General features: G+C 46.7%; 8 protein-coding genes across 16 annotated transcripts; 5 read left to right on the forward strand and 3 right to left on the reverse strand.

The window, feature by feature from the left end:
- The first annotated feature begins 4490 nt into the window (after window positions 1-4490).
- CAMK1G (calcium/calmodulin dependent protein kinase IG) lies at window positions 4491-32723 on the forward strand. The gene is made up of 14 exons (XM_072948243.1): window positions 4491-4549; window positions 5254-5332; window positions 14622-14742; window positions 19537-19665; window positions 22849-22923; window positions 24513-24651; window positions 25350-25473; window positions 26783-26858; window positions 27918-28030; window positions 28784-28862; window positions 30264-30351; window positions 30587-31011; window positions 31583-31710; window positions 31854-32723. Exons 1-13 carry the CDS (start codon window positions 4499-4501, stop codon window positions 31671-31673), a joined length of 1590 nt encoding a protein of 529 aa, XP_072804344.1. The 5' UTR covers window positions 4491-4498; the 3' UTR covers window positions 31674-31710; window positions 31854-32723.
- A 900-nt stretch (window positions 32724-33623) lies between these two features.
- Window positions 33624-174980, reverse strand: LAMB3 (laminin subunit beta 3). 6 transcript variants are annotated; one of them, XM_072948481.1, is made up of 25 exons: window positions 174794-174980; window positions 163654-163793; window positions 96425-96520; window positions 70382-70446; window positions 69230-69384; window positions 58620-58734; window positions 58014-58087; window positions 53885-54076; window positions 52496-52559; window positions 51934-52127; window positions 49454-49574; window positions 48580-48768; window positions 47194-47349; window positions 46631-46827; window positions 46226-46337; window positions 45118-45496; window positions 43822-43982; window positions 43491-43711; window positions 43036-43233; window positions 42573-42717; window positions 38719-38926; window positions 38167-38308; window positions 37570-37746; window positions 36717-36870; window positions 33624-34147 (listed from the first exon to the last, which is right to left on the reverse strand). In XM_072948481.1, the coding sequence occupies exons 4-25, from the start codon at window positions 70416-70418 to the stop codon at window positions 34011-34013; spliced, it is 3528 nt and encodes a 1175-aa protein (XP_072804582.1). In that variant the 5' UTR covers window positions 70419-70446; window positions 96425-96520; window positions 163654-163793; window positions 174794-174980; the 3' UTR covers window positions 33624-34010. The 6 variants fall into 6 exon arrangements, with proteins under 6 accessions (XP_072804582.1, XP_072804583.1, XP_072804584.1 ...); XM_072948482.1 differs by lacking the exon at window positions 174794-174980 and adding an exon at window positions 174597-174733; XM_072948483.1 differs by lacking the exon at window positions 174794-174980 and adding an exon at window positions 164550-164697.
- Window positions 93394-94440, forward strand: G0S2 (G0/G1 switch 2). Its single transcript, XM_015234735.3, has 2 exons — window positions 93394-93540; window positions 93698-94440. Exon 2 carries the CDS (start codon window positions 93733-93735, stop codon window positions 94042-94044), a length of 312 nt encoding a protein of 103 aa, XP_015090221.1. The 5' UTR covers window positions 93394-93540; window positions 93698-93732; the 3' UTR covers window positions 94045-94440.
- Window positions 101778-134372, forward strand: HSD11B1 (hydroxysteroid 11-beta dehydrogenase 1). 2 transcript variants are annotated; one of them, XM_072948485.1, is made up of 7 exons: window positions 101778-101904; window positions 112948-113061; window positions 113795-113925; window positions 114643-114754; window positions 114883-115068; window positions 132161-132304; window positions 133758-134372. In XM_072948485.1, exons 2-7 carry the CDS (start codon window positions 112974-112976, stop codon window positions 133976-133978), a joined length of 882 nt encoding a protein of 293 aa, XP_072804586.1. In that variant the 5' UTR covers window positions 101778-101904; window positions 112948-112973; the 3' UTR covers window positions 133979-134372. The 2 variants fall into 2 exon arrangements, with proteins under 2 accessions (XP_072804586.1, XP_031545857.1); XM_031689997.2 differs by lacking the exon at window positions 101778-101904 and having other exon boundaries at window positions 112802-113061.
- TRAF3IP3 (TRAF3 interacting protein 3) lies at window positions 150489-172643 on the forward strand. Of its 2 annotated transcripts, XM_006198726.4 has the most exons (16): window positions 150489-150692; window positions 154195-154598; window positions 156457-156604; window positions 156741-156804; window positions 157066-157090; window positions 157353-157382; window positions 157474-157569; window positions 163459-163530; window positions 165827-165967; window positions 166092-166229; window positions 167433-167568; window positions 168133-168195; window positions 169714-169773; window positions 170898-171034; window positions 171772-171885; window positions 172507-172643. In XM_006198726.4, the coding sequence occupies exons 2-16, from the start codon at window positions 154254-154256 to the stop codon at window positions 172597-172599; spliced, it is 1662 nt and encodes a 553-aa protein (XP_006198788.1). In that variant the 5' UTR covers window positions 150489-150692; window positions 154195-154253; the 3' UTR covers window positions 172600-172643. The 2 variants fall into 2 exon arrangements, with proteins under 2 accessions (XP_006198788.1, XP_015090218.1); XM_015234732.3 differs by lacking the exons at window positions 150489-150692; window positions 154195-154598; window positions 156457-156604; ... (5 more) ...; window positions 171772-171885; window positions 172507-172643 and adding an exon at window positions 160742-160905 and having other exon boundaries at window positions 169714-170444.
- C23H1orf74 (chromosome 23 C1orf74 homolog) lies at window positions 172762-174733 on the reverse strand. Its single transcript, XM_006198727.4, has 2 exons — window positions 174597-174733; window positions 172762-174091 (listed from the first exon to the last, which is right to left on the reverse strand). Exon 2 carries the CDS (start codon window positions 173995-173997, stop codon window positions 173206-173208), a length of 792 nt encoding a protein of 263 aa, XP_006198789.1. The 5' UTR covers window positions 173998-174091; window positions 174597-174733; the 3' UTR covers window positions 172762-173205.
- Window positions 174981-177841: 2861 nt separating the features above from the next.
- Window positions 177842-194092, reverse strand: IRF6 (interferon regulatory factor 6). Of its 2 annotated transcripts, none has more exons than XM_006198728.4 (9): window positions 193875-194092; window positions 189976-190058; window positions 189247-189423; window positions 185546-185750; window positions 184433-184561; window positions 182256-182414; window positions 180811-181203; window positions 179995-180113; window positions 177842-179331 (listed from the first exon to the last, which is right to left on the reverse strand). In XM_006198728.4, the coding sequence occupies exons 3-9, from the start codon at window positions 189418-189420 to the stop codon at window positions 179107-179109; spliced, it is 1404 nt and encodes a 467-aa protein (XP_006198790.1). In that variant the 5' UTR covers window positions 189421-189423; window positions 189976-190058; window positions 193875-194092; the 3' UTR covers window positions 177842-179106. The 2 variants fall into 2 exon arrangements, with proteins under 2 accessions (XP_006198790.1, XP_072804587.1); XM_072948486.1 differs by having other exon boundaries at window positions 194037-194091.
- A 19232-nt stretch (window positions 194093-213324) lies between these two features.
- Window positions 213325-236029, forward strand: UTP25 (UTP25 small subunit processome component). The gene is made up of 12 exons (XM_006198729.3): window positions 213325-213507; window positions 214254-214293; window positions 215006-215252; window positions 217017-217187; window positions 218779-218867; window positions 220574-220984; window positions 222716-222935; window positions 225360-225562; window positions 226716-226898; window positions 227027-227139; window positions 227807-228052; window positions 235182-236029. The coding sequence occupies exons 1-12, from the start codon at window positions 213395-213397 to the stop codon at window positions 235423-235425; spliced, it is 2280 nt and encodes a 759-aa protein (XP_006198791.1). The 5' UTR covers window positions 213325-213394; the 3' UTR covers window positions 235426-236029.
- Window positions 236030-285211: the final 49182 nt, after the last annotated feature.

Genomic DNA, 285211 nt, shown 5'->3' on the forward strand with positions numbered 1-285211 from the left:
ATTTTGCCTGAGGATCCAGGAGAGGGGACTTTTTAAAGATCCACCTCAAGTTTTAAAAGGAGCACATCGGAGGCTGCAGGAACAACGCAGACCATGCCTATTCCTGGAAGCACTAGAAATCTGGTGTCTTATTTTTAAAACAAATAAATACTGAAGTAGCAAGTCTCACACTGATTCACGCCTGTGTGCCAGCCTGTCTCTGCTGTCCTGACTTCCATTCTCTCCCCCCGACCTCCTCCCTGGAATGCCCATTCCATTCTCTGTTAACCAGCTTCAGTTGGAAATGTGTTCTGACATCAGGGGTACTTGTTCCTTGGTGGCCCCTCCCCCTCTCACCATCCTTCCCATCATACTTTGAAAGCTTGCAGTTTCCTCCTTTTCCTGCCACACCAGTAGCACTCAGGGCTCCTCTCCCTCTGGCTCTCACCACCCAGCCACAATGCACTTCTCTGGCTCTCCGGTAGGTATGGCTCCTTTCCACCCCAAGGCCCTTACACATGCTATTCTTTGATGTCTCCAGCTTTTCTTGTAGGTGATTCTTCTTTCTTCTAATTCCAGTTGGAAAGTCACTTCCTCAGGGCTGGTAACATTCCCCCTAACATATACTCTCTTAATGCCGTAAACTGTACTTAGCACTCGTCACAATTGTCATGATCCATATTTGTTTGAAATCTGACATTACTGCCAGGACACAAGACCCGTTAGGGCAGGCCGTGCCTACTGTGTTGTGGCTGTGTGCTCAGAGCCCGGTGCATTGCCCAGGACAGAGTAGGTGCTTACCAAATATTTGTTGCATGAATGAGCGAAGGGAGGCTGTTTTGTCTTCCTTTTCCGCCCTGGCGCCCGTTATGTCTTGTCATCTGCTGTCCAAAAATCTCAGTCTGAGCTCTAATTAAATAAAAGACAGTGCAGACCAAGGGGAGGCAAGAATCTACTCTTTGACGGACAAAGGCTCGTTCTGTCCTCACAAGCGCGCGCGTCTCCCTTTTCTCCTCCTTAGCCCAACCATGGAAGGACTCCTTATTTTGTTTGAGTTAGCGTGACCACGTGGAAGCAGCGGAGGTGGGGACTTGTGTACGCTCGGCCACTTCTCCAGCATCACCTGTGAACTAAACAGCTTGATAAGCTCGGACCCATCTGTCTTTTGGGGGTGAGAGGAGGATGCTCCCTAACGGGCCATGGCGCCCCCTTCAGGCCACTCCCTTCTCCTCTCCACTCCTGCTCCCCCTTGGTTCAAGCCCTCCTCCCCTCAGGTCTGCAAAGCTTCTCTGCTGATTTTCCAGTCTCCGACATCCCCCAGCGCCAGGCACATCACCACTGGGTTCCCACCAACAGCCTTGCTTAAGTACCTGCAGTGACGCTCTGCTGCCTTTGCAGGCAAGACCAAAGCCTTCACTCTTTCAACACCCTGCCTGGCCAAACTATCTCCCACCACATTGCAGGGCCACCTCCACATCTCCAGCATGGGCTTGTGTGTTCCACGCTCTGTGTTTTCCCAAATCCCACCCCACCCACCACACCTCCCAAATCTGGTCCCACTCCTCAAAGCCCACGCTGCCTCCCATGAAACTTTGCCATGAAATGTTTCCTGATGTCTCCAACCCACAGCCATCTCGCCATGGACTCATCTCTGGTGACAACATGAGTTAATAGCACCCTATTTCACTATGGATCGGTCTCTGATTTTTCTCTGTGTTTTAGTCTTATCTCTTACTGGGCTCATGGTTGATGATTGATAAATATTTGGTTGAATTGTGGACTAGGGAAAATATAGCAATAAGGCCATTAAAAGAATCCAAATTGGTTAAAATTGCAAGCATGGTTGTGTATGTGCGCGTGTGTGTGTGCACGATCCTGCGTGTGTTATCACGCCGAAAGCTCTCTTCCATCTCTTTGGGAAATATTCCCGAAGGCCCTTCAGTTTTCCTGTCACCCATACTGGAGCAGTGGATGCTCTGTCCCCGCTCTGGCCTCTGATGTCTGGCGTATGGCCCCTTCAGTACCTGCAAAAGCATCCACCTTCTGAATGCAGCGCAAAGAGGCAACACGTTCTCCCATGGTACCCAGCATCCGCTGAACCTGTTTCTGTTTCTGCAGCTAAGAATTCATCCCTGGCTCTGAGGCTCTCCAGGACCAGCGGTGTGTGTGCCAGTGGATAGGGTTGGGGGGTGGGGAGGGAGAAGGATGCTGGTGGCCTGGCGCTGACAGGCAGTTTCTTGCCCAGTTCAAACTTGTACCAGAATACAAGGACCCCTGCAGGACAAAGCCACATATTCTGAGTTACCAAGGGCAGAGCTGACTGATTCCTGAGCTTGGACAGTGGAATTTCTAAAAGCACAGAAGCTGAGTCTGGTTTCTATCCTCAACTCCTGGTACACAGTCAGTGATTGATAAATATTTAAGGAGTGAGTGTATGTACATGTGGGCTGGCAGGGGACTCCAGAGGGGCAGAATTCAGCTCCCTATGGAGAGAAACATCTTTGAGACCCGTGGGCCTTGCTTGACTACCCCCAGTTCTAGTGTTCCCACAGGGGGAGGACAGCTGCTCCTCAGGGATGCTATGCCTGGAGAATCTAAGTGATAAACAGGATGTTAGGCCTGTAACAATAATACACTATTGTTCTTGTTATCAATACTAATTAATAAGAGTTACCATTTACTGAGTACTTACTACGTACACTAACCACCAGCAGAGCATATCTTATTTAATTATGACTCTCTAAGGCCTTTCGACTTCTGGTGGCTGATGGACTTATTGGGTTCATCATTAAACATTGGCCGAGTGCCTGCCCTGTGCCAGACACAGGAGGAGGATTCGGGAAAGGAGGACAAGAGGGCAGGAGCAGAGGAAAACTCGCTGCCCTAAGAACTCTCAATTCAAGAAGGGAGACTGAATGAATGAATGAATGAATGAATTAAAAAATAAATAAATTTTTAAAATTAAAAAAAAAGAAGGGAGACAGCAGTGAAAACATAAACTAGAATTCAAAGCAGAAAAAGATTAAGAACTCAGGAGAGTCATAGACAAAGAGTTTGGGGAACAGCCCAGAGAAAGCAGTGATTACTTCTAACAGGGTGAGGAAATCATGGAAGGCTTCATGGATGAGGTAGCATTTGACGTGGTCTTTTAAAATCCATAACATTTCCATAGGCAGAGAGTGAGGAAAGGGCATTCGACACTGACAGATCAGCATCAGCCAAGGTCAGGAGCTTTGGAAATAAGCGATGTGTTAGAAATCAGTGCCTTCCATGGTATGGCTGGAGTGTCGGCTGGGTGAACGAAGGCACTCAGGGGACGGGGCATGGTTTTGTGCCAGATCCTGGAATGCCTTCAATGATGGGTTGAAGTGTTTGGATTTTTTTCTGCAGGTAATGGATATTTTTGAGGTGGAAGCAATTTTTTTATTGAGATAATTCTAGCAAAAATGAAAGTTAGATGGGAAAGAAAATAAAAAATAGCTCACATTTATTGACGGCCTACCAAGTGCCAGTCACTATTCTAAGCAACTTGCATTCTGTCTCACTCCATCCTACTAGTGCAAGAAATAAGTTCAATGATTAACCCATTTAACAGATGAAGAAAACTGAGGCACAGAGAAGCTAAGCCACTTATCCAAGGCCACTCACCTCTTCAACAGACAGCTCAGGAGTCCAACCTAGAAGTCTTCTCCAGAGCCACTTTTCACTATCCCAGTCGACCACCTCACCTAGAGACCAGTTGGAACCTTGTCTACCACCAGGCCAACAATACCCAAGAGGGGAAGGGGGCCTGAATTAAGATTGTAGAGATGAAAACTTGAAAGAGGCAGCATTTACTTACTGCCTTTTGTGTAACAAAGGGGGTGGGGGCAGGGAATATATACATATTTGTTTGTTTGTCTCCACGTGAAATACTGGAGAACACGAGAAAGTGATGAAAGCGGCCACCTGCACAGGGCAGGGCAGGGGGCAGGAGTGGGTGCAGAGTGGATGGGGTGAGGGCCCTCTAGGTATGGCTTTTAACAGAGTTCTGATTTCTGACCCGTATAAATCTATTATTTATTTTCAAAATACAAATGATTAAAAATGGAAAGGTACTAAACGAGCACGACTCTGTAAATCAACTACACTTCAAATAAAAATAAATAAATAATAAAAGGGTTTTAAAAGACGTTGACTGGAACGGCTTAATTTAAAAGCGAATTCAGTGCAACACCTAACAGCTGATTGAATCTGGAAGACCATGAAAACGAGAGCACCTGGGTCTCCAACTTGAGTGTTTGGGGAGGGGTAGTCCTTTAGCTGACTGGGAAAGACAGGATTGTGGGTTTGAAAAAGTTCAGGTTTTTGTGGATGGAAGTGAACGTTGGAGGCTGAGGTTTAGGATGGGGGTGTTAATTTTAAGCATTCGCGTGATGATGATAAAAAAAAAAAAAACCCCTGTGAGTTTGTTAGGATTAAGGGGAGAGTAGAGAAAGAGAAAGCAAGAGGGCAGAAGACGGGATCCGAGGAACTTGCAATGAAAGTAAGATGGAGACGGCGCAGGCCTGGCCGAGGACGGGGCAGAGAGGTGAGTGCGAGGGAAGACACGGAGCAAACAGCTTCCAGAAGGAGGGGAATGGTCTCCCGGGGACCAGTGGGTTAGGACCGAGAAGAAGATGGTAGGTTTGGGGATCAGAATGGTTTGCTTCTAGAAATAGGAGAGAGGGGACTTACCACAGACACTGGATAAAACTACCCTCCATAGGGTCCCCCGCGGGACATCCGAGCACCCCGCCCCGCATTCTGTAAGAGAACAAGCCTGGAGGGCACTGAGGGCCGTTCCGTCTCTCCTCCCAGCCAGTGTAGATATCCTGTCACTCGGGAAAGTGTTTTTAAACAACATACACCAGCAACTGAGTGGTTAAGAGGGAACCTGAGACAGACAGTCTCTGATTTTCTGTTATCACCCCACTCAGGCCAATGGAAACCTTGAATGTGATGTTTTGATTTTGCTTTTTATTCTTCCCCTCTCGGTTTCCATCACACACCTCAGTGCAAACACAATTATACACACGCGCACATGCGTGCTCACGTGCACGCACACACACACGGCATAAAAGGGTCCCTTCGCAAAAGCATTTCTCTAGATCTGCTCAGAGAGGAAAGCGGAGGAAAGGAGCGAGAGCTGTGAGCCGCCCTCGCTGCTCTTCCTCCCCTTTAAGGCTGCCTGGTTACGGTCCTGGGAAAGAAAACCCCTGCATTCCTCCCCTTTAATTCGGTTTATTGTTGAAGCTCCGGAGCAGCCAATCTTCACAGACCTGTAGGAGCTGGAGTGGGAGCACCACGAGCCCCATTCTCTCGGAGTCCCTGGGTAAGAGGAACCTACTTCTTTGTTGGGTTTGAGGAGATTTCCTTGCTTAGTGGGAGACGTGTGGCTCCTAGACAGTGGGTTTGAAGAGCCACTTTTGCAAAAAAACAAACAAACAAAACTTGGGTATTTATTTCAGCCCCAGTTCCAGTGTTGCCTGACTCTCCTGGTAGAGGGGAAGTTGTAGCTGTCTCTCGGAAGATAAGTCTGAATGGGGCTCCGGGTGGGACCCCTGCAGGGAGTCATCTAGCCATCGCTCCAGGGTTGGCTCTAGTGGGAACCTTTTGCACTTCTGGGCAGAGAAAAGGCAGCAAAATATCTGTATATGCCCCTCCTGCAATGCCTGCCTGCAGGCTGCATTCTAGGGACAGTCCTCCAGGCTCTGTGCCTGGGAGGGGCTGTCCATCTGCAGGGTGTCGGGACCTCCAGCCTGCTCGCATCCCTCCCTCCTGCTCAACCTTCACCTCTTAACCTCTCTGACCCCATCTGTCAAATGGGACAATGCCCACGCTGGTTCTGCTGACCTGTCCAGGTTGCTGGGAGGATTAGAAGAGCCAGAGGGCAAAAAGGAGGTTTGTAAACGGCCTGTGGCTCTGCAGACCCCAGGAAGGCGGACCAGGCTCAGTCCCTCCTGGCAGGGTCCGCAGCCGGCTCCAGCTCCCCCTCCAGTCCCTGGTGCGTTAGGATGCAGAACTCAGCGGAGGCACTGCTGTCAGTCACGAGGCCCCTCCTTTACCTCCCTCTGGTCTCTAAACTTCCTTAGTTCAATTCTCAGGTAAAGATGGTTAAGAGGAGGTCTGGATTCACCACCACCCCCATGCGCACTGTGGCCCCTTTTCTCCACGTTACTTTGACGCACAAACGTTAACCCTGAGGCTCCCGGAGGTGGCTGCCAGGGCTCTCCCTGCTGGCCTGGCTGCAGTGCTTGTTCTAAAGCCAGACCAATGGCCGAGGAGGAGAATCTCTGAGAAGGGTCAAGGGAGTCAAGCAGGTTCTGTCCTGGGTAAGGGGAAGATCCTTCCCAGACTAGAAGCTGGAGACAGAGCCCAGCCCCTGGTCCTGCTGACCCAAGCTTAACAAGGGCCAGAGACCAGACCTCAAAGGCCAGAACACGAAGTGCTTAGTAATGCCTGATATGGGGACCACACTTTACAGTGACTAATGTGCCTGTAATTAATCATCTTTCAGACAAGCCCATCAGGCAGGTGGGGCAAATAGTATTTCTCGCTTAGTAAAGATGAGACCAAGGAGGTTTGCAAAGCTGGATACTGATGTTATCCATCTGATGATAGTAGCATTTGAATCCAGATCTTCTGACCTAATCAGTGACCTTTCCATGATACTACAGATAGCGATGGTGTGGGTGTGGGCAGGTGTACGTGTAATAAGAGCACTCTTAAAAGATGGGACAGAACTTGGGGAAAGAAGCTCAAGGTTAGAGTGAGAAAGGTTTGAGCTAGAGCCAGTCGCAGCTCAGGCACGAGGTAGACAGACGTCCAGCCACAGTCTCAATGCTGAGTGTTCCCGGGATCCAGCCATTCCCAGATCCTTCAAGCCAAGCCATGTGTTCCAGGGGGATTCAGTCCATTGTGGGGATTACCTGAGAGCATCCTCAGGATGAGGGCAGAGGTAAGTGAAATCCTGACAGCCACCCCCAGGAAAGAGGCAACAGGTTACATGATGGGGACAAGGAGACTGCTCTTGGGGTCCGATGGTCTGGGGCTCATGCCTGGCTCTGTCATTTACTATCTGTTTGATTTGGGGCATTTTTCTTATCATTTCTACCCATCAGTACCTCAACTATAAAATAGGGTTAACGATACCTACCTTGAAAGGCATTGAACGAGATGGTGCAGGTAAAGCACTCAGCACAGTGACCACCCAGGTGATCAGTCCAGGGCAGCGAATACTTTGAGGTCTGGGAGCGATTCTGGCTGGGACTGAAAAGAATCCTCCTCTAAAAGGAGAGCGCCTCCCAGGCTCCCTCTCCCCCATTCACACAGGTGCACACGCGGCCAGAAATAAATTGAGTGCCTAAGGGTGATGGGGCCCAGCCTCAGCCTGCCAGAGGCAGTGGAATGAATGAGCTGCAGCATGAATGAGAGGGGAGGCGGCTGTCTGCAAACAGGCTGCGGCTACAACTGCAGGCCCGCCGCTGCCATGGTCACTGGGGAGGGGGCTGGGGCTGAGCTGCTGCCGAGAAAGCAAGCTGGTGATGGGGAGCGCGGGGTGTCCCCCCCCCCCCCCGCCCCGGCCAGGCAGGCTGTCGATAACTCGTCCTGGAGCAGGGAGGTGGGGAGGGGAAGGCTTTCTGGCCACAGCCGTCCTGAGCTCCGCTCGCCCTTCCTCCTGCTTCTCCTCACCCCCACCCCCACTCTGGGTGGAGATTCCCCCCTCTCACTTTCAGGAGGCGCTGTAGGCTGAGCCCCACACCTGTATCCAAGAGACACCTCTTGCATGGGAGTTAAGCTGAAAGGCAGCGTGTGGCAGACACACAGTTAAACCCATGACCCTTGAACACTGCTTAGAAAGACCCCCCCCAGTGCAGGCCGGGCTTCCTCCACTACTACAACACATTTCTGTCTTCCTGTTTGGCCAGATGAAGTAGTTGGTTTGCATTTCAGGACTATGATGGACGGAAAACCATGTCTCCAAACACTTTAGAGTAACAGTGAGATGTGGATCACACTTGAAAGGCACATGGGAGTCAAGGCCAGCTGAGGGAACAGCGGATTCACATCTCCTGCTCTGAGCTCAGCCCCGTTTAAATCATTTATTTCCCCTCTCTCTCCCCAGGGTTTAATCTGTGTGCCTGTCAAGTGGGCCCGCTGCACACTAGTTAAGAGGTTGCAGAATGCTTTCGTGCCCACTGATGTGTTGGACGCCCACAGGAATCCCGAGAAATAAACAGAACAGGGGTGATTATTCCCATCCAGCCAATGAGGAAACTGAGCACATTAAGAATAACATGCCCTGTTCTCTCCAGTGACTCTTATGTGTTGACCCCTCAGCCACCAACGAAGCCCCTCATTTCCTCTTTATTGCCCCTATAAGAGGCACAGGATAAACCTTAAGCAACAGATGAATTCTGCCTTGTCGCTGCAGCAGGAGGGACTTGGTTAAACTTAAATGTGGGTTTGAGCCTGAAATAAACTGCAGGAGGCAATTGAAAAAACCACCTTCCTCTGTGATTTTATGAACAGAAACTGGCATGCAGAGTTGGCCTTTGAGATGCAGGGCTAGTGGGAAGGCTGGGGAGGGGGCCCGTGTTCCTTGGAGGTTCCATCCAGCCAGGAGTCTCTAGAAGCCTTTAGGGTCCAGGGTCTGGGCACTGGCTAGCTGACCATCCACTTGAGCTGCAGCCCATGAATCAGAAATGGGTTCTGACAGCCCACGCAGAGCCAGCCACGTGACTGTGACACCATGAAGGAAGTAGGACTGTGAGTGATGGCAGCTGGCTGCTGGAAATTTCATAGATTGCTCAAATATGCAATCACAAAACATCAGAGCTGGCCTGGTCTCCACTTCCCAAAGCAAGCTCAAGCAACCCTAGAGCATCTCGATGCTAGCAGGTGTTGTGAAAGGCGAGAATTTCCAATTACAATCCAGTAAAGCTGGGGGACGCCAGGTTAAAGAGCATCAGGCAGGTGTCTTTACCAGCCCTCAGAGCCTTTAAAAAGCTAACACGGATCATGAATCTTCAAGAAGGGGTGGGTAGCAAATCCACTTGGCTTACAGGGAGTCTCCGGGGACTGATATTCTAAATCACAAATGTCAGGGACCCCTAATCTAGTCCATTCTCCTTTTCTCACTAAGGAGAAAATTGGATGCCCAGAGAGGCAGAGTGATCTGCCTGGGGCTACACAGCTGCTTGGTGCTGAGTCAAGACTAGAGTCAGAACTTGACCTCTTTCCAGTGTGCCTCTCAATCCAGAGCATGATGGACAGTCCAGGATGGGCCAGAGTACAGCAAACTGGGGCCCAGGCAAGAAAGTATCCCAGCTTTTAGTCTTTTAGCCCCTTGATAAACAAACGACTTCTGTATTGCCATGATTCTGTGTGCCCCAGCCTGGAGGCAGAGAGCACATTCTTACGAAAGGTGAGCCAATGGATAACCTCCCTCCCAAGACCCACACCCCTTTCCGAGTCTTGTTCTCAAGGCATGGAAAACCCTGGAAGTACACTACAAAGCAGCCTGTGGGTGGGCTGATTCCTCCGGGGTCAGTAAAAGAGCTACACCTGGAAGGCAGGCAGGAAGGCTCTGTGACCTGGTCACTCTGCTCCGGAGTCATCTGCGCCTCCTTGCTCAGAAGCCTCAAGCGAGAGCCCTGGCGAGGTCTGCTCCCATAGGCAGAGCTGGGGACCATTATCTGTGTGCTGAAGCCTGCAGATGTGCTGCTCCAAGATTCCTTCCTTCCCTGTCCCTGTCTCCTCCAGTTCATTCACGTCCAGCTTAGGAACCTACTGTGGGTTTGGGAAACATACATTGGCTGGGACTGAACTGAATGCCTCTGGATTAAAACATGGTGCCCCTGAGATTCTGGGGCAGCTCATCTGGTGGGGTGACCTTTTGAAGCAATGAGCCCTACTGATTCATTTAAAAAGCATCTCGGAGCAGAACTAAGTGGCTGTGGCTCAAAATAGAAAACTTTGGATAAGGAGGCCATGTGGACCAGGGCAGGCAGGAGTGAGGGTCCGGAGAGCAGATCCAGGGTCGGTATACTCAGTGGTAGAGCAGGTGCTTGGCATGCACGAGGGATGTCCTGGGTTCAATTCCCAGTACCTCCATTAAATGTGTGTGTGTTTGTGTATACACACGCACATTAATATATTAAAATATATAATATAATATGTATTATAAATATACAAATTTTTTTAAAAATCAGAGAGAGGGTCCAGAGCAGGGAGGTGTCATGAGATGGCTTGGTACCTTTGGGGTGTGGTGATGGCAATGAGGAGGGCCCGAAGATAAACTTAGTCTGCGTTGGACTTCTGTCTGGGGCTTGTGCTGCCCCTGTGACCAGATGGAGCCTGGGAAGGAGAAAAGGACAGTGACACTCCATGAGAACCATGCAGGCTCGCGGCCTGAGCGTTTCTGCCCAGCACCTCCTCAGTAGCCAGCCTGGATGTCCCCAGCCTCTTCCCAGGAGCTCAGAAAGGGCCACTCTCAGGGGCAGAGTCCACCCCATGGCAGTGCAGCCTGCCCTTGAGGAAGAGCTTTTCCCTCCCCAGCTCTGAAATGTTCTCCCCAGAGTCCAAGAAGACCATCAGTCACACGGAACACCACACAACCGGCAGTAGCCAGGAGCAAGGCGGTGCCCTGCGGGGGTTACTTTAGAACCAAATGAGAGCAATCATGAAAACTTCAACCTTCTCAGAAGGTGTTTTCTTTTCCTCTGAAAGGGTCTCAGTTACAGAAGCCAAGAGAGGAGGGGGAGGACTTTCAGGGAAAGAAGCAAAAGGCAGCAACCAACAGGCCCTACCCCACCCCGACCCCATCTCAGAGCACACTGTGGACCCCCACCACGCAGGGCACCCGGCCTTGAGGTTTCTCCACAGTCAAGGAGGGGCAGGAATGAGGTGGGGTTTCAAATCTGGGCCCCTGAGCTTTCCACGTGGCTCTGAAGATGGAACTAAATTGTTAGGGTTGAGTGTATGGGAGGAGGGGTGGGCGGGAGACAGGTTTTCTTATAGCCTCGCTGAGGCTAAGAATACTATGTTTTTAAGTTTTTTAAGAGCGGTGGGGAAGAAAGAACAGCGAGTACAGATCTGCTAATGAGGTGGCACTGCCTCCTGGAGAGCGGGCCGTCCTTCCATGGGGGCTCCAGAAGGGGGAGGGACGCACGTCCCGCTGATGGGCCAAAGCTGGAAAGAAGGCTCTCGATTGGCTCCTTACCTGGAAAGGCAGCGTCTCCAGCCCTGCTGTTCTATGGAGCGGAGAGACAGAGAGGGAGTCACACAAACGAACCCTGTTATTGGTTCCTTTTAACCTCCAACCCTTTGCCCTCATGCCCCTCACCTCCTTCTCAGCTGTGGCGTGCCCCTACCATAAGAAGCATTTGGTACAAGCCCAGATGCCAACCATTCTGATCAGTGGAAGCTGCTGGATTTGAGGTTAAGAGCCTGCAGAATGGTGTCTGGCTAAAGATAGCCCTCTCATCTTGCCCAAAGCAATCTCTGCCAGTCGGGGCTCACTGGTCTCCACTTTGTAGACTGGGCCCTTCAAGTCCATGGTCAGCCCACCACTGCGTTGCTGGTGAGTGCTCCTCTGGTCAGTGCCTGGCCCCTGAACTGCTGTGGTCCCTCAGGGCTGCTACCCTGTCAAAGGGAAGAAATCAGTACATGGGCCTGAAGATACACGGTTATACCAGCTCTGTATTCGGCTGTATCAAATGCAAAGGAATTCTTAACATTTCCTACATGTGTTTTTTATAATAGGCACTAATCATTACATAGCCAGGCTGCCCATTTGCACGCTAGACTAAAATGTGCAAAGAAAAGTTACCTTCTTTATTTCCTATAAAATCTTTCCTGTGAACTCCCACCCTACCAGGCAGCAAAAAGGGCGACAGGGAACTTTATATTTGAACTTACCCATTACAGCTTCTCAGGTTTAATAGAGTCTCATTTAGCAGACCCAGTATGTCCTCCAGGAAAACGCAGAGCCTTGATATGGCTTTTCTGCTTCCTGTTCTATTTCAAGGTGACCTTTTCTGTCGTAAGGTACTTACCGGACCTGGCTGTGGCATGGGAGAAAGGGGCCCCAGGCTTATCAGCGACTTCAGGCCCCAGTTCTCTGGGAGCTCAGCAGAGGCTGACTAGTGATGCCCGAAGTATGCCTGGTCCCTTCTGGCCCCGGGGCATTATGCTGACACCTCCCACTAAAAGCCTGATTCCAGACACTTGCTCCCACCTGAGAAGACCTGATTGTAACCATCTCTTCTCCCAGATCCCAGTACAGGTCCACTAGCCACTCTGTATCCCCTCACCAGGGCGGAGGGCAGAGGGGAGCTGATAAATGCTTAAGGTCGGGTTCTTGGAGGCGGGGGGAGGGGTGGGAGGAGCCCAGATGGTAGCCTTTGCCTGTTTCCATGGTGTAGATACTCCCACTGTGGTCCTTTCCGAGCTAACAACGTGAGGCCACCGAGCATGGAGCTGGAAGAAATAAATACGGTCAGTCATCATGAGCTGATACAGGCTGGCTCCAGCCCCACGGGCCCTGGGGAACTTCTGGAGTCCCTGCAGGTCGTGACACCATCTCGCTCATCTTCGCCCTCTCGGCCTGCCCCATGATGACTTGCCACCTGTTAAATGTGGTTGTGGTCAGAGTTTCTCCTGGGCTTATAGTCTCCCACCAGCAGGGTCCTGGGGAGCCCACCCAAGCCCACCCATTGCTGTCACCGATCTCCCCCACTCCTGGGTGGATGTTTACCCTGAGAGGGTGAAAGCAAAGATGTGTGCTTCTGACAGCCACACCCTCTGTCTCTCCATCTCCTTCTCAGGGTCCACTTGGGCCAAAAGTGTCAGTTTTTCCACACCTCTCTCCTTCCTTGTGTCACCTTCTTATTCCTAGGATCTCAAGTCCCCTCACAACTGGGACTTAACAGTAGAAAAGGTTTCCCTCTCTACCACAGAAACTGTCTTATGACATGTATCTTCCAGGTGGGGGTTACCAGGAATGAAAATACATCAGTTTAACGTAACAGAGCTCAGCCTGTTCCAGCCACACTGTCCCTTCAGTCTCTTTCCCCCTCTGCACTTTTATAAATTATCCCTTCTGCCAAAATGCCACTTCACATGTTCTATGCTTAACTGGCTTCTTCACCAACTTCCCATCTCAGCTAAATGTGACCTGGTCAGAGAGGCTCACCCTTCTTTCTAAGGAAGACCCTCCCTGATTGTCTTACAAGCTCAGGTTTTGCTCATGGTTTAACCACCCTTTGTCACTATACACCTGTTAGCTTACTTGCTCATTGCCTGGCTCCTCCGGGCTGCCGGCCCCAGGAAGGCAGGGTCATCACCTGTGTGGTCCATCTGACCACTGGGTTATACGCGGAGTACCATCAGCAAGTTTACCTTTCGATGAAATATCACGGGAACTCATTTGTCTTAAAGTGCATTGAAAAATGCTAAGTAAGACACTAGACCTAGAAGGCAGGGGGCTGGAATCCAGTGTGATACAGTGAGGGGGTTGTACATAGCTTCTATTCCAAATCTTGAAGAAGAAATCTAGAATGCAAGTGATTAGCTCTATAACCTTGGCTAGATTATCTGATCTTCAGATAATCATTCTGAATCATCCTTATAAAAGATGTGAGATCTGCTCTAACTACCTCACTAGACGCTAAGACCACTTCTCTGGGTCTCTATTTCTTATTACATCATCCAGGGTCCCAGCTGGCGACCAATGATAGACATGGCTCAACGGGGAGGGTTCACTGCAGGTGTTACTTACAGGGATACAGTCACAGTGCATATTTCAGCCCCTGGCACGTCATGGGTCTTGACTGTTGAACGAAGCTGGTGACTCCGGAACTCTCATATAAAGTCAGGACACATTCCAATTCAGATTTTTTTTTTTTTTTGGTGGGGGAAGCGGGGAGGGAAGTAATTAGGTTTATTTATTTTTTTTTTTTAGACATAGTATTGGGGATCGAACTCAGGATCTCGTACATGCAAAGCATGCACTCTAGCACTTTGAGCTGTACCCTCCCCCGCCCAATTCAGATTTTAACAAATAACTATTTTTCTAGCACTCTGCTAAATGTTGTGGGAGTTACGAGGAAACACAACGCTCACTCATCTAATATTCATTCCTTTAACCCATCACAGGTAGGAGAGAAGTTAATAGTAATGACAGGGGGAGGCAGCCGAGCTGTGACCACACGAAGAAGTCTGGTGACTCAGTAGTCTGAATAAATACCTTGGTGATCACTCGGTCTCACAAGAAACAGCTCAGATCCCCTCAAGGTGGATAGTCCCATGTCAGTCTACACATGTGTGCGTTATGTCCTTAAATGCATTTGTACAAAGTGGAGTTTCAACTCCTAGACTCTAAACTCCAGAAGCACGGGGCAGGCACAATGGGTACATAGTAGTAAAATTTGTTATTCATTTAAAGAGCAAATGGACAGAATAAGCCTGATTTTTGCCAGTTATCCAGGTTTTGCTCCTAATTCTTCCTTCTAGCTTTACATGAATGATGTGGGTATCTTAGACTCTTTTTACAACTTGTTCTCCTCCTATTTGAGAAATTAGCTGATCAGACCCTTTCTTCCCTTCCTCAAACACAGCATCCCCAGAAGCTTCAACTCTGGAGGCGATGGGTCGGAAGGAAGAAGATGACTGCAGCTCCTGGAAGAAACAGACCACCAACATCCGGAAAACGTTCATCTTCATGGAAGTGCTGGGCTCGTGAGTCCTGGGCGGAGATGGGGCGGCTGGGCTGCCAGCCGTGGGGAGCTGGAAAAGAGTGGTCCTGGGCCAATGGGGAAGGATAAACCAGGACTGAGTCTGTTGTAACACCGGCTCAGTAGCTCTGAGGGGCCTGGGGAGGTCAAACAGGGAAGCACCCCGGGTAACACAGAGGACCATCCAGCCCTGACACCCAGGTTCTACCTCCTCACCCTCCGGAGATCCTGCCCTGCTTCCAGATCTGTGACAGCTTGTGATCCTTGCCCTGGTCACAGGAAAGAGGAGTTCTGGAGCACTTCTGGAGACTCTCTGACCGCAGAATCTCCCTGGGCCCCCTCACCCAGCTTCCTCATCCCCCATCCCTAATGTTGCAGTGAACAGGTCAAACCCTTGTCTGCTATAGACTTGACGGAAGAAGGCGCTTCTAGGGCTGATGGGTTACACACACCTGAATCAGCTCCCACCACTGGCATCCTCTCTGCTCCATATTTAGGTACCATGTTGGGAAAATAAAATCACGCTGTAGCCCAAACTCCTACCAGCCTCTAGGGTGTCTGTGCCTGCCCCTTGACAGCGATTACACGGCTGGAGGAGCAGAGACATCTTGTCTGGAGCTGACTCGCCCTTAGTCCTGCCTCTCTGCCGGGGGAGGCTGCAGCCTTTGACGCAGGCTGGCAGCAGTTCTGGGCCACAGGCTCCCAGGGCCTCAGAACCCCAGCTGGTCAGCTAATTAGCCTGGGCTAATTGGGCCATGGAAGTGAGGGGCCCTTAGTGGGCTGTCCAGTCAAGCAAGCTTTCATTTTAGCCAGCTCTGGCTAAATTTAGCTCCCTCTGCCTTGGCTGGGAGGCGGTGACCTCAGGCAGTGAAGGCTGCCCACACGCTCACTGGAGCCGGGGAGGAGATGGCTGGGCCCTGAGCGGTGGCCTCGGAGCCCTCCCATCGCAAGCCAGGGTGACACTCAGCACGCAGGAGGGTCTCTGCAGCTGCCCTGGCATTGAGCATCAGCCTTTGCCAAGACAGGGGTGGCCCAGGAGGGGGTTAGGCAGGAGAGGGAGGCAATGCTCAGGACTGAATCGGAAATGATTTGCTAAAGCATCCCAAAAATGAAGAGCAGGAGGGAGAAAGAAGCCCAGGTTGACAAGAGTGTATTCACCATCTGTTTAGACTTGTGTTGGAGCGCACACCCCCCTCAAGGAGCTCAGTGAAGCAGCTTCTAAACCTAGGGGGACAGCAGAGTCCCCTGGGGAGCTCATGCCTCTATCTTCCAACTGTGAAAGAGTTTAAGTAAAGAAAAGGTACGCTCATAGTGCAGTGGACACCAATATCCCCACCACCTGAATTCGACAGTTATTGACATTTCACTGTATTTGCTTTACACACACACACCTTGCTGAGCAATTTGTAAACAAGTTGCAAACATCATGACACGTTGCCTCTGAATCCTTCTGTTTGCATCTCCTAAGAATAAGGGCATTTTCTTCTGGATCCACAATATCATTGTCTCACTCAAGAAAATTAACGATTCCCTGAGATCATTTCAGTCTAGGGAATTCCGGAAAATTCCAGGTTTCTGGTCCCAGACTACTAAAGCAGAATTTAAGGAGCCAGGACCCGGAGGCCATGAATCAATTTTAAGTGCTTCTGATGGCTCTAATGTATCCAGCCCAACACTGATTGGAGGGGAGCAGGCAGACACGACTGGGGGCAAGTCACAGCCAGAGAGAAGGCACCTCTGTGGTGCTCAGGACGAGGACAGGCAGCCCAGACTGCAGACCCCAGAGGGTTTCCCAGGTGGCGTGCTGTGGAGAGGAGACAGTTGCACACAGTTGCCTCCCCTGTTCAGGATATACACCAGCATCCCCTAACAAAGGCCCATTTTCTCTAGTCCTCAGCTCCTCTGGGACAACCTACCAGGGAAAATAGCCTTTTGCTAAATCTGCCCAGATGCCACCCACAATTCCAGGGCCCTGGGCAGCTGTAGGGACTCTGGGCAAAACTAGTCCATAACAGAGCTACGTCACCCAAGTCCCGGGCCTCCTCCTTTCACTGCCCAGGAAAAGATCTCGCTTCTTGGTTCTCCCCTCCTCCTCCTCCATCCAGGCTCCCAGCAAGAGCAGAGAGCTCTGCAGAGCAGGACACACAAGTCAAGTTCTGTTAGAGCAAGCGCCCCTGACTCTGAGGCCTCTGCCTGTCTTGCCTTCTGACCCGAGCAAGCTTGGCTGCTCAAAACTAGCTCGCTGCTCCCCGGTCTGACAGATGGCACAACTAAGTCTTCCAATTCCTCTCCTGTGCTCCTGCCACACACCCCAAACACACACACACACACACACACACACACACAAAATGCAGAGGGCAGCCTGAGGCAGGACAGCACCACACGCTACAGCGTAAACCATCCCCCAGGAAGGTCTGAGCTTGATCTCATTTTACAAGTGAGCCCAGAGTGGGTGTCAGCTCTGAAATCAGGGGACCATCTATGTGTGGTTCGAAAGATGCAGGTGAAAGGGAAAACTCTGAAGGGGGGATCCTAGAAAGTCACAGGTGGAAGGAATCTCTAAGGTCAAGTGGTTCAATTCATTTTAAGACAAGGAAAGCGGGGTCTAAAGATGAGTAGTTGGGGGGAGAGTTTAGCTCAGTGGTAGAGCGCATGCTTAGCATACACGAGGTCCTGGGTTCAATCCCCAGTACCTCCATTAAAAATAAATAAATGAATATAAATAAACCTTACTACCTCCCTACCCAAAAAAAATTAAAAAAAAAAAGATGAGTAGAACGGACAGCCCATTCCAACAAAAAACAAAATCCCATTCCAACCATCCATCCATCCATCCATCCGTCCATCCATCCATCCATCACACAGACACTTGAGCACTTTCCATATGCAGCTAGGCAGAGGACCTGGTGCTGGTCCACATTCGCCTCCCTTCATTCCCTGCCTCACAGCAGGTGCCGGACTGCCCGCAGCAGCCCCATCCCTACCTGCTGTTCCATGCCTCCAGGCTTTTTCTCAAGCTTCTGCCCCACCCCAACCTGCAACATCACTTCCAACTTGTTTTTTCACCGGGGCTAACTCTCATTCATCTCTTAAAACTGAATTCAGCGTGTTCTTAAGTTGGAGGTCCGTGAAAGATGTGCTTCTCAACCATTCCAAGTGGTCACTTGTATACATGAGGAAAAGCACCCTTTTCTCTAGCTTGCTGTGTAAAGGAAAGATGTTATAACAAGTATGGAAACATACAGACTCCGAGGGGATGGGCATCTCCTGGAATCACGCAGTGTGTAACCTGCCCGAGCATGGCAGAGGCCCTGTCTTAAGTGTCTGTTTTCTGTGGTCCCATAAGCCTTCCCGCTGATCTGTGTGTGTCTATCTCTCACACTAGAGTCTAAACTAGACCAACCCTAATCCCAGTACCTAACACAGAGAGGCTCTGTCAGCCCAACAGGTGCTCTTTGAATGCCGAGTAACGTTTTTCAAAGCACACGTTAATTGCTCTCTTGTCCATGTTCTTCACTAAGTCTGCAGGTTCCTTAGGAGCAGAAACACTTACCTCTTTCTCTCCAGTGTCTAAGACTCAGTAGGTGCTCAATAAATCTTGATTGGAGGGACGAGTGAGTGAATGAATGAATGGAGCAAGCTCTAAAGGCTCTGATTAACTCAGTTCCAAGTGCAGCTGGGGAAAACAGGAAACTCAGACACAGGAAGCACCAAGCATTTTCTCATGCAGATTCTGGAAGTCCTTACACAGGCTTGATTGCTGTCGGGCCTCCACGCTAGAAAACCCAGCTGGCAGGGAGGAGGATGGTGCCGCTATTTCTCACTCAAGCTCTGTCTCCTCTTGTTACTGCCAGATGTTCTCCCTAAGGGTATTCATATAATGATAGTAATAATAACATTGATCAGATCTAGCATGTACAGTTTACTAGATGTCAAAAACGCTTTTATGCACTTTGTATATAAATTAACTCATGTCCTCTCCTGAACAACTGTATGGATCAGAAACTACTGATACTCCCACTTTTCAGATAAAGAAACTGGGTATATAGAAGCCAAGTGTCTTGTTACCTAAAAAGCTGAGGTTATAACGTGGGCAGTCAGGCTCCAGCATCCTCCACTATCTAACTGCCGTTCTGATGATCTGGTCTCCAGAGGATCCCCTTCAAACCAAGAATCCTACAGTTTGGAATCCTACCCTGTATTCCCATTGGGTTCCATTCTCTCCGTCTTCAGACAGCCCGCCCAGAGCTGCTGGGTTCTGTCTTTTGTCCTCACAGATCCTACTGGGTGAGAGGGTGTTCAGCCCCCTTGCCTCTGAGCGTTGGTTCAGGGCAGTTATCACCATCTAGAGCTGATACAGAAGTCCCCTCTCTCTCACTGCCGGAGCCCTGTTCTCCAGGGCTACTTCCAGCTGCCACGCAGTGTGCCACGCTGCACCACGTTGGGAGAAGCAAAGTAAATCAACTCTGCAGTAGCCTCTCTTTCATGGGTTTGCCAAGTGGAGACATCTCTGGAGTAGAAGCAGAGTTTCTGGGAATCGTTCCCAAATCATGGAATTCGGAAACGGGCTTCCCAGTCCCTGAGTCTGTGGTAGGATCTTGTCTCTCCCACGTGATGCATGAAAGACACGATGGTTTGCCTGATAGGGTCTCGCATGGATGAAGCTCATCAGATGCCCATAATGACAATGAAACCGATTACCAGCCACACCTTCCCTCCTGTCCCCTTTGCTCTTGCCTCCAGCACTGGTCTCTAGCCAGCCAGTACTAACTTTTATCTCTTGGTGTCTTCTACTCAGAGGAGCTTTCTCAGAAGTTTTCCTGGTGAAGCAAAGGGTAACTGGAAAGCTCTTTGCCCTGAAGTGCATCAAAAAGTCACCTGCCTTCCGGGACAGCAGCCTGGAGAATGAGATCGCTGTGTTGAAAAAGTGAGTGGGTCCTAGGGCGGGTCGAGGACAACTGTGGGATGACAATATTTCCTTCTCAATTACCTTCAAGAGGGACTGGGGCAGGATTTCCACCCCAAAAGGTATTACTCCCTTTGTTTGAGCTGATAGGTCAGTTGGATCCATCAGCTATGTTTAGCCAGATAGTAGCTGTCTTGGCTGATTTCTTTTCTTTTCTTTTTTTTTTTTTTTCCTTTTGGCAGCAATTTGAGTAGTGAACAAATGGTAGCAGAGCTGGTTGTGCACATAGACCACAGGGTAACTAGCTGAAAGGAACGAAAATCAGCTAAGGAAAGAATCAATAATGAAAGATGCAGAACAAGATTTGGAAATTTAGCCTTAAATTGTTCCAAAGCAAGTGTAGTTTCAGCACCCCAGCTGTCCTGATGGAAGTTATGCTAATAAACCATCAGGTGTTTATAGCAGGGACTCATACAACGAATCCTTATGGAACCCCTCTGGTGATGCCTAATACTGGCATCAGGACCACAACAATGAAGCTGACAAAATTCTTTACCCTCAGGAGCTTACTTTTTTGTGAACAGAGACGGTGGTGCCCATAACAGACATCAGTCCCATTGGAGGTGAGCCACGCTGGCAAAAGGCAGAACTTGGAGGAGACAGAGATTTGTGCTGCCTGTATGTTTTTTCACAAGTGTGGATTTTAAGTACATTTTCAAAGAAGAGAGACCTTGATGGATGAGTAGAATTTTGTAGAGGTCGGAGTCAGGCTGAGTGTAGCATAAACTTTTATAGAATCATGGAAGGGCAAGCAATGTTAGGGAAGAGTGACCATTGGAAGCCCCTGAACTTAGAGTGAGTGCCATCAAGGGACAGGAGATGAAACTAAAATGGCCAAGTGGGACCTGATAATAAAGGGTCTTGGATGCCATGATAGACAATGTTAACTTCATTCTGTGGGCAGAGCAAACTCATCAAAGAATTTTAAGTAAAAATTCCCACGATCAGACTTATACTTTAGAGCCAACAGTCTCAAACATGGTGAAGGATGGATTGGAGGATGTGAGCCTGGAAGACAGTAGACCAATTACAAGACTTTCTCAATAATCGAGGCAAGGATAAGGAGGCGAGCGAAGGTAGTGGCAAGATCATGTGGTGGCAGCTAGGCTGGATTCAAGAGTTATTTCAGAAAAAGAAGTGATTGGGTTTGGGGTTGGCTGGTAAGAGTGTAAAAGAGAAAAGCATAAAAAAGACCCTGAGGTTGAGCAGTTCTGTAAACAGTAATATCATTGCTTGTGATGGTGTACAGAAAGGATGTGTAGGCTTAGAGGAAATAGAGATTGGTTGTAACATATTCAATATACATATCCATCTATCTCTACCTAGAGGCGTCTGGTAGGATGTTGAGGATGTAGGTCTGGGCTCCAGGGAGATTAGGGTGGAGAGAGACTGTAAACTCACTGAGAGCCAGGACTAGGTTGGTCTTTCTTTATCGCTGCATTGCATCACCGATCCCTAACAGCATAGACACTCAATAAATACTTGTTTGGTGATTAAATCACAGAAAAATTCCTGTTAGCATTACAGCTTATCGGTGTAGTTGAATCCATCAGATAATCACTGCTTGGGGTCTGTATTTTTTAAAATATCTTAAAGATGCTAGCTACTGTTGATTGTGTTTACTTTCCCCGGACACTGTACTAAGCATTTTACGTGCATTATCTCCTTTAATCCTGGTAACATTCTGTGAGAGAGATTTACAGACTCTAAGTGAGGCTCAGGAGACTTGAGGAAGCCAGCCCGGGTTACCCAATTAGTAAGTGCCTGAGTCCCATCTGAACTCAGGCCCAGCTGACTCCGAGTCCAAGTGGTGAACCCCTGTGCTGCACGCCCATGAGTGAAACTTCCAAGAAGCTTCCTCCTGCTCGGGCATGCACAGGGTTGCTGTCCGGAAAGCCAAGCTCCTCAGCTCATATGATTATTCTGTTGGCCTCAGTGCTATTGACTTTTTTTTTTCATTTTTTTAAATGGAGTTACTGGGGATTGAACCCAGGACCTTCTGCATGCTAAGCATGCACTCTACCACTGAGCTATACCTTCCTCCATCCCCCTACATTTTAGACCAGAGAATTCTTTGTTGTGTTGAGGGCTCTCCTGAGCATTGTAGGATCTTTAGCAACATTTCTGCCTCTACCCACTAAATGCCAGTAGCATGTCTCCCCTCCCTGGTTGTGACCATCAGAAGTGTCTCTAGATACTGTCAAATGTCCCCTGAGAGAAAAAATAGCCCCTGCGCAAGAGTCACTGATCTCAGGCATCCCACAGAAGTGACCCTCACAACAAGCTTCTGTCTTACTTCTCACAATATCCTGGAACAATACTTTTGCAACACTTCCTCCATGGTTACCCAAGAGGAGGCTTAGCTAACCCAGCGCCTCCTGTTGTGGTACACTTCCTTCATGCCATTTTTCTGAAGATCTGGCCTCCACCCATTTTGTGGGATAACCTGGGGATAGATGCTCCCTTAGACTCCCTCAGCTCTTTTTTTTTTAATTGAAGTATAGTCAATTTACAATGTCATGTCAATTTCTGGTGCACAGCATAATAGTTCAGTCATACCTACACATACATATATTCGTTTTCATGTTCTTTTTCATTATAGGTTACTACAAGGTACTGAATATCGTTCCCTGGGCTACACAGAAGAAATTTGTTGTTTATCTATTTTATATATAGTAGTTAGTGTCTGTAAATCTCGACTCCCAATTTATCCCTTCCCATCCCCTTCCCCCCTCCTCCGGTAACTGTAAGTTTGATTTCTATGTCTGTGAGTCTGTTTCTGTTTTGTAAGTAAGCTCATTTGTCTTTTTTTTCAGGTTCCACATATAAGTTCTTTTAAATCTCAGTTCTTTTAACATTCTCTTTTGGTAAAGTTTAAAGAGATTCCTGGAGTAACAGTGAGATGTGTGTTCCCTGAAGGCAAGAGGATGAATTATCCATTTCAAAATATGGATTAAACACCATTTGGGGAATCTCTCCCCTGACTGCCTACTTATTAGGAAGGCTTCACAAGGACCCGATCTTCCTAAACATTGTCATCAAAAGTCTCTAATATAAATAAAAGTCCAGCAGGGCTGGATCTGCCTTCTTTATCTGGACAGCCTGAACCGTCTACCTCTCACCACGACCCTTGCTTTCCCTCAGGATCAAGCATGAAAACATCGTGACCCTGGAGGACATCTATGAGAGCAGCACTCACTACTACCTGGTCATGCAGCTGTAAGTGACAGGTGACCCGCTTCCTCTCCCCAGGGCCCCTGGGTCGGTGGTGAGGGAAGGAAGGTGCTGAAAAGACAAAGCACGATTTAACTCAGGAGGCTCTGAAATGCTAAGAGCTCTTTCTGGTTCAATTAACAACAGGCTGCAATTGTGTGTATGTGTGCGTCCAAGTGTAGGGCAGAAACGGTGCCTCATTAGAAAGGGCTCCATGTCACTGTCATCAGAGTTCTGCCTGAGAGTGGCTGCTGTAGGGCTGGTCAGTGCTCTTGAGGGCTCAGCCTTGGGCTCAGAGATGCTACTGTGTATAAAATACATGTATAGTCACTCACACACACGCGCGCATCCATCTGCAAGCTCAGCGTAGCTGGATGCAATGTCTTTGACCGATGGGTTAATTTCACAGAAATTGTAATGAGCTAATGCAGGCTATTAACTCCTGGGCTCACCGGAGGCCCAGTGAATAGTGGTAGCAAGCAGCCAAGGAAATAAGCTTGGAGGGGCCCAGAGCAGCACTAACAAGTGAGCAAGGACCCTGTGGCACCTTAATGAGGCCAATGCAACAGGATTAGCACACAGTCACCCAGATGGCTAAGGGGAGGGAGAAAGGCGTGCAGGTTTAGATGTCACTGAAGTTCTGTAAAGACTCCCAGGCCTCTCTGAGTCAGGAATTCAGACTTGTGTACAAAGAGTATCTCTCTCATGGGCCTCCAGCTCCCACAGCAGAGCCCAGAGCTTCAAGACAGAAACAAAAGGAGCAGGATGTGTGCATTTTGATTGGAGAAATTCTACTCCCTTATTGCTGCATGGTGCTGTCATGTGTGCATTTCCACAACCAATGCCACCTGCAGTTACTACAGGAAGTTGAGTTCCTTCATGATATATAGAAACATTAAGAAAGTGACAAAAGATGAAACAGTCTGTCTTGGGAGGGAGGGAGTTCTCTGCCACTGGTATTTTCCGGTACTGACTAGAAAACTTGGCAAAAATAGTGTAGATGACGTTCGAGAGATGGATGTTGGACTTGATCTTAAAGCTCCTCTGAATCCTCAGATACCATACCATTTAAGCCTCAGAACACTACTCTGACAACACTACTATGACTCCACCTCGTAATGCCAGCTTTAGGCAGCTCAGCTTTCCAAAATGAGGAAAGAAATCCTGACATGAGCACAGTTAGCCTCATTTGCACACTTTCTCTTTCCTACTTCGTCTGATTTCAGCTTCACCTCTCCCTTTCATCATGGTTTCCTGTGTCCCAGGCCAGGAAAGAAGACAGCTAAGAAACATGTCCCCAGGAAAGGATTATTGGCTTCTTGCAAAACCCTAATCAGAGGCATTATGCATTTTAAAGGAAGTTACCAGGGAGAGGTCAATGGTTGGCCCAAAGAAATAACTCCCTAGTGATATTCCAGGTACCGAAAGGCTGCATTCTGAGATTGGGTTAGTCCTCTCTGCACCCCTCAAATCACAGCCTGCGGGCACCTGCCTGTTTAGCCACAGCTGTGCCCCATGGCTCCAGAATAAACACATTCATGTCCCTTCGGCCTGAAATAAGAACTGAATTCCTGCACTTGTCCCTGTGCCCACAGTGTTTCTGGTGGGGAGCTCTTTGACCGGATTCTGGAACGGGGTGTCTACACAGAGAAGGATGCCAGCCTGGTGATCCGGCAGGTCTTGTCGGCAGTGAAATACCTCCACGAGAATGGCATCGTCCACAGAGACTTAAAGGTGCCAAGGCGGGGTCCTCAATGGGAAATGGCAGTGACCTTGGAGGAAGCTGCATGGGTGATGGGCAGTCTAAGCTCTGTAAAATGAGAGGGTTGGACTTACTGATCCCTAAGGCCCCTTTCACCTTCAGATTCTAAAACAAATTTTGAGTTACTGAACCATCTGTATTAATTTGCACCTCAGCCTTCTCCTGAACTTTTCACTAGGTCTCACCCTATTAGGATACCAAGATCATCCACATGTTTCTCGAACCCAGCCACAGTAATGGACAAATTTAGTAAGTTATTACAGAGAGGCAGTGTTGCACCAGGCAGGTACCAGACTTTAGAGAGATTAGAGAAGATAAACTAAGGGTTGTTTCCTTCAGGAAACAAAATAACCTTAGGGTACTTGGGGACGAGAAGAGGGAAGGGTTAGTACATTAACTATAACTAAGCTAACTATATAACTATAAGTAAGTTAGTACATTAACTATCAAGCTAAGTAAAGGCAGGGCCAAAAGCAAAATACAAGGTGCTGGATTACAGAGGGTGAAGGTCCTCTGGACGAAGGAGGGAAGAATGGAGGGACATGAGTCTGACCTTGAAATTAGGAGCGCAGGACGCAGCTTCCTAAGAAATCATATACTGGGGGAAGGAAAGAGATGCATTTTTAGGTGATTATATCCAACATTACTTGATATTTCTTTTCTCCCATAGCCTGAAAACCTGCTGTACCTCACCCCTGAAGAGAATTCTAAGATTATGATCACAGACTTTGGTCTCTCCAAGATGGAACAGAGTGGTGTCATGTCCACTGCCTGTGGGACCCCAGGCTATGTGGGTGAGTATGGGACTGGAAGGGAGGTTCACCAGTTGGCTACATTCCACCACATGGATGTTACTCACAGAGAATTATTGTGAGGAGACCAGGTTCCATTTCAGGGATGATCCTGGTAGAACAGTCACTCATGAGGTTCAGGGCCAGCCAATGCATCTGGAACAACCCCTACTGCTCCCAAGTCCTGCATCTTTAAACACATTCTTCTCCTGAGTCCCCTTACCCCATCTGTACTCTGGCTCTCACTCTTGCAGATAGACCTCCAGCCTTTGTCTTTCCAGCCAGACCAGGGGCAGAAACAAGATCACAAGTCCAGAGATCAGTAGATTGCTGAGCGGTTGCGCACTAGCCCCTTCTCCTTTCTCCCAGTCCAGAGGAGATTTTAGCCCCCCACCCCCTAATTGTTGATATCCTGGAGGCATAGTGTTGAGCCTGGATCTGAAGAACTCAGCCATAGGCCCCAAATATATACCAAGGAAATGCCCTAGGAAACTGGCAGAGGTGGAGCCTCCTACCTAACAGCCCTGTAGGCTTCCAGAGCCCCCAAAAAGGTGAGAGTGGGCAGGGTACCAGGAGGGAGAATTCCTGGGATCCAAGGATGGAGAAAGTCAAAACTCAGAGCATCCACTGCTGCCCCTTCCCTCGTAGCCACTCATCACCGGGTGAGGGCTGGGAGTGGGAGGCAGAACCCTGACCCAGCGGAGGGACTCTCCTCTCTCCCCAAAGGAGAAGTTGGTCACTTACCAGCAGGCACTGAATCCCGCTGGATACAAACCCCTGGTATCTGGGATACATAGAGAAGGCAGCTCTCTACTGCCCCAGAGCAACCCGTCAGAGGAAGAGGCAGCTCGTTCCCTCACAGAGCTCTTGATCCGAAGGGCCAGACTAAGTTCTGCCCTCAGAAGGTAACAGAGCTGATGGGGCAGCTACTGCCTGCCCTCTGCAAGTGCCTCAATTAATGAAACGTCTGCCTTCAAGGACATCCCAGTCCAGTGGGAGAGAGATTCCCGGCTGAAAGGAGACACACGGTCCCTGCCCTGGGGGGCCCCCATCTGAAAGGGGAGACACAGGCCCTGCCTCCAGAGAGTACTCAGTCTAATGGGGGAAACATAGCCCTGGAGAACCCCGTCTGATGAAGGAGTCCTAGGCCCTCTCATGGGGGAACTTCCAGTCTGATGGAGGAAGATCTAGTCTGCTGGGAGAAACCCAGTCCCTTCCCTGCAGGAGTTTCAGCCTCATCCTAACCTTTGGCCCTCACCCTCAGCCCTCTCCTCTTGCCCCCAGCCCTGACTCTGCCTTTGGTTTGCTGCAGCTCCGGAAGTGTTGGCCCAGAAGCCCTACAGCAAGGCTGTGGATTGCTGGTCCATCGGCGTCATCACTTACATATTGTGAGTAGAAGCTGGCACTGGCTCAGTTCCTGAGCAATCTCAGAGCCTGCTCACCCTTCCTTCTCCCTTCTCTGTCTCAGCTCCTCAAGCAGCATCCACCTCCAAAGCATGTGCCAGTACACGTGCGCACGCACACACACACACACACACACACACACACTTACTCATACACACAGCACCAAATGTTCTTATCTTGATCTCCACCAGGTTATAAAAACAGAGCTCAGTGTGAACCCACTGCTCAGCTGCACGACACTGTTTCTTCCTGCAACCCCACCCCCATGTGCTGGATATAAATGTATTGAGTCCCACTCTGTGGAGTGAGCAGTGCAACAGGCAGAGGCCAAGCCAAGCTTGGAAGCCAAGCGGGCAGGATGTTCACGTCTCAGATTTCTCTCCTGGCAATGTCAGCCCGAGGCAGAATGATGGTCTGGATGAACCTGGTCTCTGCTCCTCTCCGCATGTTCCCAGGGTCTTCCTTCCAAACCTGCTCACCACCCCTTCCCCAGCAGCCCTTCCCACCTAGAGCAAACTTCACTCTTAGGAAAATAACTTGGGATTCTTCATTGACTCCTTAGTTCGTTTCCCTATTTCTTCAACTTGTGTTTTATAACTATTGTCTTCATCTACTCAACAAATATTCACTGTCCACTCTGTGCCAGTCAGTGGTTTAGGTACTAAAAAAATGATAAACAAAAGAGCCTAAAAAATTCCTCAGGAAACTTACATTCAAGTGGACGTTCTACCGTCCTTCTTAAAGATGTTTTATGCATCATCCAGGAGTCAGGGGAGGTACATGGAGAAGCAGCGAGGGCTTAGGGGAGATCATGTGCAAAGCGGCCTTTCAGGGCTGCCTGGTCGAAGCAGGCTTCTGCAGAAACACTTGATGGAAACTGCATCTTTCCTGAATCAGAAGCAGATCCGTGTCCCGGTCACGCTGCTGCTCGGGGCCCCTTGTTGCCTGGCCGTGGACATAGCGTGAGGCTGGACAGAGGGGAGAGGCTGGCCCAGGGAAGGTGGGCTCCTTCAGCGGCATACCTGCTTCCTGTCCCACTGCAGGCTGTGTGGGTATCCCCCTTTCTACGAAGAAACTGAGTCTAAGCTTTTTGAGAAGATCAAGGAAGGCTACTACGAGTTTGAGTCTCCATTCTGGGATGACATTTCTGAGTCAGGTAAGACCGGTGCACGTGAAGGACAAAATAACAGGCTCCAGGCAGAGGCTGCCGAGGGAAAAGAGCTCAACAAAGGATGACAGCCCTGGCTCTTGAAAGTCCCCGGGGAACCTTAGCGAACAGGTCTGCCAGGGAAAGTTGGAGAAATCTTCATCTGGTTCAAAGGCCAAGTAAATGGTTTGTATCTAAGGTTCGTGCTTTTGTTTTCCCGGAGACAAAACCACACTGTGCCCGGTAAAAGCGAGGGAGGTAGCTCAGATGAGGGGCCGGGAGGGCAGAGCCAGCCACAGGGGCGTGTTCCAGGCAGGAGTGGCGACCCAAGGCCGAGTTTTGCCTCTTTCATCCCAAGACCAAGAGCGTGCGACGTCTGTGTGTGGGAAGGCCAGCATTCATTACATGCTGTCGGGTCCATTACGTGGAGATCAGAGCTGGGAGAAGCCAGCGCTCACCCATGGAGGTGCTGGCCCTGAAGGTGCAAACGGGCACCCGACGGGCCTCAGGCACGTCGGCGCCTCGTGACAAGAGCTTATCTGTGATGCTGTGTGGGTGAGGCTGCCCAGAGCCTCTCTGGTGCTTTGTGGTGGGTTGCTGTTACGTGGTTTGGATTTTTTTTTTCTCTTTCAAGACTCTTAAAATTGCGTCTTTGGAAGATTAGCTAAAGATGCTTTTGCTGCCACCCACGAGCCTGGAAGTGAATTTCCATGTCATGAAACCTGGTCCTTAGCTGCTATGTCTTTGCTTTGTCCCCCTTAGCCAAGGATTTTATTTGTCACTTGCTGGAGAAGGACCCGAATGAGCGGTACACCTGTGAGAAGGCCTTGAGGCACCCCTGGTGAGTGCGGAACTGGGCGGGCCCTAGACCCCAGCCTGTGGCTCCCCAGGTACCACGCTGACTTGTTCACAATGTGTTTCCCCGGCATCTGAGCTGTTTCCTGTCGAGGCATCCAGGGAGCACAGACCTGCTCACCAGGTCCAGTTAGAGATGCAAACAGCATTGAATTACGTGGGTTCTGGCCCAATGGCGGCAGCTTGGTCATCAGTTGAGGAGGCAGATGCAGCGAGACAGGCAGCTTTGTTCTGTCCTTAGGGGCATTATTTTACTCTAGGGTCAAAGCCTCTTCCATGCAAGGTGCTTTGAGAACAAGCACAAAGCAACCAATTGGTAAAGCAGGTACATAAAGTCTTGAAACACTTCCTTTTCCTCAGGCTACACCCCTGCTCAAGAATTTACAAGTTCCCCAGTTCCCACCACAGCAGGCCTAGGGTTTCCCTAATCTGGCCTGATCTGTTACTCCAATGCCATCGCTCAGGGTTCCCAGCACACCTTCTCTGTCCCAGAAGGCCTAAGGGCTACAGTTCTCTCCCGGCCCTCCCCCGCCTCCTATGCCAAGCTCTTTCCACATCACACCTTGGCTCCAGCCATTGTCACCACCTAGAATGGCCTGCCCCCTACCTTGGATGTGGATCCTGAGCAGGTTCTGCCTTTCTCAGAAGCCCTGGCCCTTGCAGTCCAGGCAGACCTCCCCATCCCTCCATGTCAATTGCACCGCTCACCGTGAATTACTCTAGTTCATGGCATGAAACAAGGTTCCAGACCTATACTGTTAGGCCCTCGTGATCAGGGCCATGCCTGTTACTTCTCTGGGTCCCTCAGTACCTGGGAAGTACTATGTTCATGGCAGGTGTCTGAGGGACACTTAGAGGTAGGTGGGTAAGAGGCTAAGGGGACAGGAAGAGGGCAGCTTGTGTTGGGTGGCCTCACCGACAAGGGTTTTCAGGAGGAGGTGGGGGTTCCAAGCAAAGTTTTGAGCCAAAGGATGGTGATCACCCAAATGCCCTCTGGCATGGGGGTCAGTAGGAGATATTTGAGGCTTTGCTGGTCATATGTTCTCTAGGGCAACTGCTCAAGCGGCTGGCGCAGCAGGGAAGCCACAGAGCCCACAACTGAAGGGGTGGGTATGTCTGTGTCCCAGGGTGAAAACAGGCAGTGAGTACAGGCCATAGGCTGCTGATTCTGCTCTAAAGCAAGGTTTTGGTTTTGCTGAAGCATAGGCCCCCAGTGACCTGCCCCAGGGAAAGAGGAGTCCTGGTCCCAGCCCTTCCCTGCTAAGGGCTGCCCTCCCCTGGGGGGCTCCACTCAGCTCAACCTGGACCCATATCCACAGCCCCATGCCCAACGCCTGGCCGACTCCCTGGAGTCACCACCAGCCTGGTGTCCCCTCTGTGCCCACAGGATTAACGGAAACACAGCCCTCCACCGGGACATCTACCCATCAGTCAGCCTCCAGATCCAGAAGAACTTCGCCAAGAGCAAGTGGAGGGTAGGTGGTCCTCTCTGGGAGGCGGCAGGCTGTCTGGGCCCTGGAGGCTGGGCTGGGGCAGGTGGGATAGGGGCCTTCCTTGGAGCTTCCTGGCAGACACTGAAGCTCTCAGGACCCTCTTTGAACTGAGAAAAGGGCACATGGGTTTCAAGAGGCCACAGGGCAGAGGGCAAGCCAGAGGATGCGCTGGGCCCTCCGAGGATGCACAGGCAGAGGCTGGTTCGTGTCTCCTTAGCAAGCCTTCAATGCGGCGGCCGTGGTGCACCACATGAGGAAGCTGCACATGAACCAGCACAGCCCGGGGGTCCGCCCGGAGGTGGGGAACAGGCCGCCTAGCATGCCAGCCTCCGAAGCCTTGAGGCCCAGCTCCCCGGAGATCACCATCACCTCGGCACCTGCCCTGGACCAGAGTGTGGCGCTCCCCGCCCTGCCCCGCCTGCCCTGCCAGCACGGCCCCCGGCCCACTGCCCCAGGAGGCAGGTCCCTCAACTGCCTGGTCAATGGCTCGCTCCGCATCAGCAGCAGCCTGGTGCCTATGCAGCAGGGGCCCCTGGCCATCGGGCCCTGTGGCTGCTGTTCCAGCTGCCTGAGCATCGGGACCAAAGGGAAGTCCTCCTACTGCTCCGAGCCCACACTCCTCAAAAAGGCCAACAAAAAACAGTATGTATTTTTCAGCCAAAGCCCGAGGCCTGGCTCTGCTCAGCCTGGGTCTGCAAGAACTCAGGCAATGGAGCTGAAAGAAATTAACCAAAGGGCTTCTCCCCCTCAGAGGCAGCTCTGTAGGGTGTAAGGGCTCTGGTTGGGGGTAGAGGGTAAAGGGAAATGCTTCCAGTCCTGTCCCCACCCCTCACCAGCTGTGTGGCCACTGTCTTTTCAGTCTATATCTCTGTTTTCCATTTGCTCATCTGTAAAATGGGTTGATGAGATTATACGCACCTGCTCAGCCTGCCTCACAGAGGTCCTGTAAAGTTTTGGTGAAGCAACAGGGATTATAAACACCTGCAGAAAACGTTATATGTGAATGGTGGGCGTAGACTCCTCGAGTTTCCAGGGCTTCTGTGTTTGTAGGGGGAGCGGGGGGCTTGGATGTCTCGTCCATTCTCGCTGTTAGGGCTCCACTTTCTGAAGCTCATAAAGGAGGGGGCGGGGCTGAGCGGATGCAGGCACAGGAAACTGCCCTGGCTCTTCCTCCCTCAAATGCTCCAGAGCCTGCTGCTCGTTTCCTTTCCAGGAACTTCAAATCGGAGGTCATGGTGCCAGTGAAAGCAGGAGGCAGCTCCCACTGCCGGGTGGGGCAGACTGGAGTCTGTCTCATTATGTGATCCCCGGCGCCAATGCCTGTGTCACCGCAATTTTCAGGTGAGCGGACTGGAGGCAGGAGGGCCGGGGGTGAGGAGCGTCCGTTTCAGTAGGAAAGACCCGTCCCAGAGTCTCAAGGATGGGGTCCTGGGGGTCCCAGAGGCTGCGGCCCCACCCCCACCCTGAACCCCTTTCCTCTGCAGGAGAGATGCTCAACTCTGCCCTTCCAAACCTGGAGTCTACCCTGCAGCGGGAGGAAGGGGGAGCAAGCCAAGCAGGGGCTGATCAGGAGCAGCAGGCGGCTGCCACCTGGGGCAGAGCCTCACTGACGGCCCAAGAGTGAGCCCCCCGCAGCGGCGTGGCGGCCTCGCTGAAGCTGTGGGCGGGAGGAGCGGCATCCCAGCTTCCAGGTCCCCTGGCCTGCCTGCTCTGTGCCCCCTCCCCTACGTGCTGTGGCTCTGTGCAGTGTATGTAGGTAGCTCTTGCCCAGATCTGTGTCATTTGTCGTGAAAAGCTTAATGGGCTGGCCAGGCTGTGTCACCTTCTCCAAGCAAAGCCATACAGAGCATCTATCTACCCAGACTCCCCGCTCAGCGCACCTCCCTCCTGACTCTCCGGCCTCTGATCCCATGGCCAGAATGACCTGCCCACCTGCATGAAGGCGAGGCAGCTTCGTGGTCTGCCTGTGAGCTCTCCAAGTTCAAATCCCAACTCCAGGGTGAGCTCCCAACCCGGCCAGCCTCCTCCCACACACTGCTGACCCGCCTCCCTCCCTACCCTCGTCCAAGAGCAGTACCAGCTCCTCCAAGATGAAAAGAAAGGAAACCCACGACAAGGTCCCGTAAGGAATGGTTATCCTGGCCAGATGCCCTCCACGCACACACTCAGTGAAGGGACAATGGGAAGCCGACTGTTCATTTCAGCCAGTAATTCTAATCCTGCTTCTGCTCCCTGTTCTCCCTGAAAATCAGGCACAAGGTTCTTGTCCTTCCCCAGTTTTCTTGCCCAACCCCCTGCTCCCTCCACCTTCATGCTCAGTGTTGTGCTGAATAAAATGGACATATTTTTCTCTATGAGGCTTCATTTGGTTCTTCTCTAAGTCAGAAGCAGCTCAGGGACTTCTGAGCCTGTGTGGAGTGGAAAACGCCCAGAAAGCTTGAGGTCGGGGAGGACCTGGCGATGGCAGGTGCTGCTAGGCGCTCACAGTGGCCCGGGCACCTAGTGACCCAAGTGACGTTGGAGCCCAGGCAGTCCGCCCCAGCATCCATCCTCCTAATGCCTGTACCAGACGGATGTGGATTTGAGGTCCTGCTCTGCCCTGCCTGCCACATCCGTGGCCTGGCGGGGAGCTACTCAGCCTTTTGTGCCTTGGTTTCCTCACTTGTCAAATGGGAACATCAGTGCCACCTACATTATGAGATAACGCAGGTGACGGATCTAGCACAGGGCTCGATAAATAACGACTGTGATGAATAATGACCAAGAAGTTAATATAGATAAAATGCCTGGCACAAAGCCCGGGCCGCGGTTAGCACACAGACGTCCAAGCCGTTTCCATACCTGCTGACACACACACAAACACACACACACACACACGTCTGTTTACAGCGTCTTTTTGTGATCGCAAGAGACACAGGGTCCAGTCTTTGTGTGTGACTTTAAACATCTTACCTCCCTTTTCTGGATTTTCTGAATTTCTATTTCGTCATCTGTAAATGAGAGACTGGACAGTCGTTCAAAGATGATAACAGCTCCTTGGGTCTCTCCGGGGTGGACTCCACCCGACCCTGGGGCAAAGGGGCCCCGTCTCCCTAAGTTTGGGTGACGAGCCAGCTAGACGAAGCAGTGGGGGGACAGCCGGCACTTCACACGCCAGCAGGCCTCGGGCTTGCTCAGGGGAGCACCCAGGAGCCCCAGACAGGAGACAGAAGCAAGTGATAAGGGTTGACTTCATGGGGAGACAGACTGTTTTCCCTCTGTGAACCTTCGGGCTCCTTTCCAGAATCTTTATTCAGCTTTTCACTTGAGTATCATTTTTATTTACATTTTTGTGTTGGTCCAAGATTCAGCCCCAGTGGAGAATGAAGGGTGAGAACCCTGCCCAGCCAAGCTCCCTCCACCTGGCGCTCCCGGTCGCAATGACGTGGCCCGCCGCCACCATCTCTGTCCCTCAGATGTAGTTGTCCCACCAGATCAGGCTCAGCTGCAGCCCAGTAATCCGAACAGCGGCACCACAAGGCGGGCCAGGCTGGGCATTGTGCTGCATGACGGCCTCCTGGAGCCGGAAAGTCTCCCAACCCAGTGTGACCCCCAGAGGCGAAGAGGGCAGAGGAGCGGGGCCACGGGCTGGATGCCAGCGGTCACTTGCAGGTGGCGTAGTAGAGCACGCGCTCGTTGATGTGGTTGCGGATCCGCTCCACGTGCTTCTCCAGCCCCGACAGGTCGGCCGAGCGAAGCACGATGGCCTGGCTCCCCCGGAGCAGCTCCACCTCCATGTCTAGGGGACAGACGGAACACCGGGGGCGGGGGGCAGGAGGAGGAGCTGGTGAGACTCCCAGAGACTCCCAGCCCTTCCTTCCCCTCGCACCCACCTGGAGGCAGCACCTGCAGGAGACGTCACCTCCACGTCCACTTCCACGGAGGGGAGTCTGGCCCCAAGGCAGCTTTCTCCAGGCTCAGGCCTCTCTAGCCCCTCTCCCACTCTTAGAGACACACCATAGAGGCCAAACCCAGGAAGCTGCCACCCCAAGCATCCCCCTGCCCCTGCACTTCTCTGCTCTAGACAGAGTTGTCCCAGGCTGATGAGGGAGGCCACTGGCCCTAAGACTAGAAACCTGCTGCTCTTAGACCCAGCCAGCTGTCATCCCGCCAACGATCCTTAAGTGGGTAGGCACCAGAACTCCTCCCCAGCTTGTCTCCCCAGAATGTCACTCCAGAGAGACCTAGTCCTCCTGCTCTGGTCTGTTGGGTAGACCACCACCAGATTATGTGCGGAGGATGTGAAGGACGTGGTCTGGTCCAGCCCGTCCCTACTGTCATCCGAGGCAAGACCCCCCCACCACCCCACCACCACATTCATGAGAGTCGGTACCCAGTTTCAGCCTGAATTTTCCAGGAATAGGGCAGGGAGGCTCCAACTTCAGGCAGTTGGGGTTGTTAAAAGTCTTCTCATAAAGGCAGAATCTGCCCACATCTGGCTTCCACCCGATTTTCCCAGGTCGGTCTGGAGGGGTGTAGGAATCTGCTTGCTCTGTCTCCCACCTGGTAGTCCGTCCTTCACGTGTCTGAGGCCTCGCCCTCCGCAGATGAAACCTCCCTAGCTCCTTCATGCGCTCTTCATCTTACACAATCATCAGGCCTTCCCTGCCTCCCAGCCCCGGTCAGCCTCCCTCCGATGTATGCAGGTTCGTCAGCATCCCTTCTGAGATGTTATCAGCAGAGTGGAACAGGGTTATTACCAGCCTATCACCAGCGGGCACCCAGAAAGATCTGTGGGTCAGTACGACACATTTCTACAGCTGCTGCTCTGTTCCCTGGTCCTCGTCCCCAGAGTCTCCCTACCCGCGATCTTCCCCACACCCTACAATGAAAAGGAAATTCTCACAAGCAAGTAAATGTTTGCCGCAAGGCAAAACCTGAGCTTTTTCTGACTGGTCGGTGAAGGACTCACCAGTTACAAAATATTTTTAATGCCATTTTTAACGCTGCTTTGTAGTTATTGGCTCTTTTGGCAGGAGCAAGGCACTTCTGACTTACATCAAGCTTACAGTTCCTCAAAACTCTAGGGTCTTTTTCAGGTGAGCAACAACCTGCATGTGTTCATCACTTTACCAGTTATATAAAGTGTTTTCAGCTGCATTAGCCACCGAGCAGCCAGGCCTCACCTGAGCTACGCTTGTGAGTTTAGGTCCAAGCAAGGGCAGAGCGAGAGAGGGTTTTTCTCCTTAGTTTATCCTGTTAGTTTCAGCCCATCCTCTTAGACCTCTGGGAATGCCTTAGAATGACGGTTCTGTTACCTAGTGTATTAACTGTCTGTCATCTTAGACCTGATAAGCACGTTCTTTATCTTCGTACAAAACACTGATGGACGAGGCCAGGGCATGCACTCACCCAGCCCTGGGCTCCTGCATGTAGATCAGCCCCTCTCACCTCCCTCTTCAGGTGGGACTGGCCATAGCCTCCAACCTACTCACTGTCAGTTGGCCAGCCCACCCATCTCCAGGGTGTCCATCTGGCTAGCCAGGCAGATTTTTGTCAAAAGCTTTCTCTAAAAGTCAGAGCAACTCTGGTTGTGGCATTTGCTGGGCCCACCAGTGCAGTGACCCATCATCGGGTCTCAGACATCAGCCTGGTTCTTGGACATCCCTGTTCTCCTTTCTGAGGAACCTCAGAACCCTTTCAATATCTCCTTTCATTAAGTCTTGCCATATTCAAAATCTTTGGATGCTTTCCTACTGTCCCCAGGGCTGTCTACCCTCCCCATCCTGGCATCAGGGCCAGCCCCACGGACCCGCCACACTGGCCTCATGCTGCTCTCTCCCGCCTGTTCTGGTCTCATCAACCCTCCTCTCCAGTTGTGGTCCTGCCCGCATCCTCCGAACATGCCCTGTTCCCTCCCACCCCCCCATCCTGCTGGGCCTCCTCCTCCTCCTCACAGCCTCTCCCAGGCCTACTCATCCTTCCAGGCCCACCTCAAATCTTATCTTTTCTGAACGTTACCTTCACTGAACGTTTCTCTCTGACATTATTTATCCTCTGAACCTCTGGAGCGCCTATTTTCCGGGGCTTTTATCACAGACCACCTGGTGCTGTTAAATACAGTTCCATGAAGCTGACAGCCAATAGGAAAAAGGGCCCCATCTGGATGGCAAGCTTCTTGAGGGCAGGCTGAGTCTTGCAAACATCTCTCCTCTCCTCACAGCCCCACGATACTGGGCGTTCGGATTCCTGACTGACCTCACTTCCTGAGCACTTAGAGCTCCAACAAGAGGGGGCTGCAGAAGCCCTGGGTGGGGAGCAGCCTTCGGGGATGCCCCGCAGTCCACGCCCATGGACCATCCCCTCACCTTTCATCCTGTCCATCATCTCCATGGTCTCCCCAAACAGTTCCTCTGCCTCCGTCTTGACGGTCAGGATCCGGCTGCCCTGCTCCCCCAGCACGGGGCTCCGACCCAACCGGTCCTTCAGCTCGGCATATTTTTGCTTTACTCTCTCAAATCCCTGAAAAAGGCAAAAGAGTCTCCGTGTCACCATCATCGTCATCATCCAAAGTCCTAAAGGCCTTTGGCGAAAGGACTTGCTCTCCCCCAAATCAGCACAGAGATGCGGTGCCTCCTACTGTTCCCAGTGGGTTGGTTCTGCCTATGAAAACTCCTGGGCCACCAACTGTACCTTAACTTCTGTATTTCCCTCCCTCCAGCCACAGGCCCCATCATTCCCCACCTCACTGCCTGCGCCAGGGCCACGCACACAGTTGTCACCCAGTACGCTTGGCAGCTGGGCCATCGTACTGGGACTGCAGGTCCCCTGGGGATACTGAGAATGGCTCTTTGATTTTCTCGCTGATCTAAATCTGACTGTGATGGGGCTGAGGTTGAACTAAGCCAAGCGCGCCTGTCCGGGCCGGGCGGCCACAAAAGGGGACAAGCTCTGGATCGAGTGTCAAGAGACCTGCTCTTAGATGCGCTTTAGTCCTGGACAAAGTCACCACCTCATCTGTGAAGGGGGAGGAATGGGACAGGCCGTTTCCAACATCCCTGGGCCAGCTCCACCAAAGGCAGCTGGGGGGAGGATGCAGATGCCCGGCCACGTTTATGTTTATCCTGAAGCCCCTTCTGGATAGTTTAGGGTAACTGTTACTCTAAGTGCTTTGGAGCCCGTGGTCTGTGCTTCCTCAGGCTGACGCTGCCTTCTCCGTACCTCCTGGGCACTCAGCGCCCGCTCACTGGCCTCCTCTGCCAGCTGTCGGGCCTCTGCTGCCTGCGCCTGCTGCTGCCTGGCCTGGCGGCCGAGCTCCTCCATCCGTGCCCGGAAGCCACCCAGCTGCTCCAGCATGCCGGTCACCAGTCTTTCTGCTGGCCCCAGCACCTGCTGAACCTTGGTGGAAAGAGAAACCTGGGGTTTGGGGTGGGTCTCACAGACGGCAGCCTTCATTTTTCTGTCCTCCAATTCATCAGGCCACAGAAATTCTCTCCAACCAGGACATCATTCCAACCAGAACACTGTCCCTTCCCTTCAATCCCCAACCTGCCCCCTGGCATCCAGGCCTCCCCCTTCTCCGGCTCAGCTGACCCCCACACCTGCAGCAGCTCAGAGCCCACCCTGACTACTGTCCCCGGCCACGAGACCAGAAAACCAAAGTCTGGAAGCCAGGCCCAAGGCTTCTGACCCCCCTTCTTTAGGGCCCCAGCTCAGTTTCCACCCTGGTCACTATCTGACACCTTCTATGCCACCTTCTGTGCCTTCCATGAGTCTGTCTGTTCCCACACGCGGGGGAAGGAAGCCTTAATGCCTCACCTCGGCAACTCTGTCCTGGATGAGCCGGAGGGAGCGGCGGGTGCCTTGCATGGTGTCCTGGGCCTCCTGCAGCGCCACTGTGCCCTGCCGCAGGTTCCCCACCACATCCTCCACCTGGCCCTCCACTGTGTGGGCCCGGCTCCTGGGACCAGGGGAGCAGGAGGGAGAGGGGAGAATGGGTGCAGGGTGAATGAAGAGATGTGTGGTCCAACTCACCCCTCAGCCCCAGAGAATATCCTTTTCAGCCAAGGCCAAGGAGGAGTCTGAACTCGGGAGCTTTTCCATTCCAGGACCCCACCAAGCAGGTATGTCTGGGGCACCCTTTGGGCATGGTTTCCAATATGGACGGCGGGGCCACACGGCGTTTAGCATGGATGCTGTGTACCACTTCAGCATCCCCCACCACGGACAGCACCCCTCCCGTCTCCCAGCCCTCGGCCCCTCTGACCTGCAGAGGTTCTTCCCTTGCTTCCAGCAACAGAATCGGGGGTGGGGGGGGGCGTGCAAAACCCCAGCCTGATCCTGGGAGCAGTTCAGAGCCCAGGGCCGTACCTGGCCTGCTCAGCCTCAGCCTGGAGCCTGCGAGCCCGAGCAATGTCCTGCTTGGTCTGGGACAGCACCAGGTCCACGTTGGGGAGCCTGGCTGCGATGGCCTGGATCTCACTCATCTTCTGCAGGACCGTGGCAGAGTCCGTGGGCAGCCACAGGGCCAGCACGGCCTCGCTGACCTCCTGGATGGTGGCTGCGTCGGTGTCAGGGTCTGGAAGACAGCAGTTCATTGGATCAGGGGAGCCCAGCCACCTCCCTCAAAGATAAGAGGCCTCTCGGGGCTGAGCAGCACCCGTGGGGAGCACCGCTGTGGCATCTCTGTCCTGGCTGCCCAGGGAGCTGCCGCCGCCTCCTGGGCACACTCAGGCGCCCTTTCTCTGAGAACTTCCGGGGACGCTGCTGTGGGAGGATGACTGTTGGGACAGCTGTGGCAACTGCGTGGTGCAGCAGGAAACGGCAGGCTGGGGAGAAGGAGGTGGTGCCAGACAACTGGGACTGAGCAATGCCTGGAGCACAAACACAATCAGCCCTAAACTGGGGAGACCTGCCAGGAACTGGAACTGCTTCCTTGGCAGCAAGACCCCTTCCACCTGCCCCTCCTCTGGCCGGAGCGCTCATCTTTGCCAAGGCGGATAAAGATGAGCAGTCTTTGCTCACATGCCGCCTTCTGAGAGAGGCCAGCCCAGACCATCCAATTACAACTTCCACCCTCTGCCCACACGCCTTATCCTCCTTCTTGGCTTTATCTTTCTCCCTGACGTTTATCGCCCCGCCAGGTGCCCGACACTGAGCTCACTTATCTGGTTTTCTGTTTGTTTCCTCACTAGAATGTGAGCAAGATGAGGGCAGGGACTGGCTTTCTTCCACAGCCACATCCCAGCGTCTAGCAGGGCGCCCGGCACTTGGAGGCACTCTGTGTTTGTAGAATGAATGAAATACTGAAGGGGTCCAGTCCCAGGCCTCCCCTTTACTCTTCAAGCAACCTGGGACAAGTCAACTGGCTTCTCTGAGCTCGGTTTCCTGATCTACAAAATGGGAATAGCGATCCCCAACCTCCAGGGATAAAATGACACAATCAATTAGCAGGAATTTGCCAAACCAATTCTGGGTCAGAGAGTAAGGTCAGGAGTCCAGAGATGGCATCTCCTCCCCCGGTCACTTTGATAGATTCAGCTGGTACTGAGGTGGTAGGGAAGGGGGCGCCCGCCCACCCAGATGGTTTGCACTAGGACTAGAACTCCCCGGGGGCTCCACGCCCAGCCTTACGCTGCAGTCCGAGGGTTTCCTCACCAGCTGGCTACACAGGTCCCAGACCCAGTCCCGTCCCCGTGCCAGATGGAAGGACATTTCTGGAAGGCGGAAACCACGCCTCTTTATTGCTATGTCCCTTCGGGGCCAGAGCAACACAATACAGGAACCCAAGGCATCTTGTGGCTGAGTTTACTGAAGTGGGCATTTTTCCAACTCTGAGCTTTCACAAGGACCTCCCCATAGAAACCACCAACCTCTCACCTAACCCAGAGTCCTACTCTCAGAACAAGGTTCACATGAGTCTTCCCCAGAAAGCCTCCCACGGAAGCACACTCCCACCCCGCTGCTCCCTTCCTGCTTTCTGCATCACTTCGGCTGCCCCCAAGGGCTTGGTCTGGGTTACACTCAGTCTGGTGGGCTCCCGAGTCTCGGGGTGGGATCAGCAAACATTCACTCCTCCGAATAGCAGGCTGTCGGGAGCTGAGACTGTGCATTAAATTGGGCTTGCTCCCTGCCTTCACGGAGCTCGAAATCTAGCGGGGCCAGGAAACACAGCCCTGAGTGACCAGGGTAAGCACGGGGGCTGGGCCGGCCTTTGCAGGGGCACCGAGCCCAGGCTGATGGGCCCAGGGAGGTTTCTTGGAGAGTGAGGTGCCTGGGAGATTCTAAGAGGATGAGCAAGGATTAGCCAGGTCAGGAGGTGGGGGGCAGGGCAGGGGAGACAAAGCAGGGAGAGGAGAAACATTAGCAAAGGCAAGGAAGCAAAAGTGTGTGTGTGTGGTGTGTCCTCACAATGCAATAATCTGGAGTGTGGATTCTGGAGTGAGGTGAACCCTCCTTCCAAGCTGGATGCCCTTAGGCAGGTTTCTTAACCTCCTGGTGTCTAGAGTCCTCATTTGCAAAGTGGTAGGCAATTCGGGTTAAACAATGCAATGCATGGAGAGCAGCGCCTGGCACTTGGTAAGAACTCAATAAAGCTGATCTATTACTTTCATCATCCCCATTGAAGACTGGGAAAGACAGCGTCCACTGGTCTTCCCCTCTCCCACCCTCGCTGTGACCCTGCGTGTCCACAGCAGCTGGTACCCGTGTCTCCTGTGTCAAGTCTCTGGAGACTAGGGCCCACAGCCAGGGAGACTGTAAGAATCGTCCTCGGTTCTCCCAGGAGCTGCTTCTCTCTGCCCCTTGTCCTGTCCAAGGACTCAACCTGAGACACAAGTACAACTGAGGGGACAGCAGGAGCCCGCTAGCCTGGCAACTCTCTGCCTGGGCTGCGCCCCGAGGACAGGCTTCCTACCCACATCCCGCCCCTGGCTGGGTTTGATGCAGGGAGAGGGGCCATCCAGTCTTCCTCAGCTTCACTCAGGAGAAGCCTTCCTAATCTGCGGGTCCGAGCCTCAGACTTCCATCCAACGTCAGGCACCATCTCCCTGCATCCAGGTGACACTCTCCCCCGTTCTGGGGCTCTCGGGGAGGCTGATTCCAGCACGGCCTCAGGCCAGCCGGGGCACCTCAGCACAGCCTTCCTGCCTCAATCCAACCTGCCACCTGCACACAGGAGGGGACTTTGGCCTCTCGGAGCATAGGCACCACAATAGTAGCAGGAAGAATGACTGCCACTACACCAGGCCCTCAGCTCATGTTAACTGGGCTCCCAGCCAAGCAGATTCCCCGGCAGGGACCAGAAATCTAATAATATCAGCTCATATTCCTGCAGCACCTTTAATTTTTCAAAACACATTTTACATCAGTTGCTTGATGCCTGGAATAAACGTGAAATCCTACCATCCCAGTTGGCAGAAGCCAAAGACGAGGCCGAAGAGGAAAGCAACTTGCCCAAAGTCCCCCAGATGCCCAGAGTCCTGTCCGGGGATCTTCCCACTCCCCAGGGTGGCAAGGGAGGGGACTGGGTTCATTTATTCATTCGACCAACATTGAGTGCTTGTCTAGGTCTGGCATCATGCTGGGTGCCAGGGACCCAGTGAACAAGATAGACGCCTTCCCTGCCCTCTTGGAGTTTAGAGTCTAGTGGAGAGACAAACACACTCCTGGACAAATGAATCCAACCACCCCAGCCTCCCAGGCTTGGAGCAGCGCAGTAAAGGTCAGATTCCAGAGGGTATTGGCGTGGACGGGGGTGACCAGATGGGGTGGTCAGGAAAGGCCTCTCAAGGGAGATATCTAAACGCAAACCTGGAAGGCAAGAATCGGTGGCCTCAGAGACAGCATTCCAGGCAGAGGAAGAGCAAGAGCCTCTGAGGCTGGCAAGAGCCTGGTCTGTTCAAGGACAAAGCGGAGAGGATGCAGGCCACATCCAGGAGGTGACAGAGACCAGTGAAGGATTTAAGGCTTAAGTGGGATGTGACCCCACCCCCACCCCTCACACATCTTTCAAAGATGTTTCAGGCTGTTCTGCTGAGAACAGGCCATGGGGGAGCAGGAAGAGACATGGGACCACACCCAGAGGCAGTGGCAGCCTTCCAGGTGAGTGACGGGGGCAGGCCCAGGGGCCATGGAGACCAGGGAAGCAGCTGGACAGGGAGCACGGCACTCAGCGTAGAGGGGAGTCAAAACGTCAGCCCAGGGAAGGGGGAAGACCAGCTCACCTGAGAGGAAGTCCCGGACCTGCTGGATGAGGAGCCGGGTGAGGCTGACGTCTTCCTCCATCCTGGAGCGGCTGGCACTCACCTGGGTCTCCAGGCGCTGGGCCTCTGATTGCACCTGCGAGGCGGCTTCCTCCGCTGCCCTAATCTGCTGACACACACGATGGGTCAGCCGCGGTCAAGGCCCTAAGAGAGCCTCTCAGCAGCCCCGGGGATGCTGTGGGCACCTGCTACCCAAGATCTACACGGGAAACATTTGTAACTGACTCAGTTTGGCCCTGGAAGAAATGATGTGAAAACACTGGCTTCAAACAATATCTGTCACTTGCTGTGGGGCCACGGGCAAGTCACTTGGCATCTCTGGGCTTTCATTTCCTGGCTGAAAAATGGAAACTCTGACTCGCCCAGGTGCTCTGTCCCCTCTGCCTCCTCCTAGGCGTGCCAGCCCCGCCTCTGCCGCACCTACCATCTGCCTGGTCTGCTGGAGCTGGGCATTGAAGCCCTGCAGCTGCTCGGCCACCTGCCCTGCTGTCCTGAAGGCTCCACCTGCCCTGGGAAGGGTGCCTCTGCAGTGGGAGCCACAAATCGTGCCGTTGTCTCGGGGACACAGCTCTCCTGGGCAGTCTCCTGGGGTGCAAGCCATCTGCCTGGAGCCCCCACAGAGCTGTGGAGAGATGGGGGACATCAAAGAGGGTCCCCAAGTCTCCTCAACAATCGCTTCTACCCCACACCTGGGAAACAAACAGCCAGACATCTCTATGGCAACCGGATACCAGAAACTTGTTTCTTCTTGAGCACACCGTGAGGGACTAAGGGTCTGGACTAGTGGGGACGCGGTAAGTTCACATCGCCCCAATGGGAAATGGGGTGCAGCAGTTGGTGAGTGACAAGCTGGAAGTGGGGCCCCGTGGCAGGAGTCACCTTGTTGACGGTGGGTGTCAGATCAGGCAAGGAAGCCATCTCCAGTCTCAGGGCCGTGAGCCGGGGACCACCGGCTCCTCCCCCTCCTCCCACCTGCTGCTCCAGCCGCTCAGCCTCCCTCCGGCTGTCCCTGAGCTGGAGCAGCAGGCGCGAGCTGTCGGAGACCCGCTGAGCAGCCTGCGATGACCGCTGGTAGGCCGCTGTCAGCATCCGGAAGGCTCCTGTGGGAAGAAGCGGGGGAACTGTGCCGAGCCTGGACCTGGAGGCCTGGAGGTGGGGGTGGGGGTGGGCAGGAGGGGGCGTGGCCTGGTGTCTGGGCGCCCCTCCTCACCTGAGGGATCAGCGGTGCTTATTTTTTCAAACTGCTCCCTCTTGCTCTGATACAGCATGAGGAGGCGATTGAAGCTCCTGTCCAGATTCTCCAGGTCTCCTGGGAGTGACAAGGTCTCTTCCTCCAGGGGCAGGTCCAGCTGCAGGCCCTGGAGAGTCCGCCTGAGGTGGGAGAGGAGCTCCCACTAAAACACAGGAAGGGGGTTGCCTCCCCACAACCAGGCATTCCCGTGGAGAAACTGCTACTGAGTCAGGAAAAACAGGCCTTCAGCACAAGCCACAGGCCAAAGAGGGCTCTGCTGGGCAAAGGCCGCAGGCCTCCCTCCACCCCTCCGCAGGCCGATCTCCCTCCTTGGCATGTGTGGTGACCCTAACACTCCCGACTGTCCCCCACCCCCGCCCCCACACGGCTTCCACGAGGAGCATCCCCGGACCCCTCCTCCCTCGCTGCAGGCTGACGTCGGCCACCAGGCTCGAGTCTGTGTCCTGTGGCCCACACTGCCCACGGCGCTGCCCGAGCTGCTGCCCACTGGTTGTCTCCCCCTGAAAGGGGTTGTCTGCCTAGACCCAGCACCACTGCACGTTCAGGGAGTCTTGGCCCCCACGCTCTCTGCGTGGGCCCCACCCACCACCCTTCCCTCCCAGCCCCGTTGCATTCCCCGAGTCCCAGCTTTGCTCAGCATGGCCCGTCCTCCTGGAAGACCCCAGGCCTGCACATCCGGCCCACCAAATGCCCATGGACTCCCTGCTCAGTTCTGAGACCGAGGTCAGTGGCACACCTGGACGGCTCTGGGCTCCCCCGCAGTAAGGGAGGTTTCAGGGAATGCAAACTCATTATAAAGACTTCCAGAACCAAACATCACTGAGAAGGCAGCCTCTGCTGGTAGGAGGGGGGCTGTGGGCGGACCGCTCTCTTTCCGAAGGCAAATGCAAGGTATTTTTAGAGCCCTGCCTCCCGCTGCCCTCCACTAGGGTGACTAATCCAGAGCTGACTCTCCCGCCAGCAGCGGCAGCGCCTGACACTTGAAAGAGCACGAGGCTTGGGCTCGGGCCTGTGCTCTGAGTCCCCCGCTCTGCCCCTCGGGGGCCACGTGGCTCTGTCACATCACCTACTGCGCCTGTTTCTTCATCTGCACACCAACTTCCTAGGACTCATGTGACAGTTAAAAGAGAGGCTTCTGGGACAAGGCTTGGTAGAGGGTAAAGGGCTGTCCCGATGGGAGGAAGGACCAGCATGCCCCTAGGCGGGCCCATGGGGCGTAATGCCTCTCAGTGCTCAGCAGGGAGAGGGAATGACCTGATGGAGAAGATGGCGTTGGCCACCTGGGCCACCTCCTGCTCCGGGACAGAGGCACCGCTGAGCATCGCTTGGATCTGCTCCATCTTGCTCTTGGCGTCCAGTATCCGGGAGGCCAGGCCATGGTCCTCCAGGCCTGGTCCCAGCCACAGGCTGGCGGTGGCGTTGCGGAGGCTGCCAAGGCGCAGGGCCCGCTCCCGGAGGCCGGCGTCGTAGATCTGGAAGCAGGGGTGGCAGGCCACGCACACGGGGTAGCGGTCGCAGTAACCTCGCTGGCACTGGTCGCAGCGTGGTCCGGTCAAGCCGGGGCGACAGAGGCAGCGGCCCGAGGCCTTGTCACAGCCCGGCCCCTCGGTTCCCCGGAAGTCACAGTCACAGGCTAGGGTGGGAGAAATGATGGTCAGAGGCCAGGGGGTCGGGAAGATCAGGTGTCTGGTGGGGAGAGCCCGAGGAGGAGGTCTGGCTTCAGGGTCTTTCAGGCTTAGAATAAGATGGTCAAGGCCAGAACGAAGTCACGGTGAGGAAAGCAAGGAAGGCGAGCCCTCCCACGGCACCTGGCGCGTGCCAGGCACTGTGCTGAGCCTCACGCTCGCCGTGCACACACAGTCACGCCTCTGACCTTCACACCCACTCTGCGACAGAGGACGTTTGTTTTCTCATTCTTACAGATGAAGCCACTGAGGCAGTGTGCCCCTTCCCAAGACAAGGAAACTGAGGCCTGAAGAGGGGGTGACTCCCCTAGAGGCGACAGAGCTGAGACCTCTTCACACCTTGTCAAACTGACTACCCCCCAGGGCTCGCCTTCTCCATCTAGGAAGAGAGAGGACATGTCCTCCCTACTCTGCCACCGTCCTGGAGACGGCTTCTGGGAAGAGCTTCCTCGGGGGAGTGGGGACAAAGCAAGCCTCCTGCTCAGGGGACGGGGGACATGGCGATGGCCAGACATCAGCCCTGGGCAGTGGTGGGGAGCGAGCACTCCCACAGGTTGCCAGGGCCCGTGTACCAGTCTGGGATGTCCTCCCACATCACACACGCACGCGCATCCCTCCTCAAGTCCACCCAGGCACACACCCCCGCAGCCTCGGTGTCCCCCACTCAGCGAGCACACCTCGGCATCCAGCGGCCACGTCTCCATAGGTCCTGTCGGGACACCGGCGGATGGCTGCAGCATTGCAGGTCAGGCCACCAAACCCTTCCCGACAGGGGCACTGTCCTGTGAACTGTCGAGGAGAGCCTGGTCAGGGAGCCGAACCTCCCTGGGTGCCCCCAAAGCAAGGGCTCCCACTAGGACCCAAGTTCTGAAGTCCAAGCCCAGGACGGCCCTGCAGAAGGTGTGCGAATGTGGCATTACCAAAGGCTGAGAGCCACAGAGGGAGGGACATTTGGTGGCCTCCCCAGGGACATGGGGACAGAAGCAGCCAGGCCCGCCTTTGAAAGGCCCAGAAGGGCAGCTCTTAGAGAGGAGACAGAGGCTGGTGCACAGGACCCCTCCCCCGCTGAGCCCCCACAGTACCTGGTTGCACTGGGGGCTGAGGGCGTTGTCTAGGTTGCAGCCACATGGCTCACAGCCCCGGCCGCTGGCCAGCTTCCAGTGGTAGGGAGCACACTGGTCACATTTGGGACCCACCACGTGGGGCAGACACAGGCAGCGCCCACTCTCCTCGTCACACGGCATGTCCTGCCGGGCACCCAGGACACTGCAGTCACACCCTGTACAGGAGGGAGGGCTGCTGAGCTCGGGGGACGGGCCACCAAAACTAACCCCCAGAAGAAATGCATCAGAGAGGGGAGGAGAGCCTGGGAAAAGAACCAGGCAGGGCCAGTCCCTCCAGACAGCCTGGCTGACTCACAAGGCCACCGCGCTTTCCCACCAGTCCCAGCACCTGGCGGCTTGGCGGCCCGCCCTCCCTCCCACTGGCTGACTCAGCCCCACCTTCCATCTCAGGCTTGTGCTGCCACCTGCTGGAGTCCAGTGGAATAGCACCCAACACACCGTGCCGTGAGCAGGGCGGATCTCAGGTCTGGCGGCCCCAGGCCGCCTGCCCCAAGCCACAGCAGGCTGAGCCCCCTACTCACGGTGGCAGCCCTGTGGGTTGGCGTAGGTGAGTCCTGTAAACCCTGGCTTGCACAGGTCACAGCGTTCGCCTTGTACGTGCTCCTTGCACACACACTGCCCAGTCACTGGGTCACAGGGAGCTCCTGGCACTGCCCCATCCGGATCACACTCGCAGGCTGAGAGACAAAGGCAGCCACCACAGTAGGAACAGAGAAGAAAAGCAGAGAGTTAAGAGCACCTTCTAGAAGCCAGACTTCCTGGTTGAAATCCTTGTTCCACTACTTTGGGGCTTACAACCTTAGTCAAGTTATTTAACCCCTCTGTGCCTCAGTTTCCAAATCTATAAAATGGGATAACCATGTACCACTCATAGGCTTCTTAGGAGGAATAAATGAGTGAACGCAGAGCAGGTGCAGCAGTGCTTGGCACACATGAGATACTGTAACAGTTTTTGTTGCCTTATTTCCTGAACGACTCTGGCAAGCACTGAGCTGGGCCCTCTTGCAGGTCACTTTATGTAATCCTCACAACACCCCTGAAAGGTGAGGATGCTTGTCCCTATTGTACAGATGAGGAAACTGAGGCTCAGAGATGTTCAAAGAACTTCCTCGAGGTCACAAAGCAAGTAAGTGCTGGAAACAGAAGTCAAATTCAAGACCTTCTCCCTATTTCCATAAACAGATAGCACCAGCAGAAACTGAACGAACTTCCTCCCACCCACCGCGCCCTGACCCCTTTCATGGCTTTCAAAACAAAGACTCTTTCTTCACCTAGAAAGACTTTCCTGATGAACCCCGTCCAAATCTGAGTGCTTCCGCCCAGTTTGCTTTCTCCTATGTGAACCCACTGACCTTTGTGGATATGTTGAGTCACTCCTGGGTGACTGACATGTTCATTCAGTAAACATCCCTTGAGTACCAATTATTTGCCTGTCCTTGGGCTGGGGGCCTAAGAATATAAGAATAACTTCTGCCATTGAGGGGTTCTGAATACTGGCAGAAACAGAAAAATTAAAAGCAAACCACATTACAACACAGTAAAGGCAATTAACATGTATATGGACAAAACGCTTTGTCCTTTTTTCCATGTATATGGTTTATCTTACCAGACAACATGAGTGTTTCTTGACAGCAGGAATGGTATCTTGTATATATTTCCTTCTTCCCTATGCTTAAAATAAGGGCTATTAATGCTTGATTGACTGATTGGTGGTCCAGAGAGGTTAGGCGACTTGCTCAGAAGGGCACAGCTAAGTTAAAACAAATGCCCACAAGTCCTGACGCACGACCAAATCTTCATGCTTCCTGAGGGCGTGTGCATCCCCAGGGACACGTGCTCCGTTGAGCCCGGAGCAGGTAGGGAGTAACGGACAGATGAGGCCCTGGGTCCCGGGGGCCCCTACTCACGGATGCAGGTCTCCTGAATGGGAGCACCGGGGCGCCGGTTCCGGAAGTAGTGCAGCTGACACCGCTCGCAGTTCTTGCCCTCGGTGTGGTCCCGGCAGTTGTCACACACACCTCCATGTGCCCCCTGGCTGGCAGCAAACACGGCTGGGTCGAAGTGACACGTCTCCGAGTGCCCATTGCAGTCACACCCTGAAAAAGGAGAGTCCCCGGGCTGACATGTGACCAGCACTGTTGCCGTCCACAGAGCACGTTCCACACTAACTCATGGTGTCCCCAGCCACTCGGCAAGATGCTCGGGTCTGGGAAACTGAGGCCCAGGCCTTGTGTAATTTGTTTCAGGTTACACAGCCAGTAAGAAAGGCGAGCAGCGTGAGGACGAGCTCAAGAATTCAGTCCACGTGTTGGGCCAAAGGGAGCCCCTTGCATGGCCCCATGCCAACCTCCCCCCATTGCCACCTTGGGTCCTGCTGGCTCACAGCCTCTATCTGGGCCGAGGACCCTCGTTTCCCTATTTACTCCAGGAGGGGCCCTGCCTTCAGGTTTGCCCTACACAGAATAAGGCAACTGCAGAGGCCAGAAAAAGGAGGGCCTGGGGATAGCACGAAAGTTGTGTGGCATCAGGAGCCTGGCCCAAGCTGTGGTCCCTCCAGGCCCGGCTGAGGAGAAAGGGGGGGGGGCAGTGGGAGGATGCAACTCAAACACCCTCTCCTTCCCCAAAGAGCCAGGAGAGTTTAAATGGCAGGGATGCAGTTAGATTGAGATTTAAACAATAAAGAACAGATTCTCCCTGTGTCCCAGGTGAGGTCATTGAGGCCCAGAGGGGCCAGCACCCCGCCCAGTCTCTGGGGGTAGGGGATTGGTCCGAGGCTCATACTCTGGCATTCGTGGGGGTCCCGGTCATCGGCAGGGCTCCAGGGCCGGTCGTTGTAGAAGGGCGCACAGCGTTCACAGTTGGGGCCAGCAGTGTTGTGCTGGCAGACACAGACCTCATGGACCTAGGAGAGGCGCCATCGGTCACCAGGAATCATTCTCAAAGGGGTGTCCCCAGGATGGACCTGCCCTCTCCTCTCTGACCCTCCCACTCAGCATGACTCAGGGTCCAGCTCAGACTCCAGCTTCTCCAGCCTTGACTCAGATCCTGCGACACACCCAGCTATCTGCCTGTATGTCATTGGTGCGTGTGTGTGTGCGCGCGCCTGCGTGTGTGTGTGTGCACGTGTGTGCATGTGCCTGCACTGCTCCTCTAGTTCGCTGTTTAAAAGCTCAGTCCTTGCACTTGGCCGTCCCCATGGTGTCCGGTCCAAAGCAGCACCTGTAAGGTGCTCAGACAGCTTTGCTGGTAAACTGGTTGTGGTTCTCGAAGCTGGTGGGCCCTCTAGAGATTTACATCCCACAGTCCTGATAGCAGTGGTTTTTGCCTAATGAGAATGTGATGATGAATTGTTACTAGATTCACTGAGGTATAAAAATAGAACAGCAATTGTGTGCTAATTGTCTTCGAAACCAAGCCCCCCCCCCCCGCCCCCTCCCCTCCACAGCCTGGCCTCCCCAAGGACCTGAATCCTCATCCCCTCACTGCTCCGACCAGTGCAGCCCGGCTGAACTAGCTCTCCCGGCACAAGCCCGACTCCCCCACCTTCTGCTTGGCAAGGACTGAGGTTTTTCTTTCCTGGCTAGAAGTCTCTTCTCTCTCTATCCACCAGCCGAGTCCTGCCAGCTACAATGGCACCTCCCTCACCAGGCCTGCCCGGTCCCTCAAATTCCATGGATTTCGACTCCGTGTGCACTGCAGAATCAGCTGGGGAGCTCTTTGAAAAATACCCATTCTCCAGGCCCAATTCAACCCAAATCTCAGGGACGAGGCCCAAACTTCTTTAAAGTGGTGATTCCAGGGTACAGCCAGATCAGCGAACCGCCGGGAGTGGGCGGGCGCTCTCCCTCGGCCACATCTGACAGCACACTGCATTCCTCGGATGTCAGCCACCCTGCTCCGCCTGTGTTCTGGTCTTCTGTGTATGGCCCTAATAGATGACACATCCCTGGCTCTGATCCCCCACTGGCCTCCTCTGTAGCCTGGGGCAGGCACTGGCCCAGAATGGGAGAGGATGAAGCTGACAGATGCTCACTTCACCTGTGTTTCCCTTGCAGGCCATTGTACATGATTTCATCAGGTGCCTCTATCCCCAGGGCATAGATCATGCTCCCGTATGCTAACAGAAGAACTGAAACCCCAGAAAAGTGGCATGGCAGCTCCCTCAGCTTCTTGGCCCAAGGTTCTCTCTCTTCTACTGCTGGTTCCCAAGTTCGATTTCACAGCAAAATCCCCTGGTTAAGCTGAATTTCTCTCTTCCATCTCTGCCGCATCTGACTCGGCTGGGCTGGGGTGGACCCAATATCTGTGTTTGGCTCTGTTCTCTCATCCTGCTCCCATATCTCACCTCTAAATGGGACTTTGGAGTCCCCAGACGAGGGACTGTCAACCCTGGCAGGATGTTAGAATCACCTGGGAGCTTTGAAACACAATAAAAAGAACCACAGTGTCTGAGGGTGGAGGTCTGGGTGAATTTTTTTAGCTCCACAGGAAATTAGGACGTGCGGCCAGGGCTGAGAAGCAGTGCCTCAAACTCCCTCCAATGGCCACGTGAAAACTTATGGGCAACAGGGTGAAATCTCAAACCATAAAGCAGGTCTAAGGCAGTGCTACAAAATCTGATCTTTGAAACAATAATCACTGAGACTCTTTTTCACCATTGCTAAAAGGTTAAATACTCAAGTCTTAAATTTAGTGCCCTCTCTCCTTTACAGGAGCCCCAAGGACATCTTTAGTCTGCCCTGGTCTTTTTTTTTCCAATTGACATAAGTCGATTTGCAATGTGTGTTTGTATCTGGTGTATAGCATCGTGATTCAGTTATAATCACTGAATTGTGATTCCTGAGTCACAGGAATAATAAATATATATTCCTTTTCCTATTCTTTTTTCATTATAGGCTGTTACAAGATACTGAATATACTCCCCTGTGTTCTACAGTAAGACCTGTTGCTTATCTATTTTATGTACAGTAGCATGTATCCGCAAGTCCTGAACCCCTATTTTATCCCTCCCCCACCCCCTTTCCTTTTGGTAACCACAAGTTCATTTTCTATGTCTGTGAATCGGTTTCTGTTTTGTAAATATAAGTTCATTTGTGTCTTTTTTTTAAGAGTCCACATACATATGATATCATGTGGTATTTTTCTTTCTCTTACTGGCTTGTTTCACTTCGTATGAAATCTCGAGGTCCATCCACATTGCTGCAAGGGTCATCCCCCTGGTCTTGCCCCCTCCCCTCTCCCTTCCGGCCCTGGGCTGTCACCTGCACAGTGGTGGAGGGGCCGGCAGGGGCTCTGGGACCGTGGGCACAGCTGTCAGCGTGGCCGTGGCAGAAGCAGCTCCCCTGCAGACGCAACTGGGACACGGCGTAGTAGGCGCTGGGAGGGTGATAGCCCCTCCGGGGCAGAGAGGCCAGCCTGGTGAAGTTGACTCTCAAGTTTGTGATCTGCCCCAGCTCTGAGGGGGACAAACAACAAGGAGGGAGGGGTGGGGAAGGGAAAACAGAGATGCAAATTAGAGGTGGAGTCACCTAGGGCAGGATGATAAGGAAAGGAATCCAGTCTCTCCATCCCATCTTCCCTGCCTTCATGAGGTGATTCCGGGGCCACCGTCCTCAGCCCTCAACCCGCCCCCAGCGGAAGAGACCCTCTCCACTCTGACTCAGCTCTTTTGAGTCTCTGGGGCCACCACAATACCTCTGTGGGGTAAGCAGGGCAGGTGTTAAATCCCACCCTGCTGACAGAGGTAGGAAAGGCCAGGAAACGTCGGCCATCTGGGTTGCAAGCCTGTTTTGTTCCAGAGGCTGGAGGAGTAGCCAGACTGACCTTGAATCTTCTGACTCTGTGTTGCTGGAATCCCAGAGGCTAAGTCCATAAGGTTAAGTTGGACCTACGGAGAGCGGGGAAAGGGAAGAGCTGAGGAAGAGGTCAGCTGTGCCCCAGCCCAGAAGTCGGCCTCTCCATTCAATGCCCCGTCCTCCTCGGCCTAAGGTCCTTCTTACCTGAGCCTGAGAGGACCGTGGATGTGAGGCCTGCCAATCACCCTGCAGGAGCAAGATGATCACTAGCCCTAGATGAGCGTGTGTGTGTGTGCGCACGAGCGTGTGTCTGTGTGTAAAACTTCTCTTCTCCAGTTGAAAATTTAGCTATCCCAAGAATTTCCTGCTTTCCTTGGGTCGAAATTACTGTAAGATATATAATGCACGTACATACAAGTGTTTTAGGTGATAGTAATTTTCCAAAGACCCAAGGTGAGTGAGAGGGTCTAGAGCCCAAGGATACATGGACGTGGTGACCACCACCCTCTAGACAACCCCCGTTTCCATGATGCTTTTCCTTTTTAATCAAAAACATTCATTGGATGTGACTTCAGCCACATCTCCCAGGAAGAGTTTTCACGTCAGCTTTGCATAAATCAGGGACAAGTCCCGTGTTCTGATGCGGGGTCTGGGGAAGGTGATTAATGTGAATCAGGATATGGCTAGAACCAAGGAGGAGCCGTTGCAGGAGAAAGAAAGAGCCACACTTCCCACAGGGAGGGCAGCGCTCCGAACAGCTCTGAGGGCTCCCCTGAGCCTGGGCCAGAGAGAGGAGAAGAGAAAAGCAGTGATGAAAGGAATGAAAGGATCTGGTCCCAGGTGGGAGGATTCGGGAAGAAAGACTGTCTGAGCTGTTTCTAGAGGCAGGCTCTCATTTCTAGCACAGGGTTTAAGTTCAGGTGACCTGGAACTGCAGCTTCCACTTCAGTTTCCCAAAGGGTGAGAATGGAGCTAGGTAGGTGGGTCAAACCGAAAACTCCATTCTCCTGTGGAGCTCACCAAGGTGAAACCAGAGGTTAAATTAGACGTGTGTGATTTGCTCACTGGAATCTAACTAGCCACCTCCAAGTCCCTGCACTGGAGCGATGTGGGTGCTCCCCTCTCGGCTCTGGGGACGAGCCGTGGGGGAGGAGGCCATGGAAGAGAGCACGGCTGGGTTACGCAGTGCACCCAATGTGTTTCTGAAATACCCTTCCTGGGCAGCAAAGAGGCTGTGAGGCAAGTGTTTTGAGGGTGCCCACAGGGGCCATTATTGGGGAGCTCAGGGAAGACAGCAGGGCGTACTGTCTCGGGGAGGGGGCGGTTCTCATCACCTCTCCAGAGTCCAGGTGACCGTGTGAGCCTGGCACGTGCGAGACTTCTCCCGGGCTGACTTTTCAGGGTGCCCTCTGCCTACCTTGGTCCCATCCAGGTGCCCGTTAGGCCTCTGGGGCAGAGGCTGGCACCGAGCGTCCTGCCAGCTCTGAGGCTGGCCCTGGCGGACCCGGGGGAAGGTGGAGGTGCAGTCGGCAGCCAGGTACTGGTACACCCGCCAGGTCTTGCCGAAGTCAGAGGAGCGCTCGATCAGCATGCCAGCAGGCATGGGCCCCTGCGGAGACACACACGCACAGGATGGGGGCCTGAGTGACCATGACACAGTCACAGAGGGAGGCTGCCAAAGAGGTGCTGGTGGTCCCTGAGAACCCCAGCGAGGGAGGGAGATGTGTGGGGCAAGTGGGCTTAGCGGCATTCAGGTCCAAATCTCCTGGCAAACGCCGGGCCCCAGCGGGTTCTCCCCAGGGGAACCGTGGAAAGTAGTAGAAAGGAGATTTGAGTTCCAGAGGGCATGATCCCCAGCTCAGGCCACCCCTTATGAGGCCAGGCCAGAAAATACTCCCGCTGTCCTCCCTCAGCCACCCCCTGTAGGGTCTGTCCCTCCTCCCTCTCTCCCACGTGGCCATGGCCAGAATTCGGCCCTGCTCCTGCGGAGCCTGAATCCCAGCAACAGCCTGGAACTCAAGTCCAGCCTCTGTCCAGCCTCTCCAAACCACGCTCCCCACTTCACCTACAGGGTTATCTGATCAGTCACTCCCTGCATGAGACCCCTCAATGGATCTGCATTGGCCTAAAGGTAAAAATACAAGCCCCTTAGCATGACATATTGTTCATGTGCCTCCTCCTTCCCTCCGTGATTTCATCCATTTCTCACGGCTTTAAGTGTGGTCTCCATGCTGACAGCTCCCCTGCTGGGAACACTTCCTTGGGTTCATAAACCCAACCTCCAAACAGATGGGAGGGACTTTCTTTCTAAAACGTAAAGTGGGCCGTGACTTCCTCTGCTAAAAACCTTCCAATGACTTGCATTGATCTGGTTTTTTTTCCAGCTTTATTGAGCTATTATGGACATATAACACATACAAATTTAAAGTGTAGCAAACGTGATGATTTGATCCACATTGTATACTGTGAGATGATTCCTGCAATAAAGTTAACACTCCCATCTCTTACATAATTACCTTTTTTGTGTCATGATAATATTTAAGATCTACTCTCTTAACTTTCAAGTACATAATACAGTGTTACTAATTACTGTCACCACGCTGTAACTCAGACCTGTAGAACTTATGCCCCTTACACCTGGAAGTTTCTACCCTTTGGTCTACATCTCTCCATTTCCCCCACCCCCTAGCCCCTGGCAACCACCGTCCTACTCTCTATTTCTACGAGTTCAGCTTTTTTAGATTCCACATACAAGTGAAAACATGAAATACTTGTCTTTCTGTCTTATTTCACTTAGCATAATGTCTTCAAATTCCATCCATGTTGTCACAAAAGGCAGAATTTCCTTCTTTTTTTAATGGCTGACTATTCCTCGGTGTATGTGTGTGTGTCAGATTTTCTTTATCCATTCATCCACCGATGGACACTTCGGTTGTTTCCAAATCTTGGCTATTGTGAATAATGCTGCAGTGAACATGGGGGTGCAGAGATCTCTTTAAGACACTGATTTCATTTCCTTCTGATATCTACCCAGAATTGGGACTGCTGGATCATGGTCGTTCCATTTTAATTTTTTGAGGAATCTCCATACTGTTCTCCATAGTGTTCGTACATTTTACATTTCCACCCCAACAGTGCATAAGGGTTCTCTTTTATCCACATCCTCACCAGCACTTATCTCTTATCTTTTTGATAACAGCCATTCTGACAGGTGTGAAGCGACATCTCACTGTGGTTTTGATTTGCATTTCCCTGATGGTCCATGATGCTGAGTGTCTTTTCGTACACCTGTTGGCCACTTGTATGTCTTCTTTGGTGAATTATCTATTCCAGTCTTCTGTCCACTATTTCTGAATAAATCTGAGCTCCTGAGCCTGGGTGAAGAGGCCCTGTGCTACCTGAGCCCTGCCTCCTCACCCCATCTCATTCCGCTGTGCACCTCCATCTCTGCAAGCCGTCAGTCACACCACACTCCCTCCCTCCTCGGAGCCTTTGTTCATGTTGCCCCTTCTACCTGGAATGCTCCTCCCCCGGTAGGTTCCTTCCATCATCTGTTCTCAGCTTAAACGTCACTTCCTCATGGAGATCTTTTTTCATCTATCTTCTGCCCATCCTCTGCCTACCCAATGGTGCCACCATTTCCTATTCCAGCATCTCACTCCTTCACAAATGTCGCCACAATTTCCAACTCTTTATTTGTTGGTTTCCTGCTTTTTGTTTTCCTCCCACTAGACCAGGTTTTCCCAGTCTTGGCACTGCTAATATTTGGAGCTGAATAATTAATTCCTTGCTGTGGGATGTCCTGGTCATTGTAGGACAGTTAACAGCATCCTTGACCTCTAATCACTAAATGTCATTAATAGCATACCCACAGCTGTGACAACGAAAAATGTCTCTATAAATTTTCAGATATCTCCTGGTGGAGAACCACTACAGTAAACCATAAGCCCCCTTGTCTGTCTCGTTCACAGTTGTACCTCCAGCATCTAGCTCATAGTAGGCATTTAGTACATTGGCTGAATGAATAGATGAGTCTTTAATCTACTTCCCCCTCCCCATTTATATCTGTAGCCTCATCTCTCATCGGTTTGCAGCTTTCCACATTCCTACCTTTCACCACCATACACACATTTGCCCCTCCAGAACCTATGTGCATCCTTTTGCCTTCCCCCCACCACCACCAGTTACATACCTTCTTGCTTCTTGCATCCTGGCCTTTGCACTTTGCTGTTCTCTTTGCCTGGAGTGAACTTAACCTCCTCCTGGCTGTTACTGACCTAGGAAGTTTCATCATCCCCCGGGTGACTCACCCCGCCAAGGACAGACCAAGCTCCTGCGCACTCCAACGCCTCTTCCCAGCAACAGCAGGGTACACGTCACACTCTCTTGCTCTGGCTCTTTGTCTTACCCACATAGACCAAAGCAACTTGAGGATCATGATTACTGGGGGGGGTGATTAGATTTATTTATTTATGTATTTATTTAGTGGAAGTACTGGGAATTGAACCCAGGACCTCATGCATGCTAAGCACGCACTCTATCACTGAGCTATACCCTCCCCTGATGCCAGTGATTTAGTTTTATTCATCTTTTTATCCCTAAGGTCTGGCACCAAACCTAGCATATAACCAGTGTTCAATATGTATATAGTAAGAATGGACAAATCAACAAATGGATGAGTGATGAAAAGAAGCAATGAGACTAACAGTATTCATCCACATGAATGCTGCCCTTCAAAGCTGTCACCTTTAGAGACTGGGCATCTACTCAGATGACACTAGCATCTCTCAAAATACTGTTTACCTGTTCTTGGGGTAAAGGTCTTAGAGCAACTTCCTCAGCCACATAGGAAAAAGTAGGTCCTGTTGCTTTAATTCACAGCTCATTTTAACTCCTGAACATGAGATCCCCTTTCCCCACCATCTAATCTCATTGATCATACTTGATCCTTAAATATTTAACTATTTCTATAGCAAGAAAAAAATAAAATCTCTAAACAGGAAAAAAAAAAAAAGACCTGTCACAATGAATGAAAATGTTCCCTCCAAAAGAAGGATCTCAGAAGGCTGGCCTAAAAGCAGAACCTGAGAAGTAATTGCGCTGAGTGAGCAGATCACTCCAAACACACATCGTAACACGAGGATGGGCCAGTTCTTGGCTATTAGTTAAACTCAGTCTTGTCAGCTAAGTTATTAAAACAGAGTCTGCCAAGAACACACAATTGTATAGCAAGTGGCCAGGCTTAGTAGAGCTGAGTTAATTAGATGGACGAAGGGTGGGGGTGCAGAAAGGTAGAGGATACATAACCATACACAGCCGGGACAAGGAGCCTGGAGGTTCAACTGCTCTCCCAGGAGTGGGACCTTTGCTGCCACCCAGATACAGGCTCAGGGTGAGTGTGGTCCCAGCGTGGGGAAGGGAGGCCCACCCAGCATGTGGTGCCAGCTCCCCCAGCCTGAGGAGACAAGGACTCTGTGCTCCCCAAGAGTCCGAGCCCACATGGCCCAGAGTCCCCTCCTATCCCCTGCCATGCCCAGGAAGCACACCTTAAAATCCATCGTGATGTCTTGAAGCTGCAATTTTCTGTCCAGGTCCAGCTGCAGAGAGACAGGGTTCACATCTGGAAAAACAACACATAGAAACTTTAGAGCAGAGTTCCCACCTTCCCTAGGTGGAAGGCTCTGGGAGGTCAGAAACTCTCTGAATTTCGCTCTTGGATTTCCCTCTCAGGAGGAGTGGTACAAGGATGTTTCTACTTACATTACCTATTCAAGATCCTCTCTCTTCTTGGCCAAATTTCTTTTCCACCATCGCTTGATATCCCTAACACCTTTAAGAGTTTCGACATCTCTGTTCATACAAATCTGTTTCCAAAGCTCACTCCCTTCAGCAAGCCCACAGTGACTGAGCAGAGTGAAATTAAGGCATTTCTCTCTCTTCATGTCCTTTCAATAACCTCCAATAAATTCTTCTACCTACATCTCAAAGACCTCAAATACAAAGACAGAAGGTTCTGCTTGTCAAACACCCATGTCCCGCCATTGTAAGAAATGCCTGGGAAACCCAACACGTTCCCAGGCACCCTTCGGCCACCCCCATCCTGTGGGACCGTCCACACATTTGGGCTCCCGTTGGTGGCGGCAGGTCCTTACCGTTCTGTGACTGCCACCAGCGCGTGGGGCCTGAGGATGAAACCACGTTCTCAACTCGGTGACTGTTGTAATTGTGAGGCAACCTGGAGTCACATTTGCAGCATTTCATCTGCCACTGTGGGACAGGGAGATGCCAAAGACTCAGAGGTGGGGCCAGAGAGAATTCTCCCCTTGCATCCTGAGAGCCCAGAACACTTCCTGCATGGAAGTCCTATCCTTAGCGATCCAGTGATTTCATTAATACACTTGGAGGATCAATCTCTTAAAGCAAGGCTATTGGTTACATTTTCATCTAAGTCTTTTGTGTCCCTCCTAACCCATAGCTAAATAAAGAGTCAATAGATGTTGTGACTGGGAAAGAGGTATGAGGTGGTAGAAAAAAGTTAATTTTCATACATGTCATTGTCTCAAAGAGAAACTCAAGAAGAGTTGCTAAGAGCAAAAAAATAAGAAGAAAGAAAGAAAGGAAGAAAGAAAGAAAGAAAGAAAGAAAGAAAGAAAGAAAGAAAGAAAGAAAGAAAGAAAGAAAGAAAGAAAGAAAGAAAGAGGAATTCACATTAATTTAGCATCTACTCTGTGCTGCGTGCAGGCTGGAAAGTTTTATATCTCCTCTTACTCTATCCTGGCAGCATGGGGACAATTGAGTTTCTCAGGATCAGGGAGAAGAGACAGGGAAAAAGGACAAGGGAACTGGGGGTTTCAGTCCTAGCTCTGGACCCCACTTTCAAGGCTCAGCTTTCTCCTCTGTAAATTGAATGGAGGTTGAAGTAGAGTCATTTAATCACTCAAGAAGTATTTATTGAGGGTGTACTATGTGCTAGATAGACCCTGCTCTGGGCTCTGGAATTATAGTAATGAACAAAACAAAAACCCTGCTGTCAGGAAGCCAACATTCTAGCAACATTCGATGATCTCCAAGGCCTTCCAGCGCTGCTATCTGGGACTTGAAGCTCTTTCCCGGGTTTTGCATCCCCTAGCACAGGAGAGAAGCCCAAGGTCTCCAGGCAGGTGGAGCTCTGCAGGTAGATGGTCCCAAGGCCAGGGAGGCAGAGGGCAGAGGACACCTGCAGCCCTGGGGCTGAGGGCAGAGGGCTTTTCCCCATGAAGATCAGGGTCAAGGTGGGCAATGAAGAAGGAAGCAGCCTCAATGGGGCGGTCCCCCAAAACATCACCTTCCCTGCCCACACCCTGGAGTGAGACAGGAGACCCAGCTGAACCTCATGGGCCTCACAGCATCACCAAGGAAGAGAACGCAGCCAGAGAACATGGCCCTTGTTCTTCTAGCTTGTCCACATGTGGGTGCGTGCACCCACACACACACCCACAGACACACTGTGACCCAGGTTCCTCATGCAACACACATAAAATGTTTTGTCTGAGTAACCATGGTTCCAAATCTTGTGCCCAGCATAAAGAACACTGTTCAGAGGGCTCCAAATTTACCCACACATAAAAGAAAAGCTTAGATGAGAACCTCCCTGGCCGGCAGGTCCTTCTGAGTAGTGACAATGGTTCCTCCACACACCCCAGGCCTCTGCTTCCCTGAAGCCTCCACACACCAGTACCAGGGGGAAACTCAGGCAGCCTCCTCTGAGGCCTTCCAGCCCCTGAGCCTCCACCTCGTCCAGGGGAGGCGAAAAGCTAAGGAGGTCGACATCTCAGACCATCTAAGACTGAACTGATCAACCTGAGAGCGCAGTCCCTAAGGGAGTGAGTTCACACACCCAGTCTGCGCTTTGAATTACAGAAACTCGTCCCCCAACCGCCATCTTCCCTCCGCACCGCTGACACAGCCAGGAGCAGTGGAGAAGGCCGGAGGGGGCAGGAGTCCTGGCTCTCCCAGCCTCTACTTCCCACCCTACTTGCCAGCTCTCACCTCCAACCTGCAAAATAAGAGAATCGTCACCCTTCCTGGTGCTCAGACAGGTCCTCATCATGTCCCAAAGCGCTTTATTACACAGTAATTGGGGGGATGTTTAATATTCTCATAAGGGCTTGTATAAGATAGAGTTCCCTGCCGCACCGCCCCCCTCACCCCTCCTCCACCCCTGCCCTGCTCCACTTCTCTCCATAGTAACATCTCTACTTGACACATTTTCAGTTATTGTCTGTGTATTGGCTTACAGTATTTGTTTACCATCTGCCTCCCCCAACCCCAGTTAGAATGCAGACCCCACGAGGGCAGAACTCACTTCACGCTGTATTCCCAGTGCTCAGAAAAGTGCCTGGCACATAGCAGGTCCTCTATAAATACTTAGTGAATGACTGGTAAAAGCTCAGAAAGTGCGAGCATTTTCATTGACATGATTACGAGACTCACCCTCCTTGCACACAGGGAGTTTAAAAGGAGGCGTGGGGGAGTGACGAGGGGACAGACATCAATAGTCAGTGATGGGAATGCCAACCACGTGCCAGGTACTGTATCAGGAGTTTCAATGCAAAGCCCACTGAAGCGTCACAACCCCCTAGGGGGAAGGAGTAGTATTCCCATTTCACATGTGAGAAAGCTGAGGCTGCAAGAGGCTATGTGACTTTCCTGTTGACTGACAGCCAGTGACAGCATCAGCATCAGAGAGGGTCCCTCCTCACCTCCTTCTCCCCTTCTTCTCCCCACTCCCATCCTCTTCTCTTCCTCCCTCCCTCCCTCTCTGTCATTGTCCCATTTCCACTAGGAAACCACCTGGGTGCACAGACATCACGGGAAGCGTGGTTAAGGGAGACAATCTGTGTCTCACTCAAAGGGCTTGGTCTGCCCCTGGAGGCCGCCCGTGGGGGAGCCTCAGGCAGAGAAAGCACTTTGGGAAGAAAGCCGGCTTATCAGGCTAACCCGGCTGAGTTAACATGGAGACTGCAGATGTGTCAGAGGCTGAAATAAATACCTGAGTACTTAAAATAATCCTTTCTGGGCAGAAAAAGCCTCTTGCTGGAATCTGAGTCTCCTCCAGAATCCTATTTTGGTCCCTGGCAGCAAGCATGCCCTTCTGCCCACTCTGCCCAGACTCTCAGGGGCAAACTTTTCCACTTCCAACCCTCTGTCTGTGCTCAGCGCATGTCCCACGGGGAGACGAGGGCCAGCTGCCTTCCGGCAGCCTGTTACCAGAGCTCCCTGGAGCTCCATTGGGAACTGATCCCAGCCTGTTTCCTGGCCAAGAGACTGCCAGAAACAAGGCTCTTTTTTTTTTTTAACCCTTTGGGCCATGGGACACAGGAGCTAGCTTAACACGGAACTGTGGGAACTCCCTTGATAGTCCCAAATGATGGAATATTATGCAATGATTAAAAAGATTGTTTAGAGGAAGATTTTAATTGCATGGGGAAAATGCTTACCCTATAATGTTTTATGAAAAAAAAGTTGGGCATAAGCTTGTTTATACATCATGATCTCAAATATACATTCTTAAAGAAATAGAAAGGAAGGAAATACACTAATATCTTAGGTTGAACCACATGGCACTGCTGACATTCAGCCATTCTGACCTAAAAAAATGGCAAATGCATCCAGTTTAACCCAATACCTCTGCGAAATGGGAGTGCAGGTGACTTTTTTCTTTGCTATTTTTTAATCATTTTAAACTTTGATACCTGGGATATAAATTAACTTTTATACTCAGTCACTACCATAAAATTAAAACAAACTGAAAATGTCCAGGGTTCTCAGCATGGACTCGTCACCCTGCCTCCTCCCTGTCTCCATCGTCTGCCTGGGGTACACCATGCCTTCTGCACCTTCCTCCCAGCGTGCAGACGCTGAATGAGGGATCAGATGGCCTCACGGCTTAGCATCTACGTGCCGCTAATCACAGTAACACGGCTAAAGAAGGGATTAAGCTCAATCCTTAGAGACAGGCTAAGCCAACAGGCTCCGGACAGGTATTTTAAGTAGCTCTGCTTGTCAATTAGCTAGAGAGATGGGAGCCCAAAGTAGAGCAGCTTTTGGCAGAAGCCCATGTGAAGACAAGCTGCTAATTTCATCCCTCTCTCTCTGGGCCTCAGTTTCCCCTTCTGTATGATTCTTGTATGTCTATATGTACTGTGTGTGTGCGTGAGATTCTCAGCGTGAGACTCCTCCCCTCCCCTCGTGTGTGTTACGTGCCTCTGTCTCTCCCAGAGATGGAAGCTCACAGCTGCAGCTGCCTCCCAACCTGCGGTCATTTGGCCAGCATTCCCCTGGCTGTTCTACCGCAGAGACGCAGCATTATTATCAGTTCAGCCCGTCAGGCTTCCCGCCAGCTGGGCTCCTGCTTGCTCTCCGGCTGGGCCTCTTCCCTTCTCCTGGAGCTTTCTAGAAGCTCAGCAGTCTGGCCGGAAAACAAACCCTGCCAGAGAATGAAGGGAGGGCAAAGGAGAGAGCAAGAGCCAGCAGGAGCTTGAATCACGACGGAGAAGGTTGGGAAAAGGAAGACAATGCAATCCAAAGCTCTGTGTCTTTGCAGAACACAGAGCTAATGCTGGAGGAAATAGGAAAACAGGCTCTGGTTATCCATGGCCCAGCTCCCTCCCATGGGCAAGCCAGAGACTGCCTGTGACTATCTAAGGAGCAGGGTCACGGCAGCCAGCCAGAGCCAAAAGAAAGGAGGCCAAGATGAAAAAAACGAAAAACAAAAAACAAAAAAAATCCAGCTGCCTGCAAGAAAAGACATTCACTTCGGCTTCCTCATTGGTAAGATGCAGGGGTGGGATGAGATAATGAAGTTCCTTCTTGCTCTAACATGCTATTAGAATTTTCCCCTACTCCAGCTTGTCTGCTCCGAAGTTAAAGACACTCCAAACAAGAAAGCAATGGGTGCAAGAGAAAAATAAGACATTGGCCAGATGCCGTACTGGAGAAACACTCGTCCTAGCAAAGCGGGCAGGGGAAGAGGGACCCTCAAGACCTTGGTCAGCAAGGCCTCCACTAGAGCCCCTGGGGTCCTCAGCTGCACAGTTTCCATGTCAGTGGATATGGCCAGCAAAGGTCAAAAGTCGGGGCCTGTTGTGGTGTCAGGGGGGAGCAGAGCCCCAGTGTGACGAGGCACTTTCAGCTTCACCTTCCCGTCATGAGGTAACATCTCGAGCAAAGCCTTCACTCAACACAGCCCTTATCTCCATCCAAAGGAAGTTCAGAAAGTTCAGTTCTGAAGCTGATGACAAGAGTGATGTGTACCACACACCCGGAAATTACACTGCACCAGGCTCTGTCCTGGGGACAGTACATACGTTGTCTCATTTTATCCTTCCAAAGTCCTCAAGGTGGGCAGGTTGTATTAAATGGTGGGTAACTTCATTTGACAGATTAGGAAAGCAAGTCTTAGAGAGGCTAAGAAATGTGTCCAAATCCACAGGGCTAGGAAGAGAAGAAACGGGGATTTCTCTCCCAGGCTCTCCGCCTCCAAACCTTCTCAGCCTGCTCTGATTCAAGGGGCATGGCGGTCGGTTGGCAACCCTGGGAAACTTCAGGGACTAGAGTGAGTTGGTTTGCAGGATGCCCCCCTCTCCTTCCCTGGTAAAGGCAGCCTCACCCCGAGCCCAAAGCGCTCCAGAAACAGAGGTGTCCCTCTAGACCTGCGTGCAGGGAGTTGGTTTGCACACCTGCACGTGTGAAGGCTTTACCAGCAACCAGGGTTCCTACAGCCCCGAGGGCACAGAAGCAAGGTAGGTCTGCAAGGCATAGTCCAGAGACTTTCAGGGACCTGACCCAAGGAGCGATGGGGGGAGGAGCCAGGCCAGCAAAGCTGGGAGGCCACCCAGGTTTGTGTCCAAGCCTTTCCATCTCACCTTTCCTCTCCCTTCTCTTTTTTCAGCCCCACAAGCTGCTCCCCAGCCCATAACAACCAGGACCCGAGAATGTCACATTCCACCAACCCAAGTTTTGCTTCTCTCAGACAGCGACCCTGCCCCACAGTGGCCCTTCTCATTGTCTCCCATCCCCTCAAAACTTCCTCCTCCTGGATCTTATTCTCTTGGGATCCTTTGAAAAAGCCACAGCCAATTTTCTGATCAGCAAATCCTTGCTGAAATACAGATGATGACAGATTGGTAGGATGCCTTGCCCAAGGACATTTGCGTTTGAAACAAAGAACTCAGTGATGCTTCATCTAAAAGAATGAATCCTCAACAGTAGGAGCTTTGAAAGTTTCAGGCCTGCCTGCTAAGAGCTTCTGGGAAACAGAAAGCAGATATTTTGGTCTGAGATGGGCCCAAAGTCCTCTGTGAGCAGAGGACAAGGACCTCAGGATGTACAGGAACACATGCTCTGCCTACACATGAGCCATGCCAGAGGTCAGGAAACCAGACGACTGTCAAACACGGAAAGGCAGTGGTGGTTGGGGTGTGTGTTGTGGGCGTGAGTGCGCTTATGTGCATGTGTGTGTGTGTGCGCGCATGTGTGTGTGGTGGGGAGGAGGGGACATCAACTGGCTACTGCTCCTCAGCTTGTTTCCAAGAGATAAAAATGACAGCTGTTCGGTTTCCACGGCTAATTAACCTGAGGGATGCACTGTGTAAGACTGTTATTAAGGCAACAGGGTAATTAAGTCTTCCCCCAGAAAGGGAGGGAGCGGGGGATAAATAAAGCATTTAGGGGAATAGACACAGCATTGGAGGAGACATTGTCAGAAGCAGAAGTGAGGACTGGAAAGCTTCCAGGCAAAACCCACTGGTTCCCTAGGAGTGTGCACCAGCCCAGAGATGATGAAAGGGCACGGCTCAGCCCCCACCAGTGCTCGCCTGGCAGAGACCACAGCAGACCCTCAGGGTCACACACAGCCCGGCCACCTCGGAGAAGCTGGCGGAGATGTTAGATCTGAGCAAAGGTTGACTAACCCAACTCCTTCATTCCATAGATGGGGACCCAGCGGTCTAGAGGGTAGCCGTGGCCTTCGTAAGGTCACGTTCCTATTCTAAGTGTTGTCCCCAGGACCAAAGCTACAGAGTCTTCAACCCCAGTTGGGCGACTCCACTAACCACGACCACTTCCAGCTTCCCCAGCAGCCCACTGTTAACCAAACAGGCAGGGTCACCTTGGAGGCAGAGAGTGGACTGGCCCGAGGGCGGGCTGATTTCAACAAGCATGTGAGTGTGGGTGTCCTGATGAGGGAAGGAGCATTCAGGACTGAGAGTCACAGATGGGGTGGCCTCTGCAGGCAGACACAGTTCCCTAGGGAGGCAGGTGGGGGAGGGGATGGAAACTTCCGCATCTTCCAGACACCAGGCCAGTGGTCACTTGGCTCATTCCTTTATCCGGTCCTCACAACAAAACACTAAAGTGCATGCTGTCAGTACTAACATTTTCAAATGAGGAAATGAGGCTCGGGGAAAGCGCAGGACAGAATAAGGGCAGGAGACAGCACAGACATTTTCATCCAGCCTTGAGCTTTAGGGAGAAACGGTACAGTGGGTTAACCCAGAGGTTACCGAGCAGCTAGAAGAGAGAGCCATGGGGCAGGGTGGGACCGAAGCCTCAGGCCGTTTTGGTAAAGGCCAGCTGGGCTCAAGCCCAGGCAGTTCACCCACAGTCAGGGCAGGCAGGCCCAGAAGGGTGAAGTCAGGCAGGGGAGAGAGGGGCAGGGGCACAAGGCAAAGCTGGCCGAGTCCTCTGCCCATTGTCAGGGCTGCAATATGGACCCCAAACCCACAGAAACCAGCCCCCAGGGCCAATAGGATTTAGCCAGTGAGACAAAATCAGGCAGAGGAGATGACATGCCAATGAGCTAAGGTTGACCCACAAAAAAGGAGCCACACTCTGAGATCCAGAGCTGAGAGGGACAATTTTGGAACTGGAAGGAGTCCCCACTGCTCCTAAGTTTCCCCCGGGTCGGTAGTGGGGAGCGGGCAATGTTGAAATGTCCGAGAGTCATAAATCCGCACTGCACTGGCATTCGTGTCACGTCGGCAGGCAGTCAGGCAGGCAGCAGGTGCTGGGTGATTTTTACTGGGCTCGGGACTCACCAGGTGACCCCCGGTGGAAATCAAACAGAGGCACTAACCAGAGGCTTTGGCTTAAGAAAGGTGCATACACGGGGGTGGGGCGGGGGTGGGGGAGAGGGGCAGGCACCTGGAAGTCAGACCTGCATCCTGTCACCCTTGCTTCCAGCCGGGGCTGGCCACCACACCCCCATCTTTAACTATTCAGACAACTCGGTCCCTGTGTGTTTCCATCAGACGTTTGGGGATCCCAGTGCACACCCAAACTTCCCAATAGCTCACCTCACGGAGTGCTGTGAAAGGTAATTGAGCTGATTTGTAGAAAACTCTTAGCACAATGCCTGGGACGCATAACGGGTGCTTAGTAAATGCTAGTCACTATGATAGCAGTTAGTAATAAGACAAACTTAAACACTGAAATTAAAATTCAGCGGAGCTAACTCTGGATTCCTAATCTTCATCACACAGCCACCAGTGTGCCCAGTGAGGGCTCAGGGCACACCTAGACAGAGTGGGCATCTGTGCCTTTAGTGTGTGTCTCCCTTGCTTGTGACCAGTGGCCTCTAGGAGGTCAGGCAGGTAAGGAGGCAGGAAAGAGAAACCAGACAAGACGGAGAGGGGGCGGGGAGGGGGAGAGAAGCTGGTGCTCAGCAGTCAGCTGCTTCCCCAAGAGAGTTGGAGCAAGGAGCAGTCCTAATGGCCACTCATCACTTGCTCACAGAAGGGGGCCGTGAGACGGGGGTGGGGGGCAGGATCTTGCCCAAGATGGCACCACAAGTTAGTGGCAGACCTCGGGCTGCACACTGCACTCGAGATGCCCTATCCTCTACTCTTCCAAGAGGTTACATGGATTGATCCCCGCTTATAGAAGGAAAAAAAGGCTTCTCAACTTTCACAGCAGCAGAATAACTGAGATTTATCCATCTCTGAGGTTGCAAAAGTCTCTTTTGCAAGCACCCTGTTTTGCTCTTGAGGGGCTGCTTAGGAGCAGGGAAGGCAGCTGGCTCCCTGGGGCATCTGAGAGAGGCAGAGGGCAGGCCAGGGTAAAGCCAAAGCCCCAGGTCTAGAGGGAGAGAGGCTGTCCAGACAGGGCTGCGGCCGAGAGACGTGCCAGCACAGGGGCCTCTGATCTCTTCTTGCTTCCCTCGTAGAAGGTGGGTCAGCCCAAGGAGGGAAACTAACAGAGGACTCCCTGAAATCTGGGGACATGGCTCAAGGGCGCAAGATTTGAGGGCATGTGGGAAGAGGGCAGTTCAAATCATTCTGCTGCCTAGGAAGCTCAATACTGCCAAGCCCCGATGTTTGTGGAGAAATCTGGGCCCACGGGAAGGACGCGCCTGCTGCTGGCCAGATTACCCAACACTGTCAAATGGGCTTTCCCACATCCAAGTGGGTGAGATGCAGAGACCACAGCCACCTCTGCTCAGATCCTCCAAAATCCACTACCCAGTACCATCTGTGATTAAAAGTAGCCAAGTGAACACTGGGGACTGGAAGGGCAGTGAGGCCAGAGGCAGGACAGACACCACCTCCACGGTCCCGAGGACCAGGACATCCTGGAAAGAGGAAACCACAGATAACCCACGTCTCCTTCATGGCAATCAATCTCTCTCACTCCCTTTCTCTCTGTGTCTCTTTTTTTCCCCTCAAAGAGGCAGACTTGGGGGAAACCACTCCCTCACTCTGTCCTTTATGCAAACCTATGTTTTGAGGGCAGAAAAAACAGCCAAATGAGACAGGCAACTGGGAAACCAGAAAACGCTGACTGATATCCACCTTGACAAACACGGGGAGCAAGGAAAGACACCAACCTTGCTGAAAGGAAAAGAAAAGAAGGCCAAAGTTCCTACCGGGAAGGTCCAGAGGCAATGGAGAGGAAAAGTCGCAACAGCTTTCTGAAAAAAATCGGTTGCCCAAAGAGGCGATGAGAGTTGATGCAGGTCACAGTGCTCCGGTTCCTGGGTTTGCTGGGATCATCTGCCTATCACAGCTGAGCCGCTGAACCTTCTTGCGCACTTCGATCACTTCCTCATTTATCTCACTGATCTGTGTCCTTAAAAGCAGTTTGAATGTTCCCCACTTCATCTGGGATGGTGAGACACGGGGACCAAACATGCAGAGGCCGAGAGGTAAGGAGGACACCTCTTCGTACGTGACAGTTGCACAACACGGGAGGGTAAACTCCAGCCTACAATCATACAGTCTTTTACCAGCTCTAGCCACACCTGTAAACACTGGCCCAAGGGACAGCGGCAAGAGAGCGGCCGCACACAGCTCAGCTCCCCCGACAGCACATGCAGCCCCGAGCACACCTCCCAGCACCCGGGCTCCACTAGCCTCAACGCTGTCCACCAGAGATGGCATCTTGAATGACACACACCTAGAAGATCAATATTTACCTGTTGGCTAATTCCCAAGACTTGGAAAATTGTCTTGCCCAGACCCAAGGGTTGAGAAAAGACTCCAGGTTTATCAAGAGAAAAAAGAGCTACCGGGCTGATTCTGAGTCCATTTTCTGTTGCCCAAGAAAGGTGCAAGTTCCTAAGAGGCAGAGACCTGGCCTTATGCTTTTCTGGCACTCCCACAGTGCTTGGGGCTGGGCCCAAACCGAGAGCACGCTAAGTATTCAGTGAACAAATGACGGCCTCACCCACCCCACCCCACCTCACCTTCCTCCAGCCCCTGGAGGCCTTGGAAGTAGAACCCACCTCTCCATACTGGGTGCAGTAGGTCTCAGGCCTGGTCAGTCCGCAGGTGGATGAAGCTCGGAGAAACCGGGTCCTCCCAACGAGCAGGTCCCCAACAGGTGGATAGCAGGCCCCACGGGAGCAGGCTTGCTGGGCACACAGGAGGCTGGGCAAGACTGAAACCACAGGAGGTGCTGGGGTGCAGCCTAGAGAAAGGGGGGTCTAGCCGGCCACCCCCGTGTCCCTCGGGGAGGCAGACATCGATCGACCAGCAAGACTAGACCCTCTTCATCACCCTCTCCATGATCCCACCTGCTGGTGGTGGTAGTGATTGCAATCCTGATGTGTCTGGTCAAAAAACTGATTTCATAGTCTGTAACCCACAACTTAAAAGGAAAGGAGGAGCAGGGAGGGTATAGCTCAGCGGTAGGGTGCTTTTCTGCATGCACGAGGTTCTGGGTTCAACCCCCAGTATCTCCTTTAAATAAACACATACATGCATGCATGCATGCATAAATAAATCAATAAATCTAATTGCCTCTCCCCAAAAAACGAAAATTAAAAAAATAAAATAAAGAAAGAAGAGAAAGAAAGGAGGAGAAACTCTGGCAAGTAAAAACCCCGGATGATCCTGGGAATGTGGCATCCATATGTGGCTTTAGAATCAGCTGCTGACACATGCTCGGCCACCAGGATAAGGCCCACAACTCTCCTCGCCAGCAGCGTGGCGTCTGTGCAGAGGAGCACTGGCTGCTGGCCATTTGAGGGACTCTGGGAGACACCTGCGTTCTGTCTGCTTTTTCATCTGTAAAAGTGACCCCGCCACACTTTGTGAGTGCCCAGCTGCAAGCCACCAGGAAACGAGAACTCAAGCCACGATGGCTCTGGGACCAGCTTGAGGGTGAGAGGGTGGAAAACCAACTGTGCAGGGCACCGGGGGAGCCACACACCACCCTCAGGGAGGAGGAAGAAGACATGTGGGAGCCTCTCAAGACCATCTTCTTCAAAGGCCCCCGGAACAGACCTCATGGGCATCCCGGTAGACGAGTGTTCCAAACCCCAGGGCCCCGGGGTAACAGGTGAAGCTCACACTTTGGTAGGCTGCCTCCTCACCCAGGGCTCGCCCCTCCCTGATGTATGATAGGGCCCAGAAAGATGGGAAGGGATACTCACCAAAATACAGGAGAAGGAGTGGCCTCATCTTCAGCATACGGGGTGATCCCCACTGAGGACCTCACCTGGGGCAGAGCAAAGCCGTCTGGCTGAAAGGATGCAAACCCCTGGGGCGCAGGAGCCCCTTCTGTCTGTGGGCTTGTGTTTTCTCAAGAAGTCTTTACCTAGGGTCTTGACCTAGGACACTTCTGAACAGCACTTCTGTGGCCAAAAGCTTGGAAAATGCTGGAGTCCTGGCCCCCTGACCCAGCTGGCATGTGACTCCCAGGGTGTCCTGGGATAATGCCGCCCCTCCCAGACTCCAGCTTCCCCCTCTGCGATGGTGGGGAGGAGGAGTGACCCTGCCCTGCCCCACACGATCATAAGGACAACGGTGTGGGGAGCAGGAAAGGGCTGGGCCCTTTGCAGGAGAGGAGCTGTAGAGAGGTCGGAGGCCCAAGAAAGAAGACTTGCCTTTCTCAGAACATGGCCCAGCCCACAGGCCCAAAGGTGAATGGGTCAAAGACGGACATGAGCCTTTGGCCACCCAAGACCACCCCGAGGGTGGGGCTATGGTGGCCACAGCTCTGGGCTGAGCAGGTAGTGGAATGTGATGGGGAGAGAGGCAGGCCTAACAGTTTTTAAAAAGTGAGAGGATTTCATCTCAACTGGAAGCAACCCAAAATGTCTCCAATTAAGGGCTGAGGCTGTACAGGAGAAGTGGGGGCTGGGAGGCCACAGAGCAGCGATTCTGAAGGAGGCCAGGGGTGAATACTTGAAGGGTCCTAGAGGCATGCCAGCTGCCCTGCTGAGGCATGCCCCCCCACCCCTGCTTAGCCAGCGCCCACCTCTGCCTTGGATCAGATGCTCGCTCTGCTCCAATGACAGCCACAAACTCCTCAGGTTGGGATGGAGGGATGGCGGTTGGAGAGGCAGGGGCAGAGGGAGAACTGGGGCACTCCTGGCATCTTTAAATCATACATCCTAATGCTTCAAAGTCATTCCTTCCAATCCCCTCCCCGAGGGGTCAGGGGCCAAGGGAGGAGACAGGAGGCCTGACATCTCACAGCTAATTGTGGCCGAGGAGGGAGCCCCATCTTCTGGTTTCCTCCAGTGCTCTCTCTGCTCTCCCACCCGGAGCTGTCTCCTTTCCCGGCCCAGACAGGCATTCTGAGCAGCCTTTGGAAGAGCTCTAGCACCCCAGCCCACCTTCTCCTTTCTGTGCACAGCCCAGCTCTGAACCTGCTTTCTTCTAAGTCACCGAGATGCTTATCAGATGTGAAAAGGCAATCCAAACAGTGGCAGACACTTAACCTAGCCTTTGGAACTGCGTGAGCTCAGCTGAGCTCCCAGGAAGAGGAATGAACCAGGCCGTGCAACCAGGCCCGACACCCAGATACACAACCCTTGCTCCAAATCTGGCCCCCACCGGGCAGGTGAAGGCAGGTCACATACCTTGCTCCGAGCTGCCTGCCGAGGTCCTCTCTCTGAATCGCCTCTCTGAGAGCTCCCCTTGAATGTGGGGGTCTCCTCGCCTGGCTCCCCGTTTTTAAACAACGGCCTCACCTCTGGAGGCTCCCCGGCTGGGCGTAGCCCACTGCAGGGCGGGTCTCAGGAATCTGGCAGCTGGCACGCCCATCTAGCGTCACTGCACCTCCACCCCCAACCCAGACAGGACTGGGCAGGTGGGTCGGTCCCAGAGGCTGCACAGCAAGCTCTCAGTGCCCCCTGCCTGCCCTGCCTGTGGGTGCCTTGCAGAGAGGAGGGGAGCTGCACCAGGCAAAGGTTAATGATCGCTGGAGACCAAGATTCCTGGGGTGGGGGAGGCACCACATTTGTGACAGGCACTGTGCAGGTACTTTCCCAAGATGTGTAGAGGTCAGCCTCCTCTTGTGTCCTGGACCACTCCGGGCAGAAGACCAAGCAAAGTACACAAGGATCAGTGCTTTTACATTGAATGTAAAAGCCCCAGACCTGTCACCGAGCCAGAAGGAGAGAAGACAGCCAGGACCCTGGAAAGCACCAGACCCCTCCCAAAGGGAAACAAAAAAGTGGAAAATCCCACTTCTTGGGGAATTAAAAGGCTCTGTTTCATCAGGAAGAGGTCAGAGCCCAACTCACCCAAGGAAAGCTTAGGACAAATCAACAGGAATGAACTCTAAATGTCTCCCCTCCGGCTCCCTCACAGGGTTGGCAGGGATCCCTGGGGCAGGTAACTGCCTGTGAGTCACAGCTCAGCTCAGGGAGGGCTGGTCTCCCGGCCCCTCCCGCCCTGGGCAAGAATGCTGGCCTGGAGGGCCAGAAAGCAGACCTGACTACAAGGAGAGGAAGGAGAGGCTGAGACGTAACTGGACGACTCCTCCTGGCCCCCCGCCAGGCCTGAGGACACAGCTTCCTTTGTGGGACCCTGGGCAGGCTCCTGGCTTGGGCTGCAGGCTGAGAGCCCCTGTAAATAGCAGTCACAGGCCCAGATCGAGAGGCTGTCTCAGAGGACCCGCTTCCCCCCAGGTTAGGGTCAGAGGGCTTTTAGAGACCTGGAAGGTCGTCCAGTCCAGATCGTGGCCCTGGAGAGCCTACCCTGGCATTGTGGGGAACATTGTCGCCTCAAAGTGTCTATTTAAAGGAGACTCTTAACGAGCCATTCCAGCCTGTGAGTGTCTCCTAAGCAGGGAGTTCTCTACAGTTGGAAGGTTAAGGCCAAGAAACTGGTCTCAGAATGCTTCAGGGGAAAACGTGAGATTTTGTGGATTAAGTGGTAAACTGGGTGTTTCCAACCCACAGGTTCTAATGTAGCCCCAGATGGCAGGGGAAAATACTGTAATTAGCAAATGGGCGATGAATTGTTCAGACGCATAATGGACATTCTGATAAATGCTAGTGTCTGGACCTCTGTAAGCATTCCACTGAAATCTGGTTTAACTCAACAAGCCAGGGTCAGGACAAGCAGCTTGCCTTCCTGGGCCCTGTCTCTGCAAAAGGAGCACAGAGAGACGCCCCTCCAGTCCCCCCTCCTCCAGTCCCCCACAGAGAAAGGTCACACCTGCCAGGGGCTTTGAGCCCAGCTGCCTAGTCTCTTTCTCTCCACCTCTGCAATTGCCTGAATGCAAGCTTTCCAGGAAGCTTGCCCCTGGTGGAGCTGCCCATCCCCTGCCCACCACCATGAAGAGGATGTGACAAAGAACTCATGAATAGTTAACTCAGCAGAAGGAGCAGGCATTGCAATCACAGATCCTCAGACAGGCGGGGCAGGCTGGGCCCTTTAAATCCCCCTCCTCCTCTCCCCTTAGGAGCCCAGGAGCCCAGGTAAATAGGTGTCTCAGACTTCACAGGCTGGGGCAGGTCCCGCAGTGGTTTGGCTACACAGAGGGAAACAGCAATTGCTCTCTTTGGGCACCCCGACCCTAGGCACCCCCCCATCCTACCCATGTGTTCCCAGACAAATCCAGAACGTTGTTCCTGCAGACCCCAAGGACAGCCCAGCCAGCCTCACTCCTCGGGGACACGAGCACTCCCCAGTGGGGATCTAGTCCCCCCAGGACTGCAGGGCCCCAGGTACAGACTTTGAACTTCAGAATCCAGTTTGTTCAGAGAAAAGAAGCCTAAAATAGAGGCAGAGGCTGAGGTAGGACCCAGCCGGGGCTGAAGGTGAGGTGGGGGCGATGTTCCAACACCACAGCCTCCCCTCTGGGTCCCCTTCCTCTCCCGCCACCCGCAGTCCTGCTCCAGAGTTCTCCACCCTCCATGACCTCAGAGCTTGGCTCGTTAGAACTGATGCTCAGGAAAGTGGTTCTCTGCGACCCGGTCCCTCTCGCACCCACATCGATCCCTCTGGCAATTCCGTCAGCTCCCACTTCCAAAGGCAACTCGAACCCACTTCCACCCTCCCTGCCTGCGCCTGTCCAGATGGGACACACCCATTCCTTCCCCACCCCTACACTCCTCTCTGCTCTAGCCTCTCGCTCCAGCCTCATGCCTCCTTGCTGTGCCTCCAAATTACCAGGCTGCTTCTGAGTTAGGGCTTTTGCCCCAGCTGCTCTCTCTGCCTGGAACGCTCTTCCCCCACGCCTGCAAGTTCTCTCTCTTACCTCTTTTAACTCTTTTTTCAAATGCTGCCCTCCCAAGGAGGCTGACTCTGACCACCGTATTTAAAACGACAACCAACTTCCCTGCCCTATCCCTGTCCCCCTAGCATTCCCAACCCCACCTACTGCACATCATGGAAGGGTTGTTCTGCTTTGTTTTGCAATACTTAACCACTTTCTAACTATACAGTCCACCTAGTCATCGTGTTTATTTCGCCTGCCCCCTACTAGAATGTAATGTCCAAGATGGCAGAGATTTTTGCCCATTTTGTTTACTGTGGTTTTCAGAGTCCCTAGAAATAGTGCCTGGCATATAGTAGGTGCTCAATATTTGTGGAATGAATGGATTCACACTGAAGTGGGAGTCACTGATACAATTTAAAGAGTTCCCCATGCCCTGTAGGCAGAGTTGCATTCTCAAAGGGGACAGACTGGGCTTTTGGTTGCCAGGGTGAATGACTAATAGTGGAAATTCATACATCAGTCAGCTGCAGAGGGCGGGGTGGGGAAGATCTCTTTGGAAGCACCTGCCCCCAGGTTACAGAAATGCCACCATGTCAGTGCAGGCAGTCTCCCTCTCTGCCTGCTTGTCAGTCGTCCCTCACAATGTCTCTGACAGGGTGTGCGGGTGGCCTGGGGAGCCATTGTCTCCATCATCCTTCTGTTGGGCTCAAACTGTTCATGTTGCCAAGGAGATCAGCCAAGATCTGACCAATGAGAGATCAAGGGATAGGGAGCAGGGAAGGAGAGAAGGAGAGAAGAGGTTGAGAAGGATAAGACAGCCTGATGCAGGCTGTGGAAGCTGAATCCCAGGTGGTGGAGGAAGGGGCACCTGGTGACTAAGTCTCAGGCACCACCTGAATCCAATGAGTCATGGCTGAGTCCTCGTCTGTGGAACAGGGTGGGCTCCAGGAAGGGCCCTGGGGATTTGCCACGTGACTAAAGCTGGCGTGTCTCCATCCAGCACAACTGCTCAGCTGCCCAGACAATCGGTCACTCTTCCGTGCACCCCTCCAGGAACCAGAGAGAGAGGGTGGTTCCTTATGTTCCTGAGCGCAGACAGGAATGCAGCCTCTGGCAAGGGCCAGCAGAACGCAGAACGGGAGCCTGGGCTGCCATCATGGGGTGACTCTATTCCCAAGGGAACCTCTCCCCACATCTTCACCTTCCCACCTGAACATCCGTCCAACTGACAGCCATGCACAGCAGCCTCGGCCTGAGGTCTAGGAGAGTCGGGCAGTCAGCCTAAATTAACCACAGCTATCCTTCTGCGAGCTCACTGTGTGCCGGGCACTGTTCCAAGCACTTTCTACGTAACAGCACATTTAATGCTCACTACATCTCTGTGCAGGTAGACCATTGTCACCGTTATCTCGTTGCAGACGAGAAAAATGAGGCACATTTCAATAGACCAGTTTGCTTAGCACTCACATTCTAACCATGACCTCGGGCCTAAGAGCGCCTGAACTCCCTGACCCCACCCTTGGTGACCCTTGACTAGAGTCCACTAGACTCTGAACTTCGTGTTTCCCAAACCTAATCAAGACCCGGCATCTGAAAGTGGTGCCCTTGGAGCACTAATCTGACCGGGAACCCCTGGGGAGACACTGATGCTGAAGAAACATCCAGAGCAGACACCATTTGGTCCCTGCCAGCTTGTTTTCCATGGATACAACCTCTTTTGTGGAGATGGAGAAAATGCTGGCCTCGGATGCCCCATCACAGAGGCTCCGGCACACACCAACCAGCAGGGTTCCCCTCGTTCCAACAGGAAGCTGCTCTGGGCAAGGACCTGGGCGCCCCATAAGGGGTGGGAAGGCAGGGAAGGTGACAGGACAAACATCAAGGAGAGCGGGTGAGATTAAGCAAACGAGACTGAGCATGATGACAGCATGACACGACCCCCTTCACCCAAGGAAGGGGATCCCTTCCCCTGAGGTCAGGCTCCTGCGTCAGGGGCCTCAGCTTCTTCTGTTCTATCCCCCAGGATGCACCCCCAAATGTCCCGTCCCCTCCTTTCCGAGGAGTACAGCCTAGTGCAGCCTACAGCTCGGTGGAGTCAAACGCTGGCTCATGGCTCCCCAGAGAAGAGAGAGGAATATCTTGGCATTTCTGCCACCCTCACTGCCCTCCCAAATTCCCCATCTTCCTCGGCAGACTGGCCGGCTCACGACCACACCCCTGTCCACCCCCAACCTCCCCTCCCCATACTGTCCAGCCACTGCCCTCTGGGAACTAGGCTCCCGGGACCTAAGTCCAACTTCCATGACCTTTGGCCATAGATTTGTCATGTGGAGCTGGCCACGTGGCCTGAGAGGAGAGAGACACACACTTGAAGGGGGCAACGTGTGGCCACAGGTGAGGTCAGGAGCGAGCGTTCAGAAGGGCTGTGAGCCATGTGGGGCGTTTGAATCCTGAGATCTGCTCCCCAGGCCATCAGAGGGCTGCCTCGCGGGCCTATAAAATTCCAAACGGGATCCCTCAAAGGGCCACTAGAGAGACAAATCCGATTCCCTCATGTTCACATTGGCATTTGAGAGCTGAGGATGGAGGACTGAGCATCTTGTGGTTTGAGGGGAGGGAGTATGGGCACGCCTGGCTTCTCAGCTGGAATCAGCCCCCCAAAGGCCTTTAATCACTACCTCCCTGCAGCGCCTGTGGCCACGCCGGGTCTCTGCATGGGCTCGAACGGCTCTGAAATGCTCCAGCTCTGCATCTCAGTCAAAGCATAAAGTTGGGAGAGCCCCCCACAACCCCGGGCCTCAGTTTCATTTGTTAATAAAGGTGTTGGATTTTACTGGTTCTCAACCCAGGCTGCCCTCAGAATTACTTGCAGAACTTATGAAATCACAGAGTTAGGCCAGGCCCCAGCCAGAGGCTTAATCAACTGGCAGAGGGGCAGGGACCTTCAACATGTTTTAAAGCTCCCCTGAAGCCCCCTCAAGCCCCAGGATGCTCTGCTCACAGGGGTGGTGGTTTAGGACAGCAGTTAAAAGCCTAGACTTCAGAGTGGGAGAGATGAAGGTGCAAACCTTGCTTCTGCATCACCAGCCTTGTGATTTTGCACAACCAAAGCCACTTACATCCCATGGGAGGAATAACGATCTACCTTGAGGGTCTTTATAAAGATCAAAGGAGACAACGCCTGTGTAACTCTCAGCAAAGCACCTGGCTCAGTGCGTGCCCCGCAACGGGTCTGTCCCTGTGTGTGCATCACACACACGGGTGTTGGCGGACGAGCAGCAGTCTTTGCAGTCACGCTTAACAAAAAGCAAATACCATCCCATCCAGATATCTCACAGCTCACTTACCTGGCAGCGGGCTGGCCTGGGCTGCTCCCTCCCCCTCTCCCAGGGAGGCCCCAGGTCCCACATTCCACTCTGTTCCTTAGGGCTGCCAACTCCCGAGAGCCTGGACCAGAGGGGAAGAGGGGGCAGTCAAGGGGCCAAATGAGCTCAGCTCTCCGAGAGCAGGATAATGCTCCCGGCCTTCCTGGATAAAGAAGGACAGGGGGCGGGAGGGGTTTACAGAGGACAGAGGGCAGAGGAGCAAGTGTAAGCATGATTTAGTGTTTTATGGCCTCCAAGAGTTAATAAAATCAGATTCCAACACCTGACAAGGAGAGGAGTCAAAGTTGGTCTGGACAGCACGTTTGTTACACATCTCCGGGCACTTGCCCTGCAAGTCTGAGGCCTATTGAGAAAAGGCATTTTCTTTGCCTGGGGCCTCTGCTTACACAGATTACAGTCTGGTCTGTATCCTAACAGCGGAGGGTGATGAGATCTTACCTAATCTAATTCCCTCCCTCTAAACCGTCATTCAAAACTGACCCCCTGCTGATCTAAAATACTGATAAGGAGGTTTTAATAACCTGGGGAAATGTTCGTGAGATGGTTTGGGGAGGGGAGAAATAAAACAAACGTGGGGGGAAATGAGGGGAAAAAATAAAACAAAAAATAAAAAATAAAACAAATAAAATCTACTTAATTCTAAAGAAAAAATAATACTTGGAGAGAAGACAGGGAGCGAATATTCAACATGCTAACATTTCCCATCTCTCTATGTTTCTCTGGACGCTCTCATCCTCCACAATGAGTGTACTGTACTAGAATAATCAGTAAAAATAAAGTAAGAAGTTTCGGGAGAAAAAGGGTGGTTTTTGTTCACCTACAAGTAATTAATCCTTCCTCTCTTTGCTCCCTCCTTTGCCCTGAAGCCCTTCCGCTAAAACCACAGACTGCCCAGAGTTCTACAAGTTTTCTACGTCACTGTGGATTTTGTAAGATAGGGTTTCCCCTTCTTAAGGAGTATTGCTTCTTGGGGCTGTTAGATGTATGTCAAGAAAGCACGTAGCACAGTTCCTCGATGTGTGAGAAAGGAAGGCACCATGCTGAACACCATCTCTACGCTCCCTCATTTAAGCTTCACAGCAGCCCTTTAAGACAGCTCTTTGAAGGATTTATTATTATACCCTTTCTTGCAGCCTCAGAATGATCAGGTAGCTTATGCAAGGTAACTGAGTGTTACTGACTGAATATGTTCTCCCAAAATTCGTATGTTGAATCCCTAGCCCCCAATGTGACGGTATTAGGAGGTGAGGGCCTTTGGGAGGTAATTGGGTTTATTAGATGAGGTCATGTAGGGCGGAGTCCCTGCGATGAGATTAGAACCTTTATAAGAAGAGCAAGAGACACCAGAGAACACAGCTGGAAGGCAGCCGTCTGCCAGCCAGAATGCCGGCTCACACCAGGAACCCAGCCTACTGGTACCCTGATCCTGGACGTCCAGCCTCCAGAGGTGTGAGAATGGATGTCCTGCTGCCTAGGTCACCCAGTCCATGGGGTTTTGTTAGAGCAGCCCGAAGTGACAAAGACACAGAACTGGTGTTGTTTTTTGGTTGTTTTTTTTTTTAATTTTTTTTTTGAGTTACAGTCATTTTACAATGTTGTGTCAATTTCCAGTGTAGAGCACAATTTTTCAGTTATACATGAACATACATATATTCATTGTCCCAGCCTTTTTCGCTGTGAGCTACCACAAGGTCTTGTATACATTTCCCTGTGCTATACAGTATAATTTTGTTTATCTATTCTGCATATGCCTGTCAGTATCGACAAATTTCAAACTCCCAGTCTGTCCCTTCCCCAGGACTAGTGTTTTAGTCAAGTTAGGCTAGGCTATCCTGCAGTAACGATCTAACCACAGAAACCTCAGCAGCTTAACACAACAAGCGTTTGCTGCTTCCACAAAGTACGATGAGGACAGGGGAGAGGGGAGAGATGCTCTGTTCTACACAGTCACTCAGGGGCTTCTGCCATCTTGTATCTGCACCAACCAGGACACTTGGCGTTAATGGTCATGGCAGCAAGGTTAGAGGAGCAAGGAGGAATTCTCCCCAGTTTCTCCAAGCTTCGTAGTCATGCTACTTACAACCTACTGGCCAGAACTACTCACAGGGCTCCTACGTGATCTTCCTACGTGCCCAGAAGAGGAAAAAGATTTTGTGAGCACAGAGCATTGTCTGCCACAACTGGTATAGGGTGAAATCAGAATCCAACAGCAGATCTTTAAGCTTCCAAAAATCCATGTACTTTCCATTACAACATTTGTACTCCCAAGATTGAGAGAATTTGTTTTTCATTAAAAGAAAATTAATGATAGGATAATCTGTAGAAAATGACACCTCAAGGAAACTGGTAGGAAAAATGGTCATAGTGAATGCTTTAATTTGCAAAACCTAAAGCATCACAAGATGCCCCCTTCCACCCCAGAAGACCTTAGAAACATAGACAGTGGGATCTCTGCAAGTTGTACCCAGAGGGTAAATACCTGTGAGACGTGCAGCCACTCCAGTCCCTAAGAGGAACACCACTGGGCCAAATCACACCGAAGACTCATATTGAGCATAAGATACATTAACACCTCTATCTATTTCAAGTCAAATACCATTAAAACAGGTTGCCGACATCTTGAATTTGTGTATGTTGAATTTGTGCTATTTTTAAGACATGCGTAAACATACAGATGCACACACACATGCACACACACACACAAGCACTCACGTGCCTTTGCACTTATTTTTTATCGCATCTCATCTTGCTAGTTTTGGCCTTGAGCTCCACTTGTGAAGTGGGTTTGGTAAGCACTTTGACCTATACACCTTCCATCATCTTCAGATTAAAGTCCAGAGTCCACAGTCAGGTTCTCAGAATCCTGCTGAAAAAACACTGCCTTTCTGGCCCTACTTCACACAAATGCTCTGATCCAACCATTCCATCCCCTTGACCACACATACGCTTGATTTATCTGGCCCTGACTGTGAACATTGCCCTCTCCACCTCTTGTGTACTTGGCTAAATCCTAAATTCAAGACTCAGATCAGACCCCTGGATCAGTGATGACTTCTCTGCTATTTCCTATAAGATTTTCCTAAATTCCAGCAGCAGCAGACCTTCCTGATTCAGTTCAATTAGCAGTCAGTTCTGCTCTGTGTTGTAAATCCCTTCTATCTCAAATTTACATACTTATGGCTATTCAGTGTTTGGTTATCTTGTGATTTGTCCCCGAACCTAGCTTACAAACTCCTTAAGACCAGGGACAACCTTTAGCCACTCTTTTTAATCCCCTAATGAGCGCATCACATTTGCACATAGTTAAGTGCTCAATAAACAGATACTGATTTACCAGTAGGGATCCCTGGGGCGAGGAAAAACTGACCAAAAAGCGTTTAAAAGAATAAGACACCAGGAATATCACCCTATAACTCCCTCTCAAGACACCATAGAGAGAAAAATCATCCAGGCAAAAAAAAAAAAAAAACAAAAAAAAAACTTTTTTCCCTTGAGAATTGGAACTGAGAAACTTCGTGATGAGCTGACCACTTCCAAGAAGGCTTCCAAGCAGACTTCCAAGGCTGGGCTTTCAATTCCACCCACCACGGTTGATACTTCGGGAGAGGCCAGAAATCAAACAGGCAGCAATTCTGATATTTGGAACTGAAATACCTCCCGGGTGAGGCCATGGATCCAGGTCCTCAAGGCGTTTAAGCCCCAGCTTTGAGAAGCTTGAGAGGTAATGAAAAGGATAAATGTGGGCCCCAGGGAAGAGCAGGGCACAAATGGAGGGGGCATCTTCGGAAGCAAGAGTTCCTACACGTGTGTTAAGGATTCTTGTCACTCCTAGAGAATCAGCAGGCGAGTGTAGCAAAAGGTCTTTCAGTCCCTGCCTGTCCTTGTCCTGCCAGAAGTTTCAGGCTGTCTCAACCCCTGGGCACCAGGGCTGGGACACTAAGAAACCCCTTGCCACAGCCAAGTGGGCCTAGGAGTAATTGTCGCAGTTGATTCACTAGGGGTCAGCGGTGTGCCGGGGGCTCGCATGGGCATTGAGGGGGCTTCTCTCATCCACACGCCTCTGTGTACTCGGTCTGCTGCTTTCCTGGCCTCTCTTTCTGGTCACTGACAGTACCCGTTTTCCCTCCAGGTGTCCCTGGGGCCTGCACAGGGGTCTGGGTCCTCTTAGCTAATCAGTCTGTGTATTGAACCCTCTCCAATCGCAGCCTCTGCCTGGTCCTCAGTTTCAGCTGGGCTTTTCTTCAGATTTCCCCTCACTTCACAGCAAACCCTCCTGACCTCTGACCAAGAAACACAAAAACATCCAGAACCATTCATTCACAAAATAAATATTTACTGAGCACCCACTCGATGCCAGGCATGCCGTGACCCAGTTGTGAACAAGTCAGACACGATTCCTGTCCAGAGAGAGACTACTGTCTCACAGGACACAGACACTGAGCACATAATTACCAAATAATTTAATAATTGTACAACCAAAGTGACCTCAACCTCTTTACCCATGCAACTCACTCTTTCCTCTGCTACCAGAACAACCATAGTTCTGAGAATTCTAGGGAGATGCTAACAGATAATACAAATTCACTGCAGTTGCTGCTTGTCCTCAGCCACTCTCACTTCCTTTTCACCGTATCTCCATGCTGCCCCCGGTCTCTCCAGCCTGTTTTGGTCCCAAACACAAACACACGGTCCTTTCCCCATTCTCCTCAGAACACAGCACGTAGCTGCTGGGCTTGAGAAATTTTACTGAAAATCTGAAAGTGACACAGGGAAATTACAACCTAAAAATAAATACCAGCTTTCACTGTCTCCCGAATCCATCCAGCATCAAAGCATGCTCCTGCTGCCATCTCCCTCCTCAGCTCTAAGCCTTCCCCAGGGCCCTCCCTTCTTGTAACCGATCAGAAGTCCTCTGTTTTTGTGAACTCACTTCTCCCATCTCACCCCATAAAGACAGCCATTTACACAGTGGCAACCCAAGCTGGCCTGTCTCCCTGGGGATTAATCTACTCACTTCCACTTGCCATACATCTGCCTGCATTCATTCATCCTTCCGTTCCAGAAATAATCATTGAGCACTTATTTTGTACCAGGCATTGTGCTAAGTGAGGACAAGAAAAGACAGCAGCAAACAAGACACACAAGACCCTGCCTTCGTGGAAGAGACAAGCAGTAAATCAGTAAACTAGAAACTAGCTCTGACAGTTACAGCTTTCAATGCTTTTATGAAATTTTTTTTTAAAAAACTAAGGTGATGTGACAGATGGGGGTCTCCAGATGTTGGGAGTCCCACTTTAGAAAGAGGATTCTCTCTAAGGAGGTGACCCTTGGGATGAGCCTGAGAGATTAAGAGCTGGACTTCCCAAGGCAGGCTAAACATATATCTAAGGTGTCAGCAAAGAGGAGGCAACATTTCTTTTGAAAATTTTTATATCTAATATACTTTAAAAGGCATGGAAACAGACACTTTGGGCAAAATGAGAATGCTGTATATCTTACCTCCACATATTTTAAAGTTTAATATTGTTTTCATTTTGATTTACATGGGCAGGTTAGAGTATTCAATCTTTTCAGGGATTAGAACCTCTTAAGTCTTCCTCAAGCCCCAGAAGACACCAGAAAGGGATGTTCCAGGCAGAGGAAGAGCAAGTGCAAAAGGCCTGTGGCAGGAAAGAGCTTGGCCTCTTCCAGAGGTAGGAAGAAGGGATGGGAGCAGCATGATGGAGGTGGGGGCTGAAACTGGTGGGAGAGACAGGTGGACCAGGGCCTGGTGTCATAGATGGAATAGCTCTTAACCCTAGTTACATAAGAGAATTCCCTGATTTTTTTTCTTTTTTTTTAAATTTCTGATGTTTAGGCTTTACCCCAAGAGAATTAACTGGCCTGGGGTAGGGTTGTAAAAACAGATTTTTTAAAGTTCCTCGGGTGATTCCAGCTTGCAGGCAGGATTAAGGACCACTGACACAGGGCCTTGAAACCAGTCAGAGAGACAGAAAAATGAATGGTGAAGATCTGGACCCTGGGATCAGACAGTGTGGTTTTGAATCCCATTTCCACCGACTAGCTGTGCAATCCAAGGCACATCACTCAAGCGTCCTGTCCCTCAGGTTCCCCACCTCGTAGGCTTGTTTGTAGGACTAACAAGTTAACACACACAAAGGCCTTAGAAACCACATATTAAGGATGCAGTGACTTTTAGCTTTGACCACTCTATGTGAGCAATAATGGCAGCTTGGCCCAGGCTGGAGGCAGTGGAGGTGGAGGGAAGCGGACAGAGTCAAATTGTATATTTGGAAGGAGAACAAACAGGACTTGCTGAAAAACTGGCCGACAGAGATGAGGAAAGAAAGGGAGTAAAAGATGGTTTCCATATTTTGGGGCTTTAGCAATCGTATGGAAAGTGGTAACATTTTACCAAGATGTGGAAGACTAGGAGAGGAACAAATTTTGAAGAAAGAAATTCGAGAATTTCATTTTTTGTGTATTAAGTTAAAGATACTCTATTAGATATCCAAGAAGAGGTATCTGTTAGACAGCTTACTACATAATCCTGGAGCTCAAGAGAGAGAAACCAATTTCAGAGTCATTAGCACATAAAGCTAATGGTAGCCACTAGCCACTTATAAGGTGATTTAATTTAACTTTAATTAAAATTAAATTAAAAATTCAGTTCATCAGATGCTTCAGCACATTTCAAGAGCTCAACAGACACAAGCAGCTAGTGGCCACCCACCAAATTTAACAGCACAGATGTAGAACACGTCCATCACTGCAGAAAGCTCTATAGGAAAGCACTGAGTCCCAGTCCATGGAACTGTAGGAAATCATTTACGAGTGCTTCACAATTGTGCCTACACATTAGAATCACCCCAGGAATTCAGAGTCAATTCATCTTGGGGAACTCTCAGGCCACGGTAGTCTTTAAAAGCTCCCGGGATGATTCTAAAGTTGGAGCCAGGGCTGAGAACCACTGACCTAAGGAAACAATGTAGGTGGAGAAGCAGGATCATGGTGGGGCCCTGGGGTACCCCAACATTAAGGGCAATGATCTTTCATCTCGGCTCAACACTGGAATCACCGTTAGAGCTTTAAATATTACTGATGTTTGGGTCCTGCTTGTAGAAATTTCTAATTTAATTGGTCTCGAGTACAGCCTGGACTGCAGAAATTTTAAAAGCTCCCCAGCGATTTTAATGTTCATTCAAGGCGGAGGACCACTGACTGACAGAGGAGAAAGATGTAACAAAGGTGATCTTGGAAGAAGAAAGTAAAACAGTGCAATGAAAAACAGGAGAGGGCAGCGTCCCTGAAGCAAACAGAACAAAAGTGTTTCTAGAAGGAAGAAATGGTTCTATCTGTTGAATGCTAAAATTCAGTTCATTTACTAAGCATCCCATTAGATTTTGGTGGACTGATGGGATAGAAGCCAGATGAGAGTGGGTAAAAGAGTGAATGGCTGATGAAGAAATGGATACAGTGATTGAAGACAACTTTTAATAAACAGTTTCAGTTACAAAGAATCCTGACAGCAGCGGGATAATGACCTGGGGCCATGGACTAGGCTTTTTAAGATTCAGATAGCAGAGTATGTCTGTATACTGATGGGATACTATAATAAAGAAGGAGAAAGTGATTATTCAGGAAAGAGGAAGGATCTGGCAGGAAGCTGACTTTGTAGCCAAAATCCCTACCCTCCTTTCTCCTTGCTTATAGATCCCCAGGGTTTTTCGAGTCCTCTGGGCTGTTGTCCTTTCCCCAGTTCAAAGATTAGCCTTAGCCAGTGATTCCCAAACTTTAGCATGCATCAGAATGACCTAGAGGACTTTTTAAAATACACAGACAGCTAATCCCACATCCAGAATTTCTGATTCTGCAGTTCTAGGATAGGGGTCCAGAATCTGCTTTTCTCACAAGTTCTCATGTGATCTTACTGTTGCTGGTCCCAGAAAGAACCTTTGAGAACCACCAGTCCAAGGTCATGGTGGTAACCCTTTCCTTCAGGAGCAGTCTTAGGGATGGGCGTTTAATGCAGTTCTGGCCACTGAAAGGAAGCCTCTAGGAAGATTCCAGGAAAGGTATCTTTGCTGATAAAAGAAAAAGAACAGTCTCTCTCCTTGCACTGGATGTTGTCATAGTGAATGCAACGCCTAGAACCGTGACAGCTAACTTGGAACCATAATGTGAGTCGGGCTGTGGCAAGTCTCCACGCTGAAGATGTCAGACTAGAAAGATGGAAAGAACTGAGTTATTTTTTAAAATATATATAAAGTTACATTACTGAATTAATCCTGGAATCTTTGTCTTGTGAAACGATAACTTCTCTTATTGTTAAACCAGTTTGAATTAGATTTTTACCTGCAGCCCAAAGTGACCTAAGTTATTCGTAGATTTCCAAGACCTTAAATAGATGAATCAGATGAGATGGCAGGACAGTCTGCATAGAAAGAATCAGGGATGCTGCCCTCCTGGTAAGGAGACAGAAGGTAGAGCATGTTGGTACTGATGCAGATTGATCTGGTGGTTGAAAATGAAGGGTCCTTGTCTGGGTCCTTCTATTTTACCAGGGCATCTTTGACTGCATGTCCCATAAATGGAGAATGGAACTCATTCTCTTCCTCACCAAATGTGTTCCTCCTTTCTTCTCCAAACCTGGGGGTCACTTCCAACTCCTTTCCCTCCCACAGTACTGAGACATCCAGTTTTGCCTACAACTTATCATTCAAACCTGTCTCCCTCACAGATACAGAGAACAAACTAGTGGTTCTCCAGTGGGGAGAGGAAAGGGAGGAGGGGCAATGTAGGGGTGGGGGAGTAAGAGGTCCAAACTATTGGGTAAAAAATAAGTTACAAGGATCTATTGCACAACATGGGGAATACAGCCAGTGTCTTATAATAACTATAAATGGAGTATAACCTTTAAAACCTGTTAATCACTGTACTGTACATCTGCAACTTACGTTGTGCAGCAACTATACTTCAATAAAATTCTTTTAAAATGATAGTAGCTATTTACTAGGGCTTATTGGTTTCTTGGAATAAAATCATATTATCAGCAACAACAACCATGATAAAAACCTGTCTCCCTCTATCCCCACCGTCTCTGTCTCAGCCCAGTCCCTCACCACCTCCTGCCTGAATTTTTCTGACAATGTCCCGCTCACTGCCTCTAGCTCGTTTCCCTCTTATGCATTCTTCTCTGGGTCATACACCGTGATCTACTTAAAAATGGCGACCTTGTCTAACGGTTCTGCTGCTAAAATCCATCAAAGTTTCCCACTGCCTATAGGATAACAAGTTCAATACGAGACAAACTGATGGCTCTGATGAAACCCCTCAAGGAAATATGCAATCGTGCTAGCTCCGAGAACACAGTTCCCGCCCTCACTGAGTTCACAGTCCGGCCAGGGAGACAGACAATGGAGTTGTGAAAGGGAACATGAGGAGGCACGTGAAGCAAACAGAACTGGCCTCATCTAAGCAGTAGGGAAGCCCTCTCTGAGGAAGTGAGCACAGTGACACTTGAAGGATGAGTAAGAGTTCACCAGGTCAAGGGGAAAAATGAAGAAAGCGTGCCAAGGGGAGACAAGAATCTGAGGAAGGATCTGAAGCTGGGGAAGAACAGTGTGTCTGGCACCTAGAGACCAAGGGTTGAGGAAGATTATAGATGTAGTGAAACTGGAAGAATAGGCAAGGACCAGATCACGGGTGAACATATAAGCCATGCAAAGCATCTGGGACATTATCCAAAGGACAATGTGGGGATCCAGTGAAAGGTTTTAAAGAGAAGAGGGACACGCTCAGCTTTGCTTGTTTTTTTAAGATTACAATGGATTGGAGTGGGTTGGATTGATGGTCAAGACCCGGAGCAGAGAGACCAGCTATGAGACCACAGTAATAGTTCAGGTGAGATGACAAGTGCTTCGACGAGGAGGGCGGCAGAGGGGATAGAAAGCAAATAAAATCAAGAGATATTTAAGAGGTAGAATGACAAGTCTTGGTGATTGTTTGTGCATGAGAGGTGTCAGAGACAGAGGAGCAAAGGATGGCCCCCAGGCTCAGGACCTGAGCTCCTTAGGTAGACAGGGAAGCCTAGATTAGGAAAGACAGGGTCGAAATACTGGGTTTGGCTTTAGACAAGGGAAGTTCGACGCCTGTAAGACATAAGAACAGGCAGGGAGACAACCGGGTCTAGAGCTGAGATTTGCTTGCTGTCTACACAGCCTTGGGAATAAACTCGGTTACCTAAAGAGAGCATGCGCAATAAGAAAAGAGGCTCCAGGCTGAGTCCTGAGAAACACTGCATTGAGACGTTAGGTCAAAAGCAAAAGTGAGAAAAAGAGCTAAGGACAACCAGGACCTACTGTACAGCACAGGGGGCTGTATTCAGTTTCTTGTAACAACACAGAATGGAAAAGAATCCGAAAGGAAAATATATATGTATGTCTATGTATAACTGAAACACTTTGTTGTACGCCTGAAACTAACACTGTAAATCACCTACACTTCAATAAAAAATTAAAAAAAATTAAGTAAGTAAATAGATAAAGGGTTCTCATCACAAGAAAACTATGTGCCATGATGCATGTTAACTAAACTTATTGTGGTGATCATTTTCACAGTTGGTACATATGTCCAATTATTATGCTGTACACCTAAAACTGACAGTGTTACGTGACAATTGCATCTCAATAATATATATAGCAATAAAAAAAAAAGAACTAAGGAGTGTCTGGAATAGGACAGGACAAAAACTAGGAGAATATGATATCATGGAAGCCAAGGAGACTGTCCCCAAACCCATCCTCAAGTCCAGCTAGCACTTGAGCTTGAAGGAAGCTTCTTGTGCTGATCAAACTTGCACAGCACTGTGCCTGTGGTATGCGGGCTGCAGGGTGCCGCTGCTCCCAGCCCATCGTGCCTGCTCCAGCAGCTGGTGGCTCTGCTTGGCCAGAAGCCAAGAGGGACAAGAGCAAATCATCTATGAATGATCTGTTCCTCGGTATTGATTTGTCAAGGCCCTGGGGTCCCAGGAGCAGTGGAGGGCTGCCCGAGAGTGAGTCAACTGCTGTAATGTCAGACACTAAGTTGAGAGTAGAAGTGAAAGGTGAAGGAGCCAGAGTGGAGGGAACCCAGCCAAGATGCCAGGTCTTGGGCAATTTCAAGCCCAAGGCTCTGAACAAAGGACAAGTCACTATGCCTAAAATAACCTCCCAGGAGAGTTTTAACTGATCATTTTGTAATCGTTATCCCAGTTCTGACTTTCAGGTCAATGTAACCAGCACTGATTGGGCCCCTATTATATGTTAGCAACGCGGAAGGTACAAAAATCTGGTCTTCTGCAGAGATGGGGCAAGCCCATGGGAACAAACGAGAGAGCTGTATAAACCAACACACGGTGCAGCGCCAGCCTGCAAGGTGCAAGCCAGAGGCAGCTGAAATTCACAGAAAGGAGACAGCAGTGCGTGCTGGCACAGGCGGTGGTGGCTTCTTGGAGCACATGACCTGAAGGAAGGAAGACAGAGTAGAAAGAGAACAGCACTTCAGGGAGGAAGAAGAGGGTGAGCAAAGGTGAGGCGGCAGCAGTGAGAATGAACTGTTCTTTGGGCTCTGAGAAACCCTCTGTGGAACAAAGGCTCCTTGTTGGAGAAGAATGGGGTTTGAAGTTAGGTGAGTAAGGAAAGTCACATGATAGAGGTCCTGGATCCAAGAATACTGATCAAGTCAATTTAACATGCAGAATCCAAGAGTCTATCATGTGGGCAATGAGAAATGATCTGGGTTTTAAAAGGGCAATTAAGAATAAATATTTAACTTAAGGAAGTTTTTTTTTAAGTCTTTTTGTTTTCTTCCTTTCTTCCTTTCTTTCTTCCTTTCTTCCTTTCTTTCTTTTTTTTGATGGAGGTACTGGGGATTGAACCCAGCACCTTGTGCATGCTAAGCACATACATGCTCTACCACTAAGCCATACCCACTTCCTAATTTTAGAAAGATTTATTTGGTGGTAGTGTTTGAGGTGAATTAGAGAGGAGAGGACAAAAGGTCAAAAAAAAAAAAAAAAGGTCCAAAATACAAACAAACCCTGGATGTTTCTCTGAGTATCCACTAAATATTTGACTGCATGCAAACTTAGCAAACATAGCTCCTCCTCTACCAGTCCAACGGGGAAGATATTCATCAATCCCATAGTTACTTATTAAGGACCTGCCTGCTATGTGCCAAGGGTTATACTGGGCCTTGCAGACACAGTAAAGAATAAAACAAAGTTCTGGTCTTCATAAAGGTTATCCTCTAATGGGTGTGGAAGACAACACAAAAGCAAACCAATAATTACATCAGTATAAAGCCAGGTACTAAGCACTACAAAGGAAAATACAGCAGGGCATCCAGCAGGGAATGGTGGGATAAAGTGGTCAGGGAAGACCTCTCCAAGAAAATGTCTGTATTTCTAACTCAGGGAACAGGCAAAATGGAGATGCCACTGCTAGAAATAAGCATACTGAGAAGGTGATTCAGTTTGTAAGAGTACAGGAAAAGTGGAGGTCATGTTTTACAAGTAGCAAGCTTGTGATAAAAGCAGGATATCCACCCAGAAATGTCTAGATTCTAGAAGTCTAATGTACAAGGCTAGAGGAAGATAAAGGTTAGACGTGTAGATTTAAAAACCACCCACTGGTATTTGAGAGATAAGAACTTTCCCTCCAAAACTAATTTACACGAAATGAAAGTAACTCAAGGACTGAAAAAAAAAATTGGAGTGTAAGGTAAACAAATAGTTTTATTATGTCTCCTAGGATGTTCTCCTTCCTCCAGCCTCCTGGAATCTCCTGGAGGAGTGGGCAGTGATGTTGGTAAACAGCAAGAAGCTGTTGACAAAATAATAATAGTAATAATTGAGGCTCATACACAATCAACCATCCAAAGAACCGCTGCTGTCCTCTGTTCCTTCCAACCCTCAGGCACAGTTGTTGGGACAGTGCCATCCCTCTTCTGTCCTTATTCCTCGGACCACATGTTGCCCCCTTGTGATGGCTTCTTCTGCTGATAGCTCTGAATGTTTTAATGTTTGGGAGAAAGGAATTTGGAGAGCAAAATCAACGAGCTTTAAATTGACCTCTCTTGCCTTCCTAGAAATGGCAAGAATTAAATGTTAGGATAGACTCAAGGATTCTAGTTCCCGGAACCTTCCCAGTTTCAGCACTGTTAGTCCTGCATCCTGGAGAAATCCCTCAGGAACCCCTAGGCAAGCAAGGATGGCGGGTCACCCTTCTGCTGGGTTGACCCGCGTGATGCAACACAAGCCTTTATATCTCTAATGAGATATCAGTGCAGTCAAAACGCATGCTTCGTTTCCCAAGCCTTAGCCACACTCCTAACCTAGAAACTGGCTTCTCCTTCCCACTCAGACAGAGGAGCTGTGTCAGGGACTCCCAGGCATGAGGCGACCCTAGATTCCTCAGCCTTCTATTCCCACCATCTCCCATTCAGCCTCAGCTACCACCTAAACCAGGAACACCAAATCCACCAGTGACCCTAGTCCATAGCACTTGCCGCTACCCTCTCTGCCTAGCCTGGCCAGCAGCCTGGTGGGGCCTGGGGACTGAAGTCAGATTCTCAGAGCAAGAGGGGAACCCCTCTGAGGTGATGTACCCAGCCAGAGCATATCGCAAGAAAGGGGAACCCCACATAAATTACAGTCTGCTGACCTTGGAAGACGTGTGGTTTGCGTCTCTGAGTTACAGAATACCGGAAATGCTTACTGAAGAGTCAATTTCAGAGTTTTGGGTTGTCTCTGAGTTACAGAAATACTGAAACTACGTACTGAAGAGTCAGTTTCAGAGTTTTGGGTCCAAGGCTCCAAAGGGCTGACTCACCTTCAGAGCAGAAACCACGTGAAAGCCCTTATATTAAGACGTACCGCCTAGGCCCCTCGAGAGCCACAGAGGTTGAAGCTCACACAGATCTCGGGAAATCTCAGAGATCACGCCTGCCAGCTACCAGAGACTTCTTCAAAATTAGAAGGAAGATTCAAAGAAAATGCTGAGACTGACAGTCATCTCTCCTGTTACAGAATTTTCCGGCCTGACAAGGTTAAAACAATAAGCCGGAAACACAAGCCTCCAGGAATAATCTCAGTTTGGCCCCTTGTCACCTGGACTGCTTGTGTACAAACTAAAATGCAGAGTTTTAAGTAAGTTCCTTAGGTAACCTTGCCCGGTCTGCACACACAAACGCTACAGCTTAACTACGAACAGCCAAAGCGAAGGGTTGGTGGTGGTGTTGCCTTTTGAAACTGAATTGTCTGGGAAATTGCCTCAGACCCCAAAGAAAGGTTAATGTTAAAATTTCTAACGACCCAAATATATGATCCCTGAAACATCCCTTTCCCAGTCCCTCCCCACAGGGCTCGGCCTGGCCTGACTGACTGACATTGACAGGCTGTTGCAAGATTGCATCACTGACCTTTGCAATTTTCTGGCCCAGTCCGATTTCCCCCTCCTCTCCCTGCCCCGTCCCTTTCTCTGCTAGAGGTGCTTGGCCTGGTATCTCTCCTTTCCCCTACTTGCTAACTAACTCTGGTATATGGATAACCAAAGCTAAACTAGAACACACCCCCAGACAGGCAATGATGTTTAAACCCAATTAAAATTAATCCTACTCTCCTCATGCTTTCAAAAGTACTCTCTACTCTAGCTTCTTGCCCAAACTGTCAACTCTCACCCTTCTGCCCCTAAACCGTTTCAATGATAAGCTGATCTGGTACAGCGGTGTTGGCCCCCAGATGCAGGGACGTGGCAAATAATTACTCAGGAGGGCATGACATATTTGCAGTCCAGACCAGCAGACAACTTTTACCAACAGCTTCCTTCCACATTCACCTCCCCCTAGCCCCTAATTTCACTTCCTAGTGGGAGTGGGGACAGTTTGGATTTGATGGCAGTTCCCTGATACACAAGATTACAAACACCTGTAGGAACAGAGGCTGACCACACACCACACACACCCACGTGGGCACACACCCACATCTATGTATAAAGATCACCCTCAATGGATTGCTATCTATCCAGTGACCATAGCATTGCAAGCACTTATGAATAAAACCAATCAGACCAAAAAGAAATAGTCTAAGCACCAACTGTGTTATACAAATCCTGGAGACCTCTTCTGTTCATTGCTCAGATCCCTCCCCCTTGCCTTCTATTTCCAATCCCTATGTGTGTGGAAAGATGACAGTCTTTCTAAATAAAAACTAATTTTTCATTTAGGTAGAATCCCAGGTGTCTTCAGTAGGGGTCCTTCTCAGGCTGCCCCGAACAAGGGAAGCTGTGACCCACCCACACCATGAAGAAAGTTTGGAAATGAACGCGGATACCTCCCTGGGCTCCGGGCCCTCACCCTTGTGCATCCAGACCCTCCCTCCCCCGCACCCCCAGCTCACATGGCCCAGGAGTGCACAGCTCTTGGCCACCTCCTGGAAGGTCCCTGCCCCGCTCCACCCCTCCCCCTTCCTCTTCTCCCTCCCTTCCTTCCTCTTCTTCCCCCTCCCCTCTCTGGCTCTGGCTGCACGGGCCCCAGCCCCGGGAGCCCAGGAGGCGGGGCTCGGAGCAAAAATATAAGCAGCCCCGGGACGCTGTCCCGGTACCAGTGGCGGAGTCTCCCTCCGAAAGAGCTGGGGCTGCGGAAAAGAAGGAGGAGGAGGAGAACGCAGAGGCGCGGATCCCCGCACACGCCGATCGCGCGGCGCCCCTAGGTGAGCCTCGCGGAGAAGAGCGCGGTGGGGCGCGGGGTCCCGGGCGGGCTCCCCTCTCTGCGGCCTCCCCCGGGAGGGCTGAGTGAGGGGTGCTCGGGAAGCTGGAACCATCCTCCGTGGCTAAAGGTCCCCCTCTCCTGTTCCGCTCCTCCTGCAGGTCACTCCCAGCCCGAGAGCCCGGAGCCGACCGAGATGGAAACGATCCAGGAGCTGATTCCTCTGGCCAAGGAGCTGATGGCCCAGAAGCCCGGCCGGAAGCTGGTGAGGCTGTACGTGCTGGGCGGCGTGCTGGCCCTCGTCGGCGCGGTGCTCGGCCTGATGGAGACCCTGTGCAGCCCCTTCACCGCCGCCGACCGCCTGCGGGACCGGGAGGCGGCCGTGGCCGAGCTGCGGGCCGCCCAGGAGCGGAAGGCCCTGCGGGAGCGGGCCCCGCTGGAGAAAGACAAGCCGCCGGAGGCCGTCCAAGGCTGCCGGGCCCTCTCCAACCGGCTGCACGCCTCCTAAGAACCCTGGGGGGGGGGGGGGTGCGGCGGAGGGAAGGGGAGAGAGACAAGGGAGAAGAGGGAGCCAGGGCGCGAGGGTCGGGCTCCCGTGGGAGCCTTGTGCTGTTGGGACTTGCTCCTGAGAAGCCACTGACTTCTAAGACTGAGCTACCTACCACACGGATCCACCAAAAGGAGTTTGGGACTGAATTTTGCTGCTGTGCAGCACTGAAGAGGGATGACATGTCCAAAACTAGGTACCTGTCAGGTATCTGAGTGCATCTACCATTTTACACTGCGTTGAAAGGAGAAGACATCCTTTTTATATTTTTATTGTTATTGTTATTATTATTATTATTATTATTATTACAGTGACCACCATTTTGCATTTTGAAATAAAAAAACGTTTTGTACTCTGTCTTAGCATCTAATTCATGAGGGGCATGGTTTCCTGGGGTGGGCAGCAGGGAGAGCAGGTCTGCTGGTGAAGGGGGTCTTACGGGGCACAGCGGAGAGAGCAGTTTGCTGAAGGTCAGGCAACACTTGCTTGAATGCTTCCCATTCCAAGATTGATGTTCCATGCTTATAAGTCTGTTGAGAATTGTTTTTGCTTTGTGTTCGGAGTGAGAAAAGAGACACTCTTATAAATTCCCCTAGACTTAGCATTTTAAGATAAGAAGCTAAATCAAGGAGGGGAGGGTATAGCTTAGTGGTAGAGTGCATGCTTAGCATGCATGATATCCTGGGGTCAATCTCTAGCACCAACATTTTTTTAAATGAAAAAAATTTTTTTTTTAAAAAAACAAGATAAATCAATTTCTGAGCTAGAGTAAGTGAATGAGAGATACTGATTAATTCCAGATCAGAAAACCTATTTGCCATCTCACACCTGTGCCCCAGAGGCTCTGTGGCTGATACCTCTTTCTTCATAACTGCATTTTAGCGTGTGAGAAGGAGGCGGAAGGAGAGGAAGGGAGGGAGGGAGGGACGGAAGAAACTAGTTAGTTTGTAGGAAAAGAGGGAAGGCAATCTCCCAAGAACATTTAATTGGATGTCCAGTTCTACCCAGCCTTCCTCCACACAAACTCAAATCACAGTGAAGCCTTCGGTTAGAAGGGGGATAAAGCTGGTTGTAGCAGACCTGAGTCCTCTTCTTCCAGGGAAGGTGGTGCTCTAGGGTTCAACACAAGAAATTTTAAGCAATGGCTCTTAAAGAGGTAGCCTGGGACAGAAGCCTAATGCCACTCTCCTCGCGATTTTAATACATCTCCTGCCCTAACCAGGTGCAGACATTTCACTCTCGCCATCACTGCCTGTGCATTTTTGCAGACATAGGAAGACTCATGCCATTGCCTCTGACCAGACTCTCACCACCACCACACTCATCCCACACATACACCCTTCCATTTTATTTCTGCCAACTCAAAGTCCTGTGCAGCATTTCTGGCCCTGATCGGGTGCCATCTCCGCTTGAAATCTCTCCTCATCACTCCAAACAAAAAAGCAGTCAGAATCCAGTGACACACAAGGCAAAAGAGACATACTTAAAGGAAGAGCAGAATAGCCATGAAACCACTGTTTCCCCAGTTTCCAAAACGGGAAACTTGGCCCTGTATTAAGGTGACATAGCCTCACCTTAAGTGTCCAAAAAACTCAGGAATTCACCCAATCTTATTCTCTCAGTTGGCCTTCCCAAGTGCCTTGCCTATTATGTTTCCTGTTCGTCCACCCACACAGCCACTACCTGGTCCAGTTCTCAGCGTCTCAAACCACCTTCTGCACTCTCTAGCGGGAGAGAATTTGCCCCAAAACATCCACTGTCGGACTGGGGATGGAGCCCTTCCTTCCCTACCATGCATCCTGTTGCTCCTCCCCCAAAAAACCATCAGAGCCTCAACTCCTGTACCAGGTTTTCTGGTGTCTCTGTGACCTGCCTGCGTCTCAGCTCTTCTACCTGACTTGTCACGCTGAACCCCAGGACCCTCCTAGTCCCTTTCGGTCTTTTTCACCTTTGTTCACATTACCCTTCCCACTTGAATGCCCTCCAACCCACGATCTCCACACCTTCTGAAACCATATACCTCAAATTCTCCAAGAGAGGTATGATTTCAAATATCCTGCCTCTTGTCAAACTATATATCAAATCATGGACTCCGATTTTTGTTTGAGAAGGTAATGCCTATATTATTTGGTTTGCCTGTATATAAAAATATTTTTTTACATGTCTGCCTAAATATGTAGGAAATGCCTATGTATTTTTAGTTTCAAAGGCTATGCTTCATGCCTATTCATGTTCAGATTAACCAACCCCATCAAATCTGAGCTATTGAAATCTTTTCTGTCCTCACTGATTTTTCTCATTTCTCTGAATTCTCACAGGTCAGTCAGTCTGGGTCTCATACCGGATCATGCAGTAATGGATCATTTTTTCCCAGTTGTTATACGGAGCTGGTCTTCTCTCTCATAGCATAATCTTCTTGATGTCTTCCTCTTTAGTGCTGAAAGAAATGATCAAGTCTTAGGCAAACAGTAGGTTTTTCATATATACTTGATGTCTCAATTAATCTACTTATAAAGTGAGAGTAGTGGTTCTCAATGGGAAGGGAAGCAGTTTTGTCCCCCAGGAGACATTTGAAAATGTCCAGAGACATTTCTGCTTGTCTGGTAGTGAAGGAGGGGTACTCCTGCTGACATCTATCTAGTGGGTGGAAGCCAAGAATGCCATTAAACATTGTATAACGCACGGGACAGCCACTCACAATAAAGAATTCTCTGGTCCAAGAATTTCAATGGGACTGAGATTGAGAAATCCTGGGTTAAAGGAAAGGAAAGGAAAATGGTTTGTTCAATAGTTTCAGAATTAAGGTTGTGAGGTTGCCTCACAAGATTATGTCTGGTTGTGATCAAACTAAGTCCCTCTCCCACACAGGGACAAAAATGGTCCTTGGCCTTTTTCTGTTTGGCAATTTTTATCAGCAACCTAGGAGAAGTGATAAAAGATACACTTATCAGTTCTATTTGGTGATACGGAGCTAAGATAGTAGTGTCAGGATTCAAAATGACTTAATAGGCTAGAACCATGCACTGATGCTAGCCAATTGAAACTGAATAGGAAAGAAGATACAGCACAGAATTCAGGTCCAAAAACCTGTTGCATGACTATGGAATTATGAAGACTTATTCTAGCAGCAGATCATGTGAAAAAGACCTAGATATTTTCACTAATTACAAGCTCAATAGAATCCAACAAGGATTTGAGACAGGGCTGCTAAATTAAACTAACACCTTATTAGCAGAAGTAGAAGTCCAGGAAAATGGAAAAAGAGGTGGTTTTGTTTTACTTTGCAGTCTGGCAGGTGGGAAACCGAAGAAGTTAAGTCAGAATGCCTGAATTTGCTTGGGTTGGACTCCTCTATTCGCTAGCTCTAAGACCTTGGACAAGTTACTTATAAACTCTCTGCCTCAAGTTACTTCAATTCTTTCCTCATTTATAAAACGGTACCTTCTGAGTGAGATAATTTTGCAGATTAAATCAGATAATGCACATAAAGTGCTTACAGCCATACCTGGCATATAGTAAGCCTCCAGCCAATGATAGTTGTCATTGTTATATTTCTTGAGAGATCTTGACACACAAAAACCTGCTTAGATCAGAGTAACTTGGGCAGATAAAATTCAGAAACCCTGTCACATACAGAAAAATTGAATGGATCTAGAGAATATAAGATACAGTAGTGTCACATAACAATTGCCTCCACATATTTGAAGGGCTGTCATATTGGTCCAACAAAGTCCAATAAAATGCACTTGTGGTACGTGGCTTGAAAATGCAAAACTAAATTAACACGTAGGCGTGCAAGGAAATGTGTCATTAAGAGATCAGAGTAATTCAAAACATAATGAGCTGTGATGTATAGTAAGCTTCCTGTTACTAAAAGGGCCCAAGCAAAGGTCAGAGATCATCTACCGGGGATGGTATGAACTGGAGGGGAGATTTCTGAACTTAGAGGGAGGTTAGTTAGATGAGCTTTGAGGTCCCACCCACTTACATGATGCTAGGATTCTGTTTAATACAACTACCAAATAGGGAATGTATTTCCCATTCCAGCTTCTTCTCTATGTTTTCAGTGCCTCTTTATTCTTTTTCTTAGCATAGTAAACATTTTCCTTCTTGCTGGATGACTACTAAAAGTAACGGATTTCATTTTGAAAATAAACTATTTCCTGATTAAGTTTACCTCTCTTAGAAAACACTTTACCCTTGTGGTCCTTTAACCTAGGGGTACCCACAGTTAGTCAAGTGAAGCCTTCATTAGTCACCTTGCCCTTTGACAAAACACCACAAAAGTCTGCTCTATTAACATTAATAAATATATGTATATAAATTTGTGCTATATCAGATGCCGACCTGTCCTATGTTCTATGAAAACAACTAGTAGGTGTCAACTGTGAGACTATTAAAATGTTTCCACATTCTTAGGAAAAGTTTGATTGTTCTATAATCATGGTATCCAGAACCAGTCTTAAACCCACCAGTTCAATCAATGACAGCTCACCTCTGGTAACATAATTTTACAAGCCAACCAGTCGATAACAGTCCCTCACTTCTGAGGGCCATAGAACCAGGAACTGACTCACCCCATAAATACATTTCAGAGTGCCAACCAAGCAACAAATAAATACACTTCTACAGATGATGTCAGCCCACTTATGTCCAGAAAAGTACACCAAACTCTGAACTTCACGTTTCCCCAAAAAGTAAAAGGTATACTTACTGGGTTCCTTGTGTCTAAACTCTGTTTGCCCTTCAGATCTACTGCCAGGTAATCAGTCTCAACACTAATCTGAATTTGAGTAGTTTCACTGAGTTTTCACTGCTTCTGTCATTTATAACCAAGTAGGTCTTTGTATAAAATCATTAGGCCTCAGTCTTTGTGTAAAGTAATAGAAATTTTAGTTTATAGATGTACATTCTGGTAAATAATTACACCTAGGCCTTTGGGTAAGTCATTAGACATTTTGACTGGGTGGTATACCACAGAGTAATTAGACATAGGTCTCATATAAGTTCATCAGACTCTTTTTTTTTTTTGGAGGTATATCATTTGATAACTATATTTGCCATTAAACTGCTGTTCCCTTGCTGTTCACTTCTCCTTTGCTTTTGTTTATCAATGTTATGAAGTCTTACGTGTTTTGTTGTTGTTGTTGTTCTGGAATGCCTTATTTCTGATATACAAATAAGGAAGTGTTCCCTATGAACAGGCCCAATAAGTCACCAATCCAATCTGGTCCTAAGGGACAACAGTTCGAGGTCCATTAGACAGGTACCTACTCAGGAAGAGGCAAATAATCAAACCTGGCTCTGGGTCCCCTACAAAAGAGCCCTCCTTGTCTTACTCATTGTGAAAAGAAGTCAATTTTAGTCTACATCCTGGGGTCAAAAATTTTCAGGTCATCGATTACAAGGCCTTCCCTAACCTTGGCTTAGACGGGGAATCCAAGACAACCATTCCTGGGCACACTTCCTTACTAAGTGAACCCTCGCAGCTTTCTTGGGCTCTTCTACATCAGATCGGCACGTTCCTCTCTGACAAACGCCTGCTTCCTGTATACAGGTGCCCTGTCATCCTAACACTTGCACTTACTTTGATAAGGGGCAAAAACCCCGAGCTTAGAATAACAATGGCCACCATGAGGGAACTTTTTTCATGTCAAAATCAATAAATTAATACATTTAAGAGGAACCCCAGACATCTAAAGAGTTAGCAGTTTGCTTCTTTGATTAGTATGCTTAGGCCTTAAAAAACAAAATTCTAAGTCCAGCATGGTCTTGCTCAAAGACACTTATAACCTTCTGGAACCCACCCTCATTTCATTTTTCTCTCTTCCACTTATCTTTACCTGATCTTCTATATGAGCTGCCTTTTTTTTTTTCCAGAGTTTTCTTTGGGAAAAAAAGCAATTACATTGTAAAATCGCTAAACCAGAAGGCAACCCTAACGAAGTTAAATTGAAACCCTGGTCTGGAGCCATATTAAGAGTTATAATTAAGGATTTTCCTAAATCTCAGGAAGCCAGGCAGAAATCTTTTACATAATTTGGGATTTTATTAGGTATTTACTCTTCTGGACTACAGATCTTTACCGACTAACTCAGTTAATTGTTAGTCCTTCAGCTGGAGAAAAATATTTGAAAGCAGCCAGGTAAGAAAAGAAAACTTAAATAACTCAGCTGTGTGAAATTAAAAAAAAAAAAAGTGCCTTAAGAGGGTGAGAAAAATTAGAAAATACAGTACAGAAGACAATTCCAGAAGCCTTTCTTTAAAAGATATCTTGGACAAAAAATTCAAAATTATTAACTAAAAATGAAAACAGACTTTAGGAAACTTCCAAAGAGCAATCTGGAGTAGACCCAACAGTTGAAGTAAAGGAGACTTGTTTTTTTCATTTCTTTTCTTTTAATGAGCTCAAATATTACTTAGGGAGTTTAATGAGAAAAAAAATTAAGTGAAATCCAAAACTGGCAGTTAAGAAAACATCCAGTGTGTGACGAGACCTTTTCAGAGAGCCTTACAAAGTGGATAAGCTAGAATCAACAGAACTTCTAGATATAACAACTGGCTCCTGAAAGAAAAACAAGACGAAAAAGTCTTCCATCCTCTAAGACTTGGGAGCCTGTAGATAAAGAAACGGGTAAATATTGCAGATATCAGGGTTGTTGGAAGAACCAGTGTTCCGTTTTGGCTAAGAAACAGAAAGATGACTATCCAAAATCGGTCCAGTGATGCTGTCCAAAGGAGACACTAGAACCCAGCAATTCCAGCCCTCCAAGGAACAGAGAGCTCAGTGTGCAGCCATGTTAGTTACGCTCCCCACCAGGGCAGGGCTCTGTCTAGTTTGGCTCACGACTCTGTTCCCAGTTCCAAGCCCAGTGCCTGGCAAAGAGCAGGTGCTCATTAATCTGTTGAATGGAGAATAAATAACTAGATGAAGAAAGTAAACTTTTTGTTGACGCCTTGTTGTCTCTACCTTAGTTTTAAAGAATGAAACCCTCTGACGTGGTAGGAGACCCTCTGTCATCAGTCCGTGTGAATCAGGCTGGAATTCCTATCCCTACAAGTGGAGTCCCTACCCCATCTGGATCCTGTCTCCCTTCTGCCGTCTACTCCGCACTCCAGTGGATGTGAGCACCATAATGGTTTATAAGTAACATAGATGACTCTCTAAGGAATTCATAACTGAGAAACGACCCACAGCCTCACAGAGTACATCAGATTGCTAGTCTCTCCCAGTGGGGAAGGAAAATCCGCCCAAACCCAGTTCTTGTTTTAGTACTTTCCTTTGCGGCAAAGCCAGGAATCCAAGAGTGAGCACTTGCTAAGGGTGGGACAGGGTCTGCCTGGTATGCCTCTGGCAGATCTAGAGCTGACAACAGTAATGGATAAGTCTCCAGGGCAACCAGGACCGCTTCCAAGCACTCCCACCCTGGACGGCCACAGGGGTCCTCTGTCCTTTGGGGAGCCCTGATGTGTGATGCCCAGGACCAGCCCACTCTGCCCTTCCTTTGGGGCTCGTCTCCCGGTGCCTCCCGGCTGCAAGATCAGTCCTAGCATAAAGGTCTTCTTCCTTGGCCTGGGTTTTACCTCCTTGTATCAGGTGACAGAGCAGCTGGTTCCAGCCCCAAATCAGGTCTTCTGACTCCTCCCAGAAACCAACCAACTTCTGAGCAGGAAATCCTGCCCCTCCCGAAAGAGTGGGAAACCGCAGAGGAAGAGAGAGATGAAACAGAAGGGAAGGCAGAGGAGGAGGGAGAGGGAGAAAAGAAGCAAGAGGAAAAAGGAGACCAATAAAAAGAAGTCAAATTTGGTTGAAACCTCAAGGTAAGACTTTTTAAAATCACAATAATATATAATAGCATCACTATAGGTGTCAGGGCCTAGTCCATACTAGGTCCTCAAAAACCGCTACTGAACTAATGCCTCTATTGGAATAAACTGGAGGGCTGGGCTAAGAGAGACTTCAATGCCAAATGCGGTCAAAAAAAACCCCAAAAAAACAAAAACAAAAAGAAACGCCCAATAACCCTTTCAATGTGTAGGAGGGAAGATGTGACAAGACACAGATGGAATCAGATGTCTGTTGCTGGCATTGAGCACATTCTGATCATTTTGGGACAAAAAGTTAAGTTGGAGCAAAAAGTTGCAAAAATAGTTTTTAAAATGTCTGCGTGTTCTTTTGAAATCATACAAAGATTGCAGGTCGTAAGCATTATTATAAAGTGGCTTTAAAGCGATGACAGAGCACAAACCCTAGGCTGTATCTTGGGCGTCGCTAAGAGTGCCGGGATCCTCTATTTTGCATCCAATCATCAGCTGGCTTAATAGTTTTAATATTGAGAGCTGGAGCTTTGAGGAAGGCTCCTTTTATCTCAAGGAGTCTTGTTCAGTGGACCAAGGGAGGCCGAAAGTTGTCAATCAAAATTCTTCCCGTGTTATTCACCTATTCCTAAATCCCGGGGCCCTCTGCTGCTCCGGATACTGACCTGAGCCTGTTCAGACAGAGTTCAAAGGTGCTTCTTTCAGGTCCATTAGTGAGAACCTGACAGAAACAGGAAATGCCTTCCCCACTCCCCACACCCCCATTTACCCAAACCCTCGCTGACTGTCAATAGACAGTATCTTCCAGAAGGTAGTAGTTTACTAATCCAATCACTTGGGGGGATTCAAATAGCTCAGCACAGGCTTTCAAGGTGCCTGTAGCCCGTGATGGTGTGTTTACATAACAATTGGCTTTGAAGAGACCTGCTCCCCCAACTTTTCCAACAGAGCTAAACAAGCCAAAGGGACAGACTTCAAGTGTTGTTGTTTTGTTTTGTTTTTTTCCTCTTTTAGTGCCAGTATTTCTCTTTGGGTTTTGTGTGAGTAAATCACAGTCAGAAGCTGAAAGGAGGGTGGGAGAGGTAAGGAGAGATAGAAGAATCTCGCTCCTGCTCACCTGCCAGAATTTGAAAGGAACTGCCTTTCCCTCTTCTGTATGATACGAAAATAAAATCCAAAAATCCTAGCTCTTTCTTTACACTAATGTCAGTACAGCTAAAAGCCTCCGTGCATCCAATTTCTGAGCTGGAACAAATCTTAAGGTAATCTAATTTAATTCCTCTTGTTTGCCAGCCGAGGGAATTGAAGCCAAGGCAGGGGCAGGGCCTTGTCAAGGTCACCTATGTGTCAGTGGTAGAGGGGAGACTAGAAATCAGTTATCTTGGTCCCACCCAGGGGCCTTTTAAGAAACCACCCAAACTTTATTAGAAGGTGCCCCAGCCACCCACCAACTTCTGATTAAATAAAATAAAATATTCAGCTGAAAGATGCTCAAGTAATCCTTACCTGGCAGACACGGGAAGAAGGAAAAGATTTTCCTAGCAGTTAAGCTTTTCCAGAATCTGTTTTGTAACTCTCAGGGGACTAGAGAGAGTAGAAGAAGGCTTTAAGGCAGGCTGGTCACTAGAGAACTGGAATATTTTACATTCCTACCACTGAGCCAGCATTTTACATATCTCATCTGTTTATATGATCTCACAGTATCCTCATTTTACAAATAATGTTTTTTTTTAATTTGCTCAAATTCACAGAGAGAATAAGATATTCTTATTTCTGCACCTCTCATTAGCAGGTCCAGGATCAGGCTGTAGACTGATGTGGATATTTCTAGTTCAGGGATGGGCCCCTCCTTACTCAGGTCCCTCCCCAACATGGACTCTGGCTCCAGCCATTTCAACCTACCGGAGGTCACTCTGACATGTTAAGCTATTTCTAGACTCCTTCCCTAAAAATGTAACAGTTCCCTCTGCTTGGTATAGCCTTCCCTCAATTTCTTCATCTCCATAATTTGGACTTACTCTTCAAAGCGTAGCCCCTGGGCCACCTCCTCCCAGAAGGCTTCCCCACTGCCCTGGGCTGACTTGGATGCCCTCAGCTGTACTCTGTGCACCCAGTGCACATTCTGACTACACCACTGTGAGCTCTGATTTACAATTACACTGTTGTTATGCTGTTATTATGCTATCGTGAACTTTGATTTACTTGTCTACCTTCCTTATACTTAACTACAATCTTCCTGAACCAAATATTACTCAGCTTTTATATTTCTGGCACCGAGCACAGTTTGGAGGCATTTATTCGTGCTCAATAAACATTTGGGGAAAATGGATAAATGAATCAATGAAATATTTCCCTCCCTCCTTTTCTTCCATTCAAATGACTTAAGAAAAAGTCTCACTCCCACACTGTTGACTCTTGGGTACCTTGGGAGGAAGACAAGTCCGTGCTACCACACGCTTCTTCTCATGTCAAGCCTGAGAGGCTACTCCAAAGAGGGCTCCAGGGCTAAACGTGCCGTTTGAACAATCATTCATTTCTGCTCCCTAATAAGTGCGCTGACCCAGGAGGAGAATTTGCATGCTATAAATCACAAGGACAAAGAGAACCAGAATGGAGACAACAGCAGATGAGAAACATCAGCACCCTCTAGGAAGATACAGTGGGTGAATGAGTGACTTAGCAAGAACGAGTGACTTAGCAAGCCAGAGACTGCTGAAGCCCACAGCCCATGACGAGACGCCAGCAAGAAGCCACAGAGCCCAAGAGAGGCTCAGGGATTAGGGCACCAGGAACCTCAGCGTGCAGAGAGAGGGATGGGGCAAAAGTAGGAGAAGACATTCCAAATCCCCTCCCTCCTCCCTTGCCCGCCAAGAAGAAGGAAAGTTTATCTTCTAGAGAAACTGGCCACAGGGGCGCCAGGCTCAGGGACATCAGGCTCAGCAGAGTGTGGGCTTAGGCATGGAGCTAGAGACAGAGGATAAAAGGAAGATTCCACACTGAAAGATGAGATTCCCCAGCCCCTTGTCCTGGCTCAGCTCCCCAAACAGGCACAGCCCAGCTTATATCCCTCTGCATTCACCTTTTTGCAGCACCTCCCCCTCCCAGGCAGAAGAATTAAGGATTCCTCCTTGTAAAAAATGTCCAAGAAATAAAAAAGAAAAAAAAAAAGACTACAGACAATGATACCTTCACATAGCCTCCGGATTATCCTACAGTGGAACCCTACTGTTGACAAGCCCTGCCCTCGCACACAGAGCTTCTAACAGCCACGGAATGTACGCCAGGGATCACCAAGCATCAACTGGCTTTGATGGTGGAGTCCCCAACATAGACAATCGAGAAAGCGGAAGAAACTGGCAACAGCCCAGGCAACATCAGGATCCCCCCACGAATAAGGGAAGACAGTGTATCCGTCAGTGAAGATCAGGGAGCCGAAGTTTTTAAAAAGGAGGAGAGAACAGAAAGGAGCTTTTTAAAATAAAAATACAACTGGAACTTTAAAAATTAAAATGAAACACAGGAAGATAAAAATTGACATTCTCCCAGAAAGTAGGACAGAAAGGTTAAGAGATGAAAAATACGGCAAAAACAATAAGAAACTCACAGGATCCATCCAGGAGCTGTGACATCTTCTAATAAGATTTCCAAAAAGAGAACATAGAGAAAATGGAGGTGAATGCATTAACCAAAAAGATCATTTCTCCAAAGTTTCCCGTAATGAAAGATTTGAATTTCCATGTGGAAAGCACCCAGTAGGTGCTCAACACAACAACAACAAGACTCTCCCCAAAGTACATAATTTAAAATGCTAGAGCCTCAGGAAAGAAAAGGATTCCCAAAACTTCTAGAAAGAAGAAAAACAGGTCACAAACCAAGGATCAAGAATCCAGGCAGTAATTGAACTTCTCTGTATCAACATTGGAAGCTGGGAACTGAAAGGCAATAGAGCAATGTCTTCCAATTCTGGGAGAAAATCATCTCCAATCTTGAAATCCTTACCCAGCCAAACAATGAATCAGGGAGAGGGTAAAGTAAGGACAAGCAGGCAGAGCTGACAGTATGTGTGGCCAGGGTCTGATGGATTAAAGCCCGTGTAAAGATGCTAAACGCACAACAGTACTTCTGCATCCAAGGTCTTAAAAAAAGTTCCCTCCCATTCATGAGGCAGTCAACCAAGAAAAAGTCGGACCTCCCAGGTGAATGGCAAAGGCTATCAGTCTACCTAGATCCTAGTCCTGACTGGAATAAGAAGACTGGGGGCTCCAGAGGGAATGTCCCCTTGGAAAAAAACCAGACAGATTATCCAATTAATTTGACCAATTTATTTGCATTTTGTTGCTCCTATCAGAGGATTTGGAGAACATGGACAACCAAGTAAGCAAACAAACAAAAACGAGTGGTTATTAACTCCCACAGAGGGAAAAAATAGAAGAAAAGAAATGCAATCATAGTACATTACATTGCTAAGCTGTAAAAAATTAGTCGTAATAATATGAATACTGACTACTGATTTAATTAAAATTGTGATTTAATAGCTAGAAGGAAGGGAATGAGTAAAAACAAAGAAGTCCTAATATTCCCTAGTAGGCAGTCAATAGATCATCTCTAAAATTGCAAACTCAAGAAATAGCAGTAAATGTTTTAAAATATGGAGTTGATTCCTAGAGGAAAGAAATAAGATTTTAAAACGTGGTTGCCTCTGAATGGGACTAGGACATGCGGAAGGGAGGAACACGATTGCTGTTATTCATTATAAGACTTTTGTTACCATGTGACTTTGTAAACCCTCCTCATGTATTATTATACTAACAAATACAAAAATTATTTAGAAAGAGAGAAGAAAGAAATGGCTCAGTCAAAACAGCAGTCTCCTTGGATTACATTCTGTCTACCAGTCAGCGTGTTGATAGCTGGAGCCATTAAATTAAGTCTCGAAAAAGGTATATTTAAAGTATTTACCTAATTACCCAGAGGAGTTTGCCGGTCTTTCTAAAGGTTACTTCAGAATCACCTGGGGAGCTTTGCAAAAATACAGATTCCTTGTCTCGCTCTTGCTGGTTCTGATTCAACAGTCTTGGTGGGGCCTGGGAACCTTCCCTTAGTTCCCCCAGATGATTCAATTGCACAGCAACGTTTAGGAACCACCGGACTAGAGCAGAAATTGTGAATGTGTGTAGGGAGGGGTGAAGGAGAGGGGTTATATGTGATTTGTGTGTGTGTAACATATCGGTATGTTGTGAGTCTGTCTTCCTCATTCCCTTTCTCTTTCATCTTCTTGTATCTTAACCCATAAGTCTCTGGACTGCTAAAAAACACTGCCAGAAATAAAGATCCCCCATCCCTGTAATTTTAAACTCTGGCCGTCTGTGCTTTCTCTCCCAGCCCTGGGGCTCTCTCTGCTGGCAGAAGCCTGTTAAAACTCTTAGCATCCTAAACCTAGACATTCTCCCTCAGTTCCTGTAAGGCCATTTTCCCCGGCTGCTTCCAAGCCTTCAAACTTCATGAACCTCCCATAAAACAGAAAAGGAAAAATTCAACCAACATGGGAAAGACTTTCCTGCCTTACAGGTGTTAAGTACACAAAGATCAGGAAGGAAGCAGAACAAGGCAGAAATGAGAATAAGCATTACATATTGCGGTCAAGCCTGAGGAAAAGGAGAACTTAAGTTCTCCACCACCACCCCGCCTTCTTCCTCCCCCTCCCCCAAGAGAGATGGACAGACAGGGAAGCCACACCCACCTGCCTCTCAAAAATCGAAGAATATGAAAAGGAATATATGTATGAATATGTATGACTGAAACATTGTGCTGTACACCAGAAACTGACACATTGTAACTGACTATACTTCAATTTAAAAAAAAAAAATCGAAGGAAACTCACTAAGCTATAAGGCTCACTGAATTGGAAGCAGAGGACAAGAGCTCCATATCCACCCTCGCTTTACTTCCTCGATTTTTCTTTTCTGGAGTCACGTGCCAGATCCTCAGACCCCTAAATCATGCCCCTTCAGTGATGCTGTCTATGAACTTTGTTGGATTTTTCCCACAAGCTGAAAACATGCTGAACTTAGCACAGTATCTGGCACAGAGAAAATGCTCAAAAACGGGAATGAAAATTTAACTCATTGCTATCCTAAAAACTCAGAACCCTCCTTCCCATCTGCCGCCTTCCAGAGCTCCTCAAAAGTCCCCGCTTCCCCACGCTCACACTAAACATTTTCTTTCCTCATGTCCAGCACTCTGCAAGCCACAGCATTCCGGCTTTAGTGCTTTCAGAACTCTCTAACAGGACTCCAGTGATTCCTATATCCAGACCCAAAGTGTTTTTGCCACTTGTCATCCTCCTCAACCTCACAGAAGCTTCAAAGCTGTGACCTCTGGCATCTCACTGAGAGCACCGTCCTACCCCGGCCCCAGGTTCTCTGTTCTCTCTGGTCTTTCTGCTCCCTGCTTCCCCTCTGCTCCCCTCCACCAGCTCTCATCTTCTGTAATGTCCCACAGTGCCCTTCGTCCTCTCCCTGGGGTTGTCATCCACTCCTATGGTTTGAACTTGAAAGAATATGATTTAATTCTCCCCAATCTGTATCTCTAGCCTAGACCTTTCTCCTGACCTTCAAATACCTAGCAGACATCTTTGTCTGTATGTATAGGAGTCACTTTCCATTAAACACTCAGAAAATTCTTTTTGAGTACCTACCGTGTGCCAAGCACAGTGCTAAGCACTGGGGATATACTGGACGTAGACCAGGTCTCAGCCCTCCATCAGAGCTGCATGTAAGGGGAAAACAGACAAATGAGCAACTATGAAGACAAAGGGATGGAAGCTCTGACAAGAGAAATAACCGGTGTTTGGGGAGCACCTTAGGTGTCCAAGGGATACTCTGAAGGGTAGAATCTGAAGGATAAGAAGGAATGGGGGTAGAGTGGTGAGACGAAACAGGTAGTTAGTCTACCGGAAGCTTAGGAGAAAATGCGGCACAGGATAGAGGTTTTTAAGACTCATCAGCATAAAGACAGCAAGTGGAGTCATGAGAGTGGGAGAAGCCACAAACAAAAGACAGAGAGAGAAGGAAAGAGTGAGGACGGAATCAAAGCCAAGTCCAACATTCAAGGAATCCAAAAGGTAGAGAGAGTGTATAAAGAACACAAGAAGCAGCAGTCAAAGGAATAGGAAGAAAGCCCAGAGAGTATATACGGACAGAATCCAAGGGAAGAAGATGCTTCGGAAAGGGAGAGAGGGGCAGGAGCGGAAGGGGCTCCTGAGAAGTCAGGTAAGTAAATAGAACCAAGAAGCGGAGCACATGGGAGGAAAATCTAGCTGGGTGTGGGTGGGGGGAGCCCAAGAAACATCGCTGGGCACAGGTCCAGAGCTGCAAGCTGACAGTGGTCAAGGCCACGTCCAGCACAGCCCCGGGGAGAGTGAGGTGTTGATGGAGGGAGTGGGGCTGGACTGACGAGCCTGAAGAGGACAGGGGACCCAGAACTGTCAGCGTAAGGTCATGAGGGAGTACAAAGGGCCAGGGAACAGGCAGAGTCCTGGGATGGGGATGAGGAGACCACGGGGTGCAGAGGTTTCATGTCTGGAAGTACAGGGTCCTCAAGGATGTGGTTCCTGCTGACTTCTCCAGGCTGGTTTCTCCCCATGGAACCCCATCCCTGGAAATTCAGTCATCCTGCCATATGGAATTGTTTGCAGTTTCCCAACATGTCACTCTCTTCCACACCTCCTTCTGTTTTCTTACACAGCTTCCTCTGCGTGGAACGTTCTGAAACCAACCCTCCCCTCTCCCCTGCACGCTCCTGGGACCCAACTCAGTGCTCACCCTGACCCTTCTGCCTTTGCCGGGGGCATTCCCGCTCTTGTTCCAATACGGCTCAAGGTTAACCTCTTCTCTGAAGCCTTTCCTACCTGCCCATCTCCTTCTCCTCACATGTTTGCCACCTCCTGGTAGTCCTCCCAGATCTGACCCGTCCCTCAGAGGCCCTTTCCCTTTCTCCCCTTCTTGCTGTGCTGGAGTCAGTCCTCTCCCCTTTACGGGCCTCTTCTTTATGGGGGTGGTCAAGTCGGAGAGACACGCACCTCCAGCTGAGAGGGACCCATTCTCTGTGGGGTTTTGAAATGGCCATGTCACGTGGAAGGCATTTCACCGAGAGCCTGCTCTAAAACATAGATGGTCAGTGCTTTACAAAGGAGGGGTGGCGTGAAGGAATGCGCAGCTTGCTTTGTCGCTATGGCAGCAAAAGGAACGTTACTTGATTGGTGAAAATCTGACTGGAGATAAATGCTAGGTGAAACACTCAAATTCCCTTTTGCCTTTTTTTTTTTCTTTTCCAATTTGTTGAGCACCACTAGAAGAGAATTAGGGGGCAGGGGTTGATCGGTTCTGGACAGAACGCTAAATCCCAGCAACCTCCCTGGATTAAATCAGGCTCCAGAAAGACAGCAATTTTCTCATGGCTGCAGTGCCTCAGAAACCCTGAAACAGCACAAGTTCACCGAGCCTATTTTGGAGCAAGGTGAGAGGGACGGAGAGAGACAAAGATGAAAAAGACATAGTGCATGCGCTCCAGGAGTTTACAAGGTAATGAGAGAACCAGGCATGTAACTACAGACGTACAGGGGACCCATGGTAACTACATGATGTGGTCCAAGTGTGGTCCCCATGGGTCCCCAAGACCCTCTTAGGAGTTTGGAAGGTCAAAACTATTTCCATAATCATATTAAAACATCAGTCACCCTTTTTCCTTCGCATCCTCTCATGAGTTTCCCCAGCCTACAGGTTGTGTAATAATACAAAGCTAATACATGGATGCTTCTGTATTCTTGGGTTAAAAAATTTTTTTCTCAGTCTTAATTTCTTATACATCAGTACCAATATCAATGGGTAAAACCACATATGCAAAAATACTTTGAGATCCTCAGTAACGTTTAAGACTGTAAAGGGATCCTGAGACCGAAACTCTTGAGAACGGCTAAGATGGAAAGTGTCATCTGCCATTGCACATTGGTTTCATCTCTCGTTAACACATTTCACTGATTAAAAATTATTTCATTGAAGTCCATGAAAATTATTTTATTGGATGCTCACTCTCTATCCCTAGTCCCCAGCATGACAGCTATTTGGCCATCTCATTATTAATCTGCTTGTGGGGCTTTTTCTTTTTTTTTCATGTGTCTGTGTTTAAATGTGTCTTTTGAGGCAGTACAAGGCTGGACTTCATTTTTTAATTCAGCCAGCAATCAGCATCAGTCAATGCGTTTATCACCTGCAGTTCATCCGGCTTGCTGTTATTTTTGCCCTTTTTTAATTTATATTTTCTGTAGGGTATTTTAAAATTCTTTTCTGTCGGACAAGAAACTTCCCTTCCCTGGTCTGATCATCTTCCTATCATTTTAGCATCATCGTATTTGAAAGCAATTTTTCACGGGTTCTTCTTTGTTTGCTATTAGCAGTATACTATGAAGAAAATAAAACTGAAATTCCTTTTCCTCTAGAGTCTAGTGTGTAACACAGCTTGGTGGCATAAAGTCCTTTATAAAGCAGTGTATTTGCTTTTTGCAGTTCTGACACAATATAATGCAATTTTCCACTTGATTATTTTTTTATTTTTTTTCCCTATTTTGTCCTCCATCGAGTCCTCAACTGTTCTCAAACCTCCACTGTCGTCTGGAAGTGAACTTCACAGCTGTGGGCCTTTGTTGACAAATTATTTCATCTCCTCTGGGTCTTAAATTATTTTCCCTTGTTCTGAAGTGAAAATTCAGTGAGGGTTTCCAGATACCAGACTTGGAGTCATAATTCAGTTTCTCTTAATCTTGTGTGAATCCTCCAACCCCCACCCTCGACCCAACGTCCTCCTTCAGTGCATTGATCCTCACTCTTATCACTACATGTAAATGGCTTTCTCGGCTCCTTTGGTAACTTGTAGAATTCTGGATTTGCTCTGTGACAGGGTAATGTTTATACTTCAGTTAGTTGCTTCTAAGTTGAAAAACTGAATGATAATATATTTTAAATTTTCTTTGAGGGCTGTTCCTAAATGAATTCTTGCTACAGACATAGCAAGGTGGTTATTTCTGTATTTCTGCAATAAATTCTAAATTAATAGGGGTTTCTCCCCAACCCCAGTCCTTTTATTGTTGTTACTAGATCAATTTTTAGCTGGATGAGGGCTTTTCAGGCTAGTTTTGTTTCAATGGTATTTGTTCCTTTTTTTTTTTTTTCGCATCAGACCCCCTCTTCCTACCGTTGCCTCCATGTTTCTTGGTCCTCTATAGCCTTTATAAGACCTAGTTTAATAGCTTCATGCCTTTTCTCCTCGGCACTCATTATTTCTTCTTTATTTGCTGCTAAAGTAAGAAGTGTACATTCCGTTGCACTTGCCTGAGAGTCTCGACCGGGCATGGATTTCCCGCCATCAGCTTTCTGGCCGCCTTGCAGTCCCCTTTGATGCTGTAATATTGTTCATTGAATTTGAGTGTGGGACTTAGAGGCTTGTTTGTTTTCTTTTCCCCCCCCCAAGTTGTGCTTTTTTTTTTCTTAAGCTTATTTTTCTGTTTTGTGCTGTTATTTTTAATTGCTTCCGACTGGGAGGTGGGGCTGAGTGTGAGATTTGCTTGACTTTGGCTCGCTCTGCTATTACTCACACTTCCCCAGAAGCCCCGCACACACTTCCTCTCCACCTTTGATATACCCCACTTTTGAAAGGCCGTTGATTCCTGGCGTAAACGGCGTTAGGAGGAAGACGGGCTCAGGGTAGGGATGCTCAGGAATCCAGTCCTGTACAGTCATGAACTTGGCCATCTGGAAGTCTCTTCTTGCTCAATGAAATGGAGTAAACATTGTCCATTATGAAATCCACCATGCAGGCTGCCAGGGACAAGTGGGATCCCACCCAAAGCCAATCGCGGCTCTGACAGGGAAATTGGCTAGCGCTGCCTGAGCCTACTCCAGCCTCCCCCGTTCCTGATGTCACAATTCAGAGGCTGCCGCCTGCCGAGGAGGTTGTAGAAAGCTCTGTAGGTTCTCTCTGTGTGTCCTACAGGGCTCCTCGGGCCAGGTCCCTCTCTGATGGCTTTTATGAAAAAATATCTCCTCCCCGTTCTGGGGATCATCTTGGCCTACTACTTCTATTCTGCGAATGAGGAATTCAGACCAGGTGAGTACCAATGTGCCTAATTTTGGTGAAACAGATTTCAAACCTCAGGGATGGCTAGAGGGCTTTTGAGGACCAAAATGAGTTCTTGATCCCCAGAGTTGCTGCCCAAGAGGGGACCCTGAGGTAAGACTGTGTTTCTCTGTCCCCCAGCCACAGGCTGGGTAACAGAGGTGTGGGGCGGGATAAGCATGTAGCTAGAAGATGACCAAATAGTCTGTGTTTTATGGGGCATCCTTAATCGAAAGTGATTTCAGATCCCCTACAAAAATGAGGGTAATTCCAAAATTCACAGCTTAACTAGATAATTGGGCTCTGTGGAGAGACGGGTAAGTGGGTAAGTGGGAAACAAGAAAGAGTTCTGGACTTGATGACTAAATAGAAGCAAGAGAAAATCCCTGGAATCTCTATGAGCACATGTGTTTTGATGACCTTTGAATTTTATTTCAATTGAGCAACTGGATGAGCAGAGAAATGTCTGGAACTCCAGGGTTTTAGCTGAATCCTCTGTCCATAGGGTTTTTTTTTTTAAAGGTTTTGAGCAACCAACACTAACCCCGATTTCAGAGAATGCTTATGAAAGACTTGAATTGTTCCTTCACTGATTCATGCAATTTGAGATAAATTGATCTGGGCTCATAACGTTTAGACATTGAGAGAAGGCTGCCCACCTCCAGAGTGGGAGGAGGAATGGTGCTGCCACGCGTGGTCCTCACTTCCTTTTGGGGTTTCCCAGAGATGCTTCAAGGAAAGAAAGTGATTGTCACGGGGGCCAGCAAGGGGATCGGAAGAGAGATGGCCTACCACCTGGCGAAGATGGGAGCCCATGTGGCAGTGACAGCGAGGTCAGAAGAAGGTCTAAAGAAGGTGAGGGTCCTATGCCCACAGCTGTATGTACCCTCACATGCCCAGATGTGTTCTTATATATACTTATATATATATGCCAACACACAGAAGCCAGCACAGTCATACCCAGATGCGCACACACACACACACACACAGGATTTAAGTACCCAAACACCCACAGGAATATAAAAATATGTATTCAAGTATTCATTCTTATGCACACATATATAGACACAAAATTCTTGGGCTATATACACTCACAGACATGCCTCTTCATGCATATTTCCACATGGAGTCACAGACATAGACACACGTGCTCAGATACCAACATCTAGTACTTACTCATGAATCCATATCCTTGTACCCATGCAGACTCATACCTTCCTCTACAATCAGACTCACAAACCCAAGCATATACAAATATTCACAAATCTAGGGCTCCCCACACAGAAACTAGCATCCGTAGCAATAATGTGTTCAGAAAAAAATCCGTTCACAGAAACTCCTGAGCACAAATCATGGACTTAAACCCCAGCACAGTGATTTATCCATTTGTACCCTACCTTGTTCCAGATAGTATTTCAAACAGAGGACACATATTGTGTCACACACACACACACACCCCTTCTTATCAAAATAGGGCCTTGAGCAACCTCTCATTTAACCCCCATCACATCAGAGACTGCCGCCCAAAGGTCCGCAGCCGAGACTGCCATGGTCGCCGCTGTGCCCCTGCAGGTTGTGTCCCACTGCCTGGAGCTCGGAGCAGCCTCGGCACACTACGTTGCTGGCACCATGGAGAACATGACCTTCGCAGAGCAATTTGTTGCCAAAGCTGGAAAGCTCATGGGTGAGACAGCATCTCCTGTCTCCTCTTCTGGACTTTGCCCTAGGGATCACCAGGAAGCTTTCAGTGGGGGCGGCGGTGTGGAGGTATCAGCCTCAGATGGTTTCTCTCCACCCCGCCATCTCTTGCAGGGGGACTCGACATGCTGATTCTCAACCACATCACCAGCACTCCTGTGGATCTATTTAGTGATGACATCCAGCTCGTGCGTAGAATCATGGAAGTCAACTTCCTCAGTTACGTGGTCCTGAGCGTGGCCGCCTTGCCCATGCTGAAGCAGAGCAATGGGAGCATTGTGGTCGTCTCCTCGACGGCTGGTGAGTGGGGCCAAGACCAGCGTGGAGGGTAGGAGCGGGGGAAGTGCTAGGGATGCTGGTGTCGGGGGCTGTGTCGCACACACGCATTTTATCAGTCTCCATGCAGAGAAGTAACACGATAGAAACCGGAAGTTGAAATGGTCACAGTGAGCATTTGCATTAAGCAAAAGCTGATGAACACCTTGCCCACGTGCATGGACAGGCAGATATACCAATAAGACACTTGGGTATGTAAGCTCGGTGAGGAGCACGTACGCTGACTAAACGAGACAGTGTTGGGAACAGGTGAAACCATAAAAACGAGGGTTTGTTCGGGGTGTATGGGCTCCCGGATCCCCAGATGTAACAGAGAGAGAGCAGCAATTTGGAATGCTCCCTCGAACCCTTGTGGTTTGTGATCAACAAACTGGAATCCAGAGAGTCATCGAGTCTGCTAGAGGTACAACCTGTCCTGAGACTCAGGGAGAGACCTGGTCACCGTAGATTAAAAAGGATTTTGTTTCCTCTGCAACCTTGGTGACATTAATTGATGCAAAAAAACAAACAAACACTGAGAAGTGACATGTTCTAACAACATACAATTTTCTCATAAGTGGGTTAAGCTAAGGCAAAATGAAATGAATGACGGAAACAAACACCCTATCATAACAGACCTGCCTATATTTGGGGTGCTCTTCAAAAATCTGAACTTGCTACATAAAAAGTCCATTTTTAACAACCAACAGGGTCGGGAGTGTATATAGAGAAATACTTGTGAAGAGAACTTGTGTCATCAAGAGGGGTCCCCAATGCTTTGGATGGTGGCAGCATCCAAAGTTATCACCAGCAAAAAGCCAGGGAGTTTCCAGCTGAGGGAATCCCCGAGCCCACTGCATTACAGGTTCAGGAGAGAAGTTTCACACGTGTTTGTTGAGTCAGGTAGAAGGATGTGGCTGGAAGATGGCAAACACCAGGCTCAAAATCGCCCTCTAAATGTGGCTCCTAGCAATGTAAAAACAAATAACTTAGAGGACTTTGTAAATTCTTAAGTACTTCACAAACATGAGTTATTACTGTAACTAAGAGCAGCATCTCTGTTGTAACAGATTCCGCATCCTAGATGGGAAAGGCCTGGGTAGTGATGGGATAAAAGGGTAGTGTGTCTGTGTCACCCAACAAACAGAGTGATTGATATGCATCCCTGTGCTTCCTAGACAACACAGACTCTCCCGCCCCTCCCCAGACACAGCCTCTCTCTGGGCTGAAAGGAAGGGAGCGCTTCCGGATGCATACTGAGTGAGAGGGTGCTGGGCACATCCCCAGCCCATCCCAGAGCACTGGCCAAAACTCTCACATCAGTCATGGTGTAGGTGGCTTTAACAATCTCATTTGATTAAAGAACACATCCAGCTCCAGGCAAAGGGCGTGCTTCATCTCTGGTTGGAGAATTTAACTTTCTATACTGTACACACAGCCTAAGTGTTCTCGGAAGGAGCAGAATTACCATACAAGTCCAAGGGCACGATGAAATTCTGACAGCCTCTGTTTCCAAACCAAATGCCACCTACCAAATGCTACCTCATCATTTCTGTGGACTCTGGGAAGTAGAAATCTAGCTGGACTACTCTCCTTTGTGTCTGCTGTTTGCATAGCCAAGAGTCCAGCCTGTTTGCTTAAAAGTGTGTCTGTGAATTTGCAAAGTACAAACACTTTGCTTTCTCTTCCTAACTGAAGAATTTCTCTGCTCTAGGCTATATTCTTTTTTTCTTTTAATTGAAGTATAGTTGATTTACACAGGTTATATTGTTTTAAACAGACAGCAAGTATGTTCATTAATCTGTCCTCCTTAAGATCTGAATTCCACAAACATGGGATGCTAAACCTCAAATTGATTTGAAGGTCAGCCAAAGAGTACTGGGATGGCTTCTTCATCATTCCTTCCGTGGACTGTATTAAGTCATTCATTGAACTGCAGTGATCAGCAATAGTTCTTATCCCCAGTGCACTTCCAGGTATCACGTTGCATGGAAATCCCATACTTTTAATATGTTCTTTAAAGCCTCAGCTACTTCTTGAGCATCAACAGAGACAGTATGCTGCCTCTGGGAATTTCCTGACAGTCCACATCCATTCACCATTCAACACAGTTCTTGGCACCTACTGATCAAATTTCTATGTGATATGTAACATCGCGTCACTTTGATTGGCCTCCCCTCCTTCCACCACATGCTAGGTTGGCTAGATGTTGAGCTACTGTAACAACACTTCAAATTTAGAATGGCTTAAACAAAGCAGATTTTATTTTTCTATCATGAAACAGCCAGGGGTAAGCAGTTTAGATCTGCTGTGGTCGTCCTGCCCCATAAAGTTGTCTAGGAACCTTCTATCTCAGCACCACCATCCCTGGGCGTAATCCTCCCCTCTGGGTCCAGGGTGGTTCATTATCATGTCAGAATTCCAGCTAGAGAAAATGGAGAAGGAAGAAGACAATTTGAATGTTGTACACTTCTCATCTGCTACAGCTGACTAAGACTGTAGGTCTTTATTCAAAGTGGACTTGTATCCAAAATCAAGGGTTCTATTTCTATAAAAGATACTGATGTTGGCAAACAATTAACAGTCTCTCCCACATCACCCATGCCTATAAGATGAGAGGCAGTGTTCCCTCCGGGCCACCCCACATACCTCACACCGTGCACACACATCCCAGACTTGATCTGGCTCACATTCAAGGTCCATCACAAAAACAAAACCCTGTCCGTCAGGCAATGATGCAGGGGGCAGTGGGGTGGATGAAAGAATTGAAAGAAAATACCTAGATGGTATTTGCAAAACAAACAGAGACAGAGAGATTAATACTCCAATTTGACTAAAAAAAAAAAAAAATCACTGGGTTGGGCAGAGAACATTTGAAAACATCTGGAAAAAGTTTATCTGCCATTAGTCAAAAAAGGTTTTCTTAGGCTCAATTTTAGAAATATAAAAGTCATTCCATTTTTGACTCCCTGGGTTCTGTGAACCCCATAACTGTGACAGGACAACTGGAAGCCAGCATCTAAAGCCCCCTTAGGGAGCCATGGACAAACCCTGTCACCACCCCCCAACCCCGAGCCCTCTCTCCTGGAGCATCCATTTTACTTCACCTCCTATGAGGTCTTTTTCAGTCCTCACCAGATCCCTTTAAACGTTTCCTCTTTCTCTTACCTACTACATTTTTCTAAGATGCCTTTAGAAACCCTGTTCCTGTTTCTCTTTTTCGGCTTCATTGGTTGCACAAATACCAGTAACAACAACTATAACACAAATGCTGACCATGCTGGGCCGGTTCAAGTGCACGGATGGCGAGTCTTCTGTATCACGAAACATGTAAGACATTTTTTGAAGTGAAACTAGGCATAATAAAACCCTCAGTTTCTTTCAATATTCAAAATGAAAAACACATCAGAAGGAGCAAAAGAACCCTGCCAATAACTTCTGAATGCTCAGAGCTCTCTTTGGAAGCTCCATTAAATGTCTCCAGTTACCCGCTCATTTTTCTCCAAGTAAACCTTCTTTGGAAAAGATCAGCTTTATATATATATGTATATATATGTACATATGTGTATGTATATATGTGTATATATATATATGTGTATATATATAAAGTTTTATATATATTTTTTTAAGTCTTATTCAAACTATTCCTTTCCTGATTTACTCATTCCCAACATTGTTTCAAACTATTTTTTATGAAAATGTGTGGTATGTCAGGCACATTATAAGCAGACTAGCCAGAGGCAAATATCCTGTAAGACAATGCTTTTGTGGGAAACCTCAAACCAGTGTATAAAGTCATTTGTTGGACTTTAACCTGTCTGTCCCTTGAGGGCTGCCTGTGTGGTCTAAACTCTATTTCAAGAATTCTACATTACAAAGATGCCATGGGGTGGGGAGAAACAGGCTTCTCAACCACACAGATCAACTAACAGGACTTGGAATATGCAAAATGCTACTTTCATAAAGACAGGAACATACAGATGTTAATCTCATCCTTGGCTTCAGCTCTGGCACGCACTGTTTCCTGAAAGATTAACCAATGCCTAATGTATGGATATGACCTGGGGGAGGGGGAAGGGGTGGCGACCAAGATCTACGATGCCGAGGAGCCTAGGAAGTACAGTAGAATGGGGTAATTTATCCCTCACCCAATTGTTCCAATTTTTCTAAGAAAGATGAATCTTCACCCTTAGATCTAATTACCTCAGAAATAATTTTCAGGGACCACAATCTCCAAGGTGAATGGAAGTGTCTGTGCTTGTGGATTTAGGTATTTACACGATGGTGGAGTGCTGTGGATTTGGACTATTTGCAGGGGCGTGGGGAGAAATACAGGGAGATGAGGCATGTGTGTGTATGGATATGTCATCTTCAGGATCTGAAAGAAGGCCAGAAGGAGATCAGAGCCTGGACATAAGTATTTCAAGAGTCATTGTTGTATATACAAATGAATCACTATGCTGTACATCAGAAATTAACACAACATTGTAAATCGACTGCACTTCAATAAAAATGCCACACACACTCCAAAAAATAAAAAAATTAAAAAATGTAAAAGAGACTGTGCTCAGGCAAAACCTGTAGGATTTTTTTTATTTGTATGTATATATATATATTTTTTTAATTTAAGTATAGTCAGTTTACAATGTTGTGTCAATTTCTGGTGTATAGCATAATGCTTCAGTCATACATGAACATACATGTATTCATTTTCATATTCTTTTTCACTATAAGTTACTATAAGATATTGAATATAGTTCCCCGTGCTATACAGTATGAACTTGCTTTTTATCTATTTTATATATATTATTATCTGCAAATCTCAAACTCCCCATTTAAACCTTCCCATCGTCTTCCACCCTGGTAAACATAAGTGTGTTTTCTATGTCTGTGAGTCTGTTTCTGAAAACCTGTAGGATGGAAACAATTTTCTGGGCCCAACATCGGAGTTCAGTGTTGTATCTGCCCCCAGGAGGGGTGAGAGGAGAGCTGAAAGCGGAAGGGAAGACTCTCGGATGTGACAATTTAGTGACAATCTAGTGCAGGACTCTTCCTGTTGAAAATAGCAGGATTCTATCACCATTCATGCCTTTATGTTTACTCACCAAAGAGTTTGAGAAGGCTTACCACAACATAGTCTATTTGGAAATACACAAATAAAAAACTAGGTCTTAAGAAAAGAAGAATATAAAAATTTCAAAATTAGACTCAATACAGATGCTGTGCTTAAGTTTCTAATTTGACTCTTGAGTTTCCTAATGAAAAGAAAGAGAATAGGATCAGTATATCAATAAGGTTATATTCAAAAGAAGGAAGCATTGCAGGAAACAAATCATTTCTGAAATAAATCTCTCATACAAGACTATAAATTGAAGGCACAAAATAATGGAAACAGCAGTACCCCTAAGAACTTTTTTAAAAATGTTTCCACAATTATAAAAGCTAGACACACACACACACACACACACACTGTGAAAATTGGAAAAATGAAGACAAGTATAAAGCTGAAAATAAAAATCACCCATAACCATGCCAGTATTTTGGAGCATTTCCTTCTAGATAGACACAGAGCAATTATTTCCCTACTGCCAGATATTTAGGTTATGTTCCTGAACTGAACTCAGTTCTGCTCACCCATCGCACAGCCGGCCAATTTACTGACACCAGATTGTGGTGAAAAAATGTACAGCATTTATCACAGGGAACTACACAAGGAGAACAGGCAGCTTGTGCTCAAAAGACCCACATTTTCTGTTGGCTTTAAGACAAGCATTGTTAAAACAGTGTTGGAGGAGAGGGTCATAGGATGCATGATCAGCTTATGGACCTTCTTCTGATTGGTTGGTGGTGAGGTAACAGGGTGGTTTTTCAGGAATCTCAATCATCAACCTTCTGGTTCCGGCTAGTCTAGGGTCTACATGCTTGTGGTCAGCATGTAGTCACCGTCCTCCACCTGAGTGTGTGTCTGTGTATATGGGGAGGGGACGCAGGGGTGCGGGTGGTTCTTAGTTTCTGCAGAACAACTCAAAGATATGTATTGGATTGTTATTTATATCCCTTTAGGAGGAAACAGGAGTCCAGTGGCTCTTGTCCTAGTCATTAACTGCTTGAGTCTACTCTTTGGGACTTGGAGAAGGCCAAGGAGACTAAAGCCTTTTTTTTTTACAAACAAGAAATGGGGGACATGGAGGGGCTTTTGTACCTGGGAGGGCCCTGCAGGGTCCCATTCAGTTTCAATCCCTCCTTATCTTTGATACTTCTCAATCTTGAGGGGAACAGAGGTGGGACAAGGAAAGGAATAAAGTTTTGGATACAGAGATTAATCATAAACTCAGCAGGGGATCTCAGTTTTAGGGGGACTCGGTTTCAGTTATTCTCAATGTATTTTAAAAACCCTAAAACAAGTATCTTGTATATAAATCTGTGGCTTAGTTAATGATTATTTCCCTGATAAATTCTTAGTACTAGATTTCCTGGGTGAAATGATGGAATCATTTTTAAGGCTATTGGTACATATTTCCAAATTGCTTTAGATAAAATGAAAAATAAAGGACCTAACTTTTTAAATATACAAAAGTAAAAACCAATTTAAATGAATATAAGCATCATGTCCCATCCCCACCCTGAGGATACATATGAGTATTCTTCTCACACCTACTTTGCAGAGTTAACATTTTTCAGCAATTGGTTTTTTGTTGTTGTTGTTCGTTTGCCTACAAAAGTGTCAACAGTTGTAGACTTTGTTAACTCTACAAAGCAGGTGTGAGATGGGCACTCACACATTCCTAGTGGGAAAGGGTATGGTTCTTTTATTCATTTTAACTAGTTTCCCCTATTGATTTTTAAGTCTTATCCCTCATTTTTCATTTTACCTAAAGCACTTTAGCAATATGTACCAATAGCCTTAAGTGTTCCCATCATTTCACCCAGCATACATAATGCTAAGAATCTATCAAGGAATAATCATCAATCCAGTCACAGATATGTGTATAATAACATTTGTTGTAGAATTTTTTTCTTTCAACGTGTCTATGCACCTACAAGTAAAATGACCAATGCTGGAAATAGCCAACTGATCTGAAGTCAATGTGACCACAGTCAATAGAAAAACAGCCAGTAGCCTGAAGTCAGCCACCATAGTCAACTGAAAGTCAGAATCCAATCAATATATGGTAGAATTAAGTTTAGTACATAAGTTTTAAGTTATTTAACATTTTTCTATGAAGTTGCCTAGTTTGGGGATTTCCATGGAATAAGTGCATATAATGAATCCTTTATTTCTAGCATTAGAAAATTAGTCTTCCCCTGTACTCCCTAAATAATTAAATGTGAACAATATTTAAAGAATACTATTGTGAAAGGGTGCCAAATCACTGGCCCACACCGGACACACATCTGTCTCAGTCCGCCCCTGGGGAGACAGCTAACCTCAAGGGAACTGAAGCTGAGAAGCCTCCAGGAGCTCCCAGATATAGCATAGTTTTGCCATATCTGCTTCTCTCGGTACATTTTTTCCTCTTTCTTCTCTCTCTATCAGTCTCTGCTTCATTTGGTTCAGAGTTCAATCCAGCTGTCACAGCCCTTTCTCAATATCACAACTCACAGTACACTCTTGAACTTCAGCCCTATTGCCAACTCTCTTGATCTCTCAATCTTCCAACTCTAAATTTCCCCTAAGGAAGACGTATCCAACTGGCTTAGCTGAATTTTTTCAGTCAATCCCCCAAGTCATTTAGGATGACCACCCTTGACAGAGTACAGGCATTGACTCAGGTCTAATGAGTGAGGCCACAATGAAGGAGGGCACAGTCAGGCTAGAAGCCGGGTAGGTGATGGTAGACTTGTCTGAGTCACTTGCATTTCCTTTGGATAATCTTCTTTAAATATTGCTTCTGTTGAAAAGCAGTGGCAATCTGACTTGGGATATCGAGACTAAGACAAGGAGGGTGTCCACACAAGGGGCAACAATGGTAGCCTGGTGTAAAGTCTCAGAGTTCAAGTGGGCTGAGGAGTTTGTCCATGCGGCACTTGGCATGGGGTGTCAGAACTAAGAGAGGCGGAGAGGGGATCTGCAAGGGGGCTACAATGAGGCAGTCCAGTGTGCAGTGAAGAGGGCATCCGTGTGGCCTGGCAAGGGGTATCAGAGCCCAGGTGGGCTGGAGAGGGTGTCCACACAGAGGGTGCAGAAGCAACTAAAGAATAATCACATATAAGGTCATTAATCAAATAAGTAATACATTTTGAGGATAACAGAAGCTAGATTCTCACTTTTGGAGTTATAACTATGAAAAGGAAGAAAATGAGAATGAACTCTGTGATGATGAACTGGAATCGGAGGTGCTGGCCTGACAATAGTTTGTATACATGGATAGACATGGAAATATAGATAGTGTGTGAATATGTTTCCTAGCTCTGTCATCTGAGAGGCCCTGTGAGCACACTTAGCACCCAGAGCTTGGTTTCTACGTATCATTCTCCACTAAAAGAAACCAGGACTTCTTGGAGAAATGGTTGATTCCAGGGCAGTGGTCAGAAAGGCATAAGAAGAATCTGAGAATCTTCTTGTGCCAGTAAGAAAAGAACTGCTCAAAGACTAATAGAGACACATCACTAAAAAACAGAAACTTTCCGTGGCTCCCCCTAACCTAATCTGGGACCATTGGGGTATTCAAATAAATAGTAATGATAATAATAGATTGTAAACTGTTACATAGACTAAGAATCCATAATAGTATAAATAAATACATGAGTAAATAAATGGGGAGAGGAGAAGGTTTTTCCATATAGTAAAAAGCCAAATGATAAATATAGAAAGAATAATAAAATTAGTAAAATCACCATTTAGCAACTGTCATGCTCATAATTCATCCAGGAAACATCAATGGATGGTAAACCTAATGGATAAAATTTAATAAGAAACACAGTATTTCCATAGTCTCAAAGTACCACCCTATTCAACAACAACAAAACAAACAACCTGATTCAAAAATAGGCAAAGGACTTGAATAGACACTTCTCCACAGAAGACATACACATGGCCAACAGGTATATGAAAAGATGCTCAACATCACTAATTATCAGAGAAATGCAAATTGAAACCACAAGAAGATGTCACCTCACAACTGCTAGGATGACCAATAAAACAAAAAAACTCTTGACAGGATGTGAAGAAACTGGACCTCTTGTGCACTGTTTGTGGGAATGTAAAATGGTGCAGCTGCTGTGGAAAATAGATGAAGGTTCCTTAAAAAATTAAAAATAAAATTACCATATAATCTAAAAATTCCATTCCTGGATATATATTCAAAAGAGCTGAAAGCAGAGTCTTTTTCTTTCTTTTTTTCTTTTTAAATTGAAGTATAGTTGATTTCCAACGTTATATTAGTTTCAGGTGTGCAATGTAGTGACTCGGTATTTTTAGAATGCAGAGTCTTGAAGAGATATGGTCATGGCAGCATTATTCACAATAGCTAAAGCATGGAAGCAACCAAAATGTCCATCAACAGGTAACAGATAAGCAAAATATGGGATATGCATTCAGTTCAGCCTTAAGAAGAAAGGAAGTGTGCTACAATACGGATAAACCTTGAGGACATTATTCTAAGTGAAATAAGCCAGTCACAAAAACACTGTATGATTATTAAACTTGTATGAGGTACTGAGAGTAGTCAAGATCATAGACAGAAAGTAGAAGGGTGGTATCCAGAGACTGGGGGAAAGGGGGAATGGGGAGTTACTGTTTAATAGATACAGAGTTCCAGTTTTGCAAGATGAGAAGACTCTGGTGATAAATGGTGGTAACAGTTGTGCAACAATATGAATGTACTTAATGCTGTTGAACTATAGACTTAAACATGGTTAAGATAGTTTAAAAACAACAAAAAAGTATCATCCTACAGAATACCTATTGATTACAGAGTTAAAAAGAATAATTTTAGTGGAGAGACCTGACAGATACCACTTGAAATCAAATGATCAAAGTTAATTAACATCACAAGTAATGGAATAAATTGATGGGATGCAGCGTGAAGGGAAGAGAATTACTTCTGTGATCCTGCCAAAAATATATGTCTGAATCAAATCATGAGGCAATATCAGAGAAACCCAACCTGAGGGACATTTATCAGCAGTGTGCCAGTAAACATTTACCAACTAGCTCTCTAGAAGGGCAACGTCAACAAATCTGATTTGGAGAATTTCCATGGTGTAAATAACCTCACTATAGCTGTATCAGCATGAGTTCAACCTGCCTGCAAAATCGATGAAAACCGCACCATCAGCTCTCATGATCCAGTATAAGCCAGCTCCAGCATCCCACCTTGTACAAAATGACTGGCAGTGCTCTTCAACAGGGTAAAAGTCATGAAAGGCAAGGAAAGACCAGAGAATGTTCCAGCTTGAAGGAAGCTATGGAGTCATGACAACTAAACACAACATGTGATGATCCTCAGTTGAATCCTTTGCTGTAAAGGATATTACTGGGACATGCGACAAACTTGAATGGGGTCTGTGGACTAGATGATGGGGATACATCAATGTTAATGTAGTAGGTTGAATGGTGGCCCTCAAAAGAGATGTCTACATCCTAATTCCCTGAATTTGGCTGGGTGACCTTATTTGGGAAAAAGATCTTTGCAGATATAATCAAGTCAAGGATCGTGCGATTATATCATCCAGGATGACCTGGGTGGGCCCTAAATGCAATGACGTGTGTCCTTATAGGAGACAGAAGGGAAGACAAAGACAGAAGGAGACAAGGAGAGGGCCATGTAAAGACTGAGGTAGACTTCGCAGTGATGTAGCTGTAAGGAATGCTGACAGCTACTAGAAGCTGGAGGAGGCAAGGGGAGATTCTCCCTCCCCTGGAGTATTTGGAGACACTTCCTGTCAACATCTTGATTTCAGACTCTTGGTCTTCAGAACTGTGAGAAAGTAAATTTCTGTTGTCTTAAGTCACCCACCTTGTGCAGCTATTACAGCAGGGCTAGGAAACTAACAAATTACTTTCTTCCTTTGGATAGTTACGTGGGAGAATGTCCCTCTGTGTAGGAAACGCATGCTCACATATTCAGGAGCGATGGGACATCAGGTCAGCAATCACCTCAGTTACAGCAATCGCTCCCAGACAGTTCAGGGAGGGGGTGGGGCAGAAAGGCCACTTGTACTATTCTCGCATCTCCTCCATAGGTTTGAAATTTCATCAAAAGAAAAAAATCCCCATCCTAGGGCTCTAGTGGCTTGGAGAAGGTGAGGGTGGATTTTGTGGGGCTTTTTCATGGGTTCCTCAGGGATCTCCTGCAGGAGACCCACTTGGCATGAGCAATGCTTCCTCTAGCTCACTCCTTTAAGCTTCCTCCTCAGCTCCAGGGTCTCGATCAGTCCAGACTTCTGGACCCACCCCTGGGCAGGTGACCTCAGCCCAGCTCCCCTCGACCAGATCCACATTTGGTCTCTGGGAAGCCCACTGTGTGTGGATATATTTGATCCCACAACGCACAGAGCTTTTCTTTCAAGCTAGGACAGTTCCAGCTCTGCCTCTTGCTTTTAGACTTTCAGGTGTGAGTCAAATACTAGTCTCCAAACTCCAGGGTATGTTTGTAAAGGTCTCTGAATGATCCTCTTGAAGCCCCTCTCATGTGGGCTTCAAGGGGAAGAGAATGCAAATGCCTTCCCTGACCCTTGATGGATGAACCTGACCCCTGGTGGATGAACCTGATCCTTGATGAATGAACACAGGACACTGACGACATTCCTCTCTCCAAGCACAACTTGGGAGATTTGGTGATGCTGGTGGGACTGGTTTGGGCCCATCCTTCAACTGTGGAGGTTCTTAAAATCTGTTCTTTTATTCTTGCCTTGGGAGATGTGCTGAGGCTCTAAGGCAAGGGGAGAAGCTATGTTTCACAGGCCCTGTACCTGCAGAGAAATGCTCTTGCTGAAGTCACCTTGTGAAATTTAGTAATAGATTTTAGCTTATCTCTGCAGGATTTTGTGCTGTTTCAACACCATACACTCCTCCCTTGTTTCCTCCAGCTGCTCTGACTGCCCCTTGTCAGTTCTCGCTTGTTGGTTTCCTCGGGACTATTTCCATCACAGGCCCTCATCTCTTTTCACTCAATGCAGTCTCCCTGGGCAATCCCACCCACTCCCATTGCTTCAGTTATTACTGGAGTGTGGGTTGTTTCAATGCTTATGACGACACCTCAGGTTTCCCAGGGTGGAATAAAGAGATGGATTTACCTTCAGAACCCAACTCAGCCCAAACAACTAGAGTTTAGACCATGAGGGTCCCAGCTGAGAACAAAGTTTTAGGAAGAGCTACAAAAAATGGACAGGACTCAAGATGGGTTCCCAGCCTCACAGTCATCAAGGCCTGATGAACCCTCAAGTTGGGGTTTGCTCAATAGAAGACACGGTGCGTTTTCCTGGGGTCTCTCTGAAAGCCTGAAGGCGTGCAGTGAAGATTTCCAACCCTGTGCGCGTTCATCTGAGTTCTCAGTTAAAGCTGTTGTAAATCTGCCTTTGAAATGGAAATAATTTCAGTCTCAGCAAAGCAGTTGGGGATGGAGGGTGTGGAGTGGATGAACAAAAGCATGGAGGCCTGCTTTTGACCTCTTCTGCTCAGCCAACAAGCTCCAGCGCATAGCTAATCAGCCAGCCCTCTGGCTCTTGCTGTTTCTACAATGGCTAAGTCCCTGCATTTCTGGGGCAGAGCTAATTGCAACCAGTCTGTCCCATTTATCACCAGGTCTGCACTCTTACTTGTCAGACTCCATGTCCCATATTTTGCTTCAGAAAATATGGTCACCATAGCTGTTTCTTTGTGGTCTAAAACTTCCCAGAAGATAAATCTGACTGTCATATCTATCTGTCTGTCTGTCTATCTATCTTTCTATCTATCTGTCTTTCTATACACACACATATAGAGAGAAAGAAAGTATGAATTCTGCTGTGGTGGCTCCATTCTCCCTACATAAACCAAAACTTCACCCTGGATAAAAGCACACAGGCTTCTAATCCCCTCACTTTCATGACTGCTTCATGCATATTAGAATAGTACATTTATTTATTTATTCATTTGATTTAATTAGGTTCATACTCTGGAATATTTTTTATGAACAGTAGTTGAACAAGTGTATCTCACAGGGTGCAATCAAAAAGCAACTTTATTCTTTCCTTCAGACCTGTTCTCTGGGTGAGTTCTTCCCTGAACCTGGATGTGATCTAGGGCAGATAACAACACTCCAAGATAATAAAATACTCTCTGGGTGCTTCCAGTCTCAGGAAAGGTCTTGCTTCAGTAATTGAAATGTCCAGTCATTTTTAATTTAACTTTAACCAAAGCTTCTCTCATCAAGCTTGAACCTGCTGCTGTAGGAAACCTAGGATGGGAAAGAGAGATGTGTTTCAGCCTTCCCTCCTTCTTCCCATCTCCTCCTACTCACCAGGCTCCCTTCAGCCTCTCCTATAAAAGGAAGAGGGGAATGCAAGGAAAACAAGTTCAGGGTAGGATAGATCTTACTTGGCTGGTACCCAGATATTATAGCATCGGTCTCCTCTGGCCGCCATGCATGTTGAAATCTCATGCTCTCTGGGCTAGGAGGATGACCACACATGATTCTTGCATTGGGTGCTTTCATGGGTTCTTTGGAGGCACCTACTGGAAATATTGATAGTTCTTGTGAACTGGGTAGCAGCCGCTTATGTTACTTCCCTCATACCTTGGGAATACAGTGGGATTACAGGTGAATACACTCACCACGTTGGACTGTCCTTTAGGGCAGGATCGGAAATGACTCCTGGGGAGATGGGATGAGCCCTGGGACAAGACCCAAAGGGTAGTGAGCAGAGTGTGGACCGGATTTCAGGCCCCCCAAGGAGAGTTCCCTTGTGTATGACACAATTTGCACTAGTCTGCAATGGCCTTGCCCCTAGCCAGTGCCTCTCAGGTTGGGTCAAACTCCAGCATTTAGTGCCCATCAAACTCCTGGGGACAAGTTCTCCACGAGGTGCCCCTGAAGCTCCTGTCACAAGGACTGACCCTTTCTTCTTGGAAGATCATTGAGACACTGTTGATTTCCTTGCCCCAACTCCTGTCCTCTCTGACCTCTTCACCTTCACCCCCTTTTATTCCCTTAGGATGGTTGAGGGTCTATGTGCTGCAAACTTGATTTTGCTTTTTAGGGTTCGGTGGCAGTTGGGAGGAGTTGTTTGTTTGTGTTACCACACTTTACGTAAGATACACAGGGAGTCTGGAAACTCCCTTCAGAATATGGAGGTAGAGCACATGCTTAGCATGCATGAGGTCTTGGGGTCAATCCCCAGTACCTCCTCTAAAAATAAGTAATAAATAAAACAATTACTCCCTCCACCAAAAAAACCCTAAAAACAAAAGACATATCCCAGAAATCACATGACACACTTCTGTGTACAACTTACTACACAGCACTTAGTCATTTGGCAACAACTGGTTGAAAGAAGCTAAGGAATGTGGACTTCATTCCAGATGTGAACCCAGCTACCAATCAGGGGTTCTACTACCAAAGGAGAGGGACAGAAGGTATCTTGAGAGAAAACTGCAGTCTCTGTTAGCAGGTGGAAACATGAGTTCAATCGGGATTTTGTCACAGAGGAAGAAAGAACTAAATTCTGGTTAGGCAACAACAGTGGGTCCTGAAGCTCTGCCTGGGACTTGGGTCCAGCCAGAGACTAGTCAGTAGCTTAGTGGTATCAGAGACTCTGGTTGGACATCCTGTGTCACACAGCCATTCCTGGAACTTGACGGTAGAGTCATCTGAAGCCAAAACTCATAATTGAGAATTGAGGATGGTGTGGTTCCCTGAAGGTATCTGTTTCTATTTTTTTTTAAACTTTTAAGGGTTCTTTATACATTAAAGATTGAGGACATTAAGCTTTTATTTGCCTAATGTGTTGCAAATTATTTTCTAGTTTATCATTTACCCTTTACCATCATAGTGACATTATTATAATTATTGTTTTGACATATGGAAATTTTACATTTTATATAATCAAATAGTTTCTGCCTTTACATGCTTTTTACTTTTATGTTAGAATGATCTTTCATAACCAAACTGACAAGTGTTTACCTATGTTATCCTCCTTCTCTGATTGAATTTTGTATCAGTCAGACGATGCATTCTGTTGCGCATGTAACAAAAATTCCACTTACAATGGCTTAACACAAATAGAGATTCCTTTTTCTCAGGTAATAAGAAGTTCAGAGCTGGTTTAATGGACTTATTATATCTTCCAGAATCTAAGCTCATTTCACATTTTTGTTTGATACTCCTTAATTATACAATTATATAGCTCTTCCTCAAGCTCATAAATGACTACTGCAATTCTAGGCATCACATCTGAAGTCCATTTAAAAAGAAAGAGAAAGGGCAAAATATAAAAGCCACATGCCACCTGAATTCATCTATTTTATGGGATAATCAATACCTTTCCTGAAGATGCCATCTGTTAGATTTCTCATTGGTCAGATCTAGGTAATATGGCCACCCAAAAGACCAAGGGACTCTTGAGGAAGTAAATATTTTTATCTGAACACATTGCTGTCCTGAACAAAATTCGATTATTTTATTAAATGAAGGAAAATGGATATTGGGTAGACAACATCGTCTGCTATAATTCTCCATGTATAATTTTTGAAGGAACTAACAATTTTTTCCAATTAGTTAACCAACTTTCCCAGCATCTTTACTGACTAAGACATTTTTTCTTCATTGACTCGGCATGTAACTTTATTATTTTCAAAAGCTTACAGAGGTTCCAATTCCAGGAATGGCAGGGCAATACCTAACAGGCCAAATTTCCCCAGATAACAAACTGGACTAAATATAGAAAACAACCATTGAAAGCACTGGAGAGAAGAAGCAAAAGCAGACAAACTGGAGAGTTGTTGATACTCAAAAGAGGGTAATGACCCTAGGTGAGTTTCTCAGTTTCATAGCTTGTTGCCTAAGGGCAAGCCCCAATCAGTGTCCTATTTGGGATTGAAATCTGCCATCTTACTACCACGTAGAACCAGAAGGCAGGGTCTGGGGTTTCTGCAGCAGCCAGAAAGTGAAGGGAGACGTCCCAGAAAGGAAAGAGCCACAGTGGAAGAGCACCAAATTCTATATATGAACCCTTCCTAAATCTCTGTTCCCTGAACTACTCACAGGCAGTGCAGACATCAAGAAGCCCAGTTAAGGCTCAAATAATTAAAAGAGAGATTTTAGCTGGTACCTGCTGCATGAGACACAGAGTTTCAGCTGAGATAACTGCCCACCAAAAAATAAAAAATAAATAAAAATCAACACTCTTTGGAGGACAGGATTCAGAGGCTCTTAAAATATCAAGAATACAATCAAAAATTACTGCACATAGAAGACTAGGATATATGACCCATACTCGGGAGGAAAGACAACCAATGGGAATCAATCCTCAAATGACCCAGATTTTAAAATTAGCAGACAAGGATTTTAAAGTAGCTGTTGTAACAAGGCTCAGCTAAGAGAAGGTCTCAGGACATTTCTACTCCCTCCTCCTGGAAAGAATAGGTTATGCTATTAGGCATACATCCACATGTCCTCCAAAAACGGAGTGCGAATTAACTAGCCTGATAAAAGGAAGAAAAGTGGTCTAGGCTAGAAAAACAAAGCCAGAAATTTTCATTCCTCTTGCGTAGAAAGTAAATCAATGATAGGTTATTGTGTTGGTAGAGAGCTCTTGCCAGACTCTTGGATTCCGGTGCTCTTGGGTCAGAGGTGGAAGAGTTAGCAGCCAGAGAATTACATGGCTCTTTTGTAATCCCACTTATCTAGCACCCTTCCTAAAAATATAACTAATCCCTCCCCAATGGAAGAGGAGTTTCTTTTATACCTTAATGATTTCTCTCTTTCAGAAATTCAACACAGCATGATAATCTTTTTAGGGAAGAGAGTGAAACTGAGATTCAAAGAGTAAGAGGACTCCAAAGGGGTTTCAAAGGCTGCTACAGATAAAGCACAGATCCACTCTGTTGGAGCCGAAATGGGTCACCTTGTTAACTTATTTCCTTATCATTTAGGGAAAATATCTAATCCACTCATTGCTGCCTATTCTGCAAGCAAGTTTGCTCTGGATGGGTTCTTCTCCTCCATCAGGACAGAATATTCCGTGACCAAGGTCAATGTGTCCATCACTCTCTGTTTCCTCGGCCTCATAAACACAGGTAAGGTCAAGAGATTGGAATAAATGGCCTGCAAATGGATTATCTGTCTTCCCATTGTAGGTAAAGAGGGTGCTGAACTCCTTGGCGTCATCGTGTGTAATGCACTGAGAGCCAGTGAGACCACTAGTCCCTTTAATGGACCTTCTGTCACTAGTGGAGCCCCTGACTACACTTTGACCCTTCTTTGCATTCTGACCACTGAGTATGCTGAGTGACACCACACTCATCATCCAACCCTATTTTAAACACCTTATGGCCTCATGAACACTCAATGGCCATTACTTTCCTATATGAAATTTATCACACACAAGTTTTTCTTAATTACATCACCAGTAATAAGACACATCGATACCATGAACCCTTTGATACGGTGCAGTGAGAAAGACACAGTATCATTCTGGGGGTGTTCTTGCCAAACATGCATAACCTCACACCAATCATGAGAACAATGGACAAACTCAAATTGAATGACATTCTACAAATCAGCTGAACAGTACCCTTCAAAAGTGTCAAGGCCATGAGAGACCAGGAAAGACTGAGGAACTATCAGAGACAAAGACAAGAGGGAAAAGAAGAAATTACTGCCAAGTCCTGGATAAGGTCCTGAAACATAGAAGGATATTAGTGAAAAAATTAAGTCTGCAGTTTAGTTAGTAATATTGTTCCAATAATATCGTATCTATTGTTGACAGCTGTACAGTGGTTATGTATGATGTTATGATTAGGGAAAGCAGGGTGAAGGATAAAAGGAAAAACGTTGCACAATTTTTACAACTTTTCTGTAAGTCCAAACACAAGCTTATCTAAAACATGTGGCAAGTATGATAAGAAAAACTTTGCCTCATTGAGTAAATTGAGTAGCAGTTACAGAATGAGAGAGAGAGAACAAACAATACAAAGACACGAGTGAAGCAAGAAAGGATGGAGGGAGAACCCAGTGAGAAGGACATGGAAATTTGGAAGGAGAGAGCAGGTAATTGTTTCCTTCCAAGTGAAAGTGACTGGTGTTGACAAGGGCACGAAGGCCTCGGTTCTTGTCCACCTCTCCTTTTTACAAGCCGGTAGTCATTAACATACAGCACTCTGGTTTTGCCCACTGACACCTCCCATTAGCTACGGGGTCATCATCTGACTTCTGTCCTCATTCTGCTTCCCCATGTTGCTCCCTCACTCCAACCAAAACACCCAAGAGAGAAGCATGATTCAACTCTCTCTAGCTGCCCCCACAAACCTTGGTCCAGGAAGACGGGCCCACACGAACAGGGGCCTCTCTTGGCCCAGTGGGCCCCAAACAGACTCAGTTTTCTCCACATACTCTTGATAGGACCCATGGGCCTTGCAGAGCAAGCACTGGCAAACAGCCCCCAAGAGCTAAGCTGTTGGTGTCTGCAGGCCTTCCCCCACGTGGACTCTGCTAGCCTTGGATAACCCCTCTTCCCTTGTCATTCTACAGACACGGCCATGGAGGCAGTGGCCGGGATACTCGATGTAAAACACGCGTCTCCAAAGGAAGAATGTGCCTTAGAGATTATCAAAGGGGGAGCTCTGCGCCAGGAGGAAGTGTATTATGACAGCTCAGTCTTGACCTCTCTCCTGCTGGGAAATCCAGGGAGGAAGATCCTGGAATTCCTCTCCTTAAGAAGTTATAATATGGAAAAATTTATTAACAACTAGGTACTTCCTTAGGGCTGAGCATGATAGCAGAGCTTGGGACAATTCTGCCTGAGACTGATCCAAGTTCCATCACGAAGGCATCTCCCCAGAGAGATAAATGAGTGTCCCCAGGGGCTTGCCAGTCACACATCACATCTCACAATTTGATGGAGTTGCTCTAACACTTGTACAGTCGAAATGTAATTATAATGAATGTCGTGAACCAGCAATTGTGAAATTGATAGTAACCCTAAGTATAACTGCAAGGTAGCTACATCAAATTTACCTCACATGTAATAATGGTTATGATGCTTAATGTTAACTTAATAAAGGTCACAGACACTTTATAAACTCATACCTGGTAGGTAGCTGTAACTTCAGTTCATTCAGTATGGTTCCATTAAAACCATAACCTATACCTGTGAAGTTTTTCAATGTACCTTTCTTATGTTGTGATCTGAACTTTTTATCTGTTCTTAAATTGAAGAAGTTTTATTTATTCTTCATTTGGTGGACATAATGTCCTTAGCATGTTGTACATTTCAGATACTTTTTCTATTATTTTCTTTTGCTCCTCTGGGAAGGAGGACATCTGAGTATGAGTCACTGGGGCAAACCCAGTGGAAACTTGAGCCACAGAACCCACGTCTGTTCATTGTACTCAGAGTGCATAAAGCATCTATACTTTACATATGAATGCTCAACAGTATATGAGAGGTTTGCAGAGGGAGGGGTTGGAGTTCAAATCCTGCCATTCACACATTTACAGTCATTCATTCATTCATTCAACAAATATATAGCAAATACTTGCCAGGCCTCACTTGACTAAAAGCAAAGAGGAAACAAAACATCAGCTATGTCAACAACTTGTTTACTTGGCCAGCAGATAAGAGATGGCAAACTGAATAATTTTAGCAGAGTCTAATAAAAAGGAGACTATTTACAAAAATGTGGACAATGTTACGGGGAAGTCACAAAAGGTCAAGCAGTATGTAAGGGCTAGATGCTGCAATTTCCAGCCCTCAGCCCACCATCCGGACAAGAGGAGGGGCCTGTTATGAAAGCCCAGATAGAGAGAACTGCTTGCAGAGTGCCACACACTCCATTTAGGGATGACATTCCATTTAGGGATGCAACCGGCCCACCAGGGACCATGAAGGAGGGGCCTGGGGAATAAATACCCCAGCCTCACTCTTCTCTCCCTCTGAGTCCTCGCTGGTATTTTCTATTAGCTGAACAGAGGGGCAAAGAGCAGAGCGACGTAAGCCATAGAGGTCAACCTCCCCGCGCATAGAGCAGGCTGGGAAAGGATGGAGAGAGCTCTGGAGGGGCAGATGGAGTGCACCCAGCACAAACCCGACACTCTGAAATGTAGGCTTTCCGTGGGAAGTGATGCTGGGGCACAAGACGTGGGCCTGTAAGTACAGGGGAAGTTTCCTTTTCTCGCCTCTTAATCTAAATGGCTGAGCAGCAGAAAAATTGGAGTCCGCTGAGCTGCCAGCCAGATGGACAAGGAGCTGGATCTAGGAGTGTGGATATGGCTGGACTTTACTTAGAAAGAGGTCCTTCCCAGGCTGCGCCCAGTGCTAGGGAGCAAGGGCGACCTGAATGCACCTGTGCGTGAGAAGACAGACCAAAAACGTGAAGTCTGGTTTCTGACTCTGTAGCATAATAATACAAACACACACACACACACACACACACACACACACACAGAGATACTAGTAAAACCTGGTCTAGTAGACGTCAGTTTTTGACCAGGCATATTAACACCCCTCAGTCTCCTGTAGAAACGAGGTTCCCTCTTCACAGATTTTGTTGACAAGGTGGAGCACAGAAATTCCTTTACTGAAGGGTGGGGACGACATTCAAAGCAAGTTAGAATTTGCATGGGCGGAGGTTAAACCTCTTACTTACTGAGGCTTTCCCCAGAGTCCCAAAGGGATGACGTCAGCACTTAGGTCTGAAGACTGAAACCACCGACACCCTCAAAGTTTGCCGCCTTCACCAGCCTGGACATTACAGCTCCCTCGTCTTCGGTAGCCTGACTTTACTACTCCAAGTCGGTCCAGGAAGATAAATGTTGAAAACAATTTAAAAATGCTCAACGTTTCAATGGACAGCATCAAATGATTATTATTCTTCAGGACTCTTTGGAGCCCTGACCACAAATCCCTGTCTTCACTGTGGTCACCAGTCTCCAATGATAGCCTCATGGTCCTTCCCTAGTCCTTATCAAGCCACCACCCTGAAGGCCCACCTTAAACCAGACTCCAGTACTTCATCAACAGCCCCCTTTGCCCTCCCCATTCTGAAAGGATCTGCACCCTCAACATGGTACTTCCCTTTCCTGGAATAGCAAGAAATTGAGCTTTGTCTCACAACAGGCAGGTGCAGTGATCTTTTCAGAGAGCTCTTCACAGGAGGGTCCTCACCCGGCTCCTCACCTGGCACCACTGCCCCTTAGAGCTCTGCCCCGTCTCTTGGGAGCCAAGCTCCAGTGTCAGTGGTACCAGTATCACGATGGCTCTTGTCATCAGATGACTTCCACTTAGAAGACCCAGGCTTGCCTAGCTCACTTTATCTTGTATGTGCCGGGGCATCTGTATTTGCACTGTGTGTGGAGCCCAGATGCTCATCACTCTTCACCCACAGTGACACAAAGATTCAGCACTTCTCTGTGGATTCCCAAAGCAACTCCACTCTCTCTGAACATACTGTGAGCAACGTCACCTTTTCCTAATGTTTCAGAGGCGGGAGGGAAGACTGGGTTTACACTCAATGGATGGGCATCACTTAACTCAGAAGGGCCCCCGGGCCAGGTCTCTGAATTTCAGAGTGCCTCCTACTGGCTCCACCTCTTTCCTGACTCTGACCCCGAGAGTGTGCAAGCCTCCGACCTCCTCTGCTCTCACATTTATCATGCAAAGTGGATTCTGACTCCAATCTGAGGCCACCCAGCAATATTTTTTAACCAAAATATTCTCTTACCACAAGGAATTCTTGTAATAACTGTTAGGAAAATTACAAGCCACCAAACACTACATTTGTGGTAAGGGCTAACCCAAACCCCAAAACTGAAAAAAACTTTAATGTCTACCCATAGGACATCAACAGTATGAAGTCACTATATCACGATAACAAGGGATGAGGTAGATTTATATGTACTCACACAGAAGGGCCATCAAGACACACAGGTAAGTGTAGTAAACAAGTTGCTCACAAATATGTACAGCATCACCCCATTTATGTTAACAATCTTATATATGTAATATTAACATAGTACATACAATGGGGCGGCGTGTGCACACGCACGTGTGTGTGAGTGTACTGAATGGGGAGGCTAACTTCTCAGACCTGACAAATCAGGGATGGCTTCCCTCGGAGGAGCAGACCTACTATTCCTGTAATGGCAGCGTTATGGGTGGAATTGTGTCCCCCAAAAAGATATGCGGAAGTCTTAATCTCCAGGACCTCAGAGGAACGTGGACTTCACTCATGAGTCTGCGGGCTGGGCAGGGCTCAGAGAGGGGAGTGCGTTTCTGCTCTGCGCAGCACAGCTGGGGGTGGCTCTAAGGCCAGGAACTAGAATCATCTGCAGGCTCGATGGAGCATGTGGCTTGTGCCCAAACCGGAAACACTCGTCCAGCTGGAGCCGGGACAGCTGAGGGCTCCCCGGGCACCTCTTGCTTGCCGTGGCCTCTCCACATGGTCTCAGAACAGCAGCTTCAGCGCTGCTGGACTTCTTACGCGGTGGCTCCGGGCTCCAAAGGCACATGCCCTGAGGGACAGGGCCAGGGGGCTGCTTATTGCCTTTTCTGACTGACCATGTGCTGTTAGCGGAGCAGGGATGGAGCTCTACCCCACTGCAAGGAGAGGACTGCAGACCCCACCTCCTGACAGAGGAGTGTCACATCACACCGTAAGAAGAGCACGTGGAATAAGGCACGTGTTGGCCTGGCCTCCTTTGTCAGCTCTGTGAGGCAGGGAAAATCATAAGGTGTGTGGGTGGAAGTACCAGACACAGGATCCAGAGCTCGTCCACAGGGTGGGGCGGGAGGCTGATTAGGATGAAAGGAGACACACGACGAGACAGGAGCATGAGCGGATGACAAATTTATAGCCAAGGTCAGATTAAAATTAGTTTTGCCTTCAGCCTGAACTTTTAGGGTCCTCCTTAGGCCCAAAGACATATTTGGGTCAAGGCCGTCGACTTCACGCGAGAGGCTGACACCCTTTGAGCTGAGGAACGAGAACACCTTCTGTCTCAGGGAGTACTGGTTCCGCCCTCCTCCCCAGAGGTGGCACAAACAAGCTGTCCTGTGACTTTCAAGTCCTTGCAGGAGGAGAGAGGTATTGAGCTGGGCCTTTAAGAATAACTAATTCTGCCAAGAATGTGGGCAGTGAAAGTCAGGGTGGGTGGTGGAGCTGGCTGTGCAGGTTTGAGAGAGCCGATGACATCTATCTCTTCTAATACATATTCAGTATGTCAACTGGTGGCTTTAAATCGGCCCTGCGAGAGCATCCACATCATGGAAGTAGGCTGATGTTACAGATCGGGGCTTTGTTCTTTTTCTGGAGAGCCAGCTGTTAAGCATTTACCAACACACCCTTGGAAAGACCAAAGTTTTAGTTTATTAACTACCTTAATATTGTTTCACGGCTTCTCTCACTTTCCCCATGCCATCCAGTAAGTGATAAGTGCACAGAATCAAGGAGCAGCTGATTTATACTGAGCACAGGCTGAACGCTTTGTTTGTTTGTTCGTTTGTTTGTTTGTTGTTTTGTTTTGTTTTGTTAAGTGAAAGTAGGTCTATTCAGGAAGATACACTCTCCATAGGCAGAACATGGGCCATCTCAGAAGGCAAGAGAGGCAGCCAGTCTGAAGTCTTAATCTCACAAAACAGCTACTCCACCTTCAGCATCACACTGTGATTCAGGCCCCCCAACCCACCCAAAAAAGAGAGAGAAACACAAAGGGATAAAGGTGTACACCAGCTGAATCTGACCCCTGTTAAAGAGCCAACAGGGAAGCCCCAGCCAGGATGTCCACTCCCCTCTTGTGGGCTAGTCATGGACCACCCCATCCCTTCAAAAGAGGTTGAGCAATGGAACTTTCAGCTGAGCCCATTTCCACCCCAAATAAAAATGGGGTTCTGTTAGGCAACCGCAAGTGTCTGTCACACATGTAAACCACCTCAGAAGCAGGTCTGAGACAGTCAGAGCGGAAGGACACAACCCCTAAGATGCCAGGCTCCTAACTGTGGAGACAGGAGCCACGCCCACTGACCATCTGCAAAGTCCTAATGGTCACGGCTCCCCTCATGCTGGAGGACATCCTAGGCCTCCCACTTCTTAAAACATCCCTTTGAGAAACTCTGAATCCCTCTCCTCAGTAAAGAATGTAAAGCCCTCAATATCAGGTAGCAGGGAGCCCGGAGGTGACCTCAGAGGCGGTGACTCACACTGGCACAGAAGAGAGTCACCCAGCTGCCGCTCGCTCTCAAGGACGGCTAAGTCCCACCCCGCCACCAAGCCTGTCCACACAGGCTGGGCCTTTCTCCTTGGCTGGACTGCTCCGGGCCAGCATCTCAGACCTTCCGGAGAGCCCCCAGCAAGCTTCAAAGATTCTCCAGAGCAGTGGTCTCTGACACTTTGGATCCCACACTTCATCATTAAAGACATGATGAGGCATATGTATTTCTGACAGATACACAGTTACTGTTTACATAATATATGCATTTAATATTTATGAACACAAAACATATGCAAAAAATAGAAATCTTAAAAAGACAAGATAAAAAAGAAGTTCTAATATTTTTCTTCCCCACCCCCCAGTCGTTCCCCCAACATGTCCCTTTTGGAGACCATGGCTCTAAAGCTGTGCTACAGAAAGACGTCAGCGTAAGTTATGCTACTAAGCAGTTCTTTGGGACCTAAGTTACAGGCCAAACCCCGTCTTGGCCCAGAGTGAGCTCCCTCCCCTCTCTGAGGGTGCTACTTGTTGGGGAGAGCCCATCACCCGCTCCGGCATTGCCTGCTGTCCAGGAGATCTGCCAGCAACCCCCACTCTTCTTCATTAGTGCCCAGCCCAGAGCACTGGGACACATATGTTAGTCAAGTCCCAGAAGCATCCCTTAATTTCTCAAAGGAGGTGTGCGAACCAAATTAACTGGCAGTGTGGAGGGAGAAGAACACATCAGTGCTCATGTGGTCTCACACTGTCTCCAGCCACTCCGCCTCAGTGTGCCTCTCAGCACCCCGAGATCTCCATCCCACCCAAGGGTCACCAGTTCATGGAGGATGCCAAGGAAAGCCAGGATATCCCTCACCTGCTACATCCTGCCCCCTCTCAACAGTTCTTAACCTGACTTCTCTAGTTGTTAGACTCACAGCTTTTCTACTTAGACTTAGAATATGTCTACATTGTCTAGCTGTTGCGGGGGAGACAGGGATGAAGACAGGGCTAATGTGAAAAGAAAAGGCAGACAAGAAAAGAGAGAATTTTCAAAAAGATAAAGTAGGACTTAGAACTCCAGTGCCCACAGGCAAAAAAAAAAAAAAAAAAAAGGCAGGAGAAGCAGACTTAAGTCTGCACACAGGGTGAGGACATGGACCCAGAGCACACCGCAATGCTACAGAAGAAAGGATAAGGGGAAATGGATTCCTAAAAACAGAAAAGTACCAGATGAACACCTGCTGAATGGGAGGCTTTGGAGACGGGAGTTTCTGGGAAAGAAGACAAGGAAACCGAAGCCAAAGCGGAGGGCATATTGGGAGGGCATACGCAACCAGAGGGTGGGAACTGGGGACAGGTCTAAAGACCCACACACACATTGAGGCCTGAAGGACCCAGGAAATGGCAGTGTTGGCTGACCGGGGACTGTTGGGTCAGTGTGCCCGGGACCTCCCTCACACTGTCCTTGACCAGTCCTGTGGCACCCGGAACTCTGGGTAACAGAGTGGACGCCAAAGCCACCCCATCCCACGACGGAAGAGAGAGTAGTCCCACCCAAAGCCTCTTTTTGCTTTCAGGGGTGGCAGCGCCACCCAGTGGCTGACTGCGGTGGTGCGGTGGACCGCTCTTCACCACAATTTCTTCCCCCAGTTCGCGCCCAGGCTACCACCACCTCCTCTACTGCGAGCCTTCTTGTGAGTCACCTTTTAGGGCAGATGAACAGACCTAGAGGAGGCGGGGCGACACTCGAGCGTCTGGTAGGGCCGCCGGGATCTAGAGGCCTAGGGCACCACTGGCGTTTAGCGGTGGGGAGTCAGAGCGGGTCAATAGCGACAGCTAGTGGTCATCCTCCAAAGCAAAGTGCTCTGGGCCTCAAGGGGGAAGAAATGTCAGGATACCGGGAAATAAAGAGAGATTCTTGGCTGCGAGTGGAGGCTGCAATATATCCAAAGCTATCCTTGGGTAAATTGGCCCATAAGAAACCTAAACTCCTTCAAGTGATGTGCAAGGACCCTGGCCATCTCCCAAGACACATCTCAGGCCACCTGCTCTGCTTCTGATTCCCTGTGGACATGAAGCTGCTGCTCCTCTGAAGGCACCCAGCTATTCCCACTGTACCTGTGTCCAGGCCATCTCTTCTTCTCAGAATGCTCTTCACTCTCCCCATAGTCGGCTTACCTCCTGCTCACCCTTTGAGATTCAGCTCAACAATTACCTCTGCTAGGAAAACTGTCCTCCCCTCCACCAGGGCCCCACCTCTCAAGGCTGGGATGGGTGCTTTACCTCTCCTGTGCCTCTATAAATTTCTATATTTATCTATCACTGGAGATTACTACATGCAAGATTTACCTTTAAAGTTATCTTATGTAACTCCATCAAGGGACTCGCTGTAGTGTACTCATTGTTGCATCCCTGGTACTGAACACAGAGCTTGGCGTGTAATTCATATTTGAGAATCAAAGGACTCTTAGACCCTAATACTGGAAAGGCTCTAGAGGAAACTGAGACCCATGGAGGCAAAACAACTTTGCATTTCAGGAGAGAGGTATAGGTGGATCTCAAGGTCATTTCTCCAGATTCCAGACCATTACTCTCTTCACCACTCCAACCTGGTTTTGCCCCTTTGCTAACACCCAGCAGCACCAAGCCATCAAGCTGTTAGGAGGGTCCCCCCTCTCCTGACTTTGCCTTCTCCAGCAGCGCTCTGAACCTTAACTCTATTCCTTCCTGCCCACTTCTTGCAAAACTTTCTCATCAGAACTAAACTGCTTCTTCATGAAACTGCTCCAGCAAACCCACTCCTGAGATTTTCATCCTAAAGGAAAGATTTGAAAAGGAGAGAACACACAACTGTGGTTGATTGGCTATAAGAGGCAGACCTGTAACCTGTCTCCTGACTGTCCTCTATAAAGCATACATTTATGGTTTAAACTTCAACATCTTAAAGTAGATTGAATTGTGATTAATATGTTGTTGCTACTTTGGGGGACACAATACCTGCCTTTTCACAATGTATTTTTTAAAAAACCAAACACACACAACTGCATGCATGAAGATGTACACTTGCAGTATTGTGGTAAAAACTAAAAATTAGAAATGAATAAAAATAAAATTTTGAGGGGGAGGGTATAGCTCAGTGCTAGAGTGCACGCTTAGCATACAGGAGGTCCTGGGTTCAATCCCCAGTAACTCCATTTAAATAAAATAAATAAATAAAACCTAATTACGTCCTCCCCAAAATAAAATTTTTTAAAAATTTGAATGATTTTCCTCCATAAAAATCTCCATATGAATCAAATTATCAGTCACATCAGGCAAAAACTAAAAAGAGTATCAACACATTGGGATGATTTGTTTCACTTCACTTATTAGCAAACACTTCCAAATACTTACTATCTTCAGGCGCTGTTCTGCTGTATGAATGTTACCTTATTTAATCTTCAGAACAGCCCTGTGAGGTCAGTGCTGTTATGATTCCCATGATTTATTTCAGAACACATTTGATTTGGTCCAATATAATGTAGAAATTAAATGGCCTACTAGATACGTATTTAGTGGGGTGGGGTGGGGGGCACTCTATGAGGCACCTCAAATATTTTTCTTCCACAGAGACTAATGTAACACATATTCTTAGAAGAACCTGGTCGGGGGGGAGGGTATAGCTCAAGTGGTAGAGCATAAGGTCCTGGGTTCAATCCCCAGCACCTCCTCTAAGAATAAATAAATAAATAAACCTAATTACCTCCTCCCACCAAAAAAAGAAGAAGAAGAAGAAAGAAGAAGAAAGAAGAAGAAGAAGAAAGAAGAAGAAGAAGAAGGAGAAGGAAGAAAGGAGAAGGAGGAGGAGGAGGAGGAGGGGGAGGAGGAGAGGGAGGAGGAGAGGGAGGAGGAGAAGGAGGAGGAGAAGGAGGAGGAGAAGGAGGAGGAGAAGGAGGAGGAGAAGGAGGAGGAGAAGGAGAAGGAGAAGGAGAAGGAGAAGAAGAAGAAGAAGAAGAAGAACCTGGTCAGCTGAATTGAGTTGAGTGAGTTTAAAAATTTACATATTTATACTTTTGCCATCCTCCCATGGATGGAGAGGGTACACATGTTTACTAATCTTTCAAGGTGATCTTCATTTTAAATGTTTTTTATCCTATGAATATACTTATGAAATTACATCAGACAAATTATATCAGACAAAAATTCACTGAAAGTACTGCTTCACATTCATACAACTGCAGGTCCAAGTGAGGACCCACTGCATCAACCATTAATAAGTCACAAGGACAGATGCTCCAAGTCAGAGGTGTTGCTAAAATAATAGTGACAGGTAACATTTATTGAGTGTTGTGTAAGTGTCTATATCATGCAATCCTTAAGTAATCCTGCAGAGTAGGGATTATCATTATAGTCACTTTATAGAAGCGGAAACGGAGATGCAAAGAGGTTAAATAATTAATGAAAACAGGCAGTCAAGGTAAAGCCAGGCTTCCAACTCGGGCAGCCCTACTTCCCAGCACCTTTGCCCTGGGCTGCCTGCCACTCAGGGCAAAACAGCAGCTCTGGTGAGTAGGTGTCAGATGTGACACATACAGTAATCTTGTTCCAAAGTTGAAGGTTATCACAGCTCTGAATTTATCCTTGTAATTACAGAAAATTATTATAACTCATAGTTACTTTTCTTTTATCTATTAAATTGCATTAACCAGTGATTAATAATTATCCTGAGCAATGCTAGGTAGACATGGTTACCACCCAATCATAGGGAAATTATTAAACAGATCATGGTGCACTAACATTATGAAAGATCATGACAACACTAAAAGGTAAAAATATGAAAAATGTAAAAATGTGAAGACTGTAATACAGTATTGAGTGGAAAAACAAACACATTAACTGTAGATTCACTACGCAAACTCTGGTTAAAAAAAAGATGTGTGCATTCAGATAAAAACTAGAAGGTGGCGGGGGGGGTGCCAAGATGGCAGAGTAGAGAGACTCACAGCTCGCCCTCTCCCACAAATACACCAAGAATTACATCTGTAGACCCACTGAATCGCACAGAACACCTACTGAACTCTGGCAGTGTCTCTCGCTTCGAAATACAGGAGGATTCTCAGAAAATCCAATAAACAACAAGTTCATACTGTATAGCACAGGGAACTATGTTCAGCACCTTGTAGTAACTTACGGTGAAAAGAATATGAAAACGCTTATATGTATGTTCCTGTATGACTGAAGCACTGTGCTGTGCACCAGAAATGGACACAACACTGTAGACTGACTATACTTCTCTCTATAGATATATACATGTATATATAAAACTAGAAGGGGGTGTGGAAAATATGAGATTAATTCATGTTTGAGGGGTAAGATGAGGTCTTTATTTTTCTATTTTAAAAATTATTTTAATGGTATCAGATTACAATTTTTGTAAAACTGAAAAAAGAAAATTGAAGAATATCTCAGTGCCTTCTGAGCCATTTCTCCACCAAGCTGCCTTCATAGTCGTTCTTCAGAGCACACCTCTGGAATGCTCTCCCCGGAGCAGGCTGACAGCAGGCTAACGTGTCAGCGCTTTGGTGAGGTCAGTTTTGGTTCTGTTTTACTGCATCAATTTCAAATATTCTCTGTTAGGGATAGTAGATTGTGCTGAGTATAAAACAGATCAGAAAGCTAAGTGCAGAATGGTGTGAAATGCATAGAAAAGGCTCTGAAGGATATTACAGTTTGGAATGTGAGGCCATCAGTGAAATAATTGGGATAGTTTAACCAAAGTTGTGGCCACACACACACACACAAAAAAACAGTTTAAACCACAAAGGAAAATTGCCAGTTTCAGAAGGAGGATAACACTATTAAATAGCCTGATTTTACTAGAAAGCAAACGTCTGTGGAATGACAGTGCTAGTGAGTCCAGGCACTGCTGTCGACGATCTCAGAATTCTTGGCTTAAGACAGAGGTACTGGCTCTGACTACCTAGGCTATCATGGAAAAACAATATAGAAATGAAGTGAAAATAGCCAAGACATGGAAGCAACCTAAATGTCCATTGACAGATGGATCAAGAAGTTGTGGTATATAGATATACAATGGAATACCATTCAGCCATAAAAAGGAATGAAGTAATGTCACTGGCAGCATCATGGATGGACCTAAAGATAGTCATTCTAAGTGAAGTCAGTCAGTCAGAGAAAGACAAATACCATACAATATCACTTATATGTGGAATCTAAAAAAAATGACACAATCGAACTTACAAAACAGAAAGAGACTCACAGACATAGAAAAGAAATTTATGGTTACCAGAGGGAAAGAGGGGAAGGAGGGATACATTGGGAATTTGGTATTGGCAGATGCAAACTACTATAAATAGAATAAACAAGATCTGACTGTACAGCACAGGGGAACATATTCAATGGCTTACAGTAACCTGTCATTAAAAAGAATATGTATCTGTGTATGTATAACTGAATCACCATGCTGTACACCAGAAACTAACACAACATTGTGAATCAACTAGACTTCAATTAGAAAAAAAAAAAAAGGAAAATAATAAATGAAGAAAAGCAAGTGAAAGCATATTTTAAGGAACAGAAGCTTCATACTTTTAATTTTTTTGTGAAATAACTTTTGGTAGCTCAGTAATTTATATACCTATATTGTTTTAAAATAAATAATGTGGCCTTTTAGTGGTAAACTAGGAGTTCTCAGAATCCTATTATGGGACAACTCACACACACTGGGGAGAGGGGGGTGGTGCTTTAATTGAACCCTAAAACGCAGTAATTTTTAAAGTTCAGAAAGGGTTGTGGCATACCTAGGGGATAAATCATGACAATATTTGACTTGGAGATATGCCTCATTTTGTTTTCAGGCAAGCCAAAGGGGACACAATGTGAAATAAAGTCTAAAGGAGAGGAACTAAGTTGCTCTGAAGATTAATGTGTGTTTTTGCCTTTTGGTTCAAACAGAGATGGGCCCTTGGGGGGCCTTCCTTTTCTGGCCTAACTTTCTCCTTGCTTTTCTTTTTTCTTTATTTTTTATTGAATTACAGTCGATTACAACATGTCAGTCTCTGGTGTACAGCGTAACGTCTCAGTCTTGCATATGCATACGTACATTCGTTTTCATATTTTTTTCCATTAAAGGTTATTACAAGATATTGAGCATAGTTCCCTGTGCTATACAAAAGAAACTTTTTAAAATCTATTTTTATATATAGTGGCTAACATTTGTAAATCTCAAACTTCCAAATTTATCCCCTCCCACCCCCTTTCCCTGGTAACCATAAAATTGTTTACTAAGTCTGAGAGTCTGTTTCTGTTTTGTAGATGAGTTTATAACATACTTTTTTTCTTTTTAGAGTCCACATATGAGTGATATTATACAGTATTTTTCTTTCTCTTTCTGGCTTACTTCACTTAGAATGATGATCTCTAGGTCCATCCATGTTACTGCAAATGGCATTATTTTATTCTTTTTTATGGCAAAGTAGTATTACATTGTATAAATATACCACAACTTCTTTAACCAGTCACCTGTCGATGGACATTCAGGTTGCTTCTATGTCTTGGCTATTGTATAGAGTGCTGCTATGAACACTGGGGTGCATGTATCTTTTAGCATTAGAGTTCCCTCCAGATATATACCCAGAATTGGGATTGCTGGATCATATGGTAAATCTATTTTTAAAAGTTTTTTTGAGTAATCTCCATACTGTTTTCCATAATGGCTGCACCAAACTACATTCCCACCAGTGGTGTAGGAGGGTTCCTTTTCTCCACAGCCTCTTCAGCATTTATCGTTTGCAGATTTTTGAATGATGGCCATTCTGGCAGGCGTCAGAATGAGGTGATACCTCATTGTAGTTTTGATTTGTATTTCTCTAATAATTAGTGATATTGAGCATTTTTTCATATGTCTATCTCTTTGCTTTTCTGTGTGTTCTGTCATAAACACACACACACACACACACACACACACACACACACACACACAGAGCTCCGCCCTCACCCCACGCTTGAAATTTCACCCTGTCTGTACCCTTCAAGGTCAAAACCAGTGAGACCAGCCTTTTCTGGAGCCTCGGATGAAAAGTAACTTGTCCCTTGCTCACTGCTGGGACCCACAAGGATGGATCCAGTTAGTCGTGCCTTCGGGTGAGGCCTTTCAGATTCTTAGCATCTAACTTTGAGGTTTTATCACAGTAAAAGTTCCTCTATCAACAGTGATAACACAAAGCAACTCAAGAGAAGAAGAGGACTGAGAATTCTGTCCTCCTATGAATGTGAAGTTGTAACTGCACTCAGAGAAGCAACCTTGCAAATGTAGGTGTTAAGAAAATATTTGCATTCCTCCTGATAAGTTTAGACTGCATTACCTCTGAGCATGGGATGTTTGTGTGGACATCTGATTAAATAGTTACCAACTAGGCTCTTGGAAGACTAAAGAGGAGAGTCTGTACGTCTGCACTGGGGAGACCTTGAACGGGAATAGACTTAAGTATGCCCGCCCTGAGCAGCTCTGCAGGGCTTGGAGTTCCAAGCTCCCCTCACTACCCACTTCTGCTACCTTCTGCAAATCTGGGGTTCCAAGGCCACCAGGTACTCTCCTGTCGAGGGTCTGTGACATTATTCTAAAATGAATAACTTAGACTTGAGGAATGCACTGCTGAGAAAATGTTGGAGGGAGTGCCGGGGGTAATTCTAAGGCAAGAACAACTTCTTAGAGTCAAGGTTGCCATTTCCCCAAAAATGAAGAGGGAGTCATCAAAGGGAAACAAGATTAGAACCACTATCTCTCACAAGGGGAACCACCACCCTTAAAAGGTTAACTTCTTAGTGCTGTTTCTTGGAGCATAGGAAAAGTCACAGAATTTCTTAAATCTGTTTTATCCAGACTTTCAAAACACTCCCATAGTTACACAAATAACTCTAAACTTATTTTAATTTCCACTGAATTATATTTACTTTCTATGTATCATTCATACATTTTTACAGATATGCTGTCTCTTTTTTAAATTGATTTGGCTAGCTAGTAGTTTATTTTATTTTGTTTTCTATTGGCATTTTGACCTCTCTCCACGTGCACAAGAACCCGTTCCTGAATTTATTTTATCAGTTCTATCCTAAATTCTGATTGATTCTATTGCTCTCTCCTTTTGTCTTCCTTTTGTTCTCATTTCCTTTCCTTGGTTTTCCTGATCATTTTTTAGAAATTTATTTGAAAATAAATGGATAGCTGATTTGTTTTTAATTTTCCTTATTTAAGTCATGAAAACGTCTAAGACTATAAATATATAAATATTTAAGACTATGCCGAGGCCGTAACTTATAGATGTTGTTCTTAGTATTCTCATTAGCATTGTTTTCAGGGCGTTCTTAATTGCAGATTTGGTCTCCTCTATATTTTCAGGAGTAAACCAGGAGAAATTTTTTCCAAGAGGTTAAAGTGTTTATTTCTCCCAACTTTTGCTATGTATTTCTAATCTTACTGTACTATGGTCAGAAAGTCCTGCTGTAAGAGATCAAAACACTTTTTAATGTTTGCTTTTTTTAAAATGAAGTTTGCTTTATGATCAACATGTCATTTTTTGATGCTTCATGGGTATTTGAAAATAAGGTACATTCCTGAGTTTTCTCTGTCTCTCTTTTGCATGAGTGTGTGTGTGTTTCTGTCTCCTTCTCTCCATACAGACAGACAGGTAGGACGACCTCATCAATTGTACTGTTCTCAGAATACAGCATTAAGAACTCAGGCTCTGATGTCAAACAAACCCGTGTGACCTTGAGCTCACACTGTTAACCTCTCCAAACGCCAGTTAAAGTAGGTGTGGTACCCCCACTGAGTGCACAGCCCTAAAAGGGATTTTTAAACTTCATATACATTTCTTTCTGATTTTTATCAGAAAATAGTTGGTCCAGAGAAACCCCTATTAGCATCGCCTGTCCTCTCTTACGCTCTAGTGCCTTAAACCCCCAGAACCCTCTCACACTTCTGTGCCGATAACGTTCTCCCCTTCTGCCATCTTGGGCTCCCCAACCCCTCTGTCCTCCACTCCTTCCCATCTCCATGTGTCAAGCTTCAGACACAGGACCTTGGGCTACTGTCTCTCATTCTGAGGGAATGTCATTTGTCCTCAGTTCCAGTGCTTGAGAATCCACCCGCTGCCCTCTTTTCCCTGCCTACTCCTTGCTCATTTTCTCCTCAGAGAATGGAGGAAGTAGTAGGCAACAGAGAAGGTTGTGACATAATCCTGACACGCAATAATTGTCATCTTATCACAGCTACTTAAAAGTCCCATTACGCGCCTCACTTGTGAAGCCTTAGACTTCACGGGAGCCATGTTAAGTCACCCATTCAGACACCGAATGGATCATTCAGACAAGATTAATCATACAACGCTACAAAGCTACTCAGTTAATATGTCCCAGTCCGGTTCCCTCTGCACCCTCTTCTCCTGAACTTCTTGGGAATTCCCTGACTAGAGCATTTGTAACAGTTTCTTTTTAATGCACACAGATAAGTTCCTTTTAGTTTTTCCCCAAATTTCCTAGTTCAATTGACTAGGACGTAGTTTCATAAGGCTCTGCCTGCTATAGCTTTATCCCCCAGCCACCCAACCACCATCTTTTCATGTCCCCCTACCCCCAACCCCATTGCTTCAGAAAGAAGCAAATTCAGAGCTGGCCTCATTCCAGAATTCTGAAAAAGATACCAGTACTTTAGAAGAGCAGAAACTCTTTACACCACCGAGATTGGAAAGAGGTGACTAAAGGAAAGAGAAAATCCTTACACAGAGAACTCCCTGATACACATGACAGCCTACACTGGGAACATCTCTTCTACATCAAAAAGGCACTTTTTTCCCCTCATAGAATTGCAAGGCTTGAATCTGACCCAGAGACCTATCCTTGTCTAATCCTGGAAAGGGATTTTGACTTGAAACTGTCCGAGAGCTCAGACCAATCAAATAGCGAGAGAAAGGGTGTCTGGGTGCCCGCTGGTGGGAGGAGCTCCTGAGCGCAGCCCTGGAGGCCTCAAGGGTTCAGGGGCCCCTCCGATCATGCCAGAGAGCAAGAGAGAGGAACTGGGGTGAGCAAGTACTGTGGCTTTGTCTGTTTCCTGTTTCAGCAAGGCTGCTGTGCAAAAAGAAAGACAGGACCGAGAAGGGAAATGCAAAGGGGGCCCAGTGCCACGGACTGAGAGCTGGCCCCTTCCGAGACCAGAGCGGAGATCTGCCCAGGCGGTGGGATACTTTCTTGAGCTGCTTGGGTTGGAGTCTGGGACCCCAGGTAACTGAGGAGGAGGAGGCTGCTGTGTCCAGGTTGGGGCCCTCCAACCCTGGGGTGGGGCAGAAGACGCGCTGTCGGGCCAGCTTCCCTGGGCTGAAGGGGGACACACTGGAGCAGATGGTGTCCTTTAAAAGTGTTGGGGGTTGGGTAACCGGGCAAGTGTCCCATGTTGGTCTCCAGAGGCACGGCTCCCATCCCTCTCTGCTCCATCCAATAGATTAGATTCACAGTAAGTTGAGCGACTAAGGCTGCAGTCTCCCCAGTGATGGGGTGTACATTTCACAGCTCCCTTAACAGCAGGGACCCCAGAGCACAAAGCCCCTTTCCAGCAGCTTGGGTGCAGGCCCTTCTCTCCTCCACTCATGCAGAGAGCTCTGGATGAGGAAGGACAGACCATTCATTCATGCAGGAGGTCACTCATCGCACACACAGTGGAAGTAGGAGCAGAGACCTGGAAAGGCAGCGACCAAGCGCCATCAGTGTGAGCGCCCTGATCTCTCCCTATGGCAGCGAGGATAGCCTCACCCGGCCAGTGCTGCTTCCTCCCAGAGCTCCAGCCGGGCCCCATCGTGCTGCCAAGGGCTGCCTGGGCAGTGGCCCAGTGACCTTTCTTTGAACCACACAGGGACCAGTTCCTTTTCCTTCTAGAGCCCATCTCTGCCAGTCAGCCATCTCGCATGGCTTCTTGTGTTTAAGCAAATCAGAATAGTCAAGACTTCCTGGAAGGCTGGGTATGATGGTACCCACGCCAAATCCTACTGGGGTAGGTGCTCTCTCCTGGGAGTCTGGGCATGCTCCCTTCTCCGTAACGAGTCCCAGCGTCTGCCTGCCAGGAAGCAGGGCAGGGCAGCCATGTGTTTCAGTGGACTGGTGTAGCCAGAACTCACACACTTATCTCTGCCCCACAGCCCTCGCCTCTTCACAGCAGGAGGCAGGAGGATTCTCCCCAGTCGAAGGATCTGCCTCCTCTACAAAGCCTGCAGATTACCTGGAACCAGATAGGGAGGGGACCTAGCGCCCCGTATTTTAAAGGCGGGATACAAGCAGGCGAGACAACAATTCTTCATCACCCTCGTCTTCGCCTTTCTGCCAGGCCTAACTGAGGTGGTGCTTGTATCCAGACCTCAGAGTCGTCCTTTCTACCTGTAGCCCACACCCAGAAGTCAGAGGGCCCCGAGCAGCAGTAACTATGATTTCAGCCCAGGGCCAGCATCCCCTCCATGCGGTAAACAGTACCTTGTCAACGAGAAAGGGGGCGGGGGATTGGAGGATGAGGCATTCGTGGTCTCACGGTCTTGGAGTGCTAGGTTAGCTCGGGGCCTTTGTCATCAGACATCAGTAGGACGGGGTAATAATAATCACAGTATTATACAAAGCTAACATTTATTGTGTGCTATGTCCCAAAGGCTTGACATGGGTTTTCCCTCTACTCCTCATAAACTTATGAAGTAGGTTCCCACTATATAAGTGAGGAGACAGAGACGTAGAGACATTTAACAGCTTGTTCAAAAGCACATGGGCAGTATGTGACAGAGCCAGGACATGAGTCCACACAGCCTGAGTGCAGGTCAGGGCTCCCTGCCTCCCCCACCGACTGCAGAGCTGCCAGGGACTAGGACTTCGGGTGCCACAAGTGTAGCTTCTGAACGTGGGGTCTACCTGCACATCCAGTCTTTCATAACTTCATATGAATGGGCCTCTCAGATCCTTTCCTAAGTTTTTAAATGAAGAAAGAGCAGGTGGGAAGTCAAGGGACCCTACAGAGTAGGAGTGAGAAGAGCCTAAGGAAAGGGGAGAGGCACCCACGGATGAGACAAGCAGATGAGTGCTGACAACCTCAGTTCTGCTTGGGGTCGGCTCTGCCCGGCCGAGACCAGAGGATGCCCCTCCACTCCTCGAGAGTCAGGCACTGGAGAGGGGAACAGGGCCTGACCTCAGGGTGTGAGATTGCCCCACCCATGACCCCAGGAAGGAGTGGTAGGATCAGAGAGAGAGCAAGAATCCTGCAGAGAATTCCAGACTGAACCAGGACAAGCGGGGAAGTTCCAATGAAGGGGCAGAGAGGCTGCTGCTACCTGTTGAGTCTGTTTGACCTATAAATAAACCCAAGGGGCCAGACCTGGCAAATGCCTGCTGGTTGATGAAGCCGAGATGCCCTTCTCTGACCTACCCAGGAGCTAGGTTCCCAGGGATAGAGAGGTTGTCGGGCAAGGAGAGGTGGCAGCTGTAAGGGGGAGTCTCTCTTCCTTCATCAGTCTCTGGACTGACTCCAGGGACCAATGAGGAGGGACCAGATTTTCCAGTGCTCAGAATCCAGCTCAGCCAAGCCCAGCCCTAACCCAGCCCAGCTGCCAGAGGGTTCTAAGAGAATAAACAAATTTGCAGAAGGTAGGTGAGGGAGAGCAGGAGAGAGAGAGGGGGGCACAGAGAAGGAAGAAGAGATGAGGGCTGGGGGATGTGGGAGGAGCAGGTGAGGCCATGCAAAGGGGTAGGGTAGCAAGTGTGGCCTCTACGCCACACCTGGTTCCCTGGGGACTTCTGGTTACTGCTTTTGTTTGTTTGCTTTTGTTTCATTTTTGTTGGTAGTAGCCTTATTTAGGCATCATCCATGTGGTTGCTGGCTTCCATGGCACAATCTGGGTCTGGGCTAAGGAAGTAGACTTGGCACCATACTTAGCCCTAACAGGGAGGTGATTCTACAAAAATGGAGCCCTCTGCTTGGAGAGACATTGAGCTGAGAGCTCTGAAATGGGTTTTGGTCAGTGATGGGCAAGTGGTAGGTGCTCAGCAATACTGATTTGAGTTGATCTGCACCTGAGAGCCAGAGCCTGGTCCTGGGCCAGGAGTGGAGTGCCAGTGGATCAGTGCAGCACTTCACAACTGGAGGAATTAGTACGGGGTCTCCCTCCTCAACCGCGCCCAGGACCAGGCTCACAAGCTAGTGGCTAATGGCTCAGCAGAGGGCAGTGGGCACCAGGTACAGGACTGGCCACCACTTGTGGGGTCTGGCTACCCACCCAGGCCTTGAGAAAAGCCATTCACCTATTTTAGTAACAACTAGGCCGAATGAGCAGTGAAGATGCTGACTTTCCTTTTAGATTGGGAAACAGGGAGCCAATGTAACTGGTTCTTTAAAGTCCCTGGAAAAGGAACTCATCTCCATCCGCCATCCAAAAGGCTATGTGATTTTAGTGATTTTTATCAGTTATTTCTCATGTTCCCCTGACTTAGACTCAGGGTAAGATGTTTGTTCAAGGAAGAAGTGGGAGCTGGAGGGATCCTGCCACTTTGCAAAAGGGGAGACATTGGCCAGAGAATAGCAGAAATTAGTCTAAAGACTGGACCCAGGAGTCCTGAGTCCCAATGTGACATGATTCCCTCCTCAGTTTTCAACTACATGTATGGGACGCGGTGCTATCTCTGCCCCCTCGTCCAGGGAGATAGTCATTATTCTGCCCATCTCCTGACCCCTCCCCTCCGCCTCCCTCTTGGCACTTGGCAGACCCAGGCAGCTATTCCAGGAGCTGGAAGCCTAGCACAACAGGTGCCCAGGAGGTCATCATGACCAGCCCAGACCTCAGGCCTGCCCCTGGCTTGGCCCGGTGGGCTGAGAGCTACGAGGCCAAATGTGAGCGCCGGCAGGAGACCCGTGAGAGCCGCCGCTGCCGCCCCAACGTGACCACTTGCCGCCAGGTGGGGAAGGCGCAGAGGACCCAGCGGAGGGAACAGCTCAAGAGAGCTCGACAACAGCAGTTTTCCAGACGGAGGAACCTGGAAGTGGAGGAGAAAGGCAAGGCACAGAGCCCTGGGGCCAGGGAGCAAGGTCCCTCCAGAAGTGGGGGCCAGGCAACTGACCTCAAGGAGTCCTTGTCTTGGGCCAACAGGATCTCTTCCCCCAGACAGCAGGTGGGCCATGTCGAGGGACACACTGGTCTGGAGGGGATGGGGTAGTGGGTACAGGTGGGTGGGGTCAAGGTCACTAAAAAGTGATTTAAATGAAGTCCCTTCTTCCTCTGCCATAAAATAAATACGACCTTAGCCATTTATTCATTCAGATATTTTTGTTGCTGTGTTTTGAGGGATTTTTTCTTTAGCTATATTTTGGTTTTGCACTTGCCTTTTGGGACAGAAAAAATAATTTGAAAACAACTCCATAACAAACTCTTAATATTAGTTCAAATTTAGCCTATCTAAATATGTCTTCTGCAGCATTCATTCATCCATCACTCAAAAAACATTCACTGGGAGGGAGAGTATAGCTCATTGGTAGAGTCCATGCCTAGCATGCAGGGGGTCCTGGGTTCAATTCCCAGTGCCTCCATTAAAAAATGTAAGTGAATAAATCTAATTACCTATTCCCCTCTCCCCCCGCCCCCCAAAAAACAAACCCATTCACTGAATGCTTGTTATGGGCCAGGTATCTTCTTGATGCCCCTCCTTGAAACACCCACACACACACACACACACACACACACAGGCACACACACACATTTCTCTTCTCTGTTCTCTGTAGGGCTGCCACACCATCCACCTGCCCTCTTTCTCTTGGGCCACTCCAATTCGACTAGCTTCACTCACCTAAGGCCTCATCTGATCCAGGAAGCCATAGCTTTCCTAGCTTCTCCAGGCCACCTCTGCTCTCTGTGGTCCTTACGAGGTTATAAATCCTCTAATATTGTGTAGCTCTCAGAGGGCCCATTAGTTTGGCCTGGGAAGGAGCAGTGTTGGCAAAAATCAGGGTATGTTGAAATGACCCCAGCCAGCAAACCATCTGTGTGTCCTCCCACCCATGCTGTGGGCATGGTGACAGCAGGGATGGGGCCTCTGGACTCCCCGGAAGTGCCTGAGATTGTGCCGCACCCAGAGCAGGTGCTCTGGCAGGCCTTCCGAACCGGTGCCTCGGTTAGCCACAATAGGAGGCGCTGTCCACAAAAATGATCCCGGAGGCCAGTTGTAAAATAAAACCAACTGTGTACTTTCTAAGGCAAGAAGGTTTCTGAATGCTTTTGTTGAAAAATAATAATAATAACAGTGTTAAGGAGAAAAAGAACAGAAAACACAAGTACCTACAGAACTCCTCACGGTCCTATCAGTTATGTAAGGTTGATTGAGATGAGTTAGTCTGTGTGATTAGATGCCACAGGCATTTCTTAACTTTTCAGTGTTACATTACAAACATAGAACTGTTTAGTTTGTAAGAAGAAAATATAAAAATCGCAGACAAAATTGCAGCAAGTACCACTGCACCCTCCCTGCAGCTGCCTGCTCCACCTTCTCTTCACACAAAACCTCAGCAAGGTTCCAGCTACTCCTAAGAGGAAGGAAGCTGTCTGTAGAACACGGAAGGGACCTTGGGGATCACCTCCTCCAAAGTCCTCATTACACACACGGGAGACTGAGGCCAAGAAAAGGCAGGACCTGATCCCAGATCCCCTCACTCCCACCTCAGACCAGTTCTCTTCCCACGTCACCATGCTGGCTGTGTAAGAGGCTAGGACCAAACAAGGCAGATCAGTGGTTCTAGAGAGAGGAATTGGAGACAAGCCCAGGTCCCCAGTTGCTTGGCCAGAGGAGCACATTCCCACCGGCCAGGACAAGGGAGGGCAGGAGCAGGGATAACTTTATAGCCTGGAAGGCTTGAGTGGGTTATTTTGGTTTTCTGGACCTGAAACTTGATCGCTGGTTCATCTTTCTGCAGTCAGCTAGAGAATCCTGCTCTAAGAGTCTCTATCTAGGCTTTTAGCATCCCCGACTTGCCTTCCAGGTGTCAGGGACCAGCTCCCAGGTCTTTCCAGCCCAGCACCATCCTCCCTCAGGCACCTGGAGGGATCTAGCTGACCACCCCCCTCTCCAGGCTGGGAGCCTTCCACCACAGGACTCTCCCAACAAGAAGCCACCCAGACACCACCGCGGTAAGAACAGAGTCTCCCTCACTCACTGGGGCCTGCAGAGAACCTGCCAGGGCAGTCCCGGCTCACTGGGAAGTCCCACCACTTCACTCGCTGCCTCTCCCACAGGTTCTGAATCACTTTATCCCCTATCTCCCAGGCACTCAGACAAAGGGAGAAGAAACACAGCCAACGATTAAGAACGATGCCAGTCAGCAAACCAAGTGAGTGCCTTTCATGTTCCTGACCCCAACTCCCTCTCATCCCACCCACTCCTCTCTCCTAAGCTTTTACTTGAATACTCTCACCCAGAATGTGGAGGGGAACACAGTGAGCTTCCATCCCACCCTAATTAAGAAAGAGGAAGACCTTTGCCACCCTCCTGGCTCTTCAGAAGAGATCACAGAAGGAAGCAACCTACTGCCCCCTGACATGCGTGTTTCTTTGATCCACTGTCATTTTTGTTTTTATTTCTTCTCTTCCAGTTTTGGAGTCGCAGTTCTAGATAAGGTAAGGAAACCCTCCCGGTGAGGGTGTTGAATCAGACGGCATCTAAGTTCCTCCAAGCTCTGACATTCTGGAGTTCCTCGGTAAACTCAGCTGGGGTGGAGGGGAGTCCTCCAGCTGGATGAGCACAGATGTGGGGGCCTGGAGGGACTCTGAGCCTAGGAAGAAAGTTTACTCGACACAAGCCAATCCTGGCTCTGGGTCCACATTCCAGGACTTCAGGGGACCTACAGTCTTCCTGAATACCCTTTTTCTTTCTCTCTAGGAAATCATCCAGCTTTCTGAGTACCTCAAAGTAAGTGACGTGATCTCTCCCCTCAGCTTCTCCATCCATTTGCTGCCTTCCCCTCCTGGTTAACCTTATCCTCTTGAATTTTGGCCCCCAGGAGGCCCTACAAAGGGAGCTGGTTCTGAAACAAAAAATGGTGATTCTCCAGGACCTACTGACCACCCTGATTCGGGCTTCTGACAGCTCCTGGAAGGTAAGGGAATGAAATCTTTCTTTGAACAAAGCTCGTGGGTTTTCTATGTGTGCCCATCTTAGTCTTCTTTCTATACCATCCCAGCAAGAGAAGGGCCTCCTCACCACTGAGGAGGCCGGAGCTGGGGCATGGTGTACAGACCTAGAGGTCAGACGTGTTACAGTAAATACATGGGAGAGCTTGGTTAAATCCAGGGTCATCAACCAAGGGCCCTGCTGCTAACACCCAGGGAAGACCCAGAACCAAAAGGGGCAAGAATTTCCATTTTTTAATTTGTTGGAAGAAAAACAGAAAGACCCCAATATGGTTAATATTACTGACTGTGGTAAATGTCAACTATTTTTGAATGGAATTCACACCAACATTAACTCCAAACCGTCATGCACCAACTACTCAGCCCAGACATGGACGTCGAAGCAGGAAAGGGCTTAGAGATCACTTAGTCTAGTTTCCTCACTTTGCCGATGAGGATACTGAGTGTGGGAGAGGTCAGGGGATGTGTCCAAAGTCACACTGCTAGTTAGAGGCCGGACTGGCACTAAAATTCAGACCTCCTGATTTCAGTCCATTCATTCAGCAAATATGCATAGATCATGTTCTCTGTACTGAGCACTGGAAATAATGAGATTAATTAGACAGATATCTGCTTTCGGAGAGCTTGTGGTTTTGTCAAGGAGACAGACGCCTAAACAATACAGAGATGTTGAGAAGCAAAAGAAATGTTTCAGGATATAGTGGAATCCAAGGAGGAACGAATGACTCCAGAGACGGGGAGAACCAGGGAAACATCTGTAGTTATGTAAGTATTTTCCAGGCAAATGTGGAAACAGGAACTATATTCTGGGCAGGGGATACAGCACAGGCAAAGAACCAGAGCATGACATAGTCTAATGCAATGAGTCACCAGGTTTTAATCTCAGGACCCCTTTACACTCTTAAAAAAAAAATTAAAACCCAAATATACTTACCATTTAGAAATGAAAAAGAGAGTCTTAAAAGTAATAAATCCATTACATGTGAACCTAAATTATATATTTTTATGAAAAACAAGTATTTTTTTTAAATAGTGAGAGGAGTAGCATTGTTTTATGTTTCTGCACATCTTTTTCATGTCTGAACAGAAGACACCTAGGTTCTCCTATTTGCATCTATATTCAGTCTGCCATCAATACATTATTTTGGTTGAAAAATATGAGGAAAAGACGGCCTCATACAGACATGTAGTTGGAAAAGGAAGACCTTGCAGACCCTTAGAAAGGGCCCCAGGGATTCCTAGCCTTGAAAGCCCCTAGACTCTCATGTTCAGGGAGCTATACAGACATAAAGCCCGAAGTGCACAGGGAGAACACGCAGCCTCACCGGCCTCCAAGAACGTCTGACCTTACCACGGGGACAGCTGTGCTTAGACAGAGAGGTGGAACTGGAGGGTGTGGAACGAAACAGAAGTTTGCAGTGATGCAAAAAAGACTTCCTAGGCTCAGCCCTCACTCCTCACGCCGGTCACTGTACCTGGATTTAGGTGTCTATGTTCAGGGCACTGGCTGGTTAAGGAAGTCGTTTTCATAGCTGAGTGGGAGCCCGAGACAGACAGCTGCGTGTGCCAGGTGGTTTCCGGTCCTGAACTAAACTGAGATCGGCTCACTCGTTTTTTCGATAGACATCTGGTAAGTTCCAACTATGTGCTGGGCCACACGCTACAGGGACAGAAAGAAACAGGGTCCTTACTCCTGAGGGGCTTCCACATCAGCCAGGGAGAGAGAGACAGGTAGAACTCTGATGCGGTGTGCTCACGCGGTCACAGCACTCTCCACAGGGTGACACAGAAAGGCAAGGGAACAGTTCTTCTGCCCGAGTTGGAACAGGGTCGGCTGCAAAGGGAAGGGCTGACTTTAGCTGGGTCGGGAAGGATGAGCAGGAGTTTACCAGTACAGAAGCAGGAATGAGGAAGGGGAAGAAAAAGCAGAAAGGAAAAGGGTGCTTAAGGTCAAGGAGGCAGAATGATTATAGGCCTAAGTGTAACAAAGCACAGGATGTAACAGGCTGTGACTGAAACAAAGGGGTCGTGTCAGTGTAGCTCCAAAGATAAAAGTCCAAAATGGTCCCAGACAGGTCTCTAGAATTACGGCGCTTGAACGTTTTCTGTGGGATAGGGCATCTCAAACTGAAATACTTAACAGATTCCCTTTCAAGGAAAAAACGTATACAGCATGGATCCACGAGAATGCACGCCACCCTAGTTGGAGAACAACTGCTGCAGGCAATGAGCAGGGTCACCACAGGACCACGCTTTACGCAGGCGTGAAGCCCTGCACTCAGCAGGGTCTGGCCCACCCTCAGAAGGAGCTGGTCCAGGAGCTGTGCAGTCATGCTCGCTCTGGCAGCACAAGGACTGATACAGCTGTGGAGCCAAGCTGAAAGCAACTGATCAGATCTGCACTGTAAAAGGTTCCCTGACAACCACAAGGACCACGGCTCTGAGCAGGAGTGGGAGTAGGGGTGGTGAGAGCTCATGCAACATCTCAGGGAAGACGGTCAGAGCTTGAATTTCCAGAAGGTGGAGGGAATGGGGAGGGCGGTCTCAGCACCCCCCTCCAGCAGGGGAGCAGGGGCTCCTCTGGCTGCGGTTTTCCCCCTCCCTCCCCTCCCAACACCCACCCTTCTTATCTTCCTCCTCCCGACAACCCCAGTTTCCTGTTTTTAAGAAAAACAGTCTCAGATTTTTCATCTAAGAGCTCTTGCTTCTCCCAAAACAAGACAATTCAACCCCCTACCCATCCCGCGGAAGCCTCAACTTCAAGGAAAGGACAGTCCCAAACTGCAGCACAAACAGGGACTCTGACATTCAGTCAAGGGCAGGCCTGTATTTCTTCCATTTGGTCTCCATGATTTGAATCTTCAACTTCTCATGCAGAGAAGCTCACTGCAAACTCTGTTAGGACACCAAGGATCCGCTCCTGTTACCGCCCCCACCTCCAACCCGACCTTGGGCCTTGTGGATGGGACAGGCCCTGGGGGGCACCACACAGGTGCCTGAGCTGGAGCTGAGCTTCACAGCGGAAACGGTTCAGGCAGAGGAGAAAGCGAGCCCTCAGTGCCCGCAAGACAAAACCCAGAGCAGGGCACGCTTGGGTTTGGCTTTAAGTTCTGCAAAGTGGAAATGAGATCTTGAGATGACAGCACGGCGAGGGATTGGCTGCGGGCCCTGAGCGACCTCTGGGAGAGCAGAGAGGTGGACTGAGGGCTGGTGCTTCTGCGGTGAGGTGGTGGTGTTCCTGGAGGACAGAGCAGAGGCAGGGAAAAGCCAAGCAGAAGCTGAAGCTCTCAGACCGGCACCAGGTGTGTATGGCCCCCACCTCACTCCCTTCCACAACCGGGGGTACTGTGCTCTCTGAGCCCTGGGTTCCTGGGATGCCAACGCCAAAATGAGTCCACAATAAGCCTGTAAGAAGTGGTTCTTTCCCCGCACTGTACCATGGAGCTCCATGCGGGGAAAGCTGGGGCTCAGACCAGGAAACTACATGCCCCATTTGCAACAACTTGGCTGCAACTCTCCTGCCTGCCTTGGGGAGTCTGGAAGGCAGAGCTGTGGACCAGAGATGTTTTCAAGCCCCAGACTTGGGGGGCCCTTCCTCCCCACTGAAGGGCCTATCCTGGATTGTCTTCTATTGCAACACGAATGGAGAAGTAATCTGGGGTGCGGCTAAAATTACAAAAACAACTGGAAGAGGCAAAATATCGGATTAAAACCATAATAAAAAGGAAAAGGGAGCTACCCAGGAAGGGTAGGAGACTGGGGAAAATGTGAGACTATTGCCTTGGGCTCATCTGTTTTCTTCCCAAACTATAGCAAGATAAATCCTCAACTTAGGTTCATCCTTACCCGACTTAGGTCCAACCTTAGGGTTTGATTACATTCTGCCTGGTAAGAGTTTAGACAAAGGAAAACACAGAGTCAGAAGATCTGAACCAGGAGCTGGGGTGAAGAGGGAGTTGATTTCAGGACTTGTGGATTAACAATGAACAGGCCACTCAGGGGAGTAACTTTTCCCAGTTACTCCAAAGCCCAGAACAGTAGAAGTCTTTGTCCATCTCTTTTATCTGTCCCAAAGCCCTGTGGTTATTACGGATGCCAAATCCCTGACTCTCGGCTCTCACACGAGACATTAAAAACATTAATAGCAGGAGGCACTTTGAAAAATTATTTTTGGCAAAGCCTTTTGCTTTTGCAAGGCCCAGCTGGGTAATACAGGAAGCAGAGATGGTGGGGGCGCCCCCTGGCTCCCATGGTTAGGCGAATCAGCCAAACAAGATCAAAACAGGAGCTGTGAGAAACCACTTCCTGCCTCCCCCTGGTGCCCTGAAACTCACTGAGGGGGACAGACCTCAAAACAGAGACTCCTCTGCCCCAAGACCGTTACAGACCAGAAACGTTATAAGGGTGGAAACATCCAAGCTGCCTGACTGAGAGGGGCCATGGCATCTCAGACTGGAGGAGAAATGTCATCTCTAGACCTCACAAGTGTCCCACAGGGTCTGGCTGGAAAAGTTAGAGAAAGGATATGAAAACCAGTTACTGCTAAAGAGACCCAAGGCTTTTTCTCTGGGAAAGCAGCTCTTGTCAGTGGCACGCTCCCCTCTCCCCGACCTCCTCATAATAAAACTCAGGGCTGGGAGAACCCACCTCCAACCTGGGAAAAAGGGAGACATCTGCAGGCGGAGGAAAGAACAAAACAGCAAAGGAGTTGTTCGCTACTCAGCAGAATACTGAAAAACAGAAACAGATAAGGTCCTTCCTGCCTGCCTTTCTCCACCCTCACTCTTGAAATTAGCATCCCTCATGGAAAGTCCAAAATGCCACCAGACAAATCCAGCTTTTGAATAAGTAGAATCTGGCTTTCTGGGAAATCCTCTTACCACCTCCACCACCAACCAAACACACACACAAACACATACCCCACCTTAATCTCTCTCCTCTCTTTCCTGCTTTCTTAAAGAATTTCTCATCTTGAGTCTAGTGTGTGCGTGTGTGTGCACGCACGTGTGTGTGGCAGGGAGGGGACTGTGTTAGCTCACTAGGGCTGCTGTGACAAAGTACTGCAGACTGGGTGGCTCCACCAACAGAAATGTATTTTCTCACAGTTCTGGAAGGTAGAAGCGTGAGATCAAGGTACTGACAGGGTTGGTTTCTTCTCTCTCCTTGGCTTGCAAATAGCTAAGTTCTCCCTGTGTCTTCGCGTGGTCTTCCCTCTGCACGCTGATGTCCAAATCTCCTCTTCTTATGAGGACACCAGTCGTACTGGATTAGGGGCCACCCTGCTGGCCTCATTTCAACTTAATCACCTCTTTAAAGACCCTATCTCCACATGCAGTCCCATTCTGAGGTACTGGGGGTTAGGGCATCAACATACGGATTTGGGGGGGGGACAATGTAGCCCACAGCAGGAGGTGAGGGAGGGAATGCACGTTCCCCCTGGGCGGGGAGACCCCTTTGGTCTTACTGGCCTCTGGAGGTAAAGGTCCATGTACAGAAGTGCCTAGACAGACAGGGGGGACAGGGAATGAGGGAAGAAAAGGAGAGCTTGGAAGCTTTCCTTACAATGGACTCCTGCTGTGACACCCTGAGCCATCTGACAGAAAACCTCAAGGTACACAGAGAACTTCGGGGACCAGTCTGATTCTTCCTTCTCCTATTTCAGAGAAACAGGAGAATACCCCTTTTCCCAAACATCCTTTGTCATCTTTCCTCCTCCCTACCTCCTGAAAGAGCTCAGTTCCACAAACACCGTTTGAGCACAGACCATGTTCCAGGCAGTAGGCTGGGAATACAGAACAAAACTCTTTGCAACTTACGTTTTGGCCCAAACTCATTAACTCATCCATTTGCTCCAGGGTCAGCTGAATGAAGACAAGTTGAAGGGCAAACTGAGAACCTTAGAAAACCAGCTGTACACCTGTACCCAGGTAAGCATTCTGGAGGATACTTCTAGCCCAGGAATCCAGAATGAAAGGAGAGAATGCTTGAACCTCAATCCTACTCTCTAGAAACATCACCTACTAGAGATTAATGCACCCATTTCTACTCACCCAGTTCTGGCTTTGCCATTTTCACTTTGGTCTCCAATTCAAAACACTACCTCCATTCTCCTCTCCTTCTCTCCTTTGCACCCTGGGGAAGGAAGCCCAGCACCAAGCACTCTGCCAGCTCCAGGGAACCTTGAAAATACCTGGAAAAGTAGGGAGAGGCCCTTGGTAAAGATTCGCCCCACCTGAATGGAACTTCACTTGTCCCAGTTTTCGAACAGATGAGTTAGATGTTATAATGAAGCCGTGCAAAATGGTTTTCATTCCATGCAACTTTTATCTAGTGGCAATCCCTGAGAAAAAGTAAAAGACCGTGACTCTTGGCTTTCTGGGTTATTGTTATCCAGCTTCGGCAATCTTTTCATTGGCCTGATTCTGGATTATAAGAGATAGAAAGAAATCAGCTCTTATACTTGAGAAGTGATGGATATCTGACAGGGGGGAGATGGCAAATAAGAGAATGAGGTAGACCAGCCATACTGCTCCCACTCAATGTTAGGGAGATAAGGTGGCCACACAGAATCTTGCAGGGGAACACAATTTATAGTCTACGGGTTTGCTGATTCACAACTTTCATTTTTTCAGTATGACCTACTTTGTCAGGCTCTCATGAACTAAATAATGCCAAGCTCATAAGAGACACATATAATCCAGAATGCCAGCTACTCATCTTCAATGGGGGATAAAGCTAGCCAGCGACCAGCACGGTTAAGTCCAGTAACTTGGACTTACCCATGCATGACCTCAGCCCGTAACTTCCTGTACCTCATTTCTAATGACAAGTCCAAGGACATAAGACCCACTCAACATTTAAATCCAAATTTTCAGATGCTTCCAAAGCTAAATCGAAATGATTTCATACTTGCTCCTAAATTTGCATCATCTAGACTATCTCTTACCCACTTGGGTAATCCAGAAGTGACAGTAAAAACTTCGTGCCTTCCCCAAAATCACAGGGCATAAAAATGAAAAGCACGGGGAGGGCAAGACCCTCAGTGACTTTGCAAAGCTGCTCTTGTGTCATTTTCTTGATCCTGAAGCCAGGAGAAATCCTAAAAAATGCAAATGTATTAATCTTTTTTAAATTAATTGAGCTTACTGAGGATTGTTCAGATCCCTGAGGCTACAAAGATCATTTTATTTTTTAAAAAATGCTCTCTGCCTCCAAGGAATCTGCAATCCCTTAAGGGGAAAAAAAAATGAGTCAATAGATTAGAAAGATAGAGGTGTACAGGGGATACTATGCAAACACCAAGAAAAACTACCTCAGCCATAAAGATCTGGGGAACAGGCGTGGTTAGTCAAGTTGCTCAGAATTTATATGATTCTTGGGCTGAATCTTGAGCATGAGTACAAGTTAACCAGGTGAAAAGGGTGGGCCAGGATGCTCTAGGCAGAAGCAGCTATATGGGTAAAGGCAGAGGCTGGAAAGCACCGTGTTAGGGGATCTGCAAGCAGTTCAGCCTGGGTGGAGGCAGCATGGAATGAAAGTCGGGGCTTGTAAGTAGGAGCCACACCAAGGAGTCTGGACCTGATCCTCTGGACACTGAGAACCACTGAGCGGCTTATACAGGTTGTGACATGATCAGACTTGAATTTTAAGGAAGAACCCTCTAGCTGCAGGACTGAAAATGGTTTGAAGGGAGGCAAGACTTCCATACAATAGTGTTTTTACAGCCTGGACTAAGGAGGTTTTAGTAGGGATAAGGGATACAGGCTGACTTGGCAAAGCTCAATGACCAACTGATTCCTTGGAGAAAGTGAAAGAGAAACCAAAGATGATTTCCTGGTTTAGGGTTTGGGAGACTGGGTGGGTGGTGATGCTGGTCACTGAGTGGGTGAGGGGGCAGACACAACGTAGCCCATTGCTTCCTTCCTTCCTTCCCCAGGCAGGTTTAGAAAGACAATTTCCCTTTGGAAATGTTGAACTTCAAGTGCCTGTGGAAGGCCAAGAGGACAATGCCCAGCATGCCCAGGGCAGTTTATTACCCTCACTTGTCTCTCACATCACCTGAGGGGTCTCCCTACCCACCTCCAGCCTAGAAGAAGGTCCACCAGATTACTGGCATCTCTGCCCTGTGGGCAAGGACCAACATCTTTTCATTTCTATATCCCTGCTCAGGGTTTGGCACACACAAGCTCAGTGTGTATTTGTTGAATTGCATCAAATTTACAGAAATACTCCCCTGGGGGAATGAAAAAGGTGCTATTAGAGATGGAAGACCAGAAAAACAGCTATGAGCAGAAGGCCAAGGAGTCACTGCAGAAGGTGCTGGAGGAGAAAATGAGCGCCGAACAGCAACTGCAGAGCACGCAGGTGTGGGGATGCTGCACAATCCCTGGGGCTGGGAACCCTGGGGGCGGTCTGGGTGGCAAGGGAACCAGCTACACAGCTTCCTGGAACTCCCCAAGGCACCACCCTGTCCTCTGATCTCCCTCAGCGGTCCCTGGCTCTGGCCGAGCAGAAGTGTGAAGAGTGGAGGAGCCAGTACGAGGCTCTGAAGGAGGATTGGCAGACCCTGGGAAGCCAGCACAGAGAGCTGGAGAGCCAGCTCCATGTGCTTCAGTCTAAACTGCAGGTACCAGGCTCTGGGGGGAGGAAAGTCGAGAGGGAAGGCGGGTTTAGGGGAGGGAGGGGGTGACAACAGTACTGGAAGAAGCTGCTGCTGGGTTGGGGGCCCTAGATCTAATTTTGACTTTAGCAAGGATGTCTGCACTGCTCACACAAATAACCTAAGTGTTCATTAGTAACAGCATCCAAATGCAAAAGGTTGGCCTGGAATATTCATCAGCCTTCTGTCACATTCCAACCCACTCTCTGCATCCCATCCCAGCAAAGCATCCAGTTCAGAAATGCCCACTATTAGCACAGAAAAAATGTTACCGATTTACTTACAGGTTGAGTATCAACTAACACATCCTGCCAATGCGTTTTTTAAGCCATTATAGTAGACCCTTGGCTTTCTCAAGAGTGCCATCATTTCTGACCTGTGTTACCTTAGAGGAGGTAGCTACCCTTCTAAGCCTGTTTCCTCATCTCAAAAAAATGAGGATTACAACAGTACCTATGTCATACAATTGTTATGAGAGTTCAGTGAGGTAATCCATGCAAAGCATGTACGTAGCACAATGTCTCACATATATAAGCCCTCAGTAAATATTAGCTATTGTTTTTCATAGATTTTACGTACAGCGTTTAGAATTTTGAGGACCCATCTCAAAAGTTGCTCTTTATAATTTTACTGCAGCAGGGGTCTGAGGAGCCCATTTGGTAAGAGACAGAGGGTGAGTCTTATCATCAAAGGTGGGAACCGTGCTGCCCACTGCATTGCAACATCTCACCCATCACTGTTCTCTTCCCCGAATCACCTACAAGGCAACTCTCACAAAGGCCTTTTTCTTTTCAACTTAATTTTTTGTGAAAAATGACTCTATCCAAAAAAAAAAAAAAAAGAAGAAGAAAGAAATCAATAGCTGCTGAATTAGAAGTAAAGACAAAGTGAAGGCACCTAGAAAAGTGATGGTTTGGTATTCCTTAATTTGGGCATTTACCCAAATGAATCCCTTGTGAATATCAAGAATCTAATGCACTATTTGTTATTAGTGTGAGGAATAAAGCGAAGTGAAGTTTTTTTTTTTTAACTTTTATTTTTCCACTTCCCTAAGACTTCTTCTAACTCTAAAATTCTAGTTTTCTACGACTGTCCTCTTCTTTGGAATCTGCCCCCCTACCTCCGCCCTAGCACTGATCTGCTTGTGTTGGCACCCCCTTCTCCTTCCAGGGGGCAGACAGTAGAGACTTACAGATGAACCAGGCCCTGCAACTTTTGGAGAATGAGCACCAGGAGCTGCAGGCGCAGATTGAACGTCTGCAGGGAGACAGAGACCTGTGCGGCACAGATACCCAGCACCTACAAGGTACCCTTCTCCTTGGGGGCCTCTGGCTGAGGGCGCCCAGAGAGAGGAAGCTGGGTGGAGAGGATTCAGTCTTTGACTTGTTTGTTAGGTTGACTCTGCGATTTCATTTTACCTTGAGGAAAAGGCAGGGCTGTTTTAATCATCCAAGACTGAAAATTAATTTCGCCACATTAGAGGATCTTGGAGCATCAGCTCTTTTCCAGCCCACCCTCCCACCACAGTCACGTGTGTCAAGGCCACGTATCCAATTTGAAAGGGAAAGGTCAGCTGAAACACAAAGCGTGGTAAAGGTTTCCCAGCCACAGCCTGTCAGCTGAGAGAGGACCAAATCACGTGCAGATGCAACCCTTAATTCAACCCACTGTTGATGCAGATGAAAACTGAGGTCGCCAGGTTCTGGTTTAGCTCTTCAGACCTGGGGCAAGCAGGAGAAAAGGCAACTTCCACTTGACCCATGTCAGACGCCATGGGCAAGACAGCAGCTGTGGCTAACCCCCATCCTCAGGTGTGGAGCTCATCAAGTCTTAGGTTCTTCTATTTCACTTTGTGTTATTTCATTTTCAGATCAACTAAAGAGGTCAGAGGAGGAGAGACTGGCCCTGGTGTCCAAAGTACAGCAGTTGCAGGGTAAGTCCCCTTTCCAGATTCAGAAAGTAACACGGGTGGTTTTTTGGTGTTCCTGGGGCTCCTGCCCCATAAAAGGCATCCAGAGGAGGGCTGGGGGCCCAGTCCTTGGCATGTCCTTTACCTGTACATTTTCAGACCCTCTTCTTGTGCAACGAGGTCACTCACATAGCTCTTCACAAGTTCCACATTAGCCTGTTTTTCTGTTTCCACTTTTCTCCTCCATGCCAATGACACCACCTGCATTTCCCCCAGAACTGCAGATTCCAATGAGTGTTGGGTTTTCTAAGATGGTTACTTGATATATTCTAACTTATTATGTACATGAATATGTCACAAAGACCACTGTCACTAGGAATGGTTCAGAAAATAAGCTCTCATGACATATGCCTCAGGCCAATTGAAAACTACCTCAAAACTCCATACGGGGGCCAAAGAGGAAAAGGACCATTTCAGAAGAAAAGCAAGCAATTTCTGAAAAGCTGGAGAATCCGAATCAATTAATAGCTCTGCTGGGTGCCCATCACCTTAACCTCTGACACCCTGACCGAGAAGTTTCCTGCAAACAGCGATGGACATGAAAAGAGCAAGGCAACCACCAGGGAAAGGGAGAAAGAAAGAACCCCAGGGAGAAGCCGGGCTCCTGCACAGTGGGAGTTGGATGGGCAAGAAGTCACTTCAAAATCACAGCTTTATTTTTTCAGTACATATTTATTGAGCCCCTACCAAGCGCCAGGCTCCCTAGACACACCCTGAGGGGACAGTAAGGAACAGACTGGCGCGGTGTCTTCACTGACGAGGCTTTCATTCTTAGTGAGCACTCCAGTGGAGTATGGAGTTTCTATGAACAAATGACTATGTGTCCAGCATTAATAACTGCTACAGAGGAAAAAAAATAAAGCGAGTTAAAGAGAAGACAGTTGCTATTTCACACAGCGTCATCTGGGAAAGCCTTTCTTCTAAGGTAACATTTAAGCAAAGACTTAAAGGTAAAGACATGTAGGAAGACATATAAGGATGGTGTATTTATAACAAATCACCACAAATTGGGTGACTTCAAGAACAGATATTTATTTTTTTCACAGTTCTGGAGACTAGAGGTCCAAAATCCAGGTGCTGGGCAGGCTTGATTCCTTCTGAGGACTTTGGGGGAAGGATCTGTTCTAGACCGCTTTCCTTCGCGTGGAGATGGCTGTCTTCTCTGCCTCTTCTCGTGTCTTCTATTTATGCATGTCTGTGTCCATGTTTCCCCTTCTTATAAGGACGCCAGTCATGTTAGAGGGGGGCCCACTCTAATGTCCTATTTTAACTTGATTACCTCTAAAAAGAACCTATCTCCAAACAGGGTCACATTCTGAAGGCCTGAGGATTAGGACTTCAAAATATGAATTTGGTGGGGACACAAGTCAACCAACTACAGATGAGAACATAATTAATAATTAAGGTTCTAAGCGAAGCTCTGAAATACACTCTTTGCAGTAAACATGCTAGCACAGACAAGTTCCTTGTGTTTTCCAACAGGTCTACTTCAGAGTCAGTCCGTACAGCTTCAAGAACAGGAGAAGCTCTTAACAAAGAAAGGTCAGCAAATTTATTTCCACAAATTCTAAGATACTGCTCTTTCTTTTCCTGCCTAGAGGCAGGGGGGATGGAGCTACATGACCTCTTGGAGGCCCAGCCAGTTCTGGGAGTCTGTTAGGTCAGGGAGCTGGAGGAACTTCTTAAGGACTCATCATTGGTTCTGAGAACATTTTAACTAGTTAGCCTCCTATCCTGAGAAGTATATACACTGTGAAAAGGATTTCTACTCCCTCTGAAAACATGTCTGTGTTGACCATTTCAATAAATTGATTTTGAACTCAGGATTTTATGTCAATTTTTACACTTGGCTTTCCAGACCACACCCAGCTCCCCAAGTATAAACTGTATCACATGCAAGTCTCCTCACTCTCAGCCCTCAGTCTGCTGCCTTAGCTCCCCGGAGAAGAACTCATATGTATCTGGAGGGGGCAAAAGCGCCTCACTTACCCCTGCTCATGGCCTTTTGTTTTCTTATCATAGTCCCTGAGTAAAATAGAAGGCAGAAAGTATTATACCCACGTAGTATGAAAAGTATGATAAGAAAATGTATTTTCTTATCCATAAATGAAGGTCTGTGGTCATACAAATTAAGGACACAGCTACGACAACAATCCAGAATTTCTGACTCCTAGTCCAATGCTCTCTTCACTAAGATTAAGAGTGCCAGGTGGCTGAAAGCTATCTTTAACTACATGAAGATGGATTCTAGGATATGACTGCCATTCTCATCATTTTGAGATGAGGACAGAAGGAAAAAGGAGTTATACTGAAGCATCCAGCAAACCAAGCAGACAAAAGGTGTGAATGCAACCAAAGAAATTAAATTAATAAGTAGTCTCTAAAAGTACCTCTAAAAGTACCTGGCACTAGTCAGGACTAGGGGTACAAAGAAAAGTAAGATGCCAACCTTGCCCTCAAGGGGCTCAAATTCCAGCTCTCTGTTCAGGCTGAGCCAGGTCCCAACAGTTCTTTAAAAGTCAGAGAATTGCATTCTTCGCAATCTGGCCAGGGACAGGCCCTTCCTCCCGCCCCTTCCTCTCACCCCCAGGGGTCCTCTCAGGGACGGGGCCCTTTCCTCAGAGGTGTGGGTCTCACTGTCACGGAGAATCTGGCTGCTTTTTTAGATCAGGCTTGGCCCGTGTGGAGTCCAAAGCCCTCCCATAACGAAGTGGAGCCTGAGGGTACAGGGAAGGAGAAAGACTGGGATATCAGAGACCAGCTCCAAAAGAAAACCTTTCAGCTCCTGGCCAAGGAAAAGGAGGTGAGATGGTGACCTCAGATAGTGAGGGGCTTATCCTACAGAGATAGGGGAAGTGTCAGGAGGCAGCCAGCAGCAGGCATTTCATAGCTTAAAGTGAGACTGGATGCCTGCATGTGTTCACTGCCCTCTACAAAACGGCTTTGCTTTCAGGGTAGCTTATCTTTTCCCTTCCTTGTTTATACCAATGCTTATTCAAGGTTTTACTAAATAGTTACCTTTTAGAGTCAACCTAAACTCAAACACTGTTATAAATACATTAACACTTCAAACTCTGTCCTATATTGAGTATCTTAAAGCTTTATACAGTCTTTTAAATAACAAAACCCCTCTTATCTACATACTCACAAACATACATACCTCTGGAAGTATTTACTGCAACTAACTAGCTCCTGGCAAAAAGACTTGCACTAAGATCACTTCCAGGTCATCTGTGTTGTAAGAACTTCATTTTGAGGTGTCCCCATTTACAAAGAACTTGCACATATAACTCTCACACAAAAGCACTTACATGCATAACTTATACTATAATATGCATTATAATCAATCATTTAAATGAACAGATTATGGATAAACTAGGTGAGACAGACAAAAGGCAAAGCTCTGAGAAAGGCTGGGAAGGGAGGAGGCGGGTAAAAATTCCACATGAGTAACAGGGTAACTTGCACAGGGCCCTCTCCTACCTGGGCTCTGTCGCCAACACGGCTGGTAGTGATGACCTTGGTGGTGTTCTCCCCTAGTGCAGAGAACTGCATTCAGAATTAGACAACCTCAGTGACGAGTATCTCTCCTGCCTGCGGAAGCTGCAGCACTGTCGAGAAGAGCTGAACCAGAGCCAGCAGCCGCCTCCCAGAGTAAGAGGGTCTATCCTCCCGTGCAGCCCTACAAGATGCGCGATTCCTCCTTTAGCGAACCTTGCCAGTAAAATTGACCAGCTGTGCCAACATCTGACCAGCCTGCCCCGTGCAGCTTGGTTTATACTACACTGACAGGATAGCAGCTACGGAGAGAAACACTGGCTCACACATCCAAGCCTAATTATCATGGAACTCTTGAGCCTGAAGGGAAAAACTTACTGTTAGCTAAAGCATGAAATGGTGTTCTCGTAGCCTATTTTGAGCATAGTGCAAGGACAGAGAGAGGAGAGCAAACGTACTGAGGAATATAAACAGAGAGTAATACAATTTTGCTCAGTTATTTTCCACTTTTGATCATTCATATCAGTATTTAAGTATCTGGCCCCTGCTGACTGTGGTTCCCTGGGCCAGTAATCCTGGCTTACGGGCCAGTGACCACTGTTTTATCCCAAGGAATGTGACAAAGTAAGAGGGACAGTGATGTAAAAGGCTTTTTCTCCTCCACCAACCCAAGGTTTTTCACTGGGCTAGAACAGGACAAAGGAAGATTATTTTTGCCTGTATCTTTTCTGACCAGCCCATGGCCTCTTTCTCTTTTCTCCCTCTCCCTCCTCACAGAGCCAATGTGGCCGATGGCTTCCAGTGATGATGGTCCTGGTTGCTATAGCACTGGCAGTGTTCCTGGCCAATAAGGACAGCCTGATGCTCTGAATAACCTATGACGGCTGCCTTGGATGGAAATCAGAAGCAAGAGACTCAATTAAAAACTCAGATTTGGGTACTTTAAAGTGTGGGTTTTTCCAACTCTCCTGAGATTTCTGACTTTGTTATTATTTTTTTAATACTGTAAAAATAAACAAACTTCACCTATGGTCTCTGTTCCTCAGAACTCTGTTTATTCCTGAATGACACATCACATCACAAATATGAGACACTTAAGCATCCTGGTCTACTCTCCCTAGTCCAGTTCAGTTGGAGGTATATAAGCATACAGTAACGCCCAGTCCTTCTACGTGCTGGCAGACACTACCCACACAGGGCAGGTGTATTTACACTACCATTGAACGGTATACTGCTTCTCCTCCATCACCCTCCTTCTTCTCCATGGTCTCTCTCCCTCCATCTCCTATCCAGTGAAAAATGAACAGACACGTCAGCTTAGAGGACTCCTAACACAGAAATAGCAAACTGACTGCAGCATTCTTCCTAGTGTTCTCAAGATGCTCAGAATTGGCACTTGAGATGATTCCTATTTGCCGTCCTTGATCTACAGCTGATCATTTACTGAGTACCTTCTACACAGGAAAAGAGTTACAGTCAGAGGGCCACAGCCGGCAGTGTGACTATCTCGGAGGAGATGCTGAGGTCAGTAAAGTCATTCTGAGTCCTACAGCGAGTTCTAAGGTCCTTCTCCCAAGTGTTTAGAATGTCCCTCAGGGCCAGGAACAAGCTCTCTGGGACACTAAAGGAGTAGAGCAGGACTGGTGGTTGATCGAGTAGCCATAAGATCCGGGCAGTAAACACCCGTAGTGGAGTCATGGCTAAGCAGTTGTCTTCTCTCTGGTTCAGGTGAAAGGTATAGGGGACAGGATAGCCCAGGAGGATCCCAAACACAGTACAGAGATTCCAATCTGAGCAGCAGAGCCTGCTGCAGGAGACTGCCAGGGATTGGTCCCTCTGCAGCCCCTGCAAATGTGTGATGATCTCAGCCACGGGGGCCTTCAAGGCCTGAAGCTGATCCAGGGAGCAGATGGAAGGGTGAGGTTGAGAGCTGGAAACATCCACAAAGGCTATGGGACCAAGCAGCACCTGCTCCAAATGTTGACATACATGCTCAGGACTGACAATCAGGCTGTTTTCTCCAATATCAAGGATGTGAAGTCCCTGGGTCAGGAAGCTCAGGCCTTGCAGTGCCTCCAGATAGCTCTGGAGCTCTGACACCCCTGCACAGTTGCAATCATACAGCAGAGCTGGCTTCAGTCCCCGGGCCACAGCCAGCACCTCTCCAGCTAGGTGAAGGCAGACAGCTCGGGGTAGGCCCCGTCTCCTTCCCATGCCCAGGGTCTGCTGAGCAGCTGCCACCAGCAGCTGAGGACTTGGTGTTGACATGGGATCTGGAAGCAATATTAAGCATGGCCTCCTTCACTAGCCACAGTTCCCTCCCCTGGGCCGCATCTCTGACTCCAGACACTTGAAGAAGGGCCTAAAAACAAAGCAGTAGCAGGGGATTACTAACACCAATGACATACCAGGAAATCTGCCAACAGCCTTCCCTTAAGTCTTACAGCATCTTCCAGGGGTCATTTTCCCTCCTCGTGCTTTGGAATGCTAACCCAGCCCAGACAAGATGGGGCCACCAACACTACCTGATTTTTCAGTTGACTTAAGTCTCCATTAGTCTCAAATTCATGAGTCTTTCTGAACTTATGGCGAGATTTATACTCTCTCTGGCTTCCAGGCTAAATTTTACCTGTTGTAATTTGCTTTCTCTGATTCAAACCGTAAGGAATTTGGGGCAGAGAAGAGGCAGGACAGTCTTTGGCAATATTCAGAGCATTTCACCTAAAATTGCCCTTTGAGAGACAGTTCTAAGTTCCAAATGCACTCTTTTCACAGCCAACTTCCCCTTCGCTTCCCGCCAGGAGTAGCTGTAAGAATAGCAATCTGATTAAACTATACACTAGAAAGTGGACTACCAATCAACTCACCCTGAGGCATAAAATAAGTGAAATCGGTTAGAACTGCGAGAGGGTTGTATTTTAACTTCTGCGGGCCCTGCCTTCCCCTTCTGATGGACATCCAGGAGCCTCAGAAGATGGGCCCACTTCAGCCTCCACAGCCTCCCTTTCCTGAGCTTAGCATAGTGATATGTTAAACGGCAGAGGTCTCTCACACACACACATACGTTCTTCTACTTCCGCTGCAGGTTCGCGGGCTCAGGAACTCCTTCAAGTTTCCTGCGCGCTGCCAGGAAGGAGGCGAGTCGGCGGCGCGCAACCGCAACGGTGCAAATCACGCCGCCATAGGAAAGCCCCTTACGGCCTACCGGCGATCGGTCGGCGAAGTCGGTCCATTGCGCATGCCCGACTCATGCGTCGTCCCCCCGCCTTCCGTGACGTCACCCAGTCCACTCGCGCGCCTCGCCTTAGAACCACCGGCAAGGAAGTGCGCCTGGCATGCCGGAAGTGTAGGTGCTTGTGCCCGCCCCTTCCGGCCAGACAGATGCCGGCCCCGCCCGCCTGCGTAGGAATGAGGAAGGGGCGGGAGTGGACGAAAGGAGGCGGGACCTGGCGCAGCGGGTAACCGGCTGCCGCCCTCGCTCGGCTGGGCCCTTGGCCCTGCTCCACCCTTGGGTTAAGTCTGGCGTCCCATTTAATGCGCAAGCGGGGCACAGAGCGTTAAAACACCCTTTGGTTTGTCTCTGGAGAAATGTATTTTCCCCTCCAAACGAAAGTTATCTCAAGACAAGCGACGTGTTTTGCATAATATCCTCACCTGCGGGTAGTGCTGCAAAATTTTGTTGTTGTTTTTACTTTGATCTGTCTAAATCCTAAATTTGAGAGGCTGAATTCCGAGAAGTGGGTGGACAAGTGACCTGGCCAAGGTTTGCCGTCTCTAGGCAGGGTGTGAAGGGAATGAGTATTCACCCAACAAATATGTGTTAGGCACGCTTCTAGGCGCTGGTGTTATCAAAGCCTATAAAACAGATTAAAAAACCCCACCTTTGTGGGGCTCAAGTTGTAGGAATTCAGTTTGCTGACTTCACATAAGGCAGAGATGCAGAAGCTTTTCAGTTAGGTCATTAAGAAGAAAAAATGTTCTTTCACCTCTTTAATTCCCAGCAAAATGACCCATACCACGAAGGGAAAGAATTTCTTGAGAAAATTCCTATGTGAAGAAATGGCCCAAATTTACTGATACATGGGCAGGGCAGAGGCTAAGGGAACTGCGGGCACGTATACTGGAAGTTTCACTCCTGGCTCTACCTTGGTGGTATCTTCAGACTGAAAAAGGACCACTGTGGAGTAAAGGTGGGGCCAGCCTGGAAGGAGGACCAGCTTGTAGGGATTCCCACTCTAACGTTGATTCTTAGCTCAGAGGCAGTCAAAAGCAGAGACTAGAAACTAATTTTAGAATGTCTGTGTTACTCGTATTTATTTGATTTTTCCATGGTAGTTAGCAATCAGTTCCTAAAATGAAAGACTTGTTTAGTTCATTTATTCTAACAATAAATATTTGAGAACATACTATGTACCAGACACTGTGCTAAGAGGAGCAAAGTCCAAAACAAATAGTCCCTACCTTCAGCAAGTTTGTAGTCAAGCAGGACACAGATGCTGAGCAATTAGAAGGGAACTGATTATTCTGAAAGAGGAAGTATAGGGTGCTATGGGAACATAAAGCCAGGGACCTAGTTTTATGGGCAAGGGACCAGCCCAGGTCCAACATTTGCACCCCCAATTTACACCTACAGCTAATCTAGGTTAGTGGGGAGGACAGTGAAGGAAATGAAAAGCCGGTGTCACCATCTAACTCCCTTCCCAGTCTTAAGCAAGGTGAAGGTAAGGAAGTAGAAAACACCAAGAGAATGAGTGGTGGGGCTTCCAAAGGCAATAGCAGACAGTTTCCAAGAGAAAAAGGACACCTGGCATCAGGACCAGAGAAGGAGCACTGAGGGAGATCAGTGGAAAGCCCTGCGTGCACTCTCCCCGTGTTCTTTTCTGAAAAGGATAAAGAAACAAGGAAGAAACTATGATGCTATTGTGCTAAGAGCAGCAAAGTCCAAGGCAAACGGGCCCTACCTTCAGCAAGTTTGTAGTCAAGCAGGTACTGAGTTAAAACCACTCATCCATTCCTCTGATATATTCATAAACTTTCCGTTAGAGTCACATACTAGAAGTTCAATCCTTCTTGGCACTTAAGAACACTTTTCTACACTTTGTCAGTTCACATTATCTGGGCCCCAATCCAGATGGACAGCCTGGCTGTTAGCATCTCACAGAATAACGGGAAGGGACCAGCGTAGATCCCACAGCTGCTCTCCCAATTTATTTACTGCGGGTTCTTTTTAACTTTGAGTTATGCAGATACAGACAGAGGCAGCCAGACATCAAGACCAAATCCCTCACTTCACCCACTCAACAAAATGCCCCCCAAATATAAAGTTTCTATACCTTGCCTGTCTCCTGCTCTCTAGAAGCCCAACTTCTGCTCACAGCTGAGCACCCAGTTTTCCCTTGGTCATACTTTAGCAACAGCATTCTCAGTAAATAAGTCCCATTGCCACCTGTGATCAAGGGGAGCTTATGGTTTTTGAAGTAAAGCTGGCCCAACTTTTCAGCTAGCTCCACTTCGGGAGCAAGTAGGAGGTGGCTTGGTTTAAGGATAGCAGACCAGACATGGACTTTCTTAACATGGCACAAATAGGTATCAGTATTCCAGAGGACAGGGGCCTGCAACCAGAGATTAGCATCTTGCTTTCCATTTAGGTCTTCAAGTTTAAATTACATATAATTTCATCTTAAAAAAGAAAAGAGCAAAAAGGTCAGAGACCAAACAAAAGTAAATACATCAGACCAGTTGGTGGCAGTCATCACTGCCATGTTCTACACCAGTCTTCACCATAATGGTTCCCACCCAGCTACCTTCACCAGGAAGGGAGACAAGCAGGTTTGTGCTAGGTGAGCCTTTCCCAGAAGAGCACTGCTCAGCCAGCACATTCAACATCTCATTTTTCCCAAGTGCAAAAAACCCAAGTGACAGGAAGACTGGAAAAATCTCCATACAAGGGGGAATGGTCCCTGTTTCCTCTGTAGTCAGAGGAGTTTGTTCTGGATGCCCAGCTCACTCCCAGGTCTTCCTCAAAGAAGGAAAAAAAGAGAAAGAGAGCTCTCTCCTCTTCGAAGGCTATCACCAGGTCTATACTCTCATCTACCACACACACACACAGCGGTACGGACATATCTCATTTTATTGTGTTTTGCTTTATTGCAATTTGCATATCCTGTGTTTCTTACCAATTGAAAGTCTGTAGCCAACCTACATCAAGCAACCCTATTGGTGCCATTTTTCCAAAAGCATTTGCTCACATCATGTCTCTGTGTCACATCTTGATAATTCTCACAACATTTAAACTTTTTCATTATTATGTTTGTTGTGGTGATCTATGATCTTGGCTGTTACTATTGCAAAAAGATTACAACTCACTGAAGGCTCAGATGTTGGTTAGCATTTTTTAGCAATCAAGCATTGCTTAATTAAGATATGCACATTTGTAGTTTTAGACATAATGCTATTGCACACTTAACAGACCACAGTAGAATGTAAACATAACTGTTATATGCACTGGGAAACCAAAAAATTGGTGTGACTTGCTTTATTGCAATATTCACTTTATCACGGTGGTTCAGAACTGACCCCACAATATCTCCGCTGTATGCCTGTATTTGAGAGGCGACAAGTTGCACACCTGACAACCAATTCTTCTACAGAATCCCTACGCCTTCTGTGTCAACAGCTTCCCTTTAGAAGCTCAGTTTATGAGCTTTTACTCCACAGGCTGGGTGACTTTCAGACTTTGGCACCGATTTCCATTTAGATATCAAGCCTGGTTCCTAAGCAACCAGCCGGCACCCCTCCCTCTCACTTCCCCCACCACAGACCGGGCTTACTATACTAGCAAAACAGGTCAAAGGGAGATCAATCCTGGACAAATCAGTGCTTGAGGGGACTTTAATGAAAGCAAGAAAAAAATGTGGTGTAAGAACAAGGCAGAAAGGTTCTGTTCCAGGCAGTTTTGCCTTGTACAAGGAGAATGAAGTCAGCAAGTCAGAGTTTTAAAGCTGGCATTATTTCAGGCATCATTCCAGCTCCTTCACTTGAACAGCACTGAATCTGAAGCCCAGAGGTTAAATGACCTGGTTCAAGGTCACACCATTGGGAACAAAGCTGCAGCCAGAACCCTGGTATGCAAACTTCCAGGCCAGATTTCCTTCTACATTACACTACCATTGGAGGTTTAAAAAAAAAAGTATGAAGGGTTATTTTTTCCATAAATTAAATCAACTTTCAAGCTAGGCATATTTGGAGAGTCAGAGAGTACTAGCATTGTTAGAAAGAAGAAAGGTTTAAAAGCTGGTTAAATCTGAATAATAAAAAATATCCCTATGTACAATATTGTAAAAAAAGAAAAAAAGAGAAGGAAGATGGCATTCGTGATTACTGGGCCGGCAGGGCAGGGGGCAGCTGCATGCTGGGGGTGGGCTGCATGGGCTGCCAGCTTTCCTGGGTTTGGAGGATGCGGTACAGCTGCTTCAGCTGAGCAACAATGTTATCCTTGATGTCTGGAGTTGAGATCTGCAGGCGGACACTGCCACTGTCAAAGGATCGTGTGAAATCACCAGAGAACATCTCATAGATCATCCGAGCCACCACTGGAATGACCTGTTCAGAACACAGAGCACACCAGTATCTACTGATAAAAGGGTATTTTTAAACAGCAGGAGGAACCCAAGATTGAACGAAGGACCAGTGAGTCCATGGGGAAGCCCCCTCCACTCTTAAGGTCTAGATGCAGAATATGCCTTCATCTCTCTGGACTATGCTGCCAAGGTTCCCTTTAGAATTTGGTTCAAATGAAGGTAAGAACCTAGATGTAGCATCACATCATATGCCTAAATAAATAACTGCTTCTTTAGCAAGACTTTTACCCAAATTTCATCTATTGTCTGTCCTGTTGCACACATCCACAGCCAAATCCAAGTGGTCTTGCTGCCATTTCCTCGAATAAGAATATGTTCTTAAAAGTTACTCAAAAGGTTTTTCTACAAGAGCTGGAAAGAGTCATATCCTGTTAGGTTTCAGCAAGATTCCAATGTCAGTAAGAGAATAAGGTCTCCATTGAATTAGGTATCCCTCCACTTTGAGGACCCAGTTTTCTCCAGCCTGGTCCTACTGTACAATGTACAAAGCTTGAGTCGCTACCCATCTGATGGGATTAAAACTCACCCAGGCTGATGGCTCCTCGCGCAGGGTTCAATCCCAGACCTAGAGGCTAAAGCACTGATAGAAAGGCAAAGAATTGTTGACACATTATTATCTTCTCACCTGAACCAAGATGAGCTTCCTTTCCAGGGGTTTCCCATCTGGCCATTCTTCCCCAAAGCATAAGTAGATCTCAAACGGTGGCTGCTTCTCTATCTGTCCTTTCTGGTGGGCAATAAGATCTGCAGAATGTGGAAGAGCAGTTAAGTGTACCACGTCATTCCATATCTACTCAGTAAAGACCCTCTTTCATGCTGTCCAGTATAGTAGCTACTAGCCACATGTTGGCTAAATAAATCTAAATTAATTAAAATTAAATACTTTCTTAGTCACATGTGTCACATTTACATAATAGCCACACGTGGCTAGTGTCCACCGTATTGAACAACACAAAGATAGAACATTTTCATCATTTCAGAGAATTCCATCGGACATCACTTAGACTAGACATGGGGTTCAAATCACACTGGAAAAGTCACATCTCAGTGCTCTCCCTAAACATGTCTGCTTGAATTTGCCACTCAGATATGTCCCAAATGAGAAGAGTATATGTTTTGCCGATTTTGATGAACAGGGTCACCCTCCAAAGTTAAGGAGAAGCTTGTAGAATTTGGGGAGCAATGGCAAGACTGTCTCCCTCTTCTGGCAATAAAGGAGCCACAGCCAACCTAAAACTGGCTTCAAATACATAGCTCTGCAGTGGAACAACCTTCTTTGTTGCCCAGGTCACTTTTAGAGTCAAGGTTCTCTTCTACCTTGACTTCCTGCAGAAGAAATTTCTTGGTTAAGATCTTTGCAGAGCCAGGAAAGGGGGGCAGGAAGGAGGAAGACATACTTCTGGGGAGCAGTTCCCATCCTCAATCATCTGAAAAGACTCACCACTAAGGAACGTTTCCAGACAAAATAGCTTGACCTTCTTTTGTCTCTCAATCAGGTTGGGGGCAACAAGCGATGGGGCACATGGCCCAGACCAGTACACCTTGCACTGGCACAGCCTGATGGCATAAATGGCATGACCGCTGACCTCCAGGATCAGTCCTCTGTCCATGACGTCTAGCAGCTTGCTGGTGAACAGCTTCTGCTTCTCATTGGTGATATGCTCCGGACCTGGGAACTTGACCTGCTCCAGGCTGACGGGACCAAAGAGCTCTTCCTGGTCAGGCATGGGACCCAGGTCTCCATAGAAGAGCCGGCAGCCCTGGGGGTTGCTCACGGTCATGGTCTGCCCATACTCCTTCCCACGGTACTGAAACTTGATGTCCAGGTCAGTCACTGCAAGGTGAGAGAGGACAGTGAGACTCCTGACCTGCTGCTCTGCCTGTCCATCCCTAGGACTTCTGCAGGTCCGTCAAAATCAAGCCACCTTTCAACCAGCATTCAGGAAGGCCACTGCTATAGTTATCCTTCCTGGAATAAAGGGAGACATCAATACATCCCTGGAATGGTCACTCAAAAGGCTGCCTTGAAGCAAACAATTCAAAGTCCATCTATACTATCTCTGTTCAGTCACCACACCCTAATAGCTAGAATTTCTCCAACCAAAGTGCTGGGTCCTGATCTCCCCATTTTGTAAGGACTGAGTCTTCACATCACTAGGCACTGGAAGGAGCTAAAAACTAAGGCACCTGGTTTGTGTACCATTTTGGGCTCACTGTTTAAAAACACAGGAGGAACAAGAAGAAATACCAAGCCATTTTTCTGAAAAGTATACATATGAGCACTCACTGTTGATCTCTGCTAAAAATAGATCATAGAAGGACATAGTTCACAGCAAAGTAAATTTTCACTCAGCAAGTGTACACTGAAACCTTTAAGTCTTATCAAAGTTATCAGCCTCTTGGACAAAATGTTAGTACTCACACCACCCACCACGTGTACTGTGAAAGGGAGATGGAGCAATGGCATTGATTCTTCACTGAGCTGTATCTGCCCAGTTCAGAAAGAGATTTTCTCTGGGTCCTAAAGCCTCTCAAAATCCAAGAGCCTCCTTGACTAAGTCCAAAGCCATTAACTTCCCTATCCCACAACTGGCCTTGTCCCCAAATGCCCTAGCCAAACTGATAAACCCAGGCCTTCCCACCCACCCAAGAGGTGAATAACCAACAGCTGCACTGCAACCAATCAGAGCACCCCGGGGTCAAGAAGGTATGGGCTTGTATTTCTTTACTTCTTCCCTGGTGACTCATCAGCCAGCCAGGAACCAGACATAGAGGCTCCCTGGGGGACTATTCTGTACAAGGCAAAGACACAGAGGCAGAAGGTGGGGCAGGAAATGGACTATAATAGGAGCTGAAGACCCAGCTAGAAAACCAAGGCTCACTTACTTGGGAGGGAGCTGATCCACAACTCCGGAGAGCTATAGAAAGGCTGTATGGGTGCCTGGGGCACTTCCATCTCCAGAGGCTCGGTTTTGGGCCACACTGCTTCGGGGCTGCAGTTGCCCACGCTGCAGTTGCCCACACTGGCTGGTGCCATGGGAGAACCTAGAACAGAGGGATGTGGGTGAGCAGGCAGGGGCAAAGCACACACGCACATCAAAAACCTGAAAGGTCAACTTGAAAGAGTCCCACGACTCAATGTGGCAGCCCGTCAATGATTCCCCCAACAAACACAAAAAGCCGTAAGGTTCCCCTGCTTCTGCTTCCTAATCTTATTAGTTCTTTCAAACTCATAATTCTGAACACATGCATTTGCTGATGATTAACAGACAAGTGAGTTTTCTCTGGGGTTAAATTAAAATGTGCATGAATGAGAGGTTCCCTGTTGCAAAATCTGAACCCAGCAATTAAGTAGAAGCTGGTTATCTTCTATAAAGTGAACTCAACTGAATTAGTTGATCAGCTTCAAGTAAATGTTAATGAATAAAAATTCCTTTTAAAATAAACAAATACGTTTACCTGCATGAAACATGTGGAAGGATACTCAAGAACCTGGAAAGATCTGTCTCCTTCAGGGAAGGAACTGGGATGTTCAGAGACAGGATGGAAGGAAAACCTTTCAGCTGATTACGTTTTGGTACCATTATGACTTTTAAACCAGGTAAGAATATTATTTATTCAAAAGGATCCAGTTAAAGCTTTTAAGAGAGAGAATGAAAAGCCCATCCTACTTTCCTGCTATTGTCAAAATTGGCTCTCTCCAAAGTCTACAGATTTTTCCTCCTAGCCTCATCTTTTTGGCATCTGTTCTTCAATAATTCTTCTTCCTCTGCCCAACAGCTCTGCAATCACAGAGGTTAATGTTTCTTTGACCCTCTGTGTACAAATCTGGCTGAATTTACATACCCATTTTACTTTTTTGTATTCAATATATACTCATGTTTCCATAAAGGAACCAAAATGGCCCATGATATAAGGCCACACAACATCAGCTTGAATAAAATGTGAAAAGAAATAGGAAATCAGGATCCTGGAAATAGGTTGCATCCTTTTAAGGGGTGAGAATGACTGACTGAGTCAACCAAGGATTTGGGAGAGGATCTCATATTTCCAAATGTCCAACTCTTAAAATTTCACTAAGTGGGAATATAGCTTGTGGCCATACTGACCTGAGAGAATATTATGATATTTTTCTTTACTCATCACTTGGATGCAAAGTTATAAATGACAAAGTAAGTGAAGGGGGAAAAGTAGACAGCTAAGAATCATTTTCTGACTCTCAAAAGTAGGGACCTCACCTAGAGTAGGGTACTCCAAAATCATGAAGGAATCATCTTGATTTACTAAATTTTCTAGGTGGCACAAGTCTCTGTCATTTGACCCGTAGCAGCCAGATGGAACTTAGAAAGGCAGTGAAAAGCTGCTCAACTGAATGCATGTCATGTGACCAGGAGCATGTCAGTTCAAGTGAAGATGCTGTGGAAGGGCAATTCACCTTGTGTTTGAGCATCCTCAGGATGTGCAATGGGAGATTCAGTACCTGCTCTGTCACACAGGGACCCACCAGCCTCTAAACTCATTTTTCCTAGGAAGCTGAATTCCAAAAGTCCATTAAAAAAAAAAAAGATAAAGCCTCTAATAGATAAATTCTATCAGAGCCTAGTATTAAGAGCTGTAGAAGTCACAAGTTTCCCATGATAGAGCCTTAGCAGAGTAGATCCTGCTAAGGAAGTGACAGAAAATTTATACCAAGAGAAAAGGTGGAGGAGTCTGTCTACAATTCATGAAAATGATGTCTGCACTTGACCTGATGGAAATCGGCAAAATTCATAACAGCTGATATATTTGCATGCGGAACTGAGAGTGCATTTAAATTTTTAATTTCTCTGAATTATCACATAAGATTCAGAAGATGCTCTCTTTGCCCAGAAGCCACCCCACTGGGGTAACTGGGCCTGAGGCGTTCCTTTGCCTATGACCCCTACCTGCTAACAGACTGGCAGCCTGGCCTCAAAATCCAGTCACTGCTCCCAGTGCAGTGGTGGCTGAGGGGTCAATAGCTGCAAAGTCAAAGCCCCTTACAACCTCCTCATCCCTCTGTGCCACCCACTGCCCCTACTTACCATTGATGTTCAGGAAGGGGAAGGTGTCCTGGATGGGAACATGGTGCTGTGACTGATCGAGCTCATCTTCCTCATCTTCGTCATCCACATCATTATCCTTCTCATCCCAAGGAGCAGATCCAGTGGATCCTACCCAAGAAACAGACATACAAGCCCGTAAGTGGGCCGCTCAGGCTGCACTGTCGCCCCTGCAGCTGACCCACTGTGCCAGCTAGGGAGTGCCAGCGAGTTCAGTGTGCACCCCCAGTGCCCTAGCCAAAGAGTGGGAACCAAGAGTTCACCCCAGTTCCAACTCTTCCTACAGAGCCTGAGCGCAAGCTCGTCCTCTCCTATCCAGGAACTGCAGACCCTAGTCCCTTCTCCTAGAAATCTTTTAATTCCTACTCTACACCTCTTCCTACACTTTAGCATCCCTTTTAAGGACTCACGGACTGCAACTTCTCTCCTCTGTGAGCTTAAATGTGAGGACAGACCCTCCTCTCATGGCAGGGCCTCACTGGATTCACTGGAGGCCAAGTCTCAATTATCTGGCTCGTAATCAGAACTCGTTAAACGTTGAGTAAATAGGAGGATTGGGTAGTATTCTTCTAGCAAAAGTGTCCTACAAATTAAATGATCACTCACCCATCGTTCATAAAGAGAACTTAATAGCTGTCACATGTCATGTCAACTGATTCTCAGACTAGCCTTTGAAGTAGGCAGGAAAGCTGAGAGCCCAGGTTTCACAGTGGAAGAAACTGAGGCTCAAAAGTTCAAAGGACTGGATTCAATGTCCCACAGGTAGTGAAGTGAAAAGAAACAGGGTTAGAACTCAAACCTTCTAAGTTTTAATCCCTCTTTATTCTGAACTATCTGGCCTCTCTTCTCAGTGCTGAGTCCCGCGAGAAGTTATTTTTACAGAACTCTATACTCCCTCTACTTTCTAATGCTTTACTGTTCCACTGAGCGAGCAGGAAGACTTTGCCGAGTTTCTGTCTTTTGTTCTCCGGGCCCTTCCTAGGGAAAGGCTTTGTTGTTTACCAGTCTTAAACTCTGGCAGCGAGGCATTTTTCAAGTCAACTGTCTCTTTAAGGGTCCAGCCCGGAGCCTTCTCGCCAGCAGCTGGGTCCTCACCTGGGTTAATGATTGAGCCCTGGGGCTGGGGGATGTCACACACTTGATATATTTTCACTGGGTTCATGGGCACCTCCTTGGTGCCATCATACATCAGGTTGAATTCCCTGCTCTTGTTGAGAGCACAGCGGAGCTGGGCCTTCCATTTAGCTGGGTCAGGGTCATCCACCCCTTCCTGGTACTTCCCGGTCTCCACGGCCCAGGCCTGAAGGATAGGAAACTGCAGTGAGTGCCTGTTGTGGCCCAGAAACTGCAAAGTGTGCCCACCTTCCCTCATACAGACAAGACACACATACCCCAGCCTGACCGCCCCATCATCCCAACCCCAAAGTAGAGAGCCTGCAGCAGGAAACACCACCCTGGGGACCAGGCAAGACAGGGCCCAAGGGAAATTAAGCCACACGCAAATACCGTCTTTTGAAAAGAGGAGACTTATCTCAAGTGTTGGTCCCAGCACCACCTGTCAAGACTACAATGGCCATAATGAAGGGCTGAAAAGAGAAGTCTGGAACAAATACACACCAAAATGCTAATGGTAAATGTAGAGAGCAGGATTTCAGGTAATTTCCTTTTAACTTAGTTGGTCCCCTGTCAGTCTTTAATCCGAGGCCCAAATAACTTTAGAAACCAAGTGCCTTCAGGGGTAACAGCCTGTAGGAAGGCAGGAAGCACACTCTGGGGGTTCAGTTTGCTTCACCTTGAGGCTGAGGGCCTCAAGTCCTAATAAACTCACACCCCCTGCCTCTCCCTACATCTTCAAACTCCCACGTGGGAAGATTTTGCTGGAAACACCAGTGGTTGGTGGCCAGGGCTAAAACCACTTTGGCCCCGCCTCTCCAGTTTTCCATTTCCAGGGCTAACAGGCATTTATGTTTCTGCTCACAGGAGGTCCGCCCTCTCCCACGGCAAATGTATTCTCAGATCTCTGCGCTTTCTTCAGGAGTGTGACATATGTTCTTGTGCAGAAAAGGGGGGTGTCATTGGCAGAGTTCAGGATCAGGAAGCACACACCAGCTTGTTCCAGTGGATAGGGCATATCACTCGTCCAGTCCCAAATCCTTGCCTCTGCTCCTGAACACAGGCTTCTTCCTCAAGCCAAAATGGAATTTTTCTGCCCCATCCTTTGAGATCTCTGGTCTCCCTCAGTCACTCCGTGCAGAGCCTCAGAATCATGAGGCAGTTTCCTCCAATAGCTAATCTAAATCCTTCTCCTCCAAGTCACTCACTTGTTCTTACCATTTTCCCAGAGCCAGGTGCTCCTCTGCTAGTTTTGCAGTATGGGATGAAGAGGTTTGACAAAGTTGCTGCCCTGGGTGAGTGACTCAGTAGGCACCATTCCATCCAGCCCTCTGCAGGGGATTTCAACCTCGCTGGTCCTTAGTGTCGGAGAGGCACAACTCCAGTTGTGCCAGGTGGTACCTGGCTGCTGTTTTCCCCTCTGTTTGTTTGATCCTCGCTGTCCACTCCCCTGCTAGACCCACCCAGCTGGCTGACGCTGTGCTGACTTTGGCCCAGGTCTGCAAATTTCTGTGGCTCCCCAAATCCCTGCCCTTCCATGGAGAGCAGCCAGACTAACCCAGAACCTCAGCCCCAGCCTTCCTGCTCACAACACAGCCACTCCCCAGGGCCCACTCAGGTGGTGCTAAGGACCCGAGGCTGAGGCAGCAGAGTGGTACCCACCACATGGCAATCACTGTGATCTAGAATCACTCCTTGTTCAAACCCATTCTGAGTCTTGCTTCTGAGATTTTGGTCACTGGGTGGGCCCCTATTTCTCTACCTAAAACGGATATAGTCTCTGCATGTGTATGGTAATTTACAAGTCCCTTCCCACACTTTATTTCACTCAATTCCCACAACAGTCCTGTGAGGCAGGCAAGACTGGTTTCATCCCCGTCTTACTGAAGGGGAAGCTAAAGCCCAAAGAGATGATGCGACTTGTCCGAGACCACGCGTGCAATTGACGGTAGCAGGATCTGAAGCCAGGACTTCCGACTGCTGGTCAGAAAGGGCTGTATGAAAATGCAGGACCAGACAGGCCTGGGTCCAAATCCTGGCCCCATCACTTATTGGCTGTGTGATTTGGGCAAATTATGTAGCCTCTCTGAGACTCAGCTTTCGCATCTACAACATGAGGGTGACGCCCCCCCTTAAACAGTTGTCGTGAACTAAATGAGATAATGGTCACAGGGTATACAGTAGGCACTCACTTAATGCTAGTCGTCACTCCCCACACCCCACATCCTGCCAGAAGCCTGTCAGAATGTGGGATCTGTGAAAGCACCTCCCTCTTCTCCTGACTCCCAAGGCCCTCCCTTAGCATTCTGTAAACAGATACACGGATATAAATAAGACAAAGTAGCTCCCCACAGACGTCCTTAAGCCCTAAGCACACAGATCACTCTCGTGAGCCGGGCTTTCAGGAACCAGCCTCTTCCCCGACAGCCAGCTGCCACCAGACGCTTCAACAGCAAAATCAGTTTCAGACCAGGGCCACAGCGAGAGGCCAGCTAGGCCAAGGTAGGCCCATTCCCCCTCTGATGCCAGCTCAAATAATGGATGCTGGTTTACAGATGTTCCCCTTATCACTTTTACATCATTATGTAATTTTTAAATTAAAAGCATTTCTTTACTTGCTAAGTACTCTCGGGCCTATTTTCTCTCCACCTCTCATCTCTCTGCTTAATATAACTGAGCCGGGCAGGAAACAACTCCAGGATGGCCCTCCTTTGAGATATGCGCCCACCTTTCCCACTACAATCTCAGCAAGAACGCTGGGGCATCAACCTTGAGAGGCCCAGGGTAAGGACTGGATTTTACCTCTGATTTCCAACTTATAGTCAGGGAAGAAATGGGTAAACTCACTTCTCCACGTCTTGAGGGTGCAGAAACTAAAGCTACTCAAGAGGTGGAAGACTGACCAGTGCAGAGAAGCTGGTCTGCATCAGAGGCACGGGCTTCAGAATTACAAACCACAGAACACCCTTCCCACGAGCAGTTTCCCACCTACTTCTGTCTGAGACTTTGGCTTCACTTTAATTTTGTAAAATGCCACGTAATTAAGTCTTATTTCCAGTTAAGCAAAATAACTCTCATATCAGAGCTATTCTTTATTTAAGAAAACATATTTATAGAATAAAAAAGCTTGTAATTAAGTCATCTTTTAAGTGGAGGTTATAGATGGGGCAAAATATTTTAATTTCAAAAGAAAAACAAGCAGAGGGCCCTCAAGACCCACCCTCCAGGCCATGTTAGGGGTTCTGCCCTGGTCTGGATAACCATTTCCCTGGCCCAAGCACCTCCCTCCAAAGCAGAACACCTAGTGAATGAAGAGGAATTGTCAATTGTTGGCTGACCCTTGGGAGCTCTAGGAACAAACACATCCTACCCACACTTCCAGGAGTTTAGGCAACTGCACCAGGGATCCTTTGGGAAATGATTTCGTGAGTTGAGTACCTTTGACCGATGGGAAAGATGGGAAAGAATACATGGCCTCAACCATAACAGACGTGCCCCAACAAGAGAAATTACTATGCTGGCTAAGTTTGCTTCCCCCCTACATCATAAACATTCTTTCTGTTGCATCAGCAACAGATCTAGTACATTCCTCGTGCCAAAATTGAAAACAGAACAGAACAAGGAACCAGAAAGATCAGAGAGAACTGGAAAACATTTCGAGTCAGATTCTAGAAGACGTTTACCTTGAAAATGGTATTTTCTTCCTCCTGTTGGGGGCTATGCCGGGTGGCATGTTTCCAGGGAATCTGGAAGCGTTTGGAGTCTCTGTGTAGCCAGATGAGCCCAGGGTACAGGCCACTGTCCACTTGGGCCACCAGCCAAGGCTTCAGCCGAACTCTGCGGGGGTGGAGGGCCATGATCTGGGTTGGGGGGAGGGGGGAGAAGTGGCGAAAGCAGGAGAATTAGGCCAGCCCCTGGGAAAAGTTCCCAGCCACTGTTCCCGCTTGATAGGGCTACAGTTTCATTAGATTACTGCCAAGAAACTGAATATGGGAATCAACTGTGCCAGGTGGGGAAGGAAAGAAGAGAGGTTAAAAGGTTCTTTTGATTCTTATTCCAAAGCCATTTATACTTCATGCTCTAGCCAAATCAGACTTATCACGTAAGTAGATCGCATTTCTTCTGTTTAAATCCTGAAGCAGAAAAATAAAAAGATGATGTCATCCCTGCTGGAACATAGTCCTTCCTGAAGTACCAAGGGCTTTGGAAGAGAAGGGAAATTGCTCTTTTTAATCTCATCTCAGGAGAGGGAAGAAAAAAGTTATGGAAACAGCGAGGATATGGGCAAGAACTTGAGGCACACTCTTTTTAGACAACAAAGGCGAGTGGGAATATTTTCATAAGAAATGACAGCATCGTGATGAGAGAAAAGTAAGCGAGGGACAGGTCCTGGTTCCAAAGTCCTCACTTACATAGATGAGCAGGCAGTGTATCCACGGGGATCTGAGAGCTGGGCCTCAAGTCAGCTTTCCTTTCTCTGGATCACTCAAAGTTTCTGTACAAAAAAAAGGGGGGAGGGGGCCCAAGCTGGTTATCCACGAGACAATGCAGTGTCTGGGAGAAGGCTTGGGAGCAGTGGAGACAAAGCCTGAGAACCCTTCCCTGTAACTGAGTCTGAGAAAGCTCAGAAGCCCTGCCAGGGCAGCCTCCTCACCTGGGTCTGTTTATCTACCCACAGAGACTGAGATGAACTGATTGGCTGCAGGAGCCAGCCTGGGTAAAGTCTGCAATTGATTCTCATAAAAACACAAGGGCAGAGCGAAGCGTAGCAGAGAACATCCAGCAGTAGCCAGCACTCACAGCGGGGAAACAAAAGCCTGCCCAGATTGGGCACCTAAAGGAAAGACCATCACTGGACAACTGGTTGCCTGGGATGCTGTGTTTAGCTCTTTTGGTGTTCTTACTTGACTTTGTTTTTTAGCTCGGGTGAGAAAGAGATGCCTGCAAAATAATGTTCATTCAACAAATATTTGATCGTCAGCTCCTGTGTGACAAGCATGGTGTTAGTTACCAAACACCATGTTTTCATCAGACTCCCTGAAGAAATCCACGCTGGAGCTGCTCAAACCCCATGATGGCATGAGGAAAGGGACATAATTGAGTCACCTTGACACACACAAAGATTCCCACCTGGATCACAGTTCCGAAACCAAACCAGTCGAGTCAGCTGGGGGCTCCCACTTGCAGGAGCTTAGCTGAGGCGGTTGCCCCCGTAACCCCACTTCTCTCCCCAGCCAGGTACCCAACAAACGGGAAAACTCAAACCCAACTCAAACCCAACTCGGCCACTGGCACTTTAAGAGCAAGGCTGGACCTGCTCTCACCTGAGCCTTCTGACCCAGTTACCAAGTCCTGCAACTGAAACTCTCCCCCTGGGAGCAAAGCTCACGGTGGGCATGTGACGTGGCTCTAGTGCCCCCCACCCCCAAGTTCTTGGCCTTAGCTTAGGTGGCTTTGTAGGGCAGCAAGTCAAGCCATCACACCCCAAAGAACATTTACCTCACAAGGAGGAGGGAATGCATATTCTCCCCAGGGCAAGTTCTAGCCTTCTGTCCTCAGTCCTGGCCTCTGTGAGGGGCATGGGGCGAGGGAAAAACAAAGAGAAAAGGGAAGTGGGCAGCAAACTGGTCAACCTAGTGAGGGACTTTTGAGAATTTCTATTGCAGTACTGGTCAGTCCCTCCCCTGGGCCTTGCTGACACGTCAATTCTGCCTCTTGACGCATCACGGGCTTTGAAGAAAAGGCCTCATCCTAGCTGATCCACAGCACATCAAGAAAAAATTAAGGCAACCAGGCCAACACAAGGAACTGCACGTAGAGATGGGGAGGGAGACACAGCCACCCATGGAGACCGACGATTAAGATCTAGAGCCCTGTGTTCTCAGCATTCTCCCAACATGGCACCACATAGGATGGCACCTGCCCCAGCCTCCTCCTCCAGGCCCCACCTCCAGCCGGGCTAACCCTGTCCACCTTCGGAAAGTCAGCCAAGATCTCCTCCACCTGCCACCCAGTAACAAAGATGATAAAAATGGGCAGAGAGGGAAAAACTGGAAGCAACTGAAATAACAGAGGAACGTGGCTAACAAAACATTCATAGGCTGCTGCATCATGCAGCCATCGTGGCATCTGAAGAATTTTTACTGGATTTGGAAAAATGTTTAAATAGGTAGTTAAGGGGGGAAAAGGCATCATACCATATTGACTGGATAGTAGTGTCTCCATCTTGTAACATAACATGCACTTGCATACATACACACGTAGAATAAAAAAAGGGAAAGAAATAATACACCAATGCAATAAGAAGTTCTTAATGGTAACCTGGTGATAGGATTATGGGTGAATTTTATACTTGCCTATATACTTTCATATAGGATTCACATTTTCCTACAATGACATGTTTTGATTCATAACTTAAGAACCAAACACCACAAGGAGTATTTTTTAACCACAGGAAGCTAAGACATTTCTTGGCCACTGGAAGGTATAAAAGATGATGGCCTTCAGCTAATTAAACCATGGTAACAACAACACTTTTTATCTACATAGGCTTTACAGTTTTTATGTGCAGTTTTACTTAAGTGTCTGATTTCATCCTCATGGTGTGGAGGTGGTATTACTATCATCCCCATTTTACAGCTGAGTTAACTGAGGCACAGAAAAGTACTTTACCTGGGGGCTGGACCCAACACTTCTAAGTCAGAGTGTGCTGTACCAAATCCTGCCACTACACTCAGACTTCCAGGTCCTTCCCTTCTATACACCAAGAAAGTAAGCCAAAAACATCAACAAAGATCCAAGCAACATGGAGGGCCAATGAAGTGGTTAGGGAGGAGCTGCATGACACCCACCCCAAACGCACCTAAACCAGAGTTCTCTTTCAAAATACTCTCACACTCAAATCCCAATGCCCATAGAACTACCCTAGCCTACTTGAACTCAGCCCTGGTATCTCTAGCTGCCATCAAAGTGAAATTCAAGGCCTGTGTCTCCACCAAGTATTCAACCAGCCAAAGAACATAGATGCTAACCCATCCACTCCCCTCACGTGGGGAAGTTTTCAGTCTCCCCAAGGCATGAACCATCCTCTCTCACACCCCTACTCCAGGGAAGAGGGCCCCTATAAACATCCCCACTGCACCTCTGCAGCCCCTTCCCAGATCAGTTTTCAGGGACACCACCAGCCCAAAGCCAAGATTCACTGTCAATGGTTTTACTCAGAGTAAAACACACCCCTCATTTCTTGCAGACAGGCATCAGCAATGGTTCTGCTTTTTCCCTTCCTCCTGGAGGGACCTGAAATGCCATCTTCCAAGTTCCTCAGTCTTTCCTCCATTTAGTTTAGCCCAGTTTAGGGGTAAATTCTGGGCCACTAGCCATAATTCCTATGCCCTTCCTCCCTGCTTGATCAAAGTTGGGGGTTGGTGAGAGGGAGCTACAGGGTATTGAGTGCTGGTGTTATGCATTATAGATACATCTAACCCTAAAGGACTCTCCTAGACCAGTACTAGTCATTACCAACCCCTACTCAAACCCCTTCTCCCTCTCCCTTCCCTGGCTTCCACTTTTGACATCCACCAAGAGAGGAGGGTTGGGGCAGGGATGGGGCAGGGGTGACCCCTCTTCCACACAGCTCGCTCCCTGTAAAGAGCGGCACCCTGGGCCTGCTTTCCAGCCAGGCCTGGAAGACTTTCCTCACTTCTCCACACCCGCCCTCCAGCCCCTTCAGGCAGGAGGGCCTCACCCCCAGAGCAACCACACCCGGCACCACCCTCCCCAGCGCCTAGCTTGGCTACTTGGAAATCCACGGGTGTCTCCCAGGGCCAGGGCCAAGGGCTCAACTGTGCTAAACAAATTCCAGGAGAGAAAACACACTGGCTAAAGTTACTGGCCGTCCCTACCCTCAATTTCCCAAGACACCCACCAGAATTAAGGGCGAGCCGGCCTAAGAAATTCCCTCTTTGGGATACAGCTGGTAGGATCCGAAGGGTGGAGGCACCTGAGCTCTACCCGATGGCTGGCGGGTAGGTGCTGAGAGCAGTACATTTCAGCTGGGCAGGGAGGGAAAGGGAGTCAACAGAAGTGGGGGCTGGGGGGTATTGTTGGGAAGGGCCTAGCTCTCCAGGGCTAGGACCCGTCCCAAAACCACCTGGAGCAGAGCGACGGACACCCAGACCCAGAGGGTATCCCCAAACAAACAGATGTCCTTAAGCAAACTTTCCTCACCCCACAAACCCTGGAGGGGACCCTTCTCCACCAGCGGGTGTGTTCTCCCTCCCTTAAGCCAGTCTCCAGAAGTTGGCGTCCCCACCTTTTCCTCAATCCGGCTGCCAGAAGCGGACGTTCCTCCGAACCAACTCCCCAGTTAAGATCGTCCGTCCCACCGCGCTCCTCCACCGGCTAGGTAAGAAACACCTGGCTCTGCGCAGGTAGGGACCGCGGGGTCCGCTCCCGGTCCCGCACCGGCCCTTACCTGCCCAGCCCAGGTGCTCCGAGATCACGTCAGAGCCTCGCCGGAGGACGCCGCAGCCCCCTCCGCCGTCCAGCCACGCCCCCAGGTGTGGCCACGCCCTCCTGCGTTCAGGATTGGCGGGTTGCGAGAAATATGATACTCTGTGTTCCTGAGCGGCCCGGCCTCGCCCAGACCGTCCCCCACCGCCCTCCCCCGCTTCTAACCCGGGGTGAGAAAATTCCCAGATCGGGGCCTAGACTTCAACCCTCGGGGCTGGTGGTCTGGGGAACTGGAAGCAACTGGGAGGTCAGATCTAAGTCAAGGAGGTGCCTCCTCTCCTTAGTGCCCCATACTCACCCTGCGGTATGGAGACAGTTAACCACAAATAAGGGGTTAGAGATTGGGAGTTGGCCCTACTACCTGTGGGCCTGTGTAAGGGAGGCAGGACACTTGGTTCCTTCTGATGGAAGCCCTTGGCTTCTAGGGCAGGAATTCTGCCTTTACTCTGTCTCTTACCCCTATTACCCTGGATGAGTTACTTAGACGCTTGGTTTCAGTTTCCTCATCTATTCAGTGAGAATAATAGAATAATAGTTCCTGCCTTTTCCAAACGCTATCTGGCAATGATTAAAAGCCTGGCCTCCGGAGCCAACTATTGAGATTCAAACCCAACGCCATCAGTTACTACAGACTTGGGGAAGTTTTTTAAGTTCTCTGGGCCTCAGTTTTTTATCTGCAGAGTGAGGTAAATAATGTTACCTCTTCAAGGGGAGGGGTTGTGGGCATTCGAAAAATTCATGTAAAGTGCTTGGCACAGTATTTGGCATCTCCCAAGTGCAGTATAAAGCCTTACAATTTTTATTGGTATGAGGATAAAAAGTATCATATATACAGTGTCTCACAGAATAAAATGATATCTTCTATTATTACCTGAGGTTCAAGGCCTGTATGTCCTGTAAGCACTGAGCTGTCACAGGTAAGAAGGGGCGTAAGGAGGAGACTTAGGTTTTGGAGTTTAAAAGCAATGAGTGAAAGACCCTGAGGGAGTAATGTTAGGGACTGAATTGTGTCCCCCCTTAAATGCAGATGTTGAAGTCCTATAACCCCCAGTGTCTCAGAATGTGGCCTTACTTGGAGAGAGAGCCTTTACAGAGGTAATCAAGTTAAAATGAGGTCATTAAGGTGTGCCCTAATCGAATATGACTGGCATCCTTACAAAAAAAGGGAAATTTGGACCCAGAGACAGATAGGCACTGAGGGAAGAGGACGGGGAGAGTCCCAAGCCATCTATACGCCTAGGAGACTAGCCTAGGACAGATCCTTCCCGCAAAGTCCTCAGAAGGAACCAACTTCACAGACAACTTGATTTTGGACGCCTAGCCTCCAGCCTTGTGAGACAATACAGTTCTGTTGTTTGGGCCACCCAGTGTGTGCTACTTTGTCCCCAGAGCCCCAGCAAACTAATGTAGACAGGTTGGAGGGCTCCAGGTTGGTCATAATGTGGGCTTGACTCCTGGTTCCAATTCAGCCTGGGGACACAGCCAGCCAGGCAAGGCAGCGAGGCCCAGAGCCTGACTCAGCCAGCCTCCGTCTCACCCCTGCTTGTGGCTACTCTTCCCTTCACGGAGGGTAAGAGAAGGGCTCTCTCATCGGCATGGCCAGCCTATGACTGCTGGTGAGCTCAGTGAGCAGGGAGCATCTTCCATCTGGCCCAGTGTTGGGCTCCTGAGAGCAAGCAAACAGTCTGCTGCAGGTGTGTGTGACGGAGGCGGGGAGGACCACCAGGACAGTGTCATTTGAAGGGAGCCAAAAGCCCAGTGACATACAAGTATGGGCCCACACACAGACATTCCCTTGTGCTGAAATCCCCATAACTAAGATGATTTCTTAAGGATTTTCTTTGAAAGACACATATTTTGGAATCAGAAAATTCGAGCTGTGAGGGCCCCTCAAATCCTCTAGTCTATGGGTAAAACTGGCTTAGAGATGTTTGTTTAACCCAAACCGTTTTTTAAACACCAGATTTCACATAAACATCCAGATTCTCAGCATCTCTTGAGGAGTCAAATGCTCTGAACTCCCTGGACCAGCAGTTCCATCAGACAACAGCTGCCTGTTTAGGGGGTGTCCACACGGAACAGTCAAGGACAACCCTATTGGATTTTCTCATTTACTTTAATTGCCTGATCCTGTAGGCAAATGAGTTTGCAAACTCTAGTCCAAATATCCCTTTTTTAAAGATGAGAAAACTGAGGCCCAGGGAAGTCAAGTGATTTGCTTAAGGTCACCGAGCATATTAGCCACAAAGCCAAGACTAGAACCCAAGCCCAGGGCTCTTTCCACTTGGCCCCTGCTCAGTGCCCCAGCCAGAGTCTATTCTAACCGGTGCTGCACTAGTTGTTAAATATATATATTTTACAGCAACCATATATCTAGACTTTGTTGATACTATGGTGAATAAAACAAAGTCCCAGCTCTTGTGTCATTCTACAGAAGAATCAATGAAAGGGCATAAAGCAAGAATAATTAAGGTAGCAATCAGGAGGAACTTCCTGGGCTCTTCAAATAATGAGAGCTGGCAGTAGGCCACCTTGAAGTCATCTTTGCTTGAAACATACCACATCTGCTTGGCCTGAGAAGCAAGAACATCTTGTGAGCCCGTGCAAGGGCTCTAGAGGCATTAATACTTCTATGTTCTCAAAAGATCTCTCTCGGGATTCAAACATCCCCACTGTGCCTTGAGCCTACAATGTTCCCAGTGTTTTTCCCTCCATCCTTGCTCAGGTGGGGCACTGCTGACTCACTTGTGAGTCTGAGTTTCAGGCAGTGGGATGTACGTCTCAGCACAGGAGTCCTGATTCACAACTACAGAGAATTGGGGAATTTCCCTCTCCGACTCCCAGGCAACTCTTACCTGGTGAGGAGGGGTCTCTTTCACCACCTAGAGGCCTCAGCCTCTATAATATCAAACACATGACAGTAATGTGACCCAAATCCAACTCTCTTCTTTGACAGAGCAGAGGGCATGGCGACTGGAATCTTTCCTGATGGCTCGGTGACAGTGAAGAGTTTAGCATCCTCGGAATCAATGACAGCCAATAGTCGCTAAGACTGGGCTGCATGTCAGTGGGGCTGCTGAAGAAGGAGTGGGGACTTCAAGCTAAACAATCCAGTTCTGTGCTCTCTCAGAGGAACTTGGACCCCAGGGAGCCTCTGGAAGGCAATTCTGGAGGCCATCAGGTAGCCCCCCAAGTCCTTTCTGCACCCTGGTTTATTTCTGGCTCCATCCAGTCTTGAGACTGCAGATGAGCCCAATACATTGCCTAAACCACACCCTAAATGGTGACACATATTGGTTATTGACCATTCCTCTGTCCCCTTATCCTCCATAGGCGGCATCCCAGAATGCAATCCAAATCCTAGAGTCATTGAGACTTCTGCCACGGAAGCTGCAGCAGAAATAAATCCGTAAATGAATCTCACATTCCAATCCAGACAGTGCCACAGACTTTGGTGGGGAACTTTAGGAGAAATCCTCACCAAAGTGTTCAGAGTCATTTGTTTCTCTCTTTATATCCTGGAACCAAGCTGACCACTGGTGTTCTCAGGAGAGCAGCTGTCTTTACTCCAAACTTGGATCTGTGTGAGAGGAGGAGGAGGGAAAAACAAAGCTGAGTAAATCCCTTGGAAGTAAGCTGCCCCCTGCGGCCCTCCCTCCATTCTTCCTCCTTTCGCTGCCTTGTCCCTTGGCAAAGGAGGCTTCCATTGGATCTGCAAAGAAAGGAGCCAAATAAGAAGTTATAGCAACCACAAGCAGAAGGATTTGCAGTCTTGATTTCAAATGCATTGCCCCGTTGAGACAGAGCAGTGTCCGGATTTTGACTTCATGGTCAGCACCAAACGACCTATCGTGTGATTATCTGCGGCTGATAAATGACACCGTGGCTGTAAAAGCTCTCTGAAACTGGATCAGGGCTGCGGGGGTGCGAGGGCTCATCGCTGCTATTATCTGCTCTTCGTTTCCTCCTGCAAATCATTCTCTCCAGGCCTCAGTCAAGTCCTTGAGGGCAACAAGGCACAGCCCAGACAAGAACTCCTGCAAGCCAGGGGCTCCTAGCCCAGGGCTAGGTGTCTGGTCCAGACAATGTGTTGACTTCAGAAAAAATGAATTATCTGGGGATACAGAATCTTTGGTGCTGGCAGTATGGTAAGAAACTGGACTTCCATTCAGTAAGACTGATCGACCTAATGTGTTTTATCTCATCTCCCTCCCCAGGCCATTCCAGTAAAATGATACTGAAGGAAACAGAAAAAGACATTAACCCACAAGGTCCTAGCTTTTATCCCAGAGGATAAAAGCATGAGAGGGGAGATAAGAAAAGATAAGAGATTTCAACAGAAAATATTAGGCGATGAAACATTATTTCAGCAAAAGTGAGGAGTGGGGACAGCTGATGTTTTGACTATAATACTTTTAGTACTATTTGATTCTTTATGCAGATATGCATAATAGAAGAAAAATATTATCATTACTTTTTTTTTTAAAGAAAGAAGAAAGAGCACCTGAAAGCCAGGGGTCCTGGGTGTCAGGGCTTCCTTTGGCACTCGGTGACAGCAGAGCTTGTCATTGTCACTGTGTGAGCCTGAGCCCCTTCATGTGAAGGAGCTGAGCAAATCCCACAGTCACCCTGTAGTTCTAATGATTCCTAGCTCTGTGAGATTTCCCTTCTCTCAGTTTCTAGCTGTGTAAGTGGTTGGGCTTCAGTTTACTCCCCTCACGCATAAAGAGACTGCCTATTTCTCAGGATTGACAAGAGGATTAAATGAAATAAATAAAGCAAGCAAATCAGTTAAGCAGCCAACGTGATTTTTCTCCACTGTGACACCTCCTGTCTTTAGGCAAGGATCTGGCCCAGGTCTGGGCACCAGGCATTCGCATCATAAAAATCTGAAGGATTCAGAAATGAGTTACTATCTGTTTATCCTTGGGGCAGGGAGACTGTGAAGCTCCTCATTTCTGTTTATTGGATTAGGGGCAAGGTCCAAGTATGGATCTCAAAGCCTAGTGAATAATTCCTTTGAGGAGATGTAGCTAACTAAAGGGTGGGCAAGGGGGTTCTTTAAGTACCAGCCCCACCTCCACCCTTCTGCCCCCTGACCCCTCCAAGGTGGGAACTTCCTCTCAACCCAGTCCACACACCCAGCCTCAATCAAGACTAGCCACTTATTCAATACCCTGTGCTTCTGCAGAGAAGCTAAAGATGGTGTCCACAGGGATCTTCACTCTCTTGAGTGGCTCAGGACTGGCCCACGAATTTCCACACTATGGGTGGCACCCTTCCACACTAATTTCTCTGCATCACTGACAACCTTGGTTGTACCATCAAAAAGGTCATTTGATCTCGATGATGCCCCTGGAGATCTAGAGCCCAAACCTCATCTCAGATCCCACAGCCTGAGTCCCAATCTGTCTGAGCTAAGCTGAAGCCTACAAAGTGATAAAGTCATGGAGGGTTAGCCCAATCAAAGAAGGAAGGGAAGATGGACATACAAATATAGCAGTTCAGTGCTGATCTCATGTAACCTCTGGCTGGGAGAACTTTAGAGTCAAGAGCAGAAAAGATTCAGATCTTTTCTAAGACAGACATAAACCAAAGCCCTGGCTCCATCCCCCGTGTGACACGAGAATCATTCCTTCATTCATCCCTCAGTGTCTCCTATATGCCAGATGGAATCCCTGCCCTCACGAAACTTACTGCCTCCTATTGTCTGCTATTCCTACCGAAGCCCTCTGTTTAGACTTTCACTTTTGCAGCCTTCTATTACTGGGACCACATCCTATCCCCTGCTTCCACCCCCACCCTAACTTCTATCCTCCGGCCCTCTGTGAGCTCTGATCGGTTTACTCTCCTGCTCAAAAAAATTCTGTGATTTCCCAATATTTACCGAATCAAGAAATTTGATTCACACATCCAACAAATGTTTGTTGTGTATCTACTGTGTGCCAGGCTCTGTTCTAGGTGCTGGGGATACAGTAATGAGCAAGACAGATTAAAAAAAAAAAAAAACCTCTGCTGTTATAGTGCTTATATTCTAGTTGGGGAGACAGACAATAACCAAGATAAATAAGAACAACAAGTAAAGCCTGTTAGTTGGTGATAAGTTCTAAGAACAACAAGGCAAAAGAGGCCAAGAAGGGGAGGGGGCAATGGAGAAGTAAAATTTCATATAGACTAACCAGAGAAGATGACATTTGAGTAGAGATCGAAGAATGCTTTTCCCATTTATTGGGAAAGCTGAGGCTTTTTATAAGTTATTACCAATCGGAAGGTCCCTGGATCCAACCATAAGATGTAGAACAATTGATGCCCATTTGGACTCAAGTGGATCATTTGCATCTTTGAGGAAAGTCATCTTTGATGAATAGGAAGTCTGCACAAGAGGAAGATGTCTAAAGGTCAATTATCTGGATAGACAAATGGAAGCAAAAGACATTTTAGGCAAAAAGAGCAGCATGGCAAAAGGTTCAGAGGTACCACACGGGATGCTCAGGAAACTGTAGTTTGCTAGTGTGTAGCATTTATAGGGATGAATCAGGCAGGGAACAGAACTGGAAGGCTTTGAATGTCGTATCAAAGAGCTGGACTTTCTCCTGTTTACGGCGAGGGAACATCAATAGGTTTTAGGTAAACAAACAAATAAACAAAAATATTGTTAAATTTTGAGCAGGTTTAGAGTGTCTGGGAATGCTGAGGACCATGGCTACCTGGAGGGCATGCATGCTTTCTTTTTAAGGAAAGCAGCCAGAGTTCTGGGTGATAGTTGCTGTCCAGAAAGACAGGCCCAATTTTACCACCGGGAAGTCTAGAATTTTACATAAAATCTTCCAACTTTTTATATGTTTGCAACAAGTTTATTTTTTATTTTAATTACATGAGCCATATGACCCCCCTCACTCCAGAAGCTGCCATTTGGAGGCTTCTGACTGGAGTTATAAACAAGCTCCAGGAAGACAAGGACTTTGTCTTATTTCCACTGTGTTCTCAGTGCTTGCCGCATGGCCTGGCACACAGTAGGTATGCAAACATACTTGCTAAATGCACATGTATGGGTGAGTTATTAGTATTCCCATCTTACATTGAAGGAAACTGGGGCTCATGGAGGGTAACAGATGACAAGGGAAGTGGCCACACTCAGGTTCAAGTTCAAATCTCTAAACTTGGAAACAGACAAAGTGTTTTACAAGAGAGATAGGATAAGATGGAATGAGAGTCGAAGAGTAGAAACAGCTCTTCACCAGAACTTTACACCATCCTCTATCCCAGAGCTGTCCCCACATCCTGGGGACAGCCGCACTATCCTGTGTGCGGCTCCACCTGGTTTTAACCCCACCTTGGGAAACTTCCGATCCCACTCTCTGGGACCGTTGTCCCTCTCTTATTTTGTTCAGACCTAGGAATCAGAGATGAGGCAGGCCACTTACCACCTGTCCCTCCCCAGCCCAGTGACATCTGCAAAACGTTGAGCTGCCAGAACTAGCAGTTTCTTCTGGGTCTTTCAACTCCAAAGAAGGACCCAGCAGATGTTTGCTGGCCAGGAGCCTGGCCGACTAAACCCCTGGGGGTACCAGGTAGCTTCAAAGTTTTTTCTTTTGTTCATTATTTACAAACCTCATGAGCAGAGCTGGGCGTGGCTATTGCACATATAGAGAGGAGGTGGGAATACAGTAGAGCCAGTGAAAGGCAATTTGAGGAAATAGAGTATCAGTGTTGGAGGCTTGCTTCTAAGAGTCAGAATTTCTGCTAAGATCTACTCAGTTGACATAAAATCAATCCTTCCTTCCTTCCTTCCTCTCTTTCTTCCTCAAATCAGATAGTAGATTAGTTAGTCAGTCAATAAACCCAGATTGTTCAGTGTTCAACATACTCCCACAAGTGGCAGGTAATGATTTGAATGATGCCTGTGAACTGAGTGTGTCACTTTTGATTCATTTATTCATAAACTTCTAAGTTACTAAGAAAGGACAGGGAGAGAAAGAAACACTAGCATGTTTTACCAACTATTACAATTCATGAGGGAGAGCTGTTGTTGTTCCTCCATATAATTTTAAGAGTGATTTACCGATTTCTGGAACCTTTCCAGAATCTTGTGTTTGAAGGAAAAGTCACGGCTCAGCGCTCTGCCTTCTTTACTGGAACCCGCTGCATTGCTGGCCAGTCACCCAGGTTCCTCTTGCACACATTCGTTTCTCTTAAATGGATTTATTTTCAAGTTCATCAGTGTGGGATTCTTCTTAAATTTAATTTTTGAAAGAGTCTTCTCCAAGGTTACTCAGCTGGTAAACGGTGAGTAGGAAGCTGGCTGGGCCCGATCTGTCTGTCTGACTCCGAGCCCTCTCCATTAGATCATAGAGGGGAAACTGAGCTTTGGAATGTTAATCTTGCCCACAGGCCTGAAGTAATATCCCAGGATGTGGATGTGTGTGACCATCTGTCTGTCCTGGGGGCCTGAAGAAGGCAACCTGCTCTGTCCTTGACCCTGACTGACAGAGCCCAGGGGCTGCATCTGGAGCTTTAGGGGCCTGGGAACCTCTCTCTAAGTGCCTGAATGTCTGGAGGCCCTGGGAGGCAAGTTTCGCTGTTTGGGAACGGGCACAGCCACCTCCCAGTTGCTATTCTGTGCTGCGGCAAGTGCTGGCTTGTCTTCCCTTCCCGCCCAGCCCGGAAAACCGGCAGCATTTCTAGCTCAAGCCCAGACCCGTCCCGGCGGCCTGGATTCCACTGCCTAGGCACGAAGCTCATCTCAGCCCAGTGACCATTTCTCTCTGGTTTTTGTCACAGAGGAATTCCTATTCCAGCTGCTCAGGGCGACGGGTGGCTGGGTGGCCGCAGGGTTTTCCCTTCCAGCTACAGAGCAGTGGGGTGGGTATCAGAGCGCAGAGAAGGGAAGACGCGCGAGGGGAGGGAAGGGAAGTTGGAGACATCCCGTCCCCAAGGCTGTTTCATCCCCAAATCCAAGGCAAATAAAGGAGTTGAGAATGCTGGACTGTGTGCCCAGCAGCCCAGCCCAGAGTCCCCGCCCCTGGATAGCTGAAAGGAGGACTGTCTCCCGCATTCCCACAGGAAGGTGGGAAAGAGGCTGGGTCTCAGCAGGTCTGGAGACTGCTGGTTCCCTGCGGCCTTGGGGAAACACGCCCTGACTTGCTGACCTCTCCGGCAGGAGTCTTTTGGGCAGGAAGCCCAGCCTCTGATTGGGCCTGGGCTGTGTGTGCAAATAACGTTCAGTGCATCCGTGTGCTTTTTGATTGTCTGAAATTCAAATGTAACTGAGTGTCCTGTGTTTATCAGGCAACCCAACACAGAGGGCAGGGCTCAGGAGAACTGGACTGGCCGGGGCTGACACTCCATCCCCCTGCCTCTCCAGTTTCAGGGAGATGAGGGCCAGTTTCCGTACACATATCCCTGCCTTAACCTGCTCCCCATCCTGAAGCAAAAGAATTCCTCAGGCACTGACTTTCCCACACAGCTAGGGCCCCTCCGACTTCAGACTGCAGTTCCGAAACTCCAAAGACTTTCATGTCATCCGGTAATGCTCCATCCTGGTGCCCCTTTGAAGATAAAAAGCTCTCCTGAGAAGCGCAGTGCTCTGTTGTTGTAATTAACATAATTGAAAGCGATTTTTCTCATAGCCCTGTAGGAAACCGGGGTCCTTCACTTCTTATGAGAAATACCTACCTCACTCTCCCAGGCAATGGCCAACCTCTTCTAATCCAATACCAGGGCAGATGTCCCTGCCAGCCCCAGTCGCTGCTCCCACCTACCCTGACTTAGACTTTTTTTTTTTTAACCTTTTCAGATGATTTTCACCACAACACAGCACCCAGTAGCCACCCTCTCCTGGGACTCTCCAGACAGAGTAGCCACATGGGACATGTCTGTGCCTTCTTTTCTAGGTTGAAAACACCTGCTGAACGGTAAAGCCTGGAGCTACCATTTCTACCTTAGCTCTGGACGAGACAGAAGGGATGCCAACTCATTGATGGACAGTTGTGACAAGTCCACTTGAAATGACCTTCACCATAAGACAGTGGTGACCTAGGGCTTGATGCCCACTGAAGCAGAGAGCTGGTTCTGGGAACAGTGTGAGCCTGATACCAAAGCCTCTTTCCAACCCACCCACCTTGACACTCTCAGCGTGCCTAGGGAAATGGCTGTGCACTCATCAAGTGAAGAATTCAGACCCTAAAGAGCTATACCCCTGGGAGCTAGTGGCATGCCTGAGACCGAGTGTGACATGTTGGTGGGAGCCACGGGAGGGCTCGGGTAGGGCTGGGGAGAATGTCTGCTCTTGCCCCCTGCAGCACAGCCAGGCTTCAACAGTGACTGCTCAAGATGAACAGTACCAGGACTACCCTTTGGACTGGGTCGGCGTCATTAGAGATTTGGCCAAACCAGAGGGAAGCCTGGACCACTTACTAAACTACTCATGGAGAAGCTCGGTATCCTCATCCATTTGGACTGTAACAAGATACCATAGTTGGGTGGCTTGTTAACAACAGACGTTTGTTTCTCACAATTATGGAGGTTGGGCAATCTAAGGAGATTTTGTGTCTGATGAAGACCCACTTCTAAGTTCTTAGAAAGCCATCTTCTCACCGTGTCCTCCCACGGTAGAAGAGTGAGCTTGCTCTCTGGAGTCCCTATTATGAGAGCACTAATCCCATTCATGATCAAAGCACTTTTCCAGAGGCGCCAGCTTCTGACACCATCACATTGGGGGTTAGGGTTTCAATATATGAATGATGAGGGGAGACACAAACATTCAGTCCATTGTATTCCATGTCATTGAGAGTTCTACGTTAAAAGACACTTGGTCCTTTTAGTTAAAGGCTGAAGCACAGGGCCAACTTTGAAGAATGATTACTCTTCAAATAGCATATACCCTTTGTAGGAAATAAACCTTAACTATCTTTTCTAAGAGAAAAGGGTAATGTTTTCTTCCTTTTCAAATTAGGGCTTTAGGGCTACACAATTCTCTTTCTTTTAATGATTTCTCATGGCCTTTTTTGTTGGCTGAAGAACAAACACTGATTCCAGGGTATATTCCTGGGTGGTTGAAAAGAATGTCCTCCTTGGATCCCAGTTGACAATGCTCAACGCTTACCCACACTGCCCTCATCTCCTTTCCACTAGAACCCGCCTTGTCCCACATACATTCACTGTCATCCACCCCAGCCACCAAAGGAGCAGCAGTTGGAGTTACTTCAGGACTGGAGGGCATGATGATCCAAACATTCATCTGGCTCCAAAAGCCCTGATCACATCTAGAGGCAGCGCTGGAGGAGCTGTAAGTTTGCAGAACAAGGGTAGTCCTCCACTGTACTCAACACTGACTTACATCTGCCTTTATGGAATTTTCAGTGCAAGAATTTATGGTAATTTGCAGCAACATGGATGGACCTGGAGATCATCCTACTAAGCAAAGTAAGCCAGAAGAGAAAAACAAATACTGTATGCTATCACTTATATGGGAATCTTTTAAAAAAAAAGACACAAATGAACTTATTTACAAAACAGAAACAGACTGACAGACGTAGGAAACAAACTTATGGCTACCAGGGTGGGAAAGAGGGTGAAAAGTGATAAATTGGGAGTTTGAAATTTGCAGATACTAACTACTAGATACAAAATAAACAACATGTTTCTACTGTATAGCACAGGGAACTATATTCAATATCTTGTAGTAATCTATGATGAAAAAGAATATGAAAAGGAATATATGTATGTATATGTATGATTGAAACATTATGCTGTACACCAGAAATTGACACAACATTGTAAACTGACTATATTTCAATTAAAAAAAAAAGAAAAGAAAAAAGAGAATTTATGCTAAACTCATGAAGGACATCTTTATTTACAAATCTTACTTCTAAAATTTTTAGTTCTAACCATAATAAATGCACAGAGAGGAAAATAAGGAGAAATAAAAAGCACAATAAAACACTATAAAATCTTGTTCATGAGAAATATGAAAAAGGCTGAAATTCTTGGGGCTTCACTACATGAAGAAGAAAAGCTGCCCCCAAATGGAAGGTAAATCATCCATCACCCGGGGAAAAAGACTAAGATCACTGAAGCCTACCGCACCACATGCAATAGGCTCGGTGGTCAAGCCTGTGATGTGGGGACCACACTGGGGTGGTTTGCTAGCAGCCAAAAGTGGGAGAACATAGCCACTGTTGACTGGGGCTAATAGGCAATTATACACTCAATTTCATTCAAGACAGTCATTCATTTAGTAAAAAGCAGGACCACAGTCACATCCTGAGGATTTTTCTCCCTCTTCTTTTCTCTTAAAGAAAAACATTTTCATAACCTGTCACATAGGTTGTAGGTTGATGGGTGGTATTCAGAAGAGTCGTGAATTTCTTGGGCAAAATGGCATGTAAAAGACGAATGAGAAAAAAACGCATCACATTTAAGTTGGGCCGTCGCAGGCTGGATTAATCACTCCTCTCTGTTCTCTCAGTGCATGGCTCATACTTTCATTCAACAATGTATTAGGTTGTGATGTCATGGAGAATCATCGACTTCTAGGACTGCTCCTCCCCTCTGGACTCTGAGCTTCCGGAGGCCAAGGCCTTTGTTTTATTCTTTCTCATAAATTCCCTCAACACTCAATATATGCCCAGGGTACTGGGGTGCACAATCAATGATTACTCAACAAACACCCTCCAGGTCCTGTACTAGACCCAGTGGCATACATGAAGTATAAACTCACTTAGTACTTAATATGTGGCTGAGATTTGAATCCAGGTCCAACTGAGTCCAGTACCCTCGGTCTTAACCCCTTTGTAAACGTGCCTTTCCTGAGAAGGGTCGGTCAGTCAATGGGAGACAACACTAGCTCTCCTGCTCCCCAAATGGGCTGCTCCTCCTTTCACCCTGCTGGTTCTTCCTCATCCTCCAGCCTCTGAAATGTACAAGGCCCCAGGGTTCAGTTCTCAGGCTCCTTCTCTGTATTTATATGAGGTCGTCACCTTCAGTCTCATTCATATGCTGCCCACTCCCATGTGGGCATCCTGGCATCCTGGCATCCTGCATCTCTCCCCTGAATTCCAGATGTGCATGCTTATCTGATTACCTCCTGGACCGCTCCACTTGGATGTCTACTAGAAATCTCAAGCTTACCATGTGACTTGAATGATCTTGACATTCATTGGGCAGATGGATACAAGGTCTCTGAACCATAGGAACAAAGGGAGAACCAAATCAGTTAACAGCTATGGGGAGCAGCGCCCATGAGGTTGGCCCATAGGAGCCCCTCACATTGTAACCATGCCCCACACAGGAACTAGCATGAATGGCGTGAATTTCATAAACTGAATTCACTACAGTCTTAACTTAGGATGATTCTACCAGGAGAAACTTGCAATACTAGTTTCCAGAAATGTTGAGAAGTGGGAGGAAACATTTGGTAAAAATACAAAAAATCTCCCAAGTCTTGGTGGGCAGCATCTATTGCCAACTCATGGCTCCAGGGAGGCGTCAGAGAGGAAGATTTAATATCCTCATCACCCATATAGACATCATTGTGGTTTCTCTAAAGTCCAAATCTGATCACATAATCCCCTTCCTTGAAATCCTTCACTGGCTTCTCACCTTATCTGCGATTGGGCCTCAACTCTCCAGCAACGCATGCAAAGTCTTTAGTGGATTGACTCCTCACCTGCCTGTCTCTCCAGCCTCTCCCGTCCCACCCACCCACCCCAGCAACATGGACCACGTGCAGTTCTCCAAACACATCTCTACATCTTCGCTCAGGCTCTTCCCTCTCCCTGGAACGTTCTTTTCCTCCTTGTTCATCCAGGAAACCCTGCCTCAGTGCATCCTCTGTGCAACTTCCCACGACTCCTCCCCTCCTCTCCACAGCAGAATGAGTTTCTTTATCCTTTGGGTTCCTAAAGCCCTTTGTACTTCCTTCTCATACAGCTTTTAGTTCATGAGAGTATAATCATTTGTTAATTGCTTTGTCTCCCCAACTAGATTATGAGATCTCCAAGGGGAAAGTCTGAGGTCTGAGCTTTTTAAATCCTTAATGCCTAGCCTTATGACAGGAACACAGTAACTGTTTAGAAAATGTTTGATAAATGAATGAATGTTCGCATGCCGCGCCTCTGCCAGAAAAAATGTGAAAAATAGAGTGTAGTTATACAAACACTCCACTAGAGGGAAGGATGTAAAACTTTATCCCTTTAGCACAGCATTTTAAGCTCGGTCTCAATCAGATGACTGTAATTTGATAAAATATTTCAGTTTTAGCCTAGGCAAATGTAAATCAACCTCTGATAAGCTTGAGGAAACATATTTATTAAAGGTCACTGTATGCCGGGCTCTGGGTTTGACAACGGGTAGTTCTTACGGATACAGATGAATAGGAAGGGTAGAAAGTATATGTAATAATATTTTACATTTTCAAGTTTGGTAGTGGGCATTGAAGTGCATTACAAAGCTTTCCCTTTCTCAGACATAATCTTGTTTTCTAAAATATGCTCCGCCTAGAGATGTCATTGCTTCTTACACAATCAACGCTCTGGAATCCAATGACTACACAGCTTTCTAATTTCCTGTTGCCCTACATCCCTCATATCCTGTCTTGAATACACGCATGCATGCTGTTCATGAAGTCAGCTGAAACAACTCATACAAGCTTAAGACACAGCATCGAGATTAATTTTGAGTACCATACTGATGTTCAATGGATGTGAGCGAGTGACAAATATTCAATGGCAGCAGATCCTTCACTTCTTCCTTCCCACCAGCTCCAAAACACCCACCTAGCTGCTTCCTTAGCATTAGGCATCTATCAGTTCCATACTGTAATAATCTGCATACTTATCCATACCTAGACAAGGCTGAGAACTCCTTGAAGAGGCTGGCAAGGAGCTAATTCTTTCTCCTAGCCTCAGGTGCCAGCACAGCACCTGGAACATGGTGTTTAGCACATTTTTTGTCCATGACTAAGTGTGCTCATTTCATTCGAAGGGTAGTGAGAGACATTTCTGCCAGCACTCTCAGGGAGAGGCTGGATCGCTTTGGGCTGTATACAGTCACATGTGTATACATGTGGTGGAGGAGCTGGTCTTGTATGTGGGACAGTGTCTGATTTAAGACCTCTAGGAGGAGACAGGCATGCGGGCGCACACACACCCTCCCCAGAATCTTCTCAAATCAGTAGCTGAGGTGCCAGAGCTTCCATTGTTAGAGAGTCACACCTTTGGATTCCGTATAGCTCCCCGTCAACATATCTTGAACCCATGTGCCTCTGTTATCACTTATGTTATCACATAAGTTTCAAAACTCAAACATCTCCAGTATCTGTGGGCCCCTCTCACCTTCCCATTCCTACTCTGCTGAGAGTCTCAGATAGACTCTTGCTTACTGTCTGTAGTTTGCATTAGAAAGTAGTTCGTTTTTTCAAATACATCGCTATATATCAAATAAGCTCTTTCAAACCACATGTGTATGTACACACCATAATATTTAAGGTATTAAAACACATCAATTTGTATAATTCAATGAGTTCATAGTGATATAAATAAATAAATAAATAAATAAATAAATAAATAAATAAATAAATAATTTCTATTGTGGGGGAGGGTATAGCTCAAGCGGTAGAACACATGCTTAGTATACACAAGGTCCTGGGTTCAATTCCCAGTACCTCCTCTGAAAATAAATAAATAAGTAAACCAAATTATCTCACCACCCCCAATAAAATAAATAAATACATAAATACATAAAAAAATTTTAAAAACCTTAGTCAGCATTAGAAGATTTAGCAAATTGACTCCGTATGTTGAAAATTAGTAAGTGAAGGGAGAAAATCAAGCATTTATTCTGCCTTTCCTATACAAACTGTACCACTGGGTAAACAAAATTTACAAAAAGGAGAAGTTTGTCTTCATAGAAATAGTCCAGCAAGTAAGTGAAGAAGAAATGACAGAATTAAAATATTGCCCTCTATGATAAAATTAGAATGTGACCTCTAATGAACTAATGAATTTAGACATTGATGATCAATGACTGGTAACATTACACAATGAAAGGCAACCAGACGTTGTACACCAGGACGTTATGTACCTCCTGATGGAAGCATAAAATACTAACTGTAGCAAAGTGTGATCAAAGTTCTAGATCCAACAATGTGTTCATGGTAAGTACAGAGAATGTTAACCTAATAGTGTGAGAAAAAAAGACAACATGTATGAGACAATCAGAAATCTGAACACCGACTGGATATATGATGATATTAAATCATTATTATCACTTTTTTTAGGTGCAATAGTGTCATTGTAGCTATGTTAAAAAAGAACACTTATCTTTTAGGTATTTTTAAAGATACATTTAAATAATATGTCTGCGATTTGCTTGAAAAATGAAACAGAGTGGAGGATCGGGGTACTGGGTGGGTGTATATAAGAAACAGGATGGCTTTGTGTTGAAGCTGAGGGATAGGTACATGGGCGTGCATTATACCATTTTGTCTACTTTTGTATATACTTGGAATTTTCCAAGGAAAAAGTTTTTAACAAAGAAAAATGAACACCTTTCTGAATCTTCTGACAATCTTTTCCTAAGAAACAGCCATCCTTCTCCCACTCCTGAGATCATTACCCTCGGGAGTCTCCCCAAATTGAAAAGTAACATTAATTCAACAACATCTCTTTACAAACTAGTATAAACTATTATTTCCTGGACTATTTCTGTTAGGCAGTTTAGATGGAAATGAGCACTGGGCAAGGGGAGAGGAAGAGGAAAGGAACAACCCGGAAAATGGCAGTGTGTCTGCATTCAGGAAAAGAGACTCCAGAAATTTTTACTTTCTTTAAATGAGGGCCAGTAAAAGAAGCCAGTTAAAATCAAAGCACTGCAGCTGCGCATGGGAGGGGGCCCTGGTATAACCTGACCCAATGAACCTGCCCAAAAGGGGATGGGCATGCCAGATCTCAGGGAACCTGAGCTATCAATCAATCAATCAATCAATCAATCACGAAAACACCCCTAAGACAAGATATAAAAACAGAAAAAACAAAGGAAAGGCTCCACTTTTCCTCTCTGGGATTGGCCCTCTCCCAATTCTCGGGAGTGTGCTTTTACTTCTTTTTTTTTACTTCACTAATAAAAATCTTTCTTATATCATGCTTTTTGTCTCTTGTCAAAAAAAAATTTTGGGGGGGTGACTAAGAACCAAGGTAATTCTTATTTCCCTTTTCCCTATAACATTTCTACCTCCTGAAAACACCGAGTGCCTGAGGGTCAAGATAAAAGAAAATCCTAGAGGAGGGAAAAGGAAGGGCTGAGTGTGGGAAGAACAAATTCTGCCTTTATTATAATTTTCCCAGGGCCTTCGCTAGTTGGCACGCGCACCTTCTTTGTGCGGGTTTTACTAAGAGGACTTTCGCAGGAGGCATGAACAAAAGCTTAAATTCTGAACTCTCACGTTAAAATTTCACAAAGTGTCTCCTTTTATGCTGTCAAATGCTAATATAAATATTTTCAGGTGCGAGGCACCTTTTTGATTGCTTAGTGAGCCCATGATGAGACCGCTTGGGTGGAGTGACGGCACAGTTTTGTCTGCACCTGGGAACAGTCTAGACCTGTCCATAGGACTATAGTGACATGGAAACCAGGAGAGAGTACAGAGTCACCTCAAGTGCTCAAGAATATAGCTTTTTATAGAAGCTCTCTGGAAGAACACCAAGAAACTGGTTGCCTCTGGGGAGGGAAGCCAGGGCACTTGGAAGAGGGTGGGAGGAGGAAAAAACATCTGACTTTATTGTTCCAGCCAGGTTATACTGTGGTTAGTACCTTAAAATATATGATGACATTTTGCAAACAGCCTTTTGTTGACATAAGTGACTGTACTTTTTATCTTGAAATTAGACTGAAGACAGATGTCTGTTTGTTTATGGGTTTCTTGTCTGGGCCAGCTGCTGGCACTACCTCCTGTTTGCATATTTTCTTCATCCTCCTTCCCCTCCCTACCCAACCCCTAACCTCCTAGAATCTAATTAGGAGTCGTGGATGGTCACTAGAAACACAAGAATAGCATTCTAATAGTTCTAGTACAACTTCTATAGGTGTGACAAGGTTCTGGGCAAAGCTCAAATTCTCCCACAGAAGCTCCTCTAATAGCAGAGCAAATAAACACCGTCTTTGATGTTTCCCGTTTTACCTTAAATATTAAGGTGAATTCTGCGGTCTATGATTTAGCACTTGTATTTATAAAACATGACATTATAAGTTACTGTTAGGAAAAAAAGTGTCTCTGTGCATCCCATGGTCCTAAGTAGCCCTGCACATTCTGCATGTCACTGGCAAATGAAGTCCAGTTGTGTCTCTTGCTTTTTCCTGTTTGTTGAGGTTATTATTTACTTACATTAAACTTTATAAATTTTAAATGTATGGTTTGATTACTTTTGGTAATTGTATGCAAGGTATAACCACTTCCATGATCAAGATACAGAACTGGTTACTTCCCCCTTTGAAAGTTTTCCATCCCTCTTTGCCTGGGTTCAGTTTTGAGACACTTGATTGAGTTTTATTGCCTTCTCTAACATCGACTTTCTGAGTGATTTAGGAAAGTCATATTATCTCTCTGGGGGTATTTCTGCTCGAACATGAAAACATGAAAAGTGTCGGAACAGATTTGTTACTAGGAGCTCTTGCAATACTTTCAGAAAATGAGGGGGTAGGGTAAGGGCAGGAATCTTAGCCTTGCCTCTCCATTCTGCCCCATAGCACACGCAAGTGGCCGATCCTAGTGGGAAAAGCCTGTGGTCGCATCAGACAGGCTTAGTTTTCCATCTCCTGTCTTGCTAGTGTTTACGTAACTTTTTCTAAGCATTGGCTTTTTTATCTCCAATATCAGGCTTATTACCGTGACTGTTGTGATGATGAATGTGCCGGCACGCTTAAATGTTGGTTGGTATTTTGCTAAAGGCACTGCATTTAACCATCCCCTCTACTAGACGCTTATGGAGGCTGATTCCCACAACCAAAACAGATGCACAAAGCACGCCCACCCATTTACCCACACCTGGAAGCCCAAAGCCTACCTGTCTTGTTCTTTCTAGGGCTCAGAGAAAAGATAGGCTTGAGTGCATGTGCTTCCAAAGAGTCTCGCTAGGAGGCGGAATGGGAAGCAGGAAGTTCTAACGCCTGTCGTACAAGCGCGACGTAAAGCAGCTCTGCTTTATGGCACCCTGCTTCAACCGTAAAGCGCCGTCGGCGATCTCGCGTGAGTGGGTCGACGAGACTACTTCCGGGTGAAAGACGTGCTTCTCCGAGGTGGGTTAACTTGATGTTTTCGCCATGGGCAAACGCGGGAGCCGGAGCCGGAGCCAGGGCCAGCTGCTTAGCAGCCTGACTAAAAAGCAGAAGAGGCATCTTCGGGATTTCGGCGAGGAGCATCCCTTCTATGACAGGTATGGAGGGGCATGGCTGGGGCCAGCTCTGCCCGCGTCTGTTGCGAGTGGAAGCCCGCGTTTCCCCGCTGGGCCCGCCGGTCTCCCGGGGGATAGTGACGGGGCAGCTCCCTCCTTTTCCCACGCTGCCCTCGGCTTGGAGGGTCCTGGCGGCTTGCCGCCTGAGATGCGGCGTTTCAAGAGTCTTCCTACTTTTTGTTGAGCGGGTAGCTTATGCTAGACCGCACGCCCCCTGTGTATGTGTATGTGGAGCTGGGTTTTGTATGGTCAAGAGATTTTCTAGATTGTTTTTGAATTTTGTGTTTTTAAAGAATTACTTGGGACCTTGGGACATCACTGATGTAGTTGTGGGTTCCTCTCTCTATTAGTGTGCAGACCCTCAATTATGGTCTTAGTGCTCATCCCACCACTTTGGGCCACCTTCTCAACAGTGGGACAGTCTAATTAAGAAATTTGCTAGAATAAAAAGGCTTTTATTTGCCAAGTTTTTCCATCTTTTGGATGAGAGCGAGTTATTGTGTGACTAGTATTTGTCGTGTGATCTCGTTAAACCTTTTATTTGTTAATAATTATCTGTCATATTCTTACAATCCTTGTCCAAGTGGTTATGTAGTTTTTACATAACTAGTAGTTATAGTATATTTGTAATGGTATATTATGCTATTTTCATTTAAAGTTGTATCCTTAGACTTTTTCTAATTGTCCTGTACTAGTAGTTAGAGTTTAACATTACTTGTTTCTTCTAGGGTTTCTACAAAGGAGGCAAAACCACAGACTTGTCAACTGGTAATGCTTTATACTTTCTTTATGATTGTTGGTGCTGAATTGTTATTTTTAAGATTATGTATAATAGTAGAATTTGGCTACATTTCTATTCTTTTCAGTTTTAGATGTAAGCTCTTATTTTAGTAATATTACTTAGTTTTGAATGCAGATGGCTGTTAAAATGCCATTGTGATAGCTAGTATGGTACAAAGAGTTTGAAACTGCTCTGAAAGATTAGCCTGTTAAAACCTGTTAAGGAGACTTAGCAGGGGGCTCTTGGTAAATCCTAAGAAGTATTATGTTTGTTTAACGTAAAATAGAGTGCAGAATCATCAGAGGTCTTATCTCATTCCAACAAAGTAAAAAAAAAAAAAACTGGTAGTTTTTTTGTTTTATTGTAATGTTCCTTTGGCTCCTTTAAAAATGCCAAACGTCTGATACATAGTTTAGATCACCTTGTAACCTGAAGCTCTATGTTTTTCATCGTCTTTCTTCCCATGTGGAACATTAGCAGTTCAAAGAAGATGAACAGCTTCTACAAACACAGCTAGATTAGCTATTTTAAACAAATTTGGTGCTGGCTTGGTTGAATAGATAGGATTGCGTATTTACAGGAAAGCTAATTTTTATTTAGAAAAGCCTGAACCTGTTACACTGTGGGCCTGATGATAGTCGCGGAGTAACAACAAGAGCAACATAATTTTTGTTTTTAAAATTCCCATTCTCCTTTTAGTCAGAGAGTTCAGATACTTCGAGTTCTGAAAGTGAAGCAGAGAGTGAACCAGAACAAGTTTCTGGTTACCATAAACTACTCGCCACGTTAAAGAATGTTTCCAAGGAAGAGGAGGAGGAGGACGATGATGACGAGGAAGAGGAAGAAGACAGTGTTGTAGATGAGGCAGAAATGAACCATGAAGATGGTGCTAGTGACATCAGTGTGGAGGAGGAGATGGCGGCAGAGTCTGCTGAAATGCAGGAGAGTAAGTGTCTTTGATGTGGGTTCACCATCTTTGCTGGGGCTAGACAGATTGCCCCATGGGCGCAGTACCCTGTACTGTATGGGCTGGCTGAAAGCCCATGGATCCGAAGCAGAGACACTTAACCTTCTTGAGGTTGCTGATATCTTTGAGAGTCTGATGAAAACATAGGACCCTCTTGCCAGAAAAATGCAGAAATGACGTATTTGCTTACTTTTTAAGGACTTCATGAGTCCTAGTTCAAATTCCCCTGATTGAGAGGAAAGGGAGAGTCCGGTTTTGGCAGAGTCTCAATTTATTAGATTACTATTCCTTCCTTAGAGAAACTAAGTTTAATGGAATATGGACATAAAATATGCAGAACTTCCCAAGCAGCAGATTTGAGCGGAACAGCTAGTGTAAGATGCTGAAGATGCAGAGTGGTCGCACGCTGCCAGGGAAACTGAGGGGAGGTTTCAGAGAAGAGCTGGGATTGAAAGCTTAAAGGAACTCTGTTTCACTCAGACTTCTAGATGACTTTTTTCTTTAACTTTATACACACACACACACACACACACACACACATTTTTTTTTAATGGAGGTACTAGGGATTGAACCCAGGACCTTGCTCATGCTAAGCATGCATGCTACCACTGAGCTATGAGCCCATGCCGCTCTCTTTAATTTTAAAATCAACTTTATTGAGATGTGATTTACCAACAGTAATGTGTACTCAAGTATGTAATTCGATAGGTTTTGACGAGTGTGTGTATCTGTATTATCACCACCAAAATCAAGACACGGAACATTTCCAATACCTACAAAAAGTTTCTTTTTGTTCTTTTACAGTCAGTTTCCCAGACCTGACACTAGGCAACCACTGACCCGCTTTCTTTCACTATAGATTAGTTGTGCCTGTTTCAGAAACTTATGTGAATGGAAGTATGCAATAAGTACCCTTTTGTGTCTGGCTTCTTTGAGTACTCATGCTTTTGTGACTCACTCATGTTGTTCATGTATTAGTAGTTCATTTCTTTTTATTACTGGAGTAGTAGCCCATTGTCTGAATATCAGGGTAACTTTTTTTTTTCTTTTTTAAAAATAGATTTATTTACTTACTTATTTTTATTTTGGGTTTTTTTGGGGGGTAATTAGGTTTATTTATTTTGTTTTTAGAGGAGGTGCTGGGGATTGAACCCAGGACCTCATGCATGCTAAGCACACACTCTACCACTTGAGCTATCCCAGGGGGTAGTATAGTTAACCTATATCTCCACCACCTTGAGACAAACACCTTTAACATTTTATATAACCTTCCAAAATACTTTTTTATGGATATATGAGCAAACACGAGTATATGCATATATTTGTGTGTATGTGTGTAATGGTCTCCTACGTTTCTGTAACTTACTTTTTTCTTTAATAATATAACATGGACCTTTTTTCATGTGTGTAATTGTGGGTTCACATTTGCTTTATCATTTAGTACTCCATTGTAAATGATATGTGGTAGTTTAATTAGTACCCCATTGATAGAAATGATGAAACCATTTTTTCCAGTTATTTCTTAAAATCAATGCTGCTTTGAACATCCTTACACGTACTTGGTCAACAGTCAGGCTTAATATTGAAACTGATGTCTTCCACCTGAATTTGCTTAAAAGTAAGTAACAACAGTGAACATCAGTATTGATGTAGGCTAAGGAATTAGATGTTTATTTGTCAACAGAGGTATAATTGTGTTTATGAGTAGTAAAGAATTGTACAAAATGTTTCTCAAAATTGCAGGTGTAGCCTTACCTGCTGACCCTGATGGAAAAGATGGGCACGAGCCACCTGGCACATCACAGGAATCTCCCAAGGAGTTTACAGATGCAAAACACGAGTCACTCTTCAGCCTAGAAACCAATTTTCTTGAAGAGGAAAGTGGAGGCAACTGTTCTCTGAAAGCATCAAAAGGTCAGCACAGTGTGTGTTGTTTGCGGTCACCGGGTGCTTATGGGAAATTATGGGTTAGTACACGTTAAACTTCCTGTTATTGGAATGAGCAGCAATGAAAACAGATAGTTCAGCAGCTAGATCTAGAGCTGGGAAGAAGTGCTTCTCAAAGATATTTTGTGTTTTTCAGTGGTTAAGCAGAGATGGGAGTAGGGGGCTGTTTTGTAGAATAAACAGTTTAAGAGTATAGCAGGGAAAGCCAATTCCCCAGGCTTCACGTTTCCACAGATGAGGTCAGGGGAAGACTTCTGATTTCCTACCCAGGCAGAGAAGGAAGAAAAAGAGAAAGAAGAGAAAACTACTTTGCACTTTTCTCTCTACCCTTCACTTGCTCTTCCATATTGAAGCAGTCATTTTCCAGATTTGCAAAACCTGGGAGTGGCTAATCTGCTTGGTCCTTATTACCAGGGAGCACCTCAGATGCCAGCAAGCTCCACCCTGTCTCCCCCGCCTCTCCGCCTCATGGCAGTCTCCTGGACGGGGCCTGCCTGTGGTAGGCTTAGGCAGGTCTCTGTTCTCTCCCAAGTGCCACATCTCAGCCTGTGCCTGGGGTGCAAGTCACGTTGGTCTCACTCTGTGTCCTGACTGCCTTTTTTGGTCCCAGTGCCATTCTTCAACCAGCTTGCCATTGAAGCTGTAACTTCAATCCTCATTTGACTCATTCAGTTCTGTTGGCTCTTCTGGGGAAGAGGGAGAAGCAGCAGGTAGAAGTAGGGCATGAACCCCATTCTGAACTAGCAAAAATTTTAAAAACTCTGGAGGAAATATTGGGAAGCTTAGCTATTCTAAAATTTCTCTGGTTGCTTACTTTAGGTATTAATATAAGGCGCACTGCATTTAAAGTGTTAATACTTGGATCTTTGGATGGGTCATTTAACTTTGCTTCTTAATGAGTGGGACTGAAGAGAAGATTAGATGGCCAGTGCAAGTTAAATCAGACATGGAACCTGCTCTCAGGGATCTCACAGTCTAGTTAGACGAGGTAGGACGTGCATGTATATGTGTTGGGGTGGCTGGGTTGTGGGTAGGCTGGGGGACTTGAGAAGAGGGCGATGACTGTGTAGGAGACCATAGCTGGCCTCTTAGTGGAGCCAGCATAGTGCCCGACACAGTAAACTCCTGGGAGGCAGTTATTTATTGTGAGTCCGGGGGTAACATTAAACTGATATGATCTGGATATACGAAAGTGAAATGAAAGAGAGGATAGGATTTTTAAATGATGGAAAGCCACAGTGGCAGAAGAATTTGAGGGCTGTGTAATTCAAAAATATGTATAATTCATTGGAGAGGTATATGCTGTAATGCCCTGACTTTCAGACCAAGACGTTTCTTCAGAGATTTTTGAGCTGGGAAGCAATGTGATTGGAGAGATGCTTTAGGGAGATGAACCTGTGAGAAGCTTTTAAGCTCTGGACTGGGATAAATGATGGGAAAGTTGATGGGAAAAAAAGATGATTTAACATCACGAAGAACAGCATACTGTTCACTGACGAAGACTGAAAAATTCCTGCCATTTGCTCTAAGTGTTCTGATATTCTTTATTCTGAATTAGATCCATTTGTACAACATGTGAACAAAGAACTGAAAGAAAAAGAAATCCAGGCCATTGCCACAAATACCAAAACTACCCACCAGCTAAAAGTAAGTGTTGATCAGTCATCCCAGTTACAGAGAGGCAGCAGCAGTCGTCTTGGGTTTCGGTGGCTCCCTGAATGTATGATATATACCAGTGGGAGATGGCTTGATGGGGAGCAGGACATAGGAAGGCTGGACGAGCCTAGTAGGGCACAGGTATAGCTAGAAAAGACACTGGGAAGCTGGAGGACGGGGACCAGTAAGATAAGAGTGCCCTGGAGACAGGTGCACACCTGCAAGGGGATATTTCAGGACCCAAGGCAAGTTAATGTACCTTTTTGATCTTCACTCTTCTCATGTGTTAGAGGGGGATAGTAATGTCTACGTCAAAAAAGTAATTTAGTTTACTGGCAGGTACATAGAAAGTGTTCAGTGAAACGATGGCTACTGCTGTTCCTTTGTTTGAAATATCTGAGACAGGTTCACAACAAAATCACTCAGGTATGGAGCAGTTTTTACTTCTTGGTTTTTATGGTGCTTGTTTTCCACCACTGATGTTATTCCTTGTTTCCTGGCCATCCTTGTTTCGTTGAAATTTTTATAGCGGTAATAATTATAGATGCAGTTGTAAGAAACAATGCAAAGACAGCCCACGTGCTCTTTTCCCCAGTTCCCGCAATGGTAACATTTTGCAAAACTAGAGTACAGTGTCACAACTAAGAACTGGTATGATTTTCATTGATACAACCTACCTGTCTTGTTCAGGTTGCCTCAGTTTTTTGTTCTTACTTATTTGCGTGTGTTATTTACTTCCGTACAGTTTTATCACATGCATAGGTTCCCCTGTCCACCACCACAGTCAACATACAGGACATTTTCAGCACCAGAAAGATCCCTCCTATTCCCTGGTGCTCTTTTATAACCACACCCACCTCCTGCTCCCTGATGCCTAACCCTTGGTAACCACTAAAGCTGTTTTCCATTAGTATAATTTTCTTATTTGAAAAGTGTTCTATAAATAAAATCATACAGGTTGGCTTTTTTCATGGAGCATAATTTCCTGGAGAGTCATCCCATTTGTTGGCATATATCAGTAGTTAATTCTTTTTTTTTACTGCTGAGGTCATCCTTTTTTTTAATTGCTAAGATCAACAGTTATAATGCAAACATTTCCAAACTGGTATTCCACAAAATACTATTCTTTAGGATTCTTATAGATAGGTTCCCACAAAAAACAAAAACAAAAACCAGTACAATGAACCAGATTTGTTCATGCCCAAGTGCATGTGAAAAACTCTGGGTTAGATGGCATGGGACTGAGTTCTGTTATAGGGCTCAGCAGAACCTTTAGTATCTAATGGGCATGTGACTCTCCCTGAGGGGGATTAGGTTTTCCGGTGTTTACCAAAGTTATTTGACCATTGGGCCCTTTTTTTTTATCTAGAATAAATTCTAACATTCTATAATGTGGTCCACGGCAGTTTGTGACCCACTGATACAGCGAAGAGCTCACAAGATTTCTAAAGTCAGAAACCTTGGGCTCTTGTTCTTAGCTCTATTCTCTCCTGTTTGTCTGAATCATACAACCTCTGAATCTCAGCATTTCCTAAACTGTGAGAAGAGCATTATAGTGTTTGCCTTGTGAGATTGTTGTGAGGATTAAATGAGAGGATCTCTAAGTCATGAGAGCCTGTGGTGAATTATAAAGCACTGTGTGAAGGTAGGGTACTATAATTCACTTCTGACTTAACTCTTGACCATCTCTCCCCCAGTGGCCCATCTTGGGCCAGCTTGTCTTTTCATCCAAGTTTCAGAAGTTGGAAACCTTTAAACCCCCAAAGGATGTTGACTTAAAGTCACTTCATCTCCAGAAGCCTCTGGAATCCACCTGGATCAAGACCAACAGCCAGTTCCTCTCTGGAACCCAAAAATCAAACAGCCCATTCACACCCCTCCAGAAAGAGCTCTTCTTAATTATGAATTCTTACCGGGACCTGTTCTACCCAGAAAGGACTGCCCTGAAGAATGGGGAAGAGATCCGCCACGTGTACTGCCTGCATGTGATAAACCATGTCCTCAAAGCCAATGCCCAGGTGCTTGGCAACAACAGCAGACGCCGAAGCCAGAAACTTGGGGTGGGTGATGATGACGACTTCAGGGACCAAGGGCTAACAAGGCCCAAGGTGAGTGGCAGCAGGAGAACTTTGCCCTCAAGGAGGCTGTAAGGCTCTACCATACAGCTGCCTGGCCCTTAGCATGTTCTCAGGTGTTGTAATGATTGGAATAATGAATGAGTCCAAGAGTGAGCTTGTTAGATGGGCCGGGTGATGTCAGAGCAGTGCTGCAGACGGTTCAGTGGACTTTCTGACAGTGGTTCAAGTGGAAACTGGAGTAGGAGGTACCTCCATGACAGTTATCCTTAAAGATAAACCCTGAGCATACATAAGTAACACTCTACCATAGATCTCTTTTTTGTGAGTGTCAGAGCTGGCTGGGACCTTAAGGAGTATTCTATTCAGTCTCTACCTGTTACACCTGTGGACCCAGATTCGTTGGGGGCCAGGGAAAGAGTAGCAGAGGTGGGACTAGAACCAAGGATTCTCTCCACTAAGCCACATAAATATGTAAATCTTGAAAAATAAAGATCCTCATTTTTCCATTGTATAGTTATTTAAAGTGATGATCCCATTTATTTGGGCTCCTAAGCCTAAGCTCCAGTGGACTGGGGTCTTAGATTGAAAATGTCTTAATTCTGTCTACACTTTCCATGCTGTTATGGAGCTGGATACTGTGCCTTCCATTCCCCATCCCTTAGCCTGCGTGTCTCCATCTTGAAGAAGCCTTATCTTCTTAGATTGTTCTCATTGAGCTTAGTAAGATTCTGGTGTTTTAATACCGATGTGGCTCTTGGAGATTTTGTAGTCCAGGTGCCCTGTTTGACAACTGGGGAAACCAAAGCCTAGACACTTACTGTCACTGCCAGGATGATAACTTGGCCCTCTTCAGAATCGGTCCATCATCCCTGCATTGTAGCGGACTGAATCACTAACCCTCCTGGCTGTGCTAGTTGCATTTCTGGCAACTTTCAGAATCTCGAACATGAGGATAATAAGATTATCTGTTTCCATTTAAAAATGCAAAAAAAAGAGCAAGAGGCAGATTACCCAGAAAGTACATTTAGAATTTGATGAATTGTCTGATCTGACTGGGGTTATTTTCATTGATTCTATTGTTTACAAAAAGATAGTTAGAAATTAATCATTTATTACGTATCTTCTGTTTTTTTTTTTTCCACAACAGTTATAACATTAAGCATTTTGGGAAATGTTTGGAAAACTGAGTCTTATACTTCCTGTTGAAATACGACCTTATTTCAGGAGCGCTTTATCATCATTTCTGGAAAATACACTAGGAAATGTACTAGGGAAGTAATGATGCATTAGTCCTTTTCTTTACTAGCTTTATTCTGTACTTCTTACACCTAATTTGTTTATTCAGCATGATCTTTGAGTCTTATGGATCAAAATACTGTGCTAAGTTCTGTGGGAGACAGAAGCCAGTAACTTTCTTGTCCTCAAAGAACTTTGTGTGTTTATGTCCTTAGGTCTTTGCTAGTGGACACCTCTGTTATGAACATTAGCTTATCTTGAAAGGTATTTCCACATTCTGCTTAAGAATTGCCTCCCAGTTAGCTGTGAGATGAAAGTCCATAGGACGTGTTGCTGTAGATATGAAAGATGCTCAGCCTGTACTGAGCCAGGTCCTGTGTACGAGGGGGTGACGTGGATATGGTCCCTGGCCGAGGACTGCAGAACAGAGGGCTCCTTAGCACCATGTCCTCAACAGGCTCACTTCGGGCTGTGCTTCCTTCCTCTTGCACCTGCAAGGCTGCCCGTCACTCACTGCCTCCACAGGTGCTGATAGTGGTGCCCTTCCGGGAAGCCGCTTTGCGGGTGGTACAGCTCTTCATCAGCCTCCTTGAGGGGGACAGCAAGAAGAAAATCATTGTAAGCAACAAAAAGAGGTTTAATGGAGAGTATGGCTCAGATCCCGAGGAGAGACCACCCAACCTGAAGAGGCCTGAGGATTACGAAGCTGTGTTTGTCGGCAACATCGATGACCACTTCAGGATCGGTAATTCCTCCTTGTCAAACCTGAGACCGTGAGGCACGTGAGGTGTGAGGTGCCCATAGCTGGAAGCTGGAAGCCTGGAATTAGGCATTCTCTCATAGGTCACTGACTCAGCCTCCTGGCAGAACCAGGGTGTATTTGAGATATCTTATCTGCCAAGGGAGAGAGTCTCACCTTGGCTAACGGGGTGCATGTATATGCTTTTGTTATGTTGAGGTACATTGCCTCTATATGCACTTTGTCAGACCATCCTTATATCCCTGGAATGAATTCTGCTGTGATCGTGATGCTTTTAAAGTATTGATGAATTCAGTTTAGTAATATTTTGTGGAGGATTTTTCCATCTGTGTTCACCAGGGATATTGTCCCATAATTTTCTTTTTTCCTGTGGTGTTTCTGTCTGGTTTTAGTACTAATGTTTTGCTGGTTTTGTGACATGAATTTGGAAGCATTCCATCCTCTTCAATTTCTTGGAATAGTTTGAGAAAGACAGGTATTAAATCTTCTTTACATGTTCAGTAGAATTTACCAGTGAATCCGTCTGGTCCTGGACTTTCTGTTTGTTGGAAGTTTTTGATTACTGATTCAATCTCATTACTAGTAATTGATCTGTTCACATTTTCTATTTCTTCATGATTCAGTCTTGGAAGATTGTGTATTTCCAGAAATTTATCCATTTCTTCTGGGTTATCAACTTGTTGGTGTGTAATTGTTCATAGTAATTTCTTACAATCCTTTGTATTTCTGTGGTGTTGGTTATAACATTTTTTTATTCTATTTATTTGGATACTCTTTTTTTTTTAATGAGTCTGACTAAAGGTTGTTTATCTTTTCACAGAACCAGCTCCTAATTTCATTGATCTTTTTATTTTTTATTTTTAGTCTCCATTTCATTTATTCATTATTTCTTGTCTGACTTTTATTTTCTTCCTTCTAGGTTGGAAATTGTTTCCTTTCAGCATACTTGAATGTATCATTCCATTCCCTTCTGGCCTGCAAAGTTTCTACTGAAAAATGAGCTGATAATCTTAAGGGGATTCCCTTACATGTAACTAGTTGTTTTTCTCTTACTGCTTAAAATTCCCTCTTTACCTCTGACTTTTGACATTTTAATTATAATGTGTCTTGGCATGAATCTCTTTGGGTACATTTTGTTTGGGACTGTCTGTGCTTCTTGGATCCTAATGTCTGTTTCCTTCACCAGGTTAGGGAAATTTTCAGCCATTATTTTTTCAAATAAGTTTTCCACCCGTTTCTCTCCCTCCTCTTTCTGGGACTCCTTAATGCCAGCGACAGTGCACTTAATGTTGTCCCACAGGTCCCTGAGACTGTCCTCATTTTTAAAAAATACTTTCTCTCTTTGCTGTTCTGTTGAGGTGATTTCCACTACCCTGTCTTCTGTGTTGTCCAGTCTGCTGTTGATTTCCTCTAGTGTATTTTTCAGTTCACTTATTATATTCTTCAGCTCTGTAAATTCTGTTTAGAATTTTCTTACATTTTCTGTCTCTTTCTTGAGTTTCTCACAGTGTTTGTTCATTCATCTCCCAAGTTTGGTGAGCTTCTTTGTAACAATCACTTTGAATTCTTTATCGGATAAATTATTCATCTCTGTTTCATTACTTTTTCTTTTCTTGGGTTTTATCTTGTTCCTTCATTTGGAACATGTTTCTCTGCTTCCTCATTTTGCTTGACTCTCTGTTTCTGTATATTCTATGAAACAGTTACCTCTCCCTGTCTGGAAAGAGTAGCCCTGTGTGGGAGATGAACTGTACTGTTTAACCTTTCCCTAGTTCTCTGTTGCCTCTCAAACTGCTATCATGTTTCAGTCCTGTGGAGCCCAGAAATGCAATCTGCACTCCCCACCATCCCACCCCACCCCTTGTCTGCCTGAGTCTGGTGCCCGAGGGGTGTCCCCTGTGCGGGTTTTTTACGATTATTGGCTCTGGTGGTGTCCTGCGAGGACCAGGTCTGTGATAGGAGAAGTTGAAGTTGAAGTCATAGAGACCACCAATGAGGAAAAGAACATTTCACAGAGGGTATATTCAAAACACTGCTTATGCATTCATGGTAATAAACACTAACGTGCCATTGAATTGCTAACTCAGAACTGTTGGTGACCTTAGCAAGAGTGGCATCCTGAGAGTCAGAGGCAGATTGCAGTGCATTGAGGAGTGAGTGGGAGATTTTAAAGTAGAGACAATCTTCTGGAAGGTTTGCCGGTGAGAGAAAGGCAGAAGGTGAGAGCTAGAAGGGACTGCAGATGCAAGGGGGGGATGCTGCTGCTGCTCTTACTAGAGAAAGTAGTTTGAGCCCCATTATACACTAAGAGGGAGAGTGTGGAAGGTACAAGGGAGGGGGCACTTTGAGAGGGTGGAAGCTGATGGCTTGGCAGTGGCTGATGAACACGTGTACTTGGCTGTTTTGTAGGAGTGGCAGTACTGCAGAGAAGCATCCGACTCTATGCCCCCTTTTACTCCTCGGACATCCTCATTGCCTCCCCGCTGGGCTTGAGGACCATCCTTGGTGGAGAAGGAGAGAAGAAGAGAGACTTTGACTTTCTGTCTTCTATTGAGCTTCTCATCATTGATCAAGCTGACATTTACCTGATGCAGAACTGGGAGCACGTCCTGGTAACGTTGGTCGTTCACATTTAGAGACATGAAGCTCAGTGGTGTGCGTCTGAAAGGGTTATTGAAGTCCAGATTAAAACTCAGGTAGCTTGGAAACAGGGAAATATTCCACATTTTCCAATTTGAGAGTGGAAAATATTGTCCCATCTTCTACCCACAGATTGGTCAGTAAAGTGTCCAAAAAGATAAAAATTCTTGTCAGTGTCTTCAAATCTCCTGAAAAGATTTCTTCCCCTTAAAGGTTACTTCTGCTAATAGACCACTTTAGTGTGATTGGTTGGTTGGTTGGTTGGTTGAAAATCCTCCTCACCAGGAATGTCTATCTAAAATAATTCCTCTTACAGTTTATGCTCATTCTCTTGTTTAGTCTTCAGTGGAGATGAGAAAACATTGCTCACAATCTCTTAACGTGTGGTCTTGTTTTGCAGAGAAATACATGATGTTTTTGTCCCCCTACTGTAATTTGTGCTGTGATTTTTGTCTCCCTCTCCACATACTCTGCAGTGTTTTTAGTTTTAGGATCGAAAAACTGCTTTGAAACAATAGGTTTGTTTTCATAAGGCATATGAGAACTTACTTTTCCTACCACCTTGGGCTTGGAGGAAGTTTGGGACAAATAACGGGGATTACTTATTTATAAAGTAGGGAATACATTTACAGTACTTGTTTCCCTTCAATATACGTTACAAGGTTAAAATATAATTAAAATGGAAAAGGCTTGTTGATGGTTGAGTCCGTCTTTAATTGAGGAAAAGGCACATGCAGTCTCTCTGGGACTCTGCTGATGTTTTGGGAACCAGGTCACGGAAGGACAGCAGTTCTGTCTTCCCTGTCATCTCCCTTCTTGTCCGAGCCTGGAACTGAGTAGCCTGTAGAATGACCAGGGTAACTTTTCAAAAGTTCCTTTAAAAGAAATATTTCTGTACCATCTTGATCCTTTTTGAAAGGTCCATGAGGTGGTTAGTTTGAACTTACCTTGTCAGGGGTGTTCACCTGACTCTGGGCAAGTCACTCACCTGCCTGAGCCTCAGTTTTCTTGTCGTGGTTTGGGAGATGATAGTCTGTACTTCACAGGGGTAAATAAGACGCTAAACCTCTAGAATGCTTAGCAGTGCTCAATCAATATTAATGGTAGTATTATTTCTGCTCAAAGCATTTGATGAACCACATGAACCTGCTGCCCTTGGACTCACATGGGGTGGACTTTTCTCGTGTGCGGATGTGGAGCCTCAATAATTGGTCCAAGTACTATCGCCAGACACTGCTATTCGGGGCCCTGCAGGATGCCCAGATCAACTCCGTGTTCAACAAGTACTGCGTCAACATGCAAGGCCAGGTGGGTTCTCTCCTTATTTCTCTGAATCCTCCTGAAGTATTATGTATTTGTGTCACGAGGCAGGAGAGGATAGCATTTGGTCAGCACGGGGATGGCTTACCCCTAATGCTCTCGTTGACTCCTGGCAGGTGGCTGTGAGGAACGTCCCGATGACTGGCTCCATCAGTCATGTCCTGGTGCAGCTCCCACATGTCTTCCAGAGGATGGAAGCTGAAAACCTAGCTTCAGTGATTGATGCCAGGTACCCATCCCTCCCCAGTCCTGTTGGATGCCTGGGGGCCACAGAGAGAGATTTGACTTTGGTGTACAAATTTAGAATTAGGTACCACGTTGGCCTTATTGATTAGTATTTATGAAATGAAATGAAATAATTGAACCCAATCATGCCACTGACAGAGGAGGACACTGAAGCCCCAGAGAAATGGTACCTTGCCCTGGTTCTTCTGGCTAGTTAGTGGCAGGGTTAGTAAATCAGGGGTGCTTCCTCCTAGACTGACATTTTAAAATTACATTATATTGTTTAATGGTGGATGGCACCAACTTAATTGTAAGCCCTTTGGGGCAAGAACTTTTTCTGATTCACTCTGTATTTTTCCCGTCTCTTCATTATGTTTAGTCGCGGGACCCGTGGTAGCAGAGTGGTGCTTAACATGCAGTAGGTGTTCAGTAATTATTTGTTGACTGGCTGGTGTCACATCTGTTCCTTATGATGAATAGTGGTAGCAGTTGTCTTTTAACATACTTAACAAGTTTTACCCTTCGCGCAGTCTCCCTGTGATGAGCAGGCCAAATTGTCCTCTTTGGGGAGTTGGAGGGAGATTGTGACTTGCCCAGCGTCATGCAGTTAGCGGTGACACCAGGGGCTCAACTGAAGACCGCTGACTTTGCCCTTTGCCTTTCCAAACCAGGTTTAACTTCTTCGTGAACAAGATTTTGCCTCAGTATCGTGATGCAGTCATGTCTCACACGCTTATCTATGTCCCTTCCTACTTTGACTTTGTGCGTCTCCGAAATTACTTCAAGAAGGAGGAACTGAACTTCACCCACATCTGCGAGTACACCCAGAAGTCGGGGGTCTCCAGGGCCAGACACTTCTTCCTTCAAGGAGAGAAGCAGTTCCTGCTCCTCACAGAGCGCTTCCATTTCTACAAAAGGTAAAGCAGGGCCAGGTTTCCAGTGTCCTCCCCGGAGGGCCTGCTTCTGAGCGCGTGGTGGACTTGCTGTGTTGTGAGGTCCTCCGTCACCCCACTGACTGCAGAGAAGCTAGAGTTTTGGGGCTGATTAGACTCTTCTTGGTTGGGTGGATGGTTTTCTCCCAAGGTGGGCATTGTTGGAAAACTTAGAAACGAATGGGTGACTACAGCGTAACCTGTGTGTGGCTCTGGAGCAGGCCCACACTTGGGGTACTTTCCTGTAGCTGTAGGTGTGCCCTTCTAGAAAAACCTTACAGAGTTGAACAGCTCTCGACAGGGACACCTTAAGTGAATACAGGAGAGGGAGGAACCTGTCACAGAAGCACAGAGAAAATCCTGGGGACTCTGTGGTCTGTGGAGATGGAAGCTGAGCACAGCACGCGTATTCAGAACATTCTGGTGCGTCCTGAGTGGGTGCCCCCGCGCTTGCTTCCGCGCCAAGGAGAACCAGGACTAGGGGGCCCCTTGATGTTTACAAGAAGCTGAAGGTGAGGGGCTTAGAGTTGAATATTCGAGGGCTTCAATGTTTGCTTACCTTCCCCACCATGGGACTTTGACAGAATAAGCTGGGTCGGCCTTTTTAAAAAAAAATTCTAATTAGAGTGTTAACTAGTATTGAGCCTTCTGTTAACTGCTTGGGATGGTTGCAGCCCTTTGTGCCCCCAGAGCTCAGTTGTTTTATTGTTTTGCTAATCCTCTCTGCTGCCAAATGTAAAAGCCCTTTTTTAGCCCTTACCTAGAGAGATGGAAAGTGCATCCTATAACCTTTTCCTTCCTGATTCACAATAACGTCCAGTGAATTTCAATTCTGACTTTACTGTTTCATTAACTCTCAGTCATACACTAACAAAGGGCACGTTTTCTCAGAGAATCCCTGACACCTAAGGCCAGAAATTGTCTAGACTTTAGAGCGGATTAGATGATGCACCTTGGCATTGTGTTGCCTTTCAGTTGATGATGACATTAGGGTGCTATGCCCCAGAAGTGTTCTCCTTACCAGGATGGGGAGGGAGGAACCCAGCAGCCTGCCAGAGCGAAGCCAGCTGGCATGATGTGACCTCCTGGGGCATCATGCTGACCAGGTGACCTGTGAGTGGAGAGGAGAAATGACTACACTTGTGTTTGCTGGGCTCCACTCTTGCCTACCCAGACAGGGCTGTTTGGCCCAAGGGTGTTAATGAATGCCTGCTTGCTGGCGGCATCATTTGCTTTGTTTCCTTAGATGGTGGTTTTCGTTCATGTTGGAAAGTGGTGTTTTGGGGGAGTTTGCACTCAGCAGTTTTCCGACTGCTTGACATGACACCAGAGCAAGTCCTTTAAATGAAGTGGATGGATTGGAAAACTTCCCAGCGTGACTGTCTATAGCAAGAGTGAATTAAGCTGGGGAGAGGACCGCTCTCAAACAGCAGCTCTTCATGGAGAGGGCGCGACGTCAAAGGAGCCCTTTCTCTGAAGTAGGCAGGGCGGTCTCCTGTGTTACACTGTTCTTTTATTGACCAAACTGTTTTGCCCCCAAAGTCACTATAAAGACAAACCTAACATGTGCTATTTGCTTATACCCTGGACCAGGTTAGTGGGTGTAGCCTGTGTTTGAGGTTAATGGAAATAATGTGCCTTGGAGTTCTGCAGCTGCCAGTTACCTCAAGATTCCCAACTAGAACTTTTTGGTCACCAAGGTGATGATGGATGATTTGATCTGCAGTGCCTTTGTGATTTGATTTTTTGATTTGGCCTGGGGTAAAGTACATGTATTTTAAACTTTAGTATCCAACTCTGAAATTCTGTATTTATATTCTCTTTGGAAGTAGGCAGTGTTAGAAATAATACAATTCATTTGTATTATTTACAAGCTAGCAAAAAAAAAAATCCCACCTAAAGTTTTTTTTTTTTCTTTCAGGGATATGAAACCAATAGAATCTTAGGATTGGACCCCACATGATGGGGTCCCTGAAGGAAGGACAGCTCACAGCTCTTTCTCGGAGCATTATTAGTGGGTTAGCACAGCAGGGCAGACTCTGGAGGAGAAATTTCTGGAGTTGGAAAAGGCTGCTGGGGTGTTTCTGAGTCCTCCTACCCCAGTGAGAACCCCAGTTGTAGAAGTAGCAGACCTGGACTTTACAGAGTGTGTGGGAAAGCCTTTCAAGTCAGTTATGTTCAGCAGTTGGCTGGTTAGTAGACATCTAGAATACCCTTAGTTTTAGGTCCTTTTTGGGGTGTTGGTCCTTATTTGTACGGGGTCACTGAAGACCCAGGGCACATACAAGGGAGGAAGAAGGCAGGGGAAGGGGTTCTGAAGATTTTAGGGAATTGTCACTAATCATCCCTCTGAAGAGGTCCTGGTCACATTCTCTTATTTCCAGGAGATACCCAGTCTCTGCTGTGGACAAAGTAGTACTAAGAGACATTTTTCTTGGCTTTGTGGTTTTATTTTGTTTTAGAAATTCTCTGATTACAAGAGTATTACACAATCATTATAGAGAACTTGGAAAATACAGGGTTAAAAAAATGAAATCACCTATAATCTCACTGCACTGATATAAATACCAATTTTGGTGTATTCCTTTCCTGTCTTTTTTATGTAAAAAATATGTGCACATGCACACACACAGACCATAGGCATTTAAAAAAGTTAGAAAATTGGGATCACAGTATGCACATTAGGATTTTTTTTCTTTTATCTTAAATATTTTCTGTGCTCATTGAATAAAGAACATAAATAAGTTCACATTTTGGTAAAGACGTTTGTATGACATGGATGTATTTTTAAGTTAATATATATAGTTCCGTCACATCCTCCCTCCCCTCAACTTTTTATTTGGGAAAATTTTATTTCAAAAGATATTTTAAGACTGTACCAATGAACATCTCTAACTCCTTTCTCTTAGATTTGACCAGCTGTTAGCACTTTGCTACGTTTGAACACACCCACATTCTCTGTCTCCTCTCTCTCGACTCACATCTCATTTTTTCTTCCTGAACTGTTAGATGGTAAATTGCAGGAGGTTTCTAACCCCTAACTCTTTCAGATTGTAGCCCTTAAAAACAAACTCCTTTGATCTAATCACAACACCCTTAACATACCACTCAACATTACTGCAATAATATCATTTAATATTTAATCTACACTCAAATTTTCCTAGTTGTCCCCAAAATGACCGTTATGGCGTTTCTCCCCACCACTAATCCAAGATTCAGCTAAGAATCATACATTGCACTCGGTTAACATGTTTCTTTGGTCTATCTTAGTAGTTCTTAAGCAGGGGCAGTTGTGCTCCTCAAGGAGCATTTGGTAGTATCTGGAGACATTTTTGGTTGTCACAGCTGGAAGGTTGTTCTAGTGGTCTAGTGGTTCAGGCAGGTCAAGGCCAAGATGCTGATAAACGTCCTGCAGTGTCCAGGACAGCCCCTGCATCAAAGAATTACCTGGCTTAAAATGTCAGTAGTGCCAAGAAGAAACCTTGATCTAAAATGATTCTCTTCCTTTCATTCTTTTTCATGATACTGACATTTTTGAAGAGTCCAGTCTAATTTCCTGTAGAATGTACCACACTGTGGATTTGTCTGTTTTCTTATTATTTAAATCAGTGTCCCCAAATTTTGCTATACATTAGAATCTCCTTGGGAGCTTTTTCACATCTGAATGTCCAGGCCATATCCCAGTATGAATTAAATCATAGTGTCTGGGGGTCGGGACCAAGTATAGGTATTTAAAAAAAAAATAGGTGATTCAACGAGCAGCGAAGTTTGGGGACCACAAATTTAAACATTTTTTTTGGTAAGAATTCTACATAGAGGATATTGTGTTCTTCCACTGCATCTGCCCAAGAGGCTTGTGGTGTCAGTTTATACCATTTTTGGTGATGCTAAATGTAGTCACTTGGTCAAGGTGGGTCTGCTAGATCTCTACATTGTAAAGATACCTTTTCTGTGTAATTAATAGGTAGTCTATGAGGTGTGCCTATAGCATCCTTCTTAATGGTTACATAGTATTACATTGTATGGATAGATAATTAACCCGGTTTCTTTTTAATATATGTGTGGATTTTTGTTGTTTTCTGCTATTATACACAATAACTCCAAGAACATCCGTATGCATAGTTGATGGCATAGTTACCTCAGTATTTCCTTAGGATAAATTTGGAAAGGAAAGTTTGTTTGCTCGAAGACTGAAGACAATTTAAAATTTGCTATATATTGCCACTTGTTTGCTTCGTCCCATCTTCCCCTCCTCCCTGCCCCAAATACACCTGCACAATAATTTATACTCCATATAGGACAGTATGGTGGTTCCTTAAAAAACTAAAAATAAATTTACCATATGATCCAGCGGTACCACTTCTGGGCATACATATGGAGAAAAATATAATTGGAAAAGATACATGCACTTCAGTGTTCCTAGAAGCACTGTTTACAATAGCCAAGACATGGAAGCAACCTAAATGTCCATCTACAGATGACTGGATAAAGATGTGGTGTGTATATATATATATGTGTGTGTGAGATAAAAAAGAATAAAATAATACCATTTGCAGCAACATTGATGGACCTGGAGATTGTCATTCTAAGTGAAGTAAGTCCGAAAGAGAAAGAAAAATACCATATGATATGGCTTATATTTATAATCTAAAAAAAGGACACAGATAAACTTATTTACAAAACAGAAACAGACTCACAGCCATAGAGAACAAACTTACGGTTACCAGGGGGTAAAGGGGATGGGAAGGGATAAATTGGGAATTAGAAATTTGCACCTCTTGGGAAGTGATGGAAATGTTAGCTATCTTGATTGTGGTGGTGGTTTCATTGGTGTATACATCTATCAAAATTTGTCAAATTATAAAATAATAATAATAATTTATATTCCATTGGTTTATTTCTGCAGAACCCTACTTGTTGCCAGTGACTTGATAGAATGATACCTCATGGTTTTAATGTCCTTTTCTTGCTTTTCTGTGTTTTTTGCAGTTGTCAGTTGAATGTAGTGCCTGAGTAAGTGGTTGGCCTAGGCACACCTCTTCTGTCAGGCCCCTGGTATGGGAGTTGTGGATCTAGTCCAGTTGTTACCATAGTTACCTTCCATGCAGCACAGACTGCCAGTTCCTCCAGTGGACAGTGGCTTAGTGAGGGGCCCAATGCTGGTGGGTCTTGTCTCAGTGTCCTGCTCTCCTCTCAGCTTCCACCAAGCCCTTCACCTCCTCTGTCTTGCCTCCAGCCTTTCTCCAGGGCTCCCAGTGGAGGCCTGTGGAGAAGACCTTATGAGTGAATGTGAAGTCAAGGAATGTCTGGGAAACCCAGGGATTCTGAACTACCGTGCAGATCCACACTTGCCCTTTAAGACTTGCTAAAAGTGTGGCTTCCTTGCACAAATATCATATGATATCACTTACATGTGGAATCTAAAATAGTGATACAAATGATTGTATTTATAAAACAGAAGCAGACTCACAGATGTAGAAAACATACTTATGGTTACCAAAGGGTAAGTGTGGGGAGGGGAGGGATAAATTAGGGGTTGGGGATTAACAGATACACACTACTGTATATAAAATAGATACACAAAACCTATTGTATAGCATAGGGAACTATATTCAATATCTTGAATAACCTACAATGGAAAAGAATCTAAAAAGAATGTATATATTAATGCATGGGTGAATCACTCCTATACACTTGAAAGTAACACAACATTGTAAATCAACTGTACTTCAAGTTTTTTTTAAAAAGTGTGGATTTCTTCTTACCCACTTTCTTGGCAGCCACCTTCTTTTCCTCCCGTGCTCTGTCAAAGGTGAAGTAGTTCATGTGTCCTGTCTTCACACAAGCTTGTCACTCTGGAATTCAGTCAGTGATGGGCTGAAACTCTCTAGAGCCGGTATGAGCGTCTCTTCCCAGCTCCAAGTTCAGCATCATGACATTGATAGCTCGAAATTGGCCATGGTAGAATTTACACCGCAGAAATTGGCAAATGCTTCAAATCAGTACCTTCCCCTCCCCACTGAGAGCCAGTTGTTAAAACATACACCAGCGCACCGCCAGCTGTCTGGGTGCAAGCAAAGAAATGCTGTTGTAGATAGTCTGCCTTTTTCTTGTTAGCATGGGAGCAGTATTCTCCTGAGTTTTCTACATACTAAGCAGAAGTGGAACCCAGTGTTTGTTTTCGTTTGTTTTGATAACCAGTGAGGGAGAACTGTGTTTATTCAACTTTATTAGCCAGTAGAATCCCTTCTTTGTGGAAAGGTGAACCAAGTAATGGATTGCAGTGACATTTTGGAAGAGGAGGGTCTCCAGAGAGATCAGGATGAGCCGTGGGATAAAAAGGAAAGGAAAGCTTATCCTTTGTGAATAACATGAAATTCCCAAGGGAGTGTAACATCAGCAGTCGACAGGAAAAATCAGAACCTTGTCAACGTATAAAATCTTTTGTTACAGAGCCCCAGAGGGAATGACTGACCTCAAAGGAAACTGTAAGGCCAGTCCCTAGGGTGTACACGCTCACCACCACCGTGCAGCCCTGTGCAGCAGGGAAAGAAGTGCAGAAGCTGTTGAAACTAATCGCTTTCCCATAATGCCTAATGGGTCCTCAGGCAAGATTTTATAAATGGATGAAGTCAGGACATCTGCCATGGAGTTAACGTGTCTAGAGTGACAAAAAAAAGACTAATGAGGATACATTTAGTTTGTGCAGTTTATTTTATGTACTAGGTCCGACCTCTTCTCCATTATAGAACATTCTATTTTGCCTGATTATAACAAGGGTAATGTTAAATCGGAAGTGCCTGCTTTTTAAATTTCTGTGACAGATTTTTAATCCTGATATATTCTTCCCCACCCTACTATAGTCTGCTCAGAGTAGGCTCAAGAAATGCAGATTCATTTTATCATTATCTTAATGCAAACATTAGGAATTCAAAAATTGTCACAAAATTAAGCCCTTCCAGTTGAAGTTAGAGCAACTTTTGGTCTGTCATTTGTGCCATTATCTTCCTCCTTGAGCATGAAGCAGCAAGAGTGACTGTGCCTGTGACACGAATAGGTGGCTTTTCCATAAATTCTCTCGTGTAGACATAGCCTCTCTTTCTCCTTCTGACAGATACACAATAAAAGGCATCAGGAACCTGATTTTCTATGAGCTGCCAACATATCCCCACTTCTACAGTGAAGTCTGCAACATGCTGAGAGCCACCACCAGAGGAGAGGAAGCCACCTGGACCTGCACTGTCCTCTACTCCAAGTACGACGCCCAGAGGTTGGCCGCCGTGGTCGGTGTGGAGCGCGCTGCACAGATGCTGCAGTCCAAGAAGAACGTCCACCTCTTCATTACTGGAGAGAGATGAGAACTTGTTGGACAGGAGATGGTATTTGACATGATACGTGACGCTTGATTCTGATCACTTACATAAAGCAGGACTGCTGCAAGGAAGGATAAGGCAGTGTCTTATCAGATACCTCTTTTCAAGTCATATTCCCTGAAAAGGTCAATGTAAACCGAATTTTGGTAAAACACATCTTTCAGAGATCAGTACAAAGCTAATGGGACTCTGAGAAGTTGATAGAAGGAGTCTTCTACTTGTGAATCTTTTGGTAAGCTGTAAATTCTTTTATGGTGATTTTTTACATCTAATTTATTACACTTGGTAAATTCTTTGAGTTTGGCCTATTTCTGTTTGACGCCTTCTTAAAGTAAGGCATACATTTCTTTGCCTGTGAGAACTGGTTATGAGAAATTGGAATATTTCTTGCTGCTGAATATCATTTTAATTTTGGATCACACAGGTTTTGCAAAACTGTTATTTTTACCCCAGCCAAACTTTTTTAAACCTTAAATGTTCTATTTTAATTCAACCTAGAAGAGTATTCATTCACTGATCTTTTTTTAACTCATAATAATAAATATTTTAGTTAAAATATACACTTTAAAAATCACATTATATACAATACCATCAATTTCTATTTTATTTCAAGAAATAATGCGGTGAAACTCTTGATGTTGCAGTATTCATCTTCAGCACCATTGGCTTCATCATTGCTATAGTCATTTTTTAAGCCATATAACAAAATTGAAAAAATGTTGTACCTTTAAAAAACATTTTTATTCCAAAATATTATCACACAGAAAACTTACAAGTACAGAACCCAAATCATTTGAGAATAAATTACCAACTTGATGGGCCTCTCACTCGTAAAATTCATCCCTGAGTTTAATGTGTATTTTCTATAAACAAGGAGATTTTTCTATGCAACCTCAAATCAGGAAATTGCCACTAATCCTTGGACCCCATTCAGATTTTGCCAAATGTCCCAGTAATGTCCTGTATAGCAAAAGGTGCCCTTCAGAGGTGGACATAAGCTGTAGTGGGCTTTATGTTGGGTGGCACCTCAGCTTTTTGTTGCCTTTCTTGACCTTGACACTTCAGAAGAGTATTTCGCGTGCTGCTCCCTGCTAGGTTAGGTTACTGCACATCTGTCAGGAGCAGCACAGAAGTGATGCTGCTGCATCTCTTCGGGCGCCTGATCCCCTTGTCCTGTCACTACAGTACTAACTGACCACTTGTTCACGGTGGTGCTTGCCAGACTTTTCCACTGTAGAATCACTCGTTCCCCCTTTATTCATTCATTTATATTAATCCTATGAGTATGGGCTCATCATTTCATTTTTCAGTCAGTGGGTTATGATCCATTATTATCATTATTCCTTTAGGTGCTTGAATGGTCTCAGCTGTGGCCAGTGGGAGCTCCTTCAGGCTGGCTCCTGTGTCTTCTTCACATGTCCCTCTTATACCTGGGCATTTCTTTATTTTCTGACACTGTGAGACATCCCAGGTTTGTCTTGTATTTTTCCTACTCCAGCCCTGCTTTCTTTAGTGGAAAATTATCTTAAAATGAAGATTTGAATGCTAGGTGTGCTCAGTACTATTGTGGAACCACTGGTCCCAGGCCATCTCAGTAGGCAGAATTCAGGAGTATTTGCATGTGTGTATCTAAATTTATTTCTGCATCCATATGCTGAGAACCATAAATTTACACCATACCTCTAATTTCAGACTAATACTACTGGGTTCGTCTTGTCTTCTCCCTTTCCATATTTGTAACTCTCTTCTCAGATGGTGAGACACATGGCTTCCAGTATTCTCAGGGGAACGATCCCTCATGGGTATAGATTTTTTTTCTACTTAGACATGCTTAAAGTTGCTTATCAGTAGAGACAAAACGTGAAATGTTCTGCTAAATATTTAAACAGGCATTTTTATTTCTCTCTTTTCTCAACCTGGACAGTAGAACTATTCATCCTATATATAGATGGGTTCCTGAAGTTTTGAAAATTAATCGTCTTAAGCCAGCCAAACCCATGCTACAAAAAACTTTTATCCATCGAGTGCCCTGAGGTTATTGGCATATTTGTGCTGCTATTTACCTTCCAGCCTGTATATTATGAGAAAAGAAGTAAGTTTATTTGCCTAGTTCAGAGATGTGAGGAAGAAGGGACTCTGATTACCCCCATCTTCTATTTCTGAATCCTTTTCCCTGTGAATTGTAGCTAATCTCAATGGCTTTCATTATCACTATTCACAGACTCCCAAACCTCCGTCTTCTCTGGATCTCCACTCACATGTGAGCCTGGGTTTCAAGTGTCTCATGTAGCCCCAGGAATACACATTTTATTAAGCATCCCTGTTGATTTTAATGCTGGCTCATAGCCAGCTAACTGCTGCTTGCCCACAGAGAACACGGAGGGTTTCAAGTGCGAACAAAGCAGTGTCGCTTCTGTTCCTGGCTCAGCACCTGGGAAAGAAAGTAAGCCTTGGCGGTGGCCCTGGCTTCTGAGCTGATTGCAAAGACTTGAATCTCTGGAGTGGTTTCATTAAAAGGATGCCTTAACATCAGATCTCTCACACAAAATAAGGCAGAGAAGAGCGTCTGCTAGATGACGGATAACAATGCCTGAGCTGGAATTATACACTATCTTGATATTAGCAAGGCTTCTTTTCAGCCAGCAGGTTCCTGTGTAGTGCCGGTAGAAGATAGACAAAGGAATGGTCCCAGTCCTGGGGAGAGGTGGAATTTTAAGGTAGGGAAGTAAGAGTTTAAACTTTTTTTTTTCCTTCCCATAGTAAGAACAACTAGCTTAGCACTTTTCTTTTTGAGGGGAAAAAAGGCTTTGAATCATGAATGCTTTCTACAGCTGGCTGCACCGTATGCAATATTCAAAAGACAAGAACTAGCTAATCACAGAGAACCAGCAGCAGCTAAACAGCCCTCTGCTGGCTTCCATAGGGCTTATAATTGAGTGCAGATGGCCTCGGCGGGATGGGTGTGCATCCCTGCTGACTCCTCACACCCTAGAGGGCCAAGGGGGGCTCGCCCAGCCTCCCAGCCCCGATTGCGCCCTCGTGGGGGCTGCTGAGGAAGGAGGGGAGGCAGGTGGTGCGGAAGCCTGCTGGCCGCCTTCTGCCTAGCCTCCCCGTGGCCACACGAGCAGGTCTTCAGGCTGCAGAGTGTGGCTTTGATGAGGCCAGGGTCTCAAGATTACAGAAGGCCTGGGGTAAAGGAATAGGGTTGGGAGTGCTTTGTGATCATCCAGAGAGCCTCACTGTGCAACCTGCAGGGGGCTGCAAGGCGCCAGCCGGTCGTGGAGAAGGAATGTGGTGGAAAAGCACAGACTGCTCCTTTCGGGGAGCAGGGAGCAGCCTTTGGGGGTGGGGCCCTCACCGCTGGTGTGCCCTCTCCTTCCTTCCTTCCCGCCCCCACCCCCACTGCTCTCTCTTTAGAGGAGTTATGGTAGTGGTCTTCATACCAAGTTTCTACTCCAGACTTCTCATTTTAAAAAGCTTTTCTGGCTTCTCTAGCTAAATAGAATTCTAAACAAATTTCCACTTTTAATGACAGTCAGTGAACTGGGAGTAGATACACAGCTAATCCAAAATTGATGTAGTTTCTGCAAAGGGAAATAGAGAGGAGCTCCCTCTCTCCCCCAGGCCTAGTCACTCCCTCCTCCGTGAGCCCCAGAAACCTTTTCCGTGTGACATCAGAAAATGCGTCTCTTTCTAAAGACTTCGTATTTCTTCCTCCTCTACCATATGCTCTCACCAGAGCTGCAGTAAAAGTCTGCATTCTGTGTCCTCTTTCTGAAGCTGAACACGAATTCCTGTCCCCTCATTGAGTGTGCCTTGTTTCTGTGAGGCCCTTCTGTCGTCGGATGTGGGAAGGAGGCCCTCTGCATTGCTTACAATTCAGTGTAATTCCTGGGTTCCCCTTACGCCTCTGGCCACATTACCATCATTCCTGTGGGAGGTGAGGGCACGAGAAAGAACACAGCTCCTTAATCAAACAAATGGGCTGCCTGTCTCAGTAGTTAGAGTCTTGTGCCCCAAAGGAGTCAGGGCTGAAATTGGAGAAATCTGAATGTGGTGGGCAGCTCCACCCAGGTGTCACTCTCACTGCTGGGAGGAACTCACACCTGCACCTGCTTGTGCTCCACCTGGCCCCTCACAGTGGGCAAGGGATGGCCGTCCGTGGCCAGGCTGTCACGGTCTTCAGTCTTGGGGCTCTGCAGCCGGCTGTGACCCGGTGGGAACTGTAGCCTTGGCTGACACGGAAGGAAGGCAGTCTTGATGCTTGGCTGATTTGGAAGCTGTGCTGAATTCCTGCCCATCTGTTCTCCCAACTGAGCCAGGGCCAAAGCTGTCTAGTTCTTGACAGCCCGGGGAATGACATGGAGCCTGGTATCCTGCCGCCCTCGTCCTCACTGCCCTCTGCAGCCCCTCTCATCTTCTCATTTGACTCTCCCCCCGAGAGATGGCCCTGGGCTCACAGCTGCTGTTTGTCCACAGCTGTTAGTGGATTTCTGCCTTTTGTGTTCTCCGTCATTGTTCAGAGCTGGCCCTGAGCCGGCTGCCGGCACCAACACCACCACCAACCCGCTGTGGCTCCGCACAGGTCCTCCTGGCTGCCTCTTGGCTTTCTCATAAGTAGGGGACCATCCCTGCTATCCTGACAGAGGGACGTGAGGAAAAGTGGCAAAGACTGTCCTGCACTCACTTCCTACTTCTCTAGTATCAGGACCCTGGATTTTACTGGGTGACAAAGTGCTCAGCTAAAACACTGCGTCTTCCAGTCCTCTGGCGGTAAGGTGTGGCCAGGGAAACGAGCACTACCCTTGGGGCAGACTCTCAGGAGAGCCCTTTAAAACTGAGAGGAACACCACTTGTGCTCCTGTTCTTCCCTTTTTCCTGCCTGGAACACAGAAGTGATGGCTGAAAGCTCCGGAGGATAGGACTCCGTGCACGGAGGAGGGCGGAGCAGAAAGGAGCCAGGCTCTCTGATCACATCCCGAGGCTGCTGTCTCCATTCTACATGGTCTCCCTTCTGTGAAACCTAAATCCCTCATCTGTTTAAGCCACTGAGGCCAGGCCCTATTGGCCACTCCTGACTGATGCAGAGGACGAAAATGGGATCACCAGTCCTGAAGCCTCTAAACAGACTCTGCCTGTTCCTTCTTCTGGTTTCTGCAGGAACCAGCTTAGGAACGGTGCTTCAGGGTTGATGTCTGGCCATTTGGTGACAGTGGAGAGTGAGCGCTAAGGTGTCCCTGACTTTGTGCCACCACTTCTGTCATCCCCAGTCCAACTGGATTCATAAGAATGAGGCAGGACATATGTCTTGTAGCATTTATGGACACTAATGGTAGCAGAAAGATAATTGGCAAAAAAAAAAAAAACCCTCAGTTCTCTGAAAGCTGGTGACCACCTTTTTTTTCATCTCTCCTGGTGTATTTCAAAGCGATATTAGGTGATGAGTCTAGAGCCCCAGTTTGGTAGGAATTTAGAGGTCTTGTGATCCAATCTGCCTCTTGGCCCGTGAGTCTCCTATAGGTCATCTCTGAGAGGCAATCTCCAGCCGTGCTTGAATGCTTTCAAGGATAAGCTACTCACTGGCGGCTTTTCAGTCAGCTCTGCTCGCTAGAGATTGTGAAGCCTCCATCCATCAGTCCTCACTCCGTATCTGAAGTTCCACAGTTCAAGTCTTTCTCTTCCGCTTGTTAACTCTCAGCCATTCAAAGACATCCGCCACGTCCTCTGTGAGACTTCTTTTTCCCCGGCCGGTCATCCTTAGTTCTTTGCAGGAAAGTTCTTCTTTACTTTTGGTCTTCTTGTTAAAAAGACAACCAGTGCTCATTCAGCAAAGACAAGTCAAACAGTGAAAAATAATAAAATCAAAACTTCACCTAGCTGGTGACAACTATTGTTAGCAAGTTGGTATGCTTTCTCCCAGATACAGTTCTGCATTAATAATAGTAATAATAGCCAACAGTATATAGAGAGAGACCCTTGAATTAAAAGGTGGGTTTTTTGGTTTGTTTTTTGGCAATCTGTTTAGCACAGTGCCTGGCACATTGCACTACAGTGGGACATTATGGGGCACACTTATTACCCGTGGGAAACTCTTCTAAGCTCTCTGTGTGTTTTAAATCAGTCAGTCCTCATACACTCATCTGAAGTATGCACCATCTTTTTTCCCTATTCCGTAGAGGAACTGGATGCTTAGAGATGTGAAGTAACTTGTTTAGTCAGTAACCCACATTTTTCACTAGATAATTGCTTTTCTAAAACAAAAACAAAAAGCACTCAATAGATTGAAGCTATTACCCTTTTAAAAGGAGAGAGCTCCTAAAGTTGTTGAACTCTTAAAAAGACTGAGAGGATTATAATATTGGGGGGGGGTGTTATAAACAAACGCTAATTAAGTTGTTCTGTATGCCATCCTGGGTTGTATGACATTCTAAAGGGCAGTCTGCTTCTGAGAAGCTTAATGTCTCATATAGCAGAGGATTATTGAAGGCATATTTTTAACTTGTTTGCTGCTGCATTTATCCTTGGTCCATCGAGCTTTACCCAGAGATATTAAATTCTTTATCAAGCCAAATAAAAATTAAGAAGATCTCTTTTCTTGAAACACGCACCGACACAGAAAAGCAGCTTAACCGTGGTTAAAATCACGGGCACTGAAACAAAGCTGCCTGAGTTCAAATCTTTGCTACTTTCTAGTTGTGCGATTTTTGGCAAATTCCTTAAACTCTCTGTGTCTCAGTTGTCACGTCTGTAAAATGAACATGGTGATATTAATACCTGTCTCCAAGAGTTGTTTGAATAGTTAAGTAACTTAATCCATGGAGGGCACCTAGAACACTGCTTGGCACATAGCGCTCAGTCAGTCTTAACTAGTGTTACATATAGACCATCCCTTTCACACTATGGAGCTAAAAGAAAATGAAAGTCGTGGGGCATCAACTGTTATTTTGGGTTATTCTTGCTTATAAGGCTTATTCTTTTTAAGTAAATAAAAAAAAATTTTGAGAGACGTTGCTTCAGAAAATGGCCGTGGGAATTTTACTCAGCAAATTCCAGGGCTTAAGGAGAAGGAAGCTTGACATTTGTATGCGTCATATAAACACCAGGTGGCGCTGTAAGCAAGTTGAGTAACAACCTCTTTACTTCCCCTCTGGCTGCCTCTGGGGCTGCTGTCCTGTGCTCTCCTGAGCTGGAGAGACCCAGAGATCCAGGCCTTTAAAAAAAAAAAAAAAGAAAAAATTCTAGCACATAGGAAATATGAAATTTCAAAAACAGTTACAAAAACTTGTGGTATAATTTAATTGTTTATAAGTTAACACCTTATAAAAATGATTCCACAAATAGCATGTTTATTTCAGGAAACAATTTGAGAGGAGCAGTGTACCCTATGTTTTAAGAAATGGAAAAATCTCTACTAGGTGCAATCCGTAGTTAAACTTACAAATAACTTTTAAAAATTAACACTTATGAAAATAAATACAGACCCCAAATTATAATAACGTGATGAGTAACTTCCTTTGGAGATACAGCCAAATTTGTACAAATAAGGCCCAAGTCAAATGTTCCCTCGCTTCCCCTTCACTCAGCCCTGGCAATGCCTTTTGTGCACAGAAGAGGTTGGGCACGTGACTTAGAATTCTGGTTGTTTGTCTGAACCTTCATTCTAGGGGGTCAGAATTTTCCTAGTGGAGAAAACTGCCGGGCGCTTTCCTGGCCTTTTACCCCCCACCTCTTCCCGGCCTGCCTTGTCGCTCACTTCCTTCTTGAGGCTCCATTTCCGCACCTGCCCCAGAGCAGATGTCCTCCTAACCCTTCTTTCTCCCTTGGCCCTCCTCTTGGGAATAGTATTTGCCAGACCGAAGGATGCCAGAGGCTGTGGGGAGAGAGGAGTGAGTGAATATTTACTGAACACCAACCTGGGGCCAGGAACTGTCCTGGGTGCTTTCCCTGCGTCATCTCACAGCAACCTTAAACCTGGTATCCATCACCATTTTGCAGGGGAAACAGTTGCATGGAGAAGTTAGGTAAGTCTTCTCAATTTAAACAGCTAGTTAGTGGCCAGTGCCACGTGTGTTTCTGTCATCCACATGTGATTGACTCCAGCAGGGAGCGAGGTCAGGACCAGGGGATCAAATGAAGATGAATCTGCAGGGGACTCCCCCCTTGCAGTCTGTGGCCACGTCTGGTCCATTGATCAGTGCAGCACCTCTTAAGCACGAGCTCTCCTCTCTCACTCCCCACAGCCGTACTTAGTTCAAGCCTTTTGTTAGCCTCTTCCTGGTGTAGTTTCAGACTGTGGAAACTGCTGGCCTGGGCTTCAATCTCAGCTTCACCTTTTACTGGGTGTGTGACCTTTGACAAGTTGCTTGCCTTTGTCTTACCTCAGTTTCCTTATTTATAAGCTGGAGATAGTGACTGACGTCTTTCTTGGGGGTGGAGTTATGAGGATGAAAGAAAACTACATGTGTACTTGCAGAGCTCCTCAAAGTCCCCTCTCTCCCTTCTGCATGGACTGCCCACTGATTCATCCATGCCCCACTTATATGTACTGCGCACCCACGATGTGCAGGAATTCTTTGGGGCACCTAGGACAGACATGCTTCCCGCACTCGGAGAATTAGAGTGCGTGGGGGAGACAGAAAATAAACAATTAGAAGCTAGATAAAATATGATTTCAAATGGTGCTAACTGCTGGAAGAAAATAAAGCAAGGTCAGTGAATAGAGATCGTTGGCCATCCTGTTTCTTTGCACAGAATGCCCGGTCGCCACTGTTGAACTCTTACTCGTCTTTCAAGCCCCTCTTCGAATAATCATCTCTGTGAAATCATCATCATTCACTATCAAATTTAATTGCAGCCTCCTCTGGACTTTCCCATTGGTTGTCCAGATCTGTCCATGAGGCTGACAACTACTCTGTCTTACTCCTTGTTACATTTTCCAAACCATTGTCCACCCTCAAGAAAAGTTCCTTGTATGTCTTGCAGGGGAAAGCTGACACTGTCACCCCAAGTGACTACCTGACATGCCAGTTCGCAAGTGGCAAATCCCCAGGGTGGGCGTGGAGGGGAAGGGAGGGAGCAGACATCCTGGAACTTCCCCAGGGGGCCAAAGGAACAAACGTCCAAACAGATGACAAAATGAAACATGCGCACCGTGTGTGTGTCTTAGAGGCAGTGACGAAGGCTGGCAGGAGGGGAAACCTACGTTTTCTAGCAGGAGGGATATTGGTTCCCTTTCCTCTGCAAAGCCCAAGAAGGCTTCCTGCAGGAGGCTGGCTTTCTGGGAGCCACGGGGATGAAGGACTCCGGGAGCTGTGAGTCCTTCTGCCCCCCACTGCTCCCTCTGAGTCCCTCAGCCACTGCATCACCCCATGCTCCTGCACCGCAGTGGCAGATTCATCCTTTTTCATTAGATAGAGTCTGAGCACAGCTTCTCCCTGGGGTCCTAATCATCCCAGAAGGTGGTCGCCCTGCACCCTGGGGTTAGAGGTTTTGCCTTTTTTCCCTTCCCACCTCTAGCCACACGGGGTGAGGAGGTGTCCACGGGAGGGGGAATGGATGTAGTGGCTACACACCTGTCACAGAGTTCTTCCCAGCCACTAGGGTGGGCAGGGAGGTGTCCCAGTTTTGTTCTGTTATGAAACCTCAGACAAAGATGAAATCAAGCTGTGCTGACTCAGCCTCCCTGGTCAGAAAAGCAGCCTGAGGCTCTTGGGCGTGGAAAGGAATTTGACCCAGGAACCATCATTTGTAGGATTGCCTTTGGGCCAGGAGTCTGAGCTTAGAGGAAATACCAGCTAAGTCCTATGCTTGCTCCCCCCATGACAAGAGTTCCAGCTGCACCTCCACAGAGACCTAGCTTGTGAGTGAGAAGAGTGTGGCAGTTTCCTTAAACTCCATCAAAGCAAAGCAGGGTGGCTTACCGAGATACTAATTTATGCTCTGTTTTCATTGCTGAAGATGTTCCTGCAGATTCCCACGCAGAAGTCAGCAGCCCTTTGTGTTTTCCCTGCCTTGGGGGGCCCTGGGGGAATGGTGAAGCAACATTTTCTAGGCCAAGAGAACTTTGTCAGCTGGTCCTGGAGGTAGAGGACATAGAGGCCAAGCTTGGAGGAGAAGAGGCAGAAGCAGCCAGAGTATTGAGGGCTTCTTCCAGACAGGGAAGAGCATTGCAAACAAAGACCTCCTGTGCCCCAGCGTGGTCCAAAGCAATGCAGCTGCTCCCTGTCAGAGATCGCGCAAGTCTGCAAAGTGAGCGAGTCAGCAGAGGCCGAGGTGACTGAAGACCAGATCAGAAGGCCTTTCCTCAAGGTTGTAGACTCTATAAGGCTCTCTAAGACCTCTGCACAAACCTGGGAAGGGGAGCCCCAGCTGTGACTGAGAGTGAATTTCTAGACTGTTTAGTGGGAAAAGCTGGGTCCTAGCAGACTGGTCCTAAGGTGAGGTTGTTAGGAGGAGACCAAAAGAGGGGGAAGGCTCAATTGGTCCGCATAATACTAATTGCCTCTGCCCCAGGAGGTCAGCTTGTATAGATGACATATGTGGGCTCCTCAGCGAGCATGTCACGTTTTCCCGTGGGTTCTGATGCCAGTGAGTCCCAACGGATGAGACGTGACCATGAGGAAGCATTCATTCTCCTGGCTCCTCCCTGATGGGCTGCTGGCAGGCAGTGGCTGCGTTCACCATGAAAACCGCAGCCCCTGGCAGGCCCCCCTCTGCTACGACAGACCCGCCTCTGGATTCCCTCCCCCTGCCTCTGGGACACTCTACCTTGTTAGTTTCCCCTAACCCTTCCTACACCTTTGTGAATGGATGGTTCATTCAACTCTCCTTCGTAACTCATCTAAATGTGCCATTGTTTCCTCTCAGGACCCAGCACTTCCCTGTGTGCCAGGCACTGCTATAAATATAAATATACATCTTCTCTTTTTTTAAACAAAGGCTTTCTTGAGATATAACATATACCATACAGTTCACTCATTTAAAGTACACAATTCGGGGTGGGGTATAGCTCAGTGGCATCCTGGGTTCAATCCCCAGCACCTCCATTGAAATGAATGAATAAATAAATAAACTGAATTACCTCTCCCAGCGGGGAAAAAGAAAAAAATAAAGTACACAGTTCAGTTGTTTATAGAATAGTCACAGATATGTGCAGGCATCACCATGGTCATTTGTAGCCCATTTCATCAAAACTTCACAAAGAAACCCCATATCCTTTAGCTATGAACCACCTTTAGCAACCCCCATCCCACCCCTCAGCCCTAAGCAGCCAGTAATCTTTTTGGAGATTTCCCTATTCTGGACATTACACATGAACAGATTCATATAACATGTGATCTTTGGTGACCAGCTTCTTTTATGTAGCATAATGTTCTCAAGATTCTTCCACATTATAGCATGTATCAATACTTTGTTCCTTTTTGTGGCTGAATAATATTCCATTGTGTGTTTATATCGCCTTTTGTTTATCAGTCATCAGTTGATAGACACCTGGATAGTTTCCACCTTTTCACTATTGTGAATAGTGCTGCCGTAGACATTCAGGGACACTTTTTTGTGCAGACATATGTTTTCATTTCTCTTGGAGTGGAATTGCCAAATCATCTGGTAAATCTATGTTTAACCATTTCAAGAATTGCCAGACTGTTTTCCAAAGCAGCTACACCATTTCACACTCCTGATGTTGTGTAATCAAAGGGTTCTGATTTCTCCACATCTTCACCAACACATGTTATTATCTGAATTTATAATTCTAGCCACCCTAATGGGTGTGAAGCGGTATCTTGTCATGGTTTTGATGTGCATTTTCCTCATAGTTGATGCTGAACATCTTTCAATGTGCTTTTTGGCATATGTATCTTCTTTTATGCTCACAACTATTTTATGAAGTAAGTCTGTTACTATCTCCATTTTACAGATCAGAAGAATGAGGCACAGAGAGGTGAAGGGACTTACCTAGGGTGTACAGCTAGTGAGGGTTAGACTAAGGGGTGAACTGTGGCAGTCGGCTTTCATGTGCCTGACTACACCACAGCGCCTTTGCATAAAAGAACAAGAGGATTTGGAGGCCAGCAGAGCAACAAGGCAGAGTGGCCAAGGGACTTTTAAGAAGAGGAATATCTATTATTCAATTTCAAATGGTTTATACTTCTGCCCATAGACCTCCTTCATCTCCATGTGGGAATGGTTATTTTATGGAAAGGGGGCCAGCTGCTTTCACGTTTGAGTTAAAGCCAAGGTGAGAATAAAGGAACAGCCAGAAGGCACAGGGCAGAACACAAGAACTCAGCAGGGGCAGAAAGCTGGAGCCCAAGCTGAACAAGGTCATATAGACCCACCTAATAATTTGTAGAATCTGGGAGAGGGCTCTAGCTTTTGAATAATCCAGACAGTGCAAACAAATGTTATCTGGATTTAAAGGGACTGGGAGACCCCAGCTGGGTTCCATTGATAAAGCAGTTTAATAGAAGTATGACCAGATGTGTCCCCATCACCTCACTCTACCCCCACCAAGTTCTTAGCCTCTCATCCAAATAGACATGTGGGTGCCATAGCCCGCTCTTTCCTCCTTCTCTCTTTGTATCAACAATGAACACACTGGCCTTTGTTTCTGACCTTAAAGAAACTGTACAGTCAGCATCATTCTCTAAAATATTTCTCAAAGATGGACCTATAAAAATTCAGAGAGGTTAGAGGACACCCCCATTTAGAAGTTAATTCTTCCCTCAGATTCATCCCAGGAATCTTTCTCCTTTTAGTCCAAGTTCTTCCATCCCCGCACCACCCCCCGACTCCTCCTGGTTCCCTGCCAGACTGCCTGATGATTCTCTCTGATGTGAGAAGCCAAGGTAACAAGAAGGAAGAAATGAGTCTGTGAATCAGGTATACTTTCCGAATTTCCATTCTGTATACCGGGCATCTGTCTGCTGATTTATCAAGAGGACCAGCGATGGTTTAGGAATGACGGACAGTCCTCTGAGGAAGCAGTGCCAGAAGCATGATGAGCAGAAATGCTGAACAAGATGCTGGCTGGAGGGGAAATCAATCTCCCAGGCCGATTAGTTTGGGTGAGAGCCAGGAGAGGCAGGAACTTGTTACAGCTACACTCATCTTTCTTGCTGCCTTTTTTTTTTTTTTTTGAGATCCTAGAATAAAATTAGATTAGCCTCAGAGCTCAAGGTAGCTAACTGGTCTGAGCATATCATAGCAGTGTCTCAATGCAGATGACTATTAAAAAATGCAGAAGATTCATCTCCCCCGCTGGTCTGTAAGATACGTAAGGACAGGGCTCTGACCTTTCTTCTGTGATTCATGGAGTAACCAGTGCAACACTAGGCCCGAAAGGTCACCAAGCAACTTGCTGAAGTGAATCGGCTTTGAAGTAGGACTAAAAGGAACTTTCTTTTTTTTTTTTTTTTATAAACAAAAAGACCTTGTCTAATCTGCCAGCTGAGAAATGAAAGCCAGACGAGTCTAATTCGTTACAATGCATAGAGATTAAGATGGATAATTACAACAGGGAAGCCCACAGTGAATTATGGAGGAGAGGAGTTCTTTAAAATGTTAAAAACATGGTTCTCATACAGACATATAGTCCAAGATTTGCCTAATTCATTAGTGAAGGAACTAGCAGGATGACAAAGCCCGATCAGAAGAGAATGCAAGGGACCGTTTCACATGATCTTTAAAAGAAAGGCTGTGGAAGTAGATTTGCAGAGTAGATAGAACTAGTTACTGTCCGACATGGCAGTAAGATCAGACCCTTTGAGGTTATGTTTTCTGTGTGACAGAATTCATTTGCGTTTCTACTGAACAGAAGTCATTTGCAGCCTAGCAGTCTACTCGGATTAGCACCTAGCTTTATAGAGTCTGGGCCCGCATCATTAATAATTAGTGAATCTAACTCAGTTAACCTCTCTTGGAGCATCAGATGATCCTTAGGTGGCTTGTTAGACACCGTGATAGCATGACATTAACTGGCATGTGTAAAATTTTTTGTCTTATTTATAAGATAAGATACCATTTGCCACAACCAAACAACCCAATCCAAAAATGGGCAAAAGACCTAAACAAGCAATTCTCCAAGGAAGACATACAAGTGATCAATAGGCACATGAAAAAATGTTCAATATCACTAATTATCAGAGAAATGCAAATCAAAACTACAATGAGATATCACCTCACACCAGTCAGAATGGCCATCATACACAAATCCACAAATGACAAATGCTGGAGAGGCTGTGGAGAAAGGGGAACCCTCCTACACTGCTGGTGGGAATGCAGTTTGGTGCAGCCACTGTGGAAAACAGTATGGAGATTCCTCAAAAGATTAGGAATAGACTTACCATATGATCCAGGAATCCCACTCCTGGGCATAGATCCAGAAGGAACCCTACTTCAGGATGACACCTGCACCCCAATGTTCATAGCAGCACTGTTTACAATAGCTAAGACATGGAGACAGCCTAAATGTCCATCAACGGATGACTGGATAAAGAAGATATGGTATATTTATACAATGGAATACTACTCAACCATAAAAAACAATAGCATAATGCTGTTTGCAGCAACATGGATGATCCTGGAGAATATCATTCTAAGTGAAGTAAGCAAGAAAGAGAAAGAAAAATGAGATCACTCATATGTGGAATCTAAAAAAAAAAAAAAACCACACAAACAAAGCATAAATACAAAACAGAAATAGACTCAGACATAGAATACAAACTTGTGGTTGCGAAGGGGGTGGGGGGTGGGAAGGGATAGACTGGGACTTCAAAATTGTAGAATAGATAAACAAGATTATACTGTATAGCACAGGGAAATATATACAAGATCTTATGGTAGCTCACGGAGAAAAAAATGTGACAATGAATATATATATGTTCATGTGTAACTGAAAAATTGTGCTCTACACAGGAATTTGATACAACATTGTAAAATCATTATAAATCAATAAAAAATATTAAAAAAAAAAAACCAGATACCATTTGCCTACAACTAGAGTCACCACACAGGATCACATGTGAGCCTGGAGAATGGTTTTCAGAAGTTATCGAACCCAAACTGCAGACCCTGCCTACCTTCCCTGCCCTCACTTCTGCCATTTTCACACCTCCCTCCATGGTCCTTGGTTCCGCGTGATACCACCCACATGGAACAGGCTGACCTCTCTCTCCGTCTGACTTACTGTAAGCCTTAGATTTATAAGCCAGTATTTCGTGCTATAAATGGGATTCGTGGTTGTTGAACAAGTGTTTGTTTTCTTTTGCTCTTTCCTTCACAGGCCAAAAGCCATCCCTTTGGATCCCACTCAAGTTTGGGTTGGCTGTGCCAGTACCATCAACTACATTGACTATATTTATAGGCAGGCGGTGTCTGACATTGAGGGAATTGCTTGTTGAATGACTTGGAGTTTCTCCCTGCCCTATTGAACCAGGGTTAATAAACTCAGCAACAGAGCTTCAGAGGCCTAACTGTCCACATCTGAGGATACGGCTTGGGAAGAGCCCAAACTCGGCCTCTCTGGCCCTCTCACACTGGCTGAGGCAGGTGTGGGGACTAGCGCTGGTAACTGTCAGTGCTACCTGCTCAATCAGCCGGGGCTAAAAACAATAGCATTTCACTTGTTCAGCCCCATTTGCTACTATGGCATCTCTGGCCTCCTTGCAGTCCTCCCCCACGGTTCTAGGGGACCCCAAGGGGGCGTTTCACATGCACACAAGGAAGAATCCTCTGGGTTATCACTAGCACCGTCATTTTTCTCCAGTCCTGGCAGTGTTCTATGAGAGAGCTCACATACGGCCCCGAAGCCACCTGGAGACAACCGCAGACCATCACTCCTTGTGCCAAAGCCCTCTACAGCAGCGCCACAAATCCCCTGTCTTACGCCCTCCACACCCCTGCCAGATGCTGGGAACCGCTCACTTAGTGTTCATTTTTTTCCTTCCTGCAGCCTGTCTCCCTGGGACTCAGGCAGGTATCCTTAGTGCCTGGAGGGAGAAGCACCTGCTTCTGTTTCTCTGCTCCTCTCACATGGACCCAGATCTGTGCAAATCTCCCCATTGCTCCTGAAGGTGAATCATTTTGTGGGAGGCTCATGGGAAAGCCCTCTTTGGAAGTCCCTGCCAGGATTCTCCAAACACGCCCAAAGGTGTCTGAGTCCAAGGTGGGCAAAATTTGGGTTCACGCCGAGACCTTGTCACTCCTTCAGATAGACATGCATGGGAACCAGGACATCATGCAGCAGCTCTGAGAGGCTCAGGGAAACTTCCCTGGCAGAGCAGAGGGACCCGGGGGAGTTTCCTGGCTCTTCTGAATCAGATCGTCCAAGTGGGCTTTTGTTATTCAGGTGAGGAAAGAGTGAGATGATGGAGAGACAGATCAGTGGAGACCCGGAGCATCCTCTCAGCTGTGCTGCTAATGAGTCTGGACAAGTCATTACTCTCCCTGGCCTCGCTGTCCTTGCACATAAAATCAGAATGGTGCTTTGTCTACATCAGGGTGCAGCAAACATTTAATGTAAAGGGCCAGATAAATATTTTAGGCTTTGCCAGTCAGTCTCTGTCATGAGTAGTCAACCCTGCAATTGTAGCACAAGAGCATGTATGGATAACATGTGGCTATGTTCCAACAAAACTTGATTTATAACAACCAGCCATGGGCTTGATTTGACCCCTAGGCCACCATTTGTCAACCCCAGGTCCAGGTGATCTCCAGGTCTTTTTAAGAGTCAGCAGTTCCTTTAGGTTAGAAGTGAATTACTTTGACACCACACACAATACATTTAAATGTGAGACCCCACACATAAGAACACCAACAGTTTACTTGTTTTTTAAGAGAACATCTTTCCTTCTCTCTTCTCCAGTGATGACCTGAATTTCAGCTGCATTTATGGAGAGCCTAGAATGTGCCACGTGGTCTTGCTGTTGGGGGCTCTAACGGTATAGTGACTAAATGGAACACCTCAAGTTACTCACAGTGAAATGAGAGAGATAAACGAGTAATTACACAATTTTAAAACACTGCAATTATTGCTGTAATTGTGCTGTAATCAATTATCGAGACTTCAGTTGCTTTAGATCTCATTTTCAGGTGCCCGAGGGGACCAGGTTCAGGGACGTTATGACTTAATACGTGTAGGACACACAGAAATTTGGCTGGGCCATCTGCAGTGCATTCCTGTGAAGACTGATGGCCATGACTGCTCCAAGAAGTCCCGGCTCAGGCTGGGTCTGGTCTGAAGCGCAATGCCATGACAGATTGCACTTGAAGCCTGGGGGGCGGCCAGTGGAGGTCAAAGTCAGACTTTTGCTCATTTGCAGAGAAGTGAGGAGTAGCTTAGGGTGCAGAACATGTGAAGGGAAAGTCTCATTCTGGGATGGGTATGTGACATTGCAGGTGAATGGGAAGCGATGGGGAAGGTGGGTTTCTACAATCACACGGCACGGTCCCAGCTCCACAGAGCTTTGTATTTCTTGTTCTATTTCTTTTTTCAGGGAGATGAAGTATTAGTAGAGGAGATGCTTAGACCACAAGCAAGACACTGTGCCAAGATTTCTGTCTTTGATGGATTTATTTCTAAAACATCAGCACGACTTGATATATCCCTTCCATAAAACCTGCAATAAATTTTGAGTGCCTTTGACAGTGTGGCAGGATGGCTCCAAGGGCTTCTCTTAGCTAAGTCTTGAGCAGTTACATGGATGTCATTGGAGGAGCAACAGTGCAGATAATGCAAAACACCCTCAACCAATTTCTCCTTGACTCTGGGATATAGTACATTTATGCAGGAATAAATTTGTATTTTTCATATTCTATGGAATCACTGAAGCTTAGAATTTTACCAAAGCCCTTCATTTTACAGATGCTAAAAGGCAAGTTTAGAGAAGGGACATTAAGTACTTGCTTACGGCCACATGGTTAGTTAATAGAAGAGCCAAAATTAGAACCTCGGTGTTCTGATGCCAAATTTAGAGCTGTAAGAACTGCATTTTATACTGTGACCCAGTGTGCGTGTAAGAGCACACCTACCATCATAAACTGGTGTTTTCTGTTCTTTTCTGCTCTATTCAATTATCTCCTTTTAAAAAGTGCTGGTCATGACCCACTCAACTGACTCTACAACCCACTGAAAGCTCAGCTCAGTTTTTGGTAAACACTGCCCCAGGTGACAGAATTACTCATATGCCATCACAGCCGCACACCAAATGAAAAGGAATGCTTTCTTACAACAGTGTGAACAAATATTTCCCTTTGAAAGATTACATTCATATGCCACTTTTCATAAGTGAGTAGAAAGAATTGAGACTATTTGGTTTTCTTGGGCAAAAAAATTTAAATATGCATAAAGGGAGCCACGAATCTGTCACATATTTTCAAACCACGTTCAAAGCTCACTTTCTCCATGAATTCTTTCCAGACTAAACTCCCTGAGCCCTGCTCCTCTCAACACTGATGTACATTTTTGGAGTCACTAATCCTGAACTTCATCTTTATCCCCTTCCTTCTAGGAAATTGCAACAAGAAAAGTTCCCATGGGTCTCGGGGATTCTCCCTCTGCTTATTCCCAAATCTGTGAGGGGGGTTGGAGACTCCTACGTAGGATGCAGAATAACATATCATCTATACAGATCAACATTCTATACGTTTGAGTGCTAAAAAGGTAATGGCAATGCAACCAAAATGTCAAAGTCAGACTGGTCCAGGATGGAACACAGGCTTTTGTACGTGGGTATAATTCAATTTCCAAGGCAACTTTAGAAACTTTTCAGCCTCTGGACAGCACCGACCAAACTTGATTCAATTTCTTGCTGGTTCTCCATCCCAGACATCCTTCAGAGTCCCACACTTTCAGCAAGGATCTCTTTGAAATTCATTTTGTTTTCTCAGCCACCAGAGCTGCAGGAGGTCACGGCTGGGGCAAGGAGCAGAAGGGAGAAGCAGATGAAGCAAAAAGCTTTCAAAATCCCTGTGCTGGAGAATCAGGCTACAAATTGGAGAATCACAGCCGGAGGCAGCAGGCTCTGAGAAGACCATACAAAATGGCCCTCAGGCCTCATCGTCTCCTTTGCCAGCTCGAACTGCTCTTTCCTCCTCATCCGAGAGGCGGCAGCAGGAAGGACAAAGCTAGGAAGGCAGAGGCCCAGTGGTTTACTCAGTGGCTGCCCTGGCCGTGCTCCGACAACTGAGCTGATGGGGAAATGGCTCCTAATTAAATCACCTCGTAAAGAACGAGACCATTTTCCGTCTGAATGCACTCCGCAGTCTCATGTTGGGTAATTTGTTGTTCTAATAAGCTGGAGAGGTTGAATTCCAAGGTTGCAGCCGCTGACAGCCCACAGAAACAGGGACCGTGTTTTGGCAGTGCCCTTGCCCTGTGGAGGGTAACGAGGAAGCCTGACAAGTGGCAGTTCCTTGTAATAATTCTGTTCACTGGAAACCCAGGGGCTGAGATTTGCGTTTCCCAGTCTATAGGTTTAGGATAATTCTAAGCCACTGAGGTAAAACAAAACCAAAAAGAAACTAGAAAAAGCCTCTGTGCCTTTTGTTAACTGAAAAAGAAGCAGAAAAGGACTCTTTTTGTAGTTCTTGCTATGATGGGGGTGGGGAGGGTACCCCTTTGGCTGTATTTGAACGGAAGCATGGAAAATCTCCCTTCTCCTTCAACTAGATGGTTTTAGGACAGCCAGAGGGGCAGCGCCACCCAGTTTGAGGTTGTGGACTCTGGAGTTACACCAAGCGTCAGTTCCAGCACTAACCCTCACCAGCTGTGTGACCTTGGGCAAGTTGGGGTTATCTCTTTAAGCCTCGTTTTCCTTACCTGTCAAAAGACAGTAACACCTACCTCTTGGGGTGGCAGTGGAGAGTAAAGAAGACTGTATTTGTAGATTGTGTAGCGTCCGACAATAGAAAACACTCATTAAATGTTAGAGAGAACTTTTTTTCCCCAGCTTTACAGATAAGGAAGTGGAGGATTAGAGAAATTAAGTAGCTTGACCAACGTCATAAAATGAGTGAGTGGTGGGGTCAGGATTCTGTTTGACTCTAAATCCAGGAGCTATGGTTTCCTGGTTGGTGTAGATGAAAGCAAACATTTCAATGCATACAATTTTATTGGCTGTGGACTGAGCACAGCTCTTCAGATAAACGTGTCTGGAGAAGGCCAATTAGAGTATCCAGATTATACTCCTGTGGCAAAAATGACGCCAATTCCCTTTGGTTCTTGGGCCAGTCTTGCTCAAGGATTCCACTGCTCAGAGCCCCTCCCCAAGCCCATTTCTCTCCTAGTTCTGGAACATTTGATCTCTTGGGTTCTCTGTATCCAGAGTCTGTTGCTTCACACTTTTTCTTTACCATCTAAAAAAGGTTTCTTCTCTTATTTCCTAAGACCCGAAAGAAAATTGGTGGTCCTGGCTTCCTGCCTTCCTACCTCCACTTCTCTCTCAAGTTTCCATTTTCATTTGGCATCAGTGGAAAATTCCACTGCGGCCTTCTATGGATGAATGCAGACTCTTTAATTATATTGAATATGCAGAGATCAATTTTTATAACCCTAACAGGGTTAGCCCCTGAGTTCCTGTGCTTGTTAGGTGATTATGGACCCATTCCTCTGGGTACAGGGGTCCCTCAGGGAGGCTAATTGACAAAGGCCAGTCATCTGTCATGAGTCATTTCTATTGTGCTAGAAAATAGAAATTTATAGCTTTGATCAATATCTTTCCTTGATGCTCGGCATCTCCTGGCTCCATTCTCTTGTTGGCACTCTGAAGCAGCAGCATTTTTTTTCCCTTTTCTGTTGGAATACATTCCTTCTTGAGTTTCTCTGAGGGCCTTGACCACAAAAGAAATCAGAAACGATACCATAAATTGGGCTGTTTGTTCTCTTTCTCCCTCCTTCTGACTTCCTCGCCTTCCCCTCCTCCCTCCTGTCTTCCTTTCCTCCCTCTTATCTTTTCTCTCCCTTCACTTCCCTTACTCTCCTACCCTCTCCCTCCCTCTTCCTATCCTCTTTTTATTTCTCCATTCTTTTCAATTCAATACTTGTTGATTAGATACCCAGTTGTTTGGGCTAGATGTCTGAGCACCCCAAAATGAGATAATCTATGTCCTCAAGGAACTCATAGCTTACAACTTAGTAAAACTTTCCCTATGTTGCCCTCCTTTTTCCAGTTTATATTGGACTGGAAAAAAAATCTAGGTATTATTTGGGATCAGTAAAGTTTATCACAAAAAGTCTTTGAGAATTATGTGTGAATTAGTCATTCATACATTAGTATGAATTCAGTAAGATTGCTTTCTCTCTCATACCTAGTTAAGCAACTGTCCTATAAGAATAAAGATTCTGGTTGGAGAAGGAGAAGTAGGGAACTTGGGATCATAAAACAATTTGGGGGGTTGGCAGATTCAGGAAAGCACTTTGAACAGCAGAAGGACACTGTTTACTAAGATAGAAAATTTTCTCACCCCAAGGCTTTTCAAACATGTCCGTGAACTGTTGTTAATAATTTGAACCAAAACTAAATTAGAGAATTTGGAGGGCTTATAATTTTTACATCTTCAGCTGTAAAAAGTTTTTACTCTATACTTATGAACAGTAGATGAAACTTGTGTCCTGAATATCTCCCCGACTAGACTGTGAGCTCCAAGAGATCAGGACACAATCTGTCTTCTTCATAACTGTGTCCTCACAGCCTAGAACAACGCCTGGTCTACACACAGTAGGTGCTCAGTATCCTTGCTGAGTGAATAGATGAATGAATGAGTGCATACAAACTACTATAGGAGCACAAAGGAGGCGGAAAGTACATCGGGTTGAAGGCTTGGTTTAGAAAGAGCTTCATGGAGAAGGTTTTTCAATGAAGAGTTAGGGGACTAGCTGCCTGGAGTTCAAGGACAACCCAAGAAGAAAATCACTTTGCTGAGAACCAATAAGGAACAGAGGCAGCTGGAACCATAACACTTTGAAAGAATGAACACTCTAACAATGGACTCACTCTTGAGTGCAATGGGAAGCCCAATCAGATGTGTGCGCGTGCGGGATAGTGGGATGATTTTACCTCCCTTCTGACCAGTCTGGGAATTGTCAGGAAAACGGAGGTAGCTTCAGGCCAAGAAAAGATTGCTAAGAGAACTGTCCGGTGGCCTGCAGGGTCCCTTCATATCCCCCAAGGCAAGGCCCCTCACTGAAGGCTCCAGTGACCACTGGAATTCTCACAGGAGATGACAGGTTCTGTCTCCCTCTCGGGTTGTCATTACTTGAATCCAGGAATCCTTCCCTAATTTGTCCTACGGGATTTTGCTACCCAGAATGAGTGATGGGGTGACTATGCACTGTCCTCTCAGATAGTCTTCCCAACCCAGGCTGGCAGTGGTGGGGGGTGATTGCACCCCAAGGCAGGGAGGAGACCCACACCCACTATCCTTCAGTGAGCCCATTCAGCCCGAAAATCCAGATTACCCCGTGCAGTTGGCTGCATAGTGAAGACCTATTTTTCAGCTCCCTCAGTGATGACACGTGTGGTTAAGTTGAGCCTTTTATCTTCTGCTGTGCATCAATTTCCCACCCCCCAACCTAAACCTGGAGATGATTCCTTCCTGGTGTCCTTTTTTTTTTTTCCCCTTTGTCTCAGAAATAACGAGATGTCATGAGTCTGCCATCCATCACCCTAGTCAGCAGCAAGTGGCGACTTCTGATTAGTGGGATACCGCAGGAGCAGCGGGAGGGACCGTGGCAACGCCGGCCGCTCCACCTGGCAGCCCTGTCATCCCTCAGTGACTGGCGCTCTGTCTGTGTCAACAAGAATCCGTCTGGGGATTATTCATGGAGCTGGACATAATGAATTTAGCTGTTTGCTAGTGCAGCAAATGGGTTTTTTGCCAGCGATATTAGGATCAAGCTGAGTAATAGGATGTGTCCGGACCAGAGGAATGTCCATTTATTAGCTTCTGTGGGAACACACACATTAAGAAAATCACATTTTGCATGGCTTCGTAGCTGAGGGAGCTGCTTGTTAAAAATTTCCACTCAAGCAACCTCGAGCTAAGGATTTGTATTCCAGAGAGCTAGACCTATTTCACCAAAAGTATTTACTTGAGAAGTAGAAAAATCCCACAGGCTCAGTGAGCAAAAATGACTGTCTTACGTAAAATCTCTACGGGAAAGTTAGCCTTGGTGGAGAAGGAAAGCTGGAGGTCTGCAGAGAGGGCAAATGGCGGACACGTGCTGTCCTTCAAGATGATGTCAATTGTTGTTTTTTTTTTTAATAGCAACATGGGATTGACTTTAATTGCCTATGAGTTTCCACCAGGAGCAGGAACAGCCTTCTGTGTTCGGGAGAAGTAGCTGCTACTTGATTTCAGGGACTGGGGGAAGGTTCCTTAGTCCTCCTCAGAAATGCCTCGTCTGCTCAAGTGATGACTAAAATCCCACCATTTCAGACTCATTCCTTATCCTTGCAGTTTGCCTTTGCCCAGTGAGAGCTGTCACTAGGCAGTGTCGCACATGAGCCTCTTAGATTGTACGGTGCCAGCCCGCACAACCGTCTATGGTGGCCTGTTAAGTGTTATCAGCATGAACGATTTGAAACTCATCCTTGTGAATGAGCTTGGGTGGAAGGCCCTGGGACCTGGTGGAGAGGAGAGAGAATACAGACATGGTAGACAGGGGTGAGTGTAGTTCCAGAAAGGCAAGAAAAAGAGGACTTGAAGACAAAGGTTGCCTATTTCATACACCCACAAAGGAAGATTGAGTAAGACGCACTTTTTGCCATTAATGAGCTCACAAATGCAGGATACCGAAGTGACGGGCTTCAAAGGCGCCCCGTGGTGCCCTTTCTTCCCGCTGGGAAGGGAGAAGCTGCCGTGAAGGTGCAAGTGCCGAGGTGAGGCACACCCACCTCTCTCCCAGCGCACGGGGCCCAGGCGGTCTTGCAGGAGGGCTGCTGAGTGATTCCCTGTTCCTCTGTGGGTCTGTGGGTCTGTAGAGCCATGTCGGCTAGAAAAGGAGGCCCCCGTGACAACAGCTTGGCATTTGTAGCAGTCAGCTTTTTGTGATCTGCTGACGTAATCCATGTCCTCGGGAAGACAATAAGGCAATTCCTTCAGCTCAGACCACCAGGTGAGAAAACACAGGGGTGCCTTGCCCAGCAGGCAGCCTCTCAGCCCAGCTCCATGGGCTTTGGTTCCCCTTCCTTCGATTCCCAGAGGCCCCTCCAGCGATCAGCCTGCCTCACAGGTGTCCCCCGTGCCTGCCCCTCTCAGACCTCTCTTCTCCAGGCTAACTTCTGAGTAGGTTATTCCTTCATTAGCTGCACTCTTCCTTGTTATCCTCAAAGAAAAACACGGGGCTCTTTTGGTTTTCTTTTTTTTTTTTTTTTGAATCAGTTGTCACCAGAAGGAAACAGCCAGCATACCAAGGTGTTACAAACATGGTGTGAACACAGAGGTTGAGGATTTTGTGACTTCTTCCGGGCACCATCCCAGACCACGGTTCTCCCACTTCTGCTCAGTGCTTGGCCCTCTCTTCTCAGATCTGGATCATCGCACGATCCCACTTCTGCCCTCTTTAGGCTGAAACCTCCCCAAATCTCTGTCTCTGGCCTCAACTCTTTCTCTGAGCAGGAAACCTCCACCTCCAACTGCAAAATCAGCAGTCTCACTTCAGGGTCCATCCAGGACCGACTCAGCAAGTCCAAAACAAAATTCATCAGGACTTTCTCCAGAGTCTTCTCTTCCACTTGAATTATTTATATCGGCTTCAGCATCCACCAATCACTTAAACCTCAAACCTGTGAACCTTTCTCAGACAACTTCTCCTTCATCCCCATGTTCCCATAGTTACCTACAAAATCTTACACCTTACTGTCTCTGTTCCTGACTCCTCCCTTCTTCTCTACCACTGCCCCCTGCCCTAGTTTAAGCTCCCATCATTTCTCCTTTGCACTGCTGCAAGAGTAATTAAGAGTTGTCCCTGATCTGTCTTTTGCAACGCTGTGACAGAATGGCTTCCGAGAGGCAGATATGTTGACATTTTCCTCCTGGTTCAAACCCTCAGCCTACCGTCCAAGCTTCTCAGGACTGTCTTTGAGACAGCCTACAAAGTGTCTCTGCTTAACTCTCCAACTTTATCTCTTGTGAAGACCCCCACCTGCCTCATCCCCCTGGCCATCTCCAGGCCATGTTCCAGGCCATCCTCAGTTCTTTATACCTCCATGCCTTATTCATGAAATGCCCTCTGCCACTCACTGATCCCAATGCTATTAAAATACTTTTTCCAAAAGAGCTTCCCTCTCTAGCAGGTAAGTCTGAAGTTATATTTAAGGTGGAACAATAACTGTGATGTAGCTGGCCAATAGCGCAGGACAATTCAACTACCTTCCAAATCTAAGGTCCGTTACGGTGGTTTGGCATAACGAAGGTGAACTGACCTCCTACTTCTAGTATGAATAGAAACATACTTTAGATTAGTGCATGTAAGGAACCTAAATACATAAGGAAGGAACCTCTGTAGGTAGTCAGAATCCTCATGTTCAAATGCTCATCACTTAACCCTTAGTTTCCTCCTCTTTAAAATGAGAATAATAATATTGCTATCTCAGAAAATTGTTGTGAGAGTAAAGGAATTAATGCAAGTAAGGATCTTAGATCTTAGAACAGTGCCTGGCAGGGAGTAAGTGCTTAGTCAGTGTTAGCAATAGCAGTGGTATTTATAGAATTCCATTTTCCTTATCAAATCCGCAGAAGGATTTTCACCCCCCATAACTGTTGGAGAGATTACGGGATGGATGACTGTGTGATTCAGCCATCATGTTTGCGTTCTGGCTGGTGGCAGAAAGTGATCAGCAGGTACAGTGATGCCAATGAAAACACGCAACCCATTCCGGCCCACCCCATCCGACTTTGTATTTTATAAAGGGAATTCATGGTCTGGTAGAGCTAGTGTTGGGTGCAAGTACTTCATGCTTCTATTTTGGCTCATGGCCACCAGAGCCTTCTGCAATTCAGCCAGCATCCAGATACTCCAAATTACTTCATCATCCTCCATCTCCATGGCCTAGAGTTTATAAAGCTCTTCCACCTCCACGATTTCCTGTGATTTCTACAGTGAACCCTGAGTTTTCACCACCCACAGATAGACTCTGTCACAAGCCTCGGGAGATGCTTTCGTTGCTGGCATTTGGATGGACACTCAGAAAACACTTTTTTTTTTTTATATAAACTATCTGCTCTAGTGGTTTTGTGAAGATACAACCTGAGGGAGAGACCCTCACGGGTAGGCTTAACTCAAACCACTGGGCAGAGAAAATACCTAGGCATTTGGCCTGACCTTATAAGACAAGCCATATTTTTCAGCTGAATAGGAAAAATCTTTAAAAGGGAAAAGAGGAAGGAAGGAAACTAATGAGATGTCTGCTTCCTCACACATAATATGGGCTGCTCCCCGAGTGGTCTGCCGTGGCTGCAGCATCTTTTACACTTCAGTGACAACCAAATGCCTTGGAGATAAGGCAACAATTATGACCCGAGAAGAAATGAAAGAAAACCCAATTGCAGCCAAATAGCACTGCCATCTATTAACAAATTATTACAGGCTGAGGCAGGCTTTAATGAGATTTTAGCAAAAGAGAGCTAGTCACATTCCTCTGGGGCAAAGAGATTTTATTATGATGTGAATGATTAAGCGGGTAAGAGGCTCTCCCTGGGAGCTTCAATAAAGAGGAAAATGTGAGGCCTGCCTCCTGGCCCTCCAAGGGCTCTGACTCCCATTCAGGATGAAAAACTCTTGGAAGGAAGCTCACATAATACTGTTCCTCCGGAAGCTTCAGCGTGGTACCTGCCCTGGTGAGCCACGAGAGTGTTTAGGAAAATTGTTCCAGACCTTTGTGTTGTGATTCCAATGCATCATGGGGCTTTTGATTATCCGAAAGGGCATCACCAAATTCTCCAGAGACTCTTAAGCCAGAGGGCATCATGGCGGCATTAATTTAGAGGAACGGCGAGGCTGGCTAGAGTCGAGACCCGCCTGCCCGTGACCTTGTAAAACCACTGGAGCTTTCAGAAAAGAAGGTGATGTGAGTCTAATGGTTCAAGAGAGGAGAGAGGAAAATAGGCTGCACAGAGTAGGTCAGAGGGAGGGAGGGAGCCGTCAGCTCAAGGAAGTCAGCACACGCTCTGCTCAACGAGCCGCACCGCTTGCATGTGGTGGATTTTTCTTTTTACTCCTCCCACCCCTTTCATCTTGCCACTACATGAAAACTTACCAGCCGTCAGTAATATCAGGGAGAGGTATAACCATTTCAGCACTCATGTTTCTGTGACCCAGGAATTTGTTTTGCTTGAAAGGTGTGCCTCTGATTCCTCACTGAAGGCAACCGAGGGACCAGGGCAGTGATCTCATAGTGCCTGGGCTCATACAGAGTGTCATTCCTCAGGAAAGGGACCCTGGGCCACGGAAGGATGGTGAGAGGGGAGGGTGAGTGAGTGCTCTCCCTCTGACCAAGATTCTTTGCTTGACCAAACGTTAGTCAGGGTCCTGAACCTTCCCCCTCGGCCCATCTGTGTACTTCCTTGTATGATCCAATTTGAGCATGAACCCTGTGAAATCAGTTTTGCAAGAATCCCTGGCCCTTTATGTCTGATCACCCTCAATATCTTCATCCTCTATCAGGTGATACCTGATCACTGTGGCCTGTCTCCAGCAAGAATCCTGGTCGGTCAGTCTAGCAGGATCCCCCGACCACCTCAGTTTCCTTACAGTAGTTTTCCATCCACTGACCCCCACCGTGCACTTCAGCTATGAACTCCCACTTGCCCATGCTGGATTTGGAACTGAGCCTGGTTCTCTTACCAAGGTCTCTTTCCCCACATTGTAACGATCCTGAGTAGAATGTGTTTTGACCACTGGCACTGCGGTCTGGCTCCAGTTTCCTCTGACGTCTGCCTGACGGTGAGCTGGGGAGACTTATCAGCTGGCAGCTGGGGCACAGTGTAAGATTATGTCACCTTTTGTGGCAGAGTAACAACCAGAATAGCTATGTACTGTGCTGGTTATACTCCCCTTGGGACCAATGGCAGACACTGGCTGTTAAAATATTTAGTGTCTGATAACATATGATAGATGAGCGAGGAGTATGGTAGCACTTTCCTTAATGGCTCACACTGGAGGAAAGAGATTTAACAGAACTGAGGATGAACTTAAAATGACATGGAAGATAAATCTCAGGAACATACATCTTTGGGATAGATAGCTCATTTTGTTAGAATATAGGGCTATTATTACGATTGGCTAACATTTATTAAGCGCTTACTAAATGTCAGGTCCCGTTTTAAGTGTTTAACACATGTTAATTCAGCCCTTTGCATACAATGTGTGGTGATGAAACAGTATGTTTTTTTTTAATTCCCTATCTGTCATGGGTAGATACTTTTGTAGAATTCAATAAAAAGTTATTGTGAGAAAAATGTGATTTTTTATTAAAAATGCAAAATTTGATGGTTTTTTCAAACTGTTAGATTTAACCGGTATAAAATTACTCTGGAAAAATCACTGTCAAGCTTTCTAAATTCTTATTCTCAATTGCTGTACTCATCTCCTCATGCACCAGGAACTGACATCCATCGCAGGGCTGTGTGTTAAAGGGCACACATACTAAAGAGGTTGTATTACCTCATTTAGCCCTCGTAAAAATCCTACAATGTAGTTAATAATTTCGTTCTACAGATGAGGAAACTGAGGCTCAAAGCAGTTATCTTGGTAATGAGGCCAAATTAGACCCTCTTTTTTTTTTATTGACGTATAATCAATGTGTCAATTTCTGGTGTACAGCCTAATGTCCCAGTCATGCATATATATACATATATTTGTTTTCATATTCTTCCAAAATAGATCCTTTAGCAGTCAATTAGCTTTGCAAAGAGGAAAATTCCTATTTTATGGTCATGGAAGTGTAGCCCACCTAGTTATTGTAAAATTAAGAGTAGCTTAAGAAAAGCAAGCTTTAATGAAAAAGTATAAATGGAGTTTTTATAGTCTAGGTCTCTATTAGGAAAACTGTTAAGTGAATAGGCCAAACATTTTAGGAGTATCATTTTTGCTACATTGCGCAACATGGTGGAGTGTTTAAGAGTGTGGCTTAGGCGCAAGGCTGCCCGGGTTTGTTTCCTGGCTTGGCTACCTACTTTCTGAGTGAATTTCCTACCTGGAAGGATGGTTGGGAGGAATTACCGTGTTAATATATGTAAAGTACTTTAGAAAAATGCCTAGCACATAGTAAATGCTCAATAAATGTTATTATTTTTGCATTTGAATAGCAATCCATTGCAAAAATTTCAGATTCCCCAAATGCCTCTATCTATAATGGCCTGACTTCTGACTAAATAAGCCAATCCTCTGCATTAAACTAGAGCCGTGGGTAGAACTCAGCAATGCTGCTGTGGTCACTGCCAGACCAAGGACACAGAGCAGGGTTTCTCAAAAATGCCACTGCTGACATGGGGATGGGGCGCTGTTGTGTGCATTGTAGGATAGCAGCATTCTCGACCTCGACTTCAACCTCGACCTCGACATACTGGATTCCAGTATCACCTCCTTCCAGTTGTGACAAACAAAAATGACTTCAGCCGTTGCCAGATGTCCCCTGGGAAGAAAAAGTGTCCCCAGTTTAGAACCACAGTTACAGAGAAAAGAGAATATTAATAATATCCCTTATGTTTTTGTAGCTTTTCAGTTTAAAAAGACTTCTGTATGTTTTAGCTCAGTTGGGAAAAAGAAATGGAAAGGATGAAAAAGATGAAGAGGAAAGAAAGAAGGAAGGAAGGAAAGAAAGGAGAAAGAGGGAGGGAGGGGGCAAGGGAAAGGGAGGGAAGGAATGCAAAGAGAGCAAAGAGATGAAGAAAGGGCAGACACTCAACACGCAGAAGGATGACTGAGCACGTGTGGGTGCTCACGTGACCTCCCACTAGTGCATGTGCATCTGCATGTGCTGCCAGCACCCCACACGCAATGCTTTCAAATCTGAACTCAGCAGATTTCCCCTGAAACAAGTTCCTTCTTTGTTGCAGTTTCTGTTACTGACCTCACCATTCCCCCAGTCACCCAGGTCTGGAAACGTGTGTCTTCTTAAAAGGATACCTCCTACCAGCCCTGCCCTTTTCCAACATCTACTTAGTTATCAGGCTTGCTGGGTCTACTTCTGTTGTCTCCCAGGGTCAGAGTCACCCATTCACCTGATGTGAGCGCAGAAAGGGACCTTAGACCTGGTCCATCACTCTCGTTTATTTCAGAGATGAGGAAACTGAAGCCCACGGAGATCTAGGGCATGACCTAGGACAGGTTACTCTGAGTCTGGTTTCCCTAATTGTAGAACAGGGATAATACTGTGTGCCTCGTGGGGTTGATGTGAGCTGGCACAGACCCATCGCGTGTGTTCCCTTGTCTCCTGTCAGTCAGTTGCAGGCTGCAACTCCTCCACCACACTGCCTCCTGGATCACAGTCCTGCCCTCACCGGCACCCAGTACTCCTGTCCATTAGACCTGTCCCGTTGCCACTGCCCCATTCGTGGCCAGCCCTAGGGACTGCCCACTGACTGTGCTGTGAGAGCCTCCTCATTGGACTTCTGGCTCCCAGCCTTCCCAGGCCCTTCATTTTCCAATCACTGTCAGACTGGTGTTCTGAAACAGCACTAGGGTCGAGTCGCCCTCGTTTTCAAAAATCCATCACTGGTTCCTTATCATAAAACTGAACCTTCTTGGCCTACCATTGAATGTCATTCCTTCCCCCTCCTCCCCACAATATGGTCCCATCTCCCTAATCTTCATTCTCCGTTTCGCTTCTTATCTCTTATCAAACCAAAAATACCATTTCTTGTATAGACTCGATGCTTTCCTACCTTTGCCCTTTGCTCATGCTGTCGAGTGCCTGGGGTCCAGTTCCTAAATCCACACATCCTTAAGGCCTGTTTCACCTGACTTCCTTCACGAAGTCTAATCTCATCCTCCTGGATAACATGTATTCAGTCCCTCTGTTCTCTGAACTCTTACAGCACTTCTTCTACGTCTCTCCTATGGCATTTATGTCTTCCCACCTTGTGTCATAAATATCTCTGTGCTTATTTCATTTCCCCCAGTAAACTGGAGACTCCTTAAAGATCCAATATAGACAGATTGATTTATCTCTGTATCGTCTGTGGGTCCCAGTACAATACATATTTACTTGGTATATGCAGGTCATATAAATGCCATTAGCTACCATGCTTCCTTATCCCTTATGGAACCCCTCTGAATCCAACTAAACCTGACAGTGGTTTTAAATAAGAAAACCAACCCTGGCATAGCATAGCAACATGAAGAGTCCTTGTGTAAAGACATGTACAAGTCAGGAGTTTGTGTCCTGTGAACACGTCTGTGAGCGTGTACGTGTGTGTGTGTGGTAGTGTAATACAGTGGCGCAGGGTGGTGAAATCATACAGGACTGGTTTCCAATCCCAGCTCTAAAGCTTGATGGGTATGGGGACCTCAGACAAGTTCTTCTGCCTGTCTAATTTTATTTCCTCATTTGCAGAATAGAGATCGCACATACTTTATAATATTATTGTGAGGATCATTTATTCATCTCATCACCGAGTGTTTATTGAGTCTTCGCTATGTGCCAGGTTCCTGGTAGAAACAAAATAATATACATAGAGTATTTACCAGCGTACCTGGTACATATTGAATATTTTCACGTGTGTAGTATGTAGCATCAGAGCAGTAAGAGTTTATTAGAGCGGCTACTACTCTCTTACACGCCCACGTCCACGTGGAGAGAGCTACAGGTCCCAGCTGAGAGTCTTTACAATTTGGACAGAGGGAAGCCCACGCTTATTCTTTAGCTGGAATTTTTTCTTCTCCAGTTAGCTTGAATCTGTTTTTCCCCTTCGTTCGCTTAGTATCCATACCCCTGGGAAATTCAGGAGCAGTTAGTAATGCCATTTAGGTTGTGTTTACCATGGGCTATTAATCGGCTGACAACTCTTTAAGGCAGGTTAGCTGGTCTCCATTTTATAAGTGAAGAAACGAACTCAAAGAAGGGTAGTACTTTCCTAGGGACGAACAGCCTGTAAATAGTGGAGGCGTCCAAATACCACACTTTCCACCTGCCCTGGGTCCTACTGGGGAGGCATCTGAAATGGCAGGCCAACGTGGGGGACGATTATTTGCTCTATCAGCTTCTCAGAAGTTCCTGTCAATAATTCTTCTGGGTTCAGAGTTCTTTAAAAATACCAAAACAAAGTTGATTATAAACCCTATCTAAAGAGGAGTCAACATTTCCTGTTGGAGGGAGACTTCCTGTCGCTCTCCCTGCCTTTGCCTCTGTCCCCAGAGGCTGTAACTGCCACCAACACTTCAGATCTCCTCTCTCAAGTGGCTCCTCCCCAGAGAGGAAAAAAATTACTAATTCTTGACTGTTTATAGTGAGCAGGGTTATTGGCCTTCAAAGCAGGAGTAGGCCAGCAGGTCCTCTGGCACAGGCTTCCACGTCTGTCCTTCCAGGAGAGGCAGAGCCCACGGCCTCTTCCTTGTCTGCACAATAAAGAGAACTGTGTCTACCCTGCTGCGGGTGGTGTGTGCAGCCTGGTGCTCAACCTAGCAGCGCTTTGCTTTGGTGGGTTCACCTCAGACCCAGAGCTCCCATCCCAGCTCACCCCTGACCCCGGGGTCCTCTTGCTTGTCCCAGGGCTCAGAGTCCAGGGCAGAGGTGAGCGGTCCCTGCTTCAGCGTCGATTCTGAGCAGCTTCTCTAGTCTAAGTTGCACCATAGATCCTCCTGTTGTGGAGTTTACTGGGCACTTGCCAAGCCATTAATAAAGCTGACATTTGTGTCCTTTTTTGGCTAGTGGTTCTTTACGTATTATCTAACAGTCCGGATCCAGGGGGAGAAAGAGGGTCATTTCAGAGCCAGAACTCCTGGCTCCGTTTATTATTAGGTCAGGGGCTTTCTGCATAGCTTTCTGCTTCTTTGTCTATTCTGTATCAAAGCTAACCTTATTTCCATAGATCAGCTAACCTGCAGGACTCTTGAGTCATTTGAAGACATATACATAAATACCGTCTAGCAGTCCTCAAAGATGACCTACCTCAGGAAGTCTGTTCATTTTACAGTTGACAAAAAGGAAGATGGAGACTCTTTTGGTAATTTCTGTTTAGAGGCCCAGAACTCAAAACTGAAAATTGCCCACATAGCTCATACACGTTAACCACGTTAATCGTGACAAGTGTCAGTCGAGGCAGCTTTGCTTACATTTATACATACCATCTTAAAAATAGTTTTAGGCCCAACCTCACCACCAGAGTTCTGTGACTTGGACAAGGACCTTTTCTGGGCTTCAATTTCTTCACATGAACAGTGGATGTTTTGATTCAGAACATCACTGACACCATTCCTGCTCCCATATTCTGTTTATATTCCAAAATCAGTATTTGGGCCTGGATTGCCTTCAGGGTGTGTTGATGGTTCTGAGAGGTTTTGGGAGATGAGTGAGTCTAGAAAGAAAAAAAATCTAATAAATAAAAAAGGAAAAACTTGCCAGATGCAAAGGGAGAGTTTATTCCAGGCATATTAAATTATCATGAAACACTTCCATCTACATTTATTAAGAACAGGAAACTCAGCTTTGCTTGCCTAAAGCCTTCATTTCAAAAGCACTAACAAATTATTCATTTCCTTCATAAGTTCTTTAGTCCTTGGGGTATTTAACACCAGGAGTTTGACCATATTATTACTTATCCTTGTAACGTGTGATAAAGATGGTGCTAAATATTTTACGCAAATGACAGTAGATATGCCTTATGGATTCTCATTAATTTATTTTGCTTTTAGCATAATAGCTTAAGACTTTACCATAGACTTTTTTCACCCAAATGGTACTGATAAGTCTCAGATTTGTAGTATTTTCTTAGATAAATACCACTGACCACAAAACAAAACATTCTTTTATGCAAATGTGTGTCAAAGATTATTGAAATGAGAAAAGGTTTTACTTTCTCAGCCACTTAAAAAATAAGATTTTAGTGGGAGGGTTTAACTCAGTGGTAGAGTGCATGCCTAGCATGCATGAGGTCCTGGGTTCAATCCCCAGTACCTCCATTAAAATAAATAAATAAATAAACCTCATTACCCCCAAAAAATAATTAAGAAAAGATTTTTAAATGGGCCATATCACTATTTAGCTGTATACTTTGCATTCATTTTCTATTACTGCATAACAAGGTACCACAAACTTAGTTGCTTAAAGCAACATCTGTTTCTTAGCCCACACTTCTGTAGGTCAGAATCTGAGTGAACTCGACAGTTTTCTGTGTAGAATCTGACAAGGCCAAAGATCAGGGTGTTGGCCAACAGGCTCTTGTCTGGAGGCTCTGGGAAAGAATCCACTCCCAAGCTCATTTAAGTTGTTGACAAGATGCAGTTCCTGTGGTTGTAGGACTGAGGTTCCATTCCCTTGCTAGTGGTGGGAGGCAACTCTTAGGTCCTTAAGGTGGACTCTATCCTTGGAAAATAGGTCCTTTCTTCTTCGGGTCAGCAGTGGTTTGTTGAATCTCCTGTATGCTTTATTTAAATCTCTGACTTCCTCTTTTGTGGCTATCCAGAGAAAACTCTGTTTTTAAAGGATGCATCTACTGGGTCAGGCCCACTTGGATAATCTCTCTATCTCAGGGTCAACTAACTTGGGACTTTAATTACATCTGCAAAATCCCATCTCAGCATTACCTAGACTAGTGTTTGGCTAAATAACCAGGGAATGAGAATCTTGAGCCATTTTTACAATTCTGTCTACCACATACTGTAACATAACTAAGCAAATTACCTAAACTCTGTAGGCTTTTTAGGATCCTACAGTGACCAGATCTTCAAAGGGATTTCACTTTTTATTATTTTACACCAGCAGCTAATTAAAAACAAAACCAAAAAAACCTAAAAGCAAACAAACAAAAACCCTTTCAGATTGGGTCTACAAGACGTCAAAACATATGAATGAAAAAGAATCAGATTAAATTATTTTCAGTTTTGCTCACTGCTAATCCCCAGCCCTTACAACGGTACCTGGCACAAAGTAGATGCTCATTAAATGTAGTGTTCACTGAATGAAGGAATACATAACATATAAGTAGAGCCCTTTAGTTGTCTTTTATCAAGTATTTACTGCACACAATGCCTTTGTGCTGAGTTTAGTGAAGAATATGAAGATTCATAAGGCTCCATCCTCACCTATGATGGTTAATTTTATCTGTCAACTTGGCTAGGCTATGGTGCCTAGTTGTTTGGTCAAGCACTAGTCTAAACATTGTTATAAAGGTATGTTTAGATATAATTAACATTTAAATCAGCAGTCACTGAGTAAAGCAGATTATTCTCCCTAATATGGGTGGGCCTCGTCCAATCAGTTGAAGGCCTTAAGAGAAAAGAGAGTCTATCTCCAGGCTGTCGTCAAACTCAAGACTAGAACATCAACTCTTCCCTGGGTCTCCAGCCTGCATTCCAGCCCTGCAGATTTCAGACATGCCAGCCCCTAGAATTGTGTGGGCCAGTTACTTAAATAAATATCTTTACGCACACACACACACACATGCACACACACCCGTTACTGGTTCTGTTCCTCTGGATAACCCTGCCTAATCCACCACCCTGAGGAGGTTAGAGGTTAGAATAATGTTGGGAAGATTGAAATGCGTATAAAGGAAAACAACTCATAACATGATTGCTTATGAAGGGAGGGAATCACTGTCTTGGATTTAAGGAGGATGAGTGGTCAAAGAAGGCTTTATGAGCAACGTGGGGTTTAATCCGGAGCTTAAAGAATAGATGAGAGATGAACAGACAGAAAAAAGAAAGGAGCGTGTTGGGGAGGTGGGCAGAGAGCACTATGTTCTGGTTACAAGGAGAACAGCCCAGCTAAAGAGTCCTAATGGCTACCCTTCAGGGAAAAGCGGTTAGAAAGGGAACTGGAGCCAGTTTGCAGAGCCCTCATCAGCCCCGAGCAGCACTCGGCATAGAATATAGGCTGCCAGGAACTTTAAAGTTTCTTCTCTCCAAACAAACAGCATGAGGTGGCTCCCTTGTGGCTGACTACATCATCTTGTTCAAGTCTCTCATCTTGCAACAAGGAAACAGAGACCCAGGGTCACTGTCCTCGGGTCACACAGGAAATCAGTGTCAGAGCCCAGAGGAGAAAGCAATCTCCCAAGGCCTCCGCCGGCACCCTGGTGACCACCTCTTTCTGCTTCCTGCTGCCCCAGACTCATCCCCTACCCTTCCCGCATTGCCTGCGGCGTTCCAGGCACACTGGCTCTCTTGCTGTTTCTCACACTCTCCAGATTCATTCCCACCTCAGAGCTGGTGCACTTGCTCCCTCCGCCCAGCAGGGTATTGCTTTGGGTTTGCACACCCTGGGGCTTTTTTATCTCAGGTCTGGCTCAGCAGCTGTCTCTCCGGACAGCCTTCTCTGACCACCAGCTCAAACGATGCCTCCTCCAAACCTGTCCTATGACCCTGATTTACTTTCTTCATAACATTTATTGAGATGCAGAACTGAATTTTTTGTTTGTTTGTTTGTTTGTTTCTCAGTTGTTTGTCTCCCCAGCTAGAACGTTAAGTGCCATGAGAACAGGATTTGTCCACTTGTGTGATCTGTTCACCACTTTAAAACTTCAGCACCTTGAACAGTGTATTGTGCGTATTGCACTGTACAGACACAAATGGAACAAGTGAATGTAAAATATGGGCAGAGCTCTGAGATAATTGCAGGTTCGGTTCCAGACCACCACACTAAAGCAGATACCACAATAAAGTGAGTCACACAGATTTTTTGGTTTCCCCATGCGCATTAAAGTTATGTTCACGCTGTATTGTAGGCTATTAAATGTGCAATAGCATTACGTCTAAAACAACAATGTCTTAATTAAAAATAATGCTGTTGGAAAGTGATGCCAATAGACTTGCTTAATGCAGAGTTGCCACAAACCCTCAATTAGTAAAAAACACAATTTCTGCAAAGCACAATAAAGCAAAGTACAAGAAAACGAGGTGTGCCTGGATAGATGTCAGTATGTCTTTGCTGAGTGATTGAAAGAGAAAAAGAGATCAAGAGAAACTAAGGCGCATGCGTGAGGTGCACAGACGTGCACGGCCATCACATCTGGTCCCAGAGGCTTGCTCTTTGCCTTCTTCCACTTTTTCTCCAAAGCTGTTGCCTCTGCGAGGTGACAGGTCTTGCTGGCTAAAAAGCCCTCATAGGACTGACTAACTTCAACTGATCACTCAAATTCTGCACAATGCCCATTTCAAACCAAACTGTTCTCCCAAAGATGAAACCTTGTGCTCCTCCTGTTTCTGTTGTACCTGAGAAGTTGGAGGTCATCTACAGTGAACTCTTAGCTCCCCTAGACTCAGTCTAGTTTCCTGTCCTTTATCACTTCCTTTCTGCCTTCAAGGCAGATGCGCCCCACTTCCATTCAAAGAATTTCTTTTTTCACTTGTTGTCCTCACCCCTTCCCAAATGACTTTCCCTTGCCTCCCTGCACCCTTCACCTGCCATCCCGGGGTCCTCCGTAAGCCACATCTCTGCACCTCGCTGTCTTGCTCTAAAACCTTCACTGATTCCTCTCAAACTCAAGGTCCTCCCCATGGGCAAGACCAGCTTACATCTTCAGCCTCACCTGCTAGCCTCCTAGTCCTAAATAGGATGTAACGAATGCCTGCAATTTTAATGAAGCGAAGCTGTTGGCCTGCTGCTGTGACAATAAAAGACGTTTGACCACAGGGACTCTGGTGCAAAGGCATTCTGCAGAGCAAATTCCCCCACGTCAGTTTGACTGTTCTCCATGACCAGCTAAGCCACCCTGCAGAGAGTCTGAATCAGTTGACTTCTTCTAAAACCTTCCCGACTGTCTAGCTGTTTGCTGGGGATATGACTGCATCACTGATATACAAAGCCTTTCGAATCAGGGATTTTGGGATCTCAGAAATGTTAGTTCTTTTATATCATCCTAAACCCCCACTGTCCTCCATCAGCATGGATGGTTGGAAGCTGATTGTTAGAGTTGCACAAGGAGATAAATTCATTCAACAAACATTCAACAAACACTTATCAAGTACCTAATGAATGCTACTGAAGGATAACAGAATATGCCACCCCCAAAATATGCCACTTTGGCACATTGATTATATTGAGCTAAAGGCACTAAAAAAACAGCAGATACAGGAAGGGCACTCCGATTTCCCCTTTTGTCCTTAAAAGCAATAGATAAAACTCCAATCAAAAAATACCCTTCCTGTATCAGGAGGAAAACAACGTTCCTATTTCCAGAGATGCAGCGTTAAGGCCAAGATAAACCTTTACCAACAGGCCTCGTTAAAGTAACCCTTATCCTCCTTAGCCTTCCCATGTATTTCAGTTACTTTTCCACAATTACCACTCTTTGTTCAACCTAGTATATGAACACTTGGGCCTAACTGCTTTATGGGTCTTCTTCATTTTCCTATGAAGACTCCCATGTACTTGGAAAAATAGTAAATAAAAAGTGTATGTTCTTTTCCTGTTAATCTGTCTTATATCAACTTAATTCTTAGACTCAACTGGGTAGAGGTGACATTTTACCTCTCCTACATGACCTGGAGATGCTCATAGTATAGAGGGGGACAAAAACATATAAACAGTCTTATTTCAGAAGAAGAACTGCGCTAATAAAGGTCTGTGCAGTCTTATACTGAAGGACAAAGAGACAGCGCCTCTCACAGTCTGAAGAGAACAGGGGAGGCTTCATGGGGAAGGTGCCAGGACTAGAAGAGTAACTAATAAGGAGGGCAAGTCTAAAAACAAAAGTCGGCTGTCCAGATTTCAACCATATCCTCAATATAATTTGAATATTTTAAAACTTCGTGACAGAACAAACTTTTTTCACGACAATGCTTTGGCCATACTGAATGATGACTGCTGCCTTTCTATTCCTTTGACCTATTTTTTTTTTTTCATGTCAACGGAGATTTGCAAGCAACAGCTAAAATGGTTATTATGTATCAGGATGGAGTTTTGAATTGCAAGCGTCCAGGCTGTGCTGAAGCTGATGGTCCTGAAAGCTGAAAAAAAAGCCATGCTGATACAAGAGAGAAGCAGAAGGGAGCCCAGCAGGGCAACAAGGAGGAAAGAGCCTAATGTTAGAGAGTTCTGAGTGCTGGAGCCCAAGTCATTCAGGGATTTTTTTTAAACTGAAGTATATTTGATTTACAATATGGGGTTAGTTTCAGGTGTACAGCAAAGTGACTCAGTTTTATATATGTATTTCAGATTCTTTTCCATTATAGGTTATTACAAACTATTGAATTTAGTTCCCAGTGCTATACAGTAGGTACTTGTTGCTTATCTATTTTATGTATAATAGTTTGTATATCAATTAATCCTATGCTCCTAATTTATCCCTCCCCCACTTCCTCCCTTTCCCATTTGGTAACCATAAGCTTGTTTTCTATGTCTGTGAGTCTGCTTCTGTTTTATGAATAAATTCATTTGTATCACTTGTTTAGATTCCACATATAATTGATATCATATAATGTTTGTTTTTCTCTATCTCATTTACTTCACTTAGTATGATATTCTCTTGTTGCAAATGGCGATATTTCATTCTTTTTTATGGCTAAGTAATATCCCATTGTGTGTATATCTACCACATCTTCTTAAACTTATCATCCATTCAAGGATTACTTTAAAAAGTGGGTCCATCATGATGTTTCTGGAAGACCATATGATTTAACTAAAAGAACCCACACATTTGTAAACTATAAGGCAATGATTAACCATATTGACAGGTCACTGGAGGAAGGGTGCCTGCTGTTTGGCACTGGCTATGTAACTACTTAATAAAATGCCTTTCGGTTCATTTACATCAGTAGTAGCTGACCTCAAGATTATCATCTTAAGTTATAGAGGTACCATGTACAATCCTAAATTCTTTCTGAATTTCAATTTTTAAATTACTAAGACAACAGCAATAAGCATTTCAACTATTTTAGATAACTCTCCGGTATTGCTTTCCAAATGGGCTGTATTAATTTTACCATGCTACCAGCATCATACATATATATACCAAACTCACTACAATCTTGACAACATTTAGCAAAAGTATGTTGTTGAGTGAGTAATTGATCACTTGGTATAATTAAATGGCATCACAGGCATTCCTTTGATTACTGGAGTTATCTCTTGGGGCTGGCACAGAGCACTAAAAGATTTTCCTGAGGAGACATGGGCATTTCCATTTGAATAGGGTGACTATTTGAATAGGTCAGCTATTATGTGATTTCTCCCTTTCCTTCATCCTCTGGAATCAACACCTCTGGTCATTGAGTTCTTTTTATTCTCTATTCTTTCATGGATCTCATTGTTTTGGGATCAGTGTAGTTCAGGTCTTCACAGCTTAAATTCTGTGCAACAGCTGTCTCCCGCAGGGTTCCCTGCCTTCAGTCTTTCCCGTGGTAATAATCATAACTCATTTACTGATCAGCTGCCTGTAGCCTGGTAAACTGCTAGGTGTTTTATAGACATTATCTCCCAAAACAACTTCTTAGGCAGATACTGTTTCCTCCGTTTTACAGATGAGGAAACTGAAACACAGAAATTGAGATAATCCCCAAACTTCACAACCACTAAGCAGAGGAACAGAATTTTTAACCCGCATCTGACTGATTCCAAAACCTGTGTCTGCAATGGAACATTTCTCTAATCAGTCTTCTAACCCATCCTATGCATTTCTGTACTCATTACCAAGCCCTTGTCTCTTCTCTCGAAACCCATCCTTTTATACTCTGTGGTGCTGGAGCTGGGACTCTGCAAACCAAGGTCTGCTTTGCCAGGGAGATCTATGTTGGACTCTGTTAGTAGGGGCACCAGAGGGAGAACCCATGGCTCACGAGAGAGAAGAGATGTTACCCTTCCCACCTGTGAGAGCTTCAGTTTCTGTGTGCATCACCCTTACTACACTTCTTCACCTTGGCGGCAGCAGTTCCCTCCCATGACAGCAGCTAAGTTCAGTTTGCAGTTTTTGTCTTTTTTTTCAATTGAAGTATAGTTGATTTACAATATTGTGTTAGTTTCAGGTGTACAGCAAAACAATTCAGTTGTATGTGTATATATATGTATATATTATTTTTCATTATTATATATAATGTATATTTAATATACATAATTATATTTAATAATATATATAGTTATTTTCCATTGTAGGTTACTGTGACATTGAATATTTTCCCCTGTGTTATACACTAAGTCCTTGTTGCTTATCTATTGTATATATAGTAGTATGTACCTGTTAGTTCCATATACCTAATTTATCCCTCCAGCCCTCCCTTTCCCCTTTGGTAATCATAAATTTGTTTTCTATGTCTGTGAGTCTGTTTCTATTTTGTATATAGATTCATTTGTATCATTTTTTAGATTCCACATATAAGTGGTATCATATAATATTTGTCTTTCTCTCTCTGACTTACTTCACTTAGTATGATAATCTCCAGGTCCATCCATGTTACTGCAAATGACAATATTTCTTTCTTTTTTATGGCTGAGTAGTATTCCACTTATAGATATACCCAGTTTGCAGTTTTCCTGACAATCAAAGAATAACTTTTGTCACATCCCCCTCAGAGACTCCAGCATCAGCCAGCAGTGCCATGAAGTTTAGGATGGATGATGGAAGAGGAAGGCGATGGGTACCAGTTGCAACCCTACAACTGACTGTACAGATGAGTGCTATTCATCCCACTAGTCTGTTTCAGGAAGAAAGGCCTATGTGAACCCTGGAGATGCTGGAAGATATGCTGCAGTGTTCACAGTGAGGAAATGCTCTTTCCAGGAATAGACTGAACCAAAGACTGAATGTGTTCAGGGGGACTAGGGCCTGGCCATTTCTGATCAAAGAGGAATTACTGCAAGAGGCACCGTTGGACAGGCTGAAACTTTCTTAGTTGCATCACAGCTTGAAGCTCTTTCTACCCAATCCCCCTTCCTTCCCCTGCTTCTTTCAATGCAGGATCAGATCTGCATTGTGGTCTCAGGTTTTCTACTCCTAATCCTGTTCCATTTCCCCTTTCTCCTGTCTCTTTCATAGGCATTAGTCTTGATAAAGCTGCTGCACTTCTAACCCTGGCATCTGCTTCCCAGAGCTCAAAGTGACATGCCAGTTTTTAGACCTTTCCAGCTGGTGTGTTTCTATGACTCAAGCCAATAGATCCTCTTTCTTATTTCTTTTACCTTGTTTCTCTGAAAAAGAATCCAAGTTATATGCACACATAGTTTAAAAATCAAAATAGTTCCACAAGGTTTGTACTGAAAAACAGCATCCCCCTGGCTGTCTCCCACCATTTTCTTCCTCCTACTAGGCAACTGTTTTCTCTTGTTTATCTGATTATTTTCATATATCTCCATGGCTCTAAATAGCATACTATATTTTAACTACTTGTTTTTCCCATTTTTGTCATTATCTATTCCACTAGAGAAGATAAGGATTTAGCTCTCTTTCCTTTTCCTACTCTTACACTTACCACAGACATCCTCCAAGAGTGTTAAATTATACTTTGGCTAGATCAATATTCAGTGTTTACATTGTGATGACTAAATGATTGCTGTTCAGAGCTAAGCAATGTAGTAAACTATGATTACATTTCCTTTCCTGCAAGCTGAAGTTAATCATTGTCTTGTTTTTGCTTTTTAAAAAATCTTCATTTTCTATGTACCCATTACTAATTCAAGACCAAGTGTCTAAATACTCTCTCAAGATCTTCAGGCACCTCAAGTGTTCTATCAAATTCATCTTCATGAACAAGGATTCTCTCTCCTAGAGTCTTCTGCCTTGTTGAACTCATTGCCTCCTATGCTTGCCCAGATGTCCCCCTGAGATTCCAAGAGTTTCTCTTACATGTTAGAGCTCCTGTTTCCTGTAATCTGTGCGTCTTCCTCTTTTTTGATTTCTTCCGCTACTATGTTGGGGAACTTTCTCAAATAATTATTTGAGAAAAGGTATGTAGGAGGTCGATTTTTTTATTTGAGATCATGGAGGTGTGAAAATGTCTTTATTTTACTCATCCATTTTATTGATAACTTGGTTGAATATAGAGGCTTAGGAAATATTTTTTTCTGCAGAATTCCAAAGGCATTGCTTTATATTAAGCTGTTGCTGCTTAAAAGTCTAAAGCCAGCCTGACTGAATTTATTGAGCAACTGTTATGTAATCAGATTGTTCTATATTTATCCTTGTAATACATCTGATTTCTGATCTTCTTGCTGTCCCCAGTATTCCACACATTCATGAGATGTGTTTTCATGTGGGTCTCTTTTCATCAATTGTCCTGGGCACTCAGAGTGCCCTTTCAATCTGTAAAATCATGTCCTGCAGTTATGGGAAAATTCCTACATTTTTTTCTTTGATGATTTCTTCTCTTCTATTTTTCTGAAACTTCATTTATTTGTATATTGGATCTTCTGTGTCCCTTTATATTGTTTTTCCTATTTTTTCATGTCTTTGTTAATTTACTCAACTTTCTGGGAGATGTCTTCAACTGTACATTGAATTTTAATTTCTAGTATTTTTTATTTGAAAAAAAATGTTTTTGTGTACTCTAAGTGTTCCATTTTATCCTGTTCTTGTTTCACTGTTGAAGTACCTTCTCTTATCTCAGGCCTAAGTTAAGGCTGGGAACAGGGGAACTTGGTGTCAAGAGTTAGTGAATTTCATTCTAAACCATAAGGTGACAGATCCCAACTATAATGTTCTCTTTCTTTCTCAGTTCAAATGAGAGAAGGAGGTTGACTGAGACTGATTGGTCCACCTGGGTTAGGTATTGCCCCTGCCCCAACCACTTATGACCAAAGATGAAGGTGTAGTACCAAGCCTGACTCCCAGGATCTCACCGCTGATAATTGGGAAAAGCATTCCCAGAGAAGGGGACATGTGGCATGGAACAGGAAGATAACCTAGAAGTTTTGTTTCTCTAGGTTTGTCTCTTTTCTTCCTGAGACATTGAGAAAGTATTTTTCAATACTTTTTAATACTTGAAAAACTTTAGCATGTGTTGGATTCCTGAACTTAAAATTATCTATCGAGGGGAAAATATTCTGCCTTTAAAATCAGTGTTTATGGAGTAAAGGTTTGCTTTTCATAAGAATCATTTGGAGGAGGTGCTTTTGAAAATGTGACTTCTCAGACCGATTCATTTGATGCGAGGGGGAGCCTGGAAATTTATGGTTCTAACAAATCACAGGCAGTATTAAGAACCACACTTTGAGAAACACAAGTGGAGAAGGCTTTTTTTATGCTATGCTACACACAGAAAGAAAAATCGGATTTTATCTCAGGAGTCAAGAAAACACATGAATTCATTAAGGCAGGTATTTTAAAGAAAGGCTTGGGTATTTAATGCCTTGTTGGGGGATATTTTGCTTAACTCACTAGTTTGGACGGCCACCAGAGTCAAAGCTTCTTGGCAAGAGTTATGAGGTTGCTGCCAAAAGTTCTTAGTGAAAAATTCAAATTGAGAATTCAGATCATTGAGGGCATGGCACAGTATCATAATTATCACAGCCACCTCATCACCTACTGGCCTAACCAATTTTCTGGGAATGAGGTTTCTTATCTCGTAAAGAGAAGTCATATATTTTAAAATTTCCTGTGTCCTCAAATGCATCACTGTTACAACAAAGGCATGGGATTTAACATTTTTAAGGAAAGTGCAAGATAGGCTATTGTGTGACTCAGAAATGGGATTCATGAAGGAAAAGTTTTAAAGGCTTAATCCATTTTTGACTTAGTTTTAGAATGAGTTAGCATTCAATATCCTCCTTTTCCTAGTTATTTAAAAAGAACAATTGTAATGACACAACAGTAGGATATGTTCTTCTTGATCTTCATTCACATCTTTTTAGATAAATGAAATTATTATTTAAAGTAATTATACCCAGAAAATATTTACCGTTCATGCTATTGTTTTTGTTGTTTTAACTATTATTTTTGACTTTAAACTTGTTGAACCTTTGTTATAACAAATACAAATATAGTTAATTTGAACTAACTGTCAAATTATCTTAATGAAGAATATGTATGTTAGTAACAACTTCATATGGGTAATGTACAAGGATACAAGATAAAAATAGAGGAAGTGATCATCTCATGACACAGCAAAAGCCCAATGTACTACCTTCATAAACTGATTTTACCTTCTGGTTTCAAGTAGCAACTCTGCTTTACCTGCATCTCATGCCTGAGACCTCTCACTAAGGCTCCAATCTTTTCTCAGCCTCAGTACCCTATAGCACACTTTTATTTGGGTATCCTCTTGTGACTCAGTCATCTCCCCTAAAATGTTTCTAATCCTCATATTTCTGTGAATAGCACCATTAATTCGGTCCCTTATGCTTATAAATTAGAACTAATTTTTTTTTTAATCCTTACTTAATCCTGGATCTGTTTTGTCCCTGTTTATATAGATAGCTGTCTATATCTTTCTATAGTTTTGGTTGCAAGTAATGGAGTTTGAATTGGATTGGAGCTAATCGGATTGGAACTTCAATTAGCTTAAGGAAAACAGGGGATTTTCTAGAAGAATCCAGTTCACAGAATCAAATAAAGAGCTGCAGGCACTAGAGCAGGTCTAGGAACCTCCGAAACTGGAACCAGCAAACTGAATGCACTGGAATGTGCTCTTTTGGTTTGGATGATAGCTGTACTTTCTGGGTATTTTCACACCAGTAAAAGACTTGATGTCGCATACCTACAGCTCAGTGTGCATAAAGGAAAACTGAGTTTGGCCTCCATTTGAAATTCAGCCAGTCTCAGGGAGGCATTCTTACTTGTTCAGCTTGAGTCATGTGCCTATTCCTTGGACCAATCACTGTGGCTAGTGAGATGTACTATGGTTGGAACTGGCAGTGGTAGAAGTCTGTGTTTTCTAAGAAGCGAATGTCAAAATGGTATTAAAAATGTAAGAATTTTATTTGGGGAAATGCCTATGTGCAAGGGAGGGAGCTGGACATGGCTGATAAGCCATCAGACCATGATGCAGTCTGACCCTGAATGAAGAAGAGAAGGTGCTTGGCCTAGAAGGCTGTGCAGTCTATGGCAGGTTCAGCAAAGCTATCAGGTAGTCGTTGAGCCAAGGAAGTTGGCTGAAATAGAAGTCCTTTGTCTCCCGGAAAGTGACCTGCCTTGGTGTTCCCGTCATACTCAGTATTGTCGGCAGCAGCCTGCAGGGGGCGTGGCCTCCATGCAGACCTGGAGATGGGATTCAGAGTGCATCAGCCAGGCCCTTAGGCAGTGGTGCTCCCTGCAGTAGGACCTCTATGGGGAGCAATCTCATGACTGCACCTCAGTCCTCCCTGGAATCACATGGCTGGAGTGGGAAATCGGCAGCTCCCCAAAGAGAATGTACATATTTTTCTGGACAGATAAAACGAAGCCTGGTACATTTTCAGAACTCTTCTAACCGGCCTCTCCAATCCAACTCTTTCTTTTCATTCCCACAGCTGCTACCGTTGTCCATACTTTCATGATCTTACTCTTGGACTACCAGAGCATCTTCTGATTACTTTCTGCCTTTATTCTCAACCTTCTCCACCTTGTAATTTTATGACTAGAACATCACTTTGAACATATTGTTTTCTTACTAAAGGCCCTACAAGGTTTTGGGGGAGTCTCAAATTCTCATTCTCTCTCTGGCATGCATAACCTTCTAATATGGCTCCTGCTCTTCCCTAATACAACTCCCGGGTCTTGCAGATATCACCATCCTTCAAGCACAACCTGTTCATGTATGCCCCAAGCTTGTCTTAGAATCACAGAATCTCAGACGTGGGAAGTCTCTATCTATGTCGGCATCAGCTGTTCTCCATTTTAGCTTCTTGACTTTAGGAAGATTAGAGATGAGTTTGGGGATTAGATCAAAAGTATAAGTGAAGAGGAGGGAGATGAGATAGAGACAGTGATAGAGATAGATAGGGGTAGGGGCATGCAAAATCTGAGGTCTGGTCCATGTGACAAAACCAGCATGTGGTCCTTATGATTTTGAGAGCAGGTGGCTGAGATAAAATGAAGGCTACTGGGAAACTGGACTCTGGGTGAGGGAGAGAGAGAGTATGGGATGGGTTCCAGGGGAATCTTGTACCCAGAAGAAAGCCCATCTGGGAAAACTTCACACAAGGTGGAAAAAGAAAAAAAACAAACAACTGAGTGAGAGGGGAAAGGGATGGAAAAAAGGAGAAATGGCAGCTTCCCAAATCTGCCATCCATCTAATGTTTTTGTTCACTAGGCCAGTTAGCATATTTCTGTTCCAATAGAGCTTCCTTGTGGGGTATGATTACAATCTGGTTTACTGTGGTAAAAAATCCAACTATTTTACATACTAAACCAAGAGTGATTATTTGTAATAATCTGGGCACCAGGGTTTGTAACAAGCCAAGAGCTGTTTCTGTGCAGCTGCCGCCCACTGGTTTGGGCTCTAACCCTTGCCACCATACAGAATAAGCCTGATTCCTTTACATCTGGCAAATGTTCAAATATTTGAAAACAATTATCATGCAGTCCCTGAGTCATTTCTTTTTCAGACTAAACATTATCAGCTTTTTAACCTTTTCTCATAGAATATAATTAGAAATATCTTGCTGTTGAATTCACCCCAGGTATTTTCTTACCAGGGCAGAGAAGAGTGGGATTACTGCTTTCTATATGATGGATAATAAGCATCTAAAACTGCAGCCTAAAATCACATTAATAACTTTAGTAGGCACCCTATGTATGAAAATTAAACTTACTCACAATGAAAACTGCAGGTGCTTCCCACTTGTGCTGCTTCTAGCCTAGGTCTAACCTATTCTGTTTCCATTCATTTTTTGGAGGACTTTGTTGAAGACTTCTCATTAATTAAATACATTTTTTTTTCTAATGAGGAACCACTGTGGGCTTAGCATTGGGAGTGGGAAAGATTTATTACTACTGGGATCCTTCTCGCATTGCTGTGACCCAGGGAAGCTAGAGATGGCAGGAACCAGCGTTAGGACCAAGGGTGAGATAAGCAAAATGTCTAGGATACAGAATTTAAGGAGGCGCTCACTCTCAGGTTTGTGCAAGGGTAGCATAAATAGCGTAGTATTCTGGATAATTCTTATCCAGTCCCCTCCTCCCCAGTTTATTGCTTTGGATAATCTGAGAACATAGATCAGGTAGGTTAGTTCAAGTGTTCGCCATTTAACTACAAAACAAAGTTTTAGAGTTAGTACTTTTATATTCTGCACAACCACACAAGCACATACACTGGGGAAAACAGCAGTCATATACGGTCCACATGAGGGAGATCAGAATGCACGATTGGGGTTTTTCCTAGATCTTCCCATGACAGTAAACAGAGAAAGGAAAAGCATATAAATCCAACCCTTGCCCAATTTGGAGATGTTTATATTCAAGGGTTTCCTTTGGGCTGTGTATCCTTGATACCATTGTCCAAATTTTTCTTTAAAAATTTCCACTGGATCCAGAGTCACTCATGCTGCAGAGATATAGCTCAGAACACGAGGTGACTTCCCAACAGCCAGCACCAAAAGAGAAGCCCGCCATAGGAGATGGGGAGGAAATAAAGAACTTCGCTATGATTATGTAACAGCCTCAGACATAAAAGGAGGCTAAATCAGAAGGGAATGGCCCCTAACAGAGAGCAGTAAAACCCTTCCCAGGAGAACAAAGAAGGAGAGGACCGGCAAAGGTGAGTTGAAAGCATACTCCCTCCCTCAGGTGAGGTTGCCCTGTCCAGCTCAAACCAAATCTATTTGAGGAACTTCCCCTTTTGGTCTCTCAGTGAAAGGGGACCAGGAAGATGAATGAAACAGGATTCCTAATGTGGGACTCAGTCTAGGGCCCCTTCAGTTATGAAGAGATGCTGAAGTTTACAATACATGTAAATGCAGAAATATCAGCGGTCTCCTTACTTCTGATTGACAGGGAAAGAGGGTCGGGAGGCATCACAGAGAGGGGGAGGAGCCATTTTAAACTCTACTTTCAGAATATAATTATATACTTTCAAGTTTAAATGCTATTTTTGCTAGTTGTGAAAAATTTAAAGACTACAGAATGATAAAATATAAATTGAAAGTCTATTCCATGCTTCTGGCCCCCAGAAGAAACAGCTGTTAACAGTTCGGTATGTATCCATCCAACACTCCTGTGCCTTGAAAATGTATTATCACATATGTACTAGTCAGGGTTCTCCAGAGAAACAGAACCAACAGCGTGTATGTATCTGTATCTGTATCGTCTATTTATCTGTATAATATATATGAGAAAGAGAGAGAGAAAGGAATTGGCTCACATATGTCCCAATATCTTCAGCTGGCGAGCTGGAGACCCAGGAGAGCCAATGATGTGGTTCCAGTCCAAGTCCAAAGGCCTGAGAACCAGAATTGCTGATAGTGTAAATTCCAGTCCAAAGCTGGCAGCTGGAGACCCAAGGAGAGCTGGTGTTTCAGTTTGGGTCCAAAGGCAAGAAAAGACCAACGTCCCAGTTCACTGCTGTCAGGCAAGAGGAATTTCCTCTTACTCAGCCTTTTTGTTCTATTTAAGTCTTCAGCTGATTGGATGAGGTCCACTCACATTAGGGAGGGCAGCCTGCTCTACTCAGCCTGCTAATTCAAATGTTAATCTCATCCAGAAACACTTTCACAGACACTTCCAGAATAACGTTTGTCCAAATATCTAGCACCCTGTGGCCCAGAC

The sequence above is a fragment of the Vicugna pacos genome, chromosome 23, assembly GCF_048564905.1.
Source record: "Vicugna pacos chromosome 23, VicPac4, whole genome shotgun sequence".
NCBI lineage: Eukaryota > Metazoa > Chordata > Mammalia > Artiodactyla > Camelidae > Vicugna > Vicugna pacos.

Coding starts and splice junctions, on each gene's coding strand:
- CAMK1G (XM_072948243.1), top strand. CDS start 4,499: ATGAAAGTAAGATGGAGACGGCGCAGGCCTGGCCGAGGACGGGGCAGA. Junction 4,550..5,253: donor GCCGAGGACGGGGCAGAGAG/GTGAGTGCGAGG, acceptor TTATTGTTGAAG/CTCCGGAGCAGCCAATCTTC. Junction 24,652..25,349: donor TCGTCCACAGAGACTTAAAG/GTGCCAAGGCGG, acceptor TTTCTCCCATAG/CCTGAAAACCTGCTGTACCT.
- LAMB3 (XM_072948481.1), bottom strand. CDS start 70,418: ATGCTGAAGATGAGGCCACTCCTTCTCCTGTATTTTG. Junction 52,560..53,884: donor GGCACCTGGATGGGACCAAG/GTAGGCAGAGGG, acceptor CGCTCTCCGTAG/GTCCAACTTAACCTTATGGA. Junction 49,575..51,933: donor GCCCCTCCACCACTGTGCAG/GTGACAGCCCAG, acceptor CGCCTCTCCTAG/GTCCATGAGGTCTGTGTCTG.
- G0S2 (XM_015234735.3), top strand. CDS start 93,733: ATGGAAACGATCCAGGAGCTGATTCCTCTGGCCAAGGAGCTGATGGCC.
- HSD11B1 (XM_072948485.1), top strand. CDS start 112,974: ATGGCTTTTATGAAAAAATATCTCCTCCCCGTTCTGGGGATCATCTTG. Junction 114,755..114,882: donor CAAAGCTGGAAAGCTCATGG/GTGAGACAGCAT, acceptor CATCTCTTGCAG/GGGGACTCGACATGCTGATT. Junction 132,305..133,757: donor CCTCGGCCTCATAAACACAG/GTAAGGTCAAGA, acceptor GTCATTCTACAG/ACACGGCCATGGAGGCAGTG.
- TRAF3IP3 (XM_006198726.4), top strand. CDS start 154,254: ATGACCAGCCCAGACCTCAGGCCTGCCCCTGGCTTGGCCCGGTGGGCT. Junction 157,383..157,473: donor AGCTTTCTGAGTACCTCAAA/GTAAGTGACGTG, acceptor TTTGGCCCCCAG/GAGGCCCTACAAAGGGAGCT. Junction 168,196..169,713: donor CAAAGTACAGCAGTTGCAGG/GTAAGTCCCCTT, acceptor GTTTTCCAACAG/GTCTACTTCAGAGTCAGTCC.
- C23H1orf74 (XM_006198727.4), bottom strand. CDS start 173,997: ATGTCAACACCAAGTCCTCAGCTGCTGGTGGCAGCTGCTCAGCAGACC.
- IRF6 (XM_006198728.4), bottom strand. CDS start 189,420: ATGGCCCTCCACCCCCGCAGAGTTCGGCTGAAGCCTTGGCTGGTGGCC. Junction 182,415..184,432: donor CCCCTTCCTGAACATCAATG/GTAAGTAGGGGC, acceptor CCTCTGTTCTAG/GTTCTCCCATGGCACCAGCC. Junction 179,332..179,994: donor GGAAGCTCATCTTGGTTCAG/GTGAGAAGATAA, acceptor TGTTCTGAACAG/GTCATTCCAGTGGTGGCTCG.
- UTP25 (XM_006198729.3), top strand. CDS start 213,395: ATGGGCAAACGCGGGAGCCGGAGCCGGAGCCAGGGCCAGCTGCTTAGC. Junction 215,253..217,016: donor GTCTGCTGAAATGCAGGAGA/GTAAGTGTCTTT, acceptor TCAAAATTGCAG/GTGTAGCCTTACCTGCTGAC. Junction 220,985..222,715: donor AAGGGCTAACAAGGCCCAAG/GTGAGTGGCAGC, acceptor CTGCCTCCACAG/GTGCTGATAGTGGTGCCCTT.